Source organism: Rhineura floridana, chromosome 15 (genome assembly GCF_030035675.1).
Source record: "Rhineura floridana isolate rRhiFlo1 chromosome 15, rRhiFlo1.hap2, whole genome shotgun sequence".
NCBI classification, from domain to species: Eukaryota; Metazoa; Chordata; class Lepidosauria; order Squamata; family Rhineuridae; genus Rhineura; species Rhineura floridana.
This window is the reverse complement of record NC_084494.1, coordinates 1,161,042-1,442,909: the sequence shown is the minus strand read 5'-3', so window position 1 is coordinate 1,442,909 and position 281,868 is coordinate 1,161,042. Positions and strand designations below refer to the sequence as shown.

The window sequence follows — 281,868 nt, the reverse complement described above, 5'->3', positions numbered from 1 at the left end:
TACTTGTCTGTCCCTTTTAGAAGAAACTGTAGTTTGTCTAAAAATGAGCTGGATTGAGGCAATTTGGCAATCAGGGGATTTAGAAACTTAATTCGAGGCGTGTGATAAAAGGGACAGATAAAAAGAACATGCACAAGAGATTCGATTTCATTGGGGCTGCAGGGGCAGGATCGGTTGATATATGGGATGTCCCTGAAGTGGCCTTTGAGAAGGGCTGACTTTAGGCAATTAAACCTGGCCCGTGAGAAGACTAGTCTGTAGCATGGAAGGTCTAGAAAAGCCAGGTACGGGGCAGGGAAAGGGGATGAAAAGCTCAAACCAAAATGAAAAGGGGAACAGGAGGTGGAGGCCTTAGCTGTGTCCATTTGTAGATCAATATCCTTAAGTCTTCTGTTGATAGAGACCTTAGTTGTAATTGGGTCTAAACCAGTTAGGGATAGCAGTGGGAGGCCGATGGAGGAGAATTTGAGTTGGACTGCTTTAGCCCAGGAGCTGGTAAAGAAATCCTGTTGGATGTAAGTAGCGTAATCTGATTTAAGGTTAGGAGAGGCCAGCTTGGACCAAAGCATAGGGTGCGGGACCAGGACTGGCATTCCAAGGACGTGAGCCCTGCCTCTAACCTTAGGACTGCATTGGGGACGCATCGGGGAATGCCGAAAATAGAACGGAGAAAATTAGAGAGAACCGCCTCCACTTTGGAGCAGAAATGGCTGATCCATACTGGGCTTCCATAAAGGAGCTGTGGGGCGATTTTAGCAGCAAAAACTTTGATGGCAGCTGGTATGAATTGACCCCCTTTTGAGAAAAAATAATGGAGTAGCACTTTGGCCGTAGCCTTGGCCGTGGACACAGAGGAGTGAATATGAGAAGACCATGAAAGTGAAGAATGAAATATTACCCCTAAATATTTGTATTCCCTGACCTGGGAGATTTTCTGGCCATTGATGGCCCATACCGGAATAGAGCGCCGAGGGGAAAACACCAAAATCTTTGTTTTTGAATAATTAATGGACAGGAAATTCTGATCGCAGTAGGCCATGTAAGAGCGGAATAGCCTTCTGAGGCCTATTTTGGATAGGGAGAGTAGAGCCGTATCATCGGCATATATTAATAGAGGGCATGCATGTTCAGCAATTTTGGGAGGGTGGAAGTTAACTGCTTGACAGTATGTGCTCAGGTCGTTTAGGTAAAGGTTGAATAGAGTAGGGGCCAGTATGCAGCCCTGTCTCACCCCCCTATTGACTAGAATAGGGTTGGTAACTGAACCATCAGTTCTACAACGAACCCGAAGGGTGGAGGGCTGATAGAGTTGGAAGATAAGAAAAAGGAGTCTTTTATCTATAGATGTTTGAAGGAGCTTTGACCATAGCCTATCTCTGGGTATCGAATCAAAGGCCGATTTAAGGTCTATGAAAGCCACGTAGAGCCCATTCCCGTGGAGACTAGAATATTTTTTGGCCAGATGGAGTAACAGGGCACAATGGTCAAGAGTGGATCTCAGTTTTCTAAAGCCCGCCTGTTCCGGCCCGAGGATGAACTTCTCCTCGATCCAGGTGGTCAGCCTACCGTTCAAGTATTTGGCATAAAGTTTCCCAACGATAGATAGTAAGCTGATGGGTCTGAAGTTATTGGGATCCTCTTGTGACCCTTTTTTATAGATGGGGATCACGATGGCATCCAGCCATGTTGTTGGGATACTGCCGTGGGTGTTTATTGAGGTGAAAAGATTGGAGAGAAGAGGGGACCACCATGCAGCTTGCACCTTCAGAAGGTCAGCTGGAATTGCGTCAGGCCCTGGAGCCTTTCCGGACTTCAGGCTATGGATTAGTGACATAATCTCCGCTTGGGATACTGGAGGCCAGAGGGGTAGATCTGAGGGTCTAGAGGGGAGTAGCTTTTTGGTAAGAGAAAGTGTGGGCTCCTTGAAAAGGTCTGAAAAATGTTTTTCCCATTCTTGGGGGGGAATATGGCAAGTAACTGGATTCGAGGAAGAGAGGGCGTCCGTGACCAGGGCCCAAAAGATCTTGGAATCGTTGAGTTTGGCCGCATTGATTAGTGACTTCCAGCCGGCCTGAATAGCTAGTCTCTTTTTAGAAGTCAGGAGTGCTTTGTATTGACATTTGGTAGTGTAATATGTGGAAGGGAGTTGATTGGAATTGAGCATCATATATGTCATATAAATCTTCCTCAGATTTCTCTTAGCGGCCACGCAGTCTTTATCGAACCAGCAGGCAGAGTGGGCAGGGCCTCGGGAATTAGGTTTGTGGGAGTTATTTTTTAGTATAGGTTGCAAAGCAAGGATCAGGTCCGAGTATGCAGCAAGTTTGGTTTGCGGGTCTGACTCCATCAGAATATTTTCTCTGATCTCCTTGGCCAGGGTGGAGTCCAGAAAGGATGATATTCTAGAAGAGATATTTGGGGACCATTTGACCTTTGTGTGTCTGAGCTTAACAGAGTTGTGATTAAATGTAGAAATGGTTTTTAAATGGATCGGATCTCGGGTTGAAACTGATAAGATTAACAGGAGATGGTCGCTGTCGAGTCTTGTGCCCACTGCAAAGTGGGCAATAGCACTGGATAAGGGAGAGGAAACCAGCACGTAATCTACCAAGCTGCTGCCTCGGCCCGAGATGAAGGTGAATTCCACACAGCCATCATGTTTGTGGTGGCCATTCAGTATTGAGAGGTTGAAGCAACCGGCCAATTGCAGCAAGCGGGTGCCGGCGTAGTTCGACTTTAGGTCTTTTGAAGACCATTCTTGGGAAATCCATTGTTCGATAAGATCAGTGGAATCCCAGAGATTGGAGGAGAGGAGGGCGGTGCTGTTTGGGCCTATCCTGGCATTGAAATCTCCCAATATGACAAACGGAGTGCATGGATGATGTATTTCAATGTCCAGGATATAGTACTCCAGAGTCTCCCAAGCCTCGTAGATTTCTCTTCTAGATGGCAAGGGGGGAATGTAGACATTAATCACTACAAAAGACAGGTCTTTAAGTTCTATCAAAGCAGCCATGGCCATAGAACCATAAGAAGGGAGTTTGGAAAATGTTGCAGTTAGAGAAGTTGAAAAAAGAATAGCCAGGCCTGCGCTGGGTCTACCTTTGCCTTTGGGGGGGAACTGCTGAAAGCATAATGGAAGAAAAGCCTGCCAGTGTGATTGCATCCATTGCCCACGTTTCTTGTAATAGTATCACATCGAAGTTGTGCAGGAATGATAGAAGATCGGGTGAATTGGTTTTAGATGTCCAACCTGCTATGTTCCAGGATAGGAGACTGAGTGAAGGGAGGGACCTATTGGAACTAGGATGGGGAAAGAAGGAGAAGTCAAATGGAGGGGGGTAACGGGGTTTAGGTTGTCAGTGTGAGGGTTCTGGGGTGTTATAATTAGGAAGGTCAAATAAAGGGAATAGAGAGAATGAGGCATGGGGGTTTGTTTCTCTGGACACATGGAGTTCGATAGGGGCGGAGTCAGACTCTGTAGTTTGTCTAGTTTTCTCAGGTTCGCCCGCTTTAAAGATATGTAATAAATGGTCCTTAAAACGTTCTAGTCTGAGAATATCTAGTTGGTGCTGGGGGGGGAGTGTGGCAAAGGAGCAAGAGGCCAAAGCCTCATCTCCGTTAGGAAATCCCTCTAGCATGCTAAGAGAAGAGGCGTTGGCTGCGGAGTCATTTGATAGACTTAGTTGGCTTGGGGGAGAAGTAGAGATAGCTGGCTCTGGGAAAGGAGCAGACAGAGGCTTGTCTAGGGGAGTAGGACTATTGGTGATCCTGGTTTCTAGCCTCGGGGCTCCTTTAAAATGACTCTGATGGGGGGGAGATTGCAGGAGGCTAGGGGGAGTAACTGTAGGGGAGTCTGGGATAGTAGCGTAGAAGAGAATTAGTGGACTTGGGGGGGAATTGTTTAAAAAATAACGTTGAAGCAAGATGCCTTGGTCCTGAAGCTTATCTCTTACTTTGTAAATCCAGTTTGTCAGTTGGACTGAGTGAAATGTTATAATAAGTCTCCGTGAGCGTGGGTGAGAAGATAAGTTGGTCGTATAGTTAATATAGCTCTTTTGTCGGCTATCCAAGCGGGCCCGGCTAAAACAGGAATCCAGAAAGGGAATACTCGGGGGCAGATACCGAGAATCAAAGTCCTGGTATAATCCGGTGGCAGCAAGTTTACGAGGTTGTAGCACTAGATTCCATGGGGGGGGAATCAGGGGGTGTGCATGGAGATATGGAAGAGGAGGATTTCGTTTTAGTGCTGAGAGTAGATACTGGTTTCTTCGTTCCATTGTTAGCAGAAAGTGGAAACAGTGAGTTCTTAGTAGAATGTAGGGGATTCCCTCTGGGCTCTTCAGGTTTGGAAAGTTCTCTATCAGGTGAACGGTTGGACTTACATAAAGATCTCTGTTGATTGGCATCTTTATGAGGGATGTCAAGTTGAGGATGCGAAGTCATCGAGAGGGGACGGGGGGGGAGCCCAGAAGGTTAAACAGGGGTTTGAAGTTCATTTTCTTACCTGGGTTAAATTTAACATTCTTGACGTTCTTGGGTTTTTTTGTTCCTTGAGGGGCTGTCTTGCGTGACTTGTTAGCTTTAGAGCTGTTCCTGGGGGCCATTTTAGATGGAAGGTTACCGGAGGGCAGAGTAGGGAGCTGGTTATTAACACTGGATTTATTACTTAGTAATTGTCCCGTAGCTTGTACCCGTGTTGTCAGTAAGCTGTTGGTCTCCGCGATATACACTTTGATCGAGGCTAATTCTTCCAGCACTATATCGTCTCTGGCCCGGGAGAGAGAGCGTGAGTCAGCAGTGGACTTTAGGGAGTGTGTTTCAAGAGGAGAGTGTGTCATTAAAGATGGAGTGATGGGATCCTGAGTTTCATGAAGAGAGTCTATTGTTATCAGTTCGGTGGGAATATCTCCCTCTGCTGAGTACTGAAAGCCAGCGTCTTGAAGCTCCTCAGCCAAGTTTTTAGAGTGTGTGTGGTCTTTTCCCATATGGATGGGAAGTTGTAGGTCTAGCGACCAATCAAGCGGAGTTTCCGGCTGAGAGTTTGGATTAGGCTTGGGGGAGAAAAAGTGAGTAATTGTAGATTGGTGAAGCATCTCGTCCTCTTCTATTAGTCCCATTTCTCTGTTTCTGCCGTGTGATGACCATTTCAGGGACTACCGCACTTGAATGGCTCAACCCAGCAGGGAGCTTTAATGGTTTAATGGTTTAATGATTTAATTTCTCTTAGTGAAACAGAAAGCTTGAGAGACTATCGTAAATCCTGTCATAGTCCCTTGTTACAGTTTGGAGGGGGGGTAGCCAGTTCCGGCTTCTGCAGTAATCCGAGCCGTGAAGCCAAGAAGGAGGGTGAGAGTGGGATTTGGAAGCAGAAGGAAATTGAAATATGAACTGGCAGTCTTTCTTAAGTCCCAGAGATAGTAAGCGCTCAGCAACGGGTTCGTGGGAGACGAAGAGGAGAGGTAAAGATGGGAGCAAGTTTGAGCACTTCTTACCCTGGTCGAAGCGGACAAGTGTAGACCGCAGGAAACCTCCAAATTTCAACTGTCTTAGAGGTCCAAGAGATGAGATCAGATGCCAAGAACAGACCTCCAGACCACCACCACCCAAGGCCACCACCACCCAAGCCAGCTGTACATCTACCAGTGCTCCTAGCCTTGTCCACTGACCAGACTGTCCCAGTGCAAACTATGGTTGACTCAGGTGCCTCTAGCAACTTGATGGGGTTGGATGCGGCAAGGTATCCCAGTACAGCCCCTTGAGGCCGCAGTGGAAATCATAGATGGCAGTCCCCTGGCTTTAGGAGCCATTACTCAAGTCACCACAGTTATGTCTTTGGATTTACCAGGCCACCATGAGCAGCTGGTGTTCTACCTGGTGGCCCTGCCTCACTTCCCTGCAGAGTTGGGGATGACATGGCTGGCACAGCATGATCTAAGTATCTCATGGTGTTACTGTCCATCAAGTTCCCTTCAGACTATTACAAGCAACACTGTCAGCCTATTGTGGCACAAGACCAAGAAAGACCTGCAATGCTTCTTGGGGTTCACCAATTACTACTGGCAGTTCATCACCACCTTCTCCAAAAGGTGGCTGCATCTGCTGTGGTGCCTGCTTCCCTGCCTGTTGAGCAGTCCTTGCTGGCCAAGCATCAGGACTGCAGGAATGTCTTTGACCAGAAAGAGGCTGACCAGTTGTCCCCATCCCCATCAGTCTGCTCCATCAAACTGATCCCTGGAGCTGAGATCCCAGTTTATTTTATTTATTTATTTATTTGTTTGTTTGTTTTATTAGATTTTTATACCGCCCGACTAGCATTAGCTCTCTGGGTGGTGTACAACAAAATATAAAAATACAAAACATCTCAAAATCTCATAATAAATACAGCATAAACATATATAAAAACAAGGAATCAGAAAACAATTACAACAAAATTTAAAACTAAAACAAGTTACATATTAAAACGCCATAGCAAAGAGGAAGGTCTTAACCTGGCGCCGAAAGGACAACAATGTCGGCGCCATACGCACCTCTTCGGGGAGACTGTTCCACAATTTGGGGGCCACCACTGAGAAGGCCCTAGATCTTGTCACTGCCCTCTGAGCCTCCCTATGAGATGGAACTCGGAGGAGGGCCTTCGATGTAGAGCGTAGTGTACGGGCAGGTTCATATTGAGAGAGGCATTCCGACAAGTATTGTGGTCCCGCGCCGTATAGGGCTTTATAGGTTAGAACCAACACTTTGAATCTAGCCTGGAAGCATATTGGCAGCCAGTGCAAGCGAGCCAGAACAGGTGTTATGTGTTCCGACTGCCTGGTCCCCGTTATTAATCTGGCCAACGCATTTTGGACAAGCTGTAGCTTCCGAACTGTCTTCAAAGGCAGCCCTACGTAGAGCGCATTGCAGTAATCCAGTCACGAAGTTACCAGAGCATGTACGACTGATGTTAGGTCCTCCCTGCTCAGATAGGGACGTAGCTGGGCTACCAGCCGAAGCTGGTAGAAAGCATTCCGTGCCACCGATGCCACTTGGGCCTCAAGTGACAGGGAAGGATCTAAAAAGACTCCCAGACTATGAACCCAGTCCTTTAGTAACCCCATCCAGGACAGGGTGTATATCCACCATCCGATCAGGGAAGCCGTTCACCAGCAGCATCTCAGTCTTGTCTGGATTGAGCTTCAGTTTGTTAGCTCTCATCCAGTCCATTATCGCAGCCAGGCAACAGTTCAGCACATTGACAGCCTCACCTGAAGAGGATGAAAAGGAGAAATAGAGCTGTGTGTCATCAGCGTACTGGTGGCAACGCACTCCATAGCTCCTGATGACCGCACTCAACGGCTTCATATAGATGTTGAAAAGCATGGGAGACAGAACCGAACCCTGCGGGACTCCACATTGCAGAGCCCACGGTGTCGAGCAATGTTCCCCAAGCACAACCCTCTGGAGACGACCCGCTAAGTAGGAGCGGAACCACTGCCAAACAGTACCCCCAACTCCCAACTCCCCAAGCCTCTCCAGAAGGATATCATGGTCGATGGTATCAAAAGCCACCGAGAGATCAAGGAGGATCAATAGAGTTACACTCCCTCCGTCCCTCTCCCGACATAAGTCATCATACAGGGCGACCAAGGCTGTCTCAGTGCCGAAACCAAGCCTAAACCCTGATTGAAACTGATCTAGATAATCAGTTTCATCCAATAGCGCCTGGAGCTGGCCAGCAACCACTCGTTCCAAGATCTTGCCCAGGAATGGAACATTTGTTACTGGTCTGTAGCTGTTGAAATTTTCCGGGTCCAAGGAAGGTTTTTTTCAGGAGTGGTCTTACTGCCGCCTCCTTCAGACAGCCAGGGACCACTCCCTCTCGTAAAGAGGCATTTATCACTTCCCTGGCCCAGCCAGATGTTCCATTCCTGCTAGCTTTTATTAGCCAAGAGGGGCAAGGATCTAGTACCGATGTGGTTGCATGTACCTGTCCAAGCACTTTGTCCACGTCCTCGAGCTGAACCAACTGAAACTCATCCAATAAAACATGACAAGACTGCGCTCCGGACGCCTCATTCGAATCATCTGCTATAAACTGGGAGTCTAAGTCCCGGCGGATGCATAAGATCTTATTCTGGAAGTGTCCAGTGAACTCATTACAGCAGACCATCGATGACCCTACCATGTCCTGAGGGCTAGTATAGAGTAACCCTCGGACAACTCTGAACAGCTCCACTGGGCGGGAAAGAGATGACCTAATAGTGGCAGCGAAATATTGTTTTTTCGCCACCCTCACCGCTTCTAAATACTGTTTAGTGGAAACACTTACCAGCGCATGATTGCATCCATCGGGAGTTCGTCTCCACTTCCGCTCAAGCCGTCTCCTATCTTGTTTCATCGCTCTCAGCTCAGGGGTATACCACGGAGCTGTATGAGCTCTACACAGGAGAGGGCATGCAGGAGCGATCGTATCAACAGCCCGAGTCATCTCTGCATTCCACAGTTCAACCAGGGCTTCGACAGGAGCGCCAGTCTTATCAGCCGGAAAATCCCCCAGAGCCCTTTAAATACCTTCAGGATTCATTAGTCTCCGGGGGCGGACCATTTTAATAGGTCCCCCACCCTTGCAGAGGGGAAAAGCCACTGTAAGTCTAAACTTCAGCAAGTGGTGATCTGTCCATGACAACGGGAGAGATGTAAAACTCCCCACATCCAGATCACCATCCCCATGTCCAGTTGCAAAGATGAGATCTAGAGTATGCCCCGACACATGTGTTGGGCTGCTGACATATTGGGACAGCCCCATGGTTGTCATGGAAGCCATGAAGTCCTGAGCCGCCCCGGATAAAGTAGCCTCAGCGTGGATGTTGAGATCCCCCAGTACCAGTAGTCTGGGGCATCTCAACAGCACCTCCGAGACCACTTCCGTCAGCTCAGTTAGGGAAGCCGTTGGGCAGCAAGGTGGGCATTACACCAACAAGATTCCCAATCTGTCCCTCTGATCCAACACTAGGTGCAAACACTCCAGGCCAGTAACTGCATGGACATGGTGCTTGATGAGTGAGATGGAACTCTTATAGACCACAGCGACCCCACCTCCCCGACCCTCGGATCTACCATGATGCTGAACCAAGTACCCTGGTGGGCAAAGCTGAGAAAGACTAACTCCTCCCTGCTCACCCACCCAGGTCTCGGTTATGCATGCCAGATCGGCTGTCTCATCCACAATCAAATCATGGACGAGGGAAGATTTATTTTGTACCGATCTGGCATTTAAAAGCAGCAACTGGAGATCCGAGAGTTGGCTGATAGGACAACCGACAACCCTGCGGGTGTGAGAAGGACCGGAACAAGGCACAGCCATTACATGTCTGGGCCGTATTCCCCTTACCTGGCACGTCCTTCTCACAACGCCATACCTCCCTCTGCCCATCACTACACTAATTGGGGCCCCCTCCAGTCCCCCCGATGGGTGAGAAAACCTCTTTCCTAGGCACATGACAAAACTTAAATACCATAAACTTGTAAACAATAAAATGACACTATATACAAACACACGCTCTCATACACATCAAACGCACTTACATATACATATCAAGGACCAAACATACATATATACATTCAAACTTCATTCATAGCCAAGCACATCCACACACTCCCACACACAGTTGGCCACATCCAATCTCTGTCCAAGATGGATCTGGCAGCGCTGACAGAGTTCATGAATGATAATCACATGCAGGAGTTTCACCAACCATCTACATCATGGGCAGGACCCCATTGCTGTTTGTGAAGAAGTCAGGCAAACTACATCCATGTAATGACTGTTAGGTGGTCAAGAAGATCACCCCCCCAATTGCTACCCCCTTCACTTCATCAGTGAGATGCTGGAGCAGCTGTGCTTGGCTGACGTCTTTACCAAGTCGGACTTGAGTGGGGCTTACAATCTGGTGCAAATCAAAGAAGGGGGTGAGTGGAAGACTGCATTCAAAATGAGATACAGGAATACCCCGCATTAACGTATGCAATGGGTCCAGAGTGAGTACGTAAACCGAAAATGAACTTAAAGTGAAGCACTCTTTTTTCACTTGCGCCGCCACTGTGCCACCTCTCCTTCATGCAGAGCCTCAAAGCCCTGCACTAAAGCCTCTGCTGCTGCACTGCTGTGCCTCTCAGCTGATCGTGATCGCGCCTCCCAGCTGATTCGGGGTCACGCGGTCACATCTCTTTCCACCCCCCACCGAAAGAACAGGCCACAACCAAAGGTTAAGTGTCCATTCTTGCGAAGCGAAGTACGTAAACAGGGGAATGGTGCTACTGTGAGTATGTCCGTACTCGCGAGTGTCCGTAAAGTGAAGGTCCGTATAGCGGGGTATTCGTGTATGGACATTTTTAATATACGGTCATGCTATTTAGTTTGGCTAACACCTCTATGGTGTTCCAACATTTCATGAACTATATCTTTGGAGAATATGTAGACTATTTATGATTGTGTATTTTGATGGTATTATTGTTATACTCAGACTCTCCCCACCAGCAAGAGGACACATTCAGGCAGTGCTGCAGAGATTGAGCATCATCTACTTCCTCAATCTCTGCAGCACTGCCTGGATGTGGTCCTCATGCTGCTAGGAAGAGTCTGAGCATAATGAGAATACTGACTATAGACTGGAGAAGTATGGGTTCAACTTGACCATCTTGGACTCACTGGCATACCACATTACACTCATGGGGTGGAAATGGACCCAGGGAAGTTGAACTGTGTGCTTACTTGGCACAAGACCAAGAAAGACCTGCAATGTTTCTTGGGGTTCACCAATGACCACTGGCAGTTCATCACCACCTTCTCCAAAATGATCTTCCCCCTGATGGACTGCCTGAAAGGACAGACTCCTTTTTGGTGGACTGAGGCTGCCCAACAGGCCTTCAACCATCTCAAAACATTTGCTTCAGAGCTCATCCTGAGGCATGCTGATCCTTGGCTACCGTTCATGCGGAGACAGATGCCTTTGATGTGGCAACTGGGGTGGTTCTGCATCAGAAGCTGGAAAAGGGGGATGCCTACATCCATGTGCCCACTTCTCCTGAAAATTAACAGCCCCAGAAAAGAATTACACAGTCCAAGAGAAAGAGCTGCTCACCATCTGAGATGCCTTCAAGGTCTGGTGACATCACATGACTTACCAAACCTGGAGAGCCTCCAGACAGCTTGTAAGCTCAACCAGAGGCAGGTGCAATGGTCACAGTTCTCTGTGCTTTTCCACTTCCAGATCACCTACACAGTGGCGTCACTAGGGTTGGTGTCACCCGGTGCGGTAACTCATGGTGTCACCCCCATGGACCTCCTCCCGTACCAGACCATACAGAATCCTTAGTAATGTTTTTTGTACTAATGTTACTCGTAAATCGTAATTCCCGTATATCATTGGAAGAGTTCCATATACATCCCAATTCCAAAGAAAGGGGATCCCAGGGAATGCAGTAATTATCAAACTATTGCCTTCATATCCCATGTAAGTAAAGTAATGCTCAATATTCTACAACAAAAGCTCTCACCATATATGGAGTGAGAAATGCCAGACGTTCAAGCTGGATTTAGAATGGGGAGAGGTACCAGAGATCATATTGCAAACATATGTTGGATAATGGAACGGACCAAGGAATTTCAGAAGGAAATCACCCTGTGCTTTATAAATTACAGCAAAGCCTTTGATTGTGTAGATCATGAAAAACTATGGAATGCTTTAAAAGAAATGGGGGTGCCACAGCATCTGATTGTCCTGATGTGCAACCTATACTCTGGACAAGAGGCTACTGTAAGGACAGAATATGGAGAAACCGATTGGTTCCCCATCAGAAGGTGTGAGACAAGGGTGTATTTTATCACCCTACTTGTTTAATCTATATGTAGAACATATCATACGGAAAGTGGGATTGGACCAAGATGAAGGAGGTGTGAAAATTCGAGGGAGAAATATCAATAATTTTAGATATGCAGACAATACCATACTATTAGCAGAAACCAGTAATGATTTGAAACGAATACTGATGAAAGTTAAAGAGGAAAGCACAAAAGCAGGACTACAGCTGAATGTCAAAAAGACTAAAGTAATGACAAGATTTATGTAACTTTAAAGTTGACAACAAGGACATTGAACTTGTCAAGGATTATCAATACCTTGGCACAGTCAAGAAATGAGAAGAAGACTAGGACTGGGGAGGGCAGCTATGAAAGAACTAGAAAAGGTCCTCAAATGCAAAGATGTATCACTGAACACTAAAGTCAGGATCATTCAAACCATGGCATTCCCGATCTCTATGTATGGTTGTGAAAGTTGGACAGAGAAAAATGTGGATAAAAGAAAAATCAACTCATTTGAAATGTGGTGTTGCAGAAGAGCTTTGCACATACCATGGACTGCAAAAAAAGACAAATAATTGGGTGTTAGAACAAATTAAACCAGAACTGTCATTAGGAGCTAAAACAATGAAACTGAGGTTATCATACTTTGGACACATAATGAGAAGACATGATTCACTAGAAAAAGACAATAACGGTGGGAAAAACAGAAGGGAGTAGAAAAAGAGGAAGGCCAAACAAGAGATGGATTGGTTCCATAAAGGAAGCCACAGACCTGAACTTACAAGATCTGAACAGGGAGGTTCATGACAGATGCTGTTGGAGGTCACTGATTCATAGGGTCGCCATAAGTCGTAATCGACGTGAAGGCACATAACAACAACAAAACCACTCTACATTCAGGGAACACCCAAGTGTTCATAAAACTCATAAAACACTATTAAAATATAAAAACCAGCAAGTCTTAAGGACTGCTAGGGGGAAAATAGACTAATTTGGAAAAGCATGGGAGAAAAGCGTTCAAAAAAGTAAAAAATGTTGACAGCATTGGGGCCTGCTTCACTTCTAAGGGAACAGAATTCCAGAGGATTGGTGACACACCACTAGAAGCATGTGCTCGAGTCACCTTAAATACAGGTCCCTCCCAGTCAGATACTTAGAAGGCAAATATGTTTAAGTTCATTGTCAATGAAAACAATATTCCAATGATTAGTAGTTCCAGTTAAAGCAACAGAACTAATTAAAAAGCCAAGCATAGGATATGCATTTTAATTCTTTGCACACATTTTTTGTTGCAATGCATAGAATAGTATCACTTATATATTGAAAGCTTCTCCAAGTAATATTTACCAACAATACTAGGTTGTACAGTACCACACAGAGGCTGCCTCTGTTACCAAATGCCAGTGACTCACTCAGCTAAGCTGACTCACTTGACATAATTACTTCCATCTTTTAAACCTTCAGCACTTAAAAGTGGTCTGCCTAATCCATTGTGTTATGCTGTTAGTAAAAGAACACCACGTTTTTAAAGTGGATGAAAAGCAAGAAATTCTAAGAGCATAACACTTGTAAATAGGAACTATGAACACATTAATGTATAAAAGCAACAATAACTGAATACAGTGCAATCCTATACCTGCATGCTCAGAAGTGTCCTATTAAGTTCAATGCGGCTTGCTTGCGGATGTAGAGTTGCAGTCTCAGGCAACAAAGTAAAACACAGGTTTAAATAACACCCCCTGAGGATGGAAGCATTTTCCCGAATACTCAAGGCTCTGTTTAGGAAAGACGGGAGGACAACCACCCGAAGTTGTGCAGAACACAAGCCACACGTTTTTTCCTTGCATTGCAATACAGTCCTGCGCTGAGCTCAGTGGAGCTATTTCTGAGTAAACATGCATAGGATCAGTCTGCTTGATACAATGCTATATGCACACTCGGGGAAGAAACTCCGAGTAAACACGCACAGGGGGTGGCAGTGCACGCCTGCAATCCTGTGCAAGATGGCAGGCGTGCACTGCCATCCCCTGCGCTTGTTTACTGTGAGTTTCTTCCTCGGGTGTGCATATAAGTCCCATTAAACTATGAGGCTCACTTCCGAGCGCCCAGCAACGGGAAGAGACCTTAGCAGACAAAACCCTGGAGATTGGATGGGGAAGAAGGTCCGAACTACTAGTGTCCGTCCTTCCCGGGGGGTTCTCTGGCTCTCTGGCTGCGTGGCTCAGGTTGCAGGCAGGCCTCGTCCACACGGGTCTCCGGCAAGCCTGCCAGAAGGACCGCAGCAACAGGAGGAGCAGGAGCCGTCTCCCCGGTCTGCGCCCCGCCGGCAAGGGTGGCAAGAAGCTTTTCTCTCGCTCGCTCTTTCTCTCTCTCTGCTTCCGCAAGTCCCTCTCCGGCCTTACACATGGCAAGAGAGTGGCGGCTGCCCCAGCCACCCAGTGGCGTGCAAGACAGTCACCCCTGGTGTAGTGGTGGTGGTGGTGCAGCAGCCTCTAGCCTAGCCTGCCTGGTAACAGGCTGCAACATGGCTCAAGGCCCCACCCCGTGGGAGATCCAGTTCGACCGTGGCGTTAGCACGGTAGCAGCAGGGCAGCTCTCTGCCTGCGCCACTTCCCGGTGGTGTCTAGGGGGGCGGTTCTGGGTGTCACCCCCTCTCATGGTGTCACCCAGTGCGATCCGCACCCCCCGCACCTCCGTTGTGACGCCCCTGCACCTACATGCCCAGCAGTCAAAACTGGCAAGCTGACACACTCTCCTGTAAGCCAGAGCACAACATCCCATGGGAAGCACTGCCCTAAGTCACATTATCCCACTGGAAAAATTAGTAGCAGCCTCCGGTACTAACACCTGGGTGGAGGAATTGTGGGCAGCCAAGGAATGAGATCTCTTTTCTGTGGAGAGAGTAAAAGAATTGAAAGATATGCCATCAGAGGCTGAACAAGGCTTTGTTCAGGTCAGGGGAGTTATACCATTATGACACATTGTAAGTATCCTCCAGAGAGTTATGAGCAAAGGTGATAAGCAATGCCATAACAGTCCACCCTCAGGGCACTTTGGACAGTATAAGATGCTTTAAGTAGGGACCTGGGAATTTTGATGGCCCCAATTCTGGCGCTATCAAGGAGTGTATGTGCAAACATGCCCCACATGCATGCAGGACAAGCATGCCCCCCGGGACCCCTGGCTGGTCTGTTAGAACCGCTGTCCACACCTGCAAATTCTTGGCAAATGGTGATTCTGGACTTTATCACAGGTCTGCTATTCTCTCTGCGGCAAAGCATCATACTGGTGATGGTGGTGGATGTCTTCAGCAAAATGGCCCACTTCATATTCTGTGTGGCGTTCCCCACAGTGAAAGAAACAGCTCAACAATTTGTGAAACATACATTCTGGTTGCACAGGCTCCTCAAAAGTCTGGTCTCAGATCAGGGCCCCCAATTTACTGCCCATTTCTGCACGCCCTGTTGCAGCTGTTGGAGACAGAGTTAAGCTTGTCTTCTGCGCACCACCTGCAGGCACATAGGCAGACTGAGTGCACAAATGCCACACTGGAACAGTACTATGTTACTATGCTTATTATCAACAGGATTGCTCGTTCTCCTTGTTACCATTGGCAGAATTCATCTATAACAACTTGGTGCACTCCTCTTTTCAACAGACACCATTCTTTGCTAACTATGCACATCACCTGTAGTCTTTCAGAACCCTACTGCCACCATAGCAGTCCCGGCCGCAACAGAGTATGTTTAGGAGCTGCAAGCCATGCAACAGTTTTTACAAGAACAATTGGAGAAGGCCAAGGTGGTGTATAAAAGGACTGCGGATCAATAGCGACAGGCAGGAAAAGAGATCCACATAGGTGACTGGCTGTCAATACACTACTTGCCGGTAACTACCCTGTGCTGCAAGTTGGAAACTTGTCAAGTGGGGCTGTTCGAGGTGAATACTGTGATAAGCCTGTAGCTTTCTAACTGCTTGCCTGCCTCCATGCGCATCCACACAGTGTTTATCAGTCACTCCTGATACCAAGGGCCAGTTCCATCTGTATTGTGAGGTCATGATGCTCCTCCCATGCCAGAGCTGATGTATGGGCATCAGGAATATGCAGTAAAGTCTGGACTCCCACCATCATTGTGAAAAACCACAATACCTGGTCCAGCACATAATGCCTCTGCTCTGACATCTGCACTGGTTGCTGATTTGCTACCAGGCCAAGTTCAAGGTGTGCTTTCCATGTTACAGGTTCCACATGGTACTGGTTCTGCTCTTGTAAGAAATCAGTCCTTTAGTGTGGCAGTGCCTACGCTTTAGAACGCCTTGCCTATTAACTAGTCAGATGCCTTCATTGTACTCTTTTCAGCACCTGCTAAATACATTTTTGTTTAGGCAAGCCTACTGAGGCATGTAGAAGCTATTATGTTTTTTATCTGTTTTTAACTCGTTGGTTTTATTATCTTGAATGTTTTTAAATACCTGTCTTCAACCGTTTTTGCCAATAATTTTATTCTTAATTCCTTCTGTAAACCGCTTTGAGATTGTTTATAATAAAGCTGTATAAAAATGTTGTAAATAAAATACATAAATAAATGTTGGAGTCACTGTGGCCCTTGGATCTCTTTACACTTTTAGGAACAAAGGAATCTGCCTTATACTGACCCAGGCCATTTGATACCATCTAGCTCAATGAGCCTTTTAAGTTGAGAGCTATCCCAGTCTGTGTCTGTGTCTGTCAGAATTGCTTAATATGTTTTTTAATAATGTGTTTAACCCTTTTAAAAAAGTTTTTTAAATGTTTTTTAATGCTGTTTTGTCTTAATGTATTTTAAGATTTGTTTTGATGATGTTTTAAAGTGTTTTTAGTGCCTTGTTTGCCGCCCTGGGCTCCTGCTGGGAGGAAGGGCGGGATACAAATTAAATAAACAAATAAACAACAACAACAACAACAACAACAACAACAACAACAACAATAATAATAATAATAATAACAATAATAATAAATAGCTCAGTACTGATGACATGGACTAGCATGGACTAACCCTAACCCTAACTCTTTTCCAGAAATTGAATCTGGAGCTTTGCATGCAAAGCATGTGTCCTACTACTGACCTAGAGCCTTTCCCTGTTTAAAAAAGTATCTTTTAAAATTGTTCTTTTCAATTCACTCTTGAATGCACATCATACCTAGGGCAGCTCCACACCATTCATTTAAAGCACGTTCAACACACATTTGAAGCACATGAATCCCACCACAGAATCATGGGAACTGCAGTTCTGATGGGGTGGGCCAGGACACCCAGACTATGTACCTACTCCTTCAAAGGGAGTTCAGCCCCCTCCAGAACAGGCAACTCACCTATTCCCGTGACCTGGGTACCATTCTTCCACAGAATTCAGTCTCAGTTTACTGACCCAATCTGGCCGCCATTGCATCCAGATGCCAGTCTAGGACCTACATGGGGACACTTGATTCAGACTCAGCTGAAAGCTTCAGTAAAAACCAGCTAAGAACTAGTCTAGTTTATCAAAGCTATAGTGCAACCTGCAGTTTAAAACTACAGGGTAACATGCATGTTTAAAAGTGCCTTGTGTTCAATAAAAAATTAAGTAAAAGCTCATTAGCTTTTTCATTAAAGGTAAAGGTGTCCCCGCACTTATAGTGCAAGTCGTTTCCGACTCTTAGGGTGCCATCTTGCAACGTTTACTAGGCAGACCATATATATGGGGTGAGATTGCCAGTTCCTTCCCCGGCCTTTCTTTACCCCCCAGCGTATGCCGGGTACTCATTTTACCGACCACGGATGGATGGAAGGCTGAGTGGACCACATCCCCTTTTACCGGAGATTTGACTTCCTTCTTCCATTGGAATTGAACTCCGACCATGAGCAGAGCTTCGGCTGCATTACCGCCGCTTACCACTCTGCGCCACGGAAGGCCATAGCTTTTTCATTAGACAAGTAAATATAATAAAAATATGGAAAAATTAAATTTAACCCTGATGATACAGCTTAAACATTAACAAATCCTGGGCAATTACAATTTTACAATTAAAAAACCTCATAATTGGATATGGATCATTAGGAGAATATAAAATTGAACAAAGCAAAAGACAGATTATGCCTATAGGTTACGGGTGTAAATTTATGGGTATAAATGGGCAGATTCTAGGAAACAGAAGATGGATTTGATGGTAGTTGTGGGAGAGCTACATTATATCTTGGCATAAAGATAACAAATAAGATGAATGACTTAGATGAGTGACAAGAGTTGCTGTATACTACAGCCAGCATGGATTTTTCACATTCCACCATGTTAAATTGGGGGGGGGGGACATGCCATTTTGCTGCTTCCCATAAGCTCATTTCAAAACAAAATCTTACAAAATTTATAGTCCTGAACTCAGAAATGCTTGCTTAACAACTCTCTAAGTTTTCATGGTGACACACAAAACACTCAAAGAGAATCCAGAATTCAAAGTGTAAAACAAGAGGGAAAAAATCCCAGACCCCTGTTGGACTTTTTCTGTCAGAGGTCTCATAGTTGAAATTAATTAAAAAAGACATGTTCACAGAGTACCTGTAATCCTATTACTAACCTTGCCCCATACTCTGATCTTCATCTTCTGCAGTTTAAAAGTTAAAGAAATGTCTGGCTGATTCTAATTAATTTTAAAAAATTAACATTGGAGTCAATAATAAGTGCAGGTATGCTCAGTAAGAACCAACTGTCAGTGTTCTAAAAGCCAGACTCACACCTCTTTGGCTTGGCTAATCAGGGGGCCAAACCCACACCAGACATTTATCCCACTTTAAACAGTCATGGCTTTAATAATAATAATAATAATAATTTTATTTGTTAGACGCCTATCTGTCTGACTATACAGACACTCTAGGCGACTTACAACACAATTAAAATACTACAAACAATATACAATATATAACATCTCTGATAACACCACATCTCATATATACAACTGAAAGCTAATCTACCCCAAGATTATAGGCCTGCCCGAAGAGCCAGGTCTTTAAAGCTCTCCGGAAACCTGTCAGAGAGGAAGCATGTCGGAGATCATACGGGAGAGAATTCCAGAGGGTGGGGGCCACCACCGAGAACGCCCTCTCCCTGGTCCGCACCAGCCTAGCTGTTTTGGCTGGAGGGACCGAGAGAAGGTCCTGTGAGGCTGATCTTGTGAGGCGGCCTGATTGATGATACTGGAGGTGGTCCTTCAGATAAACTGGGCTGAAACCGTTTAGGGTTTTAAAGGTCAACACCAACACCTTGAATTGAGCCCGGTAAACCACTGGTAACCAGTGTAGGTCTACTAACACTGGGGTGATATGATCCCGGTGAAGGGTGCTGAGAGTTGTGAGGAGACACCCTATTCCCCTAACAGAGCTACAGTGGCCAGAGGGGTTTAACACTCAGCCCTTCTTCCCAGAGAATTCTAGGAAATGTACCTCTGTGAGGGGAATAGAGCATCCCCTAACAACTCTCAGCATCCTTTACAAGCTACACTTCCCAGGATTATTTGGGGGAAGCCATGACTGTTTAAACTAGAATAAATGTCTGGTGGGGAAGTAGCCAGGGACAGCTTTGGTTTAAATTTCAGTGGGAGACTACTTGTGTCTGCTGTAGAATAAAAAGGTGGGGAAAACCTGAAAAATGATACTGTTAACAATGTTTTCCTTTTGGAAAGGAAAGGGGCTTTCCCTATGCCCAGGGCCCACCCATCCAGTCTCCTCTCCTCCCCCTCCCCTCCTCCTTACACCCCTTCCCCATCCTTCCTCCTCCCTGCCCCTCCCCCAGGTCAGTTTCACCTATCCTAAGCATGATTGTACAGGAGTAAATCCCACTGAACTCAATAAGCATGTGAATGATCAGACCTCCCCCCTCCTCCCCCTCCTCTCCCCTCCCTCCTGCCCTTCCCCTCCCTTTGCTTTCCCCCTCCCCCTCTCCTTTCCCATCTCTTCTCCTCCACCCCCTCCTCCCTCATGGTCAGTTTCACCTATCCTAAACATGATTGCAGGGGAGTCCCACTTTTCATTAAGCATGCAAATGACAAATCCATTCTCAGCAAACTTGCACAAGATCCCATTTCTTACCTCCTGGACTAAAAAGCAGGGAAATTCACTAATAGGCAAAAAAAACCCTTGCGGTTTAAGAATGTACCTATAGCCCACAGAGATTTCTATCAAACTTTAAAAAGCAGGGAAATTGGGCAGCTACAGTGAATGACCTAGTGGAGCAGGAAACCTGACCTCCTCTCAAGATATTGGACTGCCCTACAAATTTGTCAAAATGCAAACACAATTTGGGTTGATATTTCACAGTCCAATCCACTTCCTGTGTAGCTTGGAAGAATTTGGTAACGTGCCTCTGAGCTTATGGTGAGTGGTGGCAACACCTGCAATCAGTCCAAATAACAGAAACAAGACATGTGCTGTGCTGATCTTGTTTTAGCAGGGAGGAAGCAACAATATTAAGACAGTTGATATAGTTAGGATAGTCACTTTAAATATGTTTGATTAACTTTGCAATTTTAATGAAGTTTCCTATAGTAAATCATTTTCTTTTGCTTCTGTTTCTGCGACTATGTGAAGTACAGCAACACTGCATAATTTACTGCATAATATGAGCAATTCTTTAAAGGATGATATTGCAAAAAAATAAAAATAATATCCATGGAAAGATAAACTAATCAGATGGTGTATGAATCACAGAGGATTTAAATAATTTAACAGATTATAATAATAACAAAGTTAACATGGAAGTAGAAGAAGATGTGGCTTGATGGAACCAACTGCAAATTTCTTAGTTTGGTAGGATATTGTCATGAGGGCAGGACAGATATCAGCTTTAAAAATGGCATTACTCCCCAAAATATTATTTTATTTATTAATATATCATTAAAAGTGTTGCTAAAGACATTTAACAATTGGCAAAATGTGTCTATAAAATTTGTGCAGAGTGAAAAGAAAGCAAAAGTTGCCAAAAATATATATCTATAAGCAGCTATGCTAATACACTTTAAAAATCGGTTTTTGCCTGTTCTAGATCCTCCGTGGCGCAGAGACGTAAGCGGCGGTAATGCAGCCAAAGCTCTGCTTACGGCTGGAGTTTGATTCCAACAGAAGGAGGAAGTCGAATCTCCGGTAAAAGGGGTCGAGGTCCACTCAGCCTTCCATCCATCCGTGGTCGGTAAAATGAGTACCCGGCATATGCTGGGGGGGTAAAGAAAGGCCAGGGAAGGAACCGGCAATCCCACCCCATATATACGGTCTGCCTAGTAAACATCACAAGACGTCACCCTAAGAGTCGGAAACGACTCGCACTACAAGTGCGGGGACACCATTACCTTTTTAGAGCAACAAAACGTTTCAACAGATCTGGAGAACATACTTTGGCATCAATCAAATTTTGTTAAAGGTATACTAAAATCAAATCCATGCACCAGTAATTTATTTATGAATTGGGATAAATTTAAAAGGAAAGTAAGCGCAGGACTATCTCCACTAACAGCAATTATGTACAATGAAGAAATTGAAGATGAAACGCTGCTGGGCAATTTATCTTTGTAGAAACAGTATAAGTTGGATTCCTGCATTGAGCAGGACGTTGGACTGCTCCTTTCTACTCTACTATTCTATGGGCTCATCCAGACGACTGCAAAATGTGTGACACGCCCACTATGTGTGTTCATTATTTTTCGGCCGTCCAAATGACGTCTCACGCTGTTACGCATTTTTGCAGGTTAAATCCACTCCTTGCAATACCGGCAAAAATGCGATTTGCTGTTTAAAATCGGGAATCATCTGCTGTGCCTTCAGGAGTTAGGATGCAATACCGTGGACTTTACACCTGATGGGCGGTTCTTGGGCATTTCCCCTTGCCCCTTCTCCTCATTCCAGCCAATCACGTATCTGCACTTTTGCACATGTGCGAGAATAAGCCCAGGAAAATTGAACCAATCATCGCAATGGTGGGGGGTTGGGGGGGTCTGCAACTACTGCGCAGATGCATTTTATTTTTTGCCAGCCTGCAAACTGGGTGGCCGCTCTGGGTGAGATCTGCAATGCACAGCAAGCGAGAAAGGGGCTGCTGGTCAGTTTCAGCCTGCCTCCAGAAAGCTTTGTCAATTTCATTGTACTTGCTGGGGGTTTTGCTTCAAATCAGAAAAGCATACATTCAAGTGTAATATTGCAAACACAAACTTAGAAAAGGGCTTCTTGTCGGTTTCAAGCCTGCTCCAGAAAGCTTTGTCAATTTCATTCTCCGTGGGAAGGAAGGGGAGAAGGAGGGTGTGTGTGACAGTTTCTTGCTTTTTTGGAGAAATAAGTGCAATTGCCAGCATGTGTATCTCCTTAAATATCAATAAAGGCAGAAAAGCATACATTCGTTTAAGTGTAATATGGCAAATGCAAACTTAGAAAAGGGCTTCTGGTCAGTTTCAAGCCTGCTCAGGAAAGCTTTGTCAATTTCACTCTCTGTGGAAGGAAAAGGAGAAGGAGGGGGGTGACACCTTTCTTGCTTTTTTGGAGAAATAAGTGCAATTGCCAGCATGTGTATCTCCTTAAATATCAATAAAGGCAGAAAAGCATACATTCGTTTGTGTAATATCGCAAATACAAACAAGGCAGGTGTGAAACCGACCAGCAGCCTTTCCTTCCCAGGCGAGAACTCCTTTACAGCCATATTGTGCTTCGTTGCAAAGGGGGATAGGAGCATACGTAATTTTTTGGCTGACCAATTGGTTGATAGGGGGAGGTTTTAGAGGCGGAGCTTGGAAAAAGCTAAAAGAATGTAGGGGTCTTACCGCTGCGGGTGCGGGTGCAAAAAAGCGTGTTTTTTAATTGGAAAAGAGCGAACTAAAAGGCAAAGTGGGGACTATCAGATGACAAACCGAATATGGAAACCGTGGATTATCCCGCTCCGTTTGGATAAGCCCTATAATTCTATGATACTAAGAAAAGGACCACAATTTCCCCCCACTAGGAATCAACTTCAGTTCTTAGGTCACATTGCATTCAGAAGACTCCATTGCAAAGACAACATGTTTTCCTTTGAATTTCTCAGCCAACAGTATCTTGTGATGTGCTACAGGTTAATATGCACTCTCCTTGTTGGTGATGTTTAATGTTGATGAGTTTATGCCTGACACAAAACACATGGGCTCCTCATTTGTTTTTCTTGCACCACATGTGTTGCGCTGGAGTTCTCCTCCCTTCCTATTCAATTAGCTTTTTTATTGTCATATCATGGGATCAGCAAATATCCAAAGGAAAGGGAAAACACAAAACTGGAACTACAAAACTAATGATTTTTGTCTGCATCTGTTGTAGAAATAACAGGAAAATTTACCATAGCACCTTGAAAGGCTAAATAGTTTTGTATATGGGTTTTCATCGATGATAGTCTAGTCAATGTGTCAGATCCTGACATAGACTGAGAAAGTGGTAGGGCTGAAAGCAGATCTGCAATGACACTGAAGCATCACTGAGTGGCTTGTGGCGGTATTGTGGTTCTTCCTGAATAGAAGCCAAAGTACACGAATAATCCAGCATTAGTTATTATTAGCATACTGGAAATTTGGAACACCTGTAGTCACAAATATGTATGGATGTGAAAGTTGGACAGTGAAAAAAGTGGATAAGAGAAAAATCAACTCATTTGAAATATAGTGTTGGAGGAGAGCTTTGCACATACCATGGACCATAAGAAAGACAAATAATTGGGTGTTAAAATAAATTAAACCAGAACTGTTACTAGAAGCTAAAATGATGAAACTGAGGTTATCATACTTTGGACACCTAATGAGAAGACATGATTCACTAGAAGAGACTATAATGCTGGGAAAAACAGAAGGGAGTAGAAAAAGAGGAAGGCCAAACAAGAGATGGATTGATTCCATAAAGGAAGCCACAGACCTGAACTTACAAGATCTGAACAGGGTGGTTTACAACAGATGCTATTGGATGTCACTGATTCATAGGGTCACCGTAGTAATAGCTGTCCTGAGTGCCCTATTATAGGGTAGAAGGGTGGGATAGAAATATTTTAAATAAATAAATAAATAAGTCGTAATCGACTTGAAGGCACATAACAACAATGTAGTCACAAATGCAAACACTGCAAAAAGCCATCGGAGAAGGTGCAAGAGACAGAGAACCCACCTGGCCCAAACCTGCGTACCCTTGCTTGGGATTGGGACTTGGAAGTCTCAAGAAGACCCAGTCCTGCTTCCTGAGTTCCTTCTCTGGATGACAGAGGATGCTGATCCCCCCGCTGAAACTAAGCAGGTCTAGACCTGGTTAGTGCCTGGATGGGAGACCTCCAGGAAACATGTACTTTAGATTTTGGGCTCATCCAGATGACTGTATAATGTGCAATATGATCACTTTGTGTATTCATTAATTTTCGGTGGTCCATATGACGTCTGTTTTTGCGTATTTTTGCACGGTTAAACCCGCTTTTGCAGTACTGCAAAAAATGTGATATGCTTTTTAAAACTGGGAATCATCAGCTGTACCTTAAGGCTCTCGGATGCAATACTGCGGACTTTAGAGCTGTGGGCGGTCCATGGGCATTTCCCCATACCCCTTCCCTCGTTTCCAGCCACAAATGTATTTCCACTTTTGAGCATGTGCGCGAATGTCTGGGGAAAGCCCAGGAAAACTGAACCAATCAGAGCAATGGTGTGGTGTTGGGGGGGGCTCTGAAACTTCTACTGCACAAATGCAAAAATGTGGATTTGCACAGAAGCAGCAGCAGCTGTTTAATTTGTAGCTAGCCTGAGAACTGGGTGGCCGCTCTGGGTAAGATCTGCAATCGTGGTTGTTTGTAGAGCCCCCCTTTTCCTGGCTGGTCTCACTCAAGTGCGGCTGGATGGTGCAAGGAGCTCGCTTTGCTCTTTCCTCCTCGCTCAGAGACAGGCAGACACGCACAGGCACACACAGCAGAGAAAAGTGAGAGCCTGGCGCTTTGCAAAGGGCCATGGGAAGGAAAGGGAGGAGGGGGGTGAAGGCAATGGGAAGCCTCTCTGGGTGGCTCTACCCTGATGCTGCTGATGCTGCCTACACGGAGAGCGAGAGGCAGGCAGAGTGACAGAGAGAATGGGGAGGAGCTGGGAGCCGCCGCCAAGCTCTACGTTCTAGAAAAACTCAACATTTACACCTCTTGATGGGTGAAGAAGCCAGGAATGATTGTTGTTGCTGGTGCAGCTGGACCAGAAACAATTTTGGGACTGTTTTCCTCTCTCGCAGGGAGGGAGAAATGCTGGCCGTCCTATTCACAAACCGCACATTTTTTGCTAGAGCGTCTTGGCCACCCACAATCATAGAGATTGGTGGTCTACCTTCCTAGACATGACACGTTGTTACTTGCTTGCAGTTCCATGAGAAATAAGTGGAATTGCCAGGCGTGTTTACCCCCAGAAAATTTGATATGGAAAAAGGCAAAACCACATACATTCGGTTTAGCGATATATCGCAAATGCAAGCAAACAACAATACAGCAATTATTGTCAGATAAGTGGTTTGCAGTTCTCTTTTATCAGGGGGAACACTTCAAAGCGGAGAAAGAGGAAAGGATGTTTAGCAGCTCTGACCTCATTCCCCCTGCATGCATTCCTATTACAAATTGTTCCTGGAGAATTTGTCCAGCGCACGTGTGTGTGTGCAAAAGAGGGGAGGGGAGGCCCTGGACTAGGCACCACCACCAGCAGCCCCCAAGAATCGAGGGATCCAGCAGCCGCGTGGGGTTCCCTAGCTAGGAAAGGCTGCTGGGGGCTGGGTGGGAGGGGGTGGGAGGGGGGAGATGGAGATCCCCCTCCCCAAGCTCTGGCATATGAACCATGTTGCCAGAAGGGAGGAAAATGTAGCCACCGCTGCCACCTCCCACCGCGCTGAGCTCGCTGCATCACGGCGCTTCCTATCCCGAAGCTTTGCTGGTGCAGCTGCTGTGAAGTAGCTTCCTCCACCACTACCCCTGCATGAGTCGAAGCTCAGCATGGCTCTGGCGCTGCTGGGGCTCCTGCTGTTCCTGGGCTCCGGGGTGGCACACGACCCTGCCCAGGCGCCCGTTGGGCTCCGGCTGCCCTCAACTGCACAAGGCAGAAATGTAATAGCTGGAAGTGGAGCTGCACAAGAGCCAAAAACTCGGTCAACTCCATTACAGCCACTACTACCAAACCAACAGGAAATCCAAACTTTCGAGCCCTTACGTTCAAGCGCATGTGTGCTATTGTGCTTCGGTGCAAAGGGGGAGAGGAGCATACGTCATATTTTGCAGACCAATTGGCTGATAGGGGGTGGTGTTACAGGCGGAGCTGGGAAAAAGCAAAAAGAATGTACGGGTCTTCCCGCTGTGTGTGTGGGCGCAAAAAAAGCGTATTTTTCAGATCAGAAAAGAGCGAATTTCAGGCAAAGTGGGAACTGTCAGATGACAAAGCGAATATGGAAAACATGGATTATCCGGGTCAGTTTGGATGAGCCCCTTGTGATAACAGAAAGGTGGAATATAAACATCATAAAATAAATAACCAATCCCAGTTCATGTTTTGCCCTTCACAAAATGTGCTCCCCTGTTGTTGCTCAGGTTGCAACAGAGGCACTTTTGCACAGCCTGCTATGTGTGGTGTTCCTGTTTTCTCACACATGGGCTTTATTAGCTGCACAAAGTTGGAAGGATTGGGGCAACTGCAAGAATAAGCAATAATCTATGGATTGGGGTCAGTTTGTGAGAAACCCCAGTTGGATCATGGTGGATCCCAGGTTTGGTTTTATTTTGCCTCAAAAGATCCAGACAAAGCATGACAAAAAGCAAGAGGATGACTTCAACTTCCTTGGTTGCTGGAGAGCCCAGCATTTGTGGGAGAGTCCCAGGTGGTTCTCAGCTCAAATGCCAAACTCACAAACAGAGCTGATGCGTGCACCATCCAGACATACAAGATTTCTCACACGTGGTTGCAAGATATGCAGGCAAACCCTGACCTCACTGACGTGCAAGCACATATAGGGTTCAGGTGTTATTCAGGCCGAGGGAGAAAAAGAGGAACAGGCCCTAGCAAGGAGCATTTCCTTGACATCTGGAGAGGCTTGGAGGAAAATTTAACTTACTATTTTTAAAATTAGCAGTTCCATAGATTCAAAACACTAAACAGAATTTTCTGTTTCTGCTTAACATTTTTGACAAAAGTTCTGAGTGTATTTTTTAAAAACAACTCTTTGTGATCTTTTTCATGAGAAATGAGATTAACAGTTCACAAAAATAAAAATGGGAATCCTGGGAGACTTAAAAGGCCACTATTTCATCACATAACACAAAACAGAGTGCCACAATGCCCTTCAAGGATCTGGATCTCTGGTTCCGGCCATCTGAGGAACATCTGGCACATGGGGTTGGGAGAAGAAGCATTAGCCCATTTGCGCTCAATGTGTTTAAGTATTTTGATTTTGCAGCCGTTTGTGTTTCATCTGAGTCTGCTACAGTTTTAAGGAGTGAGGGTTTGGACAGCATCTTTGAGAGGCTTTCAATAACCTGACTCATAATGCCACCTTAAACACACCCTGGTCCCAGAAGTTCTTCAAGTTGCCCAAGCCACAGCTAGATGACACCCAGAAGCCCCTTTAGTCGTTGCTTTTCAAGGTTAATTGGAGTGGCTTCTCTTGTTTAGATTCTTTTCAGGTTTCGTGATTCCAGTTATTGCCACATGAAATCACTTACAGGCGGCTCAGAGTTCTGCTGGAGGGGGGACTCTGGAGCTGTAACAGATGTGAGCTAATTGGAAGCAAAGCAGCAGCTGCAACAAGTGCAAAGCTGGTCAGGAGAGGCAGGAAGTGCAGCCACCAAGACGCTGTGATGATGCCCAGGCTGTGTCCTCTCCACACAAGTGCAACATGGAAAGTAGTGAGACTGAGTGTCCCCCACCGCAGGCCAAATGACCCCAAGTCCTTAAGCTCTGGGAATTCTGCATGAGCTGATCAGAAAAGAGACACCTGGGCTACCTTTGCTGTTGGCACTTTGGCCTCTGCCTCCTTACTACTCCTGCCTTGGACTCCCTCCCCTCCACCTCATTTCTAGATAATTGGGGGACTGGGTGAAGAAGCTCCATGGTCTGCACTTCCTCCCTGTGGCTAATCGAGAAGAGATTTTGTGAGAGCAAACGGGCTCTCGTCCTGCAGCTCTCAGCTGGGATGAACAGCCTGAGCAGAAGATGCTGGTCTATAAGGCATTAATGGAGGGGGAAGGAGAGTGTAGTCGCTGGATGGCCTCAACAAGATGCATCTCTCAATCCCAGTCCATGGACATACAACTCCTACTACTGCAGATCACCGTTGTGATTTATTCTCAAGATGAGAGTGCCACCCCCTGTTGTTGCTGTTGTGTGGGGATGGAATGATCTTAGGTGCTCCCTGGTGAGAGGAGGGAGCTCCAGGAGTGGAAAGTGTGCAGTCTTGCCCCACCTTTTGGTGACAGGGTAAGGTGGGGAGGTAGCAGCAGAAGTGGGGGTAATGACGCTACCTGTACACACACACTTGTGGATTTGGTGGGTGAAGCTGGTTGTCTGTCTTATTTTTGTGCTTTGATCTGTAATTACAGAGATTGTAATTACTATGCTAGTTGTTTTAGTTTATACTGATTCTTAAGATCTTTTAAAATGTTTTGTCCCCCTCTAGGATGCACACCTTAATGTGGTGAAGGGGGTTGAGAGTGTTGAAGAAGCTGAGAGCAATGCCGTCAGGAGTCTAGACCAAGAGGCTAGACTCCTAGCAGGGGCACCCAAGGCGGAATACTCAAAGCTGAGACACCTGATGAAGATGCATCCAAACTCAGAGGAAGGCAATGGTAAACCACCTCTGAATATCTCTTACCACGAAAATCCTATGAACAGAGTATCCAAAATGCAACACGAGATAGTGCTGGAAGATGAGACCCCCAGGTCAGAAGGCATTCACCGAGCTACTGGGGAAGAACAAAGGACAAATACATGTAGCTCTGTGACTAATGACGCAGCTGGGTCAAAGCCGAAAGGAAGCCCAGAGGCTGATGCGCACAGATGTGAAAGGAGAGTCCGGAGTTGTACGACGCACACAATAGGAACATGGAATGTGAGAAGCATGAACCAGGGAAAGTTAGAAATTGTCAAGCAAGAAATGGAACGCATCAACATTACAATACTTGGTGTGAGTGAATTAAAATGAACAGGAAGGTGACATTTTCAATAAGGAAACAACAAAATATTTTATGCAGGAAATGAGAAATCAAGAAGAAACGGGGTTGCTTTAATAGTGAAAAGTGATGTAGCAAGAGCAATTAGGAGCTACAACGCAAGGTCTGAGCGAGTTATATCAATGAGATTAAATGGAAACCTATCAACATAACCATCATCCAAGTCTATGCTCTGACAGCAAACGCAGAAGAAGAGGAATTGGAGAGATTTTATGCAGAAATACAGGAAGAAATTGATCACACACCAAAACAAGATGTACTGATAATCATGGGGGATTGGAATGCAAAAGTAGGGGACAGAGAAGAACTAGGAATTGTGGGGAAATTGGGCTTAGGAGACAGAAATGAAGCAGAAGAAAGACTTATTGAATTCTGTGAAGCCAATAATTTGTTTCTTGCGAACACTTTTTCAGCAACCGAAAAGACTATACACGTGGACATCACCAAGTCGTCAATATAGGAATCAAATTGATTATATAATTGGGCAGAGAGTGATGGTGTCGGCTGCCTTCTGGCTAAGCTCCCTCACTTTGTTGAATATTTTCTAGTCCACTCTTTTCAGAATGCTATTTTAGGATAATAAATTAGACCGGAGAGTTTAGCTTATCGTGGAGGTTCATCCTGTCCCACGAGGAGAGATAGCCATATATGCGAGCTGAGGAGTGAGTGTTTCTAAAAGACTTTAAAAGGCTTTTCGCTATTGTGAGGATCCCACCCTGGCACCACCAGAGAGAAACATAGTTTTTATTTTTCTCTAGCTCGCCCTAGCCCAGATCTCACAAGATCCCACTGCTAGGCAGCACCACCAGTCACTCCCTGTAAACAATACCGCTAGAGACTTCGCCTTAGTCTCCCTATGGCTTGTTACAATAGTTACAATACCACCGAAATGACGTACTACACGGGCGCTTTCTCCCGCTGGGAATTCAATTGTGGCTAAAAACCAGTGCCCCCCCCTCCAACTGTCCCGCAGAGTCACAATGGCACCAAATATAATTTACAGAGTTGATCGGGGCAGGAGCACGAGAATGACTCACCCAGCGCCATTCCCCGGCCAACCGGAAGCCCCGCTCACTCCAAATTGATTATATAATTGGTAGCAAAAGATGGAGAAGTTCCATACTTTCTGCAAAAACAAGACCAGGAGCAGACTGAGGTACAGATCATGAACTGGTCATATCAAAAATTAGAATAAAGCTAAAGAAGAAGAACAAAGCAATCATAATGCCAAAATACAATTTAAATAACATCCCAGAAGAATATAAAGATCAAATAAGGAACAGGTTTGAGACTGTAAACTTAGTTGACAGAGAACCAGAAGAACTATGGAGTGAAGTCAGAGAAATTATCAGGGAAGAATGCAAAAAGACAATACCTCTAGTTAAAAAGAGAGAAAGACCTCAGTGGATGACTGACAAAACTCTTAAAATGGTTCAAGAGAGAAGGAAAGCAAACGCAAAAGGAGATAGAAATACAGTCAGAACCGTAAATGCAACAATACAGCAACTAGTACGTAGGGACAAAGAGAACTATTACAATAGTTATTGTATAGAAATAGAAGAGGACAACAAAATGGGTAGAACAAGAGCCCTATTCCAAAAGATTAGAGAGCTCTATCTCTCATTTAAATCTTCACCAAGGTTGGCTGTGGAAACCCTGTCCAAGTGTCTGGAGTCGGTGAGTGGCTGGATGGGAAGGAATAAGTTGAAGCTGAATCCTGACAAAACCGAGGTGCTGTTTGTGGGAGACAAGGGAAGGCTGGGAGATATAGACCTGGTGCTTAACGGGGTACGATTGCCCTTGAAAGACCAGGTCCGTAGCCTGGGGGTCATTCTTGACTCCCAGCTGTCTATGGAGGCTCAAGTGTCAGCTGTGAGCCGGGCAGCTCTGTATCAACTCCATCTGATACGGAGGCTACGCCTCTACCTTCCCAATCATCTGCTCCCACCGGTGGTACATGCCCTGATCACCACTCGCCTAGACTACTGCAATGCACTCTACGTGGGGTTACCCTTGAAAACGGTTCGGAAATTACAGCTGGTACAGAATGCAACGGCGTGTCTGATTGCAGGCAGCCGCCGTAGAGATCACATCACTCCTGTGTTGAAGGAGTTGCATTGGTTACCGGTTGTGTACCGAACCCAATTCAAGGTGTTGGTTTTAACCTTTAAAACCCTATACGGTTGTGGCCCAGCCTATCTGAAGGAGCGCCTCCAGCATCGACAGGGATGCCGCTCAACAAGATCGACCTCAGAGGGCCTTCTCTGGATCCCACCAGTCAAAATAGCTAGGCTGGTGAGGACTCAAGAGAGGGCCTTCTCAATAGTGGCCCCCACCCTCTGGAACTCTCTCCCAGGTGATATACGCCATGCCCTGTCTATAATGAGCTTCCGCAGGACCCTGAAGACTTGGCTTTTTAGATGGGCGTTTGAGATGGGCTAGTTTTTTACTGTTCTACTGTTTTCAAATTTTAATTGTTTTATATACTGTTTTATCTTGTACATCGCCCAGAGTGGCTGGACATCCAGCCAGATGGGCGACTAACAAATTTAATAATAATAAAAAAATAATAAAAAGAAATGAAAGGGAAATTTAAACCAAGAGTAGGGAAGTTGAATAATCAACAAGGGAACAAACTGACTGACTGAGATGAAATAAAAGGAAGATGGAAGTAATACACTGAAAAACTCTATAAAAGAGATGAAAGGATGACAGACTCATTCATGGAGGATCTGTATGATGAAGAAACAGAAATTATAGAATGTGAGGTGAAAGCTGCTCTTAAAATACTTGGAAGAAACAAATCACCAGGAACAGATGGCATACCAATAGAGTTGCTACAAGCTACTGAGACTGAATCTGTCCAAATTTTGACTAAAATCTGTCAAGAAATATGGAAAACTAAACAATGGCCCGCAGACTGGAAGTGTTCAATATACATCCCAATTCCAAAGAAAGGGGATCCCAGGGAATGCAGTAATTATGCAGGGGGGCTGGAAGATAGTGGATGATTCAGAATGCACCCACCATATTCCCTTACTGTGTGATCTCCAGTCACAGTCCATAACCCCCCTGCAGGACTCATTAGAATGCCATCACAGGGCAAAATTATTTTACATGCTTACTTTCACAGATGATTAATCAAGGTATTCTACAATGTACCTGCTGAGAATGAATAGTCAAGTACTTCAAAAATCGAAGGACTATATCAGAATTGTATCTAGCAAATTTGGCAGAAAGCCACGACTTACAAGATCTGACAATGCAGGAGAATTTGTGTTCAGAACCATGCAGGACATTCTATGCAAGGAAAGCATAGAGCACCAGAGTACTATCATTTATTCTCCAGAACAAAATGGGGTCATGGAATGCATGAGCCAGACTCTTGGACAGATGATTTGTTCCTTGTTGGAAGATGCACAATTACCACAGAAATACTGGAGGGAAGCAGTGGTTACTGCCACCTATCTGCAGAACCGACTTCTGGCAACTGCAACCAACAAGATACCTTTTGACTTATGGCGTGGGCACATACCAAGCATGTCTCACCTTTGTGTGTTCAGGTGCAAGGACTTCATGCACATCCTGAAACAAAGAGGTCAAAATTTGACAACTCTGCCAAGGAAGGCATATTCATAGGATATTCTGCAACACAGAAGGGATACCCAGTCATAGATCGGAAAACTGGTGAAGTTGGTGTATACAGAGCTGTCCACTTTGATGAAGGAAAGTGCACACACCAACCAGAAGGGGTGCCACACCAGATGACAGCAAAATGGAAGAAGAAACTGAGCTATTATTCCACAACAGAAGGGATCATAGTAATATACCAGCAGAAGAAGGCAAGGAGTATGAGCCAGAAGAGGCATCAAAGCCAGAAGAGGCAGACAAAGCACCAGCACCCAGATGCTCTGCACGCATCTACAAAGGTGTGCAACCAGACAGACTTGCTTTCCTTGTAAGAGATGAAGTTCCAGAGCCAGAGACCTAGAAAGAAATTGAAGATTTACCCAAAGCTGAAGCTGAGAGGTGGAGGCAGGCAGCCAAGGAAGAGCTGGAAGCTCTACATAAGAACAAAACTTGGACACTGAGCAAGCTTCCTCAAGGAAGGAGAGCTGTAGGCTGCAAGTGGGTATTCAAAAGGAAGTCAGATGCTGAAGGAAATGTTGAGAGATACAAGGCAAGACTAGTAGCCAAAGGATACTCTCAAAAGTATGGACAAGATTACAATCAAACATTGGCTCCTGTAGTCAAACACATGACTATCAGAACTCTTCTGAGTGTTGCTGCTAACAAGAAAATGCAAGTGGACCACATGGATATAAAAACAGCATTCTCGCATGGACAAATAGAAGAGGAAATCTACATGCAATAACTACCAGAGTTTGAAGTTCCAGGAAAAGAAACTAGTGTGTAAACTTCAAAAATCCATCTATGGACTTAAACAAGCTGCCAAGGCCTGGAATGAGAAACTGAACAAAATGCTCTTGAAAGAAGGCTTTGTGCAAGGCATAGCAGAGCCATGCCTGTACAGCAGATTCAGGAACAACAGATGGACTTACCTACTGATTTGAGTCGATGAACTACTGTTGGCTTATCAAGACCCACCGGACAAGCAACAACTAGTGAATCATCTCAACAAGGAGGTTGAAGTGAAGTGCCTAGGTGATGTCACTCAATACCTCAGAATACAATTTGTAAGAGAAAGATCCTTTTGCTGAGTCAAAGACAAAAGATCCAAGACCTTCTCGAGAATCTAGGACTGAAGGATGCACATCCATCACCTACTAAAATGGAAGTAGGATACCTGAAACTGGACCACAGCAAACAACCATGGGAAGACCATGAGAGCTATAGACAAGCCATCGGGAAACTTCTGTGTATCAGCACTGTTTCCAGGCCAGATGTGGTGGTAGGAGTAGTATACATATGCAGAAAAACCACTTTATCAACCAAGGAGGACTGGGAAGCAATCAAGAGGGTGGCAAGATATCTGAAGGGCACTGCAACCATGAAACTGAGGTTAGCAGCTGCCCAAGATCCCAAACTAGTGGGATATGCAGATGCTGATTGGGCTGAAGACACTGCAGATTGAAAATCCACCAGTGGAATCTTCTACTATGGACATTCAGTGATCACCTGGGCAAGTAAGAAACAATAGACTGTAGCACTCTCTTCCACAGAAGCAGAGTATGTGTCAGCTTCTGAAGCATGACAATTGAAATGGCTATTTAAACTGTTCAAAGAATTAGGCATCTCTATACATGGTTCTGTCATGATGCATGAAGACTGATGGAGAATTTTTCTCCTTTGGGATCTTAGACTGGGGGTCCTTGAAGAAATTTGAAGACACAGGCTTGAAGCAAAAAGGTAGGCCTTTATTCTTTACAAGCATATGCAGGGCCAGCCTCTCAGAGTGTCTGGTAAGGACTGCAATGAGACACTGTTTGCAGGCTCTTTTATACAGTACTAAAAACATATGTGACATTAGTTTACCAATCCCACAAGTTCCTTCCCACAGTTCCTCCTCTCTGCAATCTTTCCAAACCAATCAGAAAGCATTAGGTAATTCTATTTCTTATTCCAATATTCTGTCCATCTTATTAATATCACCATTGTTCTGTTGTCCTCCAAGACTAATGCTTTTTCAGGCCAGTTGAAACCAGTTACTACCATATACTACATTCTACTATTGTGAATGGGCTTTCATGCATACCCGATACTTTCTATTGCCCATTGTTCTTGATCGGCCAGGCTGACTCCAGGTACACCTGGAGATATTAGCTATGCTGGGCTGAGTTTGACTCAACTTAGGGTGTCCATGAGCACCACAGTTCTATTAACTTACTATAGGGGTTCTTATTGCTTATATCTTTCAGAAGTCCAATTCCTAACTTAAAAATACATAGCTAAAGAGAAGGGGTTATGGACTGTGACTGGAGATCACACAGTCAGGGAATACAGTGGGTGGATTCTGAGCCATCCACTATCTCCCAGCCCCAGGGGAATAGAAAAGGCAAACCACTCCAAAATACCTTTTTACCATGAATACCCACTTACAAAGTTGTATTCTATTTATCAAAAGTGAAATTAAACACACCGGTTTATTTTAGAAATCTGTATTAAAGCTTAAAGTTTATCTCTTTCCTGCTTTTCTAATGTTAAAAACTTTCTCCAGTAGTTGGAGCTCTTGTTCTACAGAATACTAAAACAAGAATATACTTGCCAACTATTTTAAGCTCAAACAGTATAATATATCAATCATAGGCTATATGCTCATTGCTTCTAAACAATATAATCATTAATCAAAGTCAGTCACGCACCTGGCAACCGCAAGGAGTTAACAGTGAGGTGAATCTGACCATTGCCAGCCAGCAACAGGCCTTGCTCACAGGCCTGAATTTAATGCGAAGATTTAGGGTTACTGGATTTTGGGGTCTCCAAAAAGACCTGTGGGTCTATTGCTTAGTTCCTTGTGATTTTCCTTATGTTTCATAATCATATTTTCTAATAATTATGTTTGTATGTGTGGATATATAAAAATTCTCCATTAAGACAAACAAGGATGCATCAGATTCATGGAGTCAGAAGGGGTGTTCACAAACCAAACACATAGGCGTGAAGCACCATTTCATTAGAGATACCTACCGCAGAGGACTACTCAAGATGGAGTATTGTACAACGGAAGACATGACTGCAGATGCTTTCACGAAGGCATTGGGCAAAATCAGATACTGCAAGCTGCGAGACAAGATGAATCTCATGGGCTGAACCAAACACTCTTTGAGAAAGGGTGTTGGAAGTGAGGCAAGAGCAACTCCTGTTTGGGTTCTTTTGTTTGTATTCCAGAAGGAAGATTGAGTTAGGGTCCTCCAGCTGGCTAGGCTTGCCTACCTTTACCTGTGCTGTTCTCTACCTTTCTTCCTTCCATTGTAAACTGATATGCTCAGGGAAGCTGACTTGCCCCTCCTTCCTTTGTCTTCTTCGACTGTCCAAGGAGAGAGGAGACATCTTTGTTCTCTCTCCTGAGCCAGGAGGGCAATTCCCAAGCCTGAGCGTTGCGCCTCCAACTTAGTTAGTTAGTTAGAACTAGGTCTGCCTTTCTATCTACTATGTATTTCTATACATAAAGTAGCTTTTCTTATTTTAGTGAGTCTTAAGTCTCAGTGTTCTCAATGCAGGGTAAAAGCTTGCTCTGTTAGGTAAATGCACACACTTGACACACTCGCAGCTCAGACACTGAGGATCTCTGCATATGCGTAACAGCTTTAAATGTACACTTTTGTTTTCACTGTATTTGTGATTTTTGCTAACACTGTAAACCACTTAGAGGGTTCTTTTGAACAAATGAAATTAATAAATCCCCTGTGCATATTCTTGACTGTGGTGTGCAAGGGAGCAGGGGCAGCCATTGGCCCATCTAGCTTAGTATTGTTTCCACTGGCTGGCAGTGGCTCACCAGAGTTTCAGGCTGTGGGTTTTTCCCAGTCCTGCCTGAAGATGCCTTTGGGGATTGAACGTAGGCTTTCGGCACACAAAGCAGATGCTCTGCCACCAAGCTGCAGCGGCGCTTCCCTTTGAGCCTGCTTGAGGCAAATGCCACATGACTAATCCCAAATGTTTAAGCTGAGCAAGGCCAGTGGTGGGGCCCAATCATGACCACAAGTGCAAAAGCATCCCTCCTCCTGCTCCTCCTCCTTGGTGGTCCACTCTACTTCCAGGTCACTCTGCAGATCCCTTGGTCATGGTGGGAGTGGAAGCCCAGTTGAAAGGAGTGGAGGGGATCAGATGACTGTCCAGTCTCTCCACTGGCAGGGGATAGTGGCTGGTTGGAGTGAACCTACTTGGCTCCTCCTGGGGCTGACATCAACTGACCCTCGTTGCAACATGTCTGGGACTCACTGTAACTCACCTGTCCATTAACAACAATAGACAACTTGCTGGGATTAGAGAGAATGTCTTAAGTCTCCAAACTAAACACTTTTTTCTTGCAAGTTTTTTTTTTTAATCTAATCAAGAACAGATGTCTGAACCAGCCAATGAATTGGAAACATCTGAAACAACTTGCCACAATGAAGTACAATAAATATACCTTTCATCACAGTCCTTACAAGATACTTGAGCTGGGCTCTCTGGAGCATGGCCCCTGGGACCAGGGATGAGCTGAGAGGCAAAGGAGGCCAACTGGAAGCGTCATCTCACAAGACTGGCGGTGGCTTTTGCCATCATAGAATCATAGAATCGTAGAGTTGGAAGGGGCCTATAAGGCCATCAAGTCCAATGCCCTGCTCAGTGCAGGAATCCAAAACAAAGCATTCCCAACAGATGGCTGTCCAGCTGCCTCTTGAATGTCTCCAGTGTCGGACAGCCCACTAGGTACAGAGCATCCTTCTCTTCACAGGCCTCTCGCACCCCATCCCGCCCCTCCTTTTCTGCATTTCGTGGTCTCAGGCTCAGCTTTCAGAAAAGAAGCCGGGGAGGAGTGGAAAGAAATAGATGAGGCCACGGTGAGCCCTTTGAGGGCAACCAACAGGGACCAGACAGGCAGTCAAGCCATTGGCCCACCTGGCTCAGTGTTGCCTCTGCGCTGATTGGCAGTGACTGTCTGGATCTCAGGAGGAGTCTTTCCTAGCCCTGCTTGGAGATGCTGCCAGGGATTGAAGCAGAGTCCTTCTGCATGCAAAGGAGGTTGTCTAGTATTGAACAGCAGAGCTTACAGATCCCTCACAAATCAATGAAGCCTCACCAATGAACGCGCTCACAGGCCAGTGTGAGCAGGAGGGATAGATCTGCTATGGTGTATCTCCAGGATCTGTATCTAGAGAGAGTGCCTCGCAATGGGATGGTTCCACTGAGCCATCATGTCTAACCCCTGCTGATAGACCAGCCCTCCTCCAACAATGTATAAAACTACCGTGAGTTGTGGCTGTGGACAAGATTGGTGCCCTGGATGATGGGGGACCACTGAAAGGTCCATGGGAATGGTCAGCCAGAGGCAAGAGTGGCTGTGGCAGGTGGGCTTATATGGGGAAAGGAGTGGCTCCAAGGCTGCCACACTGAGCCCTAGAGCCAACACCTGCAAACCCGCAGCTGTTCTAGCACAGTCTTGGCCCATGAACATCCCAAATGGAGGTTGGCTAATATCAAATGTGCTGTGGACATTGAAGAAGCACGAATACAGGGCGAAAGGGACAAACAAGCTAAGCGGAAGGCACGTCAAACAAATCCTCATCATGACCATCTTCCATCTGGAAACCGATGTCCTCACTGTGGGAGGCTGTGTGGATCCAGAATTAGCCTCCACAGTCACTTACAGACCCACTGGAAGACAATCTTACTTGGCCATGAGTAATCACCAGTGAATGAACTCAGCGGGCACAATGGAGTTGATTTGCTATCAGTTGGGAGACCTCTGGGAGTCCAATCACTGGAACTGCTGTGGAAGAAAGAGCTGGAGTTAGGCATGTGGCCACCCTGGCCACTACCTCAATGGGCAATCAGCTGCTGAAATGCAGGATTGCTATCTAGGGCTGTGCAAAACACCACACAACTTTGTGTTCTTTCCCTGCTTCCCACACTAAGCAGCATGCAGCGTCCCACTCCCTGCTCATATTTCTGCTACATCTCTGTTGCTCCTCTGCGAACCATCCAGGCTCCCTGACCTGACCTTCAAGGTGGCCCTGAGGGGCTCCTCCTTTGCCCCCTCCCCTGGGTCTCCTGGTGTTGCTTCTCCCTAGTGCAGCTCCTGCCTGGCCTGGAATCAGGCATCCAAAGCTGGAGAGAAGATGCTGCTGCTGCACTATTCTGCCTGTTCTCCCTTCATCCTTCTGCTGAGTTGCTAATCCCACAAAAGCCTCTGGAGAAGGGAGGGCAGGCCAGGGGGCTCTTTCATGTGGTATGTGCTCTGTGGGGCTTCTTCTTCTGAGTTCACTCTGGGAGCCGCTACTGAGCTCTGAAGAAGGGGGAGCACAGCTCCAACCACTCCAGAAGGCAGAGCACTTACCTGAGAAGAAGCCCATTGAACACAGGCCTTATTTCTTTAGTAAACATGCATAGGATTGTGCTTTCAAGAGCCGTGATAATAGACCTGAAATCTGCTTAGCTGCTTCTAGAGCTGTGGGACCAGCCAGGAATCGACTTTTTCACCAAGCAAATGTTTTTGAGCAAGGACCCCATTAAATGTTGCTGGGTCAAATTTTTCAGAAACAAATTTGACATCTCTCTCTCTCTCTCTCTCTCTCTCTCTCTCTCTCTCTCACACACACACACACACACACACACACACTTCCCCTCTTTATGGTGGGTGGGGGACATGGTGCTCCACTGGCAGAATTGACATTGTTCCCTGGCCAGTGCACACTCAGCCTGCGAGGAGAGGGGGAAACACGCAGCATAGAAAATCCAAAAACCACATAAAGATGACAGATCCCTGGAAACATTGAAGCCACAGCCCACTGTGCCAGTGACAACAGCCACATGCCCCTTCTTGAAGGGAGGTTCAGAGGACAATGACAAAGAAAAGGTCTTTTCAGTTGTGGCTCCCTGTTTGTGGACTGGTCTTCTCAGTGAGGCCCACTGCACATCTTATTTGTCATCTTTTTGACACCAGGTAAAAACATATCTATTTCCCAGGCATTTGATGCACTATGATGATATTGTTGATAGTGTGCTGCCTAAGTGTTCTGTTTCTGTTATTTGGGGGAAGGGTGCGTGGTGTTGTATATGTTTATGAACTGCATGTGGTGTTGTCTGAGTGTATCTATATCACAATGTATTTTTCTTTATGTCTGTATTTTTAAATATTCTGTACGTCACTTGGAGACTTTTCTGTAACAAGTTTAGTAAATAAATAAAATAAAAATGCCACTCACACATGCAGAGGGCTCATGAGAACAAGTCCCCTATCACATACATGCACCCACATCATAACCAGTGAAGATCTGCCAATTTCAGTGCTTTCCGTTTCTTGCTTTCTCAATCTTAAATTAAGTTCTCCACATTTCCTGCACTGGTGAATATTCACCATATACCAGTGGACTGGTATATTGTACCAAGGTTACACCAGTGTTACCAATACAACTCTGCTGGTGGTAGGACTAAAAAAACCTGAGGGCAGCAGGCTCCTTTTGGAAATGCAGGCCTGCAGGGCAGAGCTAGCACACACAGTTCTGTCCTGCAACATCTCCCTCCTGCTCACTTACCACATTTATTATTATTATTATTATTATTATTATTTCACTTTACTTGCAAAAGCGACCCAAAGCAACTTACAATGACAAAAAATCCTCTAAAACCAAGTATAACAAATAACCAATAAACCTTAAAAACACATCTGAGCAAATAAAAGATGGGTCTTGCAAAACCTGCCACACAAAAAGAGGCCACTAGTACTTGAAGCCCTTCAAATTAAGGGCCAAAAGCCCAGGTAAAAAGGAATGTTTTTGCCTGGCACCTAAAAATAGCGAATGGTGGTGCCCAGCATGCTTCCCTGCTCTGGGAAGGCCCATTCTCATGTTGCCACCCTCCGCATCTCCCTTGGAGGGGGCACATGGAGAAGAGCCAGAAATGAGGAATGCAAGCTCTGGCTCAGTTCACGTGGGGAGAGGCAATCCTTAAGATCCTAAACTGCATAAGGCTTTATAGGTCAAACCAGCACTTTGAACTGAGCTCAGAAACTAACTGGTACCCAGTGCAGTTGTGCCAGAATTGCGGTTATGTGTTCTGACTGTCCTGCACTGCTCAATCTTCTGGCTGCCAAATTCTGCACCAGCTGCAGTTTCTGAAACATCTTCAAAGGCAGCCCCATGTATAATGCCTTGTAATAATCCAAACTAGAGGTTACAAGAATGTAAACAACAGAAGTTAGGTCTTAATAAAGTCATTGCTGGACCCTGTACATTTACATTTGGCAGACAGGTTAGAAGCGGATGCACAGAATAGAACAGCCAGGGTGAAGCCATGATGACCAAGAGGGATGACAATTTCATGCTGTGTGTGTCATATTTCATTGAAGGCTGCTTCCAGTTTTGTGAACGCTGCACTTTCTGCTGCCAGAGAAGAGCTTGTGATAAGAAGTTGGCGCAGAGATGTCGGATGGCCAAAACAATGTCGAACTGAAAGAATAATGCAAATGTGTTTTTGAAACTCTGGCAAAGGTGCCAATGAAAAATCACTGCCGCAAGGGTCTCAGGGTTCTTCTCCCAGACAGATTATGGTAGTGCATGGTCTGCGTATTTTGGGGGGATCTACCCTCAATTATTAAAATTCATGTAATATTATTGGATAATTCCACCCCCCAATCTAGTTTTGCTGGTTGGTATAAAAGATGCATTCAAAGGTTAGTGAGTTAGCTATTTGAGGGGTGGATTGCCTCTGGATTACTTTTTTCTTCTGCTATCTGCTCTGCTCTGCTTTTGCTTTTTGCTAAGCTGAAGACTTCAGGCCTATTATAGGAAACTTCGAGTAAAATACACAAGTAGTGAGCTGGAGGGAGTTAAGAGGAACATGAATGATTTATTGTTAGTTCATATTCTTATTGACTTAATTAATTAGTATAGATAGATAATTAGGGTTGCCAGGTTCACGGCCTGAGACTGATCCTGTAACTTTAGGAGAAGAGAAAGTCAGTCAAGTGCAGGTGTTCTTGCAACCCTGTAATGGGAAGAACCACAAGGTGGAATTCTCCCTTCCCCCTGCACAACATTTAAAGCTACAGAAGACCTCTTGGAGGCTGGGCCTGGCAACCAAGAGGTCTTCTGTATCTTTAAAAGTTGTGCAGGGTTTTTCCCATTACAGTGTTGCAAGAACACCTGCACTTGGCTTTCTCTTCTCCTAAAGTTACAGGATCAGTCTCAGGCCATGAACCTGGCAACCCTGACCATGCTCTAGCTGCAGAATATGAGGCTACACTACACAGGCCCAGGACCCCCACTCCTTCTCTCTCTCTACTCCTGCTGGGCTGCCTTATTCCCAGTCTACTCCCATGTGTCAGGGCATCACCCTCAATTGGGGGGAGGGGGAGAGAGATTGACATGGCCCAGACATCTCTTGGCATATCTGGAGAGCCAGCAGGTCTCCTTGGACTCCTGCACCTGCTCTTTGGGGTGCTGGTGAATCCACAACACCTGTCATCTTCATCTGCTGACAATTGGATGGGTAATTTATTACTCTGGAAAAAATGTTTTGAGCATATATATATATATATATATATATATATATATATATATATATATAAAGGTCCAAGCTGCCAACTTCTGCAATAGTTCAACGGATGCAAGTGTCTCTGCACCTGTTTTTCAACTTTTGGAACAGACAAAACAGGGTTTGTTTGTCCTGGACACAAAGCAGAACGAGCCCTGAGGCAGAAAGCCTCCTGATGGGTTTACCAGACCTCCAGCTTCCAGCTCTCTGGCCAAATCACCTCCCTGTCCCTGGATCTCTGGTTTTCTGGTGTGGCAGCTTGCCGTGCATGTGTGTTCTGGTCTTCCAGCCACATTGGCAGCAGAGGCCTTGCACGCAGGGAGAGAGGGGAGGGCTGGCAAGGAGGAAAAGCCACCATTTATGTTTCTTCAGCTTTTCCTTCCTTCCTTCCTTCCTTCTTTCCTCCGCCGCCACCACTGCCAAATTCCTCGCTACATCACCAGCAGCCGGCCCAACATTATAAATAATTTCAGCGGCATCCTTCTCCTCAGAGTGCAAGCCATGGCCACTGCTCAGGCGCACGCTTCAGAGCCATGGCCACTGCACAGATGCAATGAAGCCCTCCCTCTTCCAGAGAGGGGTGACTCTGTCTGCTGCCAAGGGTTGTTGCGGAGAGAGGCTTCACCATGGCGGCCCTTCTTCTGCATATGCGCTTAATGCCAACAGTTCCCCCTGCCCCTCTTCCTGTTTTTTTGCATCGTAAGCACCCAACGAGGGGCACTCACGATACCAGTTCAGCATTTATTGTAAGGTTGATCCTAACAAGCTACAGTAGTTTTGCCATGTGGTTACTTGCCAGAGAAGAATTACAACTTGTCATAGGCTAAATTACAAGGCAGGATTCTTTTACTCTGAATGTGTTTAATTAAATGCTTGTTTGGAAAATGTAATATTTAATATTCACAAAGATGGTCTGCATATGTTTATTACCTACTCCTATAATTGCTAATGTCATTTTAATCACACCTAAACACTTTCTGAATTAGTGTACTTTGAAGATTTAGGTTATAAATAAGCATTGCTGAGAGAACAGAAATTGCTCAGGGAGGCATCCAAGCTGTTGCCTATCCATCAGTCATCATTTTGATTCATCTTTTTGTAATTCCAAAAGGCATGAAATAGGCATGGGGATTTCTGTGACCTTGTCTGACTGGCTGCAAGGATTTTTTTAGTTTTGGTTTTTGGTTAGGAATTCTGACTGGTTGTGCAATGCTGAGTTTTCTGCCTTACTCATAAGTTTTTTGTTGTGGTTCGTATGGTATTGCATTTGGGAAATCATTACTGTCTTTTGTTTTTCTTTTTCTATTTGCATTTAATTTACCTCTGATCTCACTCCCTTACAACCATAGAAGCAACAACAGTGGTTCCATGGGCTCAGCTCAACCCCCTTAAACCCACTGATGATGCACCTTGTTGGTTGCATGATGGTTTGTTTCTTGCCCAATAGTGGTAAAAGAGAATTCACATACTGGGAAGTGTGGCTGCAATTGCTGTTGTTCCCAAGCTGCTATCTGTGAAGGTAGACCAAGCTATGTGTGTTTTCTGTCAGATTACTCACTGGAATTGGGTTGACTGTCAAAGTGAGTTTATAGCAGCCCACAGGGTAGACAAAAAAGGGCAGAGAATCTTCTTCCTCTTCCTCATTTCTCAGACCTCTTTCTGAAGTGAAGGGTCAAATCTGTAAAGGTTAGGAGCAGCCATGTTAAAAGGCAGGGGCAGGGCATTCCAGGCAGGGGGTTGCCAACGCTGTTTGGATATGGATATCCTTGCAGAGGATCCCTAGTCAAGCTTTACCAACAGCACAATCCAACATATCTACTCAGAAGTATGTCCTATTGAATTCTATGGGGCTTAGTAAGTGTATTTAGAATTGCACCCTTCAGGGGCATCCATCTTTACTCCCAAGTGCTCCCATCTAACATCTCATAGCCTTCTGGTGACTGGTCTGGCCTGATGGCACTTAAACCCTTCTTGCCAGAAGCAAGTAGGCTAGATTAAATGTTCCATACCCAGGCTCCATCTTTGAGCTAAGATTTCTATCCTAATTTCCAATCAGAGAAAGGTTTTTGTTTGAATTGTATGCTCCAAGCAACTGTGGTTGATGCTTAATATGTCATGCTTAAGGACATCACTAGGGCCTGCCCCTGTGATATCACTAAGGCCCACCCCTGTGACATCACTAAAGCCTACGCCATGCCATCACTACAGCCTGCCTTGTGACATCACTACAACCTGTCCTATGACATCACTAGGGCCCACCCCTGAAATCTCAGGGTTTGGGATGCCGCTGATCTGGCAACGCTACGAGTCTGAATGGTCTAGCTGAGCATCTCTGAGGAAGAAGATCTCAAGCCTTAGAATGGTTGGTTGGTGGAGCACTGTGGGAGAGACGAATTCAAACTCCACCTGACAACAGTCCAGAGATTTGGGGGGCAGTATAAGGGGGTGAACCACAGCTACATCATTACAGGCAGAGGCCACATCACAGTCCAAAGCTCTTCCTTCCTCAGTGGCACCCTTAAGACATGCTTTGATTCATCCTGACACTTGGGTCTTTCATGAAGCTCAACACAGCCACTTCCCTAGGGTCATCTCATTTTACCCTCCCAACAACCCTGTGAAGTAGTTGGCCTGTAATGACTGAGTGGGGATTTAGACTATGTTTAATCACACTACAACACAATCACACTACAACAGTTCACAGTCAATTACACTACAACAGTTCACAGTCTCAAATATTTAAGGCATTTATAAAACTAGACTAGCACCTTGAAAGCTTCAGCCAAGCAGTGTAGACACTAGAGTACCACTATATTGTGCTTGCCGTGGTTTCCATATTCCCCACCCTGCTTGATTTCATCAGTGGAAGCCACTCCCCAAATAACTTCTCCTGCTCCAAAACAGGCATGCCTAACTTCACCAATCTGGTAGGGATGACAGCAGATTTTGGGAAGCTGTTGCATTCTTCAGAGAGAGCTGAATATGTGACATCTGGGTGCAACATTTGGCCCTAGAGTGGAGTTCCATTTCTATCTCTGGGCTGAACAGCAATGGGAGATGTTGCAAAAGGCAGATCCTTCAGACAAATTCCTTTGAGTCTTTTCCAAGAAAGCTGGTGAACAAAATATGGAATAAGTTAAGCATGTAAATGAGGACCTGATTTATCTCCTCACATAAAATCTTCTTTCAGTGCCCCCAAATTATTGGATTATTTATACATTTTAAATCTTTCAAATTAAATATGCAGGGATACATAAACATGCTTTTCCCCCCAAAGAAAATATAAGTTTAATGCAAATCATGTTGCTTCAAAAAGGAAAAATTAATTCTGAAGCAAGCAATTACAAAAACATTTGTGTGCTGAATGAGCCCCCCCCCTTCCCTGAGACTCCTGTGCATCTCAGACTCCTCTGCAGGCATGTGCAACCAAGGGCCAGGGAAACCAACCACCAGCTTACAGTCAGGCCTCATGATTATCGACATGAAAAAGATTCTTCAGACATTTGTTTTATTGTGCAATAAATGCAGTAATTCCTTAGCTATTGAGGGATTCAAGTGACTTGGGGGCATGTTCATCACATTTTCTTAGTGCTAAAGTTTATGCAATACTTACCCTGCTGGCTATTGCACTCACTACTGTTTGGACAGGACTATCTACTGTGGCTGCACAAGTGTCTGGCCAGTGCACCCAGTGACATCACCTACTAGTTTGTGTCTGCGAAATCATCACTGGTGATAAAAGACATATTTCTCTTCTCCTGTGCCTACGCCATTTCTAATTGTTTTCATAGAATCATAGAATAGTAGAGTTGGAAGGGGCCTATAAGGCCATCAAGTCCAACCCCCTGCTCAATGCAGGAATCCAAATCAAAGCATTCCCAACAGATGGCTGTCCAGCTGCCTCTTTGTCAGGCCCAGGATGTGACTCAGGAACCAGACCAGCGGTTGTAGTTAATTCGTGTTTTATTAGGGTAATGTCCAAACAAAGACTGCGTTTTCTCATGAATCAATACAGGGATACAGGTCCTGCGGCATTGGGAGAAAGTTGACAGAGCAAGGGACTTCTTCCCGCCTGTTCTTTAAGAAGGGGCCAAACGGGCGCGCAATCTTTCGCTCCTCCTTAACTGCCCCTCAGGTACTGCCCGCCTTCCCCCCCTTCTCTCCTGTCTTTTCAGCTGTCTGCGTGTGCGCGGTGAGGGGGGAAGCATCACCCCCTCCTCTTCTGAAGTTTCCGATTCCAGGATGGGGGATAGGGGAGGGGCTGATGGTAAACTGCCTCCCCACTTTTCGGCTGTGAGCAGCCCTCCCTCTTCCCCCTCTTGCTCTGAGCCTGAAAGAGGGGGAGGCGTGAGAATGTCCAGGGAGGGCTCAGGCTCCCCGTCGCTAAGCGACCTTATCACTGGCAGTTCCTCTGTTTCGTCTTCGCTCCAAAGGGGGGAAGTTCCTCCCCCTTCCCTCTGCCATCCATCCGAATACTCTTCTCCCAACTCTCCGGGATCCAGCTCCCCGGGATTGGGACCCCAGCTCTGCCTTCCGACACTCTTGAATGCCTCCACTGTCGGAGAGCACACCACCTCTCTAGGTAATTGATTCCATTGTTGTATGGCTCTGTTAGGAGGTTTTTCCTGATGTTCAGTTGAAATCTGGCTTCCTGCAACTTGAGCCCATTATTCCATGTCCTGCACTCTGGGACGATCGAGAAGAGATTCCAGCCCTCCTTTGTGTGACCTTTCATGTACTTGAAGAGTGCTATGATATCTCCCCTCAGTCTTCTCTTCTCCAGGCTAAACATGCCCAGTTCTTTCAGACTCTCCTGATCTAGTCCCCTGATCATCCTTGTTGCCCTCTGAACCCGTTCCAGTTTTTCTGCATCCTTCTTGAAGTGCGGAGACCAGAACTGGATGCAGTATTCAAGACGAGGCCTAACCAGTGCTGAATAGAGGGAAACTAATACTTCACGCAATTTGGAAACTATAATTCTGTTAATGCAGCCTAACACAGCATTTGCCTTTTTTGCAGCCAGATCACACTGTTGACTCATATTCAGCTTATGATCAATGACAATTCCAAGATCCTTCTCACATGTCATATTGCTGAGCCAAGTATCCCCCATCTTATAACTGTGCATTTGGTTTCTTTTTCCTGTGTAGAACTTTGCATTTATCCCTGTTGAATTTCATTCTGTTGTTTTCAGCCCAATGCTCCAGCCTATCAAGTTCTCTTTGAATTTTCTTTCTGTCTTCCACGGTATTAGCTATGCCCCCCAATTTTGTATCATCTGCACATTTGATAAGCATGCTCTGTACCTCCTCATCCAAGTCATTAATAAAAATGTTGAAGAGCACTGGGCCCAGGACCGAGCCCTGTGGTTTTAGAAGTCTGCAAGCCACCCTATGGTCCCAGCTACACTGGTGGCCACAAATGTCAGCACAACATTGGTGATTCTACAGTCACAAGAAAGCCAAGCAAGTATCACCTTAACCAACACAAAACACAGCAGTTTCATGAGACATTCTGCCAGTGTGCATGGCAGCAACACCAATTCCCACTAATCATGGAGCAGCATGGAAAGTGCCAATCTACAGTGATGCCAAGAAGACTCCATGATCTTACCTTATCTCATCTCCCACATAAAGACACAACTATAGCACAGTGTCCTCAATGGCATAAATCACTGTGAGCATCCAGTAACAGTCCAGCAACTGCTGTCCTCCAGGCATCCCTGCAGGCAGAATTTGACTCTGTTAATCATATACATGGCCTGCAAATGTGTGGCCAATTCACAGAGTAGGAAAGGCAGACAGTCCAGGAAACACCAAGACAGCTCACTTCAGAGGAGACAGGCATGGAGAACATGCAACATCTAGAGCAGACTATGACAATGGATTGGGGCTGCCTTTAAAGACCTCTCAAACACTGCCAACTACAGTAGCTAAACTACTGACTAGCAGGGTAATTCTGAACATGGGAAGTTGCATCGCCCCCTTCCCAGGAAAAACATCATGGCGAGGGGAGGACCAATCTGGAGTCATTCCTCAGCTGGCAAAGGAGCAGCTACAAAGCATTTGCTTTTCCTCCCCTGCCAAAAAGCAATACTCAGTCCCACGGGCAGCTTTCCTGAGACTGCAGAAATGAAGGAGAGTAGGCACTGGCCCCATTTATCAGACAGAAGACTAAGCACATGGATGATTTGGGGAGGTTTTCTATTTTTTCATTCTGCTTGTTAGCCACCTTTAGCCCACCATTTAGTGAGGAATACATCTGTCAAATAAGCAAACATCACCATTATAAAAAAGAAAAGTCCCCTCGGTTCCTTGGGCATTTAAAGTGCTGGTGTTAACCTATAATGCCCTTTATGGCTTAGAATGAGCTGTCTTTAAATTGTGTATGATCAAATGGGGTATAAATCAATCAAATCAATGCTTACATAAGAAAACAACAGGACAACCTTGTACTAAGAAGGTTTTATTATTATTGTGGAGATTTTTAATGTTTTAATGTATTTGTATGTTTTTATTTTGTACGTCGCCCAGAGTGGCTGGACAGCCAGCCAGATGGGCGACTAATAAATTTAATAAATAAATAAATAAAATCTCCGGTGGAGTTCAATAGCATTCACTCCCGGATAGATTTTCATTCTGTTAGATGATTTTTCCATTTGGCAGTGCCTGAGCTGCTGCTGATCTCACCGCTGCAAAATAATATCTAGCTGTTACATCTCCAAAAGCCCCTTTCTCCTAGCCTTGGGCTCAGCTGTATAACCCTTGGCCAGGATGTCCCAGGATGTCCCAGACTCCAGGCGCGAACACGTGTTCATTGGCTCATCCCACGACAGACACAGCGGCACAATAGGCATGATTCCTAAAGCTTTTTGAGAAAACTCTTATCAAGGGAAATGGTTGATGCTTCCTGATAAAAATTGCTTGGGACAAATTTTCTACTACAGCTCATCTAAGCAGGCTGTTTCATAAAATGATAGAAAAGTAGAAGGAACTGGCTGAAAAACTCTTGGAACCACAAGCCCCAAACCTTGTAAATGTTGTAAGGAAGTTGTTCCATCCCCTTGATCATCTCAGTTGCCCTTTTCTGAACTTTTCCAACTCTACAATATCCTTTTTGTGGTGAAGTGACCAGAACTGTACACAATATTCCAAGTGTGGTCATACCATAGATTATTTATTTATTTTATTTATTTAATTTCATTTATAAACCGCCCATAGCCAATGGCTCCCTGGGTGGTGTACAACATACAATAATACAATAAATGAACAAAATCACAGATAAAAATACAAATTCATAATAACACTAAATGATATTAGCATAGCTAAAACATTAAACAGTAAAATACATAGAAATATATTAAAATACCTGGGAGAATAGGAAGGTTTTAGCCTGGCGCCGAAAGGATAGCAGCGTAGGCGCCAGGCGTACCTCCTCGGGGAGACTGTTCCACAATTCGGGGGCCACCACCAAAAAGGCCCTAGATCTTGTCATTACCCTCCGAGCCTCTCGGTGAGACGGTACTCGGAGGAGGGCCTTAGATGTCGAACGAAGTGTACGGGTAGGTTCATAGCGGGAGAGGCGTTCCATCAGATATTGCGGGCCCACACCGTGTAAGGCTTTATAGGTCAATACCAGCACCTTGAATCTGGCCCGGAAACAAATCGGCAACCAGTGCAAACGGGCCAGAAGAGGTGTAATATGTGAGGACCGCTTGGTCCTCGTCAGTAGTCTGGCTGCTGCGTTTTGCACTAGCTGCAGCTTCAGAACCGTCTTCAAGGGCAGCCCCACATAGAGTGCATTACAGTAATACAATCTAGAGGTCACTAGAGCATGAACAACTGAGGCGAGGTCGTCACCGCCAAGATAGGGGCGTAGTTGGGCTACCAAACGAAGATGGTAAAACGCATTCCGAGCCACCGAGGCTACCTGAGCCTCGAGTGACAAGGAAGGGTCGAAAAGAACCCCCAGACTACGAACCCGTTCCTTCAGGGGGAGTGTAACCCCATCCAGAACAGGATGAACATCCTCCATCTGAGCGGAAAAGGCACTCACCAACAGCATCTCAGTCTTGTCTGGATTGAGTTTCAGTTTATTAGCTCTCATCCAGTCCATTATCGCGGCCAGGCAACGGTTCAGCACATCAACAGCCTCACCTGAAGCAGATGAAAAGGAGTAATAGAGTTGCGTGTCATCAGCATACTGATGGCAACGCACTCCAAAACTCCGGATGACCGCACCCAGAGGCTTCATGTAGATGTTGAAAAGCATGGGGGACAGAACCGATCCCTGAGGGACTCCACAATGGAGAGTCCAGGGTATCAAGCAATGCTCCCCAAGCACTACCTTCTGGAGACGATCCGCCAAGTAGGAGCGGAGCCACTGCCAAGCAGTACCCCTGACTCCCAACTCCGCGAGTCTCTCCAGGAGGATACCATGGTCGATGGTATCAAAAGCAGCTGAGAGATCAAGGAGAATCAACAGAGTTACACTCCCCCTGTCCCTCTCCCGACAAAGGTCATTGTACAGGGCGACCAAGGCTGTTTCTGTGCCAAAACCGGGCCTAAAACCGGATTGAAACGGATCTAGATAATTGGTTTCATCCAAGAGCACCTGGAGCTGGCTGGCAACCACCCGTTCCAAGACCTTGCCCAGAAATGGAACATTCGCTACCGGTCGATAGTTGTTCAAATTATCTGGGTCCAAGGATGACCTCTTCAAGAGAGGTCTCACTACAGCCTCCTTGAGACAACGAGGGACAACTCCCTCACTCAAGGAGGCATTGATCACTTCCTTGGCCCAGCCGGCAGTTTCAGCCCGGCTAGCTTTAACTAGCCAAGAAGGGCAAGGGTCGAGTACCGACGTGGTTGCACGCACCAGTCCAAGCATCTTGTCAACTTCCTCAAGCTGCACCGACTGAAACTCGTCCAACAACTGAGGACAAGACCGTGATCTAGGTACCTCAATGGATTCAACTGTCCTAACATTAGAGTCGAGGTCCCTACGGATGCATGCGATTTTATTTTGGAAGTGCCCCAACATTAGTTAGTGCACCAACATTATGATATCAGCAGTTTTATTTTCAATTCATTTTCTAATGATCTCTAGCACGGAATTCGCCTTTTTCACAGCTGGGTTGACATCTTCATTGAGCTATCCAGTACAACCCTCTGGTCTTGTTCCTGGTCAGTCACCACCAGTTCAGACCCATAAGCATGTATGTGAAATTAAGAGTTTTTGCTCCAGTATGCATCACTTTACACTTGTTTACATTGAATTTACACTTGTTTACATTGAATCGCATTTGCCATTTTACTGCACATTCCCTCAGTTTGGAGAGGTCCTTCTGGAGCTCTTCGCAATCCCTTTTTGTTTTAACCACCCTGAACAATTTAGTATCATCAGCAAACTTGGCCACCTCACTTTGTCAAAAGCTTTTTGAAAGTCAAAGTGCATTGTGTCAACTAGATTATCTCTAAAGTTTGTTGACACTCTCAAAATCACTGAACAAAGAACAAAAAGAGTACTAAAATTGAACAGTTACTGTCTTTAGACTTTCAATCTGAAAGACACAATAAATAAGAAAAAAAGTGTGTGTGGGGGGGAGGAAAACACAAAGCCAGGCATCAATTCTTACAGTGACAAAGTACTTATAAGGACCAGATGGGACGGATACGGTTCAGAGAGAGAAGGAGCTGCTTTCTCGTGGTGCCGGCGTCAGTGGCCTCCCCCTTCTCCTTCTGCTCTGCAGCCTGGTAGAGTGTCTGCCCAAGGTGAGGAGGGAGAACTGAAGGCAGCTGGCCTCTGCGCAGAGCCGAGAGGGAGCCCTGCCTTCCATCTCTCCTTCTGGCTGCATTTGCCCTTGCAAGTCATCTGCCCATTTGTGAATCAGACCCAAGTTCTCTGTGAAAGGCTTTGGGTGGAACCACATTCCTGCAGAAGTGGAGAGGGAAGGGAAATGAGTGGCTCCTCATACGCAGCAGGCCCTCACAGCCTGAGATGTGCTCCCGCCACTTCTGAGGATTATGGAGGTGGCTTGGCACACCTTTCTCCCCATTGCCAATGCTAATTTTAATTCTTGGAATCCAGAGTGCAGCAGCCTGAAAAAAGACCCAGATCTAAAGAAGTACAAATCCATCTTTGGGTTTGTTTTCACAGCTCGGGTTGAATCGCCTTCCTCTTTGCTGTCTGCAGTCTGGAGGTAGCACGCTTGCTGAGTGTTTGCCAAATGATTCACATCCTTTCCTTACTAAGCAAAACACTGGAAGTGTTTATAGTTTATTTACAACCAAAGTGGGCTTCAATGAGATCTAATTCCTCTCCCTTCTCCGCTCTTGGCCTTCAGCCAGCACACATGCAGCTGGCTTTGTGGAAGGGTGCTTGCAAGCGAAACTGCTACAGAAAGAGCCACGGGGACGTCTCCGCCTAGTGGCAGTGAGAAAGCACCCCACGTGCACGTGTGGACCCGGACGTCCTGGGCCCACGTGTCAGCTCTTCTGGCTTCCTCCTCGCTCTCCCTGATGCCCTTTCAGTTGGACGCGAGGCAGCCAAGCACTCTGATGGTGGGTGGGGTGCGCCAGCCTGGCCGTGTAAACAGCTGCTCCAGGGCAGTGCAGTAGGGTGACAGGGGGAGCTATGCAGCTTGGCCTACTGCACAGATGTCCCAGGCTCAAATGGCGCCACCCTTCCCCTGCACACCAAGAACACCCAGGTCCCAGGTTCAGAACCAGCATCTCCACTTAAAAAGAATCAGGAGCAGGCACTGGAAAAAGTCTCTGTCAGAGCCCCTGAAAAGCTGCTGCCAGTCAGAGTAGACAATACTGACCTAGCTGGACTATGTGTCTTATTCAGTGTAAGGCAGGTTCTTCATCTCATTTATCCAAGAAGGAGGGAAGAAATCCCACCAATAGCTGGGAGCTATTAGATATAAGCGACCTTCCCCCTCCTTCTTCTAGCTCATGAAGCGCTGGCCTTGCCCTTCAAAAAACACCCAAAAGTGGCAATTAAAAGAGCGATTCAACCTTCAGCCTGGTCAACAGAGGGCTGCTTTCCAGAGTGGGCGAGCACCTGCTTTTGGTCACCAGGCGGTTCCCCAGCTTGATTAAGTCCCTCCAGCAGCCATTTGCAGCTGGAGTTTTCTGACTATTCTCCTTCTGTTAATACCGCTGGGGAAGGGAAGGAGGGAGGGGGGAGGAGGAGTTGCTTGCAAACTGCATTGTCCCCCTGCAATCCTTCTGCCGAAAGGAGACATCACCGTGTACTGCCCAGATACAAATTATCCATCCTTGGATGCTGGAGACACACTATCAGATTATAGAAGGATAAATAGGTATCCCCAGAGTCACTCCTGCTCTGGCAGGATTCTGGGACAATGGCACATTTCTGACAGTGTGCATATATATTCATAGCTAGAGTACAGCCAGGGCAAGCAGCCCTCTTGCAAAGAAGTCAGAAGTGGCCGCATTGGTCTGTTGCAGTGACTGCAGGGGCAGGATTTTCTTTAGGCTGCAACACTGAGGAAGACCGCAGTATTGGCTCTGCTGGGAGACACCTGAGATGATTCTATTCCAGTTAATGGACTCTAAAGAACTACAATGTGACTTTAAGAACTCATGCCCAAGTTAGTGTTTGTTTTCCTCTTCCCTTTTCTTTTGTGTGGTGCCTTTTAGAATGGTGAGATTGCATGTAGAGACCTGTCTAGTTTTCACTGACCTTGTAAAGCAGTGTAGGGACCCTGTGATCCTTACAGCCCTGTAGTCAGCCCTCCTTGCTCTCTTTGGTGGAGAGAGGCACACGTGCCAGTCAATCCCCTCCCCTCATTGCTAGAGATGACGTGAGGGCCACGCCAGCGGAAGGGAAAGGCACTGACCTTCCCCCTCTCACCTACTCCATCCAGGGTGTGTCTTAACTTACATGAATGAAGTTTAATCTGTTGAATGTCTGATTCATTTTTGAGAGACCCCCGGGAATACCAGACTCAAAAGCTTGACTTTGCCTATAGCTACAGTCCACTTTCACTGGTGGTCTGTCTCTGTGTTCTGGTTCTTCATGAGCTGAATTACTGTGGAAAAAACAGTGAGTGCCTGAGCTTGGCTTTGATGCTGCATTAGGTATCTCAGTTTTAGATTCCACCCGAAAAACAAACTTGTCCATACCACAAGTGTAGAGAAGGTCAGAGAGAAAATAATTACTCTTTGAGAGTCCCTCCTTTCTTGTTCCTGACTTTTAGATTTTCCTTCCTGTTGGTCAATCAAGGGAAACTTTTTAACTGGCCACTATATAAAAGATGAACTAAGCAATTGGAAACTAACTGTGGAAAGCAATTGGATTTTTATTTTTTAATGGTTGCTGGATTTTTCTATCCAGAAACCCTGAAAAGACCTCATGCTAAGCTGCATATATTGGGAAAATCAGAAATTAGGCCTGAGATACAGCCTAGGTGTCCAGCCAGCCAGCTAGCAAACAGTAGTGTATACAGAAATATTTCTATTCCTCTTTGGCTGTTTTCATCCTTTGCCATCAAGTAATCAAATTGCCACTATGATTGTGACTATAGCTCGAGCCTTAAAAGAGTAAAAGGTAGCCATTTTTTCAGATCACTTTAAGTTCTCTTTATTTCACCCTTTAGCAATAAGCAGCGGCGTCACTAGAGGGAGTGCGGGGGTGTGTGGGCCTTCGGCACGCACCCTCCCAGGTGTGTGGACAGGGTGGCTGGTCTTGCGCATGCATGCGCATGCATGCACACACACTCACCACACGCTCCAGGCTGGCAGTGGGAGGCCTGTCCTGGCTTCACTGCCAGTGAGCGGGCGCCTGCTTTTGGTTTCGCCCACCCACCGCCGAGGAGGAGTTGGCGCGGGGCAACGGTGCAGGGTGGGGCAGCTCTGGGTGTCACCCCCCTCAGGGTGTCACCCGGGTGCGGTCTGCACCCTCTGCACCCCAGTAGTGATGCCCCTGGCAATAAGCACCAAATCCTGCTCTACTCATCATAATAACTGCAGAATAAACAAACTCTTACTTCTTACTGCAAGCAAACAAACATGGTTTTTTGCTGGCTGAGTAGACAGCACAACTGAAAGTGAAACTGAAAATCAGAGCAAAGGAAAGTCTAACTCTAGCCCATAATACAACATTCTATTATTCAACTCTTAAAGGGTCATGTTACTATATAGGGTTTCCCCCCCCCCAGGATCACTTAAGTAATTATAGGGTGATTGTGATCATGAACAATCCACCTGCAGTCAGGGGAAATCTTGAGACAGCAAATTTTTGGGGGTTCTTCCAGATGAGGCATTTGTTGTGACCTTGCCCTGCTTTATTCACTGAATTTTTCAAAGGGTCCTATTCTTAAATTACACCTTCCTTAAAACAAGCTGGAGAGCCAGTATGGCATAGTGGTTACTGTGTTGGACTATGATCGTCACCTGGGAGACCAGGGTTCAAATCCCCACACAGCCAGGAAGCTCACTGGGTGACCTTGGGCCAGTCACTGCCTCTCAGCCTCAAAGGAAGGCAATGGTAAACCACCTCTGAATATGGCTTACCATGAAAACCTTATTCATAGGGTCGCCATAAGTCAGAATCGAGACAGAGACAGAGTGGGGATTCTGTTGTATAAATCTATGGTGCAGCCGCATTTGGAATACTGTGTACAGTTCTGGTCGCCTCATCTCAAAAAGGATATTATAGAGTTGGAAAAGGTTCAGAAGAGGGCAACCAGAATGATCAAGGGGATGGAGCGACTCTCTTACGAGGAAAGGTTGCAGCATTTGGGGCTTTTTAGTTGAGAGAAAAGGCGCGTCAGAGGAGACATGATAGAAGTGTATAAAATTATGCATGGCATTGAGAAAGTGGATAGAGAAAAGTTCTTCTCCCTCTCTCATAATACTAGAACTCGTGGACATTCAAAGAAGCTGAAAGATTGGAAGATTGGAAGATTCAGGACAGACAAAAGGAAGTACTTCTTTACTCAGCGCATAGTTAAACTATGGAATTTGCTCCCACAAGATGCAGTAATAGGCACCGGCTTGGATGGCTTTAAAAGAAGATTAGACAAGTTCATGGAGGACAGGGCTATCAATGGCTGTGCTCTGCCACTCTAGTCAGAGGCAGCATGCTTCTGAAAACCAGTTGCCGGAAGCCTCAGGAGGGGAGAGTGTCCTTGCACTCGGGTCCTGCTTGTGGGCTTCCCCCAGGCATCTGGTTGGCCACTGTGAGAACAGGATGCTAGACTAGATGGGCCACTGGCCTGATCCAGCAGGCTCTTCTTATGTTCTTACGTTGGTGTACTGTCCACCCCACTGCCCAACAGTCTCCCTCCTTGAGCTGGTCGAGCTGGTCTCAGCATTGCTGTTGCAGTTCCCCAGGTTGATAGTCCTGGGTGACTTCAACATACATTTTATTTATTTATTTTATTCGATTTATATACCGCCCACAGCCCAAGGGCTCTCAGGGCAGTACACAACATGGATAAAATACAATAAAACCACAAAAACAGCAAAGTATACATTATTAAACAAGTAAAGAACCTGATATAGATTAAAAACACAAATGAATTAAAATGCCTGGGAGAATAAAAAGGTTTTAACCTGGCGCCGAAAGGATAAAAGTGTAGGTGCCAGGCGCACCTCATCAAGAAGACTATTCCATAAATTGGGGGCAACCACTGAAAAGGCCCTAGATCTTGTTACTACCCTCCGAGCTTCTCTGTGAGTCGAAGCTCGGAGGAGGGCCTTAGATGTTGAACGTAGTGAACGGGTGGGTTCATATCGGGAGAGGCGTTCCGCTAGGTATTGTGGTCCCGTGCCGTGTAAGGCTTTATAAGTCAAAACTAGCACTTTGAATTTGGCCCAGAAACAAATAGGTAGCCAGTGCAAACGAGCCAGAACAGGTGTTATATGTGCAGACCGCCTAGTCCTCGTCAGCAGTCTAGCAGCTGCGTTTTGCACTAGCTGTAGTTTCCGAACTGTCTTCGAAGGCAGCCCCACATACAGAGCATTGCAGTAATCCAATCTAGAGGTTACCAGAGCATGCACAACTGAAGCGAGGTTGTCGCTTTCCAGATAGGGACGTAGCTGGGCTACCAACCGAAAGTGGTAGAACGCATTCCGTGCCACCGAGGCCACCTGCGCCTCGAGAGACAGGAATGGATCGAAAAGAACCCCCAAGCTACGAAACTGTTCCTTCAGGGGGAGTGTAACCCCATCTAGAACAGGTTGAACATCCACCATCTGGTCAGAGAAGGCACTCACCAACAGCGTCTCGGTCTTATCAGGATTGAGCTTCAGTTTGTTAGCTCTCATCCAGTCCATTATCGCAGCCAGGCAACAGTTCAGCACATTAACAGCCTCACCTGAAGAAGATGAAAAGGAGAAATAGAGTTGCGTGTCATCAGCATACTGATGACAACGCACTCCAAAGCTCCTGATGACCACACCCAGCGGCTTCATGTAGATGTTAAAAAGCATAGGGGACAGGACCGATCCCTGCGGGACTCCACAATGGAGAGTCCAGGGTGTCGAACAATGTTCCCCAAGCACTACCCTCTGGAGACGATCCACCAAATAGGAGCGGAACCACTGCCAAGCAGTACCTCCAACTCCCAACTCCATGAGTCTCCCCAGAAGGATACCATGGTCGATGGTATCAAAAGCAGCTGAGAGATCAAGGAGAATCAACAGAGTAACACTCCCTCTGTCCCTCTCCCGACATAGGTCATCATACAGGGCGACCAAGGCTGTTTCAGTGCCAAAACTGGGCCTAAAACCGGATTGAAACGGATCTAGATAATCGGTTTCATCCAAGAGCACCTGGAGCTGGCTGGCGACCACCCGTTCTAAGACCTTGCCCAGGAATGGAACATTCAAATTATCTGGGTCCAGGGAAGGTTTCTTCAGGAGTGGTCTCACTACTGCCTCTTTTAAGCAACTAGGGACCACTCCATCTCTCAAGGAGGCATTTATCACTTCCCTGGCCCAGCCGGCTGTTCCAGCCCTACCAGCTTTCACTAGCCAAGAGGGGCAAGGATCCAGTACAGAGGTGGTTGCACGCACCAGTCCAAGCACCTTGTCAACGTCCTCAAGTTGTACCAACTGAAACTCATCCAATAAATAAGGACAAGACCGTGCTCCGGATACATGCCAAGATTAGACTCACAAGTCCAGCTCAGGACATCATGGCTGCCATGACAACCATGGGGCTGTCTCTAATATCATCTGGACCAACGCATGTGGCAGGACACACACTTGTTCTTGTGTTCTGTTCGGGACAGGAAGGTGATCTGAGGGTGGAGGGGTTCTTAGTGACTCCGTTGTCATGGACAGATCACCACATGACAAGGTTTAGACTTTGTGCCCCCGGTAACCTTCGCAGGGGCGAAGGGCCAATTAAGATGGTCCGCCCCCAGAGACTCATGGATCCAGAAGGCTTCCTGAATGCTCTGGACTTCTGGGTGAGCACCTGTGGCGGGTTGAGGTTCCCTGAGTGAGCTCTGTATCAGGGAAATTTCAAGTGGTAAATATGCTGTTTAGGAGCATTCATTTGAACAGCTAAAGTTCCTCTCTGTATAAGGAGAGTGCCTGAGATTTACCATAAGTGTCTCGAAACATCTTTGTTTGTAGGAGACCACTGAGGAGTCAGAGGTTGAATGCGAATGGAGCGGAGAATGAGACCTAGGATTACAAACAAGCTTTACCACTTAAAAGAGCCTTGTGTTAGGCACAAGATCCGCGTACAGCTCACCTTCTTAATCACTTTATTGGGGCTATTTATGTTGGAAGAGAGGTCTATCGAAGGTCAGTTGAAATTCAAGCCTTGGTGAATTACCTTTTTTTACGTGCTAACAACGAAGAAAAATGGCGGTTATAAGAGACTTTATTTAAATTTAAATGGCAAGGAGCTTAAAAGGAACTTGAATATAGAAAGTGTGTAATGGATAAGGGGTTCTCATCCTTGAAAACTGAAGACTTTCTGACTCAAAAAGATTGTTTTCTTATCTGATAAATCTGCCTTGCTAGTCTGGATGGTGGGAAATATACTATTCATTTTATTTTACTTTATTCATCTTTGGCAAGGTGTATGATAGGTGGAAAGCTAACTGTGGTTCTATGATGAAATTGTCGTTAGGTAGATAGTTACAAGCTACAAGCCTGAGCCGGAAGAACAAGAAGAAGAAGAAAAGAAGAAGTTGGGGAGGCTTGTCCCTTTAACTTTTCTACATCATGAATACAAGAAAGACAGGCAAGAATGAAGAAAAGATTACTGAAAGAAGGGGCTCCACAGATACGCCAGAAAGGTCAAGCTCTTCAGACTTGGTACAGAAAATGATGGAAGAAATGAGGTCTATGAAAAGTGATTTACAACAAAATATGGTAAAAATGAGTTTAGATATAAAAAAAACAGATGAAACAAGAAATGGATAAAATGAATACAGACTTAAGAAAACAAATGAAACAGGATATGACTATAATTATGAAAAAAGAAGTTAATGAGATTAAAGAAACAATAGAGCAACTGGTGGGGGAAGTAAAACAAGTTACTGAGAAAATGGGGATCTTAGAGTGCAAAACTGAAGTCTTAACTAGGGAAATGGAAAAAGATTTAGATAATGTGGCATTGTTAGAACTCAGAGAAAAAGAACATTGTTTGAGATTGAGGGCGATTCCTGAGGATTTGGATGAAGATATTAGAGAAAAAGTGGTCAAGGTTATAGCAAACTTTTTGAAATGGGAGGAAGAAATGACTGAATTGGAGATAGATTAAGTCTATAGGATAAACACACGATATGCCACACTGAGAATGTAAATGTAAATGTAAAAATGTAAATTTAATTTTTAGGTCGCCTATCTGGCCGAAGCCACTCTAGGTGACATACACATCAAATTTCAATAAAATACAATAAAATACAATAAAATATAATATAATCAGCAGTAACAAAAATAACAACATATGCAGTACACAACAACGGGCATTCAGTATGTAATTAGCCCATCCCAGCGGTCCCAAAGGCCTGTCCAAACAGCCACATTTTTAAGGCTCGGCGGAAGGTATCCAGGGAAGGGGCATGCCGAAGATCAAACGGGAGGGAATTCCAGAGAGTGGGGGCCGCCACCGAAAAAGCCCTCTCTCTAGTCCCCACCAACCTAGCTGCTTTTGTTGGTGGGATTGAGAGAAGGCCCTGCGTGGCTGATCTTGTCAGGCGGCATAATTGGTGATGCTGGAGGTGCTCCTTCAGATAAACTGGGCCAAAACCATATAGGGATTTAAAGGTTAACACCAACACCTTGAATTGGGCCCGGAAAACTACTGGAAGCCAGCGTAGATTAAATAATACTGGCGTAATATGATCATGGCGGCGACTGTTTGTAAATAAACGAGCCACCGCATTCTGTACCAGTTGAAGTTTCCAGACCGTTTTCAAGGGTAACCCCACATAGAGCGCATTGCAGTAGTCTAATCGAGAGGTGACCAGGGCATGTACTACCAGTGGGAGCTGATGAACATGAAGGTAGGGTTGCAGCCTACGTATGAGGTGTAATTGGTACCAGGCTGCCCGGCTCACTGCCAAAATCTGAGCCTCCATGGACAGCCTGGAATCAAGAACAACCCCAAGACTGCGGACCTGGTCCTTCAGGGGTAATTGTACCCCATTAAACCTCAGGTCAACAGGACCCAACCTTCCTCTGTCTCCCACAAGCCGTACCTCGGTCTTGTCAGGATTTAGCTTCAGCCTGTTCCTTCCCATCCATCCACTCACAGATTCCAGGCACTTGGACATGGTCTCCACAGCCAACTCTGGTGAGGACTTAAACGAGAGATAGAGCTGAGTGTCATCCGCATATTGGTGACACCGCAGCCCAAATCTCCTGATGATGGATCCCAGCGGCTTCATATAGATGTTAAATAGCATGGGAGAGAGGATAGAACCCTGTGGCACTCCACAAGTGAGAGGCCAAGGGTCTGAAACCTCATCTCCCAATGCTACCTGTTGATGCCTGTCAGAGAGAAAGGAACGGAACCACCGTAGAACAGTGCCTCCTATTCCCAGTCCTTCCAGGCGATCCAACAGGATACCGTGGTCAACGGTATCAAAAGCCGCTGAAAGATCCAGGAGGACAAGAAAGGTAAATTCTCCCCTATCTAATGCCCTCCTCATATCATCCACCAGAGCGACCAAGGCTGTTTCAGTTCCATGTCCAGTCCTGAAACCCGATTGGTATGGATCCAGAGAAGAGTTCCAAGAGATGTGTTGGTGTATTTTGTTAGGAAAAGGACTAGAGATATTGTTCTACAGCAACATTTTACTGTTAAAATGCAAGTGGGTGATCAAGAAATAATTGTGCTCAAAGACATTCCCATTAGGATCTTGTGTAAGAGAAAAGACTATATGTTTTTGACAGATAAACTCAAACAAAGTAATATCCAATTTCGATGGGACAAACTGGAAGGTGTTATTTTTATATACAAACACCAGCGGTTCAGATTGAATACTGTACAGAAAGCAAGAGAATTTTTGGAAAGATTTAAAGATAATATGGAGAAACAACAAATGAAAGATATTGAGTCAGCAGAGGCGAAAGTAGGACAGCAACAATTTATCCCTGAAATGGAGGAAGATAACTTGGTATTGGGAGATACAGGAATAGACACTTTTAAATTACAAGCTTAATAATGGCTTACAAATATTTAACTTGGAATATTAATGGAGCCAATGCTCCACAAAAGAGGGGGAAAAATTCATTATCTGAAAAAGTTAAAATTGGATGTAATTTGTTTACAGGAAACTCATATCAGGAAAAAGGATACAAAGTATCTGATTTATAAGAGTTTAGGGGAAGAGTTTGTTTCTGCAGGATTGAAGAAAACAAATGGAGTTGTCCTGTATATAAATTCGGTACTATGTCCAAAGTTGATATTAATTGATGAACAGGGTAGATATATAGGAGTGGAAATAACTATACAAGGTCTTAAGACTTTAATTTTGGGTATTTATGCACCAAATGTCGACAAAACAAGATTTTATAAAGCACTTGTGGATAAGTTGATAGAGCTCTCATATGAGAATTGGTGTATTATGGGAGATTGGAATGGTGTGGTATCTCCACAAAGAGATAGAAAGTCTGGAAGAAAAATTAAAGTGGCGCAGGGTAAGTTGCCAAAGATCTGTTTTGACCTGCTGGACAACTTAGAACTATTGGACGCATGGAGACACATTAATGGGGATTTAAAAGAATATACGTATTTCTCTGAGAGACACAGAACTTTCTCAAGAATTGATATGATTTGGTTGTCAAAATCTGCAGTGACTAATGTTTCTAAGGTAGAGATATTACCAAAAACTTTTTCGGACCATAACCCTGTGATATTAATTTTTTTTAGAAAAAAAGAGGTACATTTCGATGGAGGCTGAATGAGACTTTAATGCAGAAAGAAAAGGTGATTGCAGATTGTAAAAAGAATTTAAAAGAATTTTTTGAAAAGAATTTGAATAAAGGAACAGATGTTACAATGGTTTGGGATGCTAGTAAAGCTTTTATGAGGGGATACTTTATTCAGTATAACTCTGTATTAAAAAAGAAAAAACAAGAGAAAACACAATTAATTTTGGATGAGATAAAAAGGAATGAAGATGAATTAACGAAAACTCCTGCAAAGATATCTATTATAAACCTAATTAAGATGTTACAAAAACAGTTATCAATGTTGACAGTGAGCGAAATTGAGACGAAGATGAATTATGTCAAAGAAGCTTTGAGTTTGCACCAGAAAAGTGGTTGGCATATAAATTAAGAAAAGAGAGAAAGAAAAATTTGATATTAAAAATTCAAGAAGGGAATGAGGTATTGACAGACAACATAAATATCCAAAAGGCTTTTTACCAATATTATTCATCTTTATATAAGAACCAAGATATTATGTCTGAAAAAATAGATGAGTACTTGATTAGGCAGCAGTTACCAAAAATTACAGATGACCAGAGACAAACTATTAATGGACCTATAACGGTAAGAGAGATGTCCGAAGTTATTAAAAAGGTTAAATTAGGAAAAGCACCCGGGCCAGATGTTTTATCAGCATGTTATTATAAATGTTTGGAGGAGGAACTTTTGTTACCTGTACAACAAACAATGAATTCCATTCTACAGAATGGAAAGATACCTGACAGCTGGAAAGAAGCTAATATTGCTTAATTCCTAAAGAGGATCAAGATCTGACTTTAACAAAAAATTATCGGCCAATATCTTTATTAAATAATGACTACAAGTTATTTACAACGATCTTAGCGGAAAGATTGAAATTAATTTTGCAGAAAGTTATTCATGAGGACCAAAGTGGCTTTTTACCTAAAAGACACTTGCGAGACAATGTTAGAAGTGTGTTGGACATATTGGAATATCTGGAACAACATAGTGACAAACAAGTAGCATTGTTTTTTTTAGATGCAGAGAAGGCTTTTGATAATTTGAATTGGAACTTTATGTTTAAAGTCTTGGAAAAGATGAATTTTGGAGCCAATTTTATTAAATGGATTAGATCAATTTATACATTACAGAAGGCACAAATAATTGTGAATGGTGAACTAACAAAGGCCTGTGAAATACAAAAAGGAACGAGACAAGGATGTCCACTGTCTCCACTTTTGTTTATATTGGTCCTTGAAGTGTTGCTCAGAGACATAAGACAAGAGTTAGGGGTGTAAAGATTAAAAAAGAAACACACAAATCGAGAGCTTTCGCTGATGATTTGGTGATAATTTTGGAAAAACTTCTGGAAGGATTAGATGTGTTAATGGAAAAATTAAAGGATTTTGGGGTATTGGCGGGCTTTAAGATTAATAACTTAAAAACGAAGATGTTAACAAAAAATATGGGTATACAAGACCAAATTGCAGTAATGGAAAAAACTGGTTTTACAGTGGAAAAAAAGGTGAGATACCTGGGTGTTACTATTACAAATACGAACAGTATGTTATTTCAAAATAACTGTGTTAAGATATGGACAGAAATTAAGAAAGATATGATGAGATGGGATAAATTACAGTTGTCATTATTGGGAAGAATCTCTGTGATAAAAATGAATGTATTGCCTAGAATGATGTTTCTATTTCAAACAATACCTGTGATAGCAAATGATTTACCTTTCAAACAATGGCAAAAATATATTTCTAAGTTTGTATGGCAAGGGAAAAAACCAAGAATTAAATTAAAATTACTACAGGATGTAAAAGAAAGAGGGGGATTGGGATTGCCAAATTTGAAATTGTATTTTGCTGCCTGTTGTTTAGTTTGGGCGAAGGAATGGATCCTGTTGAGAAATAAAAGGTTATTGGAGTTAGAAGGGCATGACCTGAGGTTTGGATGGCATGGTTATTTGTGGTATGATAAAGTTAAAGTTAATGTAGATTTTAAAAATCACTTTATAAGAGGTGCTTTGTTGAGAATATGGCATAAATATAAACCAAGGCTATGCACTAAAATGCCACTATGGATTTCAGTGCAGGAAGCTTTTTATAGAAATGAAATTTTAGGAAAAGAAAGGTGGCTAACTTATCAAGATCTTTTGGAAAAGGAACAAGGCGAATACAAAATGAAATCGAGGGAACAGCTGGCAGCAGAGGGTTATAGTTTTTATTGGTTTTCTTATTTACAGTTGATGGAAAGATTTAAAATTGATAAAAGAATCTTTAATTTTGAACAAGGTAAATCTGAGTTTGAAATGAGTTTGTGTACAAATGATGAACATGTAATTGCCAAAATGTATAAACTTTTGCTAAAAATTGAAATGGAAGAAGAAAAAGTTAAAGACTGTATGGTAAAATGGGCTAAGAACTTTGGATATAACATACAAATGGACCAATGGGAAAATATGTGGGCAAAAGAGCTGAAATTTACATTGTGCCAAAATCTTAAAAGAAAACTTTTATAAAATGATGTATCGTTGGTATATGACCCCAGAGAAACTGTCAAGAATATACAATACTGTTCATAATGAGAGTTGGAAATGTAAGCAACAGGAAGGGACTTTTTATCATATGTGGTGGACATGTAAACAAGCAAAAACGTTTTGGAGTCAAATACATAAATTAATGCAGAGAATTTTAAAGATTAATATTCAATTTAAACCAGAACTCTTTTTGTTGGGCTTGATGGATGTACAATTGGAAAGGAATCATGGAAGAGTGATTCAATATATGGTTACTGCAGCGAGATTACTATATGCGCAAAGATGGAAGAATACAACATTACCAACAATTGAATGGCTACTAAAACTAATGGACCTGGCAGAAATGGATAAGCTGACGTGTCTATTGAGAGAAAAAACAACAGCCACATTTCTCAAGGATTGGGATCCCTTTTTGAGTTTTTTGCAAGACACAGAAAAGGAATTGGTGATATTGGGATTTGATGATTAACTAGATTATTTAATTGAGAAAAAAGGAGATTACGTAATTTATGAGTGAACAAGGTATCTTTATATGTATCTGTTATAGCTGATCGAAGATAAATCGGAAGTCACCTGTTTTTGCATTTTTTTCTCTTTATCTTTCTTTTGTATTTCATTTGTATTTTATTTTTAAAAATAATAAATAAATAAAAATTATACTGAATGCTCTGGGGGATATTCCCAGCATGGCTGGCGCTACTGCCAAAGCCCTGGTCAATCTCTGGAATATGGAGGTGACCCGGGTGGTGGACACTATTGCTCCAAACAGCCCTCTCCCACCAGGGAAGGACCGTAATACACCTTGGTTTACTCAAACTTTGGGTCTGATGAAACGGCAGGGACAACAGCTAGAGCAACAATGGAGAAAAACTCAGTCCACTTTCGATTGAACACAGGCTAGAGCTCATTTTCAAGCCTATCATGTGGCGGTGATGGCAGCGAAGAAAGTTCACTTCTCTGCCACCATTGCGTCTGCTCAGTGTCATCTGGTGATGCTTTTCCACATGGTCCAGGGTCTTTTGGGCTCTGGCCCTACATTAGACTCTGAGCCCTCAGTTGCTCATGGTGACATGCTTGCGAGGCACTTTGCAGACAAAATTGCTTATGTTCGGACTGACTTGGACTCCTCACTAACTATAGTTGTGCCAGATATCCCTGAAGCTTCCTCTGGTCATTTTTCTATGGATATTTTTCAGCTTGTAAAGCCTGAGGATGTGGACAGGATTCTGGGTGAATCGAGGGCCACTACTTGTTCCCTTGACCCTTGCCCATCCTGGTTAATCAAATCTGCCAGAGGGGGAGTGGCTGACTGGTTGGCACATTTAATGAACACTTCCCTAAGGAAAGTTTCTATGCCAATATTGTTGAAGGAGGCTGTGATAAGACCTTTGTTGAAAAAGCCTTCGTTAGACCCTGCGGGTCCTAACAACTTCTGCCCAGTCTCTACTCTCCCCTTTCTGGGCAAGGTGATTGAGAGGGTAGTGGCTTCTCAGCTCCAAGTTTTCCTGGATGAATCGGACTATCTAGACCCTTTTCAATCGGGCTTCAGGCCCATTCATGGGACAGAGACTGCCTTGGTCGCCCTGCTTGATGACCTATGCCAGGCATCAGACATGGGGAGTGCATCCATTGGTGCTGCTGGACTCCTCAGCAGCCTTCGATATGATCGACCATGGTATCCTTCTGGACCATATAGCTGGGATGGGATTGGGAAGCACTGGTTTACGGTGGCTCCGGTCCTACCTAACGGACAGGACTCAGAAAGTGGTGCTGGTAGACTACTGCTCAACCCCCTGGCCGTTGGCCTGTGGGGTACTGCAAGGTTCTGTTTTTTCTCCCATGCTCTTTAACATTTATATGAAACCACTGGGAGAGGTCATCAGGAGATTTGGAGAACTATGTCACCAATATGCTGATGACACTCAACTCTATCTCTCCCTACCATCTGATTGCAGGGAGGGACAGCTCATCCTAAACAGGCGCCTAGAGGCTGTGAAGGGCTGGATGTGGGCTAACAAACTGAAACTTAATCCAGACAAGACGGAAGTACTGCTGGTCAAGGGAAAAACTGCATCAGGGATGGGGTTGCAACCTTTACTGGATGGGTTTGCATACCCCTTGAAGGAGCAGGTCCGCAGTTTGGGAGTCCTCCTGGATCCTGCCCTGCTGCTTGAATATCAGGTGGCTGCAGTAGCCAAGAGTGCTTTCAGCCAACTAAAACTGGTCTACCAGCTGCATCCATTCCTGGAGGCAGTTGACTTGGCCACAGTGACACATGCATTGGTGACACCGAGGGTTGATTACTGTAACACACTCTATATGGGGCTGCCTTTGAAAACGGTTTGGAAATTGCAGTTGGTTCAAAATTCAGCAGCCAGAATGTTAACTGGAGCATGGCGCAGGGAGCATATCACCCCTGTGCTTCATCAACTCCACTGGCTCCCAGTTTGTTTCTGGGCCCAATTCAAAGTGCTGGTTCTGACCTTTAAATCCCTAAACGGCCTTGGACTAATATACCTGAGGGATCGCTTACGCCCATATGTACCTGCCTGGGATTTAAGTTCATCTGCCTCTGGTCTCCACTGTGTGCCTGGAATAAAAGATGTTAAGACTGACAGGCACGCGGGAGAGAGCTTTTTCAGCTGTGGCCCCCAAGCTCTGGAATACCCTACCCCAAGAAGCCTGCTCTGCTCCCTCCCTGTTGGTTTTCTGGAGACTTCTGAAAGCGATCTTGTTCCGGAGAGCCTTTGGGACTGAAGGTAGAGCCTGACACTGGTTTTATGCATTCTACGTTAAATTTTACCTTTGTAGTCCCGTTAGTACCACCTCCTATATATATGTGTGTGTGTGTGTGTATCGTATTTTATGTATTTTAATGTTTTTGTGATTTTACTGTTTACAATTTTATTATGTATGTGTTTGATTTTATTTTTGTAAGCCACCCTGAGTGCTCTATTATAGGGTAGAAGGGTGGGATAGAAATATTTTAAATAAATAAATAAACTTCAGAATAACCATATAATTTCAGCCTCTCAACGACCTGTAGGCCAAGGTAGCCCAATGAAGCAGCTAAAATGGGATTTGGCCCAGGTCTCCCTGGCGCTCTTACGTGCTATTCTGCACTAGCCCTCCGTTTGTTTGGTCTTTCTTGGCCATGTGTGGCTTTGCCCATTTGCTCAGTCATTGGGTGCTGCTCCTGGGCCTGCAGTCCTCCCCGTTTTGAACGTGGGTGCCTGGCTTCTTCCACGGGCTGATCTGATGAATGGATCCGATCACATTTCGGAAAGAAGTTGGACCAGATGGCCAACCTGTTCCTATCATGTGTTGGCCAGCATTCCAAGCCTTCTCTTTCTCATCGTTTTCTGGAACAAAATGCCGACGGCAGCTGAGGATGGCTCTTCAGGGTTCCATGATTCGGCGGGGCCAGTTCACAACGTGACTTCCCAGCTTGCTCACCCCCCACCCTTTCCACCTCCTCTGGAATAAACCAGGTTTTGTCATTTTCAGAAGGGTAGTAGCTGTGTTGGACTGTTGCAGAAAAAAGCAACAGAATCTTGTGACACATTATGGTATATGCCATAATTAATTTGTTAGGCTTTAAGGTGCCACAAGACTCTTGTTGCTTTTGTAAGTTTTCATTTGGCTTTCCTAAACTGACATTCAATACATGTCCTCCTACAGGATAATTCTATTAGGTTTTCTTACGTGAAGGGGTTCTATGAGCAGAACCTGCTGCGTCTATATTTCATTGCCACAAGTTGTGTTTTGTTCTGCAATGAACTCCAACTCACTACTTAATCTCAGCCTAATGTGCGTGACAGTTTTGGGTTACTGCCTTGTCTACTTAGCCCTGTCCGATTGGTTCCAGGTCTGCAACTACGTGCAGTCTGAGCTGGGCTTGGCTATTAGCTTGCTAGAGTGAGCGGCACTGCTGGGGCATCATCAGCTCCCCAAAGGTGCTCCAGCAAAAATCACAAATGGCTCCTTGGCTGACAGTGCCCTAGAGTGATCTGGGGGACCCAGAAATGTAAGCAGCAGTCTTGGCTCCAGAAATGGGACACGGCTGCTGTTTCCTTGCACTGCTGGCAAGGGCTGAAGAAATCCTGCCAGTTTCTCTGAAACAAACAGGAACACAAGCTAACCATGACTGCTGCTGTGACACAGCCACGTTCACAACTGGTCTAAAGAAAATATCCTTGCAGGATATGCGAAGATAGACAGAAAATACTGCGGTGGGTATACCCTGAGTACAAGGAAGGAGAACCCCTCCCCATCCCCCTTCTGGACTTAGGATATTCAGACCCCCAGGTGCAATGGCCACTGCTTGCATTTGGACTCTGGCCACAGCATCTTGTTGTCTTTGCTGCAAGAGACCACTCTTCTGCTCCCTATGTGTCTGGAGGCATGTGGGTTCTGGACCCAGCCAAGCACAGACTCAGCCAGTGGAAGAGCTGCTGTTTTATCAAGTGCAGGGGCAGGTCAGTGCAACAGCTGCAACAGCAAACATGGCAAGCTCCTCTATGACTCTTTGCAGCAACTTGGACAAGGGTGCGTTTGGCTGCCATCTTGCTTGCTGCCTCCAACCACTCAGCACCACTTCCAGCCAGAAATGATGCATTAGGATGCGTTGTGCAATGTTAACAGTGAAAGGGCATCTGTGAGTGACAAGCACAAGTGCTGGGAGGTGGCCATAAGAGTGCACAGACGGAGGGAGAAGAGGCATCTGCAGTCTTGTGCCACTTTCTCCGGGAGACGGCAAAGGCCTTCTTCTGCCATCGCTGCCATCCCCAGCGGCTTAGTATATTTTAAATATTATAATAGACATTGTAATAAATATTATAGTAAAGTATAATAAAATGTATTTGGTAAAAAGAGATGGAAAATGTAATAAAGGGGAACAAGAAGCTAAAAGTGCTTGGATATTATTAAGCCTTTAGAAGCTTTTCAAGGGATGCAAAAAGAGGAGCAAGAATGAGGGAAGTGGAAGAACTGCCAGAATGAATTTAAAATTGTATTATTTTAATAGTTTCTATCCCTTTTCTGTCCCAAAGTGTACTCCAAGCAGCTCACAATAAACTGCTGCAAATAGTTATGTCAGAGAAAGCCAGTTTCCTTGTTCACGTTGCATAAAGGTGGAGTCTTCCTCCAGAACAAAAGGTGTGCAGACACGGAGGGGTGTTTTGCACTGGAGTATGAAACAAGGAACGAACCAACACGCCTAGTAAGAGCTGCATGAGTTTTCTCTTCCCCTAACCCTATACGGAAAGGCTTGCGAGTGCCCTCATGTGGACACACAGAAGGAAAGACGCCACACTGATTGTAGAATTTACTTCCAGATACTAGGGTGCCACAGTAGAGAAATGGGAAGGTGACCAACCTTCACAGGGCTGTTGTGACAGGAAACTTTGCAGAGTGAATGAAGTAACACATATAAAATTGATGTAAAGCAGTTGCCAGCTCAAGCCTGCTTCTCAAGGGGAACAGCGCTCATCAGGAGCAATGAAATATGTGGGAGAAATGAGGCATCAACGCCCCCTTGGCTCCTGACAACTTCAAGACAATTCCTAAGGCTCTAAGGGCCTGGCTGCCCAAAGGCCTATCCTGTTCAGCACCCTCAGAACACAAAAAGAGCCTGCTAGATCAGGCCCAAGGGGGCCCATGTGGGCCAGCATCCTGTTCTTACAGTGGCCAACCAGATGCCCCAAAGGGAAGCCCACAAGCAGGACCTGAGCGTGAAAGCCTCCTCTCCTCCTGCGTTTTCCAGCAAGTGCTATTAAAAGCATTCTGCCTCCGACAGTGGAGGGAGACAGAACCATTGTGGCTAGTAGCCACTGATAGCCTTCTCCTCCCTGAAATTGTCTAACCCTTTTTTAAAGTCATCCAAGTTAGCCATCACTTCCGTCTTGCAGGAGCGAACTCGTAGTTTAACTACGTGATGCGTGAAGAAGTCCTCTCTTTGTCTGTTCTCAACCTTCCAACATTTCAACTTCACTGGAAGGCTCCAAGCTCTAGTTTTATGGGGGGGGGGAATTCTACCTACTTTCTTCTCACCATGTACAATCATATACACCTCTCTTATGTTCAGGTCACCCCCTCTACTCTCCTTTCCTCCAAAACTAAAACACCCCAAACATAAGGGAGTTACTTCACCCCCAATCATTTTGGTTGCCCTTTTCTGAACCTTTTCCATCTCTACAATATCCTTTATGAGGTACAGCAACCATAATTGTATACAGTATTCCAAGGGCAGTTGCACCATAGCTTTATGCAACATAACACTATTATATCGGCAGTTTTATTTTCAGTCCTTGTCCTAATTCAGAGCTTGGAAAAGTTACTTTTTTGAACTACAACTCCCATCAGCCCAATCCAGTGGCCATGCTGGCTGGGGCTGATGGGAGTTGTAGTTCAAAAAAGTAACCTTTCCAAGCTCTGCTAATGATCCCTAATATGGATTTTCCTTTTTTACAACACTAGGGCAATTTTAATTGAGCTGTTCATCATGATCCCAAGAACTCTTTCCTGGCTAGTTCAGCTTAAGTGTATATATGAAGTTCAGATTTTTTTGCCCCAGCGTGCATCACTTGAACACTTGCTTACTGAACCACATTTGCCATTGTAATGCCCATTTACTCAATTTGGAGAAGTTCTTTTGGTGCTCCAAGCAATTACTTTTTGTTGTTGCCACTTGGCCCCCTCACAGCTCACCTCTAACTCCAGATCATTTATGAACAAATAAAAAGCACTGGTCTCAAGAGAGATCCTTGAGAGACCTTACTTACTAGTTACATCTCACCACCGGGAGAATTGCTTATTGATTTCTGCTCTCTGCTTTCTGTTCTTTCACCATTTACTGATACATAAGAGCACCAGTCCTTTTACCCTGTGACTAACTGTACTTAAGCGTCTTCAGTGATGAAATTTGTCAAAAGCTTTTTGGAAGGCCAAGTACACAGTGGCCATTAGATCACTCTATCCACATGCATATTGACACTAAAAGGCTAGACAAAGCTTAGCCTTGCAGAAACCACTGCAACTCTTTTAGTAAGGGTTGTTTTTCCATCTGCTTGTCATTTTATCTTTAATAATGCTTTTCATCAGTTTTCCTGGAACAGACATTAAGCTATTGGGCCTGTAATTCACTGGATCCCTTTTTAAAAGGAATGTTATATTGGACACTTTCCGGTCTTCATGTATGGAGACTGATCTTAGGGACAAGTTACATATTCTTGTCAGAAGAAGTCAGCAATTTCGCACTAGTTCTTTAAGAACACTTGGGAGGATCTGGATCTGGCGAGTTGCCCATTTTTCATTTGTCAACTAGGCTCAAACTTTGGCTCTTGCCACCATGATTTGCCTCCGTTCTTACAATCACTACTTGAGAAAGTTAGTTTAGGCATGGGGATCTGTTCTCTGTCTTCTGCAGTGAAGACAGATGCAAATAAATAATTTGGCTTCTCTGTAACCTCCTGTTCCTTCTATAGCACAGCTAAACTCCCTGGTTGTCCAAAGGTCCGACCACCTCCCTAGCCAGCTTCCTGTTTCTGCATGTTTCTAGTTTTTATTAATTTTGCTCTTAAGCTCCTCATATTCTTCTGTCCAGAACTTGTCAAAGTTTGTGTTCCTTTTTGTTCTCTTCATTTGGAGTAGGCTGCCATTTTCTGAAATACATCTTCTTTCTCCTTGTCAATCATGCTGGCATCCCTGGTGATTCCTTTCCTGATCTGTGTCATACATTCTAGCTGAGGTTCTATTACTATTTTTTTTTTGAACAACCCTCACACATTAAGGAGAAATTTGATCCTCCTCACTTTCCCTTTCAAATTTCTTTTTACCAATCCTTAATTATTTTTTTAAAAAACATGTTTCTTCTTTTCAATTCAAATGTGAATGTTCTGGACATGTTTGTCCAATGGTCCATTTCTATCCAGATTGAATTTGATAGCCCTGTGCTTGCTGTTCCTAACCAGTTCAACAACACTTCCATCTTGCACCATATATGATTCATAGGGTCGCCAAAAGGTGTAATCGACTTGAAGGCATATAATCACAACATTTCATTTAAAAACAAAGCCGTGTACAAACAAAAAACCCTAAAGTTAAAACCCTTAAAAACACAGTAAAAACAAAGGCCAACTATTGCAAAAAGGCATCTTCTTAATTCCTGCATAAGGCTGGTGGTAAAGCAGGTGACTGAAAGTTAAAACAGAAGGCGCCTGCTGAATCTCTTGGCAGAGCAACTCAGGGGACGACCAAAGCCACTTCTGCAGATTATCTCAGTGATTGAGCTGGGATGTAAGGGTACAGGTGGTCCCTAAGATACCCTGCATACAAGTTGTTCAGGGCTTTGCAAATTAATACAAGGACCTTGAACCTGGCTCAGTAGTGGATGGGCAGCCAGTGCAGATGTTTTAAGAGTGGTGTCACATGATGCTGGCCATATGCCGCCCTGGGCTCCTGCTGGAAGGAAGTGCAGGGTATAAATGAAATAAATAAATAAATAAATATGCCCCCATTAGCAGTCTGGCCGCTGCATTTTGCACCAGCTGAGGGTTCCAAACCAGGGCTGAGGGTATCTAGAAATTTGTTATGGCTGAAACACACATTTATCCAGTCTATGCGTATCTATTCCTGAAAAAAGAGACACCTCTGTCCCCAGCTGATCTTTTGGAGAAACCAATCACAAAACCCTCGCCCACTCTGTTTCTCACTGCTGCTCTGCTCTGGACAGCTGCAGGCAAGAATGGGGGAAGGCCCTCTGTACTCTGAGGGTGCAACACCAAGTTTAATTTACAGCACAATGCCTACAAGAAATGGTGGTGAGTGGACCAATAGGAAATGATCCCTGGCTACTGCTGCTGCTGGTTCACACAGTCTTCATTTCCAATCCAATCACCAGCACACGTCCAGGTCCCTACACAGAGCAGAATCCAGACCTGTGCATCTTCTGACGGTGGGTGGGGAGCTCCATCCAAAGGAACAGCAGCCCTGCCGAAGGTCTTGGCTCCTCTGCGTGGTGAGCTGTCCGGTGCAAGTTGGCTCTCTGCTACATATCCTCACACAGCTTCCAGGAAGAAGGAGACCTTCAGCAATACTTCTGAGAAACAGATCAGAAGAGGATTCTTTGTGGGAACTGATCATGATTAAGAATCCCAAGCAGAGACTCTGTGGGTGTGCCCTGAAACCAAATCTGCATAGCACTGTCATTTTCTGTAGGTCAGTGCTGGTTCAGATGTGCCCCTGCTCAGAGAGGATTGGCCTATTGGTGGCCATTTGCCATTGGGTGAGCCACTGAATCAAAGTCTCCAGTCAAACTCTTACCTCTGCCATGAACCCTCTCCCAGTATCAGCACCCACCCACTGACCTACCTTGCAGGAATAGCATAAGGATTACGACAAAGCAGCGTATGTGAAGGTGCGTTGAACACCTTCAAAATACGAATGTTGGTGATATCCAGAAGCAATGCCTCCATATTCAGTGGTACTCTACCTCTACCACACTACTAGGTGCTGGAGGTCTGGTTCGCTATTTGCCCCATCTCATCCCCAAGGACAAGCTCCACATTGGCATCACTACCTTCTACTGTGTTTTGGACTCCCTGCTGCAGCACCTGCTCCCAGGCTTTGGGGAGACCTTGCATCTCCATCATGTTCTCACAGCTGACCTGGAGGAAGAGCAACTTGACCCCCAGGTATCTTTTCAGGTGTTAAGGACAGATAAGCCGCCAGCTCAAAGAGGAGCAACAGGAACAAATCCCCACCCACCCTGCTCCATGAACAAAGGGAAAGCCCAAGGGGCCTCTGTCAGAGGCAACCCAATTGGGCGAAACCTCACAAATCAGAGAGACAAACAGAGCAATCCAGCACGGGACTATTTGCTCAGTTTACATCTTGCCAGATGCTCTCAACAGGAGTTTTCAGGGGCAATGAGAAGAGCGTGACTCTTGTCTCCATTACAGGAAGGAAATGAGAGCGTTTCTGGCAGCTCTAAATCTGCCTACCTATCAACAACACAGCTTGGAGTTGGAGAGGCAATGCCCTGGGAATAGCCCTGAGGCTGGGGCCCTGCAACCCCCACAAGCGACAACTGAATCAACAGCCCTTCACGGCAACTCAGCTAAGTGAGGCCTCTTATCCACAGCTGGAGACTGCAAGAATTCTGGTGTGCTGTGTTTTTTCTTCTTTTGTTACTGACTTGTATTTCAAAGTTTATTGCTAGACTAAGCTGAACAGCTAGCTGCCTTTGGGGTTTGTTTAAAGGCAAACGCTGCGTAGAGAAGTATTTTAACAAAGGCCTGTCTCTGGAGAACAGTAGGACCTTGCAGATGAAGAACTTTTTCAAAGGATACACGCGGTGGTAACACTCTTCAACATCCAGCAACCACTCCAGCATGTCTGCCAATGAAGGGCAGAGTGCAGACCGCTGGAAGAAGGCCTCCAGGCTTAGACCATCTGCTTGCTGCTCACAGAGCAGGAAAACACTGGCCACGTGAGCACCAGCAATATCCCGTACCTTTTGGAGTTCGGTTCTGTACAAAACAAGACCCAGCCATGTCACACGCTGGGATGGTTGATGACCCAGAGCAACTGTTAATTTTTTGTATTTCAACACTGCCTTTCATCAGACACGGTTACATTCTCTCATATTTGCACTTCTGTCATCATGTCTGAAGAGAACCTCAACAAATCCAAGAGGGGAACCTGGCTTCTCCCCTCCCCTTTTGGCTAATTCTCTAACAGCAATGCTTGCTATGTAGACGACTTAAGAAAAGCACGAATTGGCAAAGATCTTACCAAAATTCCAAATGGCTCAACAAGTTGCAATGGGAAAGGTGCTGAGCTTGGGTAGCTCACTATAAAATTACCACAAAGCTCACTAGGCAGAGCCAAGGGAAGCCAGTCTGAACAGCCTCGTGGGCTATTATGGACACAAATAATAACATGAAACCGCTTTGTTTGCCTGGGAAAGTGCTGTAGAAATAACTGATTGGGGCCAGAGTAAGTTAGTTGAACTTACTTAATTTCACCAGGAATTCAAGGTCTGGCTCCAACCAAAATAAATGTAGACGTGAGATGCCACACTTGTGGGCTACAGCAAGTGAGAAATAAAGAATCATTCACGCCAGAAAAAAAACCCCACTTTGCCAGCTAGCACATGATTTTGAGACGAACACAATGGATACAGCGCATGACCCTGCCCAGCCCACACTGCAAGGCAGTCCTTACAGCTGGTCCTGCTGCAGCTCCTCCAACAAAGCCTCCACTGCACATCGCTGCTTACACCTGAGCCTCTCCGGCAGACCCGGAAAGTCTTTCAACGGGGTATTAGCAAAGGGAACCTTCTGGGAGGCCTGCATTTGCCCAGCCAGATTGGCCAGTGAGCTGAGGAGAGGTGTGCAGGCAGCCAGTGCCCTCTTCCAGGCCTTGTGCTGCTCCTGGAGGACGTGGAAACACTTCTTCAGGGAGCAGTGGACTGTGTGCAGGCAGCCTGCACCTTCAGAAGCCATCCTGAAGACAAAACACAGAATTCTGGTCAAGCCAGGCCCCACGCAACAAGGCTCCAACAGCACCCGGGTCCACTCAGCCCGGTGGAGAAAGAGCAGCCACTCCCTTGCCAAGTCTTCTCTATTGGATTGAGTCAGGGTTGAGCTGAGTTGCCCATCTCTACCTGCATACCTTCATACACACATACACACATACCTTCATCTGGCTTCACGGACACCTACATCTAGTTTGCTAAGGCATTCTCAATCAGAGATCTGTTTTAAATAACAGCTGCTGCAGAGTGTCAAACATGCAGAATTAATGACAGCAGCAGATTGAATAAAAACTGATGTTCAAAACCCATCAAATAAATTGTATAAAAAACATTTCAGCTAGAGTGTATCTTTTAAAAAACAACACCTGGATTTAAATTAAACCTAGTTGAGTACAAACATTAAAATCTACACATATAATCTCATAAACTAACCCAAAATCTACCTGTGCACATAGAAGAGAAACATTATTTATTTATTTATTGTACTTATATACCGCCCCATAGCCGAAGCTCTCTGGGCGGTTTACAGTAACTAAAAACATTAAAACAAGTATACAAATTTAAAAACACATCTTTTAAAAACAATTTAAACACAATTAAAAAATTTAAAACAATCTAAAACACATGCTAAAATGCCTAGGAGAAGAGGAAAGTCTTGACCTGGCGCCAAAAAGATAACAGTTTTGGTGCCAGGCGCACCTCGTCTGGGAGATTATTCCATAATTTCGGGGGCCACCACTGAGAAGGCCCTCTCCCTTGTTGCCAGTCTCCCAGCTTCCCAGTAGGCACCTGCAGGAGGGCCTTTGATCTTGAACGTAGTGTACGGGTGGGTTCGTATTGGGAGAGTCATTCCATCAGGTATTGTGGTCCCAAGCCGTGTAAGGCTTTATAGGTCAAAACCAGCACCTTGAATCGAGCTCGGAAACATACAGGCAGCCAATGCAAGTGGGCCAGAATTGGTTTTATATGTTCAGACCATCTGGTCCCTGTTACCAATCTGGCCGCTGCATTTTGTACAAGCTGCAGTTTCTGAACTGTCTTCAAAGGCAGCCCCACATAGAGTGCATTGCAGTAATCTAATTTGGAGGTTACCAGAGCATGGACAACTGAAGCCAGGTTATCCCTGTCCAGATAGGGATGTAGTTGGGCCACCAACCGAAGTTGGTAGAAGGCACTCCGTGCCACCGAGGCTACCTGAGCCTCAAGTGACAGAGATGGTTCTAAGAGAACCCCCAAGCTACAAACCTGCTCCTTCAGGGGGAGTGCAACCCCATTCACGACAGGTTGGACATCCACCATCTGGTCAGAAGAACCACCTACTAGCAGCATCTCAGTCTTGTCTGGATTGAGCCTCAGTTTATTAGCCCTCATCCAGTCCATTGTCGCAGCCAGGCACCGGTTCAGCACATTGACAGCCTCACCTGAAGAAGATGAAAAGGAGAAATAGAGCTGTGTGTCATCAGCATACTGATGGCAACGCACTCCAAAGCTCCGGATGACTGCACCCAATGGTTTCATGTAGATGTTGAACAGCATGGGGGACAGAACTGACCCCTGTGGAACCCCATAATGGAGAGTCCAGGGTGCCGAGCAATGTTCCCCAAGCACCACCTTCTGGAGGCGACCTGCCAAGTAGGAGCGGAACCACTGCAATGCAGTACCTCCAACTCCCAACTCAGCCAGTCTCCCCAGAAGGATACCATGGTTGATGGTATCGAAAGCCGCTGAGAGATCAATAAGAATCAACAGAGTCACACTCCTCCTGTCTCTCTCCCGACACAGGTCATCATACAGGGCGACCAAGGCTGTCTCCGTGCCAAAACCAGGCCTGAAACCCGACTGAAATGGATCCAGATAATCGGTCTCATCCAAGAGTGTCTGGAGCTGGCCCGCAACCACTCGTTCAAGGACCTTGCCCAGGAATGGAACATTTGCTACTGGCCTATACTTATTCAGATTTTCTGGGTCCAGGGAGGGTTTCTTCAGGAGTGGTCTCACCACTGCCTCTTTCAGGCAGCCAGGGACCACCCCCTCTCGCAGAGAGGCATTAATTACCTCCCTAGCCCAGCCGGTTGTTCCATCCCTGCTAGCTTTTATTAGCCAAGAAGGGCAAGGATCCAGCACAGAAGTGGTTGCACGAACCTGTCCAAGCACCTTGTCAACCTCCTCAAGCTGCACCAACTGAAACTCATCCAAGATATCGGGGGACACCCAGTTTCTTTTTTAAACAAACACTTATATCGATATATGGAAGAGATATTTATTATCCTCTGCATAGAGGAGATAAAGTTTCGTTCGGGGTGGAGCGCCTATGGCTCTCCAGATGTTGCTGGTTTACAACTCCCATCATCCATGACCTCCCAGACTGGCTGGGCAGGTAGAGTCCAACAACGGCTGGAGGGCCAGAGATGGTCCTCACCCTGCTGTAGGTAAAGTTTTGAGGGGGGGAAACCAGTCTTCCCAGTCTTTCTAGAAAAACCAGTAGCTGCTAGCTGGGCAAGTGATGCCCTTGTGGTCATCATTAAACAAAGGAAATAAATGGATACCAATTTTCCATTGCTTTTTTTAAAAAAAAGTCTTCTTTATCAAGTCTTTGAGCCAACTAGATTTGCTATGCTAGTTTCTCAGCCAGCATATTAACTTTGTTGTTGTTGTTATGTGCCTTCAAGTCGACTACGACTTATGGCAACCCTATGAATCAGTGACCTCCAAGAGCATCTGTCATGAACCACCCCGTTCAGATCTTGTAAGTTCAGGTCTGTGGCTTCCTTTATGGAATCAATCTATCTCCTGTTTGGCCTTCCTCTTTTTCTACTCCATGCTGTTTTTCCAAGCATTATTATCTTTTCTAGTGAATCGTGTCTTCTCATTATGTGTCCAAAGTATGACAACCTCAGTTTCATCATTTTAGCTTCTAGTGATAGTTCATGTTTAATTTGTTCTAACACCCAATTATTTGTCTTTTTCGCAGTCCATGCTATGCGCAAAGCTCTACTCCAACACCACATTTCAAATGAGTTGACTTTTCTCTTATCCACTTTTTTCACTGTCCAACTTTCACATCCATACATAGAGATCGGGAATACCACAGTCTGAATGATCCTGACAGTCTATCGTGCCACTCATTTACAGTGCATTTTAACACCATTTTCTGGTGCAATCCTAGTGTAGTCTAGCTGCATGAGCAGATAACCTTCCTTGACCGAGGTGGCCTCAAGTATGCTCTTCAATATCCATGCTGAGGACACCTGAGGTCTCGCTCTGGATTTCATAGCCTGCATGGGACTGTCTCAGATTGTCACTGGACTTACACACAAAGAAAGATATGCTTTATTTCGTCTTTGCTCCTAAGGGTAAAAGATGCAGTCTGGATATAGGAAGGATGATCTTCACCTCATTGTCGTAGTCAGAATACTTCCTCATGAACTCTGGCTTTTGGCAGGAGCCCCTGCAGAAGTGGAGGACAGATCCTATGCCCCCTGCCATCCTGGAGACTTTGTAGATTCCTGACTGTCAGGGGGATTTTGCAGTGGATAGAGCTGGTGATCCTGTCAAAGCCCTGCTCTCACTGTGGGATGGGGAACTCGGGAGGGCTATTGGCACAACTGCTCCCGAGGGTCGTCTCCGGCACTGCAGAGTCCACACTGCACCTTTGTTTACTGAGGAGCTACAAACAGTGAAGCATGCCGGGGGCTGACTAGAGCACAGGTGGCAGAAAATTTGCTCCAAAACTGAACGAACTCTTGCTCATTATAGCAAAAAAGAACCACCTTGCCACCTCCACTGCATCTTTGAACAGCCATCCGGCAGAGTTGTTTCAGGGGGTCAGGCCACTAGTTACGTATATCAGAAGTGGGGGGCGGGTGTCTGGAGCACTCCGTACCATGCTGTCAGCAGTTTGCACGGTGCTTTGAGACTAAAGTCATTCATCTCCATAGCTTTGTGTACATTGCAGCCTGTCAAGGTGTTCAGTGCAGTATTTTCCCATACTCTATGGGATCAATGTCAGTTTATGCCACCCACCAGGAGCAGGACCTTTTCCATGGTGGCTCCAGAGCCCTGCAATGCTCTGCTCTGAGGATTCCATGCCTGTCCTTCCCTGGTCTCCTTCCACAGGCTGGAAAAAATCACTTTGATCCCATCAACCAGTTGGCAAGCAACGGAGAGTCTGTTTTATTTATTCATTTGTTTGGTTTATTAGCTACTTGCTACCCAAAAGTCTCCAAGTGACTTACAACATATTTTGTTGTTGTAGTTATGTGCCTCCAAGTCAAATACGACTTATGGCTACCCTGTGAATCAATGACCTCCGAGAGCATCTGTCATGAACCACTCTGTTTAGATCTTGTAAGTTCAGATCTATGGCTTCCTTTATGGAATCAATCCATCTCTTGTTTGGACAACATACTTAAAAGCCAAAAATACATCATACATAAAACAAACATAAAACAAAACAATAACCACCCCCACACAGCAGACTAATCCTGGCTGCCAAAGCAAAAAAAAAGCAAAAACAAAAAATCTCACCCACCCTCCAGCAGTAAAAATTAAAAATAAAACACAAACATAAACACACATACACACATCCAGCCCAAGGTCAGGTGTGTTATTCTGGGGATGTTCCATCCCTGCCCACCCAAGACTCTCTCAGCCTCCAAGGCGTGGGGTGCGGGTGGGGTGTCTTCCTCTAGGGGTGGGCTGACGGCTCTCCTCTTCTTCCAGAAAGGGCCAAAGCGTAAAGCAGAGCATCAGCATCAGATGGCAAGAGGCTTGCTCGGCAGGTCTTCTGGCTTCTGCACCTCCCCTGTAGCTACTGGGGGTCCAAGACTCAGCCCAGAAATGTATCCTCCTCTACCCAGGAGTCTTGGCCTGAAAGCCAGTAGGCTTTGTGGCCATCTGATGACCAGGACAAACCAAACAGGTCCCAGAGGTAATCTGTTGCTTTCCCCTAAAGCGGGGGTGGGGGGCTTGCATTTGCTTGTGGATGATCCCTACGGGGGGAGGGGAGCGTATGGGGAGACTCGGTTGTGCATGGGACCTGATGAACCCATAAATCCTTGTGCTTCATTGAGCCCCCTTAATTCCCCACTCTCCTCTACAATACTAAATCCAAGCACCAAGTGCTTTCAAGGAATCTTCTTCAAGCGCCGGGCCTCCTCCACAGCCAAGTCGTGCTATCCTAAGCTTCCCACAGCAGCTTAGGAAACAGGAAAGTGAAGGGAAAATGACAAAAAAATAAAGCAGGGAGAGAGAAGGCAGCCTTGAATGGGGGAGTGAAAAGGGCCTTTTCTGCCCGTCAAACAAAAGCCGCCGTGTCTTCACAAACAAGCCTGTTATTCTAACACCAAAGCCAAAGGCGACTTGGCAGCAATGGGAAATATGAAAATGTTAGGCTTGTGGGAACCATCCACACTGTGGTTTTTTGGCACGCTGGTTGAGTGTATTTCTGTAACATGTTCCACGCAGGCTGGCCATCCACTTCCAACACAAACACAGACACACACGCCACTAAAATCCAAATTGCTACAAGGGTATTTCAGATGTGGGCTGTCCCGTCTGGGGCAGTGGTTAGTGTAGCCAACCTGGTGCCCTCCAGACACTTCAGACTACAACTCCCATCAGTCCCAGCATCACCTGGCTGGACTGGCTTGGGTTGATGGGAGCTGTAGTCCAAAACATCTGGAGGGCACCAGGTTGGAGAAGGTTGGGTTAGCGTCAGACAATGGCTGGGGAGACCTCAGTTCAATTCCTCACTCAGCCACAAAGTTCACTGGGCAGGTGACCTTGGGTCAATCACTTTGCCTCACAGGGCTGTTGTGAGGATAAAAGTGGGGGAGGCAAAAGAAGCACGAACACCACTTGAGTGCCTTGTTGCAAAGGCAGGAGCTAAATAAAATTTAAACTTTAAAAAACGCCCCTACTGAAAAGGAGCTCTCTCTGTGTAAGGAACGCTTTGTCCATTTCCACTTACAAATACTATGCCTGGTTCTACAGAGATGTGGGGGAAGAGGCAGAAGAGGTAGCAATGTGGCCAATTGCAAGTAATTATTCTGATCCTGCGCAACAATTATTCTGATTTGCATTACATTGCACAGAGATATCATTTCTTGCAGGAAGGGCAATATGATGTGCAATTAAAGAAATGTATACAGTAATGCACACCATCTGCTACTTCGCAGATAAGTGTCCGAAACATTCAGTTCCTTGAGGCACTCAGACCGAGTACTGTTTGGCTCAATCCACCAGCGGCGTAATCTTGTCTAAGTCTGCTATGAAGCGAGCACAGGATTGCATCCTTCATGCGCCTTTTAGCTTTTGTGTGTTTCTAGAGTTTCAATGCGCCACTTCCATGTTTTTTGTAGTGGTTACAGTGTTGGACTACGACCTGGGAGACCAGGGTTCGAATCCCCCCACAGCCAGGAAGCTCACTGGGCGACCTTGGGCCAGTCACTGCCTCTATCTCAGAGGGAGGCAATGGGAAACCCCCTCTGAATACCGCTTACCATGAAAACCCTATTCGTGGGGGCGCCGTAAGTCGGGATCGACTTGGGGCCGTCCATCTCATTTATTTTATTTGCTAAATTGCAGACTGCCACGCAGTGTTCTCCTGAACCGGCGATTTCTTTCACATTGCAGACATTTCACTTTACGGAGCTATCCCAGGCGCGTCCCTCAACGCAAGGGGCCGCCGCCACCAGCAGCGCCCGGAGGGCGGGCAGAGCGCTTCTTCTAGCCGGAACGCTGAGGGCCTTTTATTCGGGGCGGGCGGACAAGAGGATTCTCCTGACGCGCCAGCCAGCCACGCGGGCCGAAGAAGAGCCCACTCCGGCCCGCCCCTCCCTCCGCGGCCAGCCTGAGGCCCCGGAAGGCAGGCGGGACGGCCAAGGGGCCCGACCCTCCCACCACATCCCGTCTATGCTGCCGGACGCTCCCTTCGCGTCTCCCTACCTGGCTCCGTCTCGCTCGCTCCGCTTCCGCCTCGAGGCGCCTTCTGCGCTTGCGCCGCCGAGCGGCCTGCTGGGAAGCGTAGTTCCTTCGCTCTCAGCAGCTCCCCGCTGTCCCGCCCCCGCAGAGTTTGTATTGGCAGAGCCTGATCTCCCGAGTCGCTGATTGGCTGGCGGCCAAAGGACAAGGCGCGGCTCTTTAGGCGGGCCGCGGTTGCCTTGGTGACGGGGCGCGACTCCGCGGCTTCCGCTTGTGAGGCGGACTAGAGATCCTTGGGGCATGTGCAGAGCGCTCCTTTGAGGAGGGCGTTCGTTGTTCTCTCCCTGCTCTTTTTAGCCCACAACGACCCTGTGAGATAGGCTAGCCGACGGAAGGCGTGTTCCGCGCCGACAGGCGCAGCTGGCCCTAGGAGGGGGCGCCCCTCAGGCGCGGCGGGGCTGTGGCCGGCAAGGGCCGCTCGACGCGCCCTCTCTGGCAGCCCCGCGGAGAAGGCCGGCCTCGAAGCCGCCCTGCCCTGGGTCTTCACAACAGCCAGGACAGGTAGGCTAGGGTCAGGCGGGCAGCTGGGGACCGGCCCAAGGCAGAAAGCGAGGAAATCGACGAGGGGAGCGGGGGCGAGGCAGGAGGGCGAGCTCAGAACCCTGGAGGCAGCTTGACCTGAACAACGTGGAAATAGAACTGGCTGGCGGGGCAGGGTGGGGCCAGGGCCGGGGGTGCAGTCGGCCAGGGGCTCGGGGGTCTTAGACACTTTCCTTTTGGGGGAGCAGGGTCCCAACAGAGTCCCTAGGTCTCCAGTATCCTATGAGCCAATCAGCAGGAAAGGGGAATGTGTTAGCCACTAGTCAAAGTATTCTAACATGCTTCCTTGTCCTTTCCTGCTGATTGGAGCCAATGAAAGGAGGTGAGTCAGTCACTAAGAAGACTCTTCTCAGTAGCTAACACACTCACCTTTCATTCTATTGGTTTATAGGGGTGTCTGTTGTTGTGGGAGACTTTAACAAGGATCTCATTCTCAACCCAGCAGTAAAAAAAAGGATGGATGGGGATGTGGCTGTGACTATCCTGAAGGGACCCTGCACTTCTGAATTTACCACTACACGACTGTCCAGGGGAGCCAGGAACTGGTTTATTGGCAAGCCCATTATAACCAGGGAAGAGTGGAAAGGGAGGGGTATTTATGCAAGCATGCTGCCCTGTGTCTCTGGGGATGTCCAGATGCGTTAAGACCTATAACACTGAAGTTGGTTACTAGTTCCCAGTTCATAATTTGCTTCAAAATGTTACAAAAAAGAAAAGTTCACAGCTAGAGCAACTCCAAAGCAAAGTTAACATGTCTCTGAATCCCAAAATATATGTTGGGGTAGCCCGTATCATATAACTCTGTGATCTGGGGACTCTCCCCGTCAAGAACAACAATACATTTATTGCATCAAAATGATCAGGCTTCTGAAATGCACATAAATGCATAATGAGGTAGTAAAATGATAAAAAATAAGTAACTGAGGGTGCCCACGGCAAAATCTGCTGTGGGCCAAGACAAATCATACAGCCCAGGAAAGGAGAGGGTGTCCTCTACCAGATGCTAGTGGTTCCCACCTGGCCCAGAGCTTCTGTTGGGTGCAGGGCATGTATACGAGCATCTATACACAACCAAAATAGACCAAAAAAAAGTGAAGAAAAAAGAATCTGGGGTACTCATCACAAAATTTGCTCTGGGCAAAGACAAATCAAAGCCCCCCCAAAATGATAGGGTGTCCTTTATGCTACTCCAGGGATTACAGTCAAGGCTTATGATCTTTGGTGTAATTTTTTCATGTTTAATTTTTGCCTGGAGGCAGAGAGCAGAGGCTGCCAGCACATAGAGAGCCCCCAGCTGATCCCTTCGCGGAGCCTGTGCTTGCATGCCCAAGGTGGCCTGCCGCTTTCGCCCTCGCCCTGCTTGGCCGCCCTGCGGGAACAGGAGCCATGCCATCACGGTCCTGGGCAGGCGAGGAGGGGCGCCCGGCCCACGATGCTCACGGGGAGGCACACTGCTCTTCCTGACGTGGGGCAAAGGGACCCCCAAGCTGCTGCGGATGCCCCGAGGGACGCTCCGCTTGCGCGCCTCTTGCAGACGCCGCCTCCACCCCCACCCCTCCCACGGGAAAGGGCAGCAGGACTCCCACCTCTGGCATGGCCGGGGGCCGAGGTGAAGGAGGCGGCGGGCCGAGCCCCCCTCCGAGCTGAGCGGGCGGGTCACGCAGGGGTTAATGCCGTCCGCGCGCTCCCCGCTCCGCGGTGCTTGCGTGGACCCTACCATCCGGCGAGGGGGGGAGGGGAGGGGAGGGAGCGCGCGTCCTCCCGGCCGGCCCGGTGAGCTCTCCCGCCAGGGAGGGCGGAGCGGGAGGCGGGCGGCGAGCCCCAGAGCCGCGTCGTGCGGGGCATCGGGCAGCTCCTGCTCCGCCAGGGCGGGCCCAGGGCGGGCCAACCAAACCAGGAAGGGACGGAGCCCGCCGGTCGGCTGGTCGGGATGGTGCGCCTGCGCCGCCGCGCCTGCCTGGCGCTCTTCCTCTGCGCGCTTTTCGTTTTCGGCGCCCTCCTGGCGCTGCGCGCCCGCAAGGCCTCCGACGGCTCCGGCGCCCTGGCCGAGGGCCGCCGCCGCCGCCGCTTCCCCGGGCCTGCGGCGCCTTCCCCACCGAGCCCCAAGGCGCAGCCGGGTGGCCCTAGGCGGACCTCGGCGGCGCTACACGCCTTCTACTACACGTGGTACGGGACACCGCGCTTCGACAGCCGCTACGTGCACTGGGACCATGCGATGGTGCCCCACTGGGACCCCAAGATCTCGGCCAACTACCCCAAGGGCCGCCACAGTCCCCCCGAGGACATCGGCGCCAGCTTCTACCCGGCGCTGGGGCCCTACAGCTCCCGCGACCCGGCCGTGCTGGAGGAGCACATGCGGCAGCTGCGCGCCGCCGCCATCGGTAAGGGCGCGCTCCCGCGGGGGCTGGGGCGGTGCCGGGCGGCCTGAGCCACGAAAGGACCGCGGGGCGGGCACAGACAAGCGCCAGAGGGGAAGAAGGCGCCACGGAGAGGGCGAAAGGCGGCCGGGTCACCAGCAAGCGATGCCCCCATGCCGAGATTTCCCCGTGCCGGCTGACCCGGCGGAGGAGCCCTCCCCCTCCGCGTTAACAGGCACTTGCCCTCTACATCCGAGAGGCGACATCCTTCCCCCTCGCTCGCGTCTCTGGGTCGCGGGAGGGTTGTGCAGCAGATTCCACTCTAGTGGCAGACCCAGCCAGGTACGTTTGGGCTGTCTGGTGTTTCCATGAGAGGCAAGAGGCTGAATTTCCAGCATCTGCACCTCAGATGAAACGTCAGCACCATTCTGGTCTGGACAGCTCCTCCAAGAACTTTCTGCAGAGGCCAGAAGTCTTGTCTGTTGGCCGACGGGGCAGAGGGTGAAGGTTGGCTCCTGCTTCTAGGTCTCACCTGAAGGTTTAAAATCCAGTGGATGGGACGGTTAACCAGGCTTGGATTTTGGGGGGTGCTTGAGAAACCATCCCGAAGACAGCATCAGGACAAAAACATTATTCCAACCAACTAGCCTGAAGCTTTTTGGGGGGTGGGGGTTGCTGGTAGACACCGTGGCTTGGATATTCCTTTTCAGTGCCTTTTGGTATACAGATTTAAGGAGGGATTCCTTCTGTCCCCATCCTAAGATGACCTGGACGCAATTCTCTCTCGCTGCAGGAGTCATGGTTCTATCCTGGTACCCACCTGGCCTGGCAAATGACAACGGGGAGCCCTCTGAGAGCCTGGTGGCCTTCATCTTGGATGCTGCACACAGATATGCGATCAAGGTGCCTGCTGTTGCCGCTGCTTGGAGCCATTAGGAGCATTTATCAGAACTGCCTCCTACTTTGTAGCAGCCTGGCTATGCTTGCGGGGGGAGGGGGTGTCACTCACAAGCAGTACATGCACAGTCGCAGGTTGGTGCAGCTTCTGACTGGTTAGCTTCTCCCTCCATGGAGCCTCTTTATGCCATGGGATGGGGAAAATCTGTTAGGGCACTGATTTTGGGGACATAGTTTGAGAGCAGGCCTACCAGCGGCAATTCAGGGTCTTCCCTCCCTGTCCCCCAGCTGATTTTGAAAAATAAAAATGAACAGAAATGGATGAATTGCCTCTCTTTTGGGAGAGACAGTTCCAGATTTACCATTTTAAAAGATATTGGTAGAATAATGACTTGATGCTGCTGTTGATAACTACTTTTATTTTGTCCTAGCAAAAAGCCGCCATTGCATGAATGGTTGCAGAGAATTAGGTAGAGGTGGGGGAAGGAGAGTTCTTCCTGCAGCTGCTCTCCTCGGAGTCATTAACATGGCTGGGGCTGCCTCCCAACAGTAGCTCTGCATTCCTTTTCTGCAGGTCGCATTTCATATCCAGCCATACCAGGGGCGTGACGACAACACAGTGCACAACAACGTGAAATACATCCTAGGCAAGTAAGTGCTCGATGGCCAAGAAGTCCAAATGCCAAGTCTTCACCCACTTGGGAAAGCAGCAGCAAACTCTTGCTGAAGGGCCAAAAGGACAGGACAGACCCTTGTGAGGCAACTGCGGCCTGTGAGAAACCCAAGAGCTTGAGGCTGGAGATACTATTACAACTTACTTAAATTGCATGTTTTAAATGCTGCTTATTGAGTTTGTGGTTTACAGCTAAGAACAGTCTTTTGTCTGGAAAGAGATCCTCTTACATGAAACCTTAATAGCCTTTATCCACTGGCTCTGTGGCAGTTGCTGGTTGACTGGAATGGGGGAAGAGCACTCACTCTGCTCAGTCCAAGAGAGTCTCCCTGGAAAAGGCCTGACTCTAGTACTAGCTCCGCTTTGTCTATCTATTGGCAGACAAAGTCTGGGCGGAAGGGGGAAGAGGGTCCTGGTGCAATGTTTTGGGCAGGGCAAACCAGGCAATGGGTTGTCCTCCTGAGAGCAGGGCCAACTTTCTCTAGGGTGCTTATGGGCTTTAATGCCCAATCTTTGGCCTTAAATAAACAGCCTGTTGTTTTGGCAGGTATGGAATGCATGAAGCTTTCTACAGATACAAGACCAGCACAGGCTGCAGCCTGCCTTTATTTTATATTTATGACTCTTACCTTACACCACCCGAAGCGTGGGCTAATCTGCTCACCCCATCAGGCTCCCACTCGCTGCGCAATACCCCCTATGATGCTGTTTTCATTGCACTGCTGGTGGAAGACAGACACCAACAGGACATCCTCTCAGCAGGCTATGATGGCCTCTACACCTACTTTGCCTCCAACGGCTTCTCTTACGGCTCCTCCCACCACAACTGGAAAGCCATCAAAGCATTCTGCGACGCCAACAATCTCCTCTTCATCCCAAGCGTGGGCCCTGGCTACATAGACACCAGCATCCGCCCGTGGAACCACCACAACACCCGCCACAGGGTGAATGGCAAGTACTACGAGACGGCCCTGCAGGCGGCCCTCCTAGTGCGCCCAGAGATTGTCTCCATCACTTCCTTCAATGACTGGCATGAGGGCACCCAGATTGAGAAGGCTGTTCCCAAGAAGACCGTGACCCGCCTTTATCTGGATTACTCACCCCACCAGCCAGACATGTATCTAGAGCTGACCCGCAAGTGGGCCGAACACTACAGCAAGGAGAAGGAGGAATGGCTCATGTGAGCAAGCTGCCAGGCTGAGTCTGCTGGGCGTGAAGAGTCCCAAAGACAACCTGGCAGTTCAGGCAGAGGAAGCTGCTCTCGAGCTCTGAGCACCTGGGCACACAGGTGTTAAGAGACTTTTAAAAGCAGTCACCCTCCCTCAACAATTGGCTGTAATGCATATTTTGGCACATGGCAAAGAAAAGGAAAAGAGATTAAGAGAAGGGAATAATTTGGCTGATAAAGCGGCAAAGGAAGCAGCCCTCTCTGAAACAGGTCCCACAGTTGCTCTCCAGCTTACCCCTCTGAATGCTTTAAAGCCTCACTACTCACCCGTTGAAGCAGAGGATGCTGCCGCCAAAGGAGCATCTCTGACACCGGAAGGGTGGTGGAAGCTGCTAACAGGACAAGTTATAGTGCCACGGCCCCTTTTGAGACAGGTTGTCTTAGGTATGGCATTTCGTAAACCATAAAGAATGAGACGTCAGTAATTCTCAAGTTCAGTGCTGCCACCAGGCGCAGCATCCCAAGCTAAGTCCCTTTCCTTATAAATGTGATAGTCGTCAGTCGGAGGGCAGAGCTCCACCCATGCGATGCTCTCCCTTTGCAAAGGTTTTCAATAAAGGCAAGCTTTTGCACTTTGGCTGGTCTCGTCTCCATTCTTTATTGGCATCTCAAGGAATTGAGTGCCTTTCATGAGTCAAGCCATCCATCCAGGCCTGATTCTTTTGTAACACAGGGGTGAGCTTCAGTTCCTGTTAGTTCACGTACCTCTTGAAAGGGCTGTGAAGCTCCAGTAGGGCAGCATACTGATCTGCTACTGCGCAAAACGTCCGAGCAGATTAAACAGGGAGCTCTCATCTCTTCCCCTGTTGCAAGCCGAGGACAATTCATATCAAGCATTAGTTCTGCAGGAGGTGCTCAAGTGAACAGTGCACCCTTGTTGCTGTTTTGTTCCTGGGACATTTGTTCCTAGTCTGCAGCTGCTAGTTAGACCTCTGTCCACCGCTCCCAGCAAATTTAACCTGTTTGAGCCCCACCCTTTAAAGACAGACAAGTTGTGTATGCAGGACAGTTCTCAGAAACTGTGATGTATCATGTTTTTGGAATTCCAATGATGAAAAGTGTACCTCATCTTGCAATAAAATGCGACCTTCACTAGCATCAGCATTTGTTCCTCCCAAGATGGGCAGCACCTGCAGAAGAGTGATGCCTAGTGGCCCAGGACAAGGGCCTTGTTGCACACTCTGGCCTCTGCTTCAGCTGGAGACTCCTCCCTCATCTCTTGCAGAGTTTGTGGAGTGGCTTGTACTTCTCTTCACGCATAAATAACAGCTCTTGGTTGGGTGTAAAGGTTGCATGGACAAGCAAGCACACTGCATAGGCCCAAGACTTGGGAGTTAAAGGTGTCACTAAAAGAATTCTACAGTGATTGTTTGGGAAAGATAAACAGTGCTCTCATTCTGCCATCTATACTACTGGTTCCCAGGCATTTTCTCCTATGGACCACTTGAAAATTGGTGAGGGTCTTTTCTGCCTGATGTAGCAATTGGGCTACATGCTGTGTTTTTTAATTGTATTTTTACAGCCATGTCACAGACCATCTGAATGAAGCTTGTGGACCACAATTTGGGAACCCTTGAGCTACATCATTCTGATTAATATCATATGTCACCTTCCAATACGGGGGCAGGGAACCCTCAGGCCAAGCTTGGCCTGCCAGGCCATTTCCTCCCACCCCCACCCACCTGCCCTTCAGTTGACATTTCCGGTGATGTCAGCTGATGGGCAGGAGGACAGGGTTAAATCCTGTCTTGGCTCTGCACACCTGTTCCCACCAGGGAACAGGCTCACAAGAGTCAGGACAGCAGGATTTCATCCTTGCTTGATGAGCAGAGGTTATGTCCTGCAAAATTCAAGCAGCCCAGCGTTCCTGTTTGAGCTTCCAAGTTTTCCGGGGCTCAAACAGGAGCGCGGGGCTCTCTAAAAGCCCTTCGCAAACAGCACCGCCCTGTGCTCTGAAGTCCTGACAATCAGCTCTGTATAGTAAAGAAGACAGGCGGAAACATGACAGTCTGCACAAGGTTCCCATTTTAATGACATTGGTAAAAAAACAGCTTGTAGCATGTCAGGGGCTGGCCTGGCCTCCGTCTTCAGCACAGCAGGGTTCAAGACAGTTTGGTCTGTGGTACCAGGGAAGGCTAAATGCACTTCCTGCTTTCTACACCCCACATGATTGTTAACAGAATTGTCTTGTTCAAATGCCTCAGCCTCTGCAAGCCAACTGTTCAAGGGACGGCAAGAACAGACTTCCTAAAAGGGAGGAATGCATTAGTCACAGAACAGTGCGTGCCCGCCTCTGAGTCTTAAAGGGAATGCAAAGAGGGAGAAATCGCTTCACCCTCGTTGAGTCACAAACAGGGCAGGTTTTCAGGCTGTAAGCAGTTGCAGAGGTCAGCAGGGAGAGGAGGGGCTCCCCTTGCACCCCAGAAGGGCAGAGTTAAACTCTGCACCTTTCCTGAGCAAGGCTGCTGCAAACAGCTTCCTGAAGTGCTGCACACCATCTAGTTGCCCAAAAGCTTGCGAGTTTCATAAACCAGGCAGCTCAGCTGTCAGACCGTACTTGGCCACCAGGATTTCAATAGTCTGAGTAAGCGCGCTGTAGAAAAGAGAAAAAAGAATGTATGATGACCAAGGGGCAGGGGGAAAGATGCATTCTTGAATACCGATTTAGCATCAACTGCGTGTTACAATATAGGAGGCCCGCCCCAACCCACATGACCCTCCCACTGCAAGAGTGAGCGGGTGCACTTATGGGAATCAGCTGCAGAGGAGAGCCCTACCATTCCAGGGGCCACCATCGTCCCCTCCTCTCCATAGGAAGACAACTGTGCAGCCTACAGATGCCTCTCCCGTGAGGCTTACCAGCCTGTTCGGATGACCTTGAACTTGCCAGGGACAGAGAGGTCAACCACAGTAGAGCCCAGGCGGCACTCTGGACTATGGAGGTCCCCAGTGGGACCCCCATCAATTACAAGTGACAGGTGAGGCCACAGCTCTTGGAATTCCTAAAAGGGAAAAGAAAGGGGAGCATAAGAACTTGACTGGCACCTGAGGATTCACCTGAGCCAGCATCACTGAGCCCAGATCATTGCCAGATAAGATCCACCAAGCTATTAACATTCCTAACAGCCACAAAACAGCCAAGAGTGAGTTTAGACACACAGTGTAAGAGTTGGAGAGCTCCCAGGCTCACATGCCCCCCCCCCGAGGTTCCAAGCAGCCCTTACCGTGACTGTGAGGGAACTGGCCCCCTCACTGATGTTTGCACTTGTTAAGGCCAGCGGAGCAGCACACACCCTGGCCAGCTCTCTGATGAACCAGTGACTAGGGATGCGGACACCAACTAGCTGGGACAAAAAGGGAAGGGGAGGAAAGAACATAAGACCATAAGAAGAGCCTGCTGGATCAGGCCAGTGGCCCATCTAGTCCAGCATCCTGTTCTCACAGTGGCCAACCAGGTGCCTGGGGGAAGCCCGCAAGCAGGACCCGACTGCAAGAACACTCTTCCCTCCTGAGGCTTCCGGCAACTGGTTTTCAGAAGCATGCTGCCTCTGACTAGGGTGGCACAGCACAGCCATCACGGCTAGTAGCCATTCATAGCCCTGTCCTCCATGAATTTGTCTAATCTTCTTTTAAAGCCATCCAAGCTGGTGGCCATTACTGCATCTTGTGGGAGCAAATTCCATAGTTTAACTATGCGCTGAGTAAAGAAGTACTTCCTTTTGTCTGTCCTGAATCTTCCAACATTCAGCTTCTTTAAATGTCCACGAGTTCTAGTATTATGAGACAGGGAGAAGAACTTTTCTCTATCCACTTTCTCAATGCCATGCATAATTGTATACACTTCTATCATGTCTCCTCTGAACAGCCTTTTCTCTTAACTAAAAAGCCCCAAATGCTGCAACCTTTCCTCGTAAGGGAGTCGCTCCATCCCCCTGATCATTCTGGTTGCCCTCTTCTGAACCTTTTCCAACTCTGTAATATACTTTTTGAGATGAGGCGACCAGAACTGTACACAGTATTCCAAATGCTGCCGCACCACAGATTTATACAACGGCATTATGATATCAGCTGTCCTTTTTTCAATACCTTTCCTAATTATCGCTAGCATGGAATTTGCCTTTTTCACAGGTGCCGCACACTGAGTCGGCATTTTCATTGTGCTGTCCACTACAACCCCGAGGTCTCTCTCCTGGTCAGTCACCGCCAGTTCAGACCCCATGAGCGTATATGTGAAATTCAGATTTTTTGCTCCAATATGCATACTTTTACACTATATTGAATTGCATTTGCCATTTTTCCGCCCATTCACTCAGTTTGGAGAGGTCTTTTTGGAGCTCTTCGCAATCCCTTTTTGTTTTAACAACCCTGAACAATTTAGTGTCGTCAACAAACTTGGCCACTTCACTGCTCACTCCTAATTCTAGGTCATTAATGAGCAAGTTGAAAAGTACAGGTCCCAATACTGATCCTTGAGGGACTCCACGTTCTACAGCCCTCCATTGGGAGAACTGTCCGTTTATTCCTACTCTCTGCTTTCTGCTTCTTAACCAATTCCTTATCCACAAGAGGACCTCTCCTCTTATTCCATGACTGCTAAGCCAAGAAAGATGAATGAATAGTACTACTTATTTCAAAATTATTTTTATTATTGTTATTTATTAGATTTATGAGTTGCTTGATACCCAAAGGTCCCCACGCAACTTACACAATGTTACAACAAAAACAAATCAAACAGACTATAAAAACCTAACAACAACAAAATAATTAGCAATAGCACCCCCATGCAGCCACAGGAAAGTTTGGCAGCATATTAAAAACAAAACATCATCTCAATGCCTAGAAGAAACAGTACATCTTTACTTGGCACCGAAAAGACATCAATGAAGGCACCAGGCAGACCTCACTGGGGAGCATATTCCACAGATGGGGAGCCACACTTGAAAAGGCCTCCTCCCTTGTCACCACCCTCCAAGCTTCCCTCAAAGGGGGGACCTAGAGAAGGGCCTCAGAGGAAGAGCTAAGGGTCCGGCTAGGTTCACATCGGGAGTGGCGTTACAGAAGATATTGGAGCCCTGAGCGGTAAAGAGGTTTGTAGGTCAAAACCAGCACTTTGAACTGTGCTCAGAAGCATACAGGCAGCCAGTGCAATTGGAACAGTGCTCTGTTCACCCTGAACTCTTCAACAGTCCAGTAGCTGCATTCTGCACTAATTGAAGCTTCTGAACCGTTTTCAAAGGCAGCCCCACGTAAAGTGCAGTGCAATAATGCAACCCTGAGGTTAATCAGATCTCAGCTGCCATCAGGACATGAAGAGCCTCCCCAGCAGATATTGTGGAGTGGACAGGCTGGTAAGAGAGAAGATGGCCCTTCAGGTATCTTGGCCCCAAACCATATATGGCTATCTTTCTGTAAACCAGGAATCCTTGAGGAAAAAACAAAGCATATAGAGGAAAAGCCAATATGGCTTCTGAAAGGGCAAGTCTTTTCTTGCAAACCTTTTAGAGATCTTTGAGGGTGTCAACAACCATATAGATAGAGGCAATCCAGTTGACATAGCGTACTTGGGACTTTTCATGAGGCTTTTGACGAAGTACCTCACCAAAGACTTCCGAGTAAGCTCAGCAATCAGAGAATGAGAGAAGAGGTCCCCACTTGTAGATCAGGAATTGGTTAAGTAACAGGAATTAGATTAGGAATACAGTAGGGACTCAGTCGATAAAATGGCGCCTGATGCCCGAAAAACGCCATAAAAGCAGAACAAGTGCCGTATGAGTTGGGCCTTACTCTAATTGAAAGCCGCCGTATTAGCGGAATGCTGAAAAGCAGGCCGCCAAAAAGCAGGGCCCTACTGTACGTGAATAATTCTCCCAATGGAGGCCTGCAGAAAGTGGAGTCCCCCAAAGATTGGTATTGGGACCTGTACTTTTTAACATGTTCATAAATGATCTAGAATTGGGGGTGAGCTGTGAAGTTTGTTGATGGTACTAAATGTTCAGGATTGTTATAAGAGAAAGGGATGGTGAAGAGCTCCAAAAGACGGTAAAATTACAAATACAATTCACTGTAAACAAATGTAAAGTGATGCATGTTGGGGCAAAAAAATCTTAATTTCACATATATGCTCATTGGGTCTGAAGTGGCAGTGACTGACCAGGAACAAGACCTTGGGATCATCATGGATAGCTCAATGAAGATGCTGACCCAGTGCACAGCAGCTATGAAAAAGGCAAATTCCGTGCTAGGGAACATGAAAGAATTGGGGGGGGGGAACTGCTGTTATACAAATCTATGGTGCAACTGCATTTGGTGTACTGTGTACAGTTCTGGTTGCCTCACCTCAGAAAAGATACTGTTGAGTTGGAAAAGTTTCAAAAAAGGGCAGCCAAATTGATCAAGGAGTGAAATGAAAAGGTGACATGGTAAAAGTGGCATGGAGAAAGTGGCTGAAGTCTATCTCCCTCATAATGTTAGAACTCAGAAAGTACTTCTTTACAGAGCACAGTTAAAACTATGGAATTTGCTCCCACAAGAGGCAGAGATGGCCACCAACTTGTAAGGTGTTAAATGAAGATTAGACAAATTAATGGAGGCTATGGCTATCAAAGGCTACTAGCCACAGTGAGGAGAGTGCTCTTGCTCTGTTTCTGTGGGCATCTGGTTGGCCTCTGTGAGAACAGCATGCTGGACTACATGGGCCATTGGCGTGACCCAGCAGGCTCTTATTTTGTTCTTATGAGAATCAGAGGGCAATGTCTCCACTCTCAGTTGTAAGGCAAAGGATCAACATACATGTGCACTACAGTAAACAATAATCAGTTGCACCTCAGAACGCGGCCAGCTCCAAGTTCCAGGCCAGCTAAGCTAGCCAAGAGAAAGAACAGCCACTTTTAGCTTGAGAGTTGCTGTCTAGTATGTATGTATGTATTTGTTTGTTACTTTATTTATTTATTTATTTATTTGATTATCTCCCACCCTTCTTCCCAGCAGGAGCCCAGGGCGGCAGACGAAAACACTAAAAACACTCTGAAACATCATAAAAACAGACTTTAAAATACATTAAAACATCTTTAAAAACATCTTTTAAAAAGGTTTAGAAACATCTATTTTTTAAAAAAGGTTTAAAAACATTAAAAAGCAATTCCAACACGATGCAGACTGGGATAAGGTCTCAACTTAAAAGGCTTGTTGAAAGAGAAAGGTCTTCAATAGGTGCCGAAAAGACAACAGAGATCACACCTGTCTAATATTTAAGGGGAGGGAATTCCACAGGGTAGGTGCAGACACACTAAAGGTCCGTTTCCTATGTTGTGCAGAACAGACCTCCTGATAAGATGGTATCTGCAGGAGGCCCTCACCTGCAGAGCGCTGTGATCAACTGTGTACATAAGGGATAAGACTGTCTTTCAGGTATCCTGGTCCCAAGCTGTATAGAACTTTGTACACCAAAACTACAACCTTGAACTTAACCCTGTAGCTAATAGCCAGCCAGTACAATTCCTTCAGCAGCAGGGTGACATGTTGGTGATACCCTGCTCCAGTGAGCAGTCTCACTGCCACATTTTGCACTAGTTGCAGCTTCCAGACCAACCTCAAGGGCAGCCCCACATAGAGCATATTACAGTAATCCAGCCTAGAGGTTACCAGTGCATGGACAACCGTGGTCAGACTATCCCGGTCCAGAAACGGCCACAGTTGTCTTACCAGCCAAAGCTGGTAAAAGGCACTCCTAGCCACTGAGGTCATCTGGGCCTCTAGCGACAAATATCCAGGAGCATCCCCAAGCCCTCATCCAAAGCAGGAAACTGACCAATTACCTGAACTCGGGAACCACCAACCCACAGTGTCTCTGTCTTGCTAGGATTCAGGCTGTGTTTACTGGCCCTCAACCAGCCCACAACCGAGTCCAGGCAGCGGTCCAGGGCTTGCATGGCCTGTTCCGATTCAGATGTTACAGAGAAATAGAGCTGGGTATTGTCAGCATACTGCTAACACCTCACCCCAGATCTCCTGATGACCTCTCCCAAGGGGTTCATATAGATGTTAAACAGCATGAGGGACAACATGGTATGCTACAGCACAACTGCCAGGGGGCCAAAAGACAATCACCCAATGCTATTCTCTGAAAACGACCTTGGAGATAGGATTGGAACCTCTGTAAAGCAGTGCCTCCACTACCCATCTCACCAAGTTGGCCCAGAAGGATACCGTGGTCAATGGTATCATAAGCCGCTGAAACATCAAGTAAGAATAACAGGATCGCACTCCGCCTGTCCTTCTCCCGATAAAGGTCATCCATTAAGGTGACCAAGGCTGATTCAGTCCCATAACCAGGCCTGAACCCAGACTGGAATGGGTGAAGATAATCTGTTTCATCCTAGAGTACTGGCAATTGTTGCACCACAACCATCTCACCTTCCCTAAGATTTACAACCTGTAGGTAATTGTCACAAACCAATGGGTCCAGGGTGGGATTTTTCAGGAGCGGTCGGAACCACTCCCTCTCGCAATGATGCATTGACCACACCCTGGATCCACTCAGTCAAATCCCCTTGGCAAGCTTTTATAAGCCAAGAAGGGTGAGGGTCAAGAGGACACATTGCTGGCCGCATCATCACAAGCACTTTGTCTATGTCATCAGGCCGCATCAACTGAAACCGTTCCCAAGAAGTTGCAGCAGACGTTGCACTTGACACCTCATTGGGGGCTACAGTAGATGTGGATGGGCATCAAGACTGCTATGGAGGTGAGCCCGTTTACGCTCAAAGTGCCTTGCAAACAATGTCAACGGACCCCTGCAATAAACAGCGTTAAAAAATCCTCTTCTCTCTATGAGTATTCCAAGTCAATCAGATTTGACTTTTAGCTCAGGGTGGAAGGATGTCTGCTCTGACATGGACCTAACAGCAGTGGCGTCACTAGGGGCGTGCGGGTGACACCATCAGAGGGGGCTGATTCTCAGCTTTAATTTAAAAAAAAATTAAGTTTCTAGCTGGTCCGGTTCTCGAGATATACATAAAAACGTCAGCCCCCCCATTAAATCTTTTTTTAAACCACTGTATAGCACTTCATAGCTTTAACCCCGCCCGTTCAGGATTGCAGCCAATCAGTGAAGTGTTTGGTTGACCTGTGGCAGTGTCTAGTAAACCTCATTGCAAGGCCAGAAAATGGTGGTCCCCCCCCCCCCCGGTTTATCTGAAAATCTCATAAATTGGGTAAGTATATATGGGACGGTGTAAAAGCCGGAACGGAACAGAACAGGCCGGAATGGGCCCTTTATAAAAGAAATTGATGCCAAAAACAATGGGATGTGTTAGAGACACTTGAGAACAACATTTAGGAACAAAAACCATTCCGATAGGATTTTTATTAACCCTTTAACAACCAAAATGCCCTCCGGAACAGAATGAAACAGCCCGGAACGGCAACTTCCCAGTGAGCCAGACCTCCGAAATTCACCAGTCCCACATGACTACATGGGATGCATGCAATAAGACACAAAACTCCCACGAAAACCACGTTCCAATACCCGTTCCGGGCTATAATACGCTTTTATGTTTTCATCCTGAGGAGAGGATAGGCTGAGAGATGGTGAGTAGCACATTTAAGGTCTCTTCACCTCCCTCCCTTTTTTTATTTGTATTTAGTTTATATTTCTCCAATATCTTCCCCTGGCTGTTTTTATGTATTTTAAATATTTTTAGATTAAATAAATAGGAAATCATAATTGTGAACCTCCCTAAAAGCAATTTACCTATCCTTATGTTTTGGCAAAGTGATGGTGTGAAGGCATGCTGGTAGAACAAGAGACCATGTTTGACGCGTGTTATAAGGTGTTTGAGGACTTTGTCACACATTACTTTTTGAGACCTGTAGATTCATGTTGGAAAGAACACGTGCACATATTGAATGGTGGCTTGGGTGCTGTTTTTTCAGTCTACGCTGCATGCGTAGGGAAGGTGATACATCATCTGGCAGCTAGCTTCATAACATGAGAATGAAAAACATTTTCACTTGTTTACTTTTCTCAGTATTGAGACCACTTCATATATTATTTTTTCATACACAGAAATTTAATCTTTGTATAGGAAAAAGTATTTTGTAAAATATGAAGGACAGTGGCTGCCCAGTCAGTATAACCACTGTACAAGATCTACTCAGCCACTGTAATTACCTTTTTGTTTTGAGTGCTCTTTTGTCTGGGTCTTGGTTCAGGTGTGTATCCAACTTTGATGTGCTTATGGGAGGGGTGTGCAAGTAGTGCCCCTCCCCCCCAGTGTGGAGGCTTGGACAAACATTGTGTTATGGAAAACCAAAGTCTGTGTGAAAGTACATATTTGGGAATGCCATAAGTGTAATCCTAAACACACTTAATAAATAATATCGAACTTGCACGTCACAAAATATATTACGGTCATGTCCATAAGCACCAGGAGGGTAGTCGCCCAGGGGGTCTTAGTCCCTCTGCTTTTTTGGGAGCAGGGTCCCTATGTCTCCAAGCATCCTACAGTCAGCATGAAAAGTGTGTTAGTCACTGAGAAGAAACTTCTAATATGCTTCCTTGCCTTTCCTGCTGATTGGAGCCAATCAGAGTGAAAGGAGGTGAGTCAGCCACTGAGAAGACTCTTCTCAGTTGCTAATGCTCTCCACTTACATGCTGATTGGCTCCTAGAGATGTTTGTTGTTGTGAGAGAATGCATTAACAAAGATCTCATTCTTAATCCAGGAGCAAAAAAGAGTGTATGTGGCTGCAACTATCATGAAGGGACTCTGCACTTCTGAATTTTCTACTAAACAACTGATAAATACCGATGTAACTTTGTGTCTGGAGACTTCTTATTAAGAATCACTTTCCATAATTGTAAGGAGGTATGTCCACACGTATGCATCCCAGGAACCTAAATGAGGGATGAGAGCAGCATAGGGACATAAGCAGATGTCTTATACCAGGGGTTCCCAAACTTTTCTTCTACACAGACCACTTGAAAATTGCTGAGGGTCTGAAAGTATCTGAAAATTTATTATGGGCATATGCAAGATAATTAACTCCCATTAGTGATAAGAGCAAGAATTTGGGCTGTGCATATGATATTGTAATTTAAAGGTGTAATTTTAATTTTGCTAGCTGTTTATCTCACTACTATTGCCATTACATTCAGTGATATACGGGAATTACGATTTACGAGTAACATTAGTACAAAAAACATTACTAAGGATTCTGTATGGTCTGATATGGGAGGAGGTCCATGGGGGTGACACCATGAGTTACCGCACCGGGTGACACCACCCCTAGTGAAGCCACTGCCTAACATTTGAGTCCCCAAACTCAACACCCCTCAACGTACTGTCCAAGAACGTCAATGTATAAAAACTGAGGGCTCTCCCACGTGCAAATGTCCCTATGTGGGTGTTGTAGCAGTGTCTGCCCACGTTTCCAAGACTCACTTGGGTGAAGGGGTTCAGGTCTTTGTTGAGGGCCTCCGAGCGCTCCAGCACCACCGTCACAGGCCCAGGGAGGAGATCGCGCAGCAGCTGGTCAGGCACAGCAACGTGGCAGTACCTGCAAAAGGCGCAGGAGATCGTTACTCCCCCCGCCAGAGGGCTGGGCTGCCCCATCAACACCCACCCGCCCGCCTGAGGAAAAGGGCTCCTCGGCTGGTGTCCCACGGAGGGACGCATGCGGTCGGCGTGGGAAGGGAAGCGGTCCTCAGGAGGCGGCCTCTCGCCCAGGCGCCGTGGCGGCGCGGCTCAGCCGGGCCTCCGCTCCGACGCACCGGTAGACGTGCTCGACGTCGGCGAGGCAGATGGCCAGCGGCTTGTCCCGGGCGCGGCCCTTCAGACGGTACACGGCTCGCAGCGCGCGCGAGTCCTGTGCCAGGCAGGCCACGCCGTAGACGGTGTCGGTGGGCAGCGCCACCAGCCCGCCCGACCCCAACGCGCCCGCCGCCGCCCCCACCGCCGCGGCACCGGCAGCATGAGGGAGCCCCTGCGGGGACCCCCGGGGCAGCGGCAGAGGCCGGGGCGGAGGGTCGGCGCTTGCCATAGCGGGCCGCGGCGGGGAGGCCGGCACGAAGCAACCGGCGGCGACGGCGGCTCCAGGAGAGAACCGACGTCGCGTGCGGAGTAGGAGAGGCGCTCTGTACATGCGCAGAGGAGGAGGAAGCGGCCTCGCCAGCCGAGCCCACGGCGCTCCCGCTTTCCCAGCGCGGGGACGCCGCTTCCTGCGCTGCCATGACGCAACTTCCGGTGAGAAGCCGACGCGCGGCGTCACTGGCCAGAACAGAGCCTAGAGAGGCGCCACCCATAAAGAGCTGGGGGAGGGGGGAGCGGGGGGAGCGCTGCTTCCGATTCTTATAGGAAGTCCGGGCGGGTCATCAACTCCAGACCATGGACGCGCAAAACACTAAACTGAACCCCGGTCGGGCGGAAGTGACGGAGCTGCCCATACGATGGCGCTGCCCAGCAAGGGTGGGGGAGGCGAAGTGGTCCGGATGCGATGGCCGGAGTCGGCCGTAGGGAGTGAGCTGGAAACGCGAAGCGGCCCGAGCGTCGCGGGGCCGCTGCCCCAACCGGCAGCTTAGTTATTCGCTATCATCGTCGCCGCGCCAGGAAAGGGTTCCTCGCCGCCGAGCAGGAGCGCGTAAGGCAAGCGAGAGGCGCCACCGCGGAGAAGGCTCTGCCTAGTGCTGCGCCGCAGGAGACGCTTCCCCCGAAGGCGGGGTAGGGAGAAGAGTGCTGCCCCCCAATGCAAGGGCAGGCGGGATAGGGGGAGAAGCGGCGCTCGCCCCTTTGGGTATTCTGGTCGCAAGTCATTTAGGGCATTGCTCTGGGCACCCGCACATCCCAGTGAGACGGCAGCCCTCCCCAAACAAAACTGGTGTAATGTGGTTTTGCCCCACTGTAGGGTTTAGCAGTTGCCCGCCACATTCTGCACCAATAAAATGAGCATCTTCAAGGGGCAGCTCCCAGCACAATTCATTACAGTAATCCAGCCTGGAGGTTACTAGAAAATGGAGCTGGAAAAAGGCTCTCTGCCTGGACCTTGTCTTGGCTCCTTATCGCATTAAAGCCCAAGCTATCACATTCCTCAGCAGAATTTAGGCAGAATGGAGCACTGCATTCCTGCTTTCTCCAATACAATGGAACATAAGTTAAGCTGCCAGGTCATAATATCAGTCCATCTAGCTCAGAGTTGACTACAGCATAGACTGTAAACTCTAAAATGCCAGAAATTGACCACCTGGGACTTTCTGCTTATAAAGCATCTGCTCTGCCATTGAGCTGTTGCCCCCCTGCAAATAGTTCCCATCACCTTCAGAAATGATTCCTCCAAAAGCACCAGATTTAAATAAGCATTTAATTAGGATCCCAGTGGTATTAATATTGCTTTCAATTAAAAAATTAATTTCCACTTCCTTGCAGGTATTCCAAAGTACAATATTAATTTTATACAAAATGGAGCAGTTAAGCAAACACTGTTATTTCACATTCTTCAAAAATACAAATTCATGTTTCTGCGTCTGGGGATTTGGAGAGGCTCTTCCTTTGGAAGTACTGTACCTGTAACTAACATCTTCACATCAACTCAATGCAAGGACATTTGTTCCCATGTTTCAGAGTTAAATTTGTTTAAAACACAAAACACATACTCCTGAGAGAAACTGGCAACTTCAAATGATCTCCCCTTCACTCCTTGTGTGGCTCTGCATCTGAGCCATAGCAATGCCACGTGGTGCTGCTGTTATGGAGTTAATCTGGGCTGGGTGGGGAGACCCAGAAAGGCACTTTGCAAAAGTTACCCGAGAGCCTTTGAGGGCCTCCAGCTCCATCACAAGTGACCCCACCCCCCCATGTGGGAAAGTGGCAATTAATGGGAAGGAGTTTGGAAACCTCACCTCAAACAAGGTTTTCCTTTCCCCACCCTACCCCCATCTCACATATGTGGTGTGACTATTGCCCTGCCCATGAGGACTGCAAAAGAGGCAGCCTAAATCCTCCCTCAGCTACCCGTGGTGCCTTGACATCCGTCCCACGCTCTCCTGGCCACTAGAATGAACGAACGGCAGCTCCTTCTTGTTCCCACATAAAGAGCTTCAATACGTTAACATTTGGAAAGAAATGACACTGCAGAGCAAAAGAATGAGCAATTTCAATTAACAGATTGTGGAAGAATAAGATATCTCCCCAGGCCTTACTAGTGAAGTTTGTATGAGGGGAACAAAAAACCAAAACACTCCATGTATTAAGGAAAGTAGAAACTGCATTTACTTGAAAGTGTCCACTGCATAGATACCGTTTTTGGCCAGCGTGCACACAACTAAGAACACAGTGCGGGCTACGCACCATTTCCACAAACAGACACACATCCCCTACATAAATATCCAGTTTCCTTGGCATATCTCAGTGCAGAATCAGAGTCCAAACCTTAGAAACAGCAATATAAGACGCAAAAGTTGAAAGGTGAGCCCTCTTCCCAGCTACAGAGGATGCTTACTTAAAACAAAAAAACTATTTCTAGAAGATGCTAAGGAAATACTCCAATTTTTTTAAAAAAGCCAGAGTGTCCACTTGTTAAAGAGAACCATCTATCTTCTAGCCCAATGCAAAGAGGAATAAGCTTTCATGTGGTTTTGCAGAGGGGAACTAGCCTGCAATGTAGCTGCCACCTTCTGTGCCCCTATTTCTCAACAGAAGGTTCTCTTGTTGGCACCTCTAGAGTTTTGAACTGCTCACATCTATAGATCAACCACTAGCATGTTCTTGGAGATAGTGCCAGAGTGCCAGAGAAGACTATCAATCCTTTAAAAAAACACACACCATCTGAAGGGTTTTTCCAGTTCTGCTATACAGTGAAGTAAGGCAGGAATGCGGCATCGATCCTACAAGGTGCTACATGCCCATCAAAGGACAATTTGCTTCTGCATCGCTCCTACACTTCTTTCCCTGTGTGGAGCATTCAGGAGGATGGCAACTGCAACCCTACGACGGTACCCAGCAGTGATCAAGGACACCTTGGAATGAATGAGAGATGCAACCTGATGCCATTCTGCTCGGGATCCTAGTGGACGGTTTGCATAGACTGGGCATTTGCTTAAACATGTGTATGTCTGAAGAGCATAGATCAAGCAGCTTAGCCAGTCCAACATCAATTCTATTAAGTTTTACTCACTCACTCACTCACACTTACGGAGCTCATGTGGACGCCACTTCTAGCTACACATATTGCACTGAGGTTAAGTGCTCTTTTTGCACAACCACATATAACTTTTACTCAGAGCAAAAAAGGGGGACTCTAATTACTTTGTGAAAAGTTATTTACAACTGAAATTGCAGCAGTTGGTTCAAAGTGAACTAAAGTGCATTTTAGAGCCCAGCATGTCAGTGTGGTGGAGGAGCCCCAGCCACGAGTTTCCTTCTCTGGAGTCCAGCAAATGCAGTAGGCTCCACCCCCAGCAGGTTCTCCTCATGGGCCAGAAAGGAGCCCTCAGGTGACCGCCCCAACATGAGCCTCCTGCAGAACAGCAAGGCCATCCAGGCCTGGAAGTCACTGGGGTTGCCATCCCAGGGGCTGAACTGCATCAAGCCAAGGCAACGCTCCCACACCCATGAGCTCTGTCCTTGTGCAAAACTCCGTCCTTGACTGCCCAGCATGGCGGCCTCTCCCTGCCTGACCAAGGAGCATTTCTCTGCAACCCTCCCCAGCACAGCAGCAAGAGCAGGAACTCACAAGGCTCTGGTTGTGTGTTCAATTTAAATAATTATCAGTAAAGACAGAAGCAAGAATCTCCCAAAGGGCCATCCTGCTCCCCACCACCATGTGCAACCCTCCCAGAGACCCACACAGGGTGGCGGCAGCAGCGGCACAGCAGGTTTCATTAAAGCCACTGCAACTGCCTCACAGGGCAGGCTGCTGTCTTCAGCAGCACCCCAAGGTCATCAAAGTGAAAAACAGCCAAGGTGTACAGAGTCCTACCACACTTGAGGGAAAAATTACATCTCCTATGCCCCGCATCCAAGGGACAGCAGACCAACCAACCGCTGCAGCCAAAACATTCCCAGTCCAAAGCTGTCCCTGTTCTGCTACAGCTGAGCTGATGACTGAGAGCAGCCCTTTGGCCGCCCACCCAGCCTACCTTTGAGCTCGGGCGGTGAAAAGGGGGCGGCAGGGCTGCTCCTGCGCCTTTCACAGTTGGGGAGAAGATGGAATTTCAGCATAATCCTGAAATCCCTCTTCTTCACAGCTATTAAAGATGCTCCTGCCCTCTGCAAGAAACCATGGTCTGTCAGACAAATATTCCACCTACATGATGAATGAAGGTCCTCACGTAGTCTCCCCAAGAACATAAGGAGGCTGGCCACCAAATGAAAGAACCCTATGAACAGCATATCTATTTTGAATGAGTAACAATGGCATATAAATAAAACATTTCCAAGGAGACTTATTGAAACCTTACAGGCTTTGGGAGGGGGGGGGACATTCTGTGTTAGGATTTTACCCTGAGTAAGTTAGAAGAAAGGATGCACTTTCCAGTGCACAGGCCAAGGGCAGAACTGAACGCTTAACAGAAAAGAGGAAGCCTTTGAGAGGAGTTGGAGGACTGACTGGCTGGCTGAGCACCACTCTCTGCAAAGGAAGTAAGTTGCTCTGGCGACCCAACGACATTAAGCAGCCACAAAACATTCAAGGTGTGTGCTTTGCCCAAACTAGCTGGATTGTTCCTAAGTGGCAGAAGCAGCTCCACCTGATCAGCTCAAAGTCTTCTACAGACACCTCTGCCAATCCAGAGCAAAAGCCTGACAATCATCTATGGGGGCATTTTTGATGCCACAAGCTGATGTGCTGGATGACTGTTTCTGGTAAAGCTGCAACAGTGCAAATCCTCTCAGCCCCTGGACTTGTGAAAACACCCAAGCAGCCAGCCTGGAGAGAGTGGCTCACTCCCTGCCAAGCCAGATATCTGCATCAGATGCAGACACCAAGAGGCTCCTTTGGAGCAAGCCCATCTCGCCATGTGCAAACTCTGAAGAGAGAATGATGTGCCTGGCTTGTACTTCCAGCCCTTGCCACCAGAGAGCCTCCCCGCCCTGAGGGCATCTCCCTGCAAAGTGCAGCTGCCTCTTCAACAAGAGCTCCCCTTGCCGGTTTACTCCTCCCTCACAAACATCTTGTTCTCTCTCCCCCCATCCCCCTTATAATAGTGCACACTTAGCAGTAAAGATGCTCCTAGGAGCTGCGCGCCACCAGCGGTCCTCTCCAACCCAGGCAAGGTGCATCTCAGAGAGCCGCCAGCTCTCAGAACCCTCTTGGAGTGACTGATTCCTGTGATCACGTCACACAGAGCCCAAGTGACACCACTGCTTTTTCTTCTCACTTGGGAAAGCTGCTGCCTAGGGCCAGCTCCTCCTCCCCTTGCAGGAGGGCTTCGATTGGAATCAGTGGAGAGGAGGTTTCGGGGCTCTGGAGGGAGAGAAAGTCTGAGACGTCGATGGCACTTAGGGAGTGGCTCTGTGAGCCTGAGGAGCTCCCCGCCAGGGCGCTCTGCTCACAAGGAGGCAACGCGGCTGAGAAGACGGTGGCTGAGGGTGTGCTGGCAGCTGCGACCACCGAGAAGGCTTGAGGCCGCAGCCCTGGGGCAGGAGGCTCCCCTGATGTCCTGGAGCCAAGCGAGGAGCAGCTCTTCCTGCTGCTGGCCTTCTCCTTGCCTGAGTCCCGGCAGGCACACTGGCATTGGCAGTGGGCTTCTTCCTGCTTGATGATGATCACAGGCACACTCAGGCCAATCTGCTGCACGGAGCTCCCTGAAGACAAACACACACCACCATCAGCATGGAGGCAGGCGCCTGCTGCGTCCCAGGCACTTCCCAGCAGAGATGCTAACAGGACAAGCAGCAGCAAAGGTGAGGAAAGACCCATCAATGGAAGGAGGGGCTGGGGGTGGCCTCTCCAGCAGAGCAGGAAGGACAGGTACGTCTCCACTGCTGCCAGCTTGTTCCCACGACAGAACTGTACCTCTCTCTGCATACCTGATCCCAAATGCAGAGCCTGGATGCTGCTGGCGTCAAGCATGCCCAGGCCCTGGCTCTGTCCATAGGCCGCTCCTGCTGTCACAGACTGGGAGGCCTCATAAACCAAATGGGTACTGAATCACCCAGCAACTATTTCCTGCTCAGAGGGAATTAACAATGGCTCAACTCTTGGCTTTGTTCACCTTAACCCTGGAATGGAGACTGACAGCTTCCAATTTCTCACAGCCAAAGAGTGCTCTTATCCTTTTTCTGCTAGGGTCCACTGACTGTCTGCGGTGCTGACTGACTATCATACTGTGTGGAAAGAGATCACATCACTGCACTGACTGCCTGTGAGCTACCCGGCCCAATTCAAGGTGTTAGTACTAGTGTTCACAATGCTAAAGGACTTGAGAACCAGGTATGTAAAAGAGCTCTTTCATTTTCCAACCCAAAATGTACAATCTGGGGGAGAGGTCCTACTCACAGTCCCCTCAGTAGGAGGAGTACCAAAGCCAGAGACCCAAGACAGGGCCTTCTCTGTGGCAGCACTCCCTCCCAATGGAGGCATCCCAGCTACGGAACTCCCAAGAGAAATCAGGCCGCCCTCCCCCCCTTTACCTGCATTCAGGAAACATATAATGATTTTAGTTAGTTATCCAGGCTTAGTTATCCAGTGAGTATTGTTTTTTACCCTGCTAGTTTTACTTGCTGTCTGCAATATGTTATAATATTGTTTTAAACAGTTCTTATGTGATTTTTTTTTATTGGGAGCAGCCCTGGACTCCCTTTGGGGAGGAAAGGTTGTAAATAAATAAATGGAAGGAAGTCACACATAAATCCACAAAGATGGTGGATTTCACTCAGAATGGAGCTGAGGGAAGTAGATTTCCAGGGGTGAAGATTCATCCCTCGTTGAATGCTAAAGACAGCTTGAAAAAGCCAGCCAATGGCAAGTTCCTCGCCTCAACCCTCCCCAGGGGGTCCTTCTTGTCTGCATGCCTGCCTCACTTGTGGGAAACACATGATGAGGGGTCCATCCCATCTGCCTCGCCCTTTGGAGTGTCAGTGACTCATGAGGAAAGAGGAGGAGGAGGTGATCTGAGGATGTGTCACTTACCTGCATTACCAGCAACGGGCAGGGCAGTAGTAAAGAAGAGCTTCTCCACCACTGGGGCCTGTGGCTTTGGGAAAAGAAAACAGACACTTTTAAAACAAGGCCAAGACCAGGAAGCAAACGCAGGGTGTCAGCGCACCCTCTGGAAACAGGGCAGAGCCACAGCAGAGTCCTGCACGGAGCTGGCCACACGGCTTCGCTCCCTGTGCTGCAGGCACGGGGTTCACAGGACTAACCATTTGCTCTTGGCTCTGGGGAGTCCTGCTGGCACCATTTAAAATCCACTGGAGGTTTTGCTCTCCCACGACAATGCTGGACTGCAGGATGGCGGCCCTTTGCGGTGACGGGGTGATGGCAGCCAGCACAGAGCTCCCTCCAACAGGCACTGTCTGAACCTGGCTTGGCGCTGCTGCTGCTACAGGGGCAGTCCCAACAGGGGGCGGCTGCTGCAGGAAGTCCTGGGGCTTGGGTGCAAACAGCGTGCTGTCCGGAGCAGGTACTCCTGGGGCGTGGAGGACAGTGGCAGGGGTCCCGTAGGCTGCTTGCTGAGTGCCGGCGGAGGCAGGAAGCAGTGCTGGGGGGGGAGGCTCAGAGGGGCCAAGCTGCAGAACGAGCGGCAGCGATAAAGGAGGAGCCTCTCCTGGAGGTGTCTGGATGGCAGGGGCTGGCTCTGCATCACCAAAATCTTTGATCAAGGCGTCTGCCAAAGAAGAAGCAAATGAGAAAGCTCTGCAGGACCCAGGACGGATGCGCCCAGAGGGTGGCTCGACCAGGAACAGCCTTCCGAGGAGGCCAGTGGCATGTGCCCCACCCCACCGCCCCTTGCTGCCTGGGCTCTGGTGAGGCTAGCAGGAGCTACCTTTATTACACAGTTACTGCAGTTTTGTTCAAGGCAGTATAAGCCAGACTTCTTGAAGCAGACTAATTCCCTATGGGCCCATCTACTCCCACTCAGTGCTAACTGGGGAGTGCATTTCTTCATTGGCACCAGTCTGTGAATTACAGCATTATGGAGCAGGAGGGCAGCAGGGATCTTGGAAACAGACTGAAGTGCCACCAACAGTCTGACATTCTTCAGTTTCTGGACATGGTTTCCTCCAACCACACATCCCTGCACCCCAGAACCCCACTCTGCAAGCCATGGGGCACTTTGCTAGGCTCTTGGGGTCTCTGTGCTTTCCAGGGATGACACAGAGATGACTTGTACCTGTGTGCTGAGAGTCTTCCTGATTTGCAGGAGGCTCTGGGCTCTGGAATATGGACTCGAAAATACTTGCTGGTGAGATCGTACTCAAGTCTTGTCCATGCATCTGGGGAAAGGAGGGAATGGTGAGGCACGTACCATCAATTGTTTGTCCCTCAGCCTGGAGGCAGTGCCAGTCATAGACTCAGGCAGTACATTCAGAGGAAGCACCAATTTGCAAGACTCCCTGATGCATCCGGTGCAGAGAGATCAAAGAATTCCGCTTGGTTTCAGCAACGTGATAGTATTCCACCACTGACATGGGGAACGTGACTCCTTATGTTGGACTTGATGGCCTTACAAGCCCCTTCCAACTCTACTATTCTGATTCTGTGATTCTATTCAAAGGAAAGATGGAAGGCTATTTCTATGGCCCACACTGTCCACTGCGCTGTCAGAACTGAATACAACAGATACTTACTGGATTTGAATTATCCCGCAGTTCTGAATCTGTAGACATGAGGCTCAAGTCGCTGAGACAGAGTGAGTGGTTCGTATCCTGCAGAAAAAGAGAGGGAGTCTGCATTCATTAAGCAGTGTAACTTTTACAACTCTGAGCTTGGTTAGATCCAGAATGGCAGCCTTTTCAAGAGCTTCAGCCCTTGATTTAAGAACATGTAGTAAAGGTGATCTTTAGTCCAAATCCATTTTCTATCTCTTTCTTACAAAAAAAAAATTAACATTAAATTAAACCCCATTGATTACTCACTGAGGAAGGCAGCCTGCAGAAGGAAACTATTAACAAATGCCATTTATTTGCAAGGATTCACAAATACACTTACTAAAGTTTTTAATCATCTTTCAAATGTTTTTAAGTACCTGTTTTAACTGTGTTTTCCTGATAATTTGAATGTTTTAATTGGTTTCGTTTGTAAACCGTTTAGAGGTTTTATTAATATCAAGCAGTATACAAATGTTGTGCAATAAAATAAATGGCTGATGTGATGGTATGTAGGAACACACAGGAAGCTACATTTACATTCAGAGTCAGGCATTGCTCCATTTTGCTCAGTCCTGTCTACATGCTGACTGGCAGTGACTTCAGGAGTTTGGACAAGGGCTCTCCCAGCCCAGCCCCACCTGAAGATGCCGCCATTGGGACTCAACCTGGGACCTTGAAAAGCACATGTCCTCTCACTGAGCCACGGTCCTCAGCACTGACTAGTACCAAATTGTCAGGAAATTCAATTCTATCACTGGTGGCCTGAATCAAGATTTAGTATTTGTATCACGTTACATATGTTAATTAGCTTACCAATGCCAGGATGTTTATGTTATCACCAACAGTGATCTGTCAATTGTCAATGTTAATTTTTTGCATTTATGTAATTATCACTGACTGTTCTTTTTGCATTTGGTTTCCCTCTAACCTCTTTCCTATCTATTCTTCAACCCAACCATATCCCTGCCAATTCTGGATTACTATTCATGCATCTGATGAAGTGGATTCTGGTCCATGAAAGCTTATGCTTATTACAATATAGTTTATTAGTTTTTAAGATGCAACAAGACTCCTTGTTTTTGCTGCAACAGACTAATCCTTTGGAAATTGCCCCTTTTCTGGCCTCTGACTTGAATGAACAGGCTTTAAAATTAGCTACCAATATTTGGATGAGAACTCAAATTTAAAAGGCGTATCGATACAGGAATGCTTCTCCAATTATCTTATCTTTGTTTATTGGAACTAGCAGGAATTCTGGACTAAAAACAAAGCACAGGAGAGGGTGGGGGGATGGCCCACTCTTGCCTTGATGCAGTTCAGCCCCTGGGATGGCGACCCCGGTGATTTCCAGGCCTGGATGGCCTTGCTGTTCTGCAGGAGGCTCATGTTGGGGCGGTCACCTGAGGGCTTCTTTCTGGCCCATGAGGAGAACCTGCTGGGGGTGGAGCCTACTGCATTTGCTGGACTCCAGAGAAGGAAACTCGTGGCCGGGGCTCCTCCACCACACTGACATGCTGGGCTCTAAAATGCATTTCAGTTTCCTTTGAACCAACTGCTGCAGGCACTCCTTTGCCCATTCTTGGAAACTGCAAACCATGTCCTCCTTGTATCTGGCAAGTGCCAGCATGCCCCTGCTTCCAGCCTTCTCCTTGCCAGGCAACACATATCCAGTTCCGTAAACCTTTCCTCATGGGTCTTACTTTCCATATCCCTGAGCAACTTGGTTGCCCTTCCCTGGACCCACTCCAATAGCTCTATATCCTTCTGAAAAATGTAGCACCCAGAACAGAATGCAGAAATCCAGACAAGGCCTGACTAGTGTGGAATAAAGCAGAATTATTACTTACCATCCATTAGAAATTATAGTTCAACTAATGCAGTTTAAAATCACATTAGCCTTTTTTCTGCAGCCACATCACACTGCTGACTCACATTCAGCTTGTGATCATCTACAATCCCAAGATTCTTTTCATATGTAGCGCTGCCAAGCCAGGCATCCCTTCTTGCCATTCTAAATCTGTGCACTTCATAGAATCAAAGAGTTGAAAGGGGCCTATCAAGCCATTGAGTCCAACCCCCTGCTCAATAGAGGAATCCAAATTAAAGCATACCCAACAGGTGGCTCTCCAGGTGCCTCTTGAAGGCCTCTAGTGTTGAAGAGCCCACCACCTCCCTAGGTCATTGTTTCCATTGTTGCACTGGTCTAACAGGATTTTTTTTTCCTGACGTTCAGTCGTAATCTGGCTTCCTGCAACTTGAGTCCACCACACTCTGGGATGATCGAACATAAAAAACTGAAACAAGTTGCTTGCATAAGTATTCAACCCATACACATTAATATTTGGTAGAGCCACCTTTCGCTGCAATAAGTCTTTTCGGGTAGGTATGTACCAGCTTTGCACACAGTGGCAGAAGGATTTTGGCCCATTCTTCTTGGCAGATTCACTCCAGGCCGTTCAGGTTGGTTGGATGTCGCTTCTGGTCTGATTACTTTTGCAAGGCACTGTACCCACTTCTTTCAGTCTCTCCTCATAGGGCTTCATTTCCAGTCCCCTGATCATCCTTGTTGCCTTCCTCTGGATCCATTCCAGTTTGTCTGCATCCTTCTTAAAGTGTGGAGTTCAGAACTGGATGCAGTACTCAAGACGACGCCTAACCAGTGCTGAATAGAGGGGAACCAATACTTCACGCGATTTGGAAACTATACTTCTGTTAACGCAGCATAAAATAGCATTTGCCTTTTTTGCAGCCAGATCGCACTGCTGGCTCATATTCAGCTTGTGATCCATGACAATTCCAAGATCCTTCTCACATGTAGTATTGCTGAGCCAACTATCCCCCATCTTATAACTGTGCGTTTGGCTTCTTTTCCCTAGGGGTAGAACTTTGCACTTATCCCTGTTAAATTTCATTCTGCTGTTTTCAGCCCATCAAGATAAAAAAAAATTGAGACTATATTATATATTTAGATAATGCATATTCATCCAAATGCAGAACTTCAGTCCAGTCTTCTATTCTGTCAAGGTCATTTTGAATTTTATTCCTGTCAGCTTTGTGTAATTCACAAATGTGATACGGATTCCTTTCACCCCTTTATTTAACTGATAAAAATATTAAAGGGTACCCCCCCCAGCTTAGGAGAGATCCTTGTGGCACGTTTCAAAATCTCCCTCTGGTGTGATGAGGAACCAGCTATGAATATAGCCGATTATGGCTTTCCAGCCACCTGTTATCACCTAGTCCAGATTTAACTCATTTGCTAACCAAAACATTATAGGGAATTTTATCAAACATTTTGCTGACATCAATCCTACCTGGTCAGTGGGCTTACCAGTTGCTGCTGGGTGGGAGTGCTGTGACACCTCTTGATGCACAGAGGGGGCGATGTATGGCCCAAGGGCTGCATGCAGTCCCCCCTCCTCCACTTCAGCCCGACACATCCTGAAGCTTCTATCCCATCAGAGTTCCTTCCTTCCTTCCTGGCTCGTTTCCTCTTTATTTCTCCTGGGTTTTTTAAAGTGTGTTAAAACACTCTTTCTATAAAGTTTCAGAACAAGTAGAAGGGACAGAATAAATTGATGTTTTTCTCTCTTTCCCCCTCCGATTATATGGCTTGAGGAAAAGATTGCTTTTCCCTACCTCCGAGAACACGGTGGGCTTCTGCCATATAGTGGTGGGCTGGTAACATTTTGAGTCAATAGGGCTGCAATTTTTTAACCTTGCTGTTTTCACCACTTGTACAGCACTTATTTAGGAAAGTGTGTCATTACCCACGTGCAGAGTGCCATTGTCTTCTCACTAAAAGTATATCAGTTCTCTGCATAGTTATGGTAATGGAAGAGCTTCCATGGAGGAGGGGCCAAGGATGATTTTCAGGCAAGATTGACTTCACACTTCTCATTTAGAAATGAAGCCATATCACATGACATAACTTTCAGAATTCATGTACTGCTTACACCTACACATCCATTGCCAAAAAACAAAACACAAACACACACAAACTTTTACAAAGTTAGGGGCTGCTGCCCCTGCTCACTTCACTCCCCACTCCCCCCCCGGGTCACCAAAGCTCCCCTTGCCCCTCCCAAGGTGGCCTGCCACCCACCTGCCCAGGCCACAACCCTCATACCCGCCGCGGCCTCTGCCATCTCCACAGCCTCAGCCTCTGCACTGTGTGCCACCAAGACCACTGCTGCCAGCTCGCCCACCCGCTCGGTCAGCGGTCTTTGCCACCATACCATGCCGTCATGTCACATGACATCATGACGGTTTACAAAAATATAGTAAGATGAGGAACACTTGCTTCCAGATGAATGTAGTTTTCTTCTCCCAAAAATATCAATTTAACTTTTAATTATCCAAACCACTTTTTTTTCTAAAATAAGAGCAAGATATTCCAAGCAACAGACAAAAAATTGTTTCATTTGAGCCAGAGCACAGGACAGCATATTTGCAGAACGTGACTCACTCCTGGAAATGTGAATAGTTTCTGCTCATGTGCACTGTACATCATACCAGACTAATCATAATCAGCTTCCTACATCTGAGATTAGGTAGAATATCTCCCCGGTTTGGGGGAAGATGTGGAGTCATATCCGGAGAGACATAGAGCCCAAGCTTTTCATTTTAGAAATTACTGACAAAATTCACCAAAAAGTGAGCTAGAAGTTGTTGTTGTTATGTGCCTTCAAGTCGATTATGACTTACGGCGACCCTATGAATCAGCGACCTCCAAGAGCATCTGTCATGAACCACCCTGTTCAGATCTTGTAAGTTCAGGTCTGGAAGACAATGGAGACAACAGTCAAGAAATCAGAAGAAGGCTAGGACTGGGGAGGGCATCTGTGAGAGAACTAGAAAAGCTCCTCAAATGCAAAGATGTATCACTGACCACTAAAGTCAGGATCACTCAGACCATGGTATTCCTGATCTCTATGTATGGATGTGAACGTTGCACAGTGAAAGTAGTGGATAAGAGAAAAATAAACTCATTTGAAATGTGGTGTTGGAGCAGAGCTTTGCGGATACCATGGACCGTGAAAAAGACAAATAATTGGGTGTTAGAACAAATTAAACATGAACTATCACTAGAAGGTAAAATGATGAAACTGAGGTTATCAAACTTTGGACACATCATGAGAAGACACGATTCACTAGAAAAGATAATAATGCTTGGAAAAACAGCATGGAGTAGAAAAAGAGGAAGGCCAAACAGGAGATAGATTGATTCCATAAAGGAAGCCACAGACCTGAACTTACAAGATCTGAACAGGGTGGTTCATGACAGATGCTCTTGGAGGTCGCTGATTCATAGGGTCGCCGTAAGTCATAATCGACTTGAAGGCACATAACAACAACAACAACTTCTAGCTCACTTTTTGGTGAATTTTGTCAGTAATTTCTAAAATGAAAAGCTTGGGCTCTATGCCTGTCCGGATATGACTCCACATCTTCCCCCAAACCGGGGAGATATTCTACCTAATCTCAGATGTAGGAAGCTGATTATGATTAGTCTGGTATGATGTACAGTGCACATGAGCAGAAACTATTCACATTTCCAGGAGTGAGTCACGTTCTGCAAATATGCTGTCCTGTGCTCTGGCTCAAATGAAACAATTTTTTGTCTGTTGCTTGGAATATCTTGCTCTTATTTTAGAAAAAAAAGTGGTTTGGATAATTAAAAGTTAAATTGATATTTTTGGGAGAAGAAAACTACATTCATCTGGAAGCAAGTGTTCCTCATCTTACTATATTTTTGTAAACCGTCATGATGTCATGTGACATGACGGCATGGTATGGTGGCAAAGACCGCTGACCGAGCGGGTGGGCGAGCTGGGAGCAGTGGTCTTGGTGGCACACGGTGCAGAGGCTGAGGCTGTGGAGATGGCAGAGGCCGCGGCGGGTATGAGGGTTGTGGCCTGGGCAGGTGGGTGGCAGGCCACCTTGGGAGGGGCAGGGGGAGCTCTGGTGACCCGGGGGGGGAGTGGGGAGTGAAGTGAGCAGGGGCAGTGTGATGTTCCTGTATTAATGTATATATGGTAAGTGCTGTTTGTATAGAAGATACATGGTAAGTGGAATGAAAGAGGAGGGGGGAGTAAATGAGCAGTAGAATGCTGGATGATTGGCTGAGTGTTTGGATGGCTGAGAGTATAAATGGAAGGATGACAGTTGAATCTGGGTGGACGTTGGTGGGTTTTAGAGGTGTTTGAGAGGTGTTTGGAGCTGGGTGTTTGGAGGTGGATGTGGGGAGAGTGTGGAGTTCGGATTAATACTAAGACAAGTATCACAGGAATAGATGAAACCATATGCTTATGTGCCTTTATAAAGTAATCTTGTTATTTCTAATATTTAATAAACACTATTTTGGTTTACCGGAGGCCTGATCCTTGGCTGGGGAATATACAGACCAGAGGGGAGGGCAAGGTACTTACCAAGGCTGAAGGGAAACTGTAACAATTGGTGGCAGCGGTGAAGGGAAGAATATAACACCACAAGTATCCAGAGCAACCCAGAATTATATGCATTCTATATAGATCAAAGGGATTGGGACAGCTTAAGCACGCAGTCACAGAGGTAACCTGATTGAGAGAGACTCAGGCAGAGTCTCTGGGAATACTGGTTATAGGACGTGACTGGTGGTGCTGCCTAGCAGGGGGATCTGGTGAGGTCTGTGCTAGAGCAGAGAGAGAAACCATAAAAAAGGACAGTCCGGACTGGTGGAGTCCCTGGTGGTGCCTAGTGACAGGCAGTAGCCACGAGCAGGTAGGAACCTGACAGGGAGAGCCAGGGAAGGGCGTCACAGGTGTTGGCTGTAGCGGTGGGATACGAACAACAGAGAATCCAGATTCGAATACTAGAGAATCCCTAAAAGTGGTGTGGCAAACAGAAATAACAAATAAAGATTACTTGTGAGAGTGACTGGCAAAGAGTGTGTGGCAAAGAGTGAGTGAACTCCAACACCATGGCTGAATATATAAAAATGAAAAGAGAGGAGCTGGTGGAGAAGTGCATAACATTCAATTTACCTCACGAGGGTAAAGGGGTAGATGAATTGAGGGTAGCACTTATAGGATTTGCAACTGCCCAGCAAAAACAACCTGTCAGGGAAGAGACCCCAGAAGGATACTCAAGCAATCCCGCTTATATAGAGTATTTGAGAGAGAAGTTAAAGATGGAAACTGAGAGAGTGAGGATGGAAGGTGCAGAGAAAGACAAACAGCGGGAGTTGGAAATTGAGAGATTGAGGAGGGAGGCTGAGGAGAAAGACAAGCAGAGGGTCTTTGAAGCGGATGAGAAAGAAAAGCAGAGGGAGTTGGAAATTGAGAGAATGAGAATGGGGTTTGAGGAGAGGGAGAAGCAACGAGCATTGGATGCTGAATTACAGGTGGAAAAGTTAAAGTTTGAAAGAGAGAAGTTTCATTCTGATGAAACAAGAAAGGACAGAAATGAAACTAAAATAAAGGTTACACCGAAAGATTTTGCAGTGTTTGAGCCTGGACAAGATCCACAAATTTACCTCAGCACCTTTGAAAAAGCAGCTCAAATGTGGGGGCTACCAGAGGATAAATATATGCAATATTTGTCAAACCTGATCAAAGGGGAATTGGTAGAGGTATACCAATATTTCCCCTCAGACAGGCCCGTCACATATGCCGAGTTTAAAGAGGCAGTATACAAAAGATTCAGACTGGGACCTGACTATTTTAGAAAGTTATTCCGAAACTGTCAGATCCAAGCAGGGAGGTCTTTTGTTGAACTGGGAGCAAAGTTGATGGATATATTTGGAAAGTGGATGAGTAGTGCCAAAGCTCAGTCAGTGGAAGAGGTGAAAAGCCTCATGATACTGGATCAATTATTCCATCAGTTACCACCAGAAATAAGGCTCCTTGTCAAAGACCGTTCCCCTACATCGGTGCAGGAGGCCGCAGAGATGGTGGATCACTTTGCCTCCAACAGAACTGGCTGGGTGGGGAAAACATCAAGAGAGTTTAAACCCAGACCATATAATGGCGGCAAAAAGGATGTGGTGCCACAGCGAGTGAGTCCTCCAGTAAAATCTGAAGGGCACAGGACACCCCAGAGTGGATCTGTGTACCCTAAAATGGAGGAGAAATTATGCTATAAATGTGGTAGACTGGGGCACCTACGTTTTCAATGTGAGGTTGCCAACCCCATTAGTAATCCTGCTCAGGCAAGGGCAGTAAAAACAGAACCAAAAGATCTAACAACGAAAAAGGTTCAGTTCTGCCAGATAAACTGGACAGAAGTAAAAGACCTTGATTCAAGTCTGAGAGAGGAAGTGAGTGTACAAGGGGCAAATTATTGGGCATTGCTTGATACTGGTGCCGCTCAGACGTTACTGAGGCCAGATTTAATAAAATCTGAGGAAATATTACCTCAGGAAACGGTGACTATCCAAGGAGTGAGGGGTCAACCAGAAAGCTTACCCATGGCTCTAGTGAAAATGCAGTGGAGAGGCCGAGAGGGAAAATATAAAGTAGGTATTAATGCCCAACAACAAGAACCAGTGATACTGGGAAGAGATGTAATGGGGGCACAAGGAAAAATATATGTGGTAACCAGACAACAACTTGGCAGAGAAACAGAAGCCATGTTAAAAAGGGCTGAAGGAAACAGGGTGGAACCTGTTTTCGAGCCTACGGTCACCATAGCAACCCCTGGAAGGCCTGCTGAAAGAATCAACTTGTATCAAATGGTCGCTAGACAAGAAGCAGAGCAGTTTAGGGAAGAACTGAATAGGGATACCAAGTTTGAAGCAAATAAAGGAGCAAGCCCTGACACAAAAGATTCCATTTACTGACAAGCTGAGGAATCAAATTGTGTGTGAGAATGGGATTTTATATAGACTGTGGATGCCTGCTGAGAGAAATGATGAATGTGAACCAGTGAAGCAATTGATAGTACCTAGCAAATACAGAACCAGATTGCTAGAGGTAGCCCACGATGTCCCATGTGCAGGACATCTGGGAATAAAAAAGACCAAGAGGAGATTGGCTGCACACTATTATTGGCCAAATATCTCCAAAGATGTAAAACAACATTGTCTATCTTGTGGTATATGCCAAAAGGTGGGAAAAAGTGGAGTAAAGACTAAGGCACCCTTAAAGCCCCTTCCTATAATTGGACAACCCTTTTATAGAGTGGGAGTAGATTTGGTGGGCCCTTTTTCCAAACCCACAAGGCATGGCAGGAAATATCTATTGGTGGTGGTGGATTTTGCCACCAGGTACCCAGACGCGGAAGCATTAAGATCCGTAGAAGCCCCTGTAGTGGCAGAGGCTTTGTTAAAAATCTTTATGAGGCTGGGTTTCCCTCATGAAGTGCTGACGGATCAAGGCAGTGTATTCATGGGAGAAGTGATGCAATGTATGTGGAAATGTTGTGGTCTAAAACATCTAAAGACCACCACTTACCATCCAGCCACTAACGGATTGACTGAGAGATTTAATGGGGTTCTGAAGGGCATGATAAGAAGTTATGTTCAAGATCACCCACAAGACTGGGATGAACGTTTGGGGTGCTTCTTATTCGCGTACAGAGAAGTCCCTCAGGAGTCAACAGCCTTCTCACCCTTTGAACTGATGTTCACTAGAAAAGTGAGGGGACCTTTGGAACTGTTAAAAAATTCATGGGAAGGAACCCTGGGAGAGTACAAAACATCTGTAGTTGATTTGTATTAGACTTCCGCAGCAAATTAACATCGATGATGGAAGCTGTACAAAAGAATTTGAGTCAAGCTCAGGAGAAGCAAAGTTACTGGTATGACAGAACAGCCAGGGAACGTGTGTATGATGTGGGAGATATGGTTATGGCATTCATACCCAGGAAACATGATAAATTACAGGCTAACTGGGAGGGACCATATACCATAAGAGAAAAGCTTGACACAGTGACGTATGTAATTACCACAGACCAGTTAAACAAAAACAAAGTGGTTCATGTAAATATGTTAAAGCCTTACCACCCAGGGATGCAAAGGTGTTGCAAGTTACCTTATTCCCTGAGGGAAGTGGGCCTGAACTTCTGGATTTGGTACAAGAAAGCAAAGACAAAGGAGGGGTAGATCAATTGGAATGGTCAGAGGAGGTGAAGGAGGAAGTAAAAGAAGAGATTCTGAGAGTTTTGAAAAACTATGGGAATCTCTTTAGCAATAAACCTGGCCGAACCAGTATAGCCAAACATTCCATTGATACTGGAGATCATGCCCCAATCAGATCTGTGCCGTACCGTATGAATGGGAAAGTTTTGAGTGAAATCAAAAAGGAGGTCGAAGATATGCTGGAACTAGGAGTGATCAGGGAATCCATCAGTCCCTGGGCCTCAAGTATTGTCCTGGTTCCGAAAAAAGATGGAACGACAAGATTTTGCATTGATTATCGGCTAATCAATAAAATTACTGTCCCAGATGCATATCCTATGCCTAGGGTAGATGCAATGTTATTGGGGGCAGCAACCATTATCTCTACAATAGATCTCTGTAAGGGATTTTGGCAAATGGAACTAGACGAGCAATCCAGAGCCAAAACTGCCTTCAGTACACCAGATGGGTTATATGAGTTTGTGACCTTACCCATGGAACTAAGGAACTCACCAAGTTCGTTTCAGAGGCTAATCAATACTGTGTTGCGAGGCATGTCAGATTTTGCAGTGGCCTATATAGATGACGTGGCCATTTTTAGCACGTCGGTGCCTGAGCATGTCCAACACCTAACAACAGTATTAGAGGCATTAAGAAAAGCAGGCCTCACAATAAAAGCTAAGAAATGCCAGTTTGGGTTAAAGGAAGTAATCTATTTAGGACATAAGGTGGGGAGTGGGAAAATCACCCCCTTATGGAGCAAGGTGGAGGCAATACAATCGTGGCCTATCCCCTTAACTAAAAAACAAGTAAGGGCATTTCTAGGTGTGGCTGGTTTTTATAGAAAGTTTGTGAAAGATTTTGGGGAAATAGCAACTCCCTTGCATGAGTTGACAAAGAAAAAGTGTTCTGAGCGTGTGGTATGGACGGATGAATGTCAGAAGGCTTTTGATCTGCTGAAGCAAGCCTTGTGCCAAGGACCTATATTAATAGCACCAGACTATGAGCAACCATTCATCGTGGCTACGGATGTGTCGGACCTCGCGCTGGGAGTCGTCTTGCTGCAGGAGAGAGAAGGCACCAGACATCCAGTGGCGTATCTTAGTCGCAAGCTAACATCGAGGGAGAGAAACTATTCGTTGGTCCAAAAGGAGTGCCTAGCGGTCGTGTGGGGACTGAACAAGTTGCGCCCATACGTGTGGGGACGAAGATTTACGGTGACGACTGACCATCGGGCCTTGTTATGGTTACAGACTATGAAAAACCATAACACTATCCTGCAGAGGTGGTCCTGGGCCCTACAAGACTATCAAGTGGACTTCCAGTTCATAAAAGGCAAGGACAATGTATTGGCCGATGGACTGTCAAGGCAGGTGGCTGGGACTGCAGTGACGTGACGCAGACGTAGGAACAAAAAAGACATTTTCCCCATAAAGACTTGGTTTTATTGTTAACGCGGCATATGAATCCTAGAGCAGGAATAATACTCTGCCGTTATTTTTAAGGGGGGGGAAATGTGATGTTCCTGTATTAATGTATATATGGTAAGTGCTGTTTGTATAGAAGATACATGGTAAGTGGAATGAAAGAGGAGGGGAGAGTAAATGAGCAGTAGAATGCTGGATGATTGGCTGAGTGTTTGGATGGCTGAGAGTATAAATGGAAGGATGACAGTTGAATCTGGGTGGATGTTGGTGGGTTTTAGAGGTGTTTGAGGTGTTTGGAGCTGGGTGTTTGGAGGTGGATGTGGGGAGAGTGTGGAGTTCGGATTAATACTAAGACAAGTATCACAGGAATAGATGAAACCATATGCTTATGTGCCTTTATAAAGTAATCTTGTTATTTCTAATATTTAATAAACACTATTTTGGTTTACCGGAGGCCTGATCCTTGGCTGGGGAATATACAGACCAGAGGGGAGGGCAAGGTACTTACCAAGGCTGAAGGGAAACTGTAACAATTGGTGGCAGCGGTGAAGGGAAGAATATAACACCACAAGTATCCAGAGCAACCCAGAATTATATGCATTCTATATAGATCAAAGGGATTGGGACAGCTTAAGCACGCAGTCACAGAGGTAACCTGATTGAGAGAGACTCAGGCAGAGTCTCTGGGAATACTGGTTATAGGACGTGACTGGTGGTGCTGCCTAGCAGGGGGATCTGGTGAGGTCTGTGCTAGAGCAGAGAGAGAAACCATAAAAAAGGACAGTCCGGACTGGTGGAGTCCCTGGTGGTGCCTAGTGACAGGCAGTAGCCACGAGCAGGTAGGAACCTGACAGGGAGAGCCAGGGAAGGGCGTCACAGGCAGCAGCCCCTAACTTTGTAAAAGTTTGTGTGTGTTTGTGTTTTGTTTTTTGGCAATGGATGTGTAGGTGTAAGCAGTACATGAATTCTGAAAGTTATGTCATGTGATATGGCTTCATTTCTAAATGAGAAGTGTGAAGTCAATCTTGCCTGAAAATCATCCTTGGCCCCTCCTCCATGGAAGCTCTTCCATTACCATAACTATGCAGAGAACTGATATACTTTTAGTGAGAAGACAATGGCACTCTGCACGTGGGTAATGACACACTTTCCTAAATAAGTGCTGTACAAGTGGTGAAAACAGCAAGGTTAAAAAATTGCAGCCCTATTGACTCAAAATGTTACCAGCCCACCACTATATGGCAGAAGCCCACCGTGTTCTCGGAGGTAGGGAAAAGCAATCTTTTCCTCAAGCCATATAATCGGAGGGGGAAAGAGAGAAAAACATCAATTTATTCTGTCCCTTCTACTTGTTCTGAAACTTTATAGAAAGAGTGTTTTAACACACTTTAAAAAACCCAGGAGAAATAAAGAGGAAACGAGCCAGGAAGGAAGGAAGGAACTCTGATGGGATAGAAGCTTCAGGATGTGTCGGGCTGAAGTGGAGGAGGGGGGACTGCATGCAGCCCTTGGGCCATACATCGCCCCCTCTGTGCATCAAGAGGTGTCACAGCACTCCCACCCAGCAGCAACTGGTAAGCCCACTGACCAGGTAGGATTGATGTCAGCAATTCCCTATAATGTTTTGGTTAGCAAATGAGTTAAATCTGGACTAGGTGATAACAGGTGGCTGGAAAGCCATAATCGGCTATATTCATAGCTGGTTCCTCATCACACCAGAGGGAGATTTTGAAACGTGCCACAAGGATCTCTCCTAAGCTGGGGGGGGTACCCTTTAATATTTTTATCAGTTAAATAAAGGGGTGAAAGGAATCCGTATCACATTTGTGAATTACACAAAGCTGACAGGAATAAAATTCAAAATGACCTTGACAGAATAGAAGACTGGACTGACATTCTGCATTTGGATGATGCTCTTGGAGGTCACTGATTCATAGGGTCGCCATAAGTCGTAGTCAACTTGGAGGCACATAACAACAACAAATACCCAGCCATAATCTCCCTTTCTTCAAAAACGCCTCTTGCTCTCAGCATCCCTCACCGCCTCTACACTTTCTGCTGCTGGGCTCCTTCTGGGAGGGAGGGCAGGATATACATTTAATGAATAAATAAATAAATAATAAAACACTGAGATTTTTCTGTTCTGACGCTATCCCTACAAGTCTCAGCTGTTCCCATCTTTAATGACCTGCCCTCCCTTCCACTTCTTAGACGTGCCTTTTGAAAAAAGTCTGAGCTCCTCACTGTGATGTTTGTGTAGCAGCAGGCACGTTCGTTTTCTTAGAGGTTTCCCATTTCTTTCTCTCACTGGAATTACCTGAAAATGTTCTGCTCCTCCTCCTTCAGGAGCTCAAACTTCCCCTATTAATTTGTCTAGTCATGCAGTCCTCACTAGCATTTGCCTAACCTTATTAAATCAGCCTTCCGGAAATTCAAGGTACATGTCTGGCTATGCTCATCTTTAGCCTCTGTAAGACCAAGAATTCCAGCATTACACAATTCCAGCATTAGCATAAACACATCTTTCAGAGGCATGACCAGTGTCGCTCATATAAAGCCCCATCAATCTCTTTCAGTGGCAATGGATTCCACTGGACTGCGTGAAAAAGCACAAAGAGGGTCTCCCCTCACTCCCCATTCCATAGTTTCACCTGCAAAGGTGTGACAGGAGCTGCAGTCCCCCAAAGGTCCTAGGAGTTGGCAGACACACACTCAACAAAGCACACAGCGCTATCTGGGCACCGGGAGGAAGGCACCCACCTCAGAGATGCTGTTGTTGGACAGCACAGCATAGGAGGGCCCCCTCTCATGTCCCTTCATGTGACTCTTGAGGCTGTACTGTGTGCTGAAAGTCTTCTCGCAGCCATTACTGGGACAGAAGAAAGGTCTTTCACCTGCAACGGCAAAGATCTATGGATTTGTACGTGTCCAGCACCTGCTGGGTTGCTCGTTGCTCAGTAGATCCAGGGTCTCTAACACCTAGACCGAGATCAAGTCAGACTCCATGCTCAGTGTGAGAGACAGAAAGGGCTGGGGGTGTTCAGGCCCCCAGTGCGCTAGATCCTGGTGTAGCAGGTTTCAGCACCAACTGACTGTTACCACAGGAAGAGTTCCTTTCTTGTTCCCAAGGAATCACGGGCTGCTATCAGAAATGTTTTAATTTGCCTTTGATTATGAGCCGGCACCATTTAACCACTCAGACCTACAGGGCAGACTGTGTCAAATGTCTTTGGTGTGTGGCTACATCCAGGCTACAGGTGCCTTGCATCATTAAGGTATCAGGAAAGAGATTCAAGGACAGCCTGTCCCCACAGCCTTACCGGTGTGTGTCCTGACGTGCGTCTTCAGGTGGTGGCTTGCAGCAAATGCTTTTCCACAGCCATCATGATCACACCTGGAAGGTGGGGGGGGGGAGAGAAATCAGCAAGGGGCTTCCTGCAGAACCAGCCCTAACTTCCCCTCTTGCTTCCCAGTGCAGGGCCAGGCCAGGCCTTCATCTGCACACAGGGCAGCAAAAACCTCCCTCTGCAGAATGGATGCACGTTTGGGTGTCTTGAACACAGGGCCGTAACTAGGAAAGAAAGAAAACAAGCAGAATGCCAGCCAGTGCAGTCTCCCCTAAGCCCACTGAGGACGAGCTCAGGGATTGACCAGGGCAGTACTTCTGGGCCAGGCTTCAGTGTAGGGTGGGACTCCTGTGCCTCTGAGGTTCTGTAATAAGAGAAAACCTTGTAGCTGTGACTTCTCCCACCACTCTAGCACAATGACTGCTAAAATGCTCCTCTCTGAGCAAGGGCAAAAGGTGGGGGTGAGGAACCAGAGGCCCTCCAGACGTTGCTTCCACTCCCCGGCCACTGGCCATGCAGGCTGGTGCTGGTGCTACCAACAACATCTGGAGGGCCAAAGGTTCCCCACCTCTGGACTAAAGCCACCAGGCAATTATAGATTTTTAAGGCTACATGGGACTTGGCAAGCCAAGAGGACATTTGCCAGAGAAGGATACACTGCTGAATCAGGATGAGAAAGCCTAGAAACTAGAATCTTGTAGGCCAGGGTGAGGCCTGGTAGACTGCAGAGAGCTCAAAAGGAACTCAAGGAGTAGCAGGAGAGGCTAGGAAAACTCCGGCCTATTCAGTAGAGGAGAATTTGGTCAACGACCCAGGACTCCCCCCCCCCCCGCCTGCAACCAGAGGGCTCACCTGAACGGCTTCTCTCCAGTATGAGTCCGAATGTGTTTCCGCAGGTCACTGAGTGTGGTGAAGTACTTGCTGCAACCCTCCGATTCACAGTTAAATGTTTTCCCTGTGTGAAGCCTCTGATGGGCTTTTAACCTGTGAGAAGGAAAGAATCAGGCTCCATATCCAACAAGGCAGGCACAGGGAACAGCAGGCTCCATTTGCCAGGAAGAGCAAGCGGAAATGACCCACTTTTCTGGCAGTCAGATAAGTTCCTCCCTCAACCCTTGCAGGCAGCTATCTGAAGGGGGAGCTAGGCTGTAGGCAATGAATTTCAGAGGAGTTAAAATCACTGGTGTGGCTGCAAGAGAGAGACTTCTGTAAGGAAAACAGTGTTTTCCCCCAGGAAAGAGGTTTCATTTAATGCAAGGGCAGCAATGCTGCTGACCTACAACTCTCATCCTAGCTGAGCCTTGGTTGGGGCTGATAATTACCTAGGGGGGAGGTGGGCTCTCCAACACTGGAGGCCTTCAAGAGTGGCCACCTGTTGGGGATGCTTTAACTTGGATTCCTGCATTGAGCAGGGGGTTGGACTCGATGGCCTTATGGGCCCCTTCCAATGCCACTGTTCTGTGATTCTGTCTGGAGAACCACATGCCAGCCACAGCTGGCTTAATATTTGTGGTCACATTTTTTCCATTTCTCTTCAGAGAATCCATTCTTACTAAATCTATTTGTTGTGTGGAGTAGTGCACAGTTTTGGGCAAATCCAGAGAAAAAGACTATCACTATGATGGCTCTTTTCCACCGCCACAATCAGAGGCAGTCTGCTTCTGAATGCCAGTTGCTGGAAACCGCGGGAGGAGAGAGTGCTGCTGTGCTCAGGTCCCGCGTGTGGGCTTCCCTTTCGGGCACCTGGTTGGCCACTATGAGAACAGGATGCTGGACTAGATGGCCACTGGCCTGATCCAGCAGCCACACTCTGCTTATATTATGTCTTTGGGGGGTGCCCCATCTCTTACCTGTACAGTGTATTGAAGGCTTTTTCACAACCCTGAACATCACACTCAAAAGGTTTCTCCTTGGTGTGGACTCGAACATGGATTTTGAGACTATAGGAGGTCAGGAAGGCCTTTCCACATCCCTCCTGGTTGCACACAAAGGTGTATTCCCCCCGGTGTGTCTTCTGGTGAGTGCGCAGGTTGCCTGCGGTGCTGTAGGTACGAGGACAGCCCTCAAATGTGCACTGGTAGCGCTTCACCTGTCAAACAAACATGATGTAAATTAAACCTACGTACCTGACCACGGACAAGCCAATCACTGGCCCAACCTGCTTCGCAGGGCTACTGTAAGGAAAAATATGGAATGAGCACACACATATGGAGTGAGCTCCTTGGAGGAAGAGCTGGATATTAATACGGAAAATAATTCACTAAATGTAGCATTTGTCGGAGTTTGCCCTAGCGGGCTTGGTTTTTAAAACAAATAAGCAGTGTTGACTGGTAGTGTGGGGAGGGACCAACTCTTCCCCTCTCCCCAGTCTTGATTGTGCACCCGCTATTGGCAGTGCCCAGGACGGGCCCTCAAGACACGGCATTCTGGAAATCTCAAATATTATTTATTTATCAGGTTTATTATTTATTTATTTATTTATTTCATTTTTAAACCGCCCATAGCGAATAGCTCTCTGGGCGGTGAACAAAACAAGACTAAAATACAATATTACAATAAAATTACAATAAAATCAGCAACAAGTTAAACGAAAAAAAAAAATTAAATGAAACACATTGAACATTAAAATGCCTGGGAGTATAGCCAGGTCTTAACCTGGCGCCTAAAAGAAAGTACCGAAGGCGCCAGGCGTATCTCCACAGGTAGGCTGTTCCACAGTTCGGGGGCCACTACAGAAAAGGCCCTAGATCTAATAACAATCCTCCGGGCATCCTGATGAGTTGGTACCCGGAGGAGGGCCTTGGATATTGAACGAAGTGAACGGGTAGGTTCATAGCGGGAGAGGCGTTCCACAAGGTATTGTGGTCCCACACTGTGTAAGGCTTTATAGGTCAAAACCAGCACCTTGAATCTGGCTCGGAAACAAATAGGCAGCCAGTGCAGGCGGGCCAGGACAGGTGTTATATGCGCAGACCAGCGGGTCCTCGTTAACAACCTGGCTGCCGCATTTTGCACTAGCTGAAGTTTCCGAACGGTCTTCAAGGGCAGCCCTACGTAGAGCGCATTACAGTAGTCCAGTCTAGAGGTTACCAGAGCGTGAACAACTGAGGCGAGATCGTCACTGTCCAGATAGGGGCGTAGTTGGGCTACTAAGCGAAGATGGTAAAACGCATTCCGTGCCACCGAGGCCACTTGAGCCTCAAGCGACAAGGAAGGGTCAAAAAGGACCCCCAAGCTACGAACCTGTTCCTTCAAGGGGAGTGTAACCCCATCTAGAACAGGATGAACATCCACCATCTGGGCAGGTAAAGAGCTCACCAACAGTGTCTCAGTCTTGTCTGGATTAAGTTTCAGTTTATTAGCTCTCATCCAGTCCATTATCGCGGTTAGGCAACGGTTCAGCACATCAACAGCCTCACCTGAAGAAGGTGAAAAGGAGAAGTAGAGTTGCGTGTCATCAGCGTACTGATGGCAATGCACTCCAAAACTCCTGATGACCGCACCCAGAGGCTGCATGTAGATGTTAAAGAGCATGGGGGACAAGACCGACCCCTGAGGGACTCCACAATGGAGAGTCCAGGGTGTCGAGCAATGTTCCCCAAGCACTACCTTCTGGCGACGATCCGCTAAGTAGGAGCAGAGCCACTGCCAAGCAGTGCCCCCAACTCCCAACTCCGCGAGCCTCCCCAGAAGGATACCATGGTCGATGGTATCAAACGCCGCTGAGAGATCAAGGAGAATCAACAGGGTCACACTCCCCCTGTCCCTCTCCCGACAAAGGTCATCATACAGGGCGACCAAGGCTGTTTCAGTGCCAAAACCAGGCCTAAAACCGGATTGAAACGGATCCAGATAATCGGTTTCATCCAAGAGCGCCTGGAGCTGGCCAGCGACCACCCGCTCCAGGACCTTGCCCAAAAAAGGGACATTCGCCACCGGTCTATAGTTGTTCAAAATATCTGGGTCCAAAGAAGGTTTCTTTAGAAGAGGTCTCACTACTGCCTCCTTGAGACTACCAGGGACTACTCCCTCTCTCAAGGAGGCGTTTATCACCTCTTTGGCCCAGCCGGTGGTTACAGCCCTGCTGGCCTTCACCAGCCAAGATGGGCAAGGATCAAGGGCAGACGTGGTCGCCCGCACCATTCCAAGCACCTTGTCCACTTCCTCGAGCTGCACCAACTGAAACTCATCCAACAATGAAGGACAAGACCGCGCTCTGGACACTTCAATGGAGTCATCTGTCATAACATCAGAGTCTAAATCCCGACGGATGCAAGCAATCTTATCCTGGAAGTGCTCCGCAAATTCGTTGTAGCGAGCTTCCGATGTTTCCTTAGTATCAGGAGGGCCAGAATGTAAAAGCCCTCGTACCACCCTAAAAAGCTCCGCTGGGCGGCAAAGAGATGATCTAATGGTGGCAGCAAAATATGACTTTTTTGCCGCCCTAACCGCTTTTACATACAACTTAGTGGAAGCACTCACCAAAGAATGACTACATCCGTCAGGAGTTCGCCTCCACCTGCACTCTAGCCTCCTTCTCTCTTGCTTCATCACTCTCAGCTCCGGGGTATACCACGGTGCTGTTTGAGTTCTGCACCGAAGGGGGCGCGCGGGAGCGATCATGTCAATGGCCCGGGTCATCTCCGCATTCCACAGATCGACCATGGCCTCGACAGGAGCTCCAGTGCTATCAGCCGGAAAAACTCCCAGAGCGCTCTGGAAAGCAACAGGATCCATAAGCCTCCGGGAGCGAACCAACTTAATAGGTCCCCCACCTCTGCAGAGGGAAAGGGTTGCCGTGAGTCTAAAGCTCAGCAAGCAGTGATCTGTCCATGACAATGGAGTAGATGAAAAATACCCCACCCTCAGATCACCATCTCCATGACCAGTGGCGAAGATCAAATCAAGAGTATGTCCTGATACATGCGTCGGGCCAGTAGCAACTTGAGACAGCCCCATGGTTGTCATGGAGGCCATGAAGTCCTGAGCTGCCCCGAACAAGGCAGCCTCGGCATGAATGTTGACATCCCCCAGTACCACAAGTCTGGGGGATCTCAACAATACCTCTGAGACTATTTCCGTCAGCTCAGCTAGGGAAGCCATTGGGCAGCAAGGTGGGCGGTACACCAATAGTATTCCCAATCTGTCTCCTTGGCCCAGCACAAGATGAAGACACTCCAAGCCAGTCGCCGTCTGGACAGGGTGCTTAGTGAGAGAGAAAGAACTCCAATAGACCACAGCAACCCCGCCTCCCCGGCCCTCAGATCTACCACAGTGCTGCACCAAATACCCAGGTGGGCAAAGCTGGGAAAGAGCAACTCCTCCCTGCTCACCCACCCAGGTTTCGGTAATACACACAAGGTCGGCACCCTTCTCCACAATCAAATCGTGGATAAGGGGGGTTTTATTAACGACCGACCTAGCATTTAAAAGCAGCACGTGGAGATCCGAGAGCTGGCTGACAGTACAACCAACAGTCCTGTGGATAGGAGGAGAACCGGAACAAGGCACAGACACAACTTGTCTGGGACGAGTTCCCCTTACCTGGCACGTTCTCCTCCCAACGCCATACCTCCCATTACCCGTCACAACGTTAATTGGGGCCCCCGAAAATCTCCCTGCGAGGCCCAAGGCATGTTCTCCCAGGCACATCTTAAAATAAATCTAATACAGCAAAACACTTAAACAACATAAACACAAACACACATTCACTCAATCTCATTCACACAACAGACAGACAGACAAACAAACAAATTAAAATACAGCCAAACTTATTGCAAGTTATAAAACGGAGGGGAGGCGTTCCCGCCCTTCCTCCCAGTAGGAGCCCAGGGCAGAATATCACTGCTCTTCTCCAGCAGGCAGAATAGGGAGCAACCTCAACATCCATTCCTGTTCTGTGAACAGAAAAAAGCAGGCTGATCCAGGGGACACAAAGGGCTGGCATATCTCAACAGGACCCCAGTAAAAGACTGGCCTGTCTTCCCCCCCTCCAGCCTGCCCCTTCTGCTCACACAGCCCCACCTGAGCTCTGGCCCTTGAACCTGACTCTGCAACAGAAGCTAGACCCTTCCCCTTCTCACCTGTGCATCCCCTTGCAAAAGCCTGTGCCAAATGGAAGGAGGGAAAACTGACACATTCAGGTCTCTTTCAATGCATCTTACACATTGCACCTGACATTTCACTTCCAGTCATCAAGTCTAACTGAAGTGTAACCTGCAGGCTGCACCGGCTCCAAGTTAGGGGAATCATAACAGGTAATTGCAGGGCCTCCATCTCATTCTCAAGGTATGGGCAGTCCTTCAAACAACTTGGTTCCAAACTATTCAGGGCTTTAAAAATTGAAACCAGCACTGTGAATTGAGCCCAGAAATGTACTGATAACCAACAGAACTGGTAATGTAATAAGTTCTGACTGCTTAGCCTAGCTAAAACAAGGACCCCAGCAACCACAGCAGATAAACAATCTGAAAGTTTTCAGTACAATTTTCAAGACAGAAAACAGTTATTCAATTCAAATAAACATAACTAAGAAAAGAAAAGTATCATAATTAAAGTTGCATTCAATTAGCCCAGGTATTTTGCTGGTGCCTTTTTGCCAAACGTTAATAGTTACATGTGATATCTTATTTTTCCTAACAGTGTGTCGTCCTTCAAACTAAAACTCTGGTACAGGCTTTAGCCAGCAATATCCTTAATTTTAAACAATTTTGCAGTGCTGAACTTAGGCCTAAGCAAAAAGGCAAAAAACAAAGTTGCTCTCAAAAAGAAAGGGGGGGGAAATACACTAGAAGCAATGCTACTAGTTCATATTTCACCTTGCAAATTGTTTTCACTGACTGCAGAGAGCTCTGATGAGCCCCAAATCCTAGTTCCTACCTGGGGTGGTCTTTTTCTGTTCATCTCCTAGAGATGGGTACCACCTAAAGCAAGCCTTGCCCCTAAGCCTCAACGTAGGAGACGGGGAAGCCTAGTTAGCATTCAGCTTCATGCCCATCACCGTCTCATTGTCATCCTGTCTCTTGTGTACTGGGAAAGAGTATCTCCTGTCTCGCTTGGTGAGGGCAAACAAGTTGAAGCCAGACAAGGGAGATGGATGTGAGCAGAAAAGCCTGCTGATCTGGTTAGAGGGTTGCAATCTCTTCTGGAAGGGACTGCACTTCCCTGAAAGACCAAGCTTGACGTTCCAGGGTTTTTCTGGACTCAGAGTTCTACCAGAGCCTAGTTCTGGTTATGTATGCACTGGTTAAGTGCAGATTAGACTACTATAATACGCTCTGCGTGGAGCTGCATTTGAAGATGAACTGGAACAGAATGTGGTTTATATTTTGATACAGACTTTGAGGCACTGTGAGTTTGGATATTATCTTTTGGACTGGATACTTTGATTATCCCTTTGATGACACTGTGAAATACCAATTCCTGGAAGATCCAGCTTTTAAAGCCTGCTATGATTGCATATAGCGTGCTGACTGAAGGATACAAAATTCCAGATGAAGACATCTTTACATTAACTGTTTTGATGATGGGGTTGGACTCGATGGCCTTGTAGGCCCTTCCAGACTCTACGATTCTATGATTTTTTTTCTGTATACAGCATATTTGTAAATGTTGAGGCTTTTATTACAGTACTGTATTCTATATTTGTGTTTTAAACTTATTTGTATTTTGTTTTTCTCTTTTTAAAGTCTAAGGTAGTCAGCATTTTAAAAGATAATTTCTAATGGGTCAGTGGACTTGGATATAAGCAAGCTGCTCTGGGCTCCTACTGGAAGGGCGGGATATAAATAAAATAATAAATGCATTCTTTTACATTAATAAATGAGCAGGTCAGGTAATTCGGTCTAACTGGTTGTTATATCTGTGTTAGGCCTTAGCCTGACAGGATATCAAGTGGGGAAACTTGTTAGTTTAGTTCCTGCTAGGCCGCTCAGGGCAGTTATGGAAAGTGAGTGCACAGAATAGGGCAGCCAGGATGAATCACGATGGAAGATACTTTGGCTTGTCTGTCTCAGTTTAGCAAGCTTCTTGGATTTCTGAAAGCAATCTCACTGCTGCTAGCCACAAGAATGTGCATGCATCTCTGGCAACCTGATAAGGAGCTGGACTACATAGTTGTGTGAAGACAAAAAAAAGTGAAAGCATAACATAATTTTTGCATACTGGAACGGTGTTTGAACTGGGTCAGAGGTGTCTATGTGAAGCATCACTGCAGAAGCAAGGGCCCATTTACTCCTCTTTGTGACCCTCCCAGGCAGATTATGGTGATTCATAGTCTACGTATGATTATGTAGTATTATGGGGGTCCACTTGCATTCACTGAAATTCAAGTTTGGGGTTAGTTAGGTCTTCTTGGTGTAGGGAATGGGGAACTGCTTCTGGATTACTTTTCCTTCTTTCCTGCTGCTATCGCTCTTCCTGCTTTCGTGTGCTTTGCTCAGCTGAAGGCTTCAGGTCTGTCCACTCATATATAACTGTGACCCTAACCCTAACCCTAATCTAATATTCCAGTAAATTTAGAGCCAAAACACAAGTAGAAAGGCAGAAGGAAGTTAGGTGGGAAATATAATCATGTATCTAGAATGTTTGCTTGTTAAGGGGAGGTGGTAGTGCATCCCCTTCTTCAGAGGACCTTCTTGACCCAAAAGTGTTAAAACAACTATCGCCCTTTTAGGGCAAGGTCCTTGAGAAGGTGGTGGTAGTCCAGCTTCAAGTATGCTTGGAAGAAAATGATTACTTGGATCCATTCCAGTCTGGCTTCAGGCCTGGCCATGGCACTGAAACCACCTTGGTGACGCTGGTTGATGACATCTATCAGGAGAAATAAGGGGAGTGCAACCCTGCTTGTTCACCTGGCTCTCAGCGGCTTTTGATACTGTTGATTAAGGTGTCCTTTTGGAGTGTCTCAGGGAGGTGGGAGTTAGGGGCACTGTGCTTCAGTGGTTCTGTTCATACCTCCAGGACTGCTTCCAAAAAGTAGTTATGAGAGGCTACTGTTCACCACCATGGGAGCTACGGTGTTCTTCAGGGTCCTGTCTTCTCCCCCATGCTATTTAACATTTGTATGAAGGCGCTAGGAGCTGTCAGTAGGAGATTTGGAGGAGGTGATGGACTGAATGTGGGCCAATACACTGATGATAAATTCTGAAAAGACAGAGATGTTATGTATCCAGAGTTCTCACGTCCAGGAGGTGGGAGATGGCCTGTTCTGGATGGAGTTGCACTCCCCTGGAAAGAGCAGGTCCACAGTTTCAGGGTACTCCTGGATCCAATATTGTAACTGGAGACTCAGGTGGCTTCAGTTGCTATGAGTGCCTTTTTCCACCTCTGGCTGATTCACTAGCTTTGGCCCTTTTGGGACAGAGATTACTTGGCCACAGTAATCCATGCTCTGGTAACTTCTGAACTGGATTATTGCAATGCTCTCTACATGGTGCTGCCCTTGAAGACAGAAACTTCAGCTGGTCCAAAATGCAGCAGCCAGATTACTGGCTAGGGTTCCCTTTAGAACTCATATAACCCCTGCTTTAAAACAGCGGCATTGATTACCAGTTTGTTTCTGGGCCCAATTCCCAGCGCTCACGCTACTGTTTAAAGCCTGAAATGACTTAGGCCCCAAATATCTGAAAGGCCGCCTCCTTCCTCACAGACCCTCTCAGATGCTGACAGCAGCAGAGGGCCCCTCTTGGTAGTTCCGCCACTCTCAGAAGCTCAAAGGAATGACCCAGGAGGACCTTCTCTGTGGTGGCCCTTAAGTTATAGAACTCCCTCCCCACCAAGGTGCATCTGGAAAAAAAGCCCTATGAGGAGATACTAAAAGAACTGGGCATGTTTAGCCTGGAGAAGAGAAGACTGAGGGGAGATAGGATAGCACTCTTCAAGTACATGAAAGGTTGTCACACAGAGGAGGGCCGGGATCTCTTCTCGATCATCCCAGAATGCAGGACACGGAATAATGGGCTCAAGTTGCAGGAAGCCAGATTTCGACTGGACATCAGGAAAAACTTCCTAACTGTTAGAGCCATACGACAATGGAACCAATGGCTTAGGGAGGTGGTGGGCTTTCCGACACTGGAGGCCTTCAAGAGGCAGCTGGCCAGCCATCTGTCAAGAATGCTTTGATTTGGATTCCTGCATTGAGCAGGGGGTTGGACTTGATGGCCTTATAGGCCCCTTCCAACTCTATGATTCTATGAGCCTATGATCTGGCAGCGTCACTGTGCAGTTTTTAGGTGAATGCTGAAGGCAAACCTCTTTACCCTGTTTTTTTATACCCTAGATGTGTATTTTTAGGACCCATCCAATGTTGTGATTTTAGGGTATGTTTAATTGTTTTTAATGCTGTATTTTAAAATTGTTATTACCCGCCTTGAGACCTTTGGGATATTTGGGTGAAAGGTGGGTAATAAATGTTAATAACAATAACAACAACAACAACAATAATAATGCTATCTATAATAATCTGTTCAATGCTGCTAATTAATAGTTTTATTATTTTATTGTTAGTTCATTTCATCATTAACCATTATTAGGTTATGCAAAGATATCATATTGCTTTAAGATATTTTCTAAGTTACTTTGTTTTATTTTCTATCAGTCCTACAATATCATTAAGCATTGTGTATCAACAAACTGGTGTATTTGTTTCTGTTCCATTTTGAGTTTGTAGCTTTTCTGTGCTCTTCCTTACTCCACTGGGCTGCTACTGAGCAAAGTGAACCAGGACTGAAAGGATGCAAGGAAGGCTGATGCAGGCCAGCATTTGGGACGCTGCACTTGGCCTTCATTAGACCCACTGATTAACAGGCTTTCTTACAGCTAGTTATTCCACTGCAACACAAGGGTAGAGTAACTTTCCAAGCTCCTCAGAAGAGTACAGTGAGAAGCCTGCTGGTTGGGAGCCAGAGCAGCAATGGTTGGCTTTTTTTTTTTACAAAGAGAGCCAGAGCCAGCGGCAGAGGTTGACATGGCTGGGTATCTGCCGGTGGCCTCAGGGCTCTAGAGGGCCCAACACAGATTCCACCATCAATGCTGCTCACCACATCAGGTGCTATAGCCATGCCCCTGTGCATGCACTGGAGTGCTACACTTCAGCAAGGGGGCTTTGACAGAGGACAACAGCTTTTGCCAATTGTACAGCTCTGGCAACTTTTTTTTTCTTTCAGTGACAGCAGCTGCTACTTGAAAAAGTCACTTTTCTACATTTTTTCTTCAGAACCCAAATCCACTGCTCAACTGCACAAAGCATTATGCTATAATGAATCATAGAAGAGGAGAGTTGGAAGGGGCCTATGAGGCCATCGAGTCCAACCCCCTGCTCAATGCAGGAATGAAACTTAAAGCATTCCCAACAGGTGGCTGTCCAGCTACCTCTTGAAGGCCTCCAATGTTGGAGAGCCCACCACCTCCCAAGGCCATTGGTTCCATTGTCATACCACTCTAACAGTTAGAAAATTTATCCTGATGTTCAGCCAAAATCTGGCTTCCTGCAACTTGAGCCCATTATCCAGTGTCCTGCACTCTGAGATGATCCAGAAGAGATCCTGGCCCTCCTCTATGTGACAACCTTTCATGTACTTGAAGAATGCTATCATATCTCCCCTCAGTCTTCTCAAGGCTAAACATGCCCAGTTCTTTCAGTCTCTCCTCAGAGGGCTGTTTCCAGTTCCCTGATCATCCTTGTTGCCCTCCTCTGAACCTGAACTTTTCATGAAGTAATTGTTGCACGTTTAAATGTCTTTTTAAAAATAAAAATACTCACACAAACTAAGGTCTGAGCGAGAAAGAGCATTCCCCACCTTTTCTAACTTTTTGTTTTTTGGTGAGGATACTTTTGGCCAAGCTACAGCTCCTGTCAAATCTAGGATTTCTTCTAAGAAGATTTCACAGGGTGATGGTGAAATCAACAGAAACCAGGTCTACAGAGAAGGTGCCTCTAGCTAGCCAGTGAAATTTATTTATTTATTTATCATTTGATTTATCTCCCGCCCTTCCTCCCAGCGGGAGCCCAGGGCCGCAAACAAAAGCACTAAAAACACTTTAAAACATCATGAAAAGACATTAAAATACATTAAAACAAAACAACTTGAAAAACATTTCTTAAAGCTTTGAAAACTTTTTTTAAAAGTTAAAATATTGTTTTTTAAAAAAAGGTTTAAAAACATATTAAAAAGCAATTCCAACGCAGAAGCAGACTAAGGTCTCAACTTAAAGGGCTTGTTGAAAGAGGAAGGTCTTCAATAGGCGCAGAAAAGATAACAAGAGATTGCGCCTATCTAATATTTAAAGGCAGGGAGGTTCCACAGGGTAGGTGCCGCCACACTAAAGGTCCATTTCCTATGTTGCGCAGAACAGACCTCCTGATAAGATGGTATCTGCAGGAGGTCCTCACCTGCAGAGTGCAGTGATTGACTGGGTATATAAGGGGCAAGATGGTCTTTCAGGTGTCCTGGTCCCAAGCTGTATAGGGCTTTGTACACCAAAACTAGAACCTTGAACTTGGCCCGGTAGCAAATGGGCAGCCAGTGCAATTCTTTCAGCAGTGGGGTGACATGTTGGCGATACTCTGCCCCAGTGAGCAGTCTCACTGCCGCATTTTGCACCAGCTGCAGCTTCCGGACCAACCTCAAGGGTAGCCCCACATAGAGCGCATTACAGTAATCCAGCCTGGAGGTTACCAGTGCGTGGAAAACAGCAGTCAGGCTATCCTGGTCCAGAAACGGCCGTAGGTATCTTACCAGATGAAGTTGGTAAAAGGCACTCCTAGCCACTGAGGTCAGCTAGGCCTCTAGCAACAAAGAGGGATCCAGGAGCATCCCCAGACTATGGACCTGCTCTTTCAGAGAGAGTATGACCCCATCCAAAGCAGGCAACTGACCAATTATCTGAACTCGGGAACCACCAACTTACAGTGCCTCCGTCTTGCTAGGATTCGGACTCAGAAATACTCTCTTTAAGCTAATAAGCCTGTAAATTTATGTTAGACTGCACTAACGTCATTTTGTTAGTGAAAAATAAAATCTTAAAATTCTCTTTACTTAAAAAAATGAGAGTTTAAGCTTTCTCAATTGAAATTAATGGCTGGATTGGTCTCATACACTCATGTGCTGCTGAACTAGTAAAGCAGGATACATCATAAGATGTGTTAACATTGGCCCAATTCCCATTTTTGTTTTTAATATGGTAAAAAAAATACAAGCTAATTTTACCTGAAATGTCTCATTTCAGGAACATTTCTTAGAATGTGCATCCCTCTTTGGGACCAGCCTGCACTTTGCATGCCAAGGTAAAAGCTTAAGAACCAGTTCCCTGGCATAGGAAGCAACGTGCCACCCCCCGTAGGCTGCAGCCATAATATTGCAGGCATCCAGCCAGCCAGCCAGCAGAATGTAAAAAATGTATGCCTTGACTCAGATAAAAATGAATGTGGACATGACCCTTCAGGGCTGCTTTACAAGTGTACATCCGCTACATGATTTCGCTACACTTGATGATCGTATGAACTGACTGCCTGGAAAGCACAAACAGCCGTTCCGGGAGGCACACTAAGCAACTAAGCTCAGGCAGCAGAACAACCAGCATTGCTTCTGGCCACCAGTTCCAGGATACTCTCAGACCCAAATGAACACTTGTAGCAGAAGGCAGCCGCCACCTTGAAAACCCACGAAATAAAATGCCCAACGTGGCATTTTGAGGATTCTGAAACAGCAACTGCCTGTTGCCAACAGATTGCAGCTTGAGAAGGAGCTCTGCTCCCTGCCGCTGGGATCAGGAAGAAGCTCCTTGGGCAGGGGGGAGCATGAGCGACTGGCTTTTGTGGCAAGTCCTTGTGCCGTGTGCCCCATGTGGCACGACTGCTCCGCCCTTCCCTCTTTGTCCTCATCCGGTCCACTTCAAAGGCAATGAGGTTGGGCAGTGGCAGGCAGCAGAAGGGGACAGGAGGGAGAGGAGGCAGCAGCAGGAAGGTCGGCACAGTGCAGACACACCAGCCAGAGCACTGGATGGGCTGCCTGCTGCATTCCCACTATGCTGACCTCCCTCTCTCCCTCCTGGTCAGGAGTAGCAGCAGCCACTCAGCTGTTGGGAGGCTGGGCGAGCCCTGCCCCGCCATGGGCTGCTACCGATGTGGGGGAGGGCAGACGCCTGCCTCTCATGGAAGCCACCCTGTTGCTAAGACCAGCCAGAGAGAGGGTGTAAGTGGCTAGGAATGGCGGCGACGCTGGAGAGGGGCCCAACCTCCATGCTGCTAGTCCCTTCCACCCTCCTTACCTGAAGTGGCAGCACAGCGGCACTTTAAAATAGGAGCTGAGTGCCTGCTCTTTACCCTGGATAGCAGATGGCCATCATCTTAAATCCCCCAAAACGAAAGGCCTGACAGGATCCTGAGATCATGCCAGGTGCTGCCTTTCAAGAATCCAAGATGGCAGCAGCCTACTATTTTAAAATGCCACCTTGCTGGGACCAAGGAAGAAGCTCACAGGATGGGAGGAGGGTGCAAGTGACTGGTGATGGCAATGTGGGTCGGGAGAGTTCAGTGGGGTGACATCTCACACAACGATGTACCAGCCCTGCGAAAAAGCATGATGTTTTCGGGTGATATGAGTCACTCCATCCAAGGTGTTGGATATGAAAGAGAGAAGTTTGGTTAGCAGAAGGAGGGACGGGTCTGAAGAGGGAAGAGTGTTGAGAGGAGCTGAAGCTGATCCTGAGAGAAGAGCCGCATCAGCTAGAGGACAACCACCAGCACTGACAAGTCGCCTTCTCCTCCATCTCCGCTTAGCAACGGCACGTTTCTCCAGACCAGAACGGTCACAATTCTAGGGCCTCCAAGACATTTAGCATATCCCAGGCTCAAACCACTGGCTCCAGAGTGGTGGTGGAAGGACTTGCCCCAGCCTCAAGGAGCAGGTCCTTGTACAAACTCAGGAGAAGTTCAGCTCCTTGCCTTGGTTGTATTCAAAAGGTCACAGGTCACACCTGATGTTTCCTCCCACACAGCACAATCATGCTACACACTTACATCGTGAAGACCATACTGACTCAAGGATATCCTGAAGGATCTCCTTTACTTTCAATGTGAACTCTGGAAAAGCAGACTCAAAAGAACCTCCAGCTCAGCATTCTCTCTGCTTCTTTTTCTAAACAATATAAGTTTGCTTGAGGGGAACATAAGCAGCCATCACTAACTGGGAGGCTTAGGAAGGATTTCTTAATATGCTCAGTAACGTAACAGTTGTTGTTGTTCAATCAATCAATCAATATTTATTTCGGTCACCGACCAGCCAGCATTGTTGTTGTTGTTATGTGCCTTCAAGTCGATTATGACTTATGATGACCCTATGAATCAGTGACCTCCAAGAGCATCTGTCATGAACCACCCTGTTCAGATCTTGTAAGTTCAGGTCTGTGGCTTCCTTGATGGAATCAATCCATCTCTTGTTTGGCCTTCCTCTTTTTCTACTCCCTTCTGTTTTTCCCAGCATTATGGTCTTTTCTAGTGAATCATGTCTTCTCATGATGTGTCGAAAGTATGATAACCTCAGTTTCATCATTTTACCTTCTAGTGACAGTTCTGGTTTAATTTGTTCTAACACCCAATTATTTGTCTTTTCACGGTCCATGGTACGTGCAAAGCTCTCCAACACCACATTTCATATGTGTTGATTTTTCTCTTATTCACTTTTTTCACTGTCCAATTTTCACATCCATACATAGAGATCGGGAACACCAAGTCCCAGCCTTCTTCTGATTTCTTGACTATTGTCTCCATTTTGGTTAATGACTGTGCCAAGGTATTGATAACCCTTGACAATTTCAATGTCCTCATTCTCAATGTTAAAGTTACATAAATCTTCTGTTGTCATTACTTTAGTCTTTTTGACGTTCAGCTGTAGTCCTGCTTTTGTGCTTTCCTCTTTAAATTTCATCAGCATTCATTTCAAATCATTACTGGTTTCTGCTAGTAGTATGGTATTGTCTGCATATCTCAAATTATGGCTATTTCTCCCTCCAGTTTTCACACCTCCTTCATCTTGGTCCAATCCTACTTTCCGTATGATATGTTCTGCATCTAGATTAAACAAATACGGTGATAAAATACACCCCTGTCTCACACCCTTTCCGATGGGGAACCAATCGGTTTTTCCATATTCTCTCCTTACAGTAGCCTCTTGTGCAGAGCATAGGTTGCGCATCAGGACAATCAGATACTGTGGCACCCCCATTTCTTTGAAAGCATTCCATAGTTTTTCATGATCTACACAATCAAAGGCTTTGCTGTAATCCATAAAGCACAAGGTGATTTCCTTCTGAAATTCCTTAGTCCGTTTCATTATACAATGTATGTTTGCAATACGATCTCTGGTGCCTCTTCCATTCTAAATCCAGCTTGGACATCTGACATTTCCTGCTCCATACATGGTAAACAGCAGAGCTTGGAAGATTACTTTTAAAAAGTAATAAATTACAGTTACAATTACTTGGCCCAAAAGTAGTAATTACCATTACAATTACAATTGCTCTGAAAGTAACTGATTACTTTACTTTTTCTCAAAAGTAATCACTACAATTACATTTCAGTTACTTTTTTTTAAAAACTCCTACAAGGTGCTGGCCTTGGCTGCTGCACATCTAAGAAGCCTAAAACAATATTAAAAATAAACACACACACACAGGGGGTAGTAGAATAAAAAAAATTATCCATAAGATTAACATAATGGCATAACAGAATCTCACATCCCCCCAAGCAATGAAGATACCCCAACTCTTGAAATCAAATTTTACACTTGAAACGCTTTTATAATATGTTTCTGTTATGTCTCAAAAGAACAAGATGCTCAAAGAGCATGTCAGACAAGGAATGTCTTTTTACAGTCATTACATTGCCACCAGTACTGAACAGGCGTTCTACTGCGGCGCTTGAAGGTATGCCTGTGTTGTGCTGCAAAAAACACCGCAGCACACGTGGAAAGCCATGGAGTGATGACACTTCCCTGCTGGGAGACCTCAGGTACCTCACCAGTTCCTCCTCAGCAGTGTCCACTGCTGACTTCTTGCCCTGGGGCAGAAAGTTAAAGAAGTCATCTTCTAAGTCATCTCCTTCCTGGTCTTTATCTGAAGACTGATCACTGTCCTCATTAAGTACACCCATCTTTATTTCAGCTTTCAACAAGGCTTCCATTGTGTATCTAAGAAAGAGAGAGGATATGTTAACACATATATGTTAGGAAACCATCATCTGCTCTTCATTTCCTGATGCTTGTCATGTCCCCTGGTTCAGGGTCCAGCCTGAGCCTGTGGATGATGACATGGAAGGTAGGAAAGTGACCAAGTCACCACACTCATGGGGCAGCACAGCAGACCCTTAAGGATTACCTGCTGCAACCCAAGGTTGTGATGAGGAGCCCCAGGAAGAAAAGGACCAGCCCCTGCCTACCACCTTAAGCCCTCTGATGCCTCCCTTGAGACAACATTTCCCTTGGAGTAATCCACCCAAAGGGCTTCCCTAATGCTCTTACTTGTTGGTATGGGTGGTGGCCTGACACGATTCCAGCCAATCTAGTTTGAAGCGAGGGTGTAGGCAGGCTGCCAGAAGAAGCCTCTTGTCCTCCCAGATAGCTGCAAACCGCTTTCTTAGGGCTTCGCGCACACCTCTCAGCAGCTGAAAACAGTATGTGTACCTCTCAGGTTTGTTTTCCAGTCCTTCTAACTTGCGGTCCAGATTGCAGAGCGTTGGTAGCAAATACCCCATGAACATGCCGTTCTCCCGTTGCAGGATATCTAGGGACTGGGCTAGTGGCTCCATAATCTCTGTGTATTCCTGTACCACTTCAATCTTAGCAGCTGTGATCCTGGACAAGGAGCAGCGGTCCATTATGGCATGCATTTTTAGTGGCACAGTTGACAGGAGCTCATGTAGTTGCTTCAACGCATCAAAGGTGGAATTCCACCTGGTCTTATTTGGTACCTTCAGATACACACCACATTGCGCACGGATATACTCAGCAATCTGGGCTGACTGGTTCTGCTTGGACCACAACTTGCTGCACTTTCCCATCAAGGAACGAAACTGTTTCTTGAAAGGACCAAGAAGACTACTTTTGGAGGAGTCAGAAAGCATGGCCTCTATGTCTTGTGTTGCCACAAGGTTGAGGGTGTGGCTAGCACATCTCTGGTGTGGTGGTAAAACAAAATCCTCTCCTGAGTCTGCAGCTTCTTCCTCTGCCTCAGGTCCTGTATCCAGGATCTCACAGATAGGCACAAACTCCACCTCAGCCTCCTCCTCCTCCTGGTTATCACCATCATCGTCACTGGTGCCTGCAGCTTCCACTGGTTCTTTGGCCATGAAAACTCTGAACGCTTTCACAAAGTTGGAGCCATTGTCTGTAGTAGTGCACATAACTTTGTTGTGGATCCTGTACTGCACATGTACATCATGCAGTGCTTTTGAAAGGACATCGTATGTATGGCGCCCCTTCAGACGCTTACAAGCCAAGGCCCCGACCTCACGTTTCAGGGTAGTTGGGTTGATCCAGTGGGCTGTTACCCCAAAGTAACTCTTCTTGCCATTGGTCCAACAATCTGCAGTGGTTGCTATATATGCCACAGCACCCATTCGGTTTGCAAGAGTTTCTCTCATGTGGCATGCTCTCTTCTCAATTCTGTCTCTCAGAGTCTTGGCACATATGATGGTGAGATCTTTGGGGAGTCCAATGCGAACCAGATTAATGAATGATGGTTTGTCCACAGTCAGAAGTGGTAATGTCTCCTCTACAATGAAATCAATGATTCTCCTGTCGAGATTGCTCTGGGTGACAGGCTCCCTGCCAGATCCCCACCTCTCAAGTGTTGTCTGCTGCTGCTTCAGCATTTTGGGAGGAGGGGTGTCATGCATTGGTTCAGGAAGGCCGCATCTCCTTGCCTTTATTGCTTCTTCAATTGCTCTCAGATTCTCAGGGTGTGCCCTCTGAGGAAGAAGAACAAAGCATGAATCCAAGAAAAAATGGAAGAGGAACTTCACAATTTAAACATAAATAGACAATGGACACTCTTTGAGGGCCAGCATGACAAAGGCTTACCTCAAAATGTTTCTTCACATTGGATGAGGAGGAAACAGCTGATCTCAGATTTTTGATCCTTGGAAGGCAGTAATTGCATCGTACAACAACATTTTTCCCACTCTGGCTCACAAATGTACAAGCTTTCTCAAAGCCAAACCATGGTACTTGCTGTTCTGCAGATGTGGCTGTGGGCAACTGGCACTGCTTCATGCCCTCCTCCTCCTCCTCATGCACAGGGCCTCCTTTCTGAACCTCACTTTCTAGTTTTGCCTCCTCAGGATCAACAAGCTGTGACTCAAGTGGCCGCACTAACTGACTGCTGCTCTCAGCAGCAAAACCTGCAACAGGCGTCTCTGTAATAAACAAGAGATAATGCTCCTATATGGGTGAACTTCAGCTGTGATGTGCCCCATCTCTTCCCCATGCTGCAAGATCCCCCACTCAGAGTGGAAGCAGGTCAATAGCACAATTAAAAGAGATCCTATTTGCATCATTTTTGCTCACTGAATAACCCTGCCTGGGCCAGTCTAACCTACTATCTCACAGGGTTGTTGTGAGAACAAAATGAGACTAGGGTTCAAATCCCCACATAGCCATGAAGCTCACTGGGTGACCTTGGGCCAGTCACTGCCTCTCAGCCTCATGAAAACCCTATTCATAGGGTCACCATAAGTTGGAATCAACTTGAAGGCGGTACATATATTTTTTATTTTGAATATGAAGATTATGATAATAAATATGCAGCATTTCAAATTAATTCTGTATGAGAAGCATTCCATGCCAAGCTTGGAAAACCAAGGATGAGGTATAAAATGTAGACAAAAATACTTTTGACAAAATGCCGTTTATCTTTTATATCTATATCTATAATTAGCAATACAGCTGAATGATGTATGGAAAGTATTTTTTCTTTCTCTTTTCTTTTTTATTAATATTTTAGTACTACTGCTAAAGTTCTGATGAAAGAATAAAGCATTCATTAGCCAAATTCAAATGATTAGAACACATCACATAAATTCCACTGAAGTTGGAGTTTTTGCCATAGAAAATGAAAAAAACATATAACCTATAATAGCCCAATAGACAAATAGTTCAAATAAATATACAATAAAAAGCTAGCCGGCATTTTAAAAGGCAGGAGTGCTCTGTCTGGATAAATACAGCACACAGGTATGCATGGGAACAAGGGGGAGAGTTCAAAAAGGGGGGGAGTACTTCTCTTCCTTCCCCCCCTTTTTGAACTCTCCCCCTTGTTCCCATGCATACCTAAGCAGAGGCAGTGGGGGGAGGGCAGAACAGGTTGCGGGGGGGTGGGGGTGGGGCAAAAATGCCATGGGGGGGCGGAAGGGGTCGCGGGGGGGCACACACACACACACACACACACACACAAATCATCGTCACTCACCTCCACAGCTCTTTACCATTCTGCTGCTGCCTTCTCCTCCGTTGTCCTTGCCCTGGCTTTTTCCTCCGGCGTCCATTTTTTCCTCTCAGACGCTAGCAGGCCCTGCCTATTCACCTCTTCCCTCATGCCTCCTAACACAGATCACAAGGGAAGAGACAGTCTGCGCAGAAGTCCAATCAGTGTGAGGCACATGTCTTGTGTTAACCAATCACAGCCAGGAGCTGACTTCCCCTTGTTCCCGCCCCCAAGTAACGTCCAACCTAACGTGGAAACGTTAAAGTTGCAGCTGAAAAGTAGGGAAATTACTAGTCGTTCCGTTACTTGCCAAATGTAATGGAATTACCCACTCGTTATTTAAAATTGTAACAAATTACAAGTAACTCGTTAAAAATAACGAGTTACTTCCAAGCTCTGGTAAACAGCCTTTGCTGTAGAATCTTGAGCATTACTTTACAGTTTCCAGTCTGTGGGCCATTGTTTAGTTTTCCATATTTGTTGACAAATTTTTGTCAAAATTTGGACAGGTTCAGTCTCACTAGCTTGTAGCAACTCTATTGGTATGCCATCTGTTCCTGGTGATTTGTTTCTTCCAAGTATTTTAAGAGCAGCTTTCACTTCACATTCTAAAATTTCTGGTTCTTCATCATACGGTTCCTCCATGAATGAATCTGTCATCCTTGCATCTCTTTTATAGAGTTCTTCAGTGTATTGCTTCCATCTTCCTTTTATTTCATCTCGGTCAGTCAGTGTGTTCCCCTGTTGATTATTCAGCTTCCCTACTCTTGGTTTAAATTTCCCTTTCATTTCTCTAATCTTTTGGAATAGGGATCTTGTTCTTCCATTTTTGTTGTCCTCTTCTATTTCTTTACAATAACTATTGTAATAGTTCTCTTTGTCCCTACGTACTAGTCGTTGTATAGTTGCATTTAGGGTTCTGACCATGTTTCTATCTCCTTTTGCTTTTGCTTTCCTTCTCTCTTTAACCATTTTAAGAGTTTTGTCCATCATCCATTGAGGTCTTTCTCTCTTTTTAACTAGAGGGATTGTCTTTCTGCATTCTTCCCTGATAATGTCTCTGACTGCATTCCATAGTTCTTCTGGTTCTCTGTCAACTAAGTTTAAAGCCTCAAACCTGTTCCTTATTTGATCCTTATATTCTTCTGGGATGTTATTCAAACTGTATTTTGGCATTATGATTGCTTTGTTGTTCTCCTTTAGCTTTACTTTGATTTTCAATACGATCAGTTCACGATCTGTACCACAGTCTGCTCCTGGTCTTTTTTCGCAGAAAGTATGGAACTTCTCAATCTTCTGCTGCCAATTACATAATCAATTTGATTCCTATATTGACCATTTGGTGATGTCCATGTGTACAGTAGTCTTTTCAGTTGCTCAAAAAAAGTGTTTGCAAGAAACAAATTACTGGCTTCACAGAATTCATTAAGAGTCTCTCCTGTTTCATTTCTGTCTCCTAAGCCCCATTTTCCCATAATTCCTAGTCCTTCTCTGTTCCCTACGTTTGCATTCCAGTCCCCCATGATTATCAGCACATCTTGTTTTGGTGTGTGATCAATTTCCACCTGTACTTCTGTGTAAAATCTCTCCAATTCTTTTTCTTCTGCATTCGCAGTTGGAGCATAGACTTGGATGATGGTTATATTTATTTATTTATTATATTTATATACTGCCCCATAGCCGAAGCTCTCTGGGCAGTTTACAATCACTAAAAACATTAAAAACAAATATACAAATTTAAAAACACATCTTTTAAAAACAATTTAAAACACAATTTAAAACACATGCTAAAATGCCTGGGAGAAGAGGAAAGTCTTGACATGGCGCCAAAAAGATAACAGTGTGGGTGCCAGGCGCACCTCATCAGGGAGATGATTCCATAATTTGGGGGCCACCACCGAGAAGGCCCTCTCCCTTCTTGCCAGACTCCCAGCTTCCCTCCGAGTAGGCACCTGCAGGAGGACCTTGGATGTTGAGCGTAGTGTATAGGTGGGTTCGTATTGGGAGAGGCGGTCCATCAGGTATTGTGGTCCCAAGCAGTGTAAGGCTTTATAGGTCAAAACCAGCACCTTGAATCGAGTTTGGAAACATACAGGCAGCCAATGCAAGAGGGGCCAGAATCGGCTTTATATGTTCGGACCGTCTGGTCCCTGTTACCAATCTGGCCACAGCATTTTGCACAAGTTGCAGTTGCCGAACCGTCTTCAAAGGCAGCCCCACGTAGAGCGCATTGCAGTAATCTAGCGTGGAGGTTACCAGAGCATGGACAACTGAAGACAGGTTATCCCTGTCCAGATAGGGGCATAGCTGGGCCACCAACCGAAGTTGGTAGAAAGTACTCCATGCCACCGAGGCTACCTGAGCCTCAAGTGACAGAGATGGTTCTAAGAGAACCCCCAAGCTACGAACCTGCTCCTTCAGGGGGAGTGCAACCCCATCCAGGACAGGTTGGACATCCACTATCCAGTCAGAAGAACCACCCACTAGCAGCATCTCAGTCTTGTCTGGATTGAGCCACAGTTTATTAGCCCTCATCCAGTCCATTGTTGCAGCCAGGCACTGGTTCAGCACATTGACAGCCTCACCTGAAGAAGATGAAAAGGAGAAATAGAGCTGCGTATCATCAGCATACTGATCACAACGCACTCCAAAGCTTCAGATGACCGCACCCAACGGTTTCATGTAGATGTTGAACAGCATGGGGGACAGAACTGACCCCTGCGGAACCCCATACTGGAGAGTCCAGGGTACCGAGCAATGTTCCCCAAGCACCACCTTTTGGAGCTGACCCGCCAAGTAGGAGCAGAACCACTGCCATGCAGTCCCTCCCACTGCCAACTCAGCCAGTCGTCCCAGAAAGATACCATGGTGGATGGTATTGAAAGCCACTGAGAGATCAAGGAGAATCAACAGAGTCACACTCCCCCTGTCTCTCTCCCGACAAAGGTCATCATACAGGGCGACCAAGGCTGTTTCTGTGCCAAAACCAGGCCTGAAACCCGACTGAAATGGATCCAGATAAACGGTCTCATCCAAGAGTGTCTGGAGCTGGCCCGCAACCACTCGTTCAAGGACCTTGTCCAGGAATGGAACATTTGCCACCGGCCTATAGTTAGTAAAATTTTCTGGGTCCAGGGGGGGGGGTCTCTTCAGGAGTGGTCTCACTACTGCCTCTTCAGGCAGCCAGGGCCCACCCCCTCTCGCAGAGAGTAATTAATCCCTTCCCTGGCCCAGCCGGCTGTTCCATCCCTGCTGGCTTTTATTAGCCAAGAAGGGCAAGGATCCAGCACAGAAGTGGTTACACGAACCTTTCCAAGCACCTTGTCAACATCTTCAAGCTGTACCAACTGAAACTCATCCAAGAAATCAGGACAAGGCTGTGCTCTGCATACCTCACTTGATTCACCTACTATAACACTGCAGTCTATGTCCTGGTAGATGGTAGAGATTTTATCCTGGAAGTGCCTAGCGAATTCATTACAGCGGGCCTCAGATGGTTCTACCACGTCCCGGGGCCAGAGTGTAATAGCCCCCAGACAATTCTGAAGAGCTCCACTGGGCAGCAGATTTGATAGTGGCAAGCAAAATATTGTTTTTTTTGCTGCCATCGCTGCCCCTAAATACAGCTTACCATAGGCACTTACCAGTGTATAATTGCATCCATAAGAACATAAGAAGAGCCTGCTGGATCAGGCCAGTGGCCCATCTAGTCCAGCATACTGTTCTCACAGTGGCCAACCAGGTGCCTGGGGGAAGCCTGCAAGCAAGACCCGAGTGCAAGAACACTCTCTCCTCCTGAGGCTTCCGGCAACTGGTTTTCAGAAGCATACTACCTCTGACTAGGGTTCGTCTCCATCTGCACTCAATCCATCTCCTATATTGTTTCATCACTCTCAGCTCTGGGGTATACCATGGAACTGTACAAGCTCGACACAGGAGAGGGCGCTCAGGAGCAATCATGTCAACTGCCCGTGTCATTTCTGTAGTCCACAGTTCAACCAGGGTTTTGACAGGAGCGCCAGCCGTATCATGTTAATAGGTTTCCCATTTAATCTCACTCAGATTAAATCACTCACTCAGACCTCCCTTTGTAGCTCCTAATTGCTTTTGCTACATCACTTCTCACTATTAAAGCAACCGCATTTCTTTTTAATTTCTCATTTCTTGCATAAAATATTTTGTAGTTGCCTGATTGAAAATGTCCCATTCCCATCCATTTCAATTCACTCACGCCAAGTATTGTAATGTTGATACATTCCATTTCTTGCTTGACAATTTCTAACTTTCCCTGGTTCATGCTTCTCACATTCCATGTTCCTATTGTGTGCATTGTACAACTCTGGACTCTCCTTTCGCATCTGTGCGCATCAGCCTCTGGGCTTCCTTTTGGCTTTGACCCAGCTGAGCCATTACTCACCGCGCTATAAAATAACAGTGCTTAACATGAAATGAGGACATTACTGCAGCAGCAATCACACACCTCAAACCAGGCCTGCCTAGAAAGGGGCCTCCTGGATGGTAAATCAGCCAAGCCCACTCAGCTTTGCAGTGGCCACAGCTGGCCCTACTATTAGGCAGAGGGGGAATGGCATGGGGAGCTGTTGCAAGGACAGAGCTGTGTGCGCCGTGCAGACTCTCCTGCCCCCAGGTGCAGTGTAGGATGTCCCTCCATTACCAATGCTGAAGGAAGAGGCTACTGCTAGTTTGGTCAGATTTTGTTTTTTGTCTCAGGCAGCAAAATGTCTGGTGGCTAGCCCTGACAGCAGAGGCAGCAGGGAGAATGTGACTTTTTCACTGAGCCTCCACTGTGCAGAAAAGTAGGCAGTAATGCTGAACACCAGGCTCTAATGTAGCAGGGAAGATATTGATAATGCACTGCCTTTTGCAGAAGTATATATTTAAAAAGGTTATTCTAAAAGACTCATCTGGGCATAGCCCCCTGGGAACATGCTGATTTCCCCCCCCCCTTCTGAGTTGATGCATATAGGATTGCCCTATTAACAGTATGAACCGTAGGAATGGCTGTAGCTCAGTGGTGGTGCTTCTGCTTTGCATGCAGAAGATCCCAGTTCAATCCTCGGCATCTCCAGGTAGGGCTGGGGACTGTCCCCACCTGAAGCCCTGGAAAGCAGCTACCAGTCAGTGCAGACAAAACTGAGCAAGATGGGCCAATGGTCTGACTCATTATAAAGCAGCTTCCTCTGTTCTTCCTATAAACTGTCGCTAGAACATCTCCACCAGATCAGGCCACAGGCCCACCACAGGTGCTGATTAGAAAAAGATCCAGTATGGGGTATTTTAAAGATATTATAGGCCAAAAAGGGAAATGTACAAAAAGTATAAAATGCGAGAAAGAGAAGTAAAGCCTATTCCAAGACTGAACGAGTATAAATCAAGGACAGGGAACCTGTGTGTTTGCACTTGCAAGCTTTAGACAGTGAAAGTCTCAGCCCAGTCTATCTGAAAGAGCGCCTCCAGCTTCATCAAGGATGCCACAAAACAAGATCAGCCTCAAAAGGCCTCCTCTCTATCCCACCAGTTAAAACAGCTAGACTGGTGAAGACTAGGGAGAGGGCTTTTTCTATTGTGGCTCCCACTCTGTGGAATTCCCTCCAAAACCATCTCCACCATGCCCCCGCTATGATGAACTTCTGTCGGGCCTTGAAGACCTGGCTCTTCAGACAGGCTTTTGGGGTGGGTTAGGTTTTATTACTAGTGTTTGAGATTTTAATGTTTTAATGTATTTGTATGTTCTTATTCTGTAAGTCGCCCAGAGTGGCTGGACAACCAGCCAGATGGGCGACTAATAAATCTAATAAATAAATCTAATAAATAATAAATAAAGCCAATACAGGGTGTCTTAGAAGGGTTTTTATTTCAGGAGATTAAAAATATTAGGGATGGAGTAGGACTGCTGAGATGAGATTAGATGTTCCTTTCTATTTTTAAGAGGCCTGAGGCAGAAGTGTGTCCCCAAATTCTCTGAAAAGCACTCCCTAAGTCACCCTCATGGAGGCAGCAGCTCTTCAGCAACAAGTAGCCTCTGACATTTTATAAGGCTTTTATATTGCTGTGCATCACCCTGACATTTTGTGAGATGGTGTATAACCTTTATATATAAATGAAAAGAGAAAACAAGAATAGGATCTGGAAATTCACTTTCTTGAGCATTTTCTGACAAAGATGAAGTTCCCAAAAGTAACCCCATGGTTTTTAGAAGTAACACAAAAAGCAACGATTTCTGATTAGAGTTCTACACAACGAGATAAGAGACCTCCTGATGGGAGAGAGCAGCTAGATTAGAGTCCATTACTTACTTCTTTAAGCTTTGTCTCAGGGCACTCTGACTGCAAAGTGAGGGTGGCTCCTTCAATGTTTCGTGGCATAGGAGTTGAGCCAGGATTGATAGTCAGATGAATCTGATCTGGAGAAATAATGTGCTGGACATAACCCTGGGACATTCCTTCATGGTCAGCTATCAAGGGAAATCTATCCTCATGACCATCGGGTAAAAAAGGCAAGTGATCCCCACACTGCCCTTCATCTTCCTCGTCCTCCAGCGGCCCTCGGTCTTGTTCAATGAGAACTGTTGTTCTGTCATACACTGTCCTGGATGAGGATGGGATGAGGCCATTCTTGTCTACAAACCTCAACAGTTTGTCATCATGGGCCAAATCATCTTCCTCCACTTTGAAATAGATGACATTCTCAGGACTGTTTTCCCCCATGGCTTAGTGGAATTCAAGTAGTCAAAGAATGAACACGTGACAGCTCATCTATAAAAGGATAATGCAGAGTAAGATAGTCAGAACACCTGGATATGCAATAAGTAGCATTATTTTCTATTTTACCATTTTAGAATTATCTTAATTTACTGAGTATAGTTGTTTTAACGTGTTTTTTATTTGTGGTTTAGCAAGTGTTTTTAAAAGTGACCTGAAGAAGCTCACTTGAACCAAAATGCATCAGGCTAACATAGCAACAAACATTCCTCCTTGTCAACATAACCAATATACACGTCTCCCTTTTTTCATTTGCATCACTGGGTACTTTTGCATTTCCTTTCGTCTGTTGTAGGATGCAGACCATGAAAGGCATCTGGATAAACATATTGACTCTCTTTGCAATCAAAAGAATACATTGTACAGGTCATCGAAGTCTATGCAAGGGAAGGGCTGCCGCTCAGTGCTAGAGCATCTGCTTTGTGCTCAGAAGACCCAGGTTCAATCCCCGGCACCTCTGAGCTGTTATCGGCCAGTGCGGACAATACTGACCTAGATGGCCCCGGGGATCTGACTCGGGGTAAGGCACCTTCCTGTGCTCTTACTGGCCACCAGACCGCGTGACGAATCCCCCTAAATACTTAAGGAGTCATAGTGGGAGGCCGGAGAAAGCCTCAGCCTCAGCGAGGGAGGCTCTCGGTCTATTGCCCGGCAAGCGCGGGGAGAGCGCGCACGCTCGTGACAGAGACCCGTCCCTGCTGGGCCTCTCCCTGCCGTCGCGAGGGCGAGGGGCGGCGGCCCCCTGGCAGGCCGCGGCCCACGCGAAGGACGACTAGGCCGGCCTCGAACCCGCCACCTCCGCGAGGGAGGCGCGGGGAAGCTCCGCCAGGCTCCTCCTTGGACCGCCTGTCAGTCCCGCGCGCCTCACCAGCTACGTCCAGCTGCAAGCCGAGCCCGGCCCGCTTCGGTGCCATGGCGCCCGCCTGGCCGGCCAGCCGGCTGGCCGCCACACGCAGCCCGAGCGCCGAGCACCGGCGCTCGCCCGTCCGCTCGGCTCGCCCAGCCAGCCCGTCTGTCCGTCCGGGGCTTCCTCAGGCATCCGCGCTTCCGCTTCCGCCTAGCGCAGGGCACGCCGGGAGACCACAACTTCCGGCCGCTCCCGGCCATAGAGGCAGAAAGTGCAGAGCGGCGTGGCGGTGGGAAGGAGGAGGACTGGCGGGCCGAGAGGCTGCGGCTTTCCCCCCGCAGGAGTGGCGTGGCGTTCTTGGGAAGGGCCGGAGCTGCGTGCGGGGAGCGCGTGCGGGGACGGTTCTTTGCTGCGGCCCAGTCAGTTGCCAAGAGGCGCCTCCAGGAGGGCTGCGAGGGGGCTGGCAGAGCGACTCGGGGCCGGAAAACGGGTGCGGGGGTAAGAGTTACTGTCCCCCGCCGCTCCTCCCAGAGCGGGTGTTACGCCTTGTGGCGCCGCCCCTTCGATGCTGGGGGGCGCGTAGGGGTCCTGCTCCCCCAGAGTGGTGCCGTTGTGGGGCCTCCTCGCAGTCCCAGGTTTGTGGGTGGTGTAGCCGGGCCAGGAGAGCGAGGTGGGGATTTCTTAGGCAGCCGTTGCGAGGGGCAGAGGAAGGGAGTGGATGCGGTTGTCGTCTCCCGTTCTTTTCCCGGTGGCGAACCCGGTATCGTTGTTAGGGAAGAGCGTGCTGGATGAGAAGGAGCGTTTTATAGCCGTTACGGCAGAAGCGATGAATTGTACCGCCCAAACACAGAAAAAATGTTGATTATTTGGAAGGTTTTTGGGAGTGGAGGACTTAACTACGGAACAGACTTGTAAATTACTAGGCAGTCCTGAGGTTTAATTCTTCTGGTATTGAGACCTGGAGTTGAAATGCTCATCGTTTTATTGCCCATGGCCAAGAGTTGAAACATCTGCTTTCCTTTGTGCATATATTGCCTGATTTGGTTTGTATTCAACAAATTGGGTTATTTGAGCCCTTAGATTTTAAGTTATTGGGATATGTTGCCCTCTATAGAGATCGAGTTAATGGAGTAGGTGGAGGTGTTGCAATCTTTATACAGGAAGGAAACAGTGGACGTCCCTTTAGCAGACTCTCTTGCTATTTTGAGAATTGTTAATGCTTATAATCCTTGCCTTCCTATTGACGTGGAAGGGTTGGATTGCGTTTTAGAAGGGAAAAGGGGGGCTTGTATTATCTGTGGAGATTTTAATAGCCATAATTCTCTCTGGGGCAGTCATAAGGATGATAGCAATGGAGGAATTTTGTGATGATGCTGATTTACAGTAGTTGCTTTAAATGAGATGGAACACCTACTCACTTTGACTCACGTACAGGACATCTGTCTTCTTTGGATTTGGGGATTGTTTCCAGAGGCACTGCTGCTTTTTGTGGATAGGTGGTTTTTCAGGAAAGTGCTTCGGGAAGTGATCACTTTCCTGTTTTTATTACCCATAAAATGAAGGCTGTATTGATGATACGAACTCGATTTCTTTTGGAACTATAAAAAGGCTGATTGGATGTTATTTCAGCAAAAATGTTTGGAGTTTATTGGCTCTCTAATTGGCGTGGATGATGTTGAAACATTTCTTAACAAATTTATAATTGGTCTATTAGATGCTGCTTCTCAGGCTGTTCCCAAGCATAGACCACTGCAAAGACACTATCTTGTAGTGCCCTAGTAGCCAGAGGATTGTAGCAGAGCGAAGCATGCACATAACTCTGCTTTTCAGTAGGCTAGGCACCCATTTTCTGGAGAAAATTTAGTGGAGTATAAACGCTGTAAGGCCTTGGTTAAAAGGACACTCAGAAGAGCAAAGAGAGATCGTTGGCCACATTTCTGTAGTGACATTACTATGCATAAGCCAGTACCATTGGTACTGCTCACCAACTGAGAGCAATGAGTGGTGTTCATGGCCACAGGAAGAGTATTCCTACTCTGCTGATTCAGAAGTATGCACTATTCATCTTAAGAGACCTAAAGTATTGTCAGAGGAGTTTCAAGAGGTCTGTAGTATCGATAGCTGGATCAAGGCTTTTAAACTCTGGCGGGAGGTCTTTCTTAGATCATATAAAGATATTTTAACTGACTGGTCACTGAGTGATGAAGACACTTTGAATATAGAATTGGAATCTGCATTAAATTTATTTTATTTATTTATTATTTCAATTTATATACCACCCTTAGCGAAATAGAATACTTTTCCTGGGGAAGACAATATACGATATGAAATGCTTTGACACTTATCCTAGAGAGAGTTTGCTAGTACTTCTTCTTTTTATAATCTGGTTTGGAAGCTAGGTACACTGCCTGAAGGATGGAAACATGCAGTTGTTGTTCCTATTGGTAAACTGGGGAAGATTCTGTCTTATTATAATCCTACTTCCTATAGGCCTATTGCGGGAGCCAGTGTGGTGTAGTGGTTAGAGTGCTGGACTACGACCTGGGAGACCAGGGTTCAAATCCCCACACAGCTGTGAAGCTCACTGGGTGACCTTGGGCCAGTCACTGCCTCTCAGCCTCAGAGGGAGGCAATGGTAAAACCTCCTATAGGGTAAACATAAGTCTGGATCGACTTGAAGGCAGTCCATTCCATTCATATGCCTATTGCACTTCTTGTATTGTGCAAGATTATGGAGCGTTATGATTAATGTTCGACAGGTGGCTTTTTTGGAGAGACATATTCCCTTGACACCAGTACAAAGTGGCTTTCGTAGTGGCCGGCATGCTATGGATCATGTTGTTTGATTGGAAACAGAGGTTTGGAAGAGTTTTTGCTCCAGAGAGTTTCTAGTAGCTGTTTTCCTTGATACTGAAAAGGCTTATGACATGTTTTGCAAGGAAGGCCTGATCTATGAATTGTTTCAATTGGGCTTGGGGGGTACAAATTTTTGGTAGCTGCAAGAATTTTTGTAAGGCCATAAATTGTGGGTTCAGTTTTATCTGAGGCCTGTTTGATGGATAACGATATTCCGCAGGGGAGTGTAGTTAGCCTCACCCTTTTTAATGTTATGATTAATGATCTTCCCTCTGCTGTTCAAGTATGCTGTTTGTTAAGGAAATATAGCATAGTTAACAGTTTTATTCCAGGGAAATTTATTTCTAATTACTATGGCTGGCCTTGGATTCCCCCTTTGGTGGATGTGCACATTAGTAAGAGAGGGTTGCAGCAGTCTAAGGCTTTGGGTATTAAAAACATGGCTTTCGAATACATTTTTTTCTCTTCGCTATATGATCTTTGTGGATGGCTCCTGAGATTCCTTTGATGGTAAAGTGAATGCCTCTTATTGTGTCCCTTGGTTTGGGATTAAAAAGGGATTACAGCTCTCCAGTTGGATATCAGTGATGGCAGACATGATGGTTATCCTATTGGCAGTTGAGTGGATTAAGGATGCAAGACCTGATAATGTTCTGCTTTTGTCAGATTCTCGTTTGGGATTTCAGGCTATTCAGTTTGGTGGGTTAGCCTGCTAGAATGATGTAATCAATGACATTTGGACTTTAAATACAGAACTTAGTTCCATGGGAATCTGGCTTGGGTTTTGTTGGATACTGTCATGACCCCGTCAGAGGACTCCTCAGATGAGGACGACTCGGGAGTAACAGCAGCAGACCCAGGAGCAGCAGACTCAGAAGGAGACATGGAGGAGCCTCCTGAGAATCCAGCTCCTTCTCCCCCTCAGCTGCAGAGCACCCCAGATACAGCAGAGTCCCTGCAGCCAGACACAGACAGTGAACAGGATACTCCCCCCTCACCTGCAGAACGTAGACAGCAGAAGGTCAGGCAGAAGAGAGGCAGGCCTGTCTCCTTAAGGCCCAAACGCTGAGGACTCACACCTGCTGTCAACCTTGCTCTTTATAAGGCACACCTTGGCTGCAGCTTGTTGTTGACTGCAACGTCAGGTGTGGCTTGTGTGTTCCTAGTTTCCTTGCACCCTCTTTCAGACTGACCCCTTGGCACTTGATCCCGGACCTCTACTGACCTCACTTCTGGACTCCTGACTCGGCAAGTACACTTCGGACAAACCTGGCCCTTATCAGCTCCCCTCCTCCTAGACCTGGCAGATTTATGACCAGACTGCCGGCTAAGGACTTTGCTTCCCTGCCAACCACCCAGGAATTTCCAGCCCCCCACCGGCCCTGCTGACGCAGTGTAGAGCTGACAGTTTGCAGTCAGCCCAAAACAAAGCAGGCAAACGAGGGAGTGGGGGAAGTGCTGACCATGGAGCAACTCCAGCAGGAAAACTTGCTCCTGCGCTCACAAGTAGACCAGCTGTTGTTGGCCGTCCAAGGCTTGCAAACCCAGCTAGCAGCAGCCCCACCCCCTCTCCCTACAGGGAGAGCCAAGTGCCCTGTGACTCTCCCAGAGAAATTTACTGGGGCTTCTGACCAGCTCCCAGCCTTCTTGGACCAGGCCCAGCTCTTCATGGAGTTACACCCAGAGGCCTTCCCAGATGATAAGACCCGGGTGGGATTCTTGATTAACCTGTGCACCGGGGCCGCAGCTAGATGGGCCACGCCCCTACTCCTCGAGCGGAGCCCCGTGCTCAACGACTTAGCCACCTTCACCAGAGAACTGAAGGCTATGTTCGAGGACCCAGTCCAATCAGCTACAGCCAACCGCCGGATACGCCGGCTGCGGCAAGGCCGACGCCCCTTGCGGGAATATGTAACAGACTTTCGTTTATTACAACAAAACCTGAGCTGGAACGAAGCAGCTCTCATGGACCAATTTCAGGAGGGGTTGTCGGATGAGCTTCTGGATGAGCTAGCTAGGGTGGAGCGCCCTGGAACCCTGCACGCCCTCATACGCCTGTGTCTCCAGATTGACGGGAGGCTGGAAAGCAGGCGTGCTGCCAACCGACCCCGGCCAGTCTACAGAGCATCTGCCCCAGTGGCTGGGCCCTCGGAGCCCGTCGGCAAGGACCCTACACCCCCGGCAGAACCGATGCAGCTGGGAGGGGCTCGGCCACATCTCTCTGCGGCCGAAAAGCTGCTGACGCCGGCAACAGGGCCTCTGTCTGTATTGCGGGGCCCCGGGACATTTTGCAGCCCAGTGTTCTGCGAAACGACCCACAGCCCCTGCCTTGGGAAACGTCCATGCCCTGGCCTTCACAGGCCCCTGAGCCAGGGCAACCTCATGGTTCAAGGGGCCTGCCACCTCAGTTCCTCACCGCCCAAGCATCTGACCGTGTTGATCGCACTGACAGTCCCCGGAAGGGGGACCCTACAAGTACCCGCCATGCTGGACTCGGGATCCACCAGCAATTTTATGGACGTGTCCTTTGCCAAGCTCCACCGGGTTCCTAGTCAACCCATTCGCCGCCCCCTCCTGGTGGAGACGATTGATGGCCGGCTTCTCGCCTCGGGCCCTGTAATACAGGAGACAGTGCCGCTTGACGTGGCCCTGGGGGAGCACCAGGAAAGCCTCCAGTTCTACCTGGCTGCCGCACCCCACTTCCTGGTCATGCTGGGCCTGGCGTGGCTCCAGCGGCATGACCCCATCATCCAGTGGTCCACGGGCCGGCTGACCCTCGGATCCCCCTATTGCCAAGCCACCTGCTGGAGGCCAAAGGAGTGCATCCTGATGACCCGGGAGGCAAGCTCCGCACTCGAGGCCTTACCAGAGCAGTACCGGGAGTTCGCGGATGTGTTTGGGAAGCAAGAGGCAGACCAGTTGCTGCCCCATCGTCCTTAAGACTGTCCCATTGATCTGCTACCCGGAGCCAAGATTCCCGTGGGCCGGCTTTACTCCCTGTCAGAACCCGAACTGGCAGCCCTCAGAGAGTTCCTAGACAAGAACCTGCGCCGAGGGTTCATTCACCCTTCCACGTCCCCTGCAGCCGCCCCTGTCCTCTTTGTCAAAAAGAAATGTGGGGAACTCCGGCTGTGCAATGACTACCGCGCCCTCAACCAGATTACAGTTCGGAATCGCTACCCTTTGCCCCTGATCCCAGAACTGTTAGAGCGGCTGCGGGGCGCTCGCATTTTCACCAAACTAGACCTGCGAGGGGCCTACAACCTGGTGCGTATGCGGGAGGGCGATGAGTGGAAGACAGCCTTCCGCACCCGTTATGGGCACTTTGAGTACACCGTGATGCCGTTTGGCTTGTGCAACGCTCCTGCCGTCTTCCAGCACTTCATGAACGACATCTTCTGGGACATCCTAGACCGCTTCCTGGTGATCTACTTGGATGACATCCTGATCTACTCGCGGAACGCCTCGGAACATAAGGAGCACGTTTGAGCGGTGCTGCAGCGCCTGTGGGAGCACCGCCTCTTCGCCAAGCTTGAAAAATGCGCCTTTGACCTCACGACCGTGGATTTCCTAGGCCATCGGATCTCGCCCTCGGGTATCCAGATGGACCCCGCCAAAATTGAGACCATCCTCCACTGGGCAGCTCCGCGAAACCCCAAAGATGTGCAGCGCTTCTTGGGCTTCTCCAACTATTACCGCCGGTTCATCTCCCACTTCTCCGAACTCACCACGCCCATATCAGACCTGCTTCGAGGCAAAGAGAAGTTTGTTTGGACCGAGGCCGCTCAACAGGCCTTCTGGCGCCTCCAACACGCCTTTACATCTGAACCCATCCTCCAGCAACCCGACCCTACCTGACCTTACATAGTGGAGGCCGATGCATCTGATAAGGCAGTGGCAGCGGTCCTACTTCAGCCGGTGGGGAGCAAGCAGTCCCTGCTCCCCTGTGTGTTCAATTCCCGGAAACTCAACGCTTCGGAACAGAACTACACCATTTGGGAGAAGAAGTTACTGGCCATCAAAGTAGCCTTCGAGACCTGGCGTCATCTCCTGGAAGGGGCACGCCATCCGGTCCAGGTACGAACGGACCACCGAAACCTGGAGCACCTGCGAAGCGCCCGACGGCTGAACCAACGCCAGATCCGGTGGTCCCTGTTTTTCTCCCGGTTCCAGTTCACGGTCACCTACCTCCCTGGCCGCCGAAACACCCTAGCATACGCGCTCTCTCGCAAGCCGGAATACCGAGCCGAGCATGTCGATCGCCCCCTTCGCCCAATCCTCCGCCCAGAGAACTTCGCCGCTACACACCAACCACAACCCCTCCTGGACCGGGTGCAGGAGCAGCAGCAAAAGGACCCCTATGCCCTGGCCCAGCAGCGAGAGCTCCAGTCCGGGACGGCCGCCCAGGACAGCCCCTTTTCCTTGCATCAGGGCCTCTTGTACCACCGGAACCGGTTGTACATTCCCCCGGGAGCTCTGCGGGGAGAGGTGCTCCACCTCTGCCATGACAGCCAGCCTGCAGGGCATTTTGGAACGTATAAAACCCTCCACCTGGTCCTACGGGATTTCTGGTGGCCCTGGGTCCAAGCGGACGTCAAGGACTATGTAGCGGCCTGTGATACCTGCCAGCGAGCCAAGAGCCACCCCGGCAAGCCCCCGGGGCTCCTGCTCCCACTGCCTACCCCCCCAGGGCCCTGGCTCTCGGTCTCCCTGGATTTTATCACGGACTTACCAGCCTCCCGGGGAATGACCACCATCCTCGTAGTCGTAGACCTGTTCACCAAGATGGCCCATTTCCTCCCCTGTGCCGGACTACCCTCTGCCCCAGAAACTGCGCAACTGTTTTTGACCCAGGTTTTCCGGTTGCACGGCCTCCCCGACCACCTGATCTCTGACCGAGGAGCCCAGTTCACCGCCCGGTTCTGGCAGGCCCTGTTTCGGGCCCTGCACGTCCAGATCCACTTGTCCTCCGCCCACCACCCTCAATCAGATGGACAAACAGAACGTACCAACGCCACCGTCGAACAATACCTGCGGTGTTACATCTGCTTCCAACAGGACAATTGGGTGGATCTGTTACCGCTGGCGGAGTTCGCATATAATAACTCCGTGCATGCCTCCTTGTGCCAGACCCCGTTCTTTGCCTCCTACGGTTACCACCCCCGATTCTTCCCCTCAGTGCGACCCCCGTCGCCGGTCCCCGCTGCGGATGTCATGCTGCAGGAGTTGCAGGCCCTGCAGGCAGTCCTGAAGGAGCAGCTGGAGCAGGCCAAGGACGCGTAGAAGCGCTTTGCTGACCGCCACCGCCAACCAGGCCCGCCGCTGAAGGTAGGGGACCGGGTATGGCTCTCGACCAAATTCCTGCGTTCGCAACGGCCGTCTCACAAGCTGGAGGCTCGGAACGTAGGTCTCTTCCGGATCACCCAGCAAATTAACCCAGTGGCGTTCCGGCTCCAACTCCCTGCCTCCTTCCGCATTCACCCTGTCTTCCATAGATCACTGCTGACTCCCGCTCTCCCACCTCACCCCTTGAGTAGTAAACCGCGGCCCCCGCTGCCGATACAAGTCGACGGGGAAGAGGAATTCGAAGTGGCGCAGATCCTGGACTCCCGGAAGCCCCAAAGATGTGCAGCGCTTCTTGGGCTTCTCCAACTATTACCGCCGGTTCATCTCCCACTTCTCCGAACTCACCAGTACCTCATAGACTGGCAGGGGTACGGCCCTGAGGAACGCTCGTGGGAAGATGCGACGCAGGTGCATGCCCCTCGTCTGGTCCGGCGCTTCTACCAGCGCTACCCGGATAAGCCGGGCCCCGGTGGGAGGCGGAGGGTTGGTCGTGGGGCGGGGGATGGTGTCATGGCCCCGTCAGAGGACTCCTCAGATGAGGACGACTCAGGAGTAACAGCAGCAGACCCAGGAGCAGCAGACTCAGAAGGAGACATGGAGGAGCCTCCTGAGAATCCAGCTCCTTCTCCCCCTCAGCTGCAGAGCACCCCAGATACAGCAGAGTCCCTGCAGACAGTGAACAGGATACTCCCCCCTCACCTGCAGAACGTAGACAGCAGAAGGTCAGGCAGAAGAGAGGCAGGCCTGTCTCCTTCAGGCCCAAATGCTGAGGACTCACACCTGCTGTCAACCTTGCTCTTTATAAGGCACACCTTGGCTGCAGCTTGTTGCTGACTGCAACGTCAGGCGTGGCTTGTGTGTTCCTAGTTTCCTGGCACCCTCTTTTGGACTGACCCCTTGGCACTTGATCCCGGACCTCTACTGACCTCACTTCTGGACTCCTGACTCGGCAAGTACGCTTCGGATAAGCCTGGCCCTTATCAGCTCCCCTCCTCCTAGACCTGGCAGATTTATGACCAGACTGCCGGCTAAGGACTTTGCTTCCCTGCCAACCACCCAGGAATTTCCAGCCCCCCACCGGCCCTGCTGACGCAGTGTAGAGCTGACAGATACCTGCCCACATAGGAATAGTGGGGAATGAACTGGCTGATTTAACTGCCAAGAATGCAGCGCCCAGCTGTTGATCTCTCTCTGCCTTTATTAGAAAGAGAAGTTGTTGTAGGGTTGAACTATTGTCTTCAAGGGGAAATTATTAAGGAATGGCAACATCGGTGGAAAGTGAATAAAGTGGGATGTAGTTTTCTCCTTTTGCCCTGATTTGAGGGATTTTCACATCTTTAGCCAGTGTGGTCGAGCACAATCAGTTTGTCGGCTATGTATGTTTAACAGGACATTGTGCAGCACATAGTCGTCATCTTAGCATTAGGCAGGCGAGCTCCGGTCTTTGCGACGTTTGTGGGGTATGTGAAACCATATTCCATATTCTTTGGGGCTGCTTATGATATAGAGATGAAAGTGAGTTTTATTCATTAATTGGCTGATAGAGGAGCTCCTGTTGGTGACTTGGGAGTCCTTCTTAGGGACTGTGGTTTGCAAACTCTAGTTTTATCTGCCATTTGGAGTTTTTTGTAACTCTGTAATTTAGTTGGTCTGTTGTGATTAGATTTCGTGTGGTTTTAGTCATCAGTAGGTGACGGTAATAGGGCCTCTTAGGCCTTGCTTTGCCATAAAACGCCAGAAGAAGAAAGTGAGGTGTGTAGCACATGGGTGGGCGAGAGGCCTCAAGCAAGCTGTGCCCGTGGCTTTCCCCACCGACCTAAAGCGAAGGTGCTGAGGGTGGGGCAGAGAGCCTTCCCATTGCTGCTGGGCTTCCTGCAGGAGCTGCTTCTTCCTCAGAGAATGGCATTGGGAGTCTTGCACTTTGGACCAGGAGGGAGGAGCTACACCACTCTGCGTGGGAGGCACACAATGAAACACCCTGCAGTGGCGTCAGGGTGAAGGTGGGCTGGACACCCCTTGCCATCTAACACCCCAGAAGCAGCTTGGAAGAAGAGCAGAGGGCTGCTGGCTCATGGCCAGTGCAGATTCACCAGAGCTCAACAGCCAGGGCCCACCTGTGCACACAAGTTGAGAAGAATGCGCCCTAGAGCTGTGGCCTGGAGGGGGGAGGTCAGGGAAGTATTGGCCCCTGCCCATGCAAGTGGAGCTGTGCTGACCGATGCCCTGTCCTGTGCTTTGCTGCCCTACTGCTGCGCCTCTGATGTCACACTGTGTAATAGCATCACATCTTACCTTTCTCAGTCAGCGGAGGAGAGATAGGAATGGGTTAATTCTCCTGGAGACAGAGGCAGCACTATAACACAAAAAGTTTAGCTGGTGGCCGGCCGGAAGGGGAGGAACCATCTCCCGTTCTCCAGTTTTTGACTCTTCCTTCAGCGAGCAACAGAGTCGGCCTGTTCCTCCTGGGTCCCCATAAGGGATTCAGGAACAGTTTAGCTATTTTCTCTGCTCTTCTCAGAGAGTTTATCATCATCAACTGCAGTGGAAGTGCACAGACTTTTGCCTCTCTTCTTTCAATTCCCGCCCTCACTAAACAGCCAGATTGGAGGGAGGAAGAGAGGGATTGTGCTTTCTGAAGAGGCGCTGGAAGCAGCGGAGGCCAAGATCTGTCTCGCACTTCCCCCTGCTGTCCTTTATCGAACACTCTTTCACGGTCCCAAGGAGAGGGAAGCTTTCAGGAGCAGAGATTGGCTTTTCGCTATCCAAGGCATTTTGTTGATTCAAAACCCCCTGGGGCAACAGGCCTCCGCTAATTGTGGTTGGCCTCCTTGCCGCATTGATCTCAGGTAAAGCCACTAAGCTTTCTTTTTCTAATGGGGGGGGGCAGCTCCAGCCCCGGCCTTTTTCCCTCTTCAGCTGGGATTTTTAACTATGCCTGGTTGTAGACAGCCCACTCCAGGGCATGCTGTTCAGGAGGTCTGAGGCCCTGTTCATGTCTTTTAAACAAGAGGTGCAGGGATTAAAGGTGTCCAATTCCACCCTCAGCCGCTGGGTGAGGGATTGTGTAGTTAAGGCCCATAAGGCAAAAGAGAGAGTTCCCCCCTCCAGGGATCACTGCACACTCAGTTAGAGGGCGCTCCACAAGGATGCCCCGCTGGAGGAAATCTGCAAAGCTGCCACCTGGGCTCACCCATCCACCTTCATCAAACGCTACAAAGTGAATAAATTTGCTTCTGCTGAAGCTGCCTTCAGCAGAAGGGTTCTGAAGAGGGTGGTGGCCTAGGTTTGCTCCCACCCAAGGATGTAAGGGGGGTCACTGCCCAGGTACATCCCGTTCCTGTCTGCTCCACTCCTCCGCTGACGGAGAATGGAAAGTTGGACTTACTGTGAAGTGTCCTTCTGGTCAGGGGAGAGTGGAGCACACAGCCCCACCCTGCAGCAAAACCTAGGCCATGGGGTGGGGAGGGGATCTCTCCGGAAACCCTCTGGTGGCCGCCGGTCGCTCACCATCTGGATACAGTAGTAAAGGCTCCCTTCATCCCTTCCTGGCACTCTGTGCTGATTTGTTAGCACTTGTTATTCTATCCTCTGTTCAAGTTCATGTAGGTGGAGTGGCCGGCTGCTCAGTACTCGGTTTTTGACAGCTGTGTCACAAACTGGAGAACGGGAGAAGGTTCCTCCCCTTCCGGCTAGCCAACAGCTAAACTTTTGTGTTATAGTGCTGACTCTGCCTCCAGGAGAGTTAACCCATTCCTGTCTGCTCCACTCTGTGTTGAACAGAAGGACAATTCACAGTAAGTCCAAGTTTCCGTTCAGTTTTATTATATAGGAAGATATTGTCTGTGTGCGGTTCAGTTCATTTATTACTGTTTCCTGTTGACTGTTGTGTCACTTTTTACCGTATAACTTCTCAAACCAATTTTTGCAGGTGCTGAAGGGGTAGTCTACAACAAATGTGAAAAACAGCCCTGTTCAATCTCTTGCCTACCCCCACCCCAGCATTCTCTCTGGCTGGAGAGGTAATACATAGCATAGAGATGGACCTTGGAGGTCATCGGGTTGAATTCTGTGCTTAATGCAGGGTACAACAGCAGCAGCAGCCCTGCCCACCACCACCCTCTCCAGATATGGTCCTGTTACTCTTGTACCACCTTCTGAGGTAGCCTGTTCCATTGCTCTATTTGGACTCACCATGTATGCCATCTTCCTGGAGGACAGGTTAGAGATGTAACGGAAGGGCTGCCATCACTCATAAAGCACACTAACAGATATTCCTTTCTTGTCATCCATGGAATGAATGGTACTGCCAAGCGAAACTACAAAGAAATCACGTCAGACTTTGAAGCTCTGGGAAGGACACTCAAGGACTTTGGGGCCCAGATAGTTTTCCCATCCATCCTTCCGGTGTTTAGAAAAGGAGCAGAAAGGGATAGAAAAATACTCCAGGTGAATGACTGGCTACAAACGTAGTGCCGACATGAGAGATTGGGATTCTGGGACTGCAGGGTACGCTTCCTGGAAGATAGACTGCTGGCAAGTGAAAGGTTGCACCGCAGAAGGACTAGGAAGAACGTGTTTGGCCACAGCAGGTAGAAATTCATCAGGAGAGCTTTAAACTGAATCCTAAGGAGGAGGGAGACCTAAACAGCTTTATTGGAGCCCAGTAATAGTCTTTAAAAAATGTAGGAAGGTAGCCAGGCTGTAAATTACATGGTCTTCCATGTCTGTATACTAATGCCCAGAGTATGATGGGGGGAAAACAGGACAAACTTGAACTCTTAATACAGAAGAGTAAATATGGCTTGAAAAGTATAACTGAAACTTGGTGGGATGACTCCCATGACTGGAATACAGTAATTGAAGGATATGACTTGTTCATAAAGAACCGAAGGAAAACAAAGGGAGGTGGAGTCGTTCTATAAGTTAAAAATATACAGGCTGAGCTTGGTAGCTCCACCAAGTGTAGTTGGATTAAAATCATTGGGGCAAGGAATAAAAGGAACATGGTGCTTTGAGTCTACTACTACCTACCCAATCAAGGAGAAGAGGAGGATGAAACTTTTGTAATGTAATGAAAGTAATGGGGACTTCAATTACCCCGATATCTGTTGGGAGACAAATTCTGCCAAACACAGCTCCTCCAATAAATTCCTGACTTGTGTTGGAGATAACTTTCTCCTACAGAAGGTGGAGGAAGCAACCAGAGGATCCTTGACTTTATTCTAGCCAATAGAGATGACTTGGTGGATGAAGTGGCAGTTACGGGAACTCTGGGAAAAAGTGACCAAGCTATACTTTAGTTTTGATTTTAAGGGAAGCAAAAACTGAGTATAGCCATACACATACCCTGGACTTCAGGAAAGCCAATTTTAATAAACTCAGAACAATGGTAAATAAGGTTCCATGGCTAGCGACCCTAATGAGAAAAGGAGTCCAAGATGGGTGGGAGCTTCTAAAATAGGAAATTCTAATAGCACAATTGCAAACAATTCCAACAAGCAAAATGGGAGAAGACAGCAGAAGAAGTCTATGTGGCTTCACAGAAAGCTTAGAGATGGCTTAAAACAAAAAAGGACACATACAGGAAGTGGAAGGAAAGCCAGGCCACAAAGGAAGAGTACAGGCAGGTATCATGGAATTGCAGGGATGGTGTCAGGAAGGCTAAAGCTGAGAATGAGCTGAGGTTAGTGAGAGATGCCGAAAGCAGCAAAAAAGCTTTCTTCAGGTACATCCATATAGTAAAAGACAAAAGAAATGAGGATGGCAAAATGATAACAGATGACAAAGAAAAGGCTCAGTCTTCTCCCAAAAGACGGTCTATGGCTCTTCTGGGAAACGTGAAGTTGAAGGGGCAGGATTGCAGTTTGAGATTGATAGCCAAATGGTCAAGGATGGCTAATCACTAAATAAATAAATCACTTTGAACGAGTTCAAATCTGCAGTCTGATGAACTGCATCGTACAGTATTGAAGGAACTGGCTGAAAAACTCTTGGAACCACTGGAGGAGGGCTAATGTTGTCCCTATTTTCAAAAAGGAAGAACCTGAGAACTACAGACATCATCAGCCTGACATCGATCCCTGGGAAAATTCTGGAGTAGATTATAAAGTGCTCAATGTTTAAGTACATTGGAAACAATGCAGAGATTACTAGAGGCCAACATGGATTTATCAAGAACAAATCCTGCCAGACTAATCTCATTTTTTGATTGGGCAATCTCCCTGGTAGACTTTGGGAATGCTGTGGACATAATACATCTCAACTTCAGCAAAGCTTTTGGCAAAGTGCCCCATGATATTCTGATTAGCAAGCCATCTAAATGTGGGCTGGATGGAACAGCTCAAGTGGATCCACAGTTGGCTACAGAATTGTACTCAAAGAGTGCTTCTCAATGGTTCCTTCTCAAACTGGGGGGAGGTAACAAGCGGGGTACTGCAGAGCTTGGTCCTGGGCCCAAGATTCTATTATTATTTATTTTATTAAATTTATATCCCTTCCTTCCTTCCAGGAGTTCCTGCTCGTGTTTTACCAAAAGCTGCTTCCCTGCTATTTCCATCCATGGGGGAGGTGTGGCCTTATTCGTGTGTTCAAGGGAACAAGTATAGGCATTAAGGCATGTAGGGGGAATAAGTACATGTGGGCTGCCTTCACCTCCCATGTCCCTGCCTGCTCCACTCCTGGCATTCCCCTTGTTAAGCAGAGAGACGCAAATGGGGCTCCTAAGTGCGGTTGGCCCTCTGCATTATCAGAGTTCCCAATCCTGAGTGGGGTTCCAAACATGGTCAATTGAACGCACTTAGAAATCCTCCTTGGACCCTTCTCAATGGAGAAAGGTTGGGAGTGGACAGGGTTGGGGAGAGGCCCAGTTCATGCATGCATACATTCTCCCAACACAACTTATGCTGGGGTCACCAACCTTTTTGGACCAGGGGCTCATTTTGAATTTTGAGAGAGTGCTGAGGGTGCCAGTCACAACATGGCTGTCATGGGGGACATGGTATAACACACAAGTATGGCGTAACGCACAGTTATTCCTGCTTTGCTTTTCCCCCCACCCCTCTCGGCACAACCTCATGTTTACCATGGGAAGTCAGCCATGTGGAGATGCAGCTGTTAGAGGGGGCAAGAATCCTGGTTTTTCCCCCAATGCCAACCCCAAACCAAAGTTTAGGCTGCCATCCTGTACCCACTTACATGGGAGTAAGACCCATTAAACACAAAGGGATTTGCTTCTGAAATAGACATGTATACCATTGTACTGAATGTTAACTATACTGTGAATTCTTAATGACTGCCTGGTCTCCAGGTCCTGCACAGCAGAAGACATGCTTAAGCCTCTTTGCGAAGTTTTCACTTTCCATTTACTATTTGGGGAGAGACATCCACCCACACTTAGTAGTAGTATTTACAGAAAATAACTTCTAGGGAGTACCTGATCTCTGACAAACCCCCACAGGAAAGAAGCACCCTGTGGTTATGGAAAAAAGAAGAGCAAACTACAGCGATTCCAAGAGCTACAAGAAAACAAAACAGGAGCAGGAAAAGCGCACTAAACGGGATGGGAAAACAGAAGGTCTTTATGACCCAGCGATTCCTCTTGCCTAGTGATATCAATCGCAGCTCTGACTTCACTCAATGGCTAAAATCGACAGGCTGGTCATACAAGAGTACCTGCACCTTGTGCTTTGTAATCGTTCTATGGGGGCTAGAGACTTAGAAAGGAAGCTCAGATTCCAGGGCCCCTCCCTGAGAGCATGCGTGAAGGCTTCCAGAGGTGCCAGTTGGCAACCCCTAGGCCTAGATGTGGCATATAATAAGAGAACTTAATATTTCCCATGTTCTGGGCACTATGCTGCTCTTAACGCAGCCTAAGATTTCATTCACTGCTTTAGCTGCCACATCACCCTCATGGCTGCTGCTCAGCTTAAGATCACGCAGAACATTTTACCTGTATTGTCACGCCAGCTCTCTATCCCACCACTTGTGCCTTTGGTTAATAAGGAGAACAAACAGCATGAACATTAAAAACTTAAAATGTTTAATTATATTAAAGTTGCATTCTTTCTTTGATTATAAAAGTCGCTTAGTTAGGTTTTCAAAGGTTAAGTATTAAGGCAATGGGAAATAGAGATAAAATTGTTTTATCACAAAATGTGACATCACAGTTACGATATAGTGTGCATATCGACCACTAGTTTAAAATAAAAGTGCACTTTGAAATTTACTGTGCTTTATAATGTTGCTAACACAGTGGCAGCTGATTCTTCATACCTGACCTGTACTCCAGAACTAAAAAGTATGTACACATCCGTACACACAAAGTCATTAAAATACTGCAAGATCTAGTATTCTGAATATACATAATAACTATTACAGAAGTAATAGCCTATAAAATGAGGAGTCCACAGCCTTCACAGTGTGCCCCCTTCCCGCAAAAGGAACTGCTGGATGAATTGCTGAGCTTTCCGCTTCTCGGCAATGCCCGGCTTCAGGTGGCCAGGAGGGGGACGTAGCAGTAAGCCCCCAAATAGACTACCTGCACAGGAAACAGGATGATGCCCATTAGCATTTTCAAACACAAAAGGGCATGTAAGTTCCAGGCAGGGAGCGCTCAGTAGAGACAATTGTGCTCCTAAAGGCCCACACCAGCCGAGATCCCGAAGGCTGACATGTTAACTCACCACCTCCTCCTGGCTTAACCCATAAGGAGCCTGCTGGATCAGGCCAGTGGCCCATCTAGTCCAGCATCCTGTTCTCACAGTGGCCAACCAGGTGCCTGGGGGAAGCACGCAAGCAGGACCCGAGTGCAAGAACACTCTCCCCTCCTGAGGCTTCCGGCAACTGGTTTTCAGAAGCATGCTGCCTCTGACTAGGGTGGCAGAGCACAGCCATCGTGGCTAGTAACCATTGATAGCCCTGTCCTCCATGAATTTGTCTAATCTTTTAAAGCCATCCAAGCCATCTTTTAAACGAGTTGTTCCAGGACATAGTTAGGTGAGCTGCACATCTGCCAGCTGTGATGTATGTCGGAGCATTCCAAGCAAACCCCATGTTTGTCCCAATAAGATCACTGGAGGATACCACCTGCCAAAGCAAGGATCAGTTCTCACCAAGAATATTCACATCCAAGTGGTTTTTCCCAGAGTGTTGCAGCAGTTCCCGCAGAAATGCTATGAGGTAACTGAAGACATTTTTATGGCACTTGGGCAGCGTGGAAAGTACCTGGGAGAAATGGAGAGGGCAGCTGTTGCACAGAAAGGCCCTGCACCCCCCCCCAAGGGTGCTCTGCCTTACCTGGCTGCTCAGCACGTGGCTGTCGGCACTCTCCAAGCTGCTGTCGTACAGCCTGTAGCAGATGACCGGTTCAGGAAGGCTCTCCAAGAAGAGCAGCAAAGCTTCAGCCACTGAGTGGTTGCTGCCATCTGGCCAGCGATGGTCAAGGAAAGGCAACTGCCAAGGTGAGACGAGTGCCAGTTCCAATCTGCACAATGAATGCTGAGCCACCGGGCAAGCCAGGGAGCCATTTCTTCTTGAGCATCATGGAACCCAACCGCCCATTGGGACAGCAAAGCAATCTAAGTGGGCAAATAAGCTGTTTATGGGGAGAAATGTTTGCCTTGTCGAACCAAAAATTACACCACCACATACTTTGAGCAACACTTTGGAATAAACTCTGCTCATAGAGTGTCAAGTTGAGTTTGGGGGAGGCTGAACTGCCATGGCCAGAGAGCATCTCTCTGGCCTCACCACCTCGTCGTAGCCTGCTTATTTACAAACACCAAGTCCTCAATACACACCTCCAGAGTTGTCTCCTGCAAAACTAACTCTCATCAAGGCTCCCTTGAGCTTCCCACCTCTTGCGGAAAGGCAAATGCAAAGTGACATGTTTCCTTTCATGCCAGCCATGGAGACAAGGGGCAGGGGGGAGCCTCCCTTGCAGATATGATCAGCAGTCTCCACAATGAAGGGGGGAGGGAGGGAGAGCAAGAGAGAGGTAATTCTGATCAATGTTAAAGCAGAACTGCCACTCCAAACACCAAAGGATACCGAGCGTGTCCAGCATCCCTGTGTCCAAGCAATCGCGGATCTGTTCAAATTCAGTCCTCAGGCCTGGCTGCTGGAAGAGGTCTTCCTGCAAACAGGAGCAGCCACAGCGAGAACAAAGAGAAGAAAGAAGCTCAGCCCACTTCACTAGATCTTCTGGCAGTGCCTCCTTTAGTTGCATCCACAGATGCTCCCACAGCCCCAGCTGCACAACATATTCGACAGCCAAGCTCTGAGGTGCAGACCAAGCAAAACCTGCGTGGAAGCACCCGTGTCATACAGCTAGCAAGTGCTTGACCCCATAGAACCATTCCCCAGTTCTCATATAAATCTCCTGCCTGTGGGCGTCACAGCTAAACACCAGCTGAAAAAAAGACACCTCCATCCGTAATGAGGCCATGCACATGGAAAGGAATCAGTTGCTAACCTGCTGGCATGCATTGCGGTACAGGTAGTCGACCATCATCCACAACTCCTTGGGAATGTCCAAGGGCTTCTCGCCCCAGGAGGCATCATCACCTGGCCGCAGCGGCATCAGCGTCTGAAAGGGAGTGGCGCAACTGGGGAAGGGTGGTGGAGGAGCAGTTGCTTTGCCTGCAGAAGGCCCCCGGCTCAGCCCTCAGTGGCAGCATCTCCAGCTAGCGCTGGGAACGACTCCCTGCCTGAAACCCTGGAGAGCCACTGCCAGCCAGTGCAGGCAACACTGCTAGATGGACCAGCAGTCAGACACAACATAGGCAGATTCCTACGATGCTGCAGATTAGCGTGCTCTGTGCAACGCAGCGTCACCCCTGGGCCAGTGCTCCTCATCCCACCTAACGCCAAAGCAATGTCTCTGGGGTGAGGGCAGCCCCCTGGCTGGCAGCAAGAACTCACCAGCTCCTGGATGGCCTCTGGTGACATCTCTTGGATAGGCTCCCTCATGTGACACAGCGTCTGCAGAGGGCACCCAAAGCAGCTGGGCAGGTAGTTCCCCGACACAGACAAGAAATAATCCTTGCCCCGATCGAGATGCAGGACCAGGATGTCCTCAAGCTTGTTCTCTCCAGAGTTCAAATGTGTTGCTGTTGACTTATTCACAAACAATTCCAACTCAACTGTCACCTCAGCATCTTCAGGAGAAGAAAGAGGTACAGTATGACAACATCAGACTCAAACCCTCCTACAATATCATGCGGTGGAGGAGAGACAAGATGGAACCCTTGTGGGACTCTGCAAGGATGGTCCCAGAGGGCAGACGAGGAATCCTCCAGCGATCTCCTGCTGTGGCCGTCTGAAAGAGGCAAATGGAACCGTCCACAGCAACCCCCAAATGCTCACCAGGCCCCACTGTCAACACACCAGGATCAATAGTATCAAAGGCCTCAAAAGTTGAACAGGATAAATTCAGTGCAATTGCCTCTATTGAGCTTAAGGCACGGATCATTTCCCAAAGCCGTAAATATAAACTGATGAGCCTGAAACTGCTCACATGAGAATCTTCCCAAGAAAAGGGAAGAGTTTATTGCTTTGCAGGTCTAAGCAACTGCAGACACAAACATGTCTGGGTCCCTGGACTGTCTTCTCTGGATGAACCACCTGACGCCACCATCTGAGGCAACTCCGGCTGAGGAGCAACTCAACAGGACAAACCAGAGCATCCCACCCTCATCAATGGTCAGCTCACCAGGCAACAGGAAGCCCTTGCTAGGGTTTGCCATCAACCACGGCTTGCAATAGGAGTCTTCATCTGGCTTGTTGATGAATTCAAACTGGCAGGGGACTGGCCCATTACGGATGGTGAAAGGCTTCACTTGAAGCTGCATGTACTTCACATCCTTGAAAAGGAACTGGGGGTAGAAAGAGAACCCACACATACAGAGACAAGAAGAAAAAGCATCAGCCTCCCTTCCTTGAAGGTTACTTCCCTGTCTCACCCAGAGCTCTCCAAGTCCCACATTTTGTCCTCTCCCAGCCATTTGACCAACAGGCAACACGGTTAGAGACACCTATGCAAACCAAGGACTTGCCCACAAGCTCCACTGGCAACCCTGGCAAAGAAGTTGCCAAGGAATGTCATGGTCCTCCCCTGACCCACAGATGGCCTTGAGCCAGTTCAGCAGTGCCCTCTCTGGAGCACCCAGATGTTGGTCTCTTTGTGAGGAAGCCTCTTGATGCTTTCCACGGGCCTGGGCTGCATCATCCTACCTCCCGCTTGGAGAGAGTGACCGACGGGATGCTGGCATTCTCCATCTTATCCAAGGAGCGCACAATTTCCTCAAAGGCTTTGCGATAGAGCTCCTTATCCACCACTTTCACCTGGAAGGAACATGCACTGCAGCAACAGCATGATGGGGGGGGAGGTTTCCCCTGCTGGGGAGTCATCAGCATTGCCTGCCGTTTCAGCTAAGCACCCACCAAACAAGTTACAGAGGAGGTTAAATGTTAAACCCATCCCACAGGATGCCCCAAGTGATCAAGGATGCACAACCCCCTAGCCCGCACCTTTGGCTCACACCAGCCAAACTCCACATCAGTTCCATCCCAACAGAATCCTTGATGCGCAGGAGTTGCCCTGAGAAACCCAACCTGCATGCCTGGAAAGGGTATAAGCGCAGCTGGCAGTGAGGAACATCCCCATGGGAGTTGGCCCCCAGGATTAACCTCCAGATACAAAAAGGAGGTCCCAGATTTGGGGGAGGCAGAATTTGCTTGTGCAACCACGCCTGTCCTGGGCACAGTGACTGGCCAGCCTCAGAAATGGAAGAGAGGGGCAAATGGAGGAAGCCAGAGTAACAGGTGCCCACATGAGGCTCACCTGTGCCCCGGTTCACCCCAGCAACAGGAAGGATGCCTACCCCAATGTCAAACATAGCACTGACTGGCTTGTGGTCACTGTTCTTCAAAGCCATGTGGCTTTGGTAACTCATCTGAGAGATGTTCTTCCCTTTCCATAGGATGCGGTCACACCAGGCTGGAGTGCGGCATTTTTCACTGCATGGGGGGCAAAGCAAGGATAAGGTCAGTCATTTCTGTTACCAGACTTGGCACAACTCTACATGTGGAAGCTCCTGTCCATTCTGTTTTTTTCTCAGAAGGAAAGAACACAGCAAGAGTATGGGAAAGTAAGTCAGACTCTGCAATTGCTTGGGAGAATGGAAACCTGAGCCACTGCAAGTGTGGATTCGTATCACTGAATACCACCCCCCGAAAAGAAGTTCCTGCCTATAGAAAACTAGCATTTTAGAGGTAAGGGTTCTAACCTAGCATTTACCCCAGTAGGCTAGTTTTCTATTGAGCAGAGATATATGGGCAGATGAATATTCAGTTCAGTGGCTGCTTGCAGTTTTCAGTGGCATAGCCCAGATACAAGATTTCCACCCAAGATCAAGACCCTCCTGCCTTCTTAGATGTGGAAGATACTGACAGCCCATAAGCCAGCGCAGCCTGGTCAGTTTCTAAAGATGCTGCAGGAACAGCTGTTGGCGTTGCTCTATTTAGCTTCCCCCTAGAGATGCCATTCTGTTCTTGTTTTAGCTGCTCTGAGAATTGTGAGTGTATTGGCCCTGATAAGAGAACTGCGGGAGGAGCGTGGAGAGAGAACAGTGCATCCCCTGGAAACTTCTCTAAAGGACATACATAACTGCCTGATCACATTTCAAGGCTGCTATAGACAATCCCAGGAGAGCTTAGCCTGTCACTCCCAGGGCATCCAGGCCATTTTGCTTCTGCTTCTCAACTCACCCTCCCCAGTTTGGGAGCTTTCTAAGGTGGTGTCATCGCCAGCTCATGTACTTGGGGCTTTTTCTCCAAAGCAGCATTCTGTCTGGGCACCAAAATCTTAAGCTTAAAAGTTAAAGTGGCTGTGTGTGTGCTTGTGTTGCTTTAGCAGACACTAAAGAGAGGCTTGCAATGCCTTGGAAGTCCTCCGGTTGATCTTGCACATTGCCTTTCTCCTGGAAGAGAAGGTGGTCTGCAGAGGGCAAAGCATCCAAGCTGACTGCCCTGCACACTGAGCACCCTACCTGGTGTCCCAGTCATTGGAACCCGTGTTGTATTTGTAAGTTGGCGGGAAGGAAATGTCTCCCTCCATAAAGTCTTCAAAGACCATCTTTGTCTCCATCTGATTTTTCAGCTGGAAATGGAAGAAAGCAGAGATGAAGATAAGCAACCTCCAAAGAAGGAACGCATGTTTAAATCCAAGTCTCCCTCAAAACTCCAAGTCCATGCCTTCCTCCTTGATAAATTCTCTGCTGCTGATATAGGCCAACAGCATCAGCTAGAAATCCTGAATAGACAAATATCTTGGGGTTTTATTATCTAAATCCACTTTCCCAGTTTAATCCCAACCTTTTTTGTTTGTTAAAAGCCCAATGGGTCTGAACTGCTAGTTCAGAACCATCAACGAAGTGCCACACCACTGTAAAGAAATGTCAGACTGACTTCTAGAGGACTTGCATCAGAGAGAGCTTCTCTAGCCATCACTCACCCAACATGCCATCTAAGGAAGAAGACCAGTCTTTACTGGTCTCAAATCCCTCTAAGTATCTAAGACATCTCCCTCCGTCCCTGTATTCACTTGGCATTATCCACCCAGCGGACTGGAAGTGCTCTGTAAGGACTTAACATTTTCTCAGAACCTCTTTCCTGCAAAGAATGCTAAACATGCTCTGAAATCCAAGACCACTAAAATAGATAAAACTGAACTAGTTAAATTAGATTGACTTTATTGGTTTTATTTTCAAAGCCTGTGTGTGTGATTTGTTGCCTTTCCCCAAATAAGCTTCTTTCATACTTTTGCATTTGGCTTCATTGTTTTAGAAAGACATTTTGCTGGCATTTCTTGTTAGTATCTTCCCCAAAATACGCTACGAGTGCATAGCTGTTTATCTACCCTTTGTGTCCGAAGGACAGTCCCACTACTAGGTTCTGAAGGATTTGGTGTCCTCTGGGCTTTGGGAAAATAACACTGTTTATATTTTCCTAGAACTGGAAAGATGGATTCTTGTCTTAGACACCCCTCAAGCAGTTGGACCACCAAGGGTTTGTCAGGAGGCTTCACCTGAATGCAGGTAGCCTGTCAGGATTCTTTTCTGGGGAGTCCTTACAAAATGGGGGAGGGGTATCCAGCAGTAAGGAGACTCTTCCCCATCCCAGCCACAATTCACTTATTCCCTCTTGGAGCTTCAGTGTGGCCTTTTTTCCAGTTGTGGGATGTCAACAAATTAAAGAGGCCCAGGCTGAATGTGGGTGTGTTTTTCCTCCTCTCAAAGCCCAGCCTAAAGTTGGCAGGCGAGGTTGGCAAAAATATAGATTTCCTCCCAATGTGATTTGCAACAATTCCTATCATGCATGCACCAGAATTTAAAAACTTTGATAACAGTACATCACATACAGGGCTCCACAAATTAAAGATGAGCCTGGAAACCAACCATTTTTTTCCTTAGTAGCCACTTACAAAATCAAATTCTGCTACAACTTCAAGATTAAGCTATAATTCCAGTAACACTTTCCTTAGAAAGTCAACTGAAATTTCACAGCTGGCTACTAAGAAGAAATTGTGTAGTTGTATATTGAAGCTTAATAAATATTTATTACTATTTCTAAAAAAAAACTGGCATCTGGCTTCCCTTTCCCTTTTGTATGTAACATAAACCAACCCTATCTCTCTTCAAGCAAACGTTAAAATATTTTTAATGCATGTTTGCTCCGTATGGTTTTGAGTTTAATTCTCGCATGATCATCACGATAGGTCTAAGAAGCCCTATAAACTGAAGCCCTCGTGAAGAAGCTGCGGCCTCCAAACCAGCCAGGAATTCCTGTAAGGCGCTCTGGATGCTGCTTCTGCTTACTGCAGCCACTCCAGGCCCAGACTGAACCCCTTAAAGTCAGAAACTGCGTATCATTTATTAGCACCTGTGGGAACTGCCTGGCAATCATTCTGGGCTGTTTTGGAGGCTGCAGTCTTCACACAGGCTTCAGCTGACAGGCCTCTTAGACCTATTATGTGAGAATACAGTGAAAATGACTTGTTTGAATAACAGTGCTTGGGCAATTCTCCCTCCTTCAAAGAGGATGGAGCAGAGAGAGGAGCAGATGCCCGGTCTTGGCTGCAGAGATCATTCAGTGCTAAGACCCTGCTAGTTCCTCAGAGAAAGAAAAGGGAACACAGCAAGCACGCCTTGCCAACAGGATGCAAACTCCTCCTATGCACGCATACTCAAAATCAAGTCCCACTTCAGTGGGGCTTACTCTCTGCTCCCTAGGAAGCGTGCAGAAGGATCCCAGCCTCACCTCAAAGAGGATACTGTGGAACTGGAAAAGGTTCAGGAAAGGGCAATCAACATTACCAAGGGGATGGAGCAACTCCTCTACAAGGAAAGGTTATGACATTTGGGGCTTTTCAGTTTAGAGAAAAGGTGAGTCAGAGGAGACATGGTAGAAGTGTGCATGGCATAGAGAGAGGAAGAAAAAAATTCTCCCTCTTACGACACTAGAACTTGTGGACATCCAGTGAAGCTGAATGATGGAAGAATCAGGACAGCAAAACAAAAGTACTTCTTCCCACAGTGCATAAACTATGGAATTTGCTCCTGCAGTGATGGCCATCAATGTGGATAGCTTTAAAAGAGGATTAGAAGGCTATCAGTGGCTACTGGCCACAATGGCTATGATCTCCTGCCAACATTGAAGGCTGTGAGCCTCTGAACTTCAGCTGCTGAGAAACACTTATGGGGAAAGGGCTGTTCCATTCAAGTCTGGGTTTGGGCATCTGGCTGGCCACTGTGACACTGGCCGGATCCAACAGGCTCTTCTTGCGTTCTTAGCAGTCATGCAGAATTGCGACACCATTTCCTGCCTTCTCCAAGTCCCTGTACTGAGGTGTCCTTGCCCCCTTTTTTTAATTAAACCTTGCAGCTGAGAGCATGCGCACATACACAGCGCCCACAGTGCCTTTGCACAAATTGCTGCTTCTCCCTGCCTCAAGTATTCCTGCAATGGACAGCCAGCGTAGTAGTGAAGTGTCTAGGAGACCAGGGTTAAAATCCCCACTAAACTCACTGGATGATCTCACACCTGACACTATCTCAGCCTAATCTACCTTGCAGGGCTATTGGGAGGAAAAGAACGGAAGGAGAGAGCACCACATACACCACCATGAGGTCCTTGGAGGAAGGTATATATAAGCAAAATCAATAGAACATGCCACGGCCATGCCAAGGAAAGGAAAATAAAGGCTGCCCATGATTCCTCCTGTCCAAGGAGCAAGGTTTTTAAAACCTTTGCGCTTTCATTCCATTTCAAGGTAGATTTCACACATGCTGGGTGACCAAAGCTCCACTCTCTGAGAGCTAATCCTCCAAGCAAACCAATAATAAGCATAACTGTTATCTTTTTGCGCCAGGTGAAGACTTTCCTCTTCTCCCAGGCATTTTAGCATGTTTTTAAATTGCTTTTTTTAAAAAAATGTGTTTTTAAATTTGTATATTTGTTTCGAATGTTTTTAATTGTTGTAAACCGCCCAGAGAGCTTCGGCTATGGGGCGGTATACAAATGCAATAAATAAATAAGAACATAAGAAGCTGCTGTATACGGAGTCAGGCCATTGCTCCATCTAGCTCACTACTGTCTACACTGACTGGCAGCCCAACCTGGAATTGCCATTGGGGATGGAACTTGCATGCAAAGCAGGTGCTGTACCGCTGAGGTATAGCCAAGTGCTTCCCCCAGTAAGCAGTAACGGACAAGCTAAGCCTGCCGGAAAAGCATCCTTGCTGCTGTCAACCGTCTTGCCTTACAAACGGAGTCACAGGTTGGCAACAAGAACTGGAAACTCCGCTTGCAAGCCTCAGAGAAGCCCTCAGGCACATGTGAATAAAAGGCACACGAGCACAGGAATGAAGCCCCCTGGCGATCAAGGGCTTGTGGTAGACTCTTTGCCGACGGAGCCAGGCACCTCCTTCCCACCATTCGCTGCAGAACCAGGGCTGGCTGGCAATTTGGCACTATAGCATTATATTCTGACAAGTTAAACATTTCCCTGTGTTTAAGCCATTCAGGAACCTGTGGAGCAGAAAGGTTCTCCAGCCAGTTGCAACCATGTTCTGACAGCAACAGCAGCAGCAACGGCCTGTGAATGCTACGAGAGCTCTGCGCTCCCCACAGAAACAACCTTCCAAGGGGAAAATGCAGGTGCTGCCTGCCTGTCTGCGGAAAGCCCCCTTACGTACTTGGTCATGCTGATAAAGGCTGTGGAACTCCTGGGCCTCCACAAGCTTCTTCACCCGCTCTGTGTCCTGTTCCTCCAGCCTGTAGTTCAGGTCTCCCAACCACAAGACAACACTGCAAGGAAGGCATTTGTGTGAGATGACTCCATCACCTGTTAGGCCCTTCGTAGCTCCTGTCCTCAGATGCCGAGAGTCACTCCAGCAAAGGAAAAAATAGTGCCAGCCGCCAGCCCTGACTGCTCCCCACCCGAGACCTTGCTGGCTCCCTGGAGTAAGTTAGAGAGGAGCAAGTGAAACAGTGACCAGCAAAAGGTCCAGTAGATTCAGGCGACCCTCAACACAAGTCCTGGACAAGATATCCCACTCAGCTGAAAGATGGAAGACAGCAGACTGCCATGGTGGGAAAGAGCTGCTTTGAGACACGCTGCGAAGGCTGGTTATGCATTTCACAAAGAACAAATCTGGCCCTTCAGCTGTTACTTGACTCCAACTCCCATCAGCCCCAGGCAGCATGGCTAAAGGTGGGGGGTGATGGGAGTTGTAGTCCACAGGTTCCCCACCACTGGCGAACTGCCTTGGCAGAAGACTTGAGCCCCACGACCAAAGTTGCCATTGCACAGCGGCCACACACCCTGCCTCCGGGAACAGGCTTCTTCAGGAAGGTTCATGAAAAGCAGCCACAGGACTCCGCGAGAACAAGCAGGAGGACCCAATATTGCCGAATCCTTTTCCTTCCAGCTGCTTCCCTGCCCAAAATGCCCGTCCCCATTGCTTTGCCTCCATGAGGGAAAGGTACAATGGGAAATTGGGGTGGTGGGGGGTGAAAAGAGGAATTTTGATAGGGAGGTGGCTGGAAAGAAAGGGGTTACGCAGCCCCTTTCCCAACTGCTTTTCATTCAAAAACAAAAATGGGGAGGTTATGGAATCAGATTTATGTAACACCAAACACGTACATAGAATTAGGGAAATGGAGGTAGAAGAGAGCTGCGAGGCATACCATCGTAGCAGAAGAAATAAATTTCATTCCCAGACCCACAAAGCAGAGTTTCACTCGACCCCTCCCCTGCTGACCCACTTACTCGTGCTTGCCAATGGCGAGGGGTGGGAGGCCAGGCTCCAGCTGGCAGAACTGCATGCGGGCACAGATGTCGCGGACGTCTTGGTTCCGCCGCTCGTACTCTTCGGTGTGGGCTGCCAGGTGGGCATTCACCATGCAGATGGAAGTGTTGTGCAACCTGAAGCGAATGGCCACGGCACCCTTGTTGCCCTTAGCAGCAGAGCCAGGAGAGAGGAAAAGGCAGGGTGGAGCGCATTGAATGGCCCCCCAAGTAACTAGTCCGTGTGCCTCTGAAGCAGGCAGGGAGGCGCAAAGGGAGCCAAAGGGAGCCCCAACAGAGCATGTGTGGCTAACCTCTTTTGGCCTGAGGTCTACGGTCAGGCCATGATCAACCTTCCAGGGACTGAAGTGTCATAGTGGATGCAACCAACTTTGAAAAAGGAGGGATTTTGGGGGGTGCAAAAGCCTTGGGCACCACAGAGTCCTAGCAAGGGACCCAAGGGCGTGGTCCTAAAGTGCAGGGGGGGGATTAAAACTTCTATGTTTTTAAGAATGACGGGACACAGGGAATTGGAGGACCACAAAAACCTTCTGGGGGCCTGGATGCAGCTCACAACCTGCAGATTAGCCATTCCTGCTCTATAGGCCAGGCGAGGTCCAGAAAACAGTTTGTGCCCACCTCCTGCAAGAGGAGATTCAATGCTGGAAGAGGAAACCTGAACAATAATGCACAGCCCACCGCTCTCTGCCAGCCTGTTTGTGCCCATGTAAGGGTGAGGGCAGGAGCCTTGTCTCTCTCGCGAAGGGACCGGGTGGTCCCAGAATTGCAGCAAAGTCTCCTGCTGCAGGAAGGGGTGGAAGATCTCCCTCCCCCACCCCCAATTTGAATGAGAACCGGGTGTTGGGGATCACTTACCATCCTCCCCATGATGCCTGTGCCAACCATCTCGGCCTCCACCTCAGAAACGTGCACAGCAAGCTCAGACCTTACATACAACAGCATCAAGATCCCGACAAGCCGGATAAGCTTTACCTGTATAGAAAAAAGTGTGAGTGCTTGTGCAAATGCAAACTGGGTTCACTGTGACGTTCCATCCTGGTGCAGAGGCAGGAAAAGGCTGAGCCACCCTCCGGCCAGAAAATTTGATTTGACATGAATGCAGCCATATGGGAAGGAACAACTCGTAAGACAAGAGCATAATATACAGGAGAAAACATAGGGAGGGAGGATCCCAGTTAAGCAGTACACGGAAAAACCATGCCACACGCGGGTATCACTACCCATAAGTCCTACTTCCCCTCTCCAAAGAACAGGTGGGTGTGCCTATGTAACAAAATGGAACTTGACTGCAAACCCAGCCAACCACACAGTCACAAGGCACAACAACAGGCAGGAAAGAGATGGCCGGGAGGAGTCTGCAAGGGGTGGGGAAGACCCTTTTATTCCGCTTTCCCTGGGTCATGGTGCAGTCAGCTGAAAGGCAGGTCCTTCCAGCATCAATTATATCTCAAGCTAGCAGCTCTGCTGGAAGACAAGGTGAACGGGCTCGAAACACCCCTCCTTTAACTCCAGAGCATCAGGAAGGATGGAAGTTTTTTAGGTGAGAGGCAAAAGGGCACCAAGGAGAAGGAAGCATGTGACGTACAGGGCCAGGAGACATTTGGTGCCATTGGAACTGTGCAACAGATATTGGGCTCTTCCAATGGAGGGGGCCCATAGAAGGAGCAGCAGCAGCAGCAGCGCACCATTCTCCATGGAACGCAGAAGATGACTCTTCTGGCCCTGATACACTGGATGGGAGAAATCCAGTCTAAGGCCATGTTGGAGACTCTCCACTGAGAGGTTCGGAGGCGGCGTGTGGCCGGGAACATGTATTGAAGGCAGGATAGCGAGAGGGTTCTGAGGCTCAAACCAACTGACTGCTGATCCACACAGGAACAAGTCAGACAGCCAGAAGAAATCTCGACTGAATCTCCAAAGACTTTGAATTCTGGGTAGAAATCGGAAGGAGCATGTGTGGTGTTTCACCACTCCTTCCTACCGAACGGAAGTGAAAGCCGGATCCTGGGAATGAACAATTGGCTCCTCAGATCGGCTCCTCAGGAAAAGTCTGGTTGGCTGGATTGCACTCTGCACTACCAATATATGAAGGACTCAGGACAGAAGATACTTCTCTCTGAGCTCTTTGGAATTTGCCTTCCTAAATGCAAAGGCACACCTTCAGCTGCACTTAACCCTACCATCCCTCGCTATTACAAATTCCAAGATGGCCTTGTTACTTTCCCCCACAGTTCCTGCCACCTTTATTTCACCAACCGGCTCTTCCCTGGTGGCCAGGATTAAGTTGTCATGATAGCAGATCCCCTTGTTCCTCCCTCCACCTTCTGAAAGATGAAGATTTCAAGCAAGGGAAGTGAAGAATGTCGGGTGTTTCATGGTCAGCAGGGTTAGACTTCCAGCAAATGACAGGTTTGCTGAAATCTCTGTCACTACTAGAATTCTGGATGGCTGGGCAGCCTTGTAATGCGCTCCCACAAATATATCCCTTTTTTCATTCTTTCAGCTGAGCCGTCCATTGCCCCCTTTTCTGGTGGGTCTATTCCTTTGCACAAGGCATAGCCTGCAATTGCTGTATGCCAACCCACCAAATCTCAGTGACCCCATCAGACTGTGCTTCCTTTCCAGAATTGGGATCTCTCTCTTGAAGGCAGAGCCAGAAAAAATGCGTACAGGAGGTGCGTCCTGCTTGGAAGTGGTGCCACACTGGCTGGCCCTGCCTGCAACTGGAGGGGATGGGCAAAGCTGTCTGTCAGTTCTCCTGCCTTGTGACTGAGAAAATTTGCTCAACGGAAATCGGGGCCAGAGCTTCCAGGCCTTGGCAATACATCCCCCATCAGATGCAGAGTGAGCTCACACACCCCATTTGTGACGCAGCCGGGGAGGGCAGGGGGGGTCCTGACCAGAGGAACGAGGAGATAAAGGGGTGTGTGACATCATATGCCCTGCCCCCTTGTCCTGGAAATGGGGGACGAGGGAGGATACTGGAGGTGTCCCTCACTGTCATCGTCGGAGGCTCCTCTCCTTGGTGAAGGGACAACCCTTTTTGCCTCTGCTGCAGACACGCATGGCGGACGGGAGGAAGTGGTTCAAAACAAGGAGAGCAGAGCCTCCCTCAGGGAAGGGGCCCTCAGAAGCTGAAGCCACTCACCTTGGCATACTTGGCCCCCGGGTGAAGGTTTTCCGTAACGGCTTTAAGCCACTCCTCTTCTTTCGGCGTGTCGTTAAAAAAAAAGGCCTCTTTGCTCAGGTCCAGCTCTTGGAAGCTGCATCCAAGAAATGAAGGCCATGAGTGGTGCAGCATGACTCCTCCTTGTTCACCCCCCCTCCACAGAGGAGCAAGAGTTACAGGAATTAAGCACTAATTAAACAGCCTGCATTCAAGGGCTCAAATGAGTTGCAAAGATGTGTCTGTCCAAGAAGGGACAGCTCAACGGACATGATTGGAGGGGGAGACCTCAGGTGCAAATCTCACTCAGCCATGAAGCCTAACTGGGTGACCTTCACCAGTCACTGTCTCATAGCCTAACCTACCTCACAGGGTTGCAGTGACGATAAAATGGGGGAGAACCACTGTGCCACTTTAGCCATTCCGACATTTAAGCAGTAATTACGTAAGTACTTAATTCGTTCGATCATGTGGCCTACGCACCCCACACAGTAAAGGTCTGGAGGGTCAGCGTCTCGGGTCAGCCAAGGCTGGAGCGGCTCCGTGGGGGACTGGCCGTTCACATTGTATGTCCCAACAAAAAACCTGCCCAGAGAAACAAGCATTGCTCCAGAAGTGCCCGAAAGGCAGCCGAGGGAGATGGAGGGGGGCCCACCCTGATTCCCCTCCCCCACACACAGCACCTTTGCCTGTCCTACTCCCAGCCTCAGCCGCTCTGACCCCCAAGGAGGCAACGGGCAAAGGGGCTGGTGGGCTTCAAGCAGAAAATGTTCAGGCTTGTGCAAACAATCTCATGAAGGCATGAGGCTGCCTCCCACCTCCCCCTCTCAGGACCACCATTACTTGAAGCTTTGGAGGTGCGTGTACAAATCCTCTTTCTGCAGAAGATGGGACCTTATGATGGTATCTCTCAGCCCAAAAGTCTGCATGGACAAGCCCCGCACCGTGTCCGACACCAGCACACTTGAGGATCGGACCATCTCGCTGGTGACTTCATTCCTGAGCCTGAAAATAACCAGAAAGGCCGGAGGGAGGATATTTTGGCACTAGGGTTATTCTCAGATGTTGCAATTGGTAGGAAGCACAAAGAGCACCGGGTGGGACTGCCGCGCAGGCCTCGCTGCCTTGATTCAGGACCAGGCCACAACCCTCTGCCCTCAAGGACAAATAATAGCAATGCTGCTCTATGCTCACAGTGTCACTTCCCTGGCCAGGACACAACCCTTACAGGAGGACAGGCAAGTGGCTCCAGGGGCACAGAAAGCCTGGAGATGTTTGGTTCATTGCAGGGTTTTGCAGCCTGAAGGAAGCAGGCAGCCCTCCAGCTAGAAAGTCCATCCTCCACCGCAGCTGGATCACCACAAAGCCGTCACGGGTGTAGATCTCTCTCACACAAGCACATCACATTTCTGTTGGAAGTGGGGCAACAGCAACTCCTGTTTTGTTCTTTTGTTTATGCTCCAGAAGGGAGAGAGAGCAAGGGTCCTCCAGATGGATAGGCTTTGTTTACCTTTTACCTGTGATGCTCTGACTGACTTCCTTCTGTCGCTAGACTATGACGTCTTAGGGAAGCTTACCTGCCCCTTCTCCTTCCGCCCTTTCCAACTCCTTTGTCCTCTGACTGTCTGGGAGAGAAGAGACATCCTTTGTCTCTGCTCTCTCTCCTAGCATGGGGCTAACTCCCTTTATGCCTCCAACTTAGCTAGTTAGTTAGAACTAGGTATGCTTTTCTATCTACTATGTATTTCTATAAATAAAGTATATTTTCTTATTTTACTAAGTCTCAAGCCTCATTGATGCTGATGCAGGGTAAAAGCCTGCTTTCTTAGGCAAACGCACGGACATGCTAGCACACTCGCATTTTCAACATCTGTTGTTACTCTGCTGCTGTGGTGTTGCTTTAAATGAAATTAAGCACACACAAATACACACAGCACAACAATGTCAGCATTTCCAAGGGAAAGGGCATGACAAGATGTAGACTAAGGTCTCCTCTTTTTCCAGGCTATTTTTTGCCACACTGGCTCCTCTGTGGAAATCTGAGAAAGCAGACTCCCATCCAGTTTGTTCATGCACTCAATGTATATCCTGCCCTTCCTCCTGAAGGAGTCCAGGGGGGCAAACATATCAAGGGGAAAAAAGCCATTGCACAGGCATTCTGAGCCAGTGTGGTGTAGTGGTTAAGGTGTTGGACTATGACCTGGGAGACCAGGGTTCAAATCCCCACATAGCCATGAAACTCACTGGGTGACCTTGGGCCAGTCACTGCCTCTCAGCCTCATGAATACCCTATTCACAGGGTTGCCATAAGTCGGAATCGACTTGAAGGCAGTACATTTACATTTTAGAGGCATTCTAAAACAGTTAAAAAGCAATCTCTAAATCTGTGATTTGCCAGGAACAGTATCTTTCAGACATCAGATAGGAGTGTTTTTAACTTCTTCCTCTAAGACAGTAATGAGGGAGGCAGATACATATCATGTCAAATACGGGGAGCCACCACTGAAAAGGCGCCGTCACAGGTCAATACCAGCTGAGCAGCCTCCAGTGGTAGCACCACCAACAAGGCCTCACCAGACTATTGTAGGGTCCAAGATGGTTGATACGGAGGAAGGTGCTCCTATAGGTACTTGGGTTCCAAGCCACTGAGAGCTTTATATGCTAGCACTAACACCTTGAATGGGGCCTGGCAGCTCACTGGCAGCCAGTGCAGCACTTTCAGGACCAGTGACTCATGGTCTCACCCAGTTGGCTCCAGTCTCCTTTGTTCTCAAGCCCAGCAGATCCCTGACCCAAGTCTGCTGTAATGGTGTTTCACGCTCTCAAAGAAGGACTCAGCAGTCGGTGATGTTTTAAAGCAGGAGTGAGGAACCTGTTGGACCCTTAACCCCCAACAGCCCCAGCCAACATGATCAGTGCTTGGGCATGATGGGAGTTGTAGTTCACAGGTTCTCCACTTCTGTTGAAGCAGAGGGAGTCTTCTCTTCCTCTCCAATTCATCAAGTGTCAACAGTTATTTTTCTTTTGGTAAAGGAATTCCACAGAGCTCCTTGCCAGACAGAAAGAAGAGGAATTTATGTAACTCCAAAGCTTGCACACTCCTTTGGTAGGAAGGATGCCAGCAGCAGCTAACCTTACCCAGTGCTCACCCAGCCCTCTAACCCCAGAAGCGAGTCACAAAGCCGCTCCTGCCATTGTGTTACCTGGCCATGGCTGTCAGGCCCTACCTACCTGGGAGCAGCAGCAGCACCAGTAGCAGCAGCTGCAGCTGTGTGGACACCACTTGCACCGCACCCCTGGCTCATGACTGACAGTGGCTTCCCTCGTTGCTTCGGGTCTTCATTCCCAGCGACTCCTGGAAGCAGAAGAAGCCCATGAGAGCTGTGTGCTTCTGACCAGGGCCTTGGAAAACACCCTCTGCCCAAGGCCATTCCCATGTAAGAAGGATCCTCCCTGTCTTGGCTTCTCCATTCTGGGGGTGGGCTGCCAGAATGCTGCCTTGCTCACACTGGACTCAGGGACAACTAAAGGTTGCTTGGTAAGGGGGAGAAAGAAATATAACTAGAGGGAGAAGTCCGAGGAAAACAAACTCCCTTCTGGCACAGACCTGAGTTACAGATCACAAAAGAAGCAGGGACCCCCAGGGGTTGTTTGCAGAATGCGTCCCAGTGCCAGAGCAGAGGATCCAGCACTGGCAACCTTCCAGATCCAAATCCCTTCTGCAAGGACTCCATGGGCTGGCCACAGACAAGTTGCCCTGCCTCAGCCTGTCTCCAGTCTGAAAAGTGGGCATAACAGCAGCACACCTCAGACGGAGCGCAGGCCATCTTAGCAGGCATCCCTTTGTACATTGTATTCCTTCCTAAGTTCCAGGCCAGAAGCAGAGTACTAGAGCCAGAAAAGGAAAGGCATTGATTGAAAAAGAAACACCCAGCAATAAAATCACAGGGTGCAGGCAAATTAAACAGAAAGGGAGCCACCCATTTGGCAACCCTCTCTGCACCAGGCAAGCCAGCGACTGAGTGACTGAGCAGTTGGCCTCTCCTGACCTGGGGGGAGCACCACCAAACAGACACTCACCCTCACCAGTCACTTATAATCTCTTACATTCCTAGATGCTGAGTTCAGCTTTTAAAGTGCATTTGTTTTAAAAAATCGCATTTGTTTTAAAAAGTCGTATTTCAAAGCTCATCCTACAAGGGGCCATACTGCCGGGGGGGGGGGGGGGGCTTTCCCAGCAGTGCTTGCAATAAGTCTTTCTGAGGGCTCATCCAAACGAGCGGGATAATCCACGTTTTCCATATCCGGTTCGTCATCTGACAGTCCTCACTTTGCCTGTTTGTTCGCTCTTTCCCAATAAACCCCCCCCCACTTTCTTTGCGCCCACACACGCAGCGAGAGGACCTGTACTTCTTGCTTTTTCCCAGCTCCGCCCATAACACTCCCCCTATCAGCCAATTGGTCCGCAAAAATATGACGTATGCTCCTCTCCCCCTTTGCAATGAAGCACAACAAGGCGCATGCGCTTGAACATACGAGCGCGAAAGTTTGAATTTTCTGATGGTAATGGAGTTCCTTGTCGCTCACCACTCTGGAGCAGCGCCAGCCAAGGAGGTGTCTTCAGGTGCCCCTGACCATCCAGGGGGATTGTGGGCAGTGCAAGGGATCAGCGCTTGTAACCGCCGGGTGAATCCCCCCCATAACCCTTGGGCTCATTCACTGCAGGGTTCAGCCGCGGACCATTATGCGGCTCGGCAGCAGGAATGCTGCCCCTGAGGGAAGCAAACAGCCCCCCCACACACGGGAGGCCGCTCTTGGCTCAGGCAGGGAATGCGGGCAAACAGCCCCGCATGCTGCTGTGTCAGTCTGCGCTGAAGCGACCAGCACAGGCTTTGCGGTGTTCCCTCTGATAAAAGAAACATGCAAACCACTTATATGCCTATAATTCCTGTATTTATTTATTTATTGTATTTGTGATATTTCGCAAAAGCACTGTATGTTTCCAGCTCAGCCGGGCTGCAGAGAACCTGCAGGCTGTGGTTCAAATTGACAAGACTCAAAGAGAGTAGCCTTGCAGGCAGGAAAGCGAAATTGAGTAAGGGTGCTTGAGTGTCTGTAATCCAAGAGGAAAGCCTCTACAGTAGGGCCCCGCTTTACAGTGTTCCGCTTTAAGGCGTTCCGCTGATACGGCGCCTTTCGTTTTCCATTTTAAAGGGTTTTTTTCCCCCTTTTGAGACGTTGTGTGCAATTTTCGTGTCATTCTTGCACGACGCAGCCCATTAAAGTCAATGGGGTTCCGCTTTATGGCGTTTTCTGCTTTACGGCGGGGGTCTGTAATGGAACCCACCATATAAGCGGGGCCCTACTGTATTTCTCTTCTCCCCCCTCTCCCTCGACTCTAGATGCCTGGAAGCAAAGACCAATAGGTTCAAGAAGGACATTTGATGCGGGGGTGAGGGGTGGAGGTTAGGCAAAGATAAATATTTTCTCCCTTGAAAAAGTTTACAAACAACCACAATTGCAGATCTCACCCTGAGCGGCTGCCCAGTTTGCTCTGATAGGTTCCTTCCCCCCCCCCCCCGCTTTCCCCAGACATTTGTGCACATGTGCAACAGTGGAAATACGTGATTGGCTGAGAATGAGGGAAGGGATATGGGGAACCGCCCAAGAACCGCCCATCAAACGCCCACAGCTGTAAAGTCTGCGGTATTGCATCCGAGCGCCTGAAGGTACAGTGGATGATTCCCGGTTTAAAAAAGCAAATCGCATGATTTGCAGTATTGCAGGAGCGGATGTAACCGCGCAAAAATGCGCAAAAGCATGTGGCGTCATATGGACGACCGAAAAATAATGAAAACACAAAGCGATCGTGTCACACATTTTACAGTCGTCTGGATGAGCCCTGAGTTATACACACATTCACAATTTGGCAAACCTTCAGACTTTACTCCAAGGTTCTTTAGTTTGAACTTTTAAATGTTGAAACTGAGTTTTGAGGGATGCTTTAGGAAATCTAAGGATTTTTGAACTGACATATTAAAAATCTGAGAACTGTTTTTTGGTGGAATGTAAACCAAGTTTGTACAAGCAAGCGCCTGCTTGGACGTTTCAGCACTTGCTCCTTTCGGCTCTGCTCCTTTACGGTGGAAGAGCTACTTTTCCCGTTGGTAAACCTCCCCCAGCCCTTCTCCAGGCTGAGTCAAGGGGGGGGGCAGGGAAGACCATCAGTTCTCCTCTAGGTCCAGAAGCAGCAGGATTCCTGACCTTGCACCAGGCCAGGGTCTCCTCAAGCAAGTCTCTCCCGCTCTCGGAGGCTTTGCCCGACCTTCCCCGCCCCCAGAAGGCAAGGCCGGAGTGCGTAGGCACTGGTGCCAGAGGCGGTGGCAAGGCAGCGGTCCCTGGAATGGGCTTTTCGGCCCAGGCGGAGCCACCTTGAAATGGCAACATCGCAGAGATGCAGGAAGGCGGCCTCCTTCCCCGGCTGGGCAGTAGCATCCAGCCACCGGGTCGGTGCCACTTGGCAGAGAGCGCTGTCAAAGAAGGAAAGCGAGAGGCTGCCCCTGTGCAGGAAGTCCCCGAGGACCAGCCATCTGCTCGGCGGTCCGCCTCGTCCTGCAGACCAGGAAGGTGCCGCGTTTCCAGGGGGCTTCCCGCAGGCAGCCCCCCCCCAGCACAGCCCCACAGGCGCGGCGGCGACGGGTCCATCCCTTCCGATGGGGCGGGCATCCCGGGCAACCTGCAAAGCTGCAGCCTCTTCCCTCTGCGCGGCGGGACGAGCCCGGAGAGGGGGGCGGCGCTTCGGGACCCCGCCTCGCAGCAGGAAGAGGGCGCCCGCCAGCACCTGTAGGCCAGGCCTCGCAGCGCAGTTCCCCAAGCAGGCGCCCGCGCCTCCTCTCGGGGGGATCTCCGCGCCTCGCGCCGGAGAAGGGCCGATGCGTTCTCCTCCGCCCCGCGGATACTGGCGGGACCCACTGGCGGGACCCTCTAGCGCTCTCCTCCCGAGGAGTTCCAGCGATGCACGCGGTTATGCCACCGTCCGTTTCCCTTATACCGGCCCTGCGAGGCAGGCCACAGCACGAAGGCACTCCTCCAGCCAGGACAGCGGCGCAGTGAACGGCGAGCTGCCGCTTCCGCCCGAAGAGGGAGCAAGCGCCTAGTCCTCAATAGCCTCGTCCTACCTGCGCGGAGCCGCCGAGAAGCGCACATCGCTCGCTCTGAATCCCACACGCAGCGAGCAGCCAGGCCCCGCCCCTGCCTTTCCACCAATCACAGCGGGCCACGCCTCCGCCCAATGCCCACAGAGCAGACGACAGAGCTCCGCGGGCATGTCCAAGGGGGCCCGGCTCGCGCCGCGGCTGCCGGAAAAGCAGGGCGTCGCGGAGGGCAGCGAGCCCGGTGAGGCGGTTTCCCTCGACTGCGAGCGCTGCCGGTGCTCCGACGCCCCCGCGCTCCCCCAAGACCGGCCCAGAGGCGTCCAACCTGCAGCAGCGCCGGAGCCGGCGCGGGACAGAGGGAAGCGCGGCGCTCGCACGCTGTGGCCCCGCCAAACTGCCTGCGAGTCGCTCCGGCTGGCTGCAGGACAGCGGGGAGGGCAGGCCAGGGATTTGAAGGCGGGGGGGCTCGGGCTTCCAGGCGCGAGGGACAGAGCAGGGAAGGGGCGGTCGCTCTGGGCAGGAGGAAGGGGTCCGGGCGCCGGCGCGAGGCACTGCGACGTGTTTAGGCTGTACCCGGTGTTAAAACAGGCACCGGTTCCATCCAGCAAAGAGTCGTGCAGGGAGACGCCGCAGAGGTCTGGAAGCTGAACTCCAGCATAAAGGTCGAACTGGGAAAGCACTGCAGCTCTGGCACTCCTTCGCTGAATAAAGCTTTAGGCGTAGCAGCCACCGGCTTCTCCGAGTTAAGAAGGCACTATTGAAACACTCGGTGCACCCACCACAGCAGCAGGAAGGCGGCCTTTGGCTCTGCATTTGCCTTGCCTTAAGGCTGCAATCCTGCACTGGAGACACATGGCTAGGAGCTGGTGAAAGCCCGGCTGCACCAGAAGGACCGCCATGGCAGATGCCTCTCGCTCAGGGCCTTCTCCTTTTCTGCAGGGTGCCCCAGAAAGTCCTCACAGCAGCAGGGAGCTGGATATTCCAGCTGTTCCTCAACTGTTCTGAAGCTGCTGGCTCCAGGTACTCTCGTGCTCCGTGGCAAACAATAATTTATCTTAATGCTATTGTATTTAACCAAATTTATACACCACTTAAATGTAAAGACCTCTAAGCAGTTTACAAAAAACATTAAGATTATCAAAACAGTTAAAACCAAGTAATTACATATATATATTTAAAACAATTAAAACAACAGCTAACTAAAAAAATTACAACAGATCAACATCTGTGGGTATCGATAGGCTTGCCTAAACTAAAAAAGTTTTAAGCAGGCACTGAAAGGTGCCTGCCTGGTGTCAATAGGCAGGGAGTTCCAAAGAGTAGGGGCTGCCACACTAAAAGAGCAATCTCTTACAAGTATGGAACGAGTATTATGTGGCACCTGTAACAGCGCCTGTTCTGCAGACTGAAGTGCTATGGAGTAAGGCGGTCTCGCAAGTAAACAGGCCCCAAGATGTTAAGGGCGTTATATTATTATTATTTATTAGATTTATTAGTCACTTGATATCCAATCCAATCCAATGACAAAACAGACTATAAAAACATAATAAGCAACCACAAAGCAGTAACAATAGCACCCCCACGCAGCCACAAGAAGGTTTGGCAGCATATTAAAAACAAAACATCTCAATCTATCAAAAGCCTGGGAGAAAATGTACATCTTTACCTGGCGCTGAAAATATGTTAATGACAGCACCAGGTTCACCTCACTAGGGAGCATATTCCACAGTAGTACCAGCAGTAACATTTTGAACTTTCCCAGTAACAAATCGGCAACCAGTGCAGATCTCTGAGCAGAGGTGTTACATGCTGACAAAGTCTCGCTCCCATCAGCAATTTGGCTGCAGTTTTCTGCACAAATTGCAGTTTTCAGGTCAAGTGCAAGGGAAGCCCCACACAGAGCACATTGCAGTAATCCAGTCTTGACGTCACCAGTGCCTGAGCTACTGTGGCCAGTCTCTCCCGGTCCAGGAATGGACTCATAGTTGTCTCTCCAGGTGCAGCAGATAAAAGGCACTTCTAGCTACTGGGACTACCTGGGCCTCCAGTGCAGAGTTGGGTCCAGAAGCATCCCCAGACTGTGTACCTGCTCCTTCAGGGGGAGTGCCACCCTGTCCGGGGCAGACAACTGACCAATTTCTCAGACATGGGAGCCACTCACCCAGACTGCTTCCGTCTTGCCAGGATTCAAGCTCAGCTTATTTTCCTTCATCCATCCCACCACTGTGTCCAGGCACCGGTCCAGGGCCCACACAGCCTCTCCTGATTCAGATACAATGGAGAAATAGAGCTCACTGTCATCAGCATAGTGATGACAGCTTGCCCCAAAATTCTCAGTCACTGCACCCAGTGACTCCAAGTAGATATTAAATAGCATTGGGGATAAGATGGTACCATGCAGGACCCCATAGCACAACTGCCAGGGTGCCAAAAATCGATCGCCCAATGCTATTTTCTGGACCCAGTCCTGTAGGCAGAACTGGAACCACCATAACATGGTGTCTCCAATTTTCATTCCACCAGGAGGCAGGTTGCACTCCCCTTGTCCTGCTCTATATAGAGGTCATCCATCAGGGCAAGCAAGGCTGACTCAGTCCAGGGCCAGGCACAAACCCAGACTGGAACGGATCTTGGTAATCCACATCACCCAAGAAGGCCTGCAGCTGCCCCAGCACTACGTTCTCCACCACCTTCCCCAAGAAAGGGGTATTGGCAACTGGTTGTTAGTTATTCCAATGCAAGGGGTCCAGGGCCAGTTTCTTTAAGAGCGGCTTCACCTCCGCCTCTGTCAAGGCCAAAGGGACTACCCCCTTATGCAGTGAAGTGATAACCATGCTCTGGACCCAACCAGTCAAACTGCCTTTACTAAGCCAGGAGTGACGGGTTAAGAGGGCACGTGATCAGACGTGTAGCTGCCAACATCTTGTCCACATCAGCTGACTGCATAAGCTGAAACTGATCCCACAACATATCACCAACTCCAGCACTGGGTACTTCTGCAACAACAGCAGAGTCAAGGTCACTCCAAAATCATAGAACTGTAGAGCTGGAAGCGACCTACAAGGCCATCAAGTCCAACCCTCTGCTCAATGCACGAATCCAACTTAAAGCATCCCTGACAGGTGACTGTCCAGCTGCCTCTTGAATGCCTCCAGTGCTGGAGAGCCCACCACCTCCTTAGGACATTGGATCCATTGTCATACCGCTCTAACAAGAATTTTTTCCTGATGTTTAGTCAAAATCCAGCTTCCTGCAAGTTGAGCCCATTATTCCATGTCCTGACTCTGGGATGATCAAGAAGAGATCCTGGCCCTCCCTTGTGTGGCAACCTTTCAAGTGTTTGAAGAATGCTATCAGTATTCTCTTCTCAAGGCTAAACATGCCCATTTCTTTCAGTCTCTCCTCCTAGGGCTTTGTTTCCAGTCCCCTGATCATTCTTGTTGCCTTCCTCTGAACCCGTCCCAGTTTGTCTGCATCCTTCTTAAAGTGCGGAGACCAGAATTGGATGCAGTACTCAAGATGAGGCCTAACCAGTGCCGTGTAGAGGGGAACCAGTACTTCATGCGATTTGGAAACTACATGCAGCCTAAAATAGCATTTGCCCTTTTTGCAGCCACATCACACTGTTCATTCATATTCAGCTCGTGATCAACAACAATCCCAAGATCCTTCTTGCACGTAGTATTGCCGAGGCAAATATCCCCTATCTTATAACTGTACTTTTTTTCCCCTTAGGTGTGGAACTCTGCACTTGTCCCTGTTAAATTTCATTCTGTTGTTTTCAGCCCAATGCTCCAGCCTATCAAGATCCCTTGGAATTTTGTTTCTGTCTTCCAAGGTATTAGCTATTCCTCCCAATTTTGTATCATCTGCAAGTTTGGTAAGCATTCCTGGCACCTCCTTATCCAAGTCCTTAATAAAAATGTTGAACAGAACTGGGCCCAGGACTGAGTACTGCGGTACCTCACTTGGTACCTTCCCCCAGTTTGAGAAGGAACCATTGATAAGCACTCTTTGAGTACGATTCTGTAGCCAGCTGTGGATCCACCTGATGGTTGTTTCATCCAGCCCACCTTGCTAATCAGAATATCATGGGACGCTTTGTCAAAAGCTTTGCTGAAGTTGAGATATATTATGTCCCACAGTCTACCAGTGAGATTACCCAATCAAAAAATGAGATAAGATTAGTCTGGCAGGATTTGTTCTTGTTAAATCCATGTTGGCATCTAGTAATCATTGCATTGTTTTCAAGGTACTTACCGACTTGACTGTTTTATAATCTGCTCCATAATTTTCCCAGGGATTCATGTCAATCTGACTCTTCTGTAGTTCCCAGGTTCCTCCTTTTTTCCTTTTTTGAAGAAAGGGACAAAATTAACCCTCCTCCTGTCATCCAGCACTTCACCCATCATCCACGATTTCGCAAAGATAATAGACAGTAGTTCCAAGAGTTCTTCAGCCAGTCCCTTCAAGGTCGAGCGACTTTATCCTCAAAGTGTGTAGCTGGTCACAGCAGGTCCTTCAATGCTCCAGAGGCCCCTCCCCCACAGTAGGGGGTCAGTAACCGCAGACCGTTTGAAATAACTCTTCTGGATGGCTACTAGAAGTTGCAATGCAAGCTGTGAAGTGAGCCTTTTTCGCAGTCCACACTGCCACATGGTAGGCACGACTGTGTGCACTAACTAGTGTTTGGTCAGCATCAGAGCGAGACTTCCACCACTTGTGCTCTAGTCTCAGTCCAGCTTGCTTTATAGCCTGAAGCTCCCCAGAATACCAAAGAGCCACTCAGTCTCTACAACCCCAGAGTGGATGCTCTAGACTCCAGATCACGTCAACGTCCCATGTCATTTTGCCATTCTGCCGTGAGACCAGGGTTTCGATGGGTTCATCAGCGTTCTCTGCTGGAAAATCCCCCAGAGCAAACCTCCTCTCCCCACTGCACTTCCTAGATTTGAACCTGGGTGGCAAACTCTCTTGTTGCCCCAGGCCATTCCCTTTGCTTCTGGAGTCTTTGAGGCTGTGAGTGGGGAGATAAATACCCCATGATCATAGAACTGAAACAGGTCTGAAAGGCCTTTTCATCCAGCTGCCTGCTGATTAAGGAAGTCCCATGCCTATCACCCCTGATAGTATCTACCTTCTAATGAAGCGGAGTCCACCATCTTCCAAGGCAGCCTGCTCCATGGTCAAGCAGCTCACACAGTCAGGAAGTTCTTCCGGGTGTTTCATCTAACCCTATGAATCCCTTGGTTCAGTTCCCACCTTGGGAGCAACAGGAAACAAATTTGCCCCATTATCACTGTGATAAGGGTCTCTCCTCTAAGCTAAGCACATCCAATTCCTTCAATCTTTCCTCCAAAGACTTGGGTCTCCCACCATTGCTGCCCTCCTCTGGACATACTCCAGTCTGCCAATGTCATCCTTAAACTACAGTGCCCACAAATGGCCACAGTATACCAGGTGAAGCTGGATAGAGACGGTACCATTACTACTTCTTGTGACCTGAACACTCCACTTCTGTTGATACAGCCTAGAACAGCATTAGCCTTTTTAGCTGCCACATCACCCTGCAAGCTCATATTTAGCTTGCAGTCTGCTAAAACCCCAAGATCCTTTGCAGACATACCGCTGTCAAGCCTGATTTCAGTTGCCCTGTATTTGTGTATCTGATTCTTCGTATCTAAATGCAGAAAACATTCGTTTTGATCCAGTTCCCCATCCTGTCAAAATAGCCTAGAATGCTGTTTCTGTCTTTGGGTAAGTTATTAAGTTACCTTAGTTTGATGTCATCTTCATATTTGATGATGTGGGTGGTGTGGCTAAGTGGTTATTCTGGGATGTTTGCAGTGGGGGGTCGAGCCTGAGGTGCTCCTCCTCTTGTGCCTCAACATGACTTTTTTTTCTTGGTATGCAATGGGAGGCTTTCTCCCCTTCCCTGGTAACGTTTGGACTCCTCTCTCTGGCTTCTCAAGCCCTATTGAGTGTGCCAATATTAAAAACGGGAGGGGATGTGGTATGCCCTCCGCCAAGCTTCTTGGAAGGAAGATGCGATATAAATATACAAAAATTAACTAAGATGTTTAGGAGTGACATTTACCCTTCTCTGAGCAGAAACAAGACATGGAAGCCTTGCAGAATATTATGAAAAGCAGCCAGCTAGTACAGCTGGTAACCTCTCTGTGCCTTTGCTACGCAGGCAGCGTCCACAACAGAGCCCTTCAGTAGATTGCTCCAGCCTGGGCAGAGGCAAGCCCAGCATGGCTTGGCCAAGGACCTGTTTCCTATCCTGAAACTCTGCCCTTGGAACTTATATGTAATAACAGAGTATACGATGGCCTGGATCTTTGTCTTCCCTGTGGAGTCAGTAACTGTGACCACCTCCCACACACCAGGGCTTCCACACTGACCCCAGCTCCAATCTTTGCAAAAGTAAATGTGACCCAAGCATCATCAACACAGCTTCGTACCTGGGCTGCAGCGCTTCCTGACCTCTCTCAAGAAGTTTTGGGTCTGTGAGCCAAAAGGCAGCCGCACCAGCAAGATTGCGTCGCTTGACATTATCTGGACAGTTACATCAGACCCTGCACATGGAGGATGCAAGAGGAGGGCAGCATTAATAACACGGGTTGATCTGGCAGAAGCAGGTCTCAAGCACTTCCACCACTGCCCGTTGCACACCGCAGTGGACAAGACTGGGACTGTATTGTTTACTTTCTTCGTATCGGGAGTAGAGAAGCTCTTTGGTTCCACCCAGCAGGTTGCCCTGCCTGCCCGTCAAGTACCCAAGCGTGGGAACCACAGCACAAGGCGCTTTGCCAGCCTGGGGCTTCCCAAGCACCCCTGCGGTTCACAAAGGCCCTTGCAAGCCGCCCTGCCCTGCTCCTTTGCAGCTCCAACACTGGCGGTGAACACAACCATGGAGGGAGGGAGAAGCAGCTTCCCCTGTCTTGAGCAAGGCATACACCCCCTGCCCATCAGCTGATTGGTGGCATGCCTTGCTCATCAAATGAACAAGCAGGAACCCACTTTAAGCTCCTAATTGTTCCTTTGAAGCTTCATCCTGCCCCCCCCCCAGATTTCATGTTTGATGTCAGGTGTTGGGGGGGCAGGCATGGCTTCCCCAAAACAGCCTGGCAGGCTAAGTTGGCCCGTGGGGCAGTGGTTCCCCACCCCTGCCTTATCTTATAAGCTCCCCTGGAAATATTTGTATTGAAGGGCAACATACACATTTATAAAATAAATGAACAATATACATAAAATGAGACAGAGCAGAGAGGCTCAGTGGCAGCACTTGAACTTTGCATGCCTACGTGGTTCACAATAGCACCACAGATTTTTATATTTCAAAAAGCAAGATTCTAGCCCTCATGGGTTACAGAGATTTGCTTTGGTGTGTGGCTGGTAAAGCCTCGGAATTCAAACTGAGGTGCACTGGACATGCAGGCTTCGCTTTGTTGAGTGCAGAGCTCCTTCGCCCATGACTCCTTTGGGAGGAGGGGCAGGAAAGGAATTTAAAAAAGGCTGGCTGAAGCAAATAAAGCATGCAAAGGAATACCTCTAAATGTATATTGCTTGACTTTTGCCCATGTTACTCAGTCGTGCAATGTTGCTTTCCTAGGTACAACATTTTGGTTATTTTTTAGTCCAGAAAACAAACCATGGCCCTGTTGGTCTTGCTCACACCACTGCTTGCCAGGGAGTGGGGTGAGGGGTTCCCAGAAATGGGTGTCTGATCTCCAGCAAGGGGCCCATTTTCTGTGATGTCAAGTTGTGTGTGTAGGAGAGGAGGAACACTACACTTTTTAGGAATCATCATTTACAAAAGCCACCATGGATACTTACCTGGAACATGCAGGTCACTCTCCTGGGGGACTGTCAAGGGAGAAAGAGAAGCAATTAGCGGAACAGAGAGTTTTGAGCGAGCTTACATGTGTGTGTTTGAATCTTTGCTAAGATTCCACCTTCCCTGCAAATTAGTCAGACAGAGGCTTTAAGCTTTAAAATAAAAAATAACTACTTTATTCTGGAAGTACATGTTTGATAGGAAAGAGTCCTCTATCTAGCTAACTAGCTAAGTTGGAGAAACGAGCACTGAGCCCAGTACTCGCCCTCATGCTGGATGAGAGGGAGAGACAAAGGAAAGATGTCTGCTCCCCTCTCAAGAGAAAGAAGAAGAGTGAGAAAGCAGGAAGGAACTGGGATCAACATCCTTTGCGTATCAGTCTAGCAGGAAGGGAGAGACAGCAGGAGATCAAAGGACAGATATAGCCTAGCAACCAAGAGGTCTCCTCTCTAGCTACCCTTTTTAACCCCATGCACCCTTAAACCACAAGTTGGAGTTAAACCTCATACATTCCAGCAAGAGTCACAGGCAAAACGGACAAGAGACGCTCCCCTCTGGGACTCAGGAGGGAGCGGAGGCGCTTACCTTCCTCCACAGCAAATCCGTCCTGCATGAGAAGGACTCTCTCCAGGCACACGTCATCTGCAGTGATAGCCATGCGCCGGTGGGTGTACACACAGATCCTGCAGACATAGAGCATGGAGGAGAATGACCCCCTCCCCATCAACAGCCGCCACCACAGACAGCACCAGCCAGAATCTTGGCCCTGCCCATTGCCCGTGCCCCAGCACCCTGCCCACTGCTCCTCAGCACCACAGGGAAGTCGTCCCAAGCCCCCAGACTAATTCTCCCCCCCCCCCGGGCACACAACTTGAGGGAGCACTCTGCTGAGACTCAGACACTCACTGTCTGAGCAGAGCCTCTCTGGCAGACAGGTGGGTTGAGGCACAGTTTAAGGGGATCCCTGAGCATCAGGCTCATGCAACCAACAATGACACTGCGAAAGTCCTAGAACTATGTGCGACCGGCCACTAGAAAAACACCACCCATTCTAACCCATGTATCTCCAGACTTGCTACAAGAATTCTGTGGATAAGATAGGTCAGCTCCTGGCATTTATACAAACAGCCAAATGATTTCCCTCTGGGGAGAACACTGAGATTTATATACAGTATTTATGGCCCACTGAGCACTGCTGCCAGGCACCCGCCTTCCCGGGCCTGCTTCTGGATGGCCCCCTCTATTAACCGGGTCCTCTCTGGGGCCCGCGAGATGGACAGGCCGGGGAAGAGCCTAGGGCCGTTCTCCTCCTGGCCACGCTCGGCCCCGGCTTCCACCTTGGTCACCTCCCGGGAGCGACTCGCGACAGGCCGGCGGCGGCGCTTACATGCTCTTTCCGCGGCTCTCCACGAGGCCCAGCAGCCGGCTCTCCATGCTCTTCTCCCGCGTCAGGACCCCCTGCACGGCCTGCAGAGCGGCAGTCAAGGAAAGGCCCGGTAAGGAGCAGAGTGCCCAGCGTCCCCCGCCAGCCAACCGGCCCAGCCCCGGAAGGATACGGCGAGGCAGGCCTCTCCTGCAGAGAGCGTCTCCTGGATCGCCACGGACTGGTCCATCCTGGGCCACGCCGCAGCGGCGAGGGCGGACGCCGCCCGTGCGGAGCGCAGCGCAGCGCTTCAGAAGGCTGCGGACGGCAGACCCCTCGCTGCACGGTGCCGAGGGCCAGAGGGCGGCCTCTAAAGGGGACGCCGCGGCAGCCGGGCCGGGGATAGGGGTGCAAGAGAGGGAAGGAAGCGGCAAGAGGTGGGGCTGCCCCAGCCGATTCCACTGGGCGAGCGCGTGGGGGAGTAGCAGTCCCCTCCGGCTGGGTCGGGCCGCCGCTCTATGGGCACACGACAGCGGGAGCAGCTCGCCCAGAAGCAGAGAGCAGCTTCGCTGCCCGCCTCAGCCGCCTCCTGCCGCCGTCGGAGAGACTCCGCCGCAGGAGCAGGCTCCGCTTCCTCCTCAGCCGCCCGGGGACGCGCCTTTGTCCTGAGCTCGGCCGGCCTCTTCCTTGCGGCAGCCGGAGAGGTTCCGCCCGCTTTGGTGCCCGGCCGCCAGGACTCAAAGCCGGCCCTCGCTCGCCGGGACCGCTTCGTCGCCGGAGAAGCGGCGCAGGAAAGGCAGACTCGCCCAGGCCTGGCGGCGGCTCCAACACTGGAGGCCAGTGGGCCGAGGCCCGCGCAGGACGCAAAGCGCAGGGGTCCGGCCCCTCAGCCAAACCTAGCCAGCTCCGAAGGCAATGCTGAGAAGCTCGCCGCCCCCTTCCCTACAAAAGCTGGCCAGCCGGACTCTGTTGAGTGCGGAGGTGGCGGCTCCACCGGCGCTTAAGCAGCGGGCCAGCTTGATTTGCTCCCACTGCTACATTTCTATCCCCGCTCCTTCCAAAAGGGAGGAAGGAGCCCAGGGCCAGCCCTTACCTGAGGCAGCTTTCCTTGGCTATCCTGAAAGGGCAACAAACTGTCAGTTATTTGATTGAGTATATTCACTAATAAGCAAAAAAAAACCTTGTAGTTAAAGAACCTACCTATAGCCCACAGATATTTCTATCAAACTTTAAAAAGCAGGGAAATTGGGCAGCTATAGTGAATGCACCAGGGGAGCAGGAGACCTGAACTCCTCTCTCAGATATTGGACTGCCCTACAAAGTTGTCAAAATGCAAACACCATTTGGGTTGGTCTTTCACAGTCCAATCCACTTCCTGTGTAGCTTGGAAGAATTCGGTAACGTGCCTCTGAGCATATGGTGAGTGATGGCAACACCTGCAATAGGGACTGCATCTCCAAAGATGAAGAATTTCATTTTTTGCATGTTTGTTGGTGTTCTTACTTTGCATCTTTTCTGTGTTACTACTGTTTCTATAGAGAATCTAACCTAGAAAATTATATTTCTCTCATTATTCATCCTAGAAATCTGTGTCAATTTTTTTTTTTGCTACTTAAGCAATGAATCTAGCTGTTGGAAAAAAACAAATGTGGCCTGCCCATGATGCATGTGTTCAGCCTGCTATGCTTAAACCACTCCACTTGAGCACGGTCAATTAAAAACATACAGCACACCTAGAAATTTGCTAAAATATATTTCACTTCCCACTGTTTTATTTTGTGCAAACTGAAAAACTCCTCCTGTCCATTGGAGACTGCCCATTGGAGACAGCATAATCAGTGCCATTATTCCACAATTGTTTTTGGAGATTTTTTTAGTGTAAATTATGCAGTGTGCTGTTCTTCACATAGTCACAGAAACAGAGCAAAAGAAAATGATTTACTGTAGAAAACTTCACTAAAATTGCAAAGTAAATCAAACATATTTAAAACGACTATTTGAACTGTATCAGCTGTCTTAATATTATTGCTTCCTCCCAGGTAAAACAAGATCAGCACATGTCTTATTTCTGTTATTTGAGCTGATTAGGGAAGGTGATTGAGAGGGTTGTGGAGCAGCAATTGCAAGCACTCTTGGATGAAACAGATTATCTTGACCCATCCCAGTCTGGGTTCAGGCCTGGTTATGGGACTGAATCAGCCTTGGTCGCCCTGACGGATGGCCATTATTGAGAGAAGGACAGGGGGAGTGTGACCCTGTTACTCTTACTTGATTTCTCAGCGGCTTTTGATACCATTGACCATGGTATCCTTCTGGGCCAGCTTGGTGAGAGGCACTGTTTTAGAGTGGTTCTGATCCTATCTCCAAGGTTGCTCTCAGAGAATAGCATTGGGTGATTATCTTTCGACCCCCTGGCAGTTGTGCTGTGGGGTGCCGCAGGGTACCATCTTGTCCCCATGCTGTTTAACATCTATATGAACCCCTTGGGAGCGGTCATCAGGAGATTTGGAGCAAGGTGTCAGCAGAGAAATATGAAGGAGACATGGGGGGGGGAAGAGCAGTCCTTGCCCTTAGGTCCTGCTTGCAAGCTTTCCCCAAGCCCAGAAGCCTGAGAATGGGATGCTGGCCTAGATGGCCCCCCTTTGGCCTGATCCACCTGCAGGGCTGTTAAATGACGATGATGATGATGTTTTATTTATTTCGTACCCGCCTCCAGCAGCTGCCAGGCTGGGTTACAGCAACTTTTAATTCAGTGTTAAAAACCATGAAAACTGTCTCAGCTGTCCTGTTTGCAGAGAGCGCCATTCTGTCCAAGTCAAACAAAACATTTGCACACCATTAATCAGATTAAATTTGAATAGAATTTATTCAAATGTTATGCAAGAGCAGCATTTCATGCATTTCTGATTTCAACCAACAGCCCACCTTCTTCCTTCCCCTGCCCTGGGAAGGAACTGCTGGAAGGGGGCCAGCTGTAGAAAAACCAAGGCAACCTCTAGCTTTCTGCAAACCTGGACCTGGCTCTAACCAGTAGAGTTAGCAGAAACAGCTAAAATGATTGCCCCCCCAACAGATTCCCACCAAAGGCACAGCCCCTCACTGAAGCTTGTTACCCTGAAGACCAACTGTCTGCTCCAGCCCACATCTGCCATTTGGACCAGGACAGAGGAAAGGAGGATGGCTGTTCTCCGTGGAGGTTTAAACTCAATGCAAGCACACAGTCCAAAGGCTGAGAATGAAACAGAATAACTGCTCTGGGTGCTGTGGAAGAAAAGGAGGGAGGAATTTGCCAGATGCCTCCTGAGAAAGGCAGACAAAGTGGGCATGAGGGGGGGAGGGAGGGGGGAGGCTTCCACCCAAGCCCCCGCCTAAGGCACGAGGCCCACTGCAGAACCCCAGCCGTTGGGCCTGGGCCAGGGGGAGGAGAAGAGGGCTGAGAGGTTCAGGCAGAGAGCTGCTGCGCATGCCAGGAGCAGGGGGCCCAGAGCTGCCACACGCCCGGCCCTGTTGAAGTGCACTTTGCCATCCAGTTTCAGGCAGCTGGTCTTGGGCACAGCCGGGCAACACTCCTGATAGCAGGGAGCCGTGGATCCCGTGGAGCAGGCCGGACTGGCCATTTTGCAGACGTTGCTGCAGCCTGCCACAAAGTGAGAGCCTGTTTTCTTCATCTGGAAGAAGAAAAATGAGCAGGAGTTGGCCCACGTGACAGAACCAGAAACACGCTTAGCTGCTGGCTGCTATTTCAGACACTGGCTCTGGGTGGGGGGCCGGGATCAAGTAGGGTGAATGGGAAGAGCCCGCCCCTTGAAAGGGCAGCTGGAACTTGGAGTTGGTTGGCCTCCCGCTTAGGTTCCCAGGCTTTGGAGGCAGATATGGGGTGGCTCTCTTGGTGGTCCTCTGGGACCCATGTAGGTTTCGGGATCCCAGCAGGTGTCGCCACGGGTGCTTGGATCCCTTCAGCTTTGCCTCATGGCTCCTGCTGGTACAGCAAGGGACGTGGCTTCTTGCAGGCCTTCAAGGGTGTTTTGCCTGCAAAAGGGAACCAGCTGCCTGTTGCAGCCACGGACTGGCACAGCACCTCTTCTGCCCGGCTGAGGGGCTCAGTTCAGAGGATGATGCTGGCCTCAGAAGGCAGCAACGTGGGGAGGACAGGCTCAGAAATGGTACCTCACAGAAATCGAAGCCGACGATGCAGCTGACCGAGGCCTTCTGACCTTTGTAGCATCCTTCGCCATGGCAGGTGAAGCTCGAGCAGACTTTTCCCTAGGGAAGGAAAGGCCACGGAGTGGTTACAGCGTGGCCCAGGAGGCCCATTGCCAGAGGGGCACCTGCCTAAGAGTTCTCTGCCCCCCTCAATGTTTTTACAAAAAATAAAGGTATTACACAAAAAAACCTCCCCCTCCCCTTTTTGGTGCCCCCCTGAACTTTGAGACCAGCTATGGGCCTGTGGCCAGGGGTGGAACCCAGTTCAGGGTCCAGGAGGATAATTCACCACCAGTCATGAATACGTGTCCTGCCCCACCAGGGATGAAGTGGCACCTACATTTCTGGGGGGTGCTTTGGTGGTGGTGATGGTGGTGGTGGGAGCCAGGGTGGTGGTGAGCAGCTGGTCACCTAGAACAGAAACCAGAGAAGAAATCGGCCGAGGCTCTGGGCTGCTGGCAGGAGCCATAATGCCAAGACGGATGCTGAAACCCCCCGCTCAGGCAGCAGGGACTGAGCCTGCAGGTCCAGGAAAGGCCTCTCTGGGATGCAGGTGCCCCAGCAGAGCAGCTCACCCTCCCTCCCACAGGGCGGGGGGTGCTAGGGAGCGTCCGCCGGGCAGCCTTACCGTAGGCGCTGGCGTTGAGGCGCAGGCAGTTTGGGGAGCTGCAGCAGTCCATCGTGCAGAGGCTGGTCCCCACGCTGCTGCCATTGACCAGGCACGGCTCCGTGCTGTTGGGGCTGCCACACTCACTGCTGCACCTGGCTGTGTAGCTGGTACTGTTCAGGCGGTAAAGCTGCAAGACCCACAGAAGGATTAGCAGGGCCAGCCCTGCAGTCATGGGCAAGCACGGAGCCAATAATCCCTACCTTTTAATTCATCTGGGGGGAGGCTGTATCCCGCATTCCCACTTTAACTGATCCACCCACTCATTGGGAAACAGTCGAGGACTGGGGCCAAGATGTCCCACAGGCCTTTGCAGCCTCTTCTCCCTCCCTCCCGGGAAGCGTACCTCACAGTGGGATGCATTGTGGCAGGCCTCAGTGCTGTTTCCATGAGCTTCGTCCTGGTAGCACCTCTTCCCAGAACACTGGAAATGCTGGCAAGTGAGCTGCAGTGAGAGAAGGAGGGCACCGAGCTTGCAGGGCAGCAAAACTGGACCGGGCACCCTCTGGTGCAACCCTTCCCCTAGGACCTGGACCTGGACCACCTGCAGCGGCTGGCCAACGGAGGCATTTCCCGACTTGTCTCCACCCTGCCAGTAAACTCTCCCATCGACAGGACTCGCCTCTCACCGAAGGGCTCAGTCAGACACTCCATACGCCAGATGCCCTGCCCACCCCCACCCCTCGCTGGCACCCCCATGGTGGGTCTGTTTTCTTACGGGCATCATGTCTGTCCTGTTCATTGAGCTGTTGGAGGAAAGGGCTGCTCCTGAAATGGGCTCAGAGTCTGAAAGAGAAGGGGAGAAGTGGGCAGGGGGAGCATCTCCTCCTCCAATCCCTTCCTGCCAACTCCAGCCCTGCGGATGCTTTGGGAGACGTGTAGTCCTAAGGCTCTTCCCTCAGCCTGTGGGCAGCGACCTGCACTGGCCAAGACCCAGCCCTCCCCTTCTCAGCATGCAACCAGCCATCGATCTCACCTGCTAGTGCACAAGAGGTCCAGGTGCTGAAATGCAGAACAGCCCAGAGCAGGAGGAAGCCTACAGACAGACACAAACAAGGTGGTTTTCTTTACTGAAGGGCAGAGAGGCGTGGCAACCCTAGGGAGCCTGTCCATCTCCAGTCCAAGGGGACTGTCAAAGCCACATCCAGGCATTTACTTTGCCAATGCGGACCACTCCTCTTTGGGGCAGGGCTCTTGTACTTTCACCAGATGCTTGGCAAGTGGAAATCCAACAAATAGAGCCCCCCTTGCTCCCCAGTATTCTGGCTCTGTACCTTCCATAGATCAGCTTATCAAGGAGCATGCCACATGACATATCACATTTCAGCCAGCAATTGCACTGCTATCGGGCATCTTACCTTGGACTGGGAGAATTTGGTAGTGGTTAGGAACTGCCATCGTCAGCCAAGGGGACCTGAGCCTGTAGGACCTGCTGGGAAAGGGACACACAGAGACCTTTATCAGATTTCTCCAGCCTGCCCAGCAGAAAGCAGCAAAGCACCAAACTACAAGATGAGGCAGCTGAAGGATACTACACGGGAGGAGTAACTGGCAGAACAAAGGAGGCCGCCCAGGGAGCCCTTTGCACGTTCCTTTCTCTTGGTCTGCTCATCCAGGCCATGATACTGTGCTCTCAGTGGCCAGGAATCTGCGTCAGGAAATCAGCTGGGCCTACAATACGGTGGGCTTCTTAAAAATTGGCAGCTCACACAAGCAGAAAAGGGAAACGGTACAAGGAGTTGCCTTGATCAGATCATTTCTCCCTCTAGAGACAGCTGGATCTTTGTGCTTCTTAGACCAGGAGGAGGATGCACAGGCCACTGCTTCCCTGAACACTGAGGGAGCCAGGCGCCCTCCCTGCAGTGACTCCTGAAACAGGTGATCCAGGTTATGAGACACAAAGTACCCAACAGATATGGCAAAAAATGAAACACCAACCCATCTGAGGGACCTTCCCCCTTTTCCATTACAGCATCTATTATTTATATGTAGCAGCATCAGGGTGTCTGGTACTTTACAGGACAAGCACAAGAGACCACATCCCTGCTGCAAGAGACTTCAACTCACATTTGGCCACAGAGGAAGGGGACGTAAGCCAGGAGCTGTGTGTGCCATCATTGCATTAGGGCAGGAGAACTTGAGGGCTGAGACAAAGGCTCCAGCGGAAGGAAGGAAGCAAGCAAGCGAGGGGGCATCACAGACATGTTCTGGCAGGCAGCACTGATGGGAGCTGTTTGAGCCAGCAGGAGACCTTTGGCTGCCAAAGGTCCAGGGCAGGGATGCATTGGGATACAAGAGCAGACATGAAGCCATGGAAGGGGGTATCTGAAGGGGAGGCCAAGAAGGCTATCTTGAATCTGGGAGCAAACAGGAAGTCAGGGTGGAGAGGGGAGGGTGGCCACCATCAAGTGATCAGAGCAACAAGGTTAATTATTTGTGGGTAGTGTGCCAGAGATAAGAGATGACAAGGGTGTGGGCCAGAGATTTTGTCAAGGGGACAGACAGAAAGGGCTGCAGTTTTGCTATGTTATAAAGGGCAACGGCTATATTCGTTTATATGTTATAAAGGGTAACGCTTACACCAGTTAAGACAGCTTTCTTGGCAAGGCAAAATGAATGCCAGTGAGACACATTTTGGTGGCTGCCCCAGCCACACACCTTCCTTTCTTCACCTGAGGACTCAGCCAAACCTAAGGCTGGTCATCTTTCAGAAGCCTCACAACTATGGTTGCAGGCTGATGGGTGGGTGAATGTGCAGTGGGAGCCCTGGGGTGCTGTATCTGTTTCAGTGGGACTCCTTCTCTGTGGCTCACTGTATTCCCTGTGGCTGTCCTTCTAAAGGTCATTCCTTGGGGTCCAAGAGGACATATTTTCCTGCAGTAGCAGAAGACCCTCCTTCCTCTTTGGGATATCATACATCTTGTTAAAACCAGCCACCAAAACAATTCTTATAAGGTTAATCAACTTTATAATCTAGATTTAATAGGGTGGTGTGTATTGATAACACTTTCGTGTTTTGTAGGATAATGATTTAGGAGTATATTAAATTTTTATTTTATTTTATTTATTTTATTTTATTTCAAAAATGCATAGCATTATTGTTGTTGTTGTTGTTATTTATACCCCATTCTTCATCCCAGAAGGAGCCCAGGGCAGCAAACAGAAACACTGAAAACATCTTTTAAAATATCTTTAAAACATCTTTAAAAATAAATTGTTCAAATCTCTTTTTAAAAAAATCTAAAAACAATTCCAGTACAGATGTAGATTGGGATAAAACTCTTGTTAAACTCTTGTTTTCAGTACGCTCTTCAGTCGGCGCTGGAAATATAACAGAGATGGCTCCTGTCTAATATTTAAGGGGCAGGAATTCCAAAGTGTCGGTGCCACTACACGAAAAGTCCACTTCCTATGTTGTGCAGAACAGACATCCTGATAAAATGATATCTGCAGGAGGCCCTCACCTGCAGAGCATAGTGACCAACTGGGTATATAAGGAATACGACTGTCTTTAACAATAAAATAAAAAACCAAGAGAAACAAAGAACCACAGCAAGACAAAATACATAGTTATAGCAGCGGCAGTTTATAAAATTTAACAAGCAAAGCCAGAAAGCAAAAGGCCTGGCAGATCAAGGAAGTCTTCGCCTGATGAAGAAAAGGCACCAGAGGAGGCACCAGGCAAATGTTCCCGGGGAGCACATTCCCAAACCAGAAGATGGAGCCCAGAGGAGGGCCCCTGATTAGGATCTTAGCATATGGGTGGGTTTTGGCAGGAGAAGGACCTCCTTCAGAAACCCAGGAGTCCACATACTGTATAGGGCTTTGCTAGTAACAGCCTCAGGACTTTGAATTATGCCTATAACTAGGCTGACAGTTGTTTCAGAATACAGGTTCTCACCAGCAAAAATTGTTTATTAAACTATTTGGTGGCTTTGTGTCTTGCTACCCGGTCAGACCTGCTTAGACTCTGACAACCCTCCAAGGCCATGATCGCGTGTGGTAGTTAGGACCATTAAGGCCACTGCGCTTTCAGACGGGAACCACACACTAGTTAAGGAGCCACAGTGTGGAGAGAGCTGACACCAACCTACAAAGCCCCAGAATGGCTGTGGGGCGAGTTCTAGGATCCCATGCCAGTCCCCAAGCAGCAGCTGCCATGGAGACTGGAAAATGACAAGCCCAAAGGCCCAAGGCTCCTTGCTAATGACATGCACCGTTGGCCCAGCAACAGTATGTTTGGTTAAGCCTCGGAGGAAAAATGGCAAAGCTGTAGCCATCAAGAACTGAGACCCACATCTCAGCACCTCCTGCCAAACAACACCCAACAACAACAACAACAAACCCCTGGTCGGCGCAGCTCTGAGTCAACTTTGCTCAGAATACATCCAACTTCACTCTTATCGACGACTTCTGGTGCTTTGGAAACAAAACTGGGCCCCTCAGCTGAAAAGGGGTCCTGGCTTTTCTCTAAGGGTGCTGCATGTCAGAGGAAGATGAGTTTGAAAGAGGAAGCACAGAGAGCCAAAACAGAGGCTTGCCAGAAAAGGATAGAGCCCCAAACATAGGACCAAAGCTTAAAGTCACGATGCCGTGTTCCTTTACTTGGTTTTCACTCTCTTAGAATCTCGAAGAATCACTGCTGATTCAGGTTCTCAGAAACCAAAGCATCCAAGTTCTTCATCGCTAATTGACAAAAATGCACAGTCCAAAGACCATCACTTCTAACTAAGAAACTGGAGATTGGCTGAGTTGAGGAACAAACCTCCCTTCTTTTAGAGGCTCTTAACCCTCAACCTCTGGTAGTTCAGGATCCCATCCTTCATTGAGGATGCAGGTTAAGGAGTCAACTTTGCCTGAGCCAGATGGATCATCTCACCCAGAAGCCCAGCTCAGACATTGAGACTACCAGCCCCCACCATAGCAGGTGGGTCTTCCACAGGGACCTCCCTTCCTTAGCTTGTCCCTCAAAGGAAGCCACCAGCTGCACTCACTTACCTTGCTCACCCGTCACCTGTTGGGAGCCTTGGATGTCTGTCTGAGCAATGTTTTCCTCTGGTGTTGACAGAAGAGATCCCCACTGGGGACCCCTCTTCCCCGCCCAAGCAGAGATGGCACCAACCGGCAGGTGGAGTTGAGTGGTGGAGATAAGGAGGGACTTGCTTGCCCGATTCTCTGGGAAACAAATGCTCTCCCACCTGGCACTCAGCCCATTGCTAAGAAAGGGAGAAGGGGTGAGGCAGTCATCAAGCCTGGCTTCACGGAGACTTTTAGTTGGAAACATCAAAGCACTTAAATAATCTTCATAAAAGATTGGGGGGGGGGAATCAGCCCTGAAGGACTCTCCCCCCAGACTCATGCTGTTCATAAAGAAGAATCTGGCAACTCAGGCTTTTTTGGACCTCTGGCCAAAAGGAAGGAAGCAGCCCTTGAGAATACCTACCTGTTCCCCGGGACTGCAGACTTAGTGCATGGAAAGCCCTCTCAATTTCCCAAACATCTTCCAGTGGAACAAAGGGAGGCCACTGTGGGAGTAGCATTGGAAGGTCGTTAAGGACGTGGGGCACAGACCTAGGGCACACCAGCAGATGCTAATATACATGTATAGAGAAATTAAGATGGGGGGGCTGAAGGGTCTCACCAGCACATTGTGTGTGTGTGTGGGGGGGGACAAGTCAGGCGAACCAGAGCCAGCTGCAAGCGGCCAGGAGGCTCAGGAGCCCTGGACCACCCCCAAATGCTGGGGGGGGGCAAGGTCTCCCCTCTCATTTCTTAGTACAGCCTTAGAGCTGGGCAGTGTGGAAGTCAGCCGGAGGCTGCTTTGGGAGAAACGGACACGCAGGGAGGCAATTGAGCAACTACCTTGCTGAGATCACAATGAAAGCACCCCCTTCCCATCAAAATAAGGAGCAAGTCAAGCTACCACTGGCAGTTTGGAATCTCCCCCTCCTCTCTGGCAGGACACCCCCCAAGGAAAGGTCTCTTCATGGGAAGCCAGGCAGGCTGCCGTCCGTGCTGTGAACGGAGGGGCAGGCCGTGGAGGGGCCTGGGAGTGTGTGTCCTGCCCTCCCCTTGCCAATGCTTGGCAGAAAGGCAGCCCTTGCCAGCCACTGGGGGAGGAGCAAGAGGAGGTTCATTAACACGGCTGTGGGTGTATAAACACAGCTGTTCCCTGACGGGCCAGCAGCTCTGCTCCAGGCCTGCAGCACACAGCCGTGGGGTTTTCCCCATGCGTGACGGAATCCATTCTTGACTCCCCCCTGCCAGCATCATGGCAGAGGACCCCAAACCTCCCTCAGCCCAGCCCCCTCCCCCATTTGTCCCCCTCCCCCATTTGGCCATGCCTTCCTGAGGCAATTACAGCAACAACATCCCAATTAGAGTATTTATCCACACGCTCCATTGCCAGGGGATCTCCGGGGATGCAGCGGAGCAGCAGAGAAATCGAAACAAGGAGAGGAGCATGTCCCAGAGAACAAGCACCTAGGCTGCGTCACGCGTGTGTGTCATTGTATGATCTCCCCCCTGTGGTATGCCAGAGCACCTGCTGCTGCCGCCGCCGCTTACAATTTCCTCTCCTTCTTCCCCCTGCCCCATACATGCTGGGACTGCAATGGAGTGCCTGTTTTCTCCAAAGCAGGCTCCCTGCCTCAAAGCCACCCTAGCCATTCTCCAAAGGGGGGGGGTCCTTCCAGCTGTGAGCACAGGGTCTGCTCAGAGGAGATGCAGGCTTGGGCGTTATGACTCCAGTAGCTGGAAGCAGCAACAAAATATCCACAAGCAGCCGGCTGAAGCGCCAGCCAGGTTGACACTAAGTAGACACAATGACTTGTGGCCGGCCACATGCAGAGTAGTTGCCAGCAAAGGTGCTTCCCTTTTTCCCTTCCACCGAGAGAGAAGCGTGCCAAGTGAACTGCAAGAAGGGAGGAGGCAGGAGCCTTCTCTGCTTCTTTGGGAAGGGAAAACTTCAGGCTTGGCTCTGGCCTAGTGCTCAGTGAGGTAGTGAATCTGTGCCTTCAGACTCAAGTGAACAAGGACAGATTCATACATGAAAGAAGCTGGAAGGGAGATGGAACTGGCCCATCGAATAAGGCTACACACCACACCAGCTGCCCATTCCTTCTGCCTCTAAAAGTAGGGTTTATTTTCAGATAAAAACGGTTACAGGCTCCACCCGGTTTGCTGTAAGTGTCCTTGACGCTCACGTGGAGGGGGGAGGAGGACCACAGCAGGACAAGGAAAGCCAATGTTTCCTTAATCACAGCAGGCCTTGACGTTTCAGGTCTTCATAGGTCTTTTTGTTGACCACGTTCCCGCTGGAGTCCTCGTATTCTTCCTGGGGGGAAGAGAAAGCATCCAAGTGGGGCAAATGAGGAAAGCAACAGCAGGGCCCTGGGAGAAGGTTTACTTTGGCCTCAAGGTCTCTCCCACCATGGAAACAGTGAAGGGCTGAGAACATCAGAAGGGCTTGATTGCTGGAGCAGATCAAGATTCAACCAAATGCTTCTGGAAAGGCCCCAAGCAAGACATGAGGGCAACAGCACCCGCCCACACCCCTGCCAACTGCTGCTTCCCAAGTATTCTGGGGAATACTGCGTCTGAAGATGGAGGTTCCACTGAGCCATTGTTCCCTCTGTTTCTGATGTTCAGCTGTGAGTACCTTTGCTTACAGGCCCGGGGGGGGGGGGGCAGCCAAGACACAAAAAGGTTTTAGACCAGTACCCCTCCCTCCTGCCCTCCTAAAAATACTGTGCGCGCTCAGGGCGGGGGAGGATGCAGAAGACCAGGTGGGAGGTAATTCACTGGACTTTGCTAGCCTGTGCAGCCTTTGTATTCTGTTTGCTACAACTTGGAACCCTTGGTAGTTTGGTCTGTACAGGCGGAAGGCCCACACCGTGAACCCCTCCAGCCCCTTTCCCAACAGACAGAGATCTAAAGGATGGGCCAAGAACCCCCCCCCCCAGCTTACTTCTGTGTCCGGCTGCCACCGCTCAGAGGCCTTCTGTTGCTTCAGCTTAGCCCACACTGTCAACACAGAGAAACAGTCAGGTGCACCTCCCGAGGGCCAGTTCACAGCCACCTCCCCTCCCCCCACCGAAAGCAGAGGTCCAAGGGGAGAGAAACCTGCTGCTCTGCTTGGGGAAGCGCCAGGAGTAAAGGCTTCATCGCTTCTGCCCCCTGAAACCCTTAACCCGCCCAGCCACGTCCTTGAGCAAAAACGAAAGAAATCACACAAGAGCCCAGCAGGCCCCAGAGCACACCCACCACTCCAGCAGGGCGGCCCCCTCTCTAAAGTGTGGAAGCAGCTGCCGGAGCCAGAGTCCAGGGCCAGAAAGGCAACTTGCAGCCACTTACATGAAACGGCATCTTCAATCTGCGTCACATTTGCAAAGTGAGCTGTGTTGGGGATGCCCAGGCACCGCATGCCATGGGCATGGCGCCATTCCTGCGGGACACAGACAGGTGTCAAGGGGAGGGACAGGCATAGCAGGGACAGGGCCCCAGAACAAAAATGGCCCGGCACCCCAACAAGAGTGGGGAAGGGAGAAGAGGCTGGCCTGCTCCACTGCCTCCCTGCAGGAGCAGAACAAGGCTAGGGATGGCTACTGACAGGCTTAACAGCCAATGAGAAAGGGGACCCCTCTTGCTCTCCGAGCACCAAGATTCAGGCTGCAGGGACTCTGTGCGAGGTAATGATTTGTCCTGAGAGCCAGGCAGACCCTCCCTCCCTCCACCAGGTAAACCAAAGCCCTACGTGGCACTCCCTACCGCAAAGTGTCGTTGGAAAGCTTTCGGCCCTCGGTACGTGTAGTTCCCGCATATCTCACAGTTGTAGTTGATGTTCAGGCCATGGAGCTTGTAGAGCCAATAGGGGATGGGCTGGAAGGCAAGTCCGAGCGTGAGCACACCAAGCCGGCCCCAGAGCCCCTGCAAGCCCCCCAAGGAGCAGGGCTCACCTTGCCATCCCAACCCAGGGGCAAGTTTTTGGGGTTGTAGATGATTTCGTTCTCTTCATCTTCACTCTCACTCTCACTGATCTGCTCTTCCTCTTCCTCCTCACGCTCCTCACCGGTCCGCGCCTGCTTGCGCTGCACGTTTTCATGGGTCAGCTGTCGCTGCTCCTACAGTGAGAAGCAGAGCCTGTGAATGCAGCCCACCGCTGGCCCTGCCCAGGAGCCACAGCAACAGACCCAGAGAGGGCCACGGCAAGGGATGTGGGGCCTTACCCCAAGGATCTCCACGTACTCGTAGACCTGAGCCTCCAGGAAGGCCAAATCCTTATTCCTCTCCGTGTCCCTGTCAAAACAACAGCTCTGTAAAGGTACAAGCACTACTCCACTTGTGGCGCCAACAGCAGCTCCGACTGCCAGTCAAAGCTAACGCCAACGGCAGCACTTCCCTGCCTCACGCCCCACCTCCAAAGCAGCTGGTGGGGGAGCAGAGGAACTGCCCCCGCAGGTCTCCAAGAGGAATCCAGGCTGTCTGGAAGGTGACCCAAGCAGGACATGCCCAGCTCCCCCGCCTCCAGGCCATGCAAGTGCCCTCACCGCTTGCTCCCCTTTGTCTTTGGGTTCTTGGCAAAGAGGGAGGGATCAAGGGCCTCCAGGGACTTGCCCTTGGTGCTGAACAGCCTCTGTGCACGTTCTTCCAGTGTCCTGGGCAGGAGAATAAACCTTTTAAGTTCTTGATCTCCAGATGGGGAGCAATCCAGAGCCCATCCACACAACTAGGCCACCTCGCACATGGTTCCAGCAACAAGAACTACCCTGCAGTTGCCCCAAACAAACCTCTTACTTACCCACCGCATTTCAGACCCAAAGCCAGTAGTGCAGATTTCAGCCTATCCAGTCCTAGGGAGGCCAACTCCTGTGGCAGATGTACAAATGCACAGAGTCAGCATGGCCCGAGCTGACGGCCAATCATCTCCTGCTCCTTGTCCCGCAAGGCAATGGAGCACAAAAGAGCACCCAGAGTCCCAAAGGCCATAGCAACTGTCCCACTCCCTTCCCAGCCGTAAGACAACAGGCTCAAGAAGGCAAACAAACCTCCCAGGAAGAGAAGGCCGAGAGGTCCAGGTGGGCCCCAGCATGGGTGAGGGCGCTGCTGGTCTCTTTCTGTCAAAAGACAACAACAAGAGGGTTAGTGGCTAAAGATGCCAAACACACTCCAGAGCTTCCACGGCTAGAAATGCAAGCGGCCACCATCACCATGTTGCTAGAAAGAGCCTGTCTTGCCATATCTCCACTCCCCCCTTGCTGCTCACCGGCCAACCAGGGAAAGTGCCATTCTCCCATTTCTTCTCAAACTCTGCCTGGATTTTGCCGAAAAGCTCATTCTGGTCTAGCAGCGGCTTCACCCGGTCTGTGTAATCCTGCAGGTATTCCAGAAGCATCTCCAAGTACCTGTAACAAGCGCCAAGTATAGGAAAGGAGGAGATTGGACAGGAGGCTGCAAACAACACTTCCCACCCCAAGGATTCCTCTAACAGAAATCTACCCTATATAGGAAGAAGCCAAACCAGGTGTAAGTCTCTTTCTACCCATTACTAAGCCCATGCACGGAACAGAGAAATTGTGCTCACAATGGATTTTTTGGGGCACAAACCAACTTCACCTGAAAGGCCTTAGTAACGTTAGCGGCAGAACAGGCCAGATAATGACTCACTAGAGGCTTGGGAAGCCTTTGGTGTCTGTTCTCTTCCTCCCACCAAAAAGAAGTCTAAGCTCTCACCTCCTGTATTCTGCATTTTTCCTCTCCTTAGGAATGTCAAAAAGCTGATCAAAAGTGGACAGATATGTGATGTAGTCCAATTTCTACAAAGAACAGGTGGGCGGGGGGGAGAAGGTGGGAAAGAGAACTATAACTTAATGCAAGATCCAATGGCCCCTGAACTGCTTCCTGAACAATGCCCCCAGAGATCCCAACAGCTGCCTTCCATTAGGCTGAGGAAGAGGGAGGCAGCAGAGACAGCTCTATAGGCTCAGTTGGACCAATGGCCTGCTTTTGCTCCTCCTCTTCCAGATCGTCCCAGAGGGCAGGACACTGAAATAGGCTCAAGTTACAGGAAGCCACATTTCCACTGAACATCATGATAAATTTCCTGTTAGAGCGGTATGACAATGGAAGTAATGATCTAGGGAAGTGGTGGAGTCCCCCACACAGGAGGCATTCAAGAGGCAGGTGTCAGGTATGCTTTAATTTGGATTCCTGCATTGAGCAGGGGGTTGGACTTAATGGCCTTATCACCCCCTTCCAACTCTACAGGTCTATGATTCTAGAACCATCTCCTTGGATGTTGAATGTTTGTGAAACTTAAGAATTAGTGCCCAAATGCCTGTTTCTTCTACCCTCCTCGTTCCTTTTTTCTTCTGTTTATAATAATGGATACTATACTTGTGGGTGGGCAGGGCAGGGTAAGAGCAGCCAAGAAAAGTTTCCAAAGCTCAGGCAACATGGTTGGAAATCTCACCTCTGAGGACTTCAGATTAATGTACTTGAGAAAACAGTCATGCAGGTCCAAGTAGCGGCCATATCCTTCTTCATCAGTGAACTCCACAAGGTCTGCAGAAAGGAAAGAATGAGACCCAACCCAGAACTAGCACAGTGAGAAAGAGAGATGTATCTCCAGGCCAGAAACAAGGACCACTTTCTCTACCTTGGTTGCATGGCATCCTGAGATAAGCAAGAAGCCACCTTGCAGCAACCGGTCATTTATTTCAACTCCTTTAAAAAGGGAGATGGGCATCAGGATAGGAGGCCAAGGAAGGCGCTATGCCAAATGGGTTAGGTCTTAAGCTTACTCTGAGCCTCTTCACTGGGGTTCTCCCGGGCCTTCAAGAGCTCCTCAAACTCCACTGACATTGGCACACAAATCTACAGGGGAGAGATTATGACAGCTGCTTAGAATTAAGAGCCCAGATACTGAAGAAATCACAGAAGTGATGGTACCTGGTCCAAAATACATTACAACAACCTACACTAGTTAAACAAGACAAGGAGGAAAGAAACCAGCAGTTTACAGGACATGACTGAAGTCAAAAAAATAAGGCAGCAGTATTCTTTGTACTGGATTCTGAGAGGCAGCTGTGGGGAGGTTAAAAGGCTGCCAAAAGGTTTTGTGGAGAAATGAAGCAAATGTCTGGAGGATAAAGAGACAGTCTGAAGAGAGGTAGCAGAGACTGCTCCTGGCATGGGGACAAGCATAACAGAAGAAAATATCAGGTGGGAAAATATAGCATTAGACAACAGGCCACAGCACAAACAACTGAGCCACCTCCACAATACTGGGAATAAACATGGACTCCCCACCCCTCTCAGGGCAGCATCAGACCTTACAGGGCTGCTGGGCAGTCCCCATTAGTGGTGGTGCTGCTACCACTAGAGCACACACAGACCCGTCCTCACCTCATTTGGGTGTTTCCGATGGAACTCTTTGATCTGCTTCAAGCGGTTGTAGAATTCAGCAAATTCATTGGGCCCTGAAATGGCGCTGAGCTCTTCCTTCCTCAACCTGGAGAAGCAGAAAAAGAAACCTTGTTCAGGTTAGCTAATTAGAACAGCTTGACAAAAGCAAAAGAAATGAGGGCACTGGGTTCTTCTCCCAGCTCCAAGGAATGTAATCCAGTACCACCCAATGGGTGCTGCATTTATTGATTGATAGGTGGCATCTGTACCCCACTCTTCAGCAAAAAGGCTCCCAGAGTGGCTTACATGCACTCACTTAATACAAGACAGTCCCTGCCTGCAGGCGTGCAATCTAAAAACACCACAGACAAGGGGCAAGGAGGGAAAATCAAACCCAGGCCCCAGTTCTTAAGGAGTAGTTCTAACGACCAGCTGTCCCAGCAGCAGTTCAGGGGCAGGAGCCAGATGGAACTGGTGTTTCTGCAGAGCTGAACAAGGATACCCCCAGCTCACGGTTTTTGATTGTAAGGAGACGGACCATGCCTCCCCCTCCCCTTTCCAGAGCCACCCAGATCCAGCTGGAGCTCAAAGTCCCCCCGGGACTGTCAAGGAGGGGCCCTTACCCGTCCTTGTCGTCGTACAAGTCTCTCAAGTTACCGCTCACCTCCATGTACCTCTGCAAGAAAAAAGGGGGGTCAGAAGTTAGCGACGCCGCCGGCGGCCTCCCCAAGCTCGGAACGGCCCCGCTCCCGCTCCGCAGGGCCCCCTCGCCCCCACCCCGGGAGGGCCTGGCCGGGGCTACTCACGTCCTGCATGGCCCGCGTGCGGTGGTCCGAGTTGATCTGGTCCCGCAGCTGGTCGGGGAGAGAGAGGAGGAGGAGGCCAGTTAGTCAGCCACGGGGGGGGATTTGGTGCGCCCCCCCCGCCCGCGGCCCCCCTCACACCCGCGGCCCCCTCACCGTGGACTTGCGCGTGAGCATCTCCTTGACCATGACGTCCATTAGGCGCTCGCGCTCCTCGTGGTAGCGGCGCTGCTGCTCTAGGATGGTCTCCATCGCGGCAGCGTAACGACCCTGCCGGAAGTGGCCCCTGGGGACCGGAAGCCGCCTGCCGCCGCCGTCCCCCGCCGCCCTTTTCCCGGCGCAGGATGGTTCCGGGCCAGATGCGCGCCGGCGAGGAGCGGCTGAAGCCTGGCCAGAGGAGGTCGGAGGAGCTCCTCCCGCCCCCTGCGCCTCAGCCTCGTCTCACAGGCAACGGGGAGGCTGCAGCACTGGAGGCCATGCCCGGCCGCCCCCGCTTGGCTTGTCCCTACTACCGGGCTGCGGTTCCGCTTACAGCGAAGGCGCTCGCGGGTTCGAACAGAGACAAAGATAAATCCATGAGTATCCCTAGACTACACACCTGGTCCAGAACGACCCCATCCAGAACAGGTAACCTGCCTGTCTCACGGACATGGGAGCCACCTACCCAAAGAGCCTCCATCTCCCAAGGATTCAAGCACTGTTTATTGGCCCGCATCCATAGAATCATACAAGACCATCCAGTCCAACCCCCGCTCTGTGCAGGAATTCAGATCAAATCCAGTCTGTTACAGCATTTAGACACCGATCCAGAGCGTTTACAGTCTCTCCAGATTTAGATGTTATGGAGCTGCATGCCATCAGCGTACTGCTGACACCTTGCTCCAGAACTCCTAATGACTGTTCCCAACTGCTTCATATAGAAGTTGAATAGCATTGGGGAGAGAATAGTATCCTGTAGAACCCCATAGCAAAAATGCCAGGGGGGCGAGGAACGCTCACCCATTGTTACTCAGATCAAGCAGAAGTAATAGTGTTGCTTTCCCTGTTTCTGTCATGTTAAAGACATTAATCAGTGACCAAGGCCAATTCTGTTCCAAAACTGGGTCTGAATCCACACTGAATGGTAATGGATCTAGAATCTAGATAATCAGTCTCATCCAGGAATGCCTATAGTTGCTCTACAACCACCTTCTTCACCACATTTGCCCAAAAAGGGGTATTGGTGACTGGTCTATAGTTGTTACACACTATTGAGTCCAATGTGGGCTTTTAAAGAAGTGGATGCACCACCACCTCTTTAAGGGCAGAGGGCATCACACAAAGATGTGTTTACTGCACCTGTGACCCATTCAGTCACCCCACTCCAGCTAGCTTTAATAAGCCAGGATGGACAAGGATCTAATGAGCAAATGGTTGTGGGCATCACTGCAAGCATCCTGTCCACATCATCAGGCCACATTAACTGGAATTGACCCCACAACACTGGGTTTGACATTGCAGTGAACTCCTCTGCTGGAACTGCCATAAGGGCAGCAGCTAAATCACTGCAGAGCAACTTTGTCATCAGTGTTTAGCCAGCCGGTAACAGCTAGGCACTGTGTGCTCCAGAGGTTCACCCCCCTGGTCAGAAGTGACAATCTCCAGACCTCTGTTCTATTGTGTTGTCTCTCAACTAGCGCATCTCAAATAAAAGATTATATTCATAAGTAGATTGACCTTTGCAGCACCCTGAGGAATGTTTAAAATGGGTAGATTTGGGGCTATAGAGCCAAACCAGACTCAGCCCCACCTCTCACCTTCAGTATTAAGAGTGGACTACTTTGCAGGGCTGTTGCAAGCCACCGTCCCTTTGCCCTGCTGGCAATGTGGGGATAATAGGCTGCATTTGCATTTCAAAATATTTTAAAAACTAAAACAATTTTAAAAATCTAAACACCTCATATTTCCTACCCAGAAAAAAAGCAAGAACTCCTGTTTTCTTCTACTTCCTGTTTTTTTTTGTGGGGAGGAGAATGGGGAAATATGCTCTTCTGCCCAATTGCAGCAATGCTGAAGTTTCAGATTTCTCCATTGTTTCCTGTGGGCACTAGTCAGTTTTGCACTCCTCCCCCAGAGACAGACAAAAAGCATCCTGTGGAAAGGAACCGTGGCGTCTTTTTTTAGACAATGAAGTGTGTCACTCTAATCTTTTCCTTTCTCTCAATACTGCTTACCATGAAAACCCTATTCATAGGGTCGCCATAAGTAGGGTCGACTTGAAGGCAGTCTATTTACATTTTTCTGGGCCCAATGAGAGTGTGCAGTGAGAGGGGAGTGGCCTGCCTGTAGGAGAAGCACCTCCACATATGTCCTCTGAGTTTCTGAACTGTTTTGTGGCCACGCTCTACTGCCTCTTCCCGCCCTTGCTTTTTGCAGCAGATGGATGTGCACCGTGTCTGAGATGCAAGTGGTCCAGTTCAGCTTCTTGAATGGGGCAGATCCCAAAATATATCTGGGATGCATCTCATTCCTTCTGGCTCTGATTCAGTTTGACATGCAGGGCAGCAAAACCCTAACTGGAAGGCAGACTCTTTTGGGTGGACCCCTTCGGCCTCCTTATGGGGTGCCATAGCTGTGGGCTTACCGAAGCCCCTTGGAGCCTCCCCCTTGCCATCTATCCCCTGGCCGGGCATGGCCATGAGGACCCCCTAATGCTTTGAGCTGGAAGCAGCCTCACCCCCTCCCTGGGTAGCAAACGCTCTCTTGCAGAATCCCTTTTGCAGAACAAGGAGGTTGCACCACTGCAGCTCAATCAAGCCTGGATTCCGTACTTTTTAGCAGGGGTGGGAGATGCTGGGCCTGGTGCCACCTACAGGGCCTCCCCATCCATGTTCTAAAAAGCCTTATTGCCATGTTGGGGATGGGTCTTGCCCTGTGGGGGCTGCTAGAGTATGGCCAGAGGTCTCTTTTCCTCTTCTCCCAGCAGGCTAGTGAGTTTTTTGTGGAGGCTAGTCATGTTTGTGGGCTTTGCTCACATAACATTGAGAGTGAAAGGCAGCAGGGGCAAGGCAGCCCGTCAAGGGGGTGGATCAGGCACAGCCAAGAACATCCCATCAGCCAAGGGAGAACTCTCTGCTACTGCCCCCCCCCGGCCATTCCTTCTTCAGTAGAGTTAAATGGGCTGCTTCTGGCACTGGCTGGCTAGAAAAGGGCCAGGGAGGGGGTCAGCGGCAGAGGAAATCAAGCCCACCATTGAGGAAAAGGCCCAGCTGCACCTGGGTGCCGGTAGAGCAGACAAGCCTGTCCTCCTCCCATGGGGCAGAAGTGAGTGTGTGTAGGATATGCGGCAACTGACCGACCCCCTGGGGCTCTGGCATGCACCCACTCTCCAGGGCTGCCTGTTGCCCTTTGAGCAATGGGAAGGAGGCCTGCTCTGCTCTCAGGAAAGCCTTTCCCCACAGGCTTTGGGATGGGAGGGGGTGGCTGGTCCATCAGGTGGCGTTTCAGGGTTGAGAGAATCCCGCTCACAGCCTTGGAACAGGTTGACCTCGGCAACTCATCAGTGCCTGGGTCAGGGCTGTCTTCAATAACCAAACTCCTTCTGGGAAGAAGCAAGACCCAAGTTCTCATTTTCCATGCTGGTGATCCTCAACAGACAGATGATATGTGATATGTATCCTGTCTTGGAGTAGCAACCAGCAAGGCAAAGCACAAATCTGAAGCTGTCCTTGTTTCTCTTTTGCATAATGAAAGTAGCCTCCCAAAGGGAGGAGTGAGGCAATTAAAGTGGAGGAATATAACTGGCACAAGACCTTTCCCCACATTGTGCTTACAGTGGGGATGAGAAAGTTGAGGTCCTGGGGCCAAATCTAGCTTCTTGAAGCATGTCAGGCAAGTGAGCTACTTGGAGAAGCATGGTCTGCAGCTCCTGCTGGTGGTACTGAGGGTGCCGACGGCAAGCCCTGGCCCACCTCCCTTGCAAAGCTATTTCTGGCCCAGGGAGGCATTGGTTCCATTGACAGGTACTAGCCATGTACAATCTGACCCTCTGCCCAGTCAAGCGTAGCTGCTGGCCTCCTTTCAGCCACTTGTACCGAGGAGAGTGGTGTTGTGTAAATGTGTATATTTGTTAGCAGAAAACGGCAGGTGGCTTGGGAGTCTCATGGCTCCAGCTTAGTTAGTTAGTTAGAGCTAGGTCTGCCTTTCTATCTACTATGTATGTCTATACATAAAGGAGCTTTTCTTATTTTACTAAGTCTTAAGTCTCAGTGATCTCAATGCAAGGTAAAAGCCTGCTCTCTTAGGTAAATGCACACACTGGCACATACGCATTTCAGACTGTTGCCGTGCTCTGCTAACAAATATACAAATTTACACAACACTCTCCTCGGTACAAGTGGCTGAAAGGAGGCCAGAGGCTGTGCTTGACTGTGGGCAGAGGGTCAGACTGTACATGTAAGATGTGCTCTTCTCATGGGAACATGCCAGGATGCCAGCGGAAATTAATTTTGAGTTTCTGCATGGAATAGCCAGCCATAAGGTGTGTTTTCTGAAGAAAAGAGTTAAGAATTAGATTAATGGGTAGGTGCTATGACAGGGGGACCAGGCAACTGCATTGCAGATAAAGCCCACAGCAATACAAGGTGTGGGGCAACACAATTCTTTTCCTTTATTGTGCAAAGGCTTTTCTCTCTCTGACTGTCAACTTGGCAAATGGAAGAGGAATGGAACCACACAGAATGTCTTGACAAGCCAGCAGGACCAGCTCATCTACCCTGCGAGTCTCCTCTTGGCGGGTATCTGGAACTCAGCTGTGGTCTGTGGGTGTCAACGTCTGGATGGCACAGCCCTCAACCTGAGCCAGCAAGGCCCTTTTCAAGGTCTTAAGTACATATTCTGCATCACTTAACATGGTCCACTTATGCCTTAAGTAGACAATGTCAAAGAATTCTGAGCAAACACTTCTTTTTACATTTTAATTCATGGGTGGCCTGTGGAGTTCTAGAGAATGCAAAGTCAGCATGTACACTGTGACTCCTAAATGAACAAATGGGGAGGATGGGGCACATCTGGAAGGCAGGCGAGAGGCCTCCTCAAGGGCTAGCACTGCCTAGGTGAGCTAAGGCCTCACAGGCACCCCACTCAGACCCCCACCCCACAGCCCACCCTCTCGGCATTTGGACTTGGCTTCCCTGCCAGAACAACCTCGTGCATCAACTGCCATGGCCATTCCACCCCACCCCGCGCTGGACCATGCCTCCAGCCTAGCCTTGTTACTTCACTGCGCTCCCACTCCCTCGCCACAAATAAATCAAGCAGCAAAGCAAGCCATGTTGGGATAGAATCCAGATGTTGCTGGCCACAGGCAGCTGTGCCATTTCCTTTTTTGGAGAAGAGTACCGCTACGAGGGGGATCCCAGGGGCCCAGAGGTAGCAGAAGCCTGGTAGCTAATCAGTGGAAGGGAGGAGGGCTGAGCTGGGCACACAACCACACGCACACACCCAAGTGCAGAAACGATATAGAGGAAGCCACTTTCAGGACGGACTCTTGGAAAAGTGTTTTGCGATCACAGAAAAAGGAACTGCCAGAGAGAATGCAAAATGCTATAACAAGGAACCAACCATTGGCCAGTTGCAGGAGGTTTCAGGAGGGAAGGGTCCTCCGTTTACAGGAGCCCCCTCCCTATGGATGAAGTCAGAGGCTGCAGGCAGACATGGATACCAAGACACAGCCGCGGTGGTAGGGTTCCTTTCTTCCGTTCTGACAGACACAAGAGGTAGACGGGGGCTCATTTCCCTTCCAAGTAGCAAAATGCAGTATAAGGCAAAGTTTAAGCACTCTTTGTATGCTCTGAAAGCCACAAATGGGTGGCAGGTTGGGAAGGTCTTTTCAGAATCTGGGAAACAGCCTGTTGAGAAACTTAACTGCAAATTCCAGACAGGACAAAGGCAACATGACCCATTCCTCCCCCAAGTTACAAATGAAAGACATCCATGGTCCAGTAACATGATTTATTATATAAAGCCAGCAAGGGGTGCGTGCGCACACTGGCCAGAGATGGAAACAGCTCTCAAGAGTACCCCACACCAACTGGCAGAGATAAACACACACGGGGGGGGGGAGACTGACTCCCCCACAGCAAAGTATCTGAGGAACTGGCTACATGAGCTCATGAAAAGGCAGATGCATAACATTCCTCCAGCGGAAGGGGGGAGGGCAGAAGGGAAGTTCAGTACAGAGAAAAGAAAGCCGGGAAGGGGAGGGCCAGTTTTGTCTTGCTATGGAGATCCTGCCAGGCAGAGCAGGAAGTGCAACTGCCAGGGCTGGAGGGGCTACACAGTCACTGTGGGTGGCAAGAGTGTCAACGCCTGCTCCCCAACGGGGCCCAGCGGACCCTGTGTCCGCCCTGCAGGACGGAACAGCGGCTGGAGCCAAGGCCTGCTCCTCTGCCCATATCTGCTCTCGCCACTGCAGAGGCCGCTTGGGGAACAAGAGAGGCTTGCCAAGGACCTTCTGGGTTGGGAGCACTTTTGCCAGCCGCAGGGAGGGATGGGGTTGGTTGGGCAGAAGTTGGAGGGCAAAGCCGCTTCCTTCCTCCGTGGCTGGCAGGGGCAGCATGGGGCCATGGCCTCTGTCACGTCAAACGGAGGGAGAGACGGATGGCTGCAGCTCTGGCAGCAGTGGCGGACAGGGACCCTTCTCCAAAGCTGCATGGGAAGGGGGCACCTGGTGGGGGTGGGCCACCCTCACTGTAGACATACATGTACCTCCCTCTCCCATGCTGGGGTGAGCTTCTGCAGAAACAGCTTTGCTGGCCTGCAGGAGGGAGAGGCGAAGGAGAGGGAGGGGGCCCCCACCTCCCAGCAAAACCTCCGGCGGACAAAGTGACAGGGAAGTGCACCCGCATTCAAGCCTGAGACCTGGCCGGGGGGGGGGGGGAGGGGATCATTCTTCCCTGCTGCTTCTGGGGGGGGCTTGGACATGCAGGATGCCTGGAGGACAACAGGCCCTGGGCCAGGGGGCTTCAGAGGTCACCGGCACACTCGCGGCACAGGATCTCCTCATTTTCAGGGATGAAGCCCTTCCCCACGAGTGAGGTGGCACAGCGGGAACAGCTGAAGCACTGGTGGTGCCAGTGGCGGTCCTCAAAGGAGACGTATTTGCCCCCTCCAAAGCCTGGAAAAGAGAAAACTCCTGTCACGGCTGGGACAGGCCCCCCGCCCCCCTCCAGAAGGCCCCTAGGGGTGGACCCCCTACCCCCTCCAGAAGAACCCCCTGGGCAGGACCCCCTTCCCCCTCCAGAAGGCCCCCAGGGGTAGGCCCCCAGGGGTAGGCCCCCAGGGGTAGGCCCCCAGGGGTAGGCCCCCAGGGGTGGGCCCCCCTCACCCTCCAGAAGGCCCCCCAGGGCAGGATCCCCTTCCCCCTCCAGAAGGACCCCCGGGGCAGGACCCCCTTCCCCCTCCAGAAGACCCCCTGGGGCAGGCCCCCCCTCCTCCAGAAGGCCCCTTGGGGCAGGGCCCCCTCCCTCCTCCTCAAGAAGGCCCCCAGGGGTGGGCCCCCCTCGCCCTCCAGAAGGCCCCCCAGAGAGGGCCTCCCTCCTCCAGAAGCCCCCCCGGGGTGGGCTCCCCTCTCCCCTCCTCCAGAAAGCCCCCCAGGAGTGGCTCAGCACAGCCCTGCCCCCACCCAGTCACCTGTGATGGGCTTTGCGCAAGCACTGCACTTCTTGGCATAGAGGCTCCCAAAGCACTTGAGGCAGTAGGGCTGCTCTTCCTGAGAGGTGAACTGTTGCCCAGCCAGGGGCGCCTGGCACCCCGTGCAGACAAAGCACTCCTTGTGCCATGGCTCATCCCGGTAAGTCACTCCCCCCTTCGTCAGTGACTGTGGGCACAAGAGCAGGATTCACACTCGGTGTTCCTCCGCATTCCCCGCACGGTTCCCTCCCCTCACCCCGCTGCTTGCGGGCCGCCCGCCCTGGGATGCCCGGCCAAGCAGGCAGGCCCCACCTTCTTGCAGTGGGTGCAGCGGGGGGCAAACTTGCTCTCATAGCAAGGGACGCAGTAATACTCCTTCTGGTCGGGGATGAAGGAGCAGGCCCCGATGGGCTGCTGGCAGCTGCTGCAGAGGAAACAGTGCTCGTGCCACGTCTCCCCGTTGTACTCCAGCTTCCGGGAGCCTGTGGGGAGGAGAGGGGTAAGCAGGCCGCAGGGGTGCAGCAAAGGGCCCATGCCGACGGGGCCATGCCCACCCTGGCAGCTCCTCCTGCTCCCCTCCCCCCGTTGAGGTAGCTGTAGGGGGGTGGCGCACCTGGCATGACCACCTGCTGGCAGGCGACGCACTGGGAGGAGAACTCCCGGCAGTAGCAGTCATTGCAGAGCAGCTCCTGGCCCTGGCAGGTGAAGGGCTCGTCGGCCAAGGAGCGGTCGCAGCGGAAGCAGCGGAAGCAGCTCTCGTGGTAGTGCCGGTCCTCGTAGTAGAGCTCCTGTAGGGCAAGGGGGGACGTCAGAAGGCAGCGAGCCCCTCTCCCTGCCCACCGAGAGGGTAGGCGTGGGGGCTCCCCGAGGAAACCCTCTGGCCTGCCACTTGCAGGGTGGAGAGAAGAAGGCCAGAACCACCCGAGGCCAGAGCGAGCGAGAGAGCCAGCCAGTGCTCCCTCCCTCGGGCAGGGGCCTCAGGGCGGCAAGGCCCGTTTCCCAAAGGGCCGCCCCTAAGCCAAGGAGGAGCAGGGAACAGAGGCAGAAAAAGGGGCCTGGCTGCTGCATCAGGCCCAAGGGGTCCACCTGCACCAGCTCTGGTTTCCAAGAGCGGCCCAGCCAAGACGCCCAAGTGGAAGCTCCCCAGCAGGGTCTGGAGGTGGGGGAGGGTGGTCCCTTCCACACTGCCGGGAAGGCAATGGCCTCCTTGTACGCAAGCAGCTGTTGCACCACAGCCAGCCCTTTCTGAAGGCCACACACGTTCCACTGACGAGCTGCTGAACTGGCCCATTTGGAATTATGGTCCCATTCAGCAAATGCTGGGGAAATGGAGAGCGGGTAGATCAGCCTCCTCCTCCCAACCCCTTATTAGTCATAAAGGTGCCTGATATGCAGGAGGTGCTGTGCAAGCATCTCCCACGCTTGGAGGCTCCTAGAGGGAAGGGTTCAAGCGACAGCAGCCGCCACAGCCGCCTGGGGCCCAGGGCAACGGCAGTTTGAACAGAGACCTCCCCTCACCACCTCACCCGGCAGTCATGCCCGATAGGCTCCTTGCATTCGGCACAGGTGTTGGCAAAATGGGTGTCATAGCAGGGGATGCAGAAGGGCCCTTTGTCCACCTGGATGTATTTGAGCCCAAAGAGGGACTCCTTGCAGCTGGCGCAGTCAAAGCCCTCCGTCATGTTGTGGGCCAGGACTCTGCACGCTTCCTGGAGAAGGAGAAGAGACAGCAGCAGTTAGCCTCGTCACCCCAGGAGGCGGAGGGACACCCACAGCCTACAGGGGACACATAGACACATGCTCGCTCGCTCTCACACGCGCACAGACATTGGACAAGGAGGTGCTCAACTCACTGCTTCCACTAGGGATGGGGGAGAATATCTGCTAAAACGGACTTATTACCGGATTCTGACACAACCCGACAATCTGTTTTTAGACCAGCAGTGATTCCTTGTGGCGGATTGCGGCTGTCAATGTCGTCCTCGTAATTGGCTTTGCTCTAAGCTGATGCATTCTTAACGGCTGTCTAGGTGATAACGATCACCATTTACACCCATTAGCATCCCTCCAATTTTCTCTTTGTTTTGTTAATTCTCAGAAATGGCGAGAGCCCGTCCTTTTTTTCTCCCACACATTAAATTGTAGGACAGAGCAGACCTGGACAGGATTACTCCCCCCTCCCTCTGCAGGCCATTGAATCTCTGCTGCCACTGTGTTGTGCGGGAGTGACTTAGTAATACATTCCCTCAAAAAAAGAAGTTAAAATAAGCAGAGCTGGTTAACTTTTCAAAAGTAAGAATCAAAAGTACTGCAAAATAGCAAGAACAGTAAAATGGGGGTAGGTTCTCTTTAAGCAGGACACCTGTTAGCCTGAGGTGAGGGACAGACTCAATGGGTGATTATCTGCCTAATTGATAATGTATATAGACAAAAGGTGCCTACAGCATAAGCATTTTCGTTAGAAATTACGTTACCTTTTTTGCTTAAAAATCTCAGCAGATCAGCAATTGCAAAACAAACCAGAACAAAAAAAATGGCGGGTCAGCACAGAAAGCTGGACCCTGCAAATTAAAACTGGATAGGAATCAGCACGCAAACTCCCCCCTTGCTGTTGCTTTGGGTGGCAGGTAGTGAAGCACAGCACAACAAAATGACCCTTTGCCAGATTTCTGGTTTACCTCCACCCTCCTCCCTCAGCACCTCCTGACTGTGAGGAAGGTCAAAGTCTCAGCTTGTGGTGTCCAAAAGGTGGGCCAAGGAAGCGCTCGGTTGGGGGTGGGTGGGGAGGGTGCAGCTAAGGAGGGAGGCGAGTCCCACTCCAGTCTCAGAGGTCCAATCCCATCTCTCTCTCAGGTCTGTGGTTTAGGACCACCATCCCCCTTATAGCAGCCCTTCTTCTAGGAGCAGAAGTACCATGAGTGGTACAGGGGAACATTCCCCCTTCCCAGAGCACTGCTTCCCAGAGGCTGCTTCTCCAACTACAGAATGTGTACATGGTTGGGAGGAAGGAGACTGCCTGTCCAGCTCTTTGCAGTGGTCAAGGAGCCACAGGCAGGCAGGCATGCTCAACTCATGCTGCTGGTCTAGCTGACCTGAAACCAGGGGAGGGTGAGCCACAGCTGTGGCCTCCAGGAAATCCCAGCATTTCAGTCCTTTTGAAACAATCCAAAGACAAAGAGGAGGTGGCAAATATCACTAATCCCCCGCAACACACTGCACTGCTTTGCAAGAAGAGCCACTGCCAGAGGTCCCTTCTGGTCAGTGGCAGGCTGTGGTGCCCACTGTGGCAGAGGGCAGGGCGCAAAACAGCAAGCAAGAGCCAACTGCAGACTGAGCTCTGCAAGGCTGCAATCTGACGCACGTGCACATGAGAGTGAGCCCCACTGAACACAGTGGGATTTGCTTTTGAATAAATTGCACAGAAACGTGTTAGCAATCCTAGTACAATTAATATCTATATAATGACAATATATCATTCTTATAGAGAACGCAGCAAATACTATCTTCAGGAGCAGGATCATTTTACTACATACAACTCAATCCAATGCATGTTTATGAATGTAGTAGGATTTGCTCTAAAAGGACATTGGTCTGCAGTCTTGGGATTCCCTGCTTTTTCCATTGGTTCTGTGGCTTTCCCTTTGACAGCAGTGAAGCTCTGGCTAGATGAGTAGCGGAGAGCGGCTTCCAGCCTGAGCTTCTGCATGTAAACTTCAGAAGTGGGCTCACTCCCGATGAGCTAATGAGAGAGTTCCAGGGCCCAGGCCTCTGACACTTCAAAGCAAGGCCTTGATCACAGTCTCCCCCCGCCCCACCGTGAGACTGCTGTCCCACTCCTGTTTCATGTGACAACAATCCCAGGCACACGCAGAAAAAGCGCGCATGGAAAGGCAAACAGCAGGCTCCAGCATGCTAGTTTGGAAAGCTCACTGCAGTGGGGCCATACCCCAAATCCAGCAGCAACGTTCAAAGAACAAGAGAGGAGAAAGGAATCTCCTGGGCAAGGGGGAGTTCTGTGCACAAGGAGGCCAATCCCTTTGCCAGCTAAAACTTTGTCACTCCCCAACTGCTGAGGCAGCTGAGGCGCACAGACACAGGCCACTCTGACCTCCACGCAGGCACCCCACTCTCACTTCCAGCATGGTCCCTTGGGGAGCAAGATGCACCGTGGGGGTTTTCAAGGGCAGAAGGAATGAGGCAGCTTGCAGGCACATCAGAGAACTGCACCGGAGGGCATGTTGTGCTGGGCTCTCAGGCTCCCACAGGACAACTGAACCATCCCAGGGAAAAGGCGGCGCCCTGCTCAGCCTGGCTCCTTCCTGCACGATGGCAGAGGCACAAGGGGTGGCTGGGAATCAGGCGCTTGATCTCCTGGCACGCAGGTCTCTCTGGCAAGTGCCCACAGCAGGACACAGCCACCCCCCGCAGTCCCATTCACTAAGCCCCCACAGGGGAGTCAAGGACCAAATTTGTCCCGGCCTGTGCCTCCATTTTTGGGAATATCTCCAAGGACAAGGCAGCCTCCAGGCCTGCAGGAGCTGCTGAGTTTCAGCTGTGCAGCTGCTGAAATCGGGTGGGCACAAGAGGCCAGCAGAGGCCGTCGCTCTCCGTCTCCCGCAGGCTGATATTGCTCAATGACTCAAGGAAACTTTTTTCCCCAAATTTGGTCAAAAGAGTCACTCTTGCTGTGGCTCTTTGTTTGGAGAGCTGCAACTCAGGAGGGAGCTATCCAGGAGCAATGAGGCTGGCAGCTTTGGGGCTAAAGGCGGCTTTCATACTTGGGTTCCATTCAGCCCAATATCATTACCTCGGTGAGAGGCCAAGGGAAGCCACTGCGTATGCGGGAGGTAGGCGGGGGGAGAGTGGAGACAATCCCGGTACTTTTCCAGGCTATCAGGACTATGGTAGTTGTCTCCTGGCTCCCACCTGCCCTGACCCTTCAAAATCTGGAGAGGCACCAGCCCTAATGAAGAGGAAGAAACTCAGGTTACTGTCCCTGTCACTGGCTGAGAAATCCAGGCCACCTGTTGCGTGCAGACGCACAAGCCGTTTTTAGAAGGGAAGGGGCTCCAAGAGAGTGACTTGAGTGGGCTGCTGCAGGCAGGGGGGACGGACATGGAGCATCTTTTCCTCTTCCTCCATCAAAGCAGAGCTGGATTGAATTTCCATCTGCACAGCTGAGATTTTCCAGACCTGGTGAGAGCCGGGTGCACACCATCTGGTATCCATTACAGTCCCAGCACAAGCCAACTGCAAATCCATCTCCATTGGATTTGCAATATCTCCCCATGGAGACCAGCGATCCCTTCTTGCCAATTTCTTTCTCAAAGAGCCCAGCAGACAGAAAACAGTTCAGAGTTCCAGCCCCTGGTTAGGGCAGCAGGTGGCATTAAGTGATCTCTGGGCAGGGAGCAGAATGTTCCTTAAACAACTGCTCCATGGCGAATAGACACTTTTGACTGTTTAGTGCCACAACAAACTGTTGCTTGTTCCGAGATGCAAATTTCTAGCAAAACATTCCATTCCTTTAGAAGATGGCTGGAGATGTCTCAAGACACATGGCTGTCTTGAGCCTGTCTAGGCTTAAGGGGGCTGCCGGCACGACCTGTAAAAGACAGGCTCTTACATGCACAACCGACTGGACGAGAAGCAAAAGGGAGCCCACCCTGTGTCCAAATTGCAGGGCAATACAATGTGCTTCATTAGGTGAAGCAAGCATAAGGACGTAAGGTTAAAACCTTCCTCTTCTCCCAGGCATTTTAATATGTGTTATAATATGTGTTATAAACTTTTTAAATTTAAAAATTTTTAAGGAAGCCCATTTTTAATGTTGTTTGAATTGTTTTAAATATGTGTTTTTATTGTATTTTGATATTGACTGTTGTGAACCACCCAGGGAGCTTCGGCTATGGGGCGGTATATAAATTTAATAAATAAATAAATAAATAAGGAGAGCCCTGCAGTGGGATCAAGCCAGAGGGGGCCATCCAGTCCAGCATCCTGTTCTCACAGTGGCCAACTAGATGCCCATTATAGGAAGCCTGCAAGCAGGACCCGAATGCAAGAGCAGCATTCTCCCCTCCTGCCATTTCCAGCAACTGGTATAAAGTTCCTAACGTTCCTAATTAGAAGTCCCTAGTGCCCAGAATGTTCAGGAACCACTGGAAATAGTGTGGAAACAAAAAGGCAAGAGCCTTCCACGCCAAACCTCCATAGAACACGCTGGTGCACCATGCAGTACAACAAACCACCACCAAGAAGCTAGTCCTCAAGATCTGAATAGGACAATCCAGGGAATGCTTCTCCCAGACACAAAAGCGGAACAGAATCCTTTACGCACCTTATGGCCTCAAAGAATCTGGACTCCTGGCTTGTGTCTTGTTGCTTGGGCCTCACCCATGTTCATCGATAGGGTGGACTTCCTCCTGGGCTTTTCAAAACCGTGCTAGAATTCACTGTTCAAATTCCTACCAAGTTACTGGGTAAGGATGGGACCTCTAAATGGGTAGCACCTACTTGAGTTGCGGACCACTCTTAACATAAGACGAATCTGGTGACTGGGTAGTCCAGCACTATGTTCTCACAGTGATCAACCAGAGGCCAGTGGGAAGCCCACAAGCAGATCCTGAGTGCAAGAGCACTCTCTCGACTTATGATTCCCAGAAATGATTATTCAGAGCAATACTACCTTCCACAGAGGTGGAACACAGCTATTGTTAGCTGTAACCTCCTCCATGATTTTGTCTAATCCTCTTTCAAAGCCACCCAAGTTGGTGAACATCACTACCTCTTGGAAGCCATCTTCCTCTGGAAAGAGAATGTTTCTTATAATCAGATGAATCTTGGTTGGAAAGCAAGGCTGTGATGTTGGCCACATAACCCTTCATCCAAGCTCCATGCATGCTGGTTTGGACAGTGTGTGCAACTGATGGAGACAAACATTTTGAAAAGGTTGATTTCATGAAAAGAACAAAAAACCCAGCTGCTAGCAACAGCAGGCAGGATAGCTGATAAATATGCCACCCCACCGTCAAGGGAAGAGCTAAAAGATCTTCCTCGGCATGATCCAAGAGCCTGTGGAGATTCTGGTGCAGTGGCATGGACCAAAGGGCATTCTGCACAGGGGACCAGCAGGCCTAACCCTAACTCTAACCCATGCAAATCAGAGCACTCCATAAAATGGAAATAATTGAAAAGGACATTTAATCTGCTGGCTTTAAAGAGGATCTCTTTGCTTTCTTCCTAGCAGGTGACCTCTTTTTGTACCAGGTATTATATGGCAGAGCACTGGAACCACCTTTTTAGATAGGACATGCAGACAATTCTACATGCCCTTGTCACAGGGCAGCATGGATAGGGACCCTCCCCAGCCAGGGCCTGGTCTGTGGGACCCAGTTGCAGCCAGGGTGGTATTTTCACAGCCAGCTCAACACTTGATTTCTCAGTCGTGACAATCACTGACAATCCGAACACAGGAAGCATCTGAGTGGGAGTCAACCTCCTAATATTTGTGACTACTTTTCACTGGAAATCCTTGACCTTCACTGCTCCTCTGCTCCACACAGCCATCAGGAGAGACTTCTGTCCAAGTAGAAAGGACTGTCATGTTTGGGATTCAACTGGAGTCAAACCCAGATTAGTTCTGACTTCCGGCAGTTGTTCAGCCACTTTCTGAGTTTTCGCCAGCACCTCTCAAAGCAAGAGGCTGAAGCGTGGGCCTGGGTCCCTTTGGGATCCCTGCCAATAAGTCAACTGGCTGTCAGTCTCCATGGCACTCTAGGAGCTATGAAATTATCTGTTTGAAGAGGAAAGGCTCTGTAACCTCCACCACGCTGCGGTTCAAAGAGACATCACCAGCAATTCCTCTCAGCCCAGAAAGTTCAGACAGTTTTCATTTGCTTAGTAACAGAGCATTTTTGTAGGGTGAGGTAAACACCCTCCAGCTGCCAGGTCCCGCTCACCATTAGATTGCTTAAGAGCATTGCTACATGAGGGCTGGGTGGTGCAAGCAAGACACACAGCAAGCAAGAGGCAGCCAGTTGTACAAAGCAGCAGCAGCAGCAGCTTCCTGATCAGTGCAGCTGGGCAAAGAACTGCCTGGCGGCAGGATTTTCCCCTTTGTCACACAAACAAGGAGGGAGGGGAGGCACAAGGAGGTGCCAACAACACACTCCCCTCCAGGCACATCGTATGTGCATTAAAGCTGGAAGCCAAGTGAAGTGGTGTGTGAGCGCATGCACACAGTGCCAAATGTGAACACAAGTATTTTTCATTGTATGCCCCTTTAAAGTACCAGCAGGTGGCAACTGGGAAAGTGTCACGTCCCTAGCATGCTTCTTTCAAAGTGGTGAAAAATATGCACAAGTGCACTTCACTGCTGATGCGCATCGCATTTATTTTCCACCAAAAAGATAAAAATAAAATAATAAAACCCTCAAGATGTTGCAGCCTCTAAGAGATGAGATTCAGGCCAACCTACTGAGAGCAGGCATTTTAAGAACCCCATAAAGGGTCCTGAGCAGTCTGTCAAAGGGGGAGGGGCTGCCCAATGGGTCTGAACAAGAGAATTTCCATCCAGGCAGACATTGAGCCACTCAGTAGGTGAACAAGCAGCATGCGAGGGAGGGAGGGAGGGAGAGGCCAAGGTGACCCATCACCAGCAAGATAAGAAGCGCAAGGCTACAGCCTACAGGGAGGGGGAAAGCAATTGACCCCTCAGACCACATTGCTCCAGACTGGGTTGCTTTGTCTGCGGGGCAACGGTTCTCCTGGAGTTTGGCTACTGATCTCTCCATACAAACACCTCTCTGAGGCATTGCAGCTTGTGGGGGGGGCATGAAGGCAGATATGAAACCCCCCAGTCTATTTTTACCACCGCACAATCCAGGCCTGAAAAAAGAACATGGAGGCGTCTCTCGAGAACAGTGAAAGCAGCAGGTGGGGAAAGGGCAGCCTCTGCCTGGCCAGACATGAAGACAGAGACCAGCTGCGGTTGACATTTCATGGCCCCATGTGATGGGACGCAAGGGGGACCAAGAGGTTCTCAGAGTGCCTATTCTGGAGATGTATTTTTAGCCTGGGAGATGCCAAACATTTAGCGAAAGCAGGGAAAATATCAGAGGCCTGGAGGCAGCAGCAAGGGGCGCAACCGCGGTACGATGGAACAGTTACCCCAGAGAAACGGGGTGCTCACAGAAGGCACTGCAGCCACAGCAGGTGAAGCCACCCCAGATGGAAGATTACTCCTCCCCAGGGAGCCTGTAAAGGACTGAGTCCCCAAAGAGTGGCCGCATTGCATCCATGCTGCACCAAGGCTTCTCTGTGTGGCACCCATCCGCCATGCGGCAGAGAAGCCTCCACGTTCCCCCACAAACCTCCCCATGACATGATGAAAATTGGACACTGCAGGGAGTAGAAGCAGATGCAGAGTGGCATCCATGCAGGGGTGCTTGGTTGTATGAAAGAGCACAAAAAACCAATGACTTAACAACAAAAAATGTCACTTTGACCTCTTGACCAAAACATTCAGCAACCTTTCGTCAAGAACAGTGCTAAGGTTTTAAAAGCCTCTCTCTCCTTTTGTGCAGTATGTATAAAGTACAAACCTCAATCTGTTTGAAGCCTTTTAAACTTTCCCAGAAAGCTCTCTGGGTTTACTCATTCTGCAAAGAGGCTGAAGATCTGACAAAAATATTTTCAGCACCTCCACAAAGCTACAATTTCCAGGGTTAATGGGGCAACCATGGGAATTAAAATGGTTTTAATTATTTGATTCTGTTATGCAGACGTGTGCACACAAAGGGTGAGTCCAATATCTGAGGGAGCATATACCTCACCTCGGGCACCAAACAGGCTCTTCTAGTGCACACCATGAAACATTCCTGGAACAAGCCCAAATGCGAGGCAGGGTAGAGCCCAAACTGCAGCCTGGAGACTGGGAAACAGAAGCTGGCCTAGAGCTGCTGGGAACAGCCCTGAGAGCTATTTGGATCTCTACTGCAAGATCCTAATCTTCCGTGAAGTCAGGGATTTATGAGCTTACAAAATGGATGGCTGGGAAGGCCTCTAGCCAGACAAAGAGTGCAAAGTCTTGCAGCTCAGGATCACAAGAGGGAGGCCATGTTCACCATTCCCCAGGGAGGGGAGGGGAGGGGGAACAATGTTGTGAGAGCATAGCGAGCTTGGCTGGGAAATCCTAAAAGAAGCCCTAGTTTCTGGGAGAAAGAGCTAAGATATCCTTGCTGTGTGAGGAAACTCTCTGGGCCCAGAGGAGGAGCACACAGTGAGAATTTCATCTCTTAAGAGGTGCCCCAGCCTGTGTGTCTCAGGACTGGGGAAGGAGGATGCCCTCAGGAGAGCGGGGGACAGTGTGGGAGAAGGAACATTCCAGACTGCTAAGTCACACTGCCTGGGGCAAGGGGTGGATAGTGTGGCTGCCTCACCAGCCTGAAGAATTTCCAGCAGAAGGTACCCCAGAGGAGGGATGAGGATGTGCTGGATGATGTCAGGAGGGGCTCTTGCCCCCACTCAAAGTGGCACAGTCCCAGGAGATGCGGGCCTGGGGCCTGAGCCAGCCTGAGGAGCTGTCCAGGGTCACACAGAACCCAGAGCCCTTCAGGCCCCCTAAGAAATCCCATCCTCTTGGCAATTGTTTCCCTGGGGATACTTATCCAAGTGGCCATTTCAGTGCTCAACCCTTCAGAAGACACCTTTAGCCTTTCCAGATGCAGAGAAACAACAGCCAAGGTGACCCCTGCAGAACCTCTAGGTTGCAGGCCAGTCCATCAGCTATGAAGTTATGGGGATGGACTCGATGGCCTTATAGGCCCCTTCCAACTCTACTATTCTATGATTCTATAAGGCACAACGACACTCACAAGCACAGAGGTGATCCAGTCCCGGCCACCTCAAGGAGTCTTTTCCCAAACACACCAGCATGTCTGGGTAGCATGGCAGGTGACAGACCTGAGCCGTCACAACATGCCCTTTCCTCCTCCAGAGGGAGGTGCTCTCAGCAGCAGTGACACTTCCAGCTTCAAAACCTCGACACCACCCAGACCTACAGGAAGCTGGGGTGGAGTCCATCCTCAGCAGCTGGTGTGGGCCAGATTCCCACAGCTCCATCACTTAGGCGTAGGTGGTGCGAGCCGAGCCAGGCATACCCCTGGATACACCCTTAATGATTATTTGTCACCCAGAGTAATTTCATCCAATGACTGAGGAGATTCTCAGCCAGCCTCCCAGCCCCACAAGGAAGGCTGTTGCACAGCAGAGTCCATCACTTTGCCCAAGCAGCACAGAACGGAGATGAACGCCAATCAGGGGGAAGTGCAAGGGAGGAGGACAGCAAATTAATAATGATAACAACTGCTGTGCCCAGGGGTGTGTCCAGCTTGGACCAGGGAGCACCACAAAGGACGAGGTGTTGAAGCTTCTAGGAAGTGTGCCAGATGTGAAGGTCTCCTTTGTTTCTGTTCTGGAAGCAGCATGCCAACCTTGGGCCACCATGGCTCATCCACCACTTAGAGTGGCCACCACCGGATGGTTCAGAGAAGATGTGGGAAGCCCCAGTTTCCCTCAGTTAGGTTGGACACATGTGCTGGCAGATGGGAGCCTCATCAAGGAAGGAGGTAGATCTCTGGATGATTTACAGTAGTTTGACAAAGATTTCTAACTCCCAATCTTCCCACTTAAATTAGGCAGGGGAGGGAGAGAGGGAGAGAGAGAGAGAGAGAGAGAGAGAGAGAGTAAAAGTAAAAGAGGTACAGGGACTGTGAGCTCAGTCAAACACTGAAAACAATGCTCTAGGCCCAGAATGTTCTATGAGGAATCCAGTTTATCAATTCTGTAAGTCTTTTTGCACCCAGCTGTCGGCAGATCTTGGGGTTCTAGTAAAAATAACCAAGTAGATCTGACAAGCCTGAAGTCCGCCCACTCCCACTCTAGAAATCCTGTTTCATTTTTTTTTTTGGGGGGGGGTACTCTTGGCTCAAGCCAGCCTGACAATCATAGGCTGTGGATAGGAAATCCAGGTCAGTCCTGCACGAAATACAGATATGTGGGGACTGTTCACACTTGTTGGAGAGCACTGACTCAAGGAAAGAGTCTCCTGCATATCCACAGAAACCCCTATTTGCAGGCTGGGCCCTGGCACTGAACACAGATGCTGAAGCTGAGTCCCCTTAGAAAGCAAGCTCTCTCCATGGGGAGAGCATGCCGCTCTCCCATCTCAAGCTCTGGGAAGGTACATGACCCGCTGAGCTCCTAAGGATAGGCAGGGTGATGGTTAGCTGCTCCCCGCATTTGCCTCTCAAGACCTGCTGCGATTAGATTCTGGTTATCACTTCATCTTCACTAGTTCCTGTGTGCTTTACTTGGACATAGTAGCAGCCACTGAAGCAGAGCAAGAGGAAAATCCTGGCCTCACAACCACGGAAGCACAATGGAGACGGCTGCTTGGCTCTGCTGGGCACCAGCCTGGTCACAGAAGGCCGCACGTGGGGACAGAAGGCCAGGCCAGGGCTGCAGGAAGAACACGCTGCTTCTGTTTCCTGTGCCATCTCCTCTTACTGAGGGTGAAGGGATTAAGCAAGAACAGCCCCCCCCCTTGTCCTCTTAGGACTGTAGCAGGCAGGAGGACTTGTTTGCAGCATCTGGCATCCAGGTCTGGCCTTGGCACTCGGCAGCAGCACATGTGAGCTGCCAGAGGAGGACTCAGAGGTCGCTGCTCCAGGCACCACTTACAGGAAATGGCTGATGTCTTTTGCAGAGAGTCGGATCTGGAGAAAGGAGTGTCTTTGCAGAGATGACAGACAGCCAAGTCATTTTCTGAGGGAAGCCCTGCAGCTGGAGCAGCCCAAAGGCCATCAAGGCCAGCATCCTGTTCTCACAGGGGCCTCTGGGAAGCTCGGAAGCAGGACCCGAGTGCTACAGCAACTCTCTCCTCTTGCGTGTCCCGGCAACTGGAATTCGGAAGCAGGCAGACTCAGGCAGTGGAGGCAGAACATAGCCATCATGGCTAGTAGCCACTGATAGCCATCTCCTCCTCCTCCATGAGCTTGTCTAGTCCTCTTTTAAAGCCATCCACATTGGGGCATCTAGAGAGAATTCCAGACTTTAACCCTGTGCCACCGTGTGAAGAAGTCTTTGTTGCTCTTGGATGTCTGCACAAGCAGCACAACAAAGCGCGGAACTTCCACCTAGGCAGCTCCAGCTGCCTCTCGGATTGCCTCCTCCACCATGGAGTGAGTCACTGAGCACGAGGACCGTGTAAGTGCTGCACAAATAGTTATTAGCAACACTGAAGCATCCGACAGGAGGCTGGACAGAACCTCCATCCCTCCTCCCACAATCTGACCCCCAACATTTTCCACTACAGGAAGAAGCCTCATGGTGCTGCCTTATTCTAGTGGCCTACTCATGGCCGTGGTCTATCTACACCCCCTGAGAATTTGGGGACAAGCAAGAGGCAGAATCCCAAAACCAGCAGCAAGACAGAATCACCGTGTCACACTTGTTCTGAGTGCAAGCAATATCATGAAGTGTACTGTAGTGTAGTGGTTAGAGTGCTGGACTAAGACAGGGAAGACCAGGGTTCAAATCCCAACTCAGCCATGTAGCTCACTGGGTAATTTTGGGCCTGTCACTGCCTCTCAGCCTAACCTACCTCACAGGATTGTTGTGTGGATAAAATCGGGAGAGAGAGAACCATGTGTGTATGCCACCTCAAGCTCCTTGGAGGAAACAAAGTGGGATATAAATATAACAATAAAGACATAACAACAAAACCCTAAAGCCACACATCTGTGCTAAGGACCTATCTGTAAGTGGCTTTCATTGAGACTTGCGAGCACCAGATAAGTGCTCAGTTCCTACTTTGGCTCAGTCTTCTCCCAATGAAGGATCTGTGACCCTCCTAGGAAACATGAAGTTGAAGGGGTAGGATTGCAGCTTCAGACTGATAGACAAATGGTCAAGGAATACCTAATCAGTTTGAACGAGCTCGAGTCTGCAGGACCCGACAAACTACTTCCTAGAGTATTGAAGGAACTGGCTGAAGAACTCTTGGAACTGCTGTCTCTTATCTTTGCGAAATCATGGAGGATGGGTGGAGTGCCGGATGTATGGAGGAGGGCTAATGTTGTCCCTATCTTCAAAAAGGGCAAAAAGGAGGAACCTGGGAACTACAGACCAATCAGCCTGACATCAGTCCCTGGGAAAATTCTGGAGCAGATTATAAAGCAGTCAGTCTGTAAGCACCTTGAAAACAATGCAGTGATTACTAGAAGCCAACATGGATTTATCAAGAACAAATCCTGCCAGACTAATTTTGTCTCATTTTTTGATCGGGTAACCTCCCTGGTAGATTGTGGGAATGCTGTGGACATAATATATCTTGACTTGAGCAAAGCTTTTGACAAAGTGCCCCATGATATTCTGGTTAGCAAGCTATCTAAATGTGGGCTGCATGGAACAGCTATCAGGTGGATCCACTGTGGGCTACAGAATCATACTCAAAGAGTGCTTCCTTCTCAAACTGGGGGGAGGTAACGAGTGGGGTACCGCAGGGCTCGGTCCTGGCCCCAGTGCTCTTCAACATTTTTATTAATGACTTGGATAAGGAGGTACAGGGAATGCTTTTCATATTTGCAGATGATAAAAAATTGGGAGGGACTGCTAATACCTTGGAAGACAGAAGCAAAATTCAAAGGGATCTTGATATGCTGGAGCATTGGGCTGAAAACAACAGAATGAAGTTTAACAGGCATAAGTGCAAAGTTCTACTTCTAGGAAAGAGAAACCAAATGCACAGTTATAAAATAGGGGATACTTGGCTCAGCAATGCTACATGCGAGAAGGATCTTGGAACTGTTGTTGATCACAAGCTGAATGGCAGCCAACGGTGTAATGCGGCTGCAAAAAAAGCAAATGCTATTTTTGGCTGCATTAACAGAAATACAGTTTCCAAATCACATGAAGTATTGGTTCCCCGCTATTTGGCACTGGTTAGGCCACATCTTGAGTACTGTGTCCAGTTCTGGACACTACACTTTAAGAAGGATGCAGACAAACTGGAACGGGATCAGAGGAGGGCAACAAGGATGATCAGAGGACTGGAGACAAAGCCCTAGGAGGAGAGACTGAAGAACTGGACGTGTTTAGCCTGGAGAAGACGGGGGGGGAGAGATATGGTAGCACTGTTCAAGTACTTGAAAGATTGCCACACAGAGGAGGGCCGGTAACTCTTCTCGATTGTCCCAGAGTGTAGGACACTGAATAATGGGCTCAACTTACAGGAAACCAGATTTTGACTGAACATCAGGAAAAACCTCCTGTTAGAGTGGTACGACAATAGAACCAGTGGCCTAGGGAGGTGGTGGGCTCGCCAACACTGGGGGCATTCAAGAGGCAGCTGGACAGCCACCTGTCAGGGATGCTTTAATCTGGATCCCTTATTGAGCAAAGGGTTGGACTCGATGGCCTTATAAGCCCTTTCCAACTCTATGATTCTGTTCTATAACGCTCCAAACATAAACAGCATCTGTGCCAATCCCTGCAAAGATGACCGCAAGCCCACACAGCATTCTGGAGACATTGCAGGGTCAAGCCGTACTCCGCAGACTGCCACACAGATATGCGTAAGAGGCCACAGCCATTGCCTCCAAGGTACCCATGTACAACCTTGAAGCGCCCGTTTTTGGCACTCAGACCCCTATGATGCCGGAGCACTCCCAGTTTCTAAATGAGCTGCCATTACCAAATGCCACACCCTGGGAAGGAGGACCACACCAGGAAAACTTTGGGCAGCAACCCTTGGTGTCAGGCTCCTGGTCTCCTCATTAAAGCTTCTTACTCATCTCGCAGCCTTGGAGAGCCACCAGACCACTTCTAAGAGATTTGTAAACTTTCCCTTGTTTCCCAAAGCATCAGGTCTTCCACTCCACCTTTGCCTCCCAATGGCTCCCTCCCAAGGTAGACCCCTATTTGTACAAATATCTATCTTGAAGTTGTCTTTCTTTGGAGTAATGGTGGCAGCAAAGGACCATGAAATGCCTACCATAGTACAAGTTGGTTCCCCTGCAGTCAGTGACAACTGGAACCCAAAGGCGCCTACTCCAGGAATGACGTCTACAGCTTTGGTAGCACAGTAAGAGTCACCAGGCTAGGTGCCAAACTGGCATTTCCATAATGATACTGGCACTGTCTCATATAGATTAGTCAGGCTTGAATCATGTGCAATGGACTCCTTTGTCTGAGGATCTCTCAGCATGATAAAGTCAAGGCTGCCACTAGAAGACTGATGCGACAGCAGCCTTGAAACACTGTCCCAGTGAGGCCAAAGCGGCAAGAATCCCTCGGCTGCAGAGAGGGCAAGGTGGCTGGGCAGAGCAAGGTGTCAGCCCCAGCCATACTTCCCAAACAGAAAGAAGATGAAAAAGTCAAAACCCAGTCATGGTGCATCCACATTAGGCACAAAGAGATGACATTTAATTTTAGCTACAGGCTGAGCACACAGCAGGTTACACAAGCCTGTGGGAGGCTAGGTTTGAGTCAAGACCACCTATGTTTGCCAGCTACTTAAACTGCTGTCCATTTGGCTAAACTGAGCTGCCCCCTATGCTCCGTCCTGCCATCACAAGGACAAAGGGGCAAGCTCTGCAGCTCCAGACTGAGGAAGGGGCACTGACATGGCATCACAGTCAACCTTCTTTTGCTTCAGCTGCTTTTAATCAAGGAAACATCACAGGAGCCACAACAGAAGACCCGCTTTGCTGTCAAGGTGAACTAGAGCGTCATCACACCGGGCTACTTAGATCCTTTTCACAAGAGGAGGCTGCCCAAATGAGAACTTACTCGCTCACTAAAACCGTTTCTCCCCTGCTATGTGTGCAGCTGCAGAAGCACACTGAGGCCCGCTGAGGGGTCTCAGGAGAACATCTGCATGCACCCACGCAGTAGGTAAGAGCAGCGGCTTCTCATAAGAACAGACCATCTACTCCAGCTGCCTCTTCTCCCAGGGGCCAGCCAGATGGCCTAACGGGAAGCCCACAAGCAGGACCAGAGGGTGACTCCCACTAACTGGTATTCAGAGGAACTCTGCCTCTGTCAGTAGAGGTAGCACACAGTCCAGTGGCTAGTAGCCAGAGAGACAAATTTCTTTGAGGACAAGGCTAATTACCTTTTCAAGACAGGTTGGTGGCCATCATTACAACCTGTGGTAGCAAATTCCACGTTCTAACTACGCGCTGCATGCAGAAGTGCTTCTTTTTGGCTGAATCTCCTAACATTTAAAGCCAAGAGCCAGAACAAGGATCAAGGCCTTATTTTTATATGAGTTTCTTGCTTGTGTAAAGTTTTTTTTTAATTGCATTGTATTCGATATGAAAACTTTTTACTTCTGTCACCAGTACATGACCCTGGAATGCATTCAGATGGAGGGATGTGTGTATGTTAACATAGGGAATGTGCCCCACCCCACCTGCAGACTCAGGATGAAAAGGAGTCATGATGATGCACTCCAGAAATGAGCCTGTCACCTTTGGGCATTACACAGACACACAAAAATGGATTTCCTTGTGAAAGGCAAGGAAGTCTCCTTCCTCTTCTGTGACCTGTCCACAGGCAGGAGGCCCAGCTGCTGCATCCAGAATGACCCATAGCGGCAGCAGGGAGAGCTCAGGGAAAAAGGGAGGGTAGGCATCCCCTTCCCTTGGGAACAGCAAATGTGGAAGGAAGGATGAAACACAATGCTGTCAACTGAGTACATCTAAAATCTGGGAAACTTGATATTCAGATAATGGGGAAGTTTTGGGGTTTTTTTTTAAGTATTATTCCTGCACAAGGATTTTTTTCCCACCATGATGGTAAAGCCTCAGATGCTTGCTTTTTACAACTAGTAGCCAAAAAGTGAAGGAGCCAAACGAAGCTTAAATGAACATTTCAGCAGATCAATTTACAAATGTGATGTGGGTAGGTCGGTGGGAATGACATTTAGATGACTTTCAACAAACAACAACCCTAATACCTAACAGTTCAACTAAGCATCTTCCATCAGATCAACAGTGGCACTCTGGTGGCGATAGCTGGGTCCCTGCCCACGTGAAATAAAAGTTATTTGCAATATCCGCCATGTTCTTTCCCTTGAACCATCTATACTTCAGCTGTTTAAATTAGATTTCACTGCCAAGATCATAAACTGGAGCATGATCATCCGATTTGTGTGCACCCATTGGAGATAGAGGATTGACACTGTTTGAAAAGAATGTGACTGAATGCTTCTCTCTTATTTTGCTTGCTAGGGATTAACCGCTGAATGTCAAAAAGGAAGGGCCACCTTATACCGGCTGTGCTCATTTCACACACACCCCACCTCCCCAAAGTGCCTCTCAAGGTCCCAACTCAGCAGTTGGGTCCAGCAGCTCCACCGAGAGGCCCCTCTTGCCAGAGGCAGCCTGCGCCCTTTGCAAGTGTAACCTGAACCTGGAGTAGGAGGCAGGCGGGCCACACGGCAAGGCGTGGGAAGACCAAGGCCAAAGGGTCCACGTCCGTCTCTGGCGTTGAAGGAGGGTGGCAGCTGCAGCAGCTCAGCCCACAACCAGCCCGGGCCACATACACAGCATGGGGCCGAGAACAACCGATCAGCAGTGAAGGGAGCTTGCGGGGCCAGGGACGGGCGGGTCGAGCCCTTCCCTAACCCAGGCTATCCCAAGCGACAGATTGGGGGCCCCGTCGCAGGCCCCCCCACGCCGGCTGCCTCACTACTGCTCGTGGTAGGCAGGGTCCGATGACTCCGGCGCCATTCGGGTTTCCAGCCTCGGGCACTGTGGGGGGGGGGCGGATGAAGCTCAGGAAGGCCAGACCCCTCCCCAAGGCGGCCGGCTCTCCCTCGCCTCATCCCAATACTTTCCGTCCCGGGAGCGCTCCCGCCAACTTCCGCGCCCGGCTGTTTCTGGGGTGAAGCCCGCAGGTGGCGGGTCCCTCTCAGCGTTTTCGCACGTGGGAAAGGCCTCAGGAGCCGTGTACACTCCCTGCGCGGCCGCTTACCGCCCCAACGAACCGCCGCGGCCCCTGGCTTTCCCTGCGCCCTCGCTGGGGGTAGCGTCAAAGGGGCGCCTCCAAAGTGGGCGGCCGGCGGCGCTTCCGCACAGCCCCTGCAGGAGACAACGCGGCCGCGGCGGCCCCAAGCACCCTCGCTGTTCAAGCCCACCTACGACCGCTCCGCCCTTGCCCAGCCGGGATCCCTTTGCCGACGGGGCGGCCCCAGAAAAACTTCCGAAGCGCGTCGTGCCGCTGGCAAACTTTCGCTTGGCGCAGGGCTGCTGCCGGGGACCACCAGCCTCACCCACACCCGGGACGGAGCGCCCTTCGCCCGCCATCCACAGACGCCGCCCCTGCCGCGAAGGCAAGCGGCCGAGGAGACGCACGCGCGGCGCTAGTGCTCCTCCCCCGCCTCTGTCGCGTGGGAAAGGGGGGGCGGCATCGATCCCTCCCGCCGCCCGAGATCCCTCACCTGCTGCAGCTCCGCTTCTCCCAGCTCGGGCGCGGCTCCCTCTCTCCGGCTGCCGCCCGAGTAGAACTGGCCGCAGGCGCGCCTGCCTGCCCGCCCTACCCCCACGGGGCGGAGCCGCTGCCCACGAGGAAGAGAAGGGAAAGGGCTGTCGTCGAAGGACCCGCCCCGCACGATCCCCCTTCGGCCGGCCCAAAGAACGCCCCGCCCCGCGAGAGCGCAGCGACTTGGCTCAGCCCTCGCCCGCTTAGCGGGGCCGGGTGGCTGAACGGGCGGGCTGAGTGAGTGGTGGGCGCCACCGACGCGCTCTCCCTCCTCTGAGTAAGGGAGGTGGGCGCCGCGGCAAGGCTGTCCCCGACCGGACGGACGGCTCTCTCCGTCTCGCCTGGCGCCCGCTACCCTGACAACGCCGCCTTGCTGCGCCCGGGCCCACCCTCGACGTGAGGGACAGCGGGAACCTGCGGCACTGACGGGCAACCCGGGCGGAGCGTTGGCGTCGCGCCTCCTCCGGGCGGCCCCTGCTTCTCGTGAGGCTGGACTCGCGCACGTGCGCTCCCTGAGCTGAGCGGAGCTCGCGCCTTCCTTCCCGGCTAGAAACGGCGCCTGGCCGACCGCGGGGAGCCCAGAGTAGGGCCACGCGCAGTGCAGCGCAGGCTGGTCCCCGCGGTCTGCCGGGCGCCCCCTCCCAAAGAGAACCTCCGGCCGTGTCTTCTTTTTCCGGAAGAAAACCAACTTCTCCCGAAACATCTCCGAGCCGCCTAGTCTTTCCACCCGCACTTTCCCAGGCTCCGGCTGCCAGTCGCCTGCTGCCTGGCCAATCGGCTCTCTCCGCTGCTCGGCAACTCCTAAGCCGACAGCGTGGCCGCGGTAAAGTGCTCCCTCCCCCGCGTCTCCGGGCAAAAGCCCCGGGAAGTTGCCGGCGGACCCCTGGCTTCTCGGCTTGTAAGTGGAGCTTGTCCCTCGCCTTCTCGCTGCTCCAGCCCTTTCGGAATCTCACGTCTGCAGCATGCTCAGAGCGATAGCCTCGAAGGCCACGCCAACAAAGCAGCATCTTCCCTAGAGCTGAGTTTATCCCAGTTGTTGTTGTTATCTGCCTTCAAGTCCACTAAGACTTAGGGCGACCCTATGAATCAGCAACTTCCAAGAGCATCTGTTGTGAACCACCCTGGTCACATCTTGTAAGTTCTGTGGCTTCCTTTATGGAATCAATCCATCTCTTGTTTGGCCTTCCTCTTTTTCAACTCCCTGCTGTTTTCCCCAACATTATGGTCTTTTCTAGTGAATCCTGTCTTATGATGTGTCCAGAGTATAACCTCAGTTTCATCATTTTAGCTTCTAGTGATAGTTCTGGTTTAATTTGTTCTAACACTCAATTATTTGCCTTTTTCATAGTCCATGTAATGAGCAAAGCTCTCCTCCAACACCACATTTCAAATGAGTTGATTTTTCTCTTATTCGCTTTTTTCACTGTCCAACTTTCACATCCATACATAGAGATCGGGAATACCATGGTCTGAATGATCCTGACTTTGGTGTTCAGTGATACTTCTTTGCATTTGAGGACCTTTTCTAATTCTCTCATAGCTGCCCTCCCCAGTCCTAGCCTTCTTATGATTTCTAGACTATTGTCTCCATTTTGGTTAATGACTGTGCCAAGGTATTGATAATCCTTGACAAGTTCAATGTCCTCATTGTCAAGTTTAAAGTTACATAAATCTTCTGTTGTCATTACTTTAGTCTTTTTGACATTCAGCTGTAGTCCTGCTTTTGTGCTTTCCTCTTTAACTTTCATCAGTATTCATTTTAAATAATTACTTGTTTCTGCTAGTAGTATGGTATCGTCTGCATATCTTAAATTCTTGATATTTCTCCCTCCAATTTTCACACCTCCAGTCCCACTTTCCGTATGATATGTTCTGCATATGGATTAAACAAGTAGGGTGATAAAATACACACGTCTCACACCCTTTCTGATGGGGAACCAATCAATTTCTCCATATTCTGTCCTTACAGTAGCCTCTTGTCCAGAGTATAGGTTGCGCATCAGGACAATCAGATGCTGTGGCACCCCCATTTCTTTTAAAGCATGCCATAGTATTTCATGATCTACAGAGTCAAAGGCTTTGCTGTAATCTATAAAGCAGAGGGTGATTTCCTTCTGAAATTCCTTGGTCCGTTCCATTATCCAATGTATGTTTGCGATATGATCTCTGGTACCTCTTCCCTTTCTAAATCCAGCTTGGACATCAGGCATTTCTCACTCCATATATGGTAAGCGCCTTCGTCGTAGAATCTTGAGCATTACTCAAGGGATATGTTTGGCCTTCCTCTTTTTGGATGGGATATTAAGGCAATAGTTCGATAATTACTGCATTCCCTGGGATCCCCTTTCTTTGGAATTGGGATGTATATGGAACACTTCTAGTCTGTGGGCCATTGTTTAGTTTTCCATATTTCTTGACAGGTTTTAGTCAAATTTGGATAGATTCATTCTCAGTAGCTTGTAGCAACTCTATTGGTATGCCATCTATTCCTGGTGATTTGTTTCTTCCAAGTATTTTAAGAGCAGCTTTCACCTCACATTCTAGAATTTCTGGTTCTTCATCATACGGTTCCTCCATGAATGAGTCTGTCATCCTTGCACCTCTTTTATAGAGCTTTTGAGTGTATTGCTTCCATCTTCCTTTTATTTCATCTCGGCCAGTCAGTGTGTTCCCCTGTTGATTATTCAGCTTCCCCACTCTTGGTTTAAATTTCCCTTTCATTTCTCTAATCTTTTGGAATAGGGCTCGTTCTTCCCTTTTTGTTGTCCTCTTCTATTTCTATACAATAACTATTTTATTTATTTATTTATTTAATTAAATTTTTATACCACCCATAGCCTGGGCTCTCAGGGCGGTGTACAACAGAGAAAGCATTTCATATACAATTTAAAATCTAGTCATCATAATCAACAATATATACATCAGTAAAAAAAGTTAAAAACATAATTAAACCCATAAAGAAATGCAAGTTAATAGATAATTACAAAAAAGTGTGGCATACAAACTGAGTTTTATTTTTTTTAAATACCAATACTAAAAATACTAAAATGCCTGGGAAAAGAGGAAGGTTTTCACCTGGCGCCGAAAAGATAGTAATGTGGGCGCCAGGCGTACCTCGTCAGGAAGGGTGTTCCATAGTTCGGGGGCCACTACCGAGAAGGCCCTCTTTCTTGTAGTCGCCTTCCAGGCGTCTTTCTGAGTAGGCACCCGGAGGAGGGCCTTCAATGTTGAGCGCAGTGTACGGGTAGGTTCATATCGGGAGAGACGTTTCATCAGGTATTGCGGGCCCGTGCCGTGTAAGGCTTTATAGGTTAAAACCAACACCTTGAATCGGGCCCGGAAACATATAGGCAGCCAGTGCAGGCGGGCCAGAATCGGTGTTACATGTTCTGACCGCTTGGTCCCAGTTATCAATCTAGCTGCTGCATTCTGCACGAGCTGCAGTTTCCAAACCGTCTTCAGGGGCAGCCCCACATAGAGTGCATTGCAGTAGTCCAATTTTGAGGTTACCAGAGCATGAACGACTGAAGCAAGATGTTCCCTGTCCAGATATGGGCATAGCTGGGCCACCAGTCTAAGTTGGTAAAAAGCACTCCGTGCCACCGAGGCCACCTGCGCCTCAAGTGACAAGGACGGGTCCAAAAGGACTCCCAAGCTGCGCACTTGCTCCTTCAGGGGGAGTGTAACCCCATCCAGAGCAGGTCAAACATCCATCATCTGGTCAGGGGATCCATTTACTAACAGCATCTCAGTCTTGTCTGGGTTGAGCTTCAATTTGTTCACTCTCATCCAGTCAATTATCGCGGCCAGGCATCGGTTTAGCACTTTGACGGCCTCACCTGAAGAAGATGAAAAGGAGAAGTAGAGCTGCGTATCATCAGCATACTGATGAAAACGCACTCCAAAACTCCTAATGACAGCACCCAGCGGCTTCATATAGATGTTAAAGAGCATGGGGGACAGAACTGATCCCTGCGGAACTCCATATTGGAGAGCCCAGGGCGTCGAGTAGTGCTCCCCAAGCACTACTTTCTGGAGACGACCTGCCAGATAGGAGCGGAACCACTGCCAAGCAGTACCTCCAACTCCCAAATCCTCAAGCCTCCCCAGAAGGATACCATGGTCGATGGTATCAAAAGCCGCTGAGAGGTCGAGGAGAATCAACAGGGTTACACTCCCTCTGTCTTTCTCCCAACACAAGTAATAGTTCTCTTTGTCCCTACATACTAGTGGCTGTATTGTTGCATTTAGGTTCTGACCATGTTTCTGTCTCCTTTTGGTTTTGCTTTCCTTCTCTGTTTAACCATTTTAAGAGTTTCGTCAGTCATCTATTGAGGTCTTTCTCTCTTTTTAACTAGAGGTATTGTCTTTTTGCATTCTTCCCTGATAACGTCCCTGACTTCACTCCATAGTTCTTCTGGTTCTCTGTTAACTAAGTTTAAAGCCTCAAACCTGTTCCTTATTTGACCTTTATATTCTTCTGGGATGTTATTTAAATTGTATTTTGGCATTATGATTGTTTTGTTGTTCTTCTTTAGCTTTACTCCGATTTTCGATATTACCAGTTCATGATATGTATCACAATCTGCTCCTGGTCTTCTTTTCGCAGAAAGTAAGGAACTTCTCCACCTTCTGCTACCAATTATATAATCAATTTGATTCCTATATTGACCATTTGGTGATGTCCATATGTACAGTCGTCTTTTCAGTTGCTCAAAAAAGGTGTTTGCAAGAAACAAATTACTGGCTTCACAGAATTCATTAAGTGTCTCTCCTGCTTCATTTCTGTCTCCTAAGCCCCATTTCCCCACAATTCCTAGTTCTTCTCTGTTCCCTACTTTTGCATTCCAGTCCCCCATGATTATCATCACATCTTGTTTTGGTGTGTGATCAGTTTCTTCCTGTACTTCTGCGTAAAATCTCTCCAATTCCTCTTCTTTTGCGTTTGCTGTTGGAGCATAGACTTGGATGATGGTTATGTTAATAGGTTCCCCATTTAACAAGACAGAAGTGTTGCTGGCCAAGGGAAAAACTGCCCCAGGGATAGGGTTGCAACCAGTTCTGGATGAGGTTGCACTCCCCTTGAAAGAGCAGGTCCGCAGTTTGGGAGTTCTTCTGGATCTTGCCCTGCTGCTGGAATATCAGGTGGCTGCGGTAGCCAGGGGTGCTTTTGGCCACCTCAAAATGGTCTACCAGCTGCGTCCGTTCCTGGAAGCATCTGACTTGGCCACAGTGACACATGCATTGGTGACATTGAGGCTTGATTACTGTAACGCACTCTATGTGGGGCTGCCTTTGAAAACGGTTCGGAAATTGCAGTTGGTCCAAAATGCAGCAGCCAGAATGCCAACTGGAGCACGGCGCAGGGAACATATCACCCGTGCTTTATCGACTCCACTGGCTCCCAATTTGTTTCCGAGTCCAATTCAAAGTGCTGGTTTTGACCTTTAAAGCCCTAAATGGCCTTGGACCAGTTTACTTAAGGGACTGTTTACGTCCATATGTTCGTAGCCTGCATTTAAGATCATCTACCTCCGGTCTTCTCTGTGTGCCTGGAATGAAAGAAGTTAGATTGACAGGCATGCGGGAGACAGCCTTTTCAATTGTGGCTCCCAGACTTTGGAATTCCCTGCCCCAAGAAGCCTGCTTTGCTCCCTCCCTGATGGCCTTCTGGAAACTTGTCAAAACTATTGGTTCCGGAGAGCCTTTGGTTGGGACTGATGGGTCAGCCTGACACTGTTTTAAGCTTTTTATTCTTCATTTTTAAATCTTCAAGTTCTTTTAGTCTCACTTTTTTATACGTACATGCATATATGCATTTTATGTATTTTAATAGTATTTTATGCATTTTAATCTGTAATGTTTTGTTTTTATTGTGTATTTTATTATGTATGTATGCGTTTTTATTGTAGCCGCCCTGAGTGCCCTGTTGTAGGGTAGAAGGGCGGGATAGAAACATTTTAAATAAATAAATTTAAATAAATTAATTAATCTCATTGATATCACTCGCTCAGACCTTGCATTGTAGCTCCCAATTCCTTTTGCTACATCACTTCTCACTATTAAAGCAACCCCATTTCTTTTTAATTTCTCATTTCCTGCATAAAATATTTTGTAGTTGCCTGACTGAAAATGTCCCATTCCCGTCCATTTTAGTTCGCTCATGCCAAGTATTGTAATGTTGATGCGTTCCATTTCTTGCTTGACAATTTCTAACTTTCCCTGGTTCATCCTTCTCACATTCCATGTTCCTGTTGTGTGCGTCGTACAACTCCGTACTCTCCTTTCGCATCTGTGCGCATCAGCCTCTGGGCTTCCTTTCAGCTTTGACCCAGCTGCGTCATTAGTCACAGCGCTACTCGTGCTTGTCCTTTGTTCTTCCCCAGTAGCTCGCACTATCTCGTGTTGCATTTTGGATACTCTGTTCATAGGGTTTTCGTGGTAAGAGATAGTCAGAGGTCGTTTACCATTGCCTTCCTCTGAGTTTGGATGCATCTTAGTCTGGTGTCTCAGCTTTGACCATTCCGCCTTGGGTGCCCCTGCTAGGAGTCTAGCCTCTTGGTCTAGACTCCTGACGGCATTGCTCTCAGCTTCTTCAACACTCTCAAAACCCCTCACCACGTTAAGGTGTGCATCCTGGAGGGAGTAGCTTTAACGTTTGCTTGTTTCAATTTCCTTGGCATGCCTCTTAGTGAGCGTGAGCCCCAGGAGGCACTTCTTTTGAAAAATACGTGTTAACATACCATTTTTGTTTAATGGATAGGAAGGGGGAGAAGCTTAACATTATTTTTTTTAAAAAAAAAATGTGTTGGCCAGTTCTGCAGCATTAAAAGCAGATGAAATTAAGAGAGTGGCTTTATTCCAAGGGATGCTGGGACCTGCATTTCTTTTCAGCCAACTATGGATACTGCGAGCCTAGCAACTGGTGGGGTGGTGGGAACGGTAGTTTAAACCTCTGAAATCAGAGAAGGTGGGGGGGGGTCTGTGCCAGCGCCTGAAGTTTGATTTGACCTGGGAGTATTTACTGTGTAAGTGTCCAGAGGATTCCTGTTGCCAGCTTTGATGTGGGGAGATTGGGGGTGGCACTGAAATTGGGACAGTTTGTGCACGGCTTCTGGGCTGAGCTCAGAAGGGCACCGGATGCAGCCCATGGAGAGCCCAGGAGGTGCAGGGAAGGTGGGCAACAGAAGCAGCAGGCCCCCTGGAGGAGAGCCTTCCTGAGGCAGCAGCATCCCCAGTCCCCATGGGGGGAGGTGAGGGGGAAGAGGTGCCCCCGGGAACCACTGCCAGCAAGGGGGGGGGAGACTGGAGTCACTGTTGCACCCCCACCCCTTGCGTCTTCTTGCAGCTTACCATGGGAAACCCATGTTCCGCTCTGGAGCCAGGCAGTGACCCTTGCAAGGCAAAAAACGCTCACGATGGCTGGAGGGCAGTGCCTGGCCTTGGCCAACATAGGACTCCTTACATGTGGGTGACATGCGTGACACACGCACGTGTGGCAAAGAGCAAAAGGGCTGCGGGGGCTTTTTTGTCAAAAAAAAAAGCACATACTTTTGGTTGTTTATAGCAGTGGTTCCCAACCAGGGGCTCTGACCCCCAGGGGAGCCATGAAGTAATCCAGAGGGGGCCGTGAACAGTAAAGAAATGAATTTTTTTCCCAAAAAACTCTTCCCTCCCTGAATGCTGTCTGCTCCCCACTGCCGCTGCAGATGACATCTCCCCCTTGCTCCAAACAAGAGGGGAGGACTTTGCTGAAGCGCCAGAGCATCTTTCAGGCACGCTGAGGGCGGGCATCTGCCTATACCACACATGGCAGATGCCAAAGGAGGCTGAGGGAGGTGCTACCAGGAAGAAGAGGGGATTACTATCCCTACTCTCGCCTCCTTGCACTGCTGCTGCTGACAATGCCCTTGATCAGAGTGAGAGGGGGGCTTTTCGTGAAGCAAAAAGAAGCAAGGCTGCAAGGAAATCCCCTTCCTTCCTGGCAGCCTGCCTGCCTGCCTCTCTTGGCTCCTGCTTTGCAGCCACCTCCTTTTAAAAATTATTCTTATTTGCTAGGCTGCCCAGATCTCACTTCTGACCCAGACGGAGCCAAGGAGTAGTGAGGAAGCTCAGGACTTGCTTGCCCCCCATCTCTGAGGATAAGTGTGTGTGCCAGCATCCCCCTTCTTCCACCTACATTCTGCCCCCCCCATCACTCTCTCCAAGATGCTGCGGCAGTTGCGGGCTTCCCCCCATGCCAAAATGCATGCACGCCTACAGATGCTTGCAGGAGGGGCAGGTGTGCGTGTGTGTGCACGCTGATCTGTCTTCTGCTCCACTCTCATTCCCAAGAGCACGCTTGGCATTCTGATGATCATCCCAAGGCCTGAAAGCACTAACTCCCTCCTCACTCTATCCACCCTTTTGTCTTCACAGTCTAGCATCCACACCACTACTACATTGCTGCTTATTGATGATGATTTTTATAAAGCTCAGCAGGTTGGCTGAGGCTGGGCGCTGCACCTGAAATGTATGTATTTATTTATTATTGCATTTATATCCCACCTGTCCTGCAAGTTGTTCAAGGTGGCGCATATGGTCAGGCTGAGAGACTGTGTCTGGCCCAAGGTCACCCTATGGGTTTCAGGGCTGGGTGGGGATTTGAACTTGGATCTTAGCCCAAGACTGTACACCACTGGTGTTGGGAGACAGGACTGGGGTGGAGGGGGTTCCCAATTTGATTGGATCTTTGCATCAAGAAAAGAAAGCAACACCTCCCTCTCTGCAGGGACCTTTTCATGGAAACGACGCTGAAGTTGGTTCCTAGTTCCCAGTTCCTTATTTGTGTGAAATTTCAGTCACTAACAAAGAAGAAAAGTTGACAGCTACAGCAACGTCAAGCCAAATTTAAAATGCCCCTGAACCCCAAAATAAATAATGGGGTGCCCTGTATGATATATCGCTGTAATCAGGAGACTCTCCCCGTCAAGACCGACAATAAATTTATAAAATCAAAATCATCAGGATTCCGATATTATCATAAATACATAATGATGTCATAAAATCATAAATCATAAGTAACTGGGGGTACGCACCCCAAAATCTGCTCTGGGCCAGGACAAATCATATACTCCAGGAAAGGGGAGGGTGTCCCCTACAAGATGCCACTGCGTCCCGCCCGGCCCAGAGCCTCTACTGGGCACCAGGCACTCACGAGGGCATCTATGCAAAATCGAACTGGACAAAACATACAGGAAAAAATAAGTAACTGGGGGTACATGCCCCAAAATCTGCTCTGGGCCAGGACAAATCTTATACCCCCAGAAAGGGGAGGGTGTCCCCTATGAGATGCCACTGAGTCCCGTCCAGCCCAGAGGTTCTGCTGGGCGCAGGGTACATGAGAGGGCATCTATCCAAAACCAAAGCAGACAAAAACATACAGGAAAAAATAAGTAACTGGGGGTACACGCCCCAAAATCTGCTCTGGGCCAGGACAAATCATACACTCCAGGAAAGGGGAGGGTGTCCTCTATAACATTCCAGTGCGTCCTGCTTAGCCCAGAGGTTGTGGAGGCCGCAGGGCATGTATGATGGCATGTACTCACAACTAAAATGGACAAAAACATTCTCTACAAGAATCCATGGCTTCCTGACTTGCCCAGAATTTCTTGTGTGCAGAAGGAGTGGATCTGAGCAACTATACATACCCAAATGTTTAAATTAGGTAGGGGGAAAAAGGATCTGGTGGTGCCCACCCTAAAACTTTATTTGAAGTATTATATATCATTCATTCATTCATTTCATTAATTCATTCATTGGCGATCACTCGTGGCCGAGTAAGACTGTAAGGTCTTTAGCGGTGGGTCCATAAGTGACTGTAGAGGCCAATTCTGGATCCACACAGCCTCCCACAGTGAGGACATAGGTTTCCAGATGGAAGATGGTCACGATGAGGATTTGCTTGGCGTGCCTTCCACTTAGCTCGCTTGTCCCTTTTGCCCTCTACTCGTGCTTCTTCAAAGTCCATAGCACCTTTGATAATGGCCGACCTCCATTTGGGACGTTTATGGGCCAAGGCTTCCCAGTTCTTAATGCATGTTACGCCTTTTAAGATTAGCTTTGAGAACATCTTTAAACCTCTTTTGCTTTCCACTGATATTCCTTTTTCCATCCTTAAGTTGGGAGCAAAGTACCTGCTTTGGAAGACAGCGATCAGGCATTCGAACCACATGGCTGGTCCAGCGAAGCTGGGTTTGAAGGATCATTGCTTCAACACTGGTGGTCTTTGCTTCTTCCAATACGCTAACATTAGTCCGCCTATCTTCCCAAGTAATTTGCAGAATTTTCTGGAGGCAGCGTTGGTGGAATCTTTCAAGAAGTTGGGAGTGGCGTTTATAAATGGTCCATGTTTCACAGGCGTACAGTAAGGTCAGTAGTACAATGGCTTTGTAAATAAGCATTTTGGTCTCCCTGCAAATATCCCGATCCTCATACACTCTATGTTTCATTCGGGAGAATGCGGCACTTGCAGAGCTCAGACGATGCTGAATTTCAGCATCGATTTCAGCTTTTACAGAGAGATGGCTGCCAAGGTAAGAAAATTGATTGACATTCTCCAGCATTGCACCATTAAGCTGGATTGATGGTGCTACAAAGGAATTGGTTCGCACTTGCTGATGAAGCGCTTTGGGGTTTTTTATGTTAAGCGAGAGGCCAAGCTTTTCATATGCTTCTGCAAAGACATTTAGGATAGTTTGAAGATCTTCCTCTGAATGTGTGGAGACTACATTATCATCAGCATATTGAAGTTCTATGACAGAGGTTGTAATTACCTTACTTTTTGCTTTCAGCCTACTGAGATTAAAAAGCTTTCCATCTGTTCGATATGTGATTTCCACGACACTGGGAAGTTTCCCCTCAACAAGGTGTAGAATCATGGCGATAAAAATAGCAAATAAGGTCCGAGCAATGACACATCCCTGTTTGACGCCTGATCCCACTTTGAATGGATCACTTTGAGAGCCACTGTTATCCAAAATTGTTGCCCTCGTGTCGTCATGGAGGAGTCGCAAAACATTCACAAATTTATCAGGGCATCCAATTTTCAGAAGGATGGTCCAGAGGGCAGTTCGATTTACAGTATCAAAGGCCTTAGTCAGATCAATAAATGCCATATACAGAGGTCGGTTTTGCTCCCTGCATTTTTCTTGAAGCTGTTGTGCAGTGAAGATCATGTCCACTGTCCACCTGGAAGGGTGGAAACCATTTTGGGATTCAGGGAGAATGTCTTCTGAAATAGGTAGGAGGCAATTTGCAAGGATCCTTGCAAGGATTTTACCTGCGGTAGCAAGAAGAGAGATACCTCGGTAGTTCCCACAATCTGTTCTATCACCCTTCTTGAAAAGAGTGATAATTATGGCATCCCTAAAGTCTTCCGGGATCTCCTCCCTCATCCAGATTTTTTCGATGAGCTTATTAAGTTGTTGTGTAAGTTCAGGCCCACCTTTTTTAAAGACTTCAGCAGGAATCCCATCAGGTCCACTAGCTTTGTTATTTTTCATTTGATTAATGGCTTTACTGACTTCATCCAAATTAGGGGATACTGCAAGCTCATCTCTAATTTGTTGTTGTGGGATTTGTGAAAAGACCTCATCAGCCACAATAGAGTTACGATTAAGGAGATCGTGGTAATGCTCTTTCCAATGCAGTGCAATAGACACTTTGTCCTTTAGAAGTTTGGTACCATCTATTGAACGTAAGGGATTTGTACCATAATTTGTTGGTCCGTAGATGGCCTTTGTGGCATTAAAAAAGCCCTGTGCATCATGAGCATCTGCAAAATGTTGGATTTCTTGAGCTTTCTTTATCCACTGGGCGTTCTTCTCTAGTTCTTCTTTGGACCTCAGCCTTTGCACTAGCATAGATTTTTTTCTTAGCAGCACAGTTAATGTCTTTTTGCCATATCTGGAAGGCTTTCCTTTTCTTGTCAATGATATGTTCAATCTCACTATCATTCTCATCAAACCAGTCCTGATGTTTCTTAGTTTGGTATCCAAATAGTTTGTTCACATGCTGTAATAATGGATGTCTTCAGTTTAATCCAGTGTTCCTCGACATTTTCAGGGAGTTCCGTCAGTAGATGTTTCTTGAGAGTTGTTTGAAAGCAAGCTCGCTTAATAGGATCTTGAAGGGCATGGGTGTTCATTTTATGCCTTGGTTTTCTTCCTTGGAGCCTACGTTGAGGAACAATATTAATGGCCATAGTGGATTGAATTAATCGGTGATCTGTCCAGCAGTCATCGGCGCTCATCACGGCCCTGGTGAGGAGTATATCACGACGATCTCTGGCACGGACAATTATGTAATCCAGGAGATGCCAGTGCTTCGACCGAGGGTGCTTCCATGATGCTTTAAATTTATATTTCTGTCGAAAGAGTGTTTGTGATAACAAGATTATGCTCTGAACATTAACTCAGAAGTAGAGTTCCATTCAGGTTGCTATTGCCAACTCCTTCTTTCCCAAAGATTTCTGGCCATAAATCAAAATCACGCCCAACTCTTGCATTGAAATCGCCCAGGAGGATAATTTTGTCCTCCTTAGGTATCTCTGATAAGATGGTGTCCAGCTGGGTATAAAAATTTTTGTTGATGTCTTCATCAGCATCTAATGTTGGTGCATAAGCACTTAGAATAGTTGTCTGCTGGTTTTTGGCAAGTTTTAATTAGAGAGTTGAGAGTTGTTCATTAATGCCAGTAGGAACTTCTGACAAGAGCTTCACAAGATCATTTTTAATAGCAAAGCCTACTCCATGTATTCGTCGTTCTTCTTCAGGCAGTCCTTTCCAGAAGAAGGTGTAACCACCATTTTCTTCCTTCAATTGTCCCTCTCCTGCTCTTCGAGTTTCTTGGAGTGCTGCTATGTCAATACCAAAACATCTCAACTCCCTCTCAATGATGGCAGTTCTGCGTTCAGGACATTCACTATCTGTGTTGTCCAGCAATGTCCGTATATTCCACGTTCCAAAGTTCATTTGTCTTTTGCGACTGCTAAGTGGTGACCCCACTGGATGTGGTAATCCAGTCAGGGAGAGAGATGAGGCAGACTATATTTAGAGCACCTTTTCTAGCACCTTCCCCATAAGGGGTGAGCAGAGTGGATCCTGAATCGGAATGCTCAGTCATGGATACAGCTGCTGAACAACTCAACTGCCTCGGTCCTTGAGCCAGGACTACTGAGTCTGTATCCACCGCCCATGTGCTGGTCCATGACTAGCGGCTTCCAGATTTCACAGTCCTGCCCCCGTTGCCATCCGCCGATCGCCATGTGACTTTTGGTTTGGTTTGGTTGGAAGACGCCTGTGCGTGAATTTGTTTTATGTGGGGAGATCAGTGCATGACGATCAACACACAATCTTGATAGAAAAAGGCTTTGATCCAATGGCATGGATACCACGTTGATTGGAAGTCTTTTATCTGCTGCAGCCTTCATCTGCCTTCACAGCCGTTGTAACATACACATTGTTATCCTCCGCTTGTTCTGCCGTTGAGGACTTTCTTTGATTGTTTTTTGTCTGATTCCTCTCCCTTGACCTTACCGCCATGGATGACCCCGCTGGGAGTACATGACTCCCGACGGCATCACTCACAGGTTTCATTGGAACACGCAAGCCCACTCACCACTGCAAGGTGACGATCCATACACATATTCATACAGGACAGGGTCCTCTACAAGATGGCATTGGTTCCAACCCAGGTCAGAGCTTTTTGTTCAGTTATAGCTCAGACAAGGTCATTTATCATTTCTGATTTTAGAGTGTTTTGAACTGTATTTAATTATGCATTTTATAACTTTTGTGATCCGCCTGAAACGTTTTAGTTAACTGCAGGGAATAAATCTAAACAACACCAACAACATTAATTTATGTATCAGAAGAATAGCCAAAATCTATAGGAAACATTATAAGAAACTTGGATGCCCATTCCAAATTATGATTTGGGGCACCACGAATCATAGTTCCACACATCAGGGATACTGTCTTCTATTAGATGCCATCCATGCATAGTTTAGAGTCTCATCTATGAAATTACATCTTTATGCTTCTTGAGTGAATCGTTGTCTGGTGATCCGGCCAAGTTTCCATCTGCCATGGCACCAGATAACATAGAGTCATACTGTGAGAATAATTGTTGTGCATTTGATTTATTATATCTCTAAATAAATTACTACACATATATATTATATTTCTCCAACAGGTAAGAACCAAGTATACAAATGAACATATAAACAAGTGCAGACTTAATTTAAAAAACAAATAAGGAAGTCACCTTTATCTAAACTGGTAAAACGGTAAAAAACATTTTGCTTAGAAATATATTAGAACATTTTTGCAGTTTACAAAATCAACACCATTTCACATGGGCTGGAATTAAACAATTTCACCCATTCGAAATAATCTCCTGGTTTTCAAACATCTCTGAAATAGTAGTAGATTTAGAAGAGGACCTTCTAAACTGCACATTGCACATCATCGTTATTGTTTGGTCCTTTATAGCCTCGTTGCTACAATATGACTTGGAGTACTATTTTTCTTTGTGAAGTCTTGGAACAACTCATTTGTTGCACAAACATCACCACATTTGCCCAGGGTGGCAAAAAAGTGATACCCCCCCAAGTCTTTTAAAAACATCTTAAAAACAAAAGATCTTTACAAAATCAAATACAAAACATTGAAAAACACCTTTTGAAAATTACAAAACATTGTTGAAAACATCTTGAATATAATTCCAATACAGATGCACACTGGGACAAGGTCTCTCCTTAAAAGGGTTGTTGAAAGATGGGATTTTCTTATGTTTAATTTTTGTATCGGTCTACCCTCTTACTCACCTTGTTACAGCTCAAATATTATTATTTCAAAAAGCCATTGGTATTGGCGACAGAAGGAAACATGGCAGGATAAACAACAATGATTTCTTGAAGATGTAATTTCATAATTGACACTAAAAAGCATTCATGGATGGCATCTCAGAGAAGACACTCTTCCAGGTGCAATGTAGTATGTTTTATGGTGCCCCAAACCATCTTTTGTGATGGGCACCTCATTTCCTTATTCTTTTCCTGTACATATTTGCTATATTTTCTAATACATATATGCCCTTGTCTGTGCCATACAGATACAAGAAATTCTGAATTGGGTGGGAACCCTCTCCAGAATGCAAGGGTGTATGACCTGCAGTGCCCAAAGCATGTTTGATGGTGGAATCCCACAGTTCCTTATGTATTTTTTACATAGCTTGATTATTGTTGTTGTGCATAGATGTTGATACCTGTTCCGTATGACCACAAACCATGCCAGGCAGGATGCAGTGGCATCTCGCGGAGGACACGATTCACTTTGCTCAAGTGAATGATTTTTCATAGCCCACAGAAGATTTTGTAGTGGTCACCACAAATTATTTATTTATTTATAGAATTTATTAGTCGCCCATCTGGCTGGCTGTCCAGCCACTCTGGGTGACGTACAACATAGGCATATAATACCTAGACATTGAAAATCTAAAAACAATGAAGATAAAATCTAGCCCACCCCAAAAGCCTGCCTGAAGAGCCAGGTCTTCAAGGCCCGGCGGAAGCTCATCATAGAAGGGGCATGGCGGAGATCATTTGGGAGGGAGTTCCACAGGGTGGGGGCCACAATTGAAAAAGCCCTCTCTCTCATTCTCACCAGTTTGGCTGTTTTGACTGATGGGATGGAGAGAAGGTCTTTTGAGGCTGATCTTGTTAGGCGGCATAGCTGATGTTGCTGGAGGCGCTCCTTTAGATAGACTGGACCGAAACCGTATAGGGTTTTAAAGGTCAAAACTAACACCTTGAATTGGGCCTGGTAAGCAACTGGTAACCAGTGCAGCTCTTTTAGCACTGGAGTGATATGATCTCACCAGCAGCTGCTTTTAATCAGGCGCGCCGCCCCGTTCTGTACCAGTTTTGCCATATTTACTCTTCATTATTTTAGCTGGGAAAGACATGCATGTCATAGAGTACACCATCTTTTTTCCTGGTGTATATGATTTGTCCTGGCCCAGAGCGGTTTTTGGGGCATGTACCCCCAGTTACTTATTTTTTCCTGTATGTTTTTGTCTGCTTTGGTTTTGGATAGATGCCCTCCCATGTACCCTGCACCCAGCAGAGGCTCTGGGCCAGGCGGGACGCAGTGGCATCTGGTAGGGGACACCCTCCCCTTTCCTGGGGTATATGATTTGTCCTGGCCCAGAGCAGATTTTGGGGCATGTACCCCCAGTTACTTATTTTTTCCTGCATGTTTTTGTCTGCTTTGGTTTTGCATAGATGCCCTCGTGAGTGCCTGGTGCCCAGCAGAAGCTCTGGGCCGGACGGGACTCATTGGCATCTCGTAGGGGACACCCTCCCCTTTCCGGGGGTATATGATTTGTCCTGGCCTAGAGCAGATCTTGGGGCGTGTACCCCCAGTTAATTATTTTTTCCTGCATGTTTTTGTCCAGTTCGATTTTGCATAGATGCCCTCGTGTCTGGTGCGCAGCAGAAGCTCTGGGCTGGACGGGACTCAGTGGCATCTCGTAGGGGACACCCTCCCCTTTCCGGGGGTATATGATTTGTCCTGGTCCAGAGCAGATTTTGGGGCGTGTACCCCCAGTTACTTATTTTTTCCTGTAAGTTTTTGTCCAGTTTGATTTTGGATAGATGCCCTCCCATGTGCCCTGCACCCAGCAGAGGCTCTGGGCCAGGCGGGACGCAGTGGAATCTCGTAGGGGACACCCTCCCCTTTCCGGGGGTATATGATTTGTCCTGGCCCAGAGCAGATTTTGGGGCGTGTACCCCCAGTTACTTATTTTTTCCTGCATGTTTTTGTCCAGTTCGGTTTTGCATAGATGCCCTCGTGAGTGTCTGGTGCCCAGCAGAAGCTCTGGGCCGGACGGGACTCAGTGGCATCTCGTAGGGGACACCCTCCCCTTTCTGGGGGTATATGATTTGTCCTGGCCCAGAGCAGATTTTGGGGCGTGTACCCCCAGTTAATTATTTTTTCCTGTAAGTTTTTGTCCAGTTTGATTTTGGATAGATGCCCTCCCATGTGCCCTGCACCCAGCAGAGGCTCTGGGCCAGGCGGGACGCAGTGGAATCTCGTAGGGGACACCCTCCCCTTTCCGGGGGTATACGATTTGTCCTGGCCCAGAATAGATTTTGGGGCGTGTACCCCCAGTTACTTATTTTTTCCAGCATGTTTTTGTCCAGTTCGATTTTGGATAGATGCCCTCGTGAGTGTCTGGTGCCCAGCAGAAGCTCTGGGCCGGACAGGACTCAGTGGAATCTCGTAGGGGACACCCTCCCCTTTCCGGGGGTATATGATGTGTCCTGGCCTACAGCAGATTTTGGGGCGTGTACCCCCAGTTACTTATTTTTTCCTGTAAGTTTTTGTCCAGTTTGATTTTGGATAGATGCCCTCCCATGTGCCCTGCACCCAGCAGAGGCTCTGGGCCAGGCGGGACGCAGTGGAATCTCGTAGGAGACACCCTCCCCTTTCCGGGGGTATATGATTTGTCCTGGCCCAGAGCAGATTTTGGGGCGTGTACCCCCAGTTAATTATTTTTTCCTGTAAGTTTTTGTCCAGTTTGATTTTGGATAGATGCCCTCCCATGTGCCCTGCACCCAGCAGAGGCTCTGGGCCGGACGGGACTCAGTGGCATCTCGTAGGGGACACCCTCCCCTTTCTGGGGGTATATGATTTGTCCTGGCCCAGAGCAGATTTTGGGGCGTGTACCCCCAGTTACTTATTTTTTCCTGCATGTTTTTGTCCAGTTTGATTTTGCATAGATGCCCTCGTGAGTGTCTGGTGCCCAGCAGAAGCTCTGGGCCGGACGGGACGCAGTGGAATCTCGTAGGGGACACCCTCCCCTTTCCGGGGGTATATGATTTGTCCTGACCCAGAGCAGATTTGGGGGCGTGTACCCCCAGTTACTTATTTTTTCCTGTAAGTTTTTGTCCAGTTTGATTTTGGATAGATGCCCTCCCATGTGCCCTGCACCCAGCAGAGGCTCTGGGCCAGGCGGGACGCAGTGGAATCTCGTAGGGGACACCTTCCCCTTTCCGGGGGTATATGATTTGTCCTGGCCCAGAGCAGATTTTGGGGCGTGTACCCCCAGTTAATTATTTTTTCCTGTAAGTTTTTGTCCAGTTTGATTTTGGATAGATGCCCTCCCATGTGCCCTGCACCCAGCAGAGGCTCTGGGCCAGGCGGGACGCAGTGGAATCTCGTACGGGACACCCTCCCCTTTCCGGGGGTATACGATTTGTCCTGGCCCAGAATAGATTTTGGGGCGTGTACCCCCAGTTACTTATTTTTTCCAGCATGTTTTTGTCCAGTTCGATTTTGCATAGATGCTCTCGTGAGTGTCTGGTGCCCAGCAGAAGCTCTGGGCCGGACAGGACTCAGTGGCATCTCGTAGGGGACACCCTCCCCTTTCCGGGGGTATATGATTTGTCCTGGCCTAGAGCAGATTTTGGGGCGTGTACCCCGTTACTTATTTTTTCCTGCATGTTTTTGTCCAGTTTGATTTTGCATAGATGCCCTCGTGAGTGTCTGGTGCCCAGCAGAACCTCTGGACCAGGCGGGACGCAGTGGTATCCCGTAGGGGACACCCTCCCCTTTCCGGGGGTATATGATTTGTCCTGGCCCAGAGCAGAATTTGGGGCGTGTACCCCCAGTTACTTATTTTTTCCTGTAAGTTTTTGTCAAGTTTGATTTTGGATAGATGCCCTCCCATGTGCCCTGCACCCAGCAGAGGCTCTGGACCAGGCGGGACGCAGTGGCATCTCATAGGGGACACCCTCCCCTTTCCTGGGGTATATGATTTGTCCTGGCCCAGAGCAGAGTTTGGGGTGTGTACCCCCAGTTACTATTTTTTTTCTGCGTGTTTTTGTCCAGTTTGATTTTGCATAGATGCCCTCGTGAGTGCCTGGTGCCCAGTAGAGGCTCTGGGCCAGGCGGGACGCAGTGGCATCTTGTAGGGGACACCCTCCCCTTTCCTGGGGTATATGATTTGTCCTGGCCCAGAGCAGATTTTGGGGTGTGTATCCCCAGTTACTTATGATTCATGATTTTATGACATCATTATGTATTTATGATAATATCGGAATCCTGATGATTTTGATTGTGTAAATTTATTGTCGGTCTTGACGGCGAGAGTCTCCTGATTACAGCGATATATCATACAGGGTACCCCATTATTTATTTTGGGGTTCAGGGGCATTTTAAATTTGGCTTGACGTTGCTGTAGCTGTCAACTTTTCTTCTTTGTTAGTGACTGAAATTTCACACAAATAAGGAACTGGGAACTAGGAACCAACTTCAGCGTCGTTTCATGGAAAGGGATATTTGGAGATGAGATTTTGCCACAAGCCAGTTTTTCAATTAACAGAGACTAAACGTACAATTAGCGGGGTGGGGGTGTCACAAAATTGTTTGAGCTTACAAAGGAGGTCCCGTACCACAGGTTTCTGGTATTGCCTCGTTTACCCCTGGGCTGTGGGTCGAGGAAGAGCGAGCCAGCGAGCCTGCTCAGGGCCAGGCGGGGAGCCCGAGTCCGCCGCGGAAGCCTCCTTCTTCCGCCGTTCCACACACCCCGCATTTGAATTGAACTTCTATCTAATACTGTGCCCGTTCACCGCCTGACCTCGCCTTCTGAAACAATCCGGCCGATCTGTGTGCATTCCCACAGAAATAACCTGAATTTAGCATTAGTATCAATGAATTTGTTCATAACTTTTAGGACAACGTCGTGGGGAGGCGCCTGCAGCGAATGGCGCGCCCGGCCCGTCCTGCCTGCAGGAGCCCCCCCCCAGAGAAACTCCCCGCCCCCTTTTGGGCCGAGCTGCGACGCAGTCCGAACGTGGCCAGGTGGGGTAGGCACGTCCTGCGGGCCGCAGTTCAGGCCCACCGTCAAAACGCCCCCACTGCTCTCGTACCGGGGGAAGAACGGGGGGGGCGCGCACGCTGGCCCCAGCTAAAACCCGCGCGCACAGGGGCGGGGAGGGCGAGCGTGATTTGCCCCCCGCTGAGGGCAGGCGGGCCAGGGGAGGAGCAGGCGGGCCACTTTGCCCGGCGTTTGCCTGCTGCGCTCACGTGGGAACGCGCCGCGTCGCAAGCGCTGCTCCGGCCTCCTGCCTCGCAGCAGTTTCTCCTCCAGCCGCGAGGCGGTGCTCAGCCTACCTAGGCGGGCGGGCGTTCAGGCCCGGCGTGCTCCTCCTCTTCCTCCGTCCTGACCCGGCAGCGCCGGAGCATGGCGGCGGCGTTCAAGAAGGCGGCCAAGTCGGGCCAGCGGCAGCACCGCGAGCGGGCCCAGGTGGGTGGTCGGGGCCGCTCCAATCCGCTCGAGGGCCGCTCGGGTCGGGTCTCGCCTGCCGGGCTCCTCTGCGTGCCGGCGGCCACGAGGGCCCTTGGGACGGTGGGAGGGCGCCGGGCGGGGAGGCGGCGGCGCAGGGGCTGCGCTGCCTCGGAGTTCCTGCCCTGCCTCCCTCCCTGCCTTCTAGGCCCGCCCGTCCGCCGCGGCGGCTCAGGAGCAGGGTCTGAGGCCGCCCCGCGGACGTGCTTCCGCCTGCGCTGTTTGACGCCTTGTCTTCCCCTCTTTTCTTCAGCCGGCTTCCCGAAAGCGCCTGGGCATCCTTGAGAAGAAGAAGGACTACCAGCTCCGGGCCGAGTGAGTAGTTCTTGCCCCGCGCCGCGTACCCCGCCTGGGGCTAGTGGCCAGGACTAGCCTGCGGCGGACCGCACTGCGCAAGGGCGCTGGCTCCCCGGGGCTGGGCCAGCGTGTCCAACAGGCAACCTTCGTGTTGCCGACAAGGCTTGCATCTTACGGGGGAGCGTAATGGCAGCTCTGCTGAGTCAGTTGGTCGTCCTCCTGCTGTTAGTCTGGAGTCCAGGTCGAAAGGAAGCGACCCGTTCCAGAGGCACAGCTGTGTCAGTTGGCTGTGGCAAAAGTGGCCCTTGGAGACCCAGTAAGGCAATAATGGCAGCCAGAAGTTTTTCCATCTGCTCCTCCTCCATCACCTCCCAACAGCCCCCTGAGTCTCAGACCCAGAGCTGTTGATATCCCCTTCCTAAATCCGACAAAGAAAAAAAGAACTAGTAAACTATGCAAGTTTTAATTTTGGCCCAGGTTTGACTTAGTCAACTGCATTGAGAAGTTTTAAGTTGAAGCAGAGTTATGTGTATCCCAAACAAATAAACTTAATGGTTACTGTTTGGTTGGGGATAGAGCATTCAAAAAATCTCTAGCACTTCTTTGGTTTTACACCTTCTGAGTGTCTTTGGTAAGTGGCTGGCAACTAGTATTGTATGTAGTAAAACATAAGCACTGTGCTACTGAATCGGAGCAAAAGGCCACCTAGCCTGGCATCCTGCTTGCACTCTGGCCAACCTGATTGATAATTGGTCAGTTGCCTGCTTTGGATGGGGTCCTATTCCCTCTTACAAAAGATAAGAAATGAAGGGAATTACAATTAAGAAAAAAGAATCATCTTGCGATTCCTTTGGACAAAGAAGAGGAATTTGGCCACTGACTGTTGATAGCTTGTTGGTATCAGCCAAAAAACATTTCATGTACCAATGCAATGATCTACCAGAAAGTTCCTCAAGTAGTCTGCACTCTATGTGGGGCTGCCCTTGAGGTTGGTCCGGAAGCTGCAGCTGGTGCAAAATGCGGCGGTGAGACTGCTCACTGGGGCAAGGTATCACCAATATGTCACCCTGCTGCTGAAAGAATTGCACTGGCTGCCCATTTGCTACCGGGCCAAGTTCAAGGTTCTAGTTTTGGTGTCAGACAGGTGCCATTTCTGTTATCTTTTCAGCGCCTATTAAAGGCTTTCCTCTTTCAACAAGCCTTTTAAGGAAAGACCTTATCCCAGTCTGTACCTGTGCTGGAATTGCTTTTTAATATGTTTTTAAACTTTTTTAAAAGCGTTAAGATATTTTTAAGAAGTTTTTCAAATGTTATATGATGTTCCTAGGGTTTTGTTCTTTGTTTGCTGCCATGGACTCCTGGGAAGAAGGGATGGTACCTGTGGAGGAAAGTGCCTTATTTGTGTGGAAAGGCCATGCTGACATGTTGCTTTGTTGTTTTTCAGTGACTACCATAAGAAGCAGAATGTGCTCCAGGCACTTCGCAAGAAAGCCCAGGAGAAGAATCCGGATGAATTCTATTTCAAAATGGCCCGTGTGCAGCTCCAGGTGAGGGTCTGCCTTGGGCAGCAGCCCGGCATGTGTGGGGATGCAGTTTCCTGCTTCTTTGTTTTACACACATGCCAAATAGTCTTATGAGCCTGGACATAGAACAGGATGGGACCAATTTTGAAGTAGAGTCTTCTGTGACCTGCTTGGATGGTTCTTAAATAGTATTAGACAAATTCACCGAGGATTAGGCTGTATTCTGTCTCCAGTGTCAGAAGCAGCGTGCTTCTAAATACCTGGTGCTGTTAATTGCAAATGGGGAGAATGTTGTTGCATTCGGGTCCTGCTTGTAGGTGTCCTATTGGTGCATTTGGTTGGCCTGTGAGAAGAGAATTTTGGACTAGATCGGCCTTTGGCCTGATCCAGTTTCAGGATACCTTTTATGTGGGGCTGTGTTGAAGGCTTTGTGTGGAGTAGATTCTGCAGTAGACATTCATGACCTGACTGACTGGGTGGTGGTGGTGATAACGTGTTCTTGCCTGCGTCTGTCTGTCCACCCTGTCTTTCCTACATATGACGGTAGTGCAAGAAGTTCCCTCCTTGCTACTTGTGTCCTTGGAGCATTGCTCTGAAATGAAGTAGCCAGAGTTTTTCCCAGAGTGCAGATGAGGGTTACCGGCCATTTGGTACAAAATGCTCTGCATCTGTTGCTGTGGTGGGTCTCCTTGTAGGCGCACGTGGCCCTTTTGCAATCTGAGCCACAGCCCCACTGTCCTTCTCGGAGCTCAATGCATATGTTCACTTGCTGGCAGGCTGGAGTTCACGTGATTAAGCAACAGGAAGAAGAGGCTACGCTGGAGCAGCAGAAGCTGATGAAAACCCAGGACCTGAAATACATTGAAATGAAGCGAGTGGCTGAGGTCAAGGTCAGAGCATATTCCTTCTCCTCTGGGATTCCCACTTGAGCTAGATGGCCCAAGGAGAATCACAGGCTGGCTGTGAAGGGTGAGTGGGCACCCTCGTCTGGGCTGCTCCCTGATCTAAGGTCACAGCTGCCATGGGGAGATGGAATGTTTGGGGAAAGGGGGGAGGGCAGTTGGAAGAGATTGGGGGGAGTTGGAGAAGAAAGAATCTAGGAAGGGAGGCAGGAAGGGAAAGTGGCTGTGGGCTGGAATGGCTCTGAGGAGGAGCAAGGGATCTGGCAGCCTGCGATGCCTGAGCTGAGGAAGAGGCGTGCTCCTCATTGAGCCGGGTAGCAGGCAGCGCCCTGCCGAAGCAGCAGGACTTCATGCGGGACTTGGTTTCTTTTATGAGAGCCCAATATTGGCGAAGGATTTGTTTAATAATAAAGTAATTGGTTTTTTCCTCTAAAAGTCTGAAGTGCTGGCCTGGGTTTAGCATGCACCTCCCAGATTCCCTGAGCCACACTGCTTTTGGAGGAATGCAAAGCAGAATGCAGCTCTAGGCATCAAGACCATGAGTGACTGTACCCTTGTGGGTGTAACAAAAACTAGCCCCGCATTAGAACCTTGTGGCCAAGGAAATGGATTTTTACAATGTGATGGGAAAGGGAAATTTCCCTCTTGCAAAGCACATCATGGCAGGAGGAAGGCCAGCCAGCTGGCTGGCCGTAAAGCTGTGAAGCATTAAAGGTGGCTTACAAGGAAGCTGGTGGTGCAGTCCCATCAGGTTCCTTTGAAATGCAAGTCTGGCTGGAATGTGCTCCATGTGGGAGCCCCCAATTAGTGTTGATCCCTGCAGAAAGCAAGGCTTGCAGTCAGCACTGAATTCACCACAATGTCCGCTTTGCTTTCGACAAGAATCTTTGCAGATGCAACTTGGGTTGACTGCAAAAATCCTTCCTAATTAAATTAAAACTAGAGCTGAAAAGGAATAACTGAGCGCATACGTTGAGCGTAATTATGATTCTTCCTGTGAAGTTTATCAGCTGAGCCTTTTTGTATGAGGCCGAAAGGGGCCTGTCTCGGGCAGCATCCTGTTCTGACAGTGGTCAAGCAGATGTGCAGGCAGGACCTGAGCACCACACACCCCTCTCCACTTGCAATTCCCAGCAACTGGCATACTGTCTCCAATAGTGGAGCTAGAACTTAGCCATTTTGGCTAGTAGCCACTGATGTCTTTTGATGTCAGGTGATTAACAAATGGGCTGCCTCCCACCTGATCTTTTCCCTCCGAGCATTAAATGTCAGTGCTTTCTGAGGGGAATGTTGCTTTTAGACAGGCTGGTTTGCTAATGGGATGGAAATGGGACATTAGGAATACTTGCCGGAAGCCTTACGGGAGGGGCTGGTGTTCTCAGAATGCACCCTGACCTTGCCTTTCAGGAACTAGGGGCAATGCCTGACCTCTCCATACAAAGGAGGAGATTTCTCAATTGGGCAGAGTGTGCTTGAGTGGCAGCCAAGGGTGGAAAGGAGGTCCAAGATGAATAAAAGTATATCCTTGATACTTCCAATTTTGGCTGAAAAGATGGCGGCATTGAACAAGAACGTGGAATGGCCCTGCCCTCAACCAAGACTTGTCAGTGTAGCTGCACCCCAACAATGAAGGGGCAGTACTCATGTTTGTCTGACGTATTTGCCTATGCTTACAGCTTGGTTTATGGCTACATGTGGGGTTGGGAAGGAATATTCCTCTAGGATAGAGTGGTTATAGAGCTCTTCCGCGTGTCCCTTGGCTCGCTCATGTGAGCTGTCTGCCCTGTGACCAGCCTTCTGCAGAGCCCCTGTTCTGTGTGAGGCATTATGGTCTGATGCTGCTGCTAATATATTGAATTTATTTCCCGCCCTTCCTCCCAGTAGGAGCCCAGGGCAGGAAACAAAAACACTAAAAGCATGTTTAAAAAAGACTTTAAAATATATTAAAACAAAACTTATTTTAAAACATTAAAACAATTTCTAAAAGCTTTAACAACATTAGAAAGCAATTCCAAGACAGATGCAGACTGGGATAAGGTCTCCACTTAAAAGGCTTGTTGAAAGAGGAAGGTCTTCAGTAAGCACCGAAAAGATAACGGAGATGGTGCCTGCCTAATATTTAAGGGGAGGGGATTCCACAGGGTAGGTGCCGACACTATAAAGGTCTGTTTCCCATGTTGTGTGGAATGGACCTCCTGATAAGATGGCATCTGCAGGAGGCCCTCACCTGCAGAGCGCAGTGACCAACTGGGTATATATAAGGGGTAAGACAGTCTTTCAGGTATCCTGGTCCCAAGCTGTATAAGGCTTTATACACCAAAACTAGAACTTAGAACTTAGCCAGTAGCTAATAGGTAGCCAGTGCAATTCTTTCAGTAGCAGAATGACATGTTGGCGATACCCTCCCCCAGTGAGCAGTCTCGCCACTGCATTTTGCACCAGCTGCAGCTGTTGGATCAACCTCAAGGGCAGCCCAACATCCCCCACCAGTTCCAGCTTGGGTGATTTCACGTGGTTCCCAGCAAAGCCAGATGGAGGTTGAGTCCCTTTTTCTCTCTCAGAAAATCGAAAGGCTGAAGTCGGAGCTCCATCTGCTGGATGCTGAGGGAAAGCAGCCAAACAAGCACACTTTTTTTTTTGACACAAAGAAAGAAGGTAAGGATGTCCCTTGTTGTGTCAGCTAGGCGGGGGGGGGGGATTTCTAATTTTTTCCTTAGGAAAAGTGATCTCCCTGACCATGCTGGGATGAGGAATCTTACACTGCACTGAAGGATGTTGGGAAGGGTGTGGGTGGGAGTGGAGAGGAGGCCACCCAAAGCCACCTGGCTGCTCTGGCTTCTGTGTGACTCTTTCTTAAACTCTTGCTACCAGTTGTCTACCGGGCCCAATTCAAGGTGTTGGTATTGACCTTTAAAACCCTAAACAGTTTCGGCCCAGTTTATCTGAAGGAGCGCCTCCAGAGTCACCAATTATGCCGCCTGACAAGATCAGCCTCACAAGATCAGCCTCACAAGACCTTCTCTCGGTCCCACCGGTTAAAATAGCTAGGCTGGTGCGGACCAGAGAGAGGGCCTTCTCGATTGTGGCCCCCCCCCTCTGGAACTCCCTTCCTCTCAATCTTCGACATGCTCCCTCCCTGACAGGTTTTCGCCGAGCCTTAAAGACCTGGCTATTCAGGCAGGCCTATGGGATTGGGGAGGGATAGTTTTATGATGTTTTAATTGGAAACTGATTTTAAATTGACTATGACTGTGGTTTATTTTGTATATTGTATATGATGTATTGTTTTTTATTGTAAGTCGCCTAGAGTGTCCATTAACCTGGACAGATAGGCGACCAATAAATAAAATTATTATTATTATTATTGCTTTTGTGGCAAGTAATTTTTCTGAGCTGCCTTTGCCAATCTCAGGGCTTTCCTTTTTCCCCAGTGCAGGGATTTGATGTTGCTGCCCATCTGAACACAGCTCCTGAGCTGGTGGGCAGAGTGTACAACCGGCCGACCCTTCCAAGGCTGCAGAAGGAAGCCGTCCAAGGAGCCAACACTGCGGCCCAGCTGCGGGTCAGTACAGCTGCTGCTTTGAAAGGTGGTCCTTATCAGCTCCCCAAAAATTCTGACAAGTGCCTCTGTTCTCACCCTGTCTTACCCTGCTGTTGTGGAGTGATTGTACACTTAGGGTTGTCTCCAGTTAAGTTCTGCTTGGAGTAGACCCATAGAAATGAATGGGCCTAAGTGAGTCATGCCTATGAATGTCAGTGGGTGTTCTCAGAGTGTGACTAATGTTGAATATCAGTGCAAGTGTCGCAGGGATTAGAAGCAATTTACTGGAGTTCTCTAGTCTCAAGATCTCAGGTACCAGGGTGACCTGTTAATTATACAGCCACGAGATTGGCTGTATACTATAATCATGGATTTTTCACGATCCGCAATGTTAAATTGAAAATACACCCCATGGCATTCTGATGCTTTCCATAAGCTCATTTCAAAACAAAACCTTACAGAACTTACAGTCCTGAACTCAGAAATGCTTGCTTAACAACCCTCTAAATTTTCATGGCGATACACAAAACAGTCAGTGAGAATTGAGAGTTCAAAGTGTAAAAAGAGAGAAAACCCAGAGCCCTTTTGGACTTTTTTCTGTTGAAATTCATTAAAAATCAGCCATGTTCATAGGGCACTTGTAATCCTGTTACTGATCTTGTCCCGTACTCTGACCTTCATCTTCTGCAGTTTTAAAGTTTTTTTAAAAAATTCCTGGCTGATTTTTCATTAATTGTAGAAATTTTGCATTGAACGCAATTATAAGGCCCGACATGCTCAGTAAGAACCAACTGTCAGTATTCTGAAAGCCAGACTTATAGCTGCTGGGCTTGCCTAATCAGGGCCACACCCACACCAGACCTTTTTCACTTTAGACAGTCCTGGCTTCCCCCAAAGCATCCTGGGAAGTGTAGTTTGTGAAGGGTGCTGAGAAGAGACTCCTGTCCCCCTGATAGAGCTCCAGTGGCCAGAGTGGTTTTACAGTCAGCCACTCTGATTGAAGGTCTGTGAGGGGAACAGGGCATCTCCTAGCAACTCTCAGGACCCTTCACTAACTACACTTCCCAGGATTCTTTGGGAGAAGCCATGATTGTAGAGTGAAATAATGGTCTAGTGTGGATGTGGCCAGGGACAGCTTTGGTTTAAATTTGGGTGGGAGGCTACATGTGCCTGCTGTAGAATAAAAAAGTGGGGGAAACACTGAAAAGCTGTTCACAATGTTTTCCTTTTGGAAAGGAAAGGGGCTTCCCCTCTGCCCAATGCCCGCCTACCCAATCCTCTCCCCCTTCTCCCCTCTCCTTCCTGCCCTCCTCCCCCCAAGGTCAGTTCCACCTATCCTAAGCATGATTGCACAGAAATAAATCCCATTGAACTCAAAAGGTATGCAAAAAAGCACCCTCTCTTCTCCCTTCTATTCCCTCCCTCTTGTCCCTTCCCCCTTACTTTGTCCCTCCCTCCTGCTCCCCATCTCCTTCCAATCCCCTCCTTCCCCTCCTGCTCCCCTTGGTCCGTTTAACCTATTTTAAGCATGATTGCACGGGAGTAAATCCCATTGAACTCAATAAACATGCAAATGATCAGACCTGTCCTCCCCACCTCCTTCCATCACCTCCTTTTGCCCCTTCCCTCCCCCTTCCTTTACCCCTCCCCTTCCAATCCCCTCTTTCTGCTCCCCTCTCTCCTCCCTTTCTCCTGCCTTCCTCCTCCTCCTCCCCCATGGTCAGTTTTACCTATCCTAGCCGTGATTGCATGGGAGTAAATCCCATTGAGCTCAGTAAGCATGCAAATGATCAATCCATTCTCAGCAAACTTGCACAGGCTCCCATTTCTTACCTCCTGGATTAAAAAGCAGAGAAATGCACTAATAGGCTAAAAACGTAGTTTAAGAACCTACCTATAGCCCACAGATATTTCTATCAAACGTTAAAAAGCAGGGAAATTGGGCAGCTATAGTGAATGCACCAGGAGAGCAGGAGACCTGACCTCCTCTCTGAGATATTGTACTGCCCTACACATTTGTCAAAATGCAAACACCATTTGGGTTGGTCTTTCACAGTCTAATTCACTTCCTGTGTTGCTTTGGAGAATTTGGTAACTTGTGCCTCTGAGCATATGGTGAGTGGTGGCAACACCTGCAATCAGCCCAAATAATAGAAACAAGACATGTGCTGTGCTGATCTTGTTTTAGCAGGGAAGAATTAACAATATTAAACAGTTGATATAGTTCTGATAGTCACTTTAAATATATTTGATTTACTTTGCAATTTTAATGACGTTTCCTATAGTAAATCATTATTTTTTTTTGCTTCTGTTTCTGTGAATATGTGAAGCACAGCAACACTGCAAATATACACTAAAAAACGCGAAAAACAATTGTGGAATAATGGCACTAACTATTTTGCAGAATGGTCTCCAGTGGACATTAGGAGTCTCTCAGTTTGCACAAGATAAAACAGTGGGAGGTGAAATATATTCTAGCAAATTTCTAGGTGTGCTGTATGTTTTTAATTGCCCATGCCCACCTTTCCTTAAGTGGAGTGGTTTAAGCATAGCAGGCTGAAAACATGCATCTTGGGCAGGCTAAGTATGTTTTTTCTAACAGCCAGAGTCATTGTTTAAGTAGCAACATATTGTAATCAGTCTGATTTTTTTTATTAAACTGCAGTTTCATATCCAACTGTTAAAAAGGTAAAGGTGTCCCCGCGTTTATAGTGCGAGTCATTTCCAACTCTTAGGGTGACGTCTTGCGACATTTACAAGGCAGACCGTATATATGGGGTGGGATTGCCAGTTCCTTCCCCAGCCTTTCTTTACCCCCCAGCATATGCCAGGTACTCATTTTACTGACCACGGATGGATGGAAGGCTGAGTGGACCTCGACCCCTTTTACTGGAGATTCGACTTCCTCCTTCCTTTGGAATCAAACTCCAGCCATGAGCAGAGCTTTTGGCTGCATTACTGCCGCTTACCACTCTGCTCCCAAAATAGAAATAGAACATAACCTCCAATTTGAAACACAAAAGGCTGTCTTCACCATCATGACATTGACCAATAAAAAGGTTTTGAAATTAATAAAAATAAATTTGACACAGGTTTCTAGGATGAATAAGGGAAACAACATTTTCTAGGTAAGATTCTCTGTAGAAACAGTAGTAACACAGGAAATAATAATAATAATAATAAAATTTTATTTCTAAGCCGCCTATCTGGCCGAATTAACGGCCACTCTAGGCGGCGTACATAAAAGGATAGGATAAATACAATATAAAATACAACATATAAGCAAAAACATCAACTGTAATTAATCTAAAAACCACCCACAACTGCAACAAGATAAAAACTAGTCTGCCCCAAGAATCTTGTAAGCCCATCTGAATAACCAGGTTTTCAAGGCTTGGCGGAAGCTTGGCAGGGAGGGGGCATGGCGAAGGTCATAGGGCAGGGAATTCCAGAGGGTGGGGGCCACAATCGAGAACGCCCTCTCTCTGGTCCGCACCAGCCTAGCTGTTTTAACTGGTGGGACCAAGAGAAGGTCTTGTGAGGCTGATCTCGTCGGGCGGCATATTTGGTGATGCTGGAGGCGCTCCTTCAGATAAACTGGGCTGAAACCGTAAAGGGATTTAAAGGTTAATACCAACACCTTGAATTGGGCCCGGTAAACAACTGGTAACCAGTGTAGGTCTTCTAACACCGGAGTGATGTGATCACGGCGACGGCTGTTCTTAATCAAACATGCCGCCGCGTTGTGCACCAGCTGTAATTTCCGGACCGTTTTCAAGGGTAACCCAACGTAGAGCGCATTACAGTAGTCTAAGCGGGAGGAGACCAGGGCATGTATCACCCGTGGGATCAGGTGGATAGGAAGGTAGGGTCGCAGCCTCTGTATCAGATGTAATTGATACCAAGCTGCCCGGCTCACTGCCGAGACCTGAGCCTCCATGGACAGCTGGGAGTCAAGAATGACCCCGAGGCTGCGGACCTGGTCCTTCAGGGGCAGTCTTACCCCATTAAACACCAAGTCTAAATCTCCCAACCTTCCCTTGTCCCCCACGAGCAGCACCTCGGTCTTGTCGGGGTTCAACTTCAGCTTGTTCCTTCCCATCCATCCACTCACGGATTCCAGGCACTTGGACATGGTGTTCACAGCCAACTCTGGTGAAGATTTAAACGAGAGATAGAGCTGAGTGTCATCCGCATATTGGTGGCACTGCAGCCCAAATCTCCTGATGATGGCCCCCAGCGGCTTTACATAGATGTTGAATAGCAGGGGGGAGAGGATAGAATAATAATAATAATACATTTAATTTTTGTGTCGCCTATCTGGCCGAAGCCACTCTAGGCGACGTACATATTAAAATTCAGTAAAATACAATAAATACAAAATAAAATACAATGCAGTCAATACTAATGCAGGCATAAAACTATGTAGGGCAATCAGTAACAATTTTCACAAAGACAATAAACAATCACAGAAAAATTAGCCCACCCCGGAGGTCCCAAAGGCCTGTCCAAAGAGCCAAGTTTTTAAGGCTCGGCGAAATGTATCCAGGGAAGGGGCTTGGCGGAGATCAAACGGGAGGGAGTTCCAGAGAGTGGGGGCCACCACTGAAAATGCCTTCTCTCTAGTCCCCACCAACCTAGCTGTTTTAGTTGGTGGGACGGAGAGAAGGCCCTGCGTGGCTGATCTAGTCGGGCGGCACACCACAACTGAGAGGCCAAGGGTCTGAAACCTCATCTCCCAATGCCACCCGTTGATGCCTGTCTGAAAGATAGGAACGGAACCACCGTAAAACAGTGCCCCCAATTCCCATTCCCTCTAGGCGATCCTGAAACCGATCCCACTGGGCCGGAATGCAACTGGCCGGCTCTGGCCCACTTCCTGTACCCACGGCATGCGGAATCGTGCTCTTCAGACGCTCAATTTTATCAGCAAAGTGTTCAGCAAATATGTCACAGGAGGCTTTAGAATGTTCCATGGGTTCCTGTGCAACTGGACCGACCAGGCTACGGACCACTTGGAACAACCTCCTGGGACAACACTCTGTGGATCCATTGTTGCCACTTGGTAGGCAGCTATTGCTGCTCTCACCAGTGTCCGATCGTCATTGGAGCGAGATTTCCGCCACCAGCGCTCTAGTCGTCTCACCTCCTGTCTCAGACCCCGCAACCGTGGTGTATACCAGGGTGCAATCTGAGTTGTATTCAGGGGGAGAGGACATTTTGGAGCCACCCGGTCTATTGCCCCGGTGATCTCCCTGTTCCACTCCATCACCAGGGTTTCGACCGGGCGACCTTCAGACAGCTCCATATCTCCCAGCGCATTCAGGAATCCCTTAGGCTCCATCAGGCGCCTGGGACGGACCATCTTAATAGGTCCCTGTCCCCTGCGGAGGGTGTGCAGCATTGAGAGGTCTATATTTACCAGATAGTGATCTGACCATGACACGGGGCTAGAAAAAACAGCCCCCACTTTCAGAGCACTTCCTCCCCCTTTCGAGACAAACACAAGGTCAAGAGCATGACCGGCTACATGGGTGGGCTCAGTATTACTAAGGCGCAGTTCCCAGGAAGTCATGGTTTCCATGAAATCCCAAGGAGCTCCCATGAGAGTTGCCTCGGCGTGCAGGTTAAAATCCCCCAAAACCAATAGGCTGGGGGAAAGGACCCGCACGCCCAAGACAATCTCGAGCACCTCGGTCAGGGAGTCTGCCGTGCAGCGGGGTGGGCGGTACACCAGCAGAATCCCTAGACTGCCGTTTGGGCCCAACCTCCAGTACATGCAGTCAACAAACTTGGTCTCATGAAGAGGAAAGAAGCAAAGTAAGAAGAACACCAACAAACATGCAAAAATGTAATTCTCCACCTTTGGAGATGACAGGTGTTGCCACCACTCACCGTATGGTCAGAGGCACATGCTACTAAATTCTTCCAAGCTACACAGGAAGTGGATTGGACTGTGAAAGACCAACCCAAATTGTGTTTGCATTGTTACAAACGTGTAGGGCAGTACAATATCTCAGAGAGGAGGTCAGGTCTTCTGCTCCCCTGGTGAGCTGCCCAATTTCCCTGCTTTTTAAAGTTGGATAGAAATATTTGTTGGCTATAGGTATGTTCTTAAACCGCAACGTTTTTTGCCTATTAGTGAATCAGATCCTGGATGATGATAAGGGAAATAATAAGCCTAGGTTTGGCTGCTGTCGCTGATTGTATTTATAGCGCTCAGGTGTGTATGAGTTGGGACATGGGCCAGAGGAAGCCAGACACCTGCTTGGTGTGTTTGAGAGCAAAGCCCTTCTGCTTCCTCTCCTGCTCCTCTTGATTTGATTAATCTCTGGCCTAGCTAGCTGGCAGCTGCGCGTGTGGCTGCTGTCTGGGCGATGGAGGCACCCGCTTGGGTCCCGGAGGAGGTAGCCTCTTGACTGAAGGTGTGCAGCAGAGGAGTGCCCAGAGCTGCTCAGGCGGAGGGGGAGATAAGGCCCCCGCCCTCTTGCTGGCTGATTGATGAAGGAGCTGGACTAGTTCAGACGGGTGGCTTCTCTCAGTTTGCCAGGAGATTTGAGTCATCTTCTGCAGGCAGGACAAGTTTGGATCCATTCTCTTTGATAGTGCTAATTAGCTCCCGCTTGCCATGATATGGCTGTGCTCAGTCAAGCTGGGGTTGGCAGCCCGGAGCCTGTGAGGAGAGGCAACCTGTTCATTGGAGCTGGCATTTGGCCAGGTCCCCATGAGAGGCCTGAACTCACTCTGCACCTGCTCTGGCAAGACCGAAGACCTCAGGGGGTTCCGATGGGCCTCCCTCTCTTTGCTGACCCCTGTATATATTTGGGCACTTCCATGGCCTATGCCTGGATAGCTGGATTTAATGGGAGGGGCCTTCCCCTGAAAAACATTCCTCCAGCAAGGTCCTGGAATGAGTGGTTCATCTCTTGGATGAGACCGATTATCTGGATCCATTTCAGTTGGGTTTCAGGCCTGGTTTTGGCACAGAAACAGCCTTGGTCGCCCTGTATGATGACCTTTGTCGGCAGAGAGACAGGGCGAGTGTGACTCTGTTGATTGTCCTTGATCTCTCAGCGGCTTTCAATACCATCGACCAAGGTATCCTTCTGGGGACACTGGCTGAGTTGGGAGTTGGAGGTACTGCATTGCAGTGGTTCCGCTCCTGCTTGGCAGGTCGCCTCCAGAAGGTGGTGCTTGGGGAACATTGCTCGGCACCCTGGACTCTCCAGTATGGGGTTCCGCAGGGGTCAGTTCTGTCCCCCATGCTGTTCAACATCTACATGAAACCGTTGGGTGCAGTCATCTGGAGTTTTGGAGTGCATTGCCATCAGTATGCTGATGACACGCAGTTCTATTTCACCTTTTCATCTTCTTCAGGTGAGGCTGTCAATGTGCTGAACCGGTGCCTGGCTGCGACAATGAGGGCTAATAAACTGAGGTTCATTCCAGACAAGACTGAGATGCTGCTAGTGGGTGGTTCTTCTGACCAGATGGTGGATGTCCAACCTGTCCTGGATGGGGTTGCACTCCCCTGAAGGAGCAGGTTCGTAGCTTGGGGGTTCTCCTAGAACCATCTCTGTCACTTGAGGCTCAGGTAGCCTCTGTGGCACGGAATGCCTTCTACCAACTTCGGTTGGTGGCCCAACTACGTCCCTATCTGGACAGGGATAACCTGGCTTCAGTTGTCCATGCTCTGGTAACCTCCAAATTAGATTACTGCAATGCACTCTACGTGGGGCTGCCTTTGAAGACAGTTCAGAAACTGCAGCTTGTGCAAAATGCAGTGGCCAGATTGGTAACAGGGATCAGACGGTCCGAAGATATAAAACCAATTCTGGCCCACTTGCGTCGGCTGCCTGTATGTTTCCGAGCCCGATTCAAGATGCTGGTTTTGACCTATAAAGCCTTACACAACTTGGGACCACAATACCTGATGGAACGCCTCACCCGATACACTGCGTTCAAGATCAAAGGTCCTCCTCCGGGTGCCTACTCCAAGGGAAGCTCGGAGGGTGGCAACAAGGGAAAGGGCCTTCTCAGAGGTGGCCTTCAAATTATGGAATGATGAGGTGCGCCTGGCGCCAACACTGCTATCTGTTTGGCGCCAGGTCAAGACTTCTCTCCCAGGCATTTTAGCATGTGTTTTAAATTGCTTTTATATTGTTTTAAATTTTAAAAATGTGTTTTAAATTGTATATTTGTTTTAATGTTTTTGATTGTTGTAAAGCACCCAGAGAGCTTCGGCTATGGGGCGGTATACAAGTGCAATAAATAAATAAATAAACAAAAAAGAGGAGGCTAGGGGGAGCTGTTCAGCCTCAGCGTGTCCGTGGCTTCCCCTTGCTGCAGGCGGGCACCTGTTACCTGCTTTGCACGCTGAGCGCTTCACTGCAGGAAGCATTCTCATCTGATAAACACTTCCCCATCCATCCTGTGGCCCTTCAGCTGTTGTTGGACCAACTGCAGTTGGCCCCAGCCAGGGTGATGGAGCCACAGTCCAGCGAACCCTGGAGGGCAGCAGATTTGGGGAAGGCCTGCTTGAGGAGTGAAAAGTGGGACATGCCAGGAGCCTTCACTTCCAAAGGAGAAATTGCAGGCAGCCTCAGACACAGAGTAAGATGGGGGCTCTTACTGAGGGTAGGCAGGACTGTGTGGCATCTCCTTGAAGGCTGGTTTCTGTCCACTGCTAAAAACCAACAGAATTATTATTTTTTGTCTGAAGAAATTAGCCCGCCAGAGGAAGAGTCAGTACCACCTCCTGAGGCAGCGCATTGAGCGAGAACGGAAAATGTTTGTCGTTGCTCAGAAACTCCAGACGCGGAAGGATCTTTTGGTGAGGAGGGCGGGGAGGGGGCGACAGAGTCCTGCTCCTGGCTGAGATGGCAACTTCTGTCCCAGGAGCCTGAAGTGCACAGTGGCTCACCCGGGCTCATGGCGCTGCATTGCAGTGGCGGCTCCCGCTGCCTTCCTAGGTGATGGGGGACAGAGATCACTCGGGCCTTTCTTGCTTCACGGGGGGGGGGCATTTCAGATGGGCCGAGAAACCTGAGATTAGTTGCTTGCCTCCCTGCCACTTCCAAGCCCCTGAGTGTTGATGCTTTTTCGAGGGCTCATTTTCTTCTTCCCATTTTTTCCTCAATTTAGGACAAAGCCCAGAAAGTGAAGCTGAAGAAGGAAACTGTGAATCAGCCGGCTATTTACAAGTTCCAGTTCAGGCGGAAACGCTGACTGCTCCGTGCTGGGGGTGGAGTGTGAAGAAAGTGCCGTCCTGGGATGACTTGGAGGAGCCCCCCGGCCAAGTGGTGTTTTGAAAGGGGGCCACCTCAGTGTATAAATCGGTTTTCTTTTTCAGAATAAATAGAATCCTGTAATACCTACTTTTCAAACAAATTCAGTGGGAGTAATTCTAACTTTGATTGTTTGTGTGAGGGGGCTCATTTCACAGACAGAGATCAGAAGCCCAGGCCCTTAGCTGGCCTTTTCCAGCCTGCCCATCAGAGCAGGCAGAAAAGCGTCTCTGTCCAACTTCTGCATTGGATCACCTCTGTCTGAAATGCGAGTCGATGTACTGTAAATTCAGGGTCACTGCTGGAGACTTCCTC

The 281,868-nt window shown here is 48.4% G+C and overlaps 11 protein-coding genes across 27 annotated transcripts; 3 read left to right on the top strand and 8 right to left on the bottom strand.

Moving 5' to 3' along the window:
- Window positions 1–44,945: 44,945 nt before the first annotated feature.
- Window positions 44,946–83,783, bottom strand: AIRIM (AFG2 interacting ribosome maturation factor). 2 transcript variants are annotated; one of them, XM_061596517.1, is made up of 6 exons: window positions 83,697–83,783; window positions 76,436–76,717; window positions 75,559–75,738; window positions 74,787–74,905; window positions 47,882–47,990; window positions 44,946–45,380 (listed from the first exon to the last, which is right to left on the bottom strand). In XM_061596517.1, exons 2-5 carry the CDS (start codon window positions 76,714–76,716, stop codon window positions 47,911–47,913), a joined length of 660 nt encoding a protein of 219 aa, XP_061452501.1. In that variant the 5' UTR covers window position 76,717; window positions 83,697–83,783; the 3' UTR covers window positions 44,946–45,380; window positions 47,882–47,910. The 2 variants fall into 2 exon arrangements, with proteins under 2 accessions (XP_061452501.1, XP_061452503.1); XM_061596519.1 differs by lacking the exons at window positions 44,946–45,380; window positions 47,882–47,990 and adding an exon at window positions 73,971–74,306.
- Window positions 83,784–84,070: 287 nt separating this feature from the next.
- On the top strand, window positions 84,071–90,512 carry MANEAL (mannosidase endo-alpha like). 2 transcript variants are annotated; one of them, XM_061597530.1, is made up of 4 exons: window positions 84,071–84,233; window positions 87,423–87,532; window positions 88,101–88,177; window positions 88,747–90,512. In XM_061597530.1, exons 2-4 carry the CDS (start codon window positions 87,428–87,430, stop codon window positions 89,381–89,383), a joined length of 819 nt encoding a protein of 272 aa, XP_061453514.1. In that variant the 5' UTR covers window positions 84,071–84,233; window positions 87,423–87,427; the 3' UTR covers window positions 89,384–90,512. The 2 variants fall into 2 exon arrangements, with proteins under 2 accessions (XP_061453514.1, XP_061453513.1); XM_061597529.1 differs by lacking the exon at window positions 84,071–84,233 and adding an exon at window positions 86,068–86,653.
- A 922-nt stretch (window positions 90,513–91,434) lies between these two features.
- On the bottom strand, window positions 91,435–101,710 carry YRDC (yrdC N6-threonylcarbamoyltransferase domain containing). Of its 2 annotated transcripts, none has more exons than XM_061597275.1 (5): window positions 101,199–101,710; window positions 100,870–100,984; window positions 92,652–92,771; window positions 92,287–92,429; window positions 91,435–92,020 (listed from the first exon to the last, which is right to left on the bottom strand). In XM_061597275.1, exons 1-5 carry the CDS (start codon window positions 101,567–101,569, stop codon window positions 91,951–91,953), a joined length of 819 nt encoding a protein of 272 aa, XP_061453259.1. In that variant the 5' UTR covers window positions 101,570–101,710; the 3' UTR covers window positions 91,435–91,950. The 2 variants fall into 2 exon arrangements, 1 of the variants encoding a protein (XP_061453259.1); XR_009759182.1 differs by having other exon boundaries at window positions 91,931–92,020; window positions 92,205–92,429; window positions 101,199–101,684.
- Window positions 101,711–105,787: 4,077 nt separating this feature from the next.
- Window positions 105,788–153,469, bottom strand: MTF1 (metal regulatory transcription factor 1). Of its 2 annotated transcripts, none has more exons than XM_061596378.1 (11): window positions 153,234–153,469; window positions 151,901–152,359; window positions 126,956–127,194; window positions 125,958–126,089; window positions 125,079–125,152; window positions 124,519–124,652; window positions 110,212–110,289; window positions 109,755–109,857; window positions 108,784–109,247; window positions 108,551–108,614; window positions 105,788–107,223 (listed from the first exon to the last, which is right to left on the bottom strand). In XM_061596378.1, the coding sequence occupies exons 2-11, from the start codon at window positions 152,309–152,311 to the stop codon at window positions 106,793–106,795; spliced, it is 2,130 nt and encodes a 709-aa protein (XP_061452362.1). In that variant the 5' UTR covers window positions 152,312–152,359; window positions 153,234–153,469; the 3' UTR covers window positions 105,788–106,792. The 2 variants fall into 2 exon arrangements, with proteins under 2 accessions (XP_061452362.1, XP_061452363.1); XM_061596379.1 differs by lacking the exon at window positions 153,234–153,469 and adding an exon at window positions 152,858–153,212.
- On the bottom strand, window positions 141,769–145,907 carry LOC133370392 (uncharacterized). Its single transcript, XM_061596637.1, has 4 exons — window positions 145,569–145,907; window positions 144,182–144,516; window positions 142,622–144,069; window positions 141,769–142,291 (listed from the first exon to the last, which is right to left on the bottom strand). The coding sequence occupies exons 1-4, from the start codon at window positions 145,642–145,644 to the stop codon at window positions 141,901–141,903; spliced, it is 2,250 nt and encodes a 749-aa protein (XP_061452621.1). The 5' UTR covers window positions 145,645–145,907; the 3' UTR covers window positions 141,769–141,900.
- A 15,962-nt stretch (window positions 153,470–169,431) lies between the features above and the next one.
- Window positions 169,432–201,399, bottom strand: INPP5B (inositol polyphosphate-5-phosphatase B). Of its 6 annotated transcripts, XM_061596372.1 has the most exons (22): window positions 200,503–201,394; window positions 200,334–200,413; window positions 199,532–199,629; window positions 198,946–198,975; window positions 197,571–197,684; window positions 187,181–187,304; window positions 184,793–184,954; window positions 184,433–184,534; window positions 183,932–184,046; window positions 181,639–181,755; window positions 180,745–180,932; window positions 179,669–179,780; window positions 175,463–175,572; window positions 174,296–174,431; window positions 173,646–173,756; window positions 173,125–173,287; window positions 172,335–172,570; window positions 171,886–171,999; window positions 171,462–171,546; window positions 170,709–170,836; window positions 170,525–170,636; window positions 169,432–169,950 (listed from the first exon to the last, which is right to left on the bottom strand). In XM_061596372.1, the coding sequence occupies exons 1-22, from the start codon at window positions 200,557–200,559 to the stop codon at window positions 169,826–169,828; spliced, it is 2,619 nt and encodes an 872-aa protein (XP_061452356.1). In that variant the 5' UTR covers window positions 200,560–201,394; the 3' UTR covers window positions 169,432–169,825. The 6 variants fall into 6 exon arrangements, with proteins under 6 accessions (XP_061452356.1, XP_061452358.1, XP_061452361.1 ...); XM_061596374.1 differs by lacking the exon at window positions 170,525–170,636 and having other exon boundaries at window positions 200,503–201,395; XM_061596373.1 differs by lacking the exons at window positions 169,432–169,950; window positions 170,525–170,636 and adding an exon at window positions 169,959–170,498 and having other exon boundaries at window positions 200,503–201,399.
- Window positions 201,400–203,225: 1,826 nt separating this feature from the next.
- LOC133370789 (uncharacterized) lies at window positions 203,226–211,428 on the bottom strand. 3 transcript variants are annotated; one of them, XM_061597610.1, is made up of 9 exons: window positions 210,178–211,428; window positions 206,538–206,611; window positions 206,156–206,215; window positions 205,898–205,965; window positions 205,526–205,624; window positions 205,141–205,309; window positions 204,853–204,923; window positions 204,477–204,572; window positions 203,226–203,977 (listed from the first exon to the last, which is right to left on the bottom strand). In XM_061597610.1, the coding sequence occupies exons 2-9, from the start codon at window positions 206,575–206,577 to the stop codon at window positions 203,678–203,680; spliced, it is 903 nt and encodes a 300-aa protein (XP_061453594.1). In that variant the 5' UTR covers window positions 206,578–206,611; window positions 210,178–211,428; the 3' UTR covers window positions 203,226–203,677. The 3 variants fall into 3 exon arrangements, with proteins under 3 accessions (XP_061453594.1, XP_061453596.1, XP_061453595.1); XM_061597612.1 differs by having other exon boundaries at window positions 206,538–206,608; XM_061597611.1 differs by lacking the exon at window positions 210,178–211,428 and having other exon boundaries at window positions 206,538–208,448.
- An 861-nt stretch (window positions 211,429–212,289) lies between these two features.
- On the bottom strand, window positions 212,290–218,745 carry SF3A3 (splicing factor 3a subunit 3). The gene is made up of 17 exons (XM_061597410.1): window positions 218,544–218,745; window positions 218,391–218,438; window positions 218,208–218,260; window positions 217,585–217,690; window positions 216,981–217,053; window positions 216,650–216,741; window positions 215,911–215,993; window positions 215,444–215,582; window positions 215,226–215,294; window positions 214,979–215,046; window positions 214,728–214,835; window positions 214,407–214,476; window positions 214,137–214,301; window positions 213,949–214,059; window positions 213,535–213,625; window positions 213,149–213,204; window positions 212,290–212,515 (listed from the first exon to the last, which is right to left on the bottom strand). The coding sequence occupies exons 1-17, from the start codon at window positions 218,637–218,639 to the stop codon at window positions 212,438–212,440; spliced, it is 1,506 nt and encodes a 501-aa protein (XP_061453394.1). The 5' UTR covers window positions 218,640–218,745; the 3' UTR covers window positions 212,290–212,437.
- On the top strand, window positions 218,707–225,362 carry LOC133370721 (uncharacterized). Its single transcript, XM_061597411.1, has 2 exons — window positions 218,707–219,014; window positions 223,049–225,362. Exon 2 carries the CDS (start codon window positions 224,056–224,058, stop codon window positions 225,253–225,255), a length of 1,200 nt encoding a protein of 399 aa, XP_061453395.1. The 5' UTR covers window positions 218,707–219,014; window positions 223,049–224,055; the 3' UTR covers window positions 225,256–225,362.
- On the bottom strand, window positions 224,365–245,696 carry FHL3 (four and a half LIM domains 3). 3 transcript variants are annotated; one of them, XM_061597414.1, is made up of 7 exons: window positions 245,569–245,696; window positions 237,554–237,747; window positions 227,585–227,767; window positions 226,672–226,846; window positions 226,371–226,540; window positions 226,059–226,245; window positions 224,365–225,543 (listed from the first exon to the last, which is right to left on the bottom strand). In XM_061597414.1, exons 3-7 carry the CDS (start codon window positions 227,738–227,740, stop codon window positions 225,392–225,394), a joined length of 840 nt encoding a protein of 279 aa, XP_061453398.1. In that variant the 5' UTR covers window positions 227,741–227,767; window positions 237,554–237,747; window positions 245,569–245,696; the 3' UTR covers window positions 224,365–225,391. The 3 variants fall into 3 exon arrangements, with proteins under 3 accessions (XP_061453398.1, XP_061453397.1, XP_061453399.1); XM_061597413.1 differs by lacking the exon at window positions 237,554–237,747 and having other exon boundaries at window positions 245,569–245,695; XM_061597415.1 differs by lacking the exons at window positions 237,554–237,747; window positions 245,569–245,696 and adding an exon at window positions 245,266–245,425.
- A 19,837-nt stretch (window positions 245,697–265,533) lies between these two features.
- UTP11 (UTP11 small subunit processome component) lies at window positions 265,534–281,643 on the top strand. 4 transcript variants are annotated; one of them, XR_009759193.1, is made up of 8 exons: window positions 265,536–265,964; window positions 266,257–266,318; window positions 267,745–267,847; window positions 268,600–268,713; window positions 271,287–271,380; window positions 272,157–272,312; window positions 280,989–281,099; window positions 281,411–281,499. XR_009759193.1 is itself a non-coding variant. In XM_061597416.1 (8 exons), exons 1-8 carry the CDS (start codon window positions 265,902–265,904, stop codon window positions 281,492–281,494), a joined length of 762 nt encoding a protein of 253 aa, XP_061453400.1. In that variant the 5' UTR covers window positions 265,546–265,901; the 3' UTR covers window positions 281,495–281,643. The 4 variants fall into 4 exon arrangements, 3 of the variants coding, with proteins under 3 accessions (XP_061453402.1, XP_061453401.1, XP_061453400.1); XM_061597416.1 differs by having other exon boundaries at window positions 265,546–265,964; window positions 272,157–272,287; window positions 281,411–281,643; XM_061597418.1 differs by lacking the exon at window positions 281,411–281,499 and having other exon boundaries at window positions 265,534–265,964; window positions 280,989–281,100.
- The last annotated feature ends 225 nt before the right edge of the window (window positions 281,644–281,868 follow it).

Coding starts and splice junctions, on each gene's coding strand:
- AIRIM (XM_061596517.1), bottom strand. CDS start 76,716: ATGGCTTCTGAAGGTGCAGGCTGCCTGCACACAGTCCACTGCTCCCTG. Junction 75,739..76,435: donor GAGCTGCAGCAGGACCAGCT/GTAAGGACTGCC, acceptor TGTTTTGTACAG/AACCGAACTCCAAAAGGTAC. Junction 47,991..74,786: donor AGTCCAAAACACAGTAGAAG/GTAGTGATGCCA, acceptor TTCTGCCTGCAG/GGATGCCTGGAGGACAGCAG.
- MANEAL (XM_061597529.1), top strand. CDS start 86,203: ATGGTGCGCCTGCGCCGCCGCGCCTGCCTGGCGCTCTTCCTCTGCGCG. Junction 86,654..87,422: donor GCTGCGCGCCGCCGCCATCG/GTAAGGGCGCGC, acceptor CTCTCGCTGCAG/GAGTCATGGTTCTATCCTGG. Junction 88,178..88,746: donor GTGAAATACATCCTAGGCAA/GTAAGTGCTCGA, acceptor TTGTTTTGGCAG/GTATGGAATGCATGAAGCTT.
- YRDC (XM_061597275.1), bottom strand. CDS start 101,569: ATGTACAGAGCGCCTCTCCTACTCCGCACGCGACGTCGGTTCTCTCCT. Junction 100,985..101,198: donor GACGTCGAGCACGTCTACCG/GTGCGTCGGAGC, acceptor CGCCTTTTGCAG/GTACTGCCACGTTGCTGTGC. Junction 92,772..100,869: donor ACCTGAACCCCTTCACCCAA/GTGAGTCTTGGA, acceptor TTTTTGTCCCAG/CTAGTTGGTGTCCGCATCCC.
- LOC133370392 (XM_061596637.1), bottom strand. CDS start 145,644: ATGGACGCCGGAGGAAAAAGCCAGGGCAAGGACAACGGAGGAGAAGGC. Junction 144,517..145,568: donor AATGGTAAAGAGCTGTGGAG/GTGAGTGACGAT, acceptor TGTTTATTACAG/AGACGCCTGTTGCAGGTTTT. Junction 142,292..142,621: donor GCCACCACCCATACCAACAA/GTAAGAGCATTA, acceptor TCTCTTTCTTAG/ATACACAATGGAAGCCTTGT.
- MTF1 (XM_061596378.1), bottom strand. CDS start 152,311: ATGGGGGAAAACAGTCCTGAGAATGTCATCTATTTCAAAGTGGAGGAA. Junction 109,248..109,754: donor GGAAGACTCTCAGCACACAG/GTACAAGTCATC, acceptor CTTCTTTGGCAG/ACGCCTTGATCAAAGATTTT. Junction 108,615..108,783: donor CCCAGAGCCAAGAGCAAATG/GTTAGTCCTGTG, acceptor CTTTTCCCAAAG/CCACAGGCCCCAGTGGTGGA.
- INPP5B (XM_061596372.1), bottom strand. CDS start 200,559: ATGGACCAGTCCGTGGCGATCCAGGAGACGCTCTCTGCAGGAGAGGCC. Junction 180,933..181,638: donor CAGGCATCATGGGGAGGATG/GTAAGTGATCCC, acceptor TCTGCTGCTAAG/GGCAACAAGGGTGCCGTGGC. Junction 173,757..174,295: donor GTGCTATGTTTGACATTGGG/GTAGGCATCCTT, acceptor TGTTCCTTCCAG/GTGAAAGTGGTGGATAAGGA.
- LOC133370789 (XM_061597610.1), bottom strand. CDS start 206,577: ATGGCAGTTCCTAACCACTACCAAATTCTCCCAGTCCAAG. Junction 206,216..206,537: donor CCAAATTCTCCCAGTCCAAG/GTAAGATGCCCG, acceptor GTCTGTCTGTAG/GCTTCCTCCTGCTCTGGGCT. Junction 204,924..205,140: donor CCTCAACGCCAGCGCCTACG/GTAAGGCTGCCC, acceptor TTTCTGTTCTAG/GTGACCAGCTGCTCACCACC.
- SF3A3 (XM_061597410.1), bottom strand. CDS start 218,639: ATGGAGACCATCCTAGAGCAGCAGCGCCGCTACCACGAGGAGCGCGAG. Junction 217,691..218,207: donor TTGTACGACGACAAGGACGG/GTAAGGGCCCCT, acceptor CTGCTTCTCCAG/GTTGAGGAAGGAAGAGCTCA. Junction 214,302..214,406: donor AGTACGTGGAGATCCTTGGG/GTAAGGCCCCAC, acceptor TTCTCACTGTAG/GAGCAGCGACAGCTGACCCA.
- LOC133370721 (XM_061597411.1), top strand. CDS start 224,056: ATGAAGTCAGAGGCTGCAGGCAGACATGGATACCAAGACACAGCCGCG.
- FHL3 (XM_061597414.1), bottom strand. CDS start 227,740: ATGACGGAGGGCTTTGACTGCGCCAGCTGCAAGGAGTCCCTCTTTGGG. Junction 226,847..227,584: donor CTATCGGGCATGACTGCCGG/GTGAGGTGGTGA, acceptor CTTGCCCTACAG/GAGCTCTACTACGAGGACCG. Junction 225,544..226,058: donor TTGCGCAAAGCCCATCACAG/GTGACTGGGTGG, acceptor TCTCTTTTCCAG/GCTTTGGAGGGGGCAAATAC.
- UTP11 (XM_061597416.1), top strand. CDS start 265,902: ATGGCGGCGGCGTTCAAGAAGGCGGCCAAGTCGGGCCAGCGGCAGCAC. Junction 265,965..266,256: donor AGCACCGCGAGCGGGCCCAG/GTGGGTGGTCGG, acceptor TCTTTTCTTCAG/CCGGCTTCCCGAAAGCGCCT. Junction 268,714..271,286: donor AGCGAGTGGCTGAGGTCAAG/GTCAGAGCATAT, acceptor TTTCTCTCTCAG/AAAATCGAAAGGCTGAAGTC.